The sequence below is a fragment of the Ooceraea biroi genome, chromosome 9 (assembly GCF_003672135.1).
Source record: "Ooceraea biroi isolate clonal line C1 chromosome 9, Obir_v5.4, whole genome shotgun sequence".
Lineage (NCBI taxonomy): Eukaryota > Metazoa > Arthropoda > Insecta > Hymenoptera > Formicidae > Ooceraea > Ooceraea biroi.
This window is the reverse complement of record NC_039514.1, coordinates 7,214,626-7,495,102: the sequence shown is the minus strand read 5'-3', so window position 1 is coordinate 7,495,102 and position 280,477 is coordinate 7,214,626. Positions and strand designations below refer to the sequence as shown.

Sequence of the window (280,477 nt, the reverse complement as noted above, 5' to 3'; positions counted from 1 at the left end):
ATCCTGTTATAGATATTGTTGGCACCTCCAACTCTGGAATCTGGGATACTGATTTTGATGAATCAATAACGATTCCGGAGACCGGTGTCTGCTTCTGCAGCTCGTTGCTGACCGGTAACGAACTGGAATGACTTTTTAAAAATGTTGTTACTGCTTGCAACCCTGCTTCCTCGCGCGATTCCAGATAGCTTATTACGGCGGTCGTTATTGCAAACACTTGATCAACAAGTTTCAACAATCTATTATTATTAACAATTTAAGTTTCTGTTACTTCAACAAATCTCTCGCCTACAAGATTATAACAAAATTTGGCAAAAAAGAGAAATACTTCTGCAGAAGTAAATTGATCGATAAATGTTACACAATAATTTTGTACGATGAAAAACTGTCAATACCAAATTATGTAATATTAATATTAATTAAATTATATAATATGTCTCACCTGCCATTGTCGTACGATGTCGGATCGCAATTTACTCTAAATTCTGGAGGAAAATTCTTTTCCTTACACATTGTCATGGATTCTCCTTTTTCGCACGATAGTTTAAACACGCGAGGTGGTTTTATGGGAACATTTTGCTGAACTTGTTCACTTTTTGCTGATGAATTTGTATTCGCGTTTGTAACGCAATTTTCAGCTAAATAATAAAAAACGTAATTCTTTTATTAAGTATTTGTATTATTATTTTATTATTTTATAATAAAAAATAAATTGTTCCTGAATCGCTGACCAACTATGCGCGTGGTCTATGCAATTGTCTATGCAAATTATCTTTAAACTAGACAATGTAAAACTTGCAAAATAGATATTATAAAACTATATAAAACTTACTATTAATATCATTTTTTAATTTGCTCTTTTCAGATTGCACATTTTCGATCGCTTCACAAAGTTGCCGAATAAATGGACAACATATTAACGTCGTTGCTCCCACAATTATTGCACTCACGATTGCTAAACTCATTGTTAATAATGATGACAGTGATATGTATCAATATAATAAATATTCAATAGATATAAAACCGAATATGCTATTTGTATAACGACAGACAATGCTGGAGATCAGCCAGACATTATTCCACTGAAGGCAAGCGTATGAAAAGTGTCCGCTAACAGATCTGTTTCCAAACAACACTGTTAGAATAAATCTTTTGATGTTCGCGGGAGCGAGCGGGCGAGCAAGAAAGAAAGAGAAAAAAGATTTTCGAAGTATTGTAGCATAATCGTTAAAACTACTACACAAACGGGACGAATATAAGAAATCGAGTTGGTAAGAGTTATGTGAGCCACCCTGTATGTTACAACTATTAATTTACATAATTTACATAATTTTAACCCATATTTAGAACATGTTTACAATGACAAAGCGCCTTCTCAGCCAATCACATGGTTTTTAAGCCACTTTTAGAGGCGCTTTTACCGTCGTAAGTGCGTTCTGAAAATATGACCTTTGTTTCTATTTTATATTTTACACTAATTATTTGCATATAATTAAACTTTTATTTCAAATCTCCGATTTCCACCTATTTATAATGAAATAATAAAATATGAATTAAATGGAAATGTATTCTTGCATATCGGCTATATCGATGATAAGCTACATTGTTAGACACTGTTAATTAATATGAAAATTCTATGCGTATACATTTTTATGAACGGAGGTGTTTCTCTTTCTTGCCTGCTGCCGGGAGCGAAGTGCGCGCCCACGAGACTGCGGAAATGCCGAAGGCAGTATTGAATGTGCATTGAATCGGCATCGTATATTTTATTGGATACATCTTTTACTCTGGGCAAGAAAAATGTATTCTGGGTCAGAAAAAATAAGGATAGAACAGACAGTAAATGAATATTTAACGATGTATAATAGCGATCATTAAAGCGGGCAACAAGTTCCGCAGAAAAAACCGTGATTGCACAATCGCATCGTTATATGCAGACCACTATGTGTAAAAAATAAAGATCTTGATCGAAAATAAAAAACGAAGAGAATGTTTTTTTTTAATCTAAATTAAACTTGAAGTTAAAAAAAGGATTTAAAGTCATACGCGTGAATCTTAATCATTTTCGATGTGACGCTTGTCACAAAACTCGAAGTTTGAGAGTGCTTTTTAAGAGAAATTTCATTTGCAAAATGGGAATAAGAATTCCATTTGCAGTCATCAGCAATCTAGTGCGATAAAAAGCAATGAATTTTAGTATTTTAGTAGATTTTGCGTACATGCATCGTATACATCCGCAAAAGCTGAAATTGCAACGATCAAAATCGTTGTGACGTTCAGGAAAGCTGAGATTTTCTTTTCCTTTCTTTGCGTCTTTAGATTTACGACCAATGAATATCGCGAATGCGATTCTGATGCCTCCATTGTTCCATTGCAAACGAGAGAGAGAGAGAGAGGCAAACGATTCACAACATATCATGTATGATTTACAATAAAATGTTTACTAAACGCACTAACGCGACTCGCTCAGAATTTTGCTCCAAAGTCTACAAAAAAATTGTAGACTTTGGAGCAAAATTGTAGAGAGCACACGTAATGCAACTGCTGGTAAGATTCCGTTAGGATTCAACGTATGCGTAACGTTTTTTCAAAGTGACGTGACGTGTGCGTACGGAGGCTTATCGGACTTGTCATCGATATTGCCAGTGCGATCGATATATTAGCGTTTGAGAACACGCCTATCAAATTATCGTAGGAATTAATAATCGCAATTAAGTGGGGCAATTATACGCCTTTTTTTAAATATTGCGATTGTGGAAAGACCTTGTCAGCGTTTCTTCGAGAGATTAACGATTCTCTTATCGCTCTGCCGTCACGCGACAGATTCGCGTTTCTGATCTTCTAATGCATATCAGATTTATAAATAGGGATGCTCAATGCATTTATTACAAACTAAGCTGACCGTACGTGCGGTTGCATGCGCGCGGAAATATATGAGAACTAAATGTTAATCCATTTAAATTAATTAGCCTTCGTCAGTCAATTGACAAAGAATACTTGGAATTATCTATTAGTCATCGTACTACCGGTCTACCGGGTTCGCAGCTTTCCGAAGAAAAGGATTAAACATGCAGCTCACTTAGTCACGCATGAACAATTGAATCGCCACAATATTGTACCCGTGTACCATGTTACGTTTCCGTTTTTGCTTTGCTTGCTTTCCGGTATCACGGATCTCAGCACCCTAAAAAGCACCAAGGCTGATTGATAAACGCCAACAGAGCGAGCGTGCAATTCGATTTACCTAATTACTTTTTGCACCGATTCTTCCAATCCTGCTCGTATCGCATATTCCGCGTTTTATTTTTTAACGTCAAAAACGTACGATAAAATATTCAGTCGCGCGATATCGCGACTTGGACGCGTGGCGTGCTAAAGTCGCGCGAATCGCGGACACTCGTATTGTTCTGTCCCGCATCGACAGGTTCGTATCGGCGATAATTTCAACATGAAATTGATTGCAACATGAAAACGGTGCGCGTGCGACGTAAACACTATGCTATCGGGGAAAAAATCCCCAGGATAGCGTGCACAATTAAACATGATAATTGCCACCGGATACCCAATGGAACATTCCAAAGTGCTATTCGCGCGTTGTCCGCGATTATATCGCTCTATTAATTTACACGCCTTTCATCGCGTATTTAGAGACGCGACCAGGCCTCCATCATGCAGCGATATACGATAATTTACGGTGTTGCGTAGCAAATCAATTACGTTCTGTTATCAGCGCTTAGTGGAACCTTAATAAACACTGACGACGAAGCACGGTCTCGTGTGAATGACTCATGTGAGACTGCAAATAAGATTTTTCCAATATCTCAATTATTCCAAATGTTTCATCTGTATATAAAAATATAAAAACTATCATATAAAATTATTGCAGCAATACTATAAATAATTGCAGCGCGATTTTCAGAATGATAACGCGCGAATCATCAATGATCAATGTTTTTTAGAATTTATGACTGAAATTGTTGTACCTTGAGGAATGAAATTACAGCAAGATTTCAGATATTTAAATGGAAATCGTGTACTTAATTTTAAATACCGAGCATGCCACATTCCGCAATAGAGTAAACGCAAACGGTCCATCGTATCTCTAGCGCATTCCCCGCATCAAGCGAATCGAACGATTACTCTTACGATTGCATTTAACATAGTCATAAGTGCACTGTATAACGACCTTGTTCCCTGTACACCATAGTCAGCCCCGTAGCTCGTGCGTGTGGGTGAAGATCCATATGCTGAAACTTTTATGACAAACGACCGGTAGCTTGATTAATTATTAATTGCAGGATCAAGGATCGCCGTACATGGAGCGCGTGCATGGGCGTTTAGAAATCTCCGCGCGATCTAGATCGGCATCTCTTGCACCTTGATGCACGCGCACACCTCTTGAACCGTAATCGTCTATTAATAGAGGATGGATGTCCAATGACCATCGCGTTTTGAGAGAGGCTGGAGAACGCATCTCGATGACGATAATCACGCTAATGAAAAGCGCTAATGATACCAAACATGCGTATTTTATATCGCGCATTCCGATTTGCCTAATTATCGAACGAAATTCTCGGTTAGCATCAAGTTGAAGGATCAGTCGAGTCGGGCTTGAAAAATCGATATCATTTTTCATTCGATAATCAGATGCTGTTCAACGACTGTAATGACCAAACTGTAATTATTCTAGATTATTGTAAATATTCATATCACCCTCGCAGAATTAATTTGCACTACTATGCTAATTGGGAACTGGTTTCTTTGTAAAACGCCCTGTACGCTAAACCTGTTCTCCGCTTAATGGCATCGCCGGTGACATTCGCTCGTGTCACCGCGCGAAATGGTTGAAAGAACGGCAGCATGCCGGGCAAGACGCCGCGAAAAATTTGAAACGAGCACCCCGAATATCCCGGGCTCGAGTAACCGTTTTTTTTTTTTCGGATATCGGATATCGGCATGTAGTAACATAAAGACACGATCTGGAACAAGGGCAGGTGCAGTTGCGTCACTAGACTTCCTACTTCGAAAAGCACCGTAAAAGCGGAATTGAGTAACCTTGCGCGGCGGAAAAGCAACAGTCTCCCGACGAGGCTGATCTAAGGTCGATTACTTCACTCTTGCACTTATCTGACTCATAACGGCGAAGTAGAAGTCTATCGACCCGGAAAGTGCGCGCGGTTGTCTTCCTTAAACTTCGAACTTCAGCCGCACCATTTGAGGAAGGTCGCCGAAGACTGCGGACGATTAAAGGCATTCTTCCTGTCTGGCGAGTCGGATACGAAGACATGTCAAACGAGATCTCGGTCTACGAGCGAGTCTAACGACGATTTACACCAACGAATTTCCGATGCTGAAGCAAGCGCGAACCATGCATCTGCTCGTCGCAAGGATTTCCGCTCGTTAATCAATCACTCGTCGTTTCTCGCAAGGATTGCACGAAGAAGTTGGAACAGCGCGCCGGGAGATAATGTATCTTCGAGTCCATTAATTTGCGATATGCAATTTCAGGCTCTGTTTCCATAATGAACGAGAACTGGCCGATAAGTCGTCATTAGACGTATCGCAACACGACGTTAAGCGGCGGCGGAAAAATTATTCTGCACACCAGACCACACCTGCGATGCAAGGCCAGATTTTTATCTGGCCGTTAGTGTGTCAGCTCGTGGGATTTATTTCACCACTCCCACAAGATTACGCGGCTTTTCCCCTTTTTTTTCATGCATTTTTCTCGCGATTTTCCGAAATCGCGGGACTACAGGGACGCGCGTATATTCTGCGCGCCGAAACGGCGCGCATCGAGGATTGCCGATCAGAAATAGAAAGAATTGTTAAAGATGTTTACGTGGAAAATAGAATAATTGCGCGAAAAATAGAATAATGCCGACAAATTATCGGTGGTTGCAGGAAGCAATTACAGGAGTAACCGTTACGCTTTGTTAAAAATATTCACAAAGACGAGGTATTTCATTCTTCGTTCCCATGCACATCATGCGCAGAACAAGGATATGGTTTTAACGACATCCATCATAATGCCGTCGTTATGCCGTGGTGCGCGTGCCGGTAATTTACTGTGACAGCCTCGATCGTATTTTTCCCCCCAGCCAGACTCATGCGGAGTAATTAAATAATAAAAAAGAAAAAGATATAAATATATAATATGCCTATACATTATTATCTAATGCTCATAATCGACGAATCCAAAAAACGCGGATTGCGGCCGCATTCAAATCTGCACAAGGGAACTATAATAAATATATATTCCGAAACCAAGGTTGTCTTCTAAACCGACATGAACCGGTTAAGATAGAAAGTTTTTGTTACAATCCATTCAGAAATGCGCAATAACCGAGTTCGTAGCGAACTATAGTCATCGTCGTCGCGCATGCAGAACGAATTTGCTCGTGAACACTCGCCGGATCTTTTTGCGGCGGATACTTGAATTTTGAATTTATTAACACTTCGGATGTAATGAGAATTTATTTCTATAAATTGACAGAACCGTAACCGATCCCGATTACGATTAATCGCGCTTGAAATTGAACCGAGAGCGAATTATTTGTTACGCACAGATTAAAGAGTCGCGTGACAAAAAGTCTTGCACTTGTATCACGATAATCTCTTCTTTTTCTGTCACCCCGATCCTTCTAGATAGTCAATGTTTCTTGCCCTAAAGTCCGTCTGACTGAGAGCCAGACTGCGAGGGTGGTCTTCGTAGGGACTCGAGATCCCTCTTTATGACATATTTCGTTCGTTCCTTCCAACCCCTTTTCAGGAAAGCCACAGAGCTTTCTGGTCACGCTGGTGATCCATTTCCCGAGCTTTTACGCTGGCCGCGACCTGGTTATTTAAAAGCCCGGGTGTATTTCTAGCACGTTGCCAGTTTTATAAAGAGATATAAGTCATTATCACGATTGTTGCGAATGAAGCCGAGGACAATCGTCTCTATTTTGCAATTAATTCAAAAACTCGCAATAAAAGTTGAATAAAATTGCGGAGAGCTCGGCGATTGGCAGAAACGACTGCGTCTGCTAGTGTGAAAATATTGAAGAAATCACGCCTTTTTATGTATATTATATACATCTAGTTATGTAAAACATATATAATTGGAGAGAAAACATTTTGTAGTAGTTTTGTATAGCCAATGCAAATCCGAAAATGATATCTCAAAACTGGGTTAATAAATTCCGATGTTAATTACTGACAAGAAACCTTGTCAGTGTTGCAAATTATTAGCGAACGTTTCAACTTCCTTCGCGCGTATGTGTGCGACATTAAGCTCACAGAGTCAAAATACTGCTCGTTGGACCGGAAAAGATTAATTTGTTTCTCCGTGTCAGTCGATTCTTTTTTCTTTCAATTCGTATTTGCCGGAGGTTGCTCAAAGTTACAAGATAGAACCGGAAATGGAGCCGATCGTTCTGCATTGCGCGTACCAACTCGTGCCGGCAATGCACCAGCGGCAATGCGCTCCGATCGAACGCAACAGTGACATTCCGAAGTCGGGGGATTTTTTGCTTTTTTTTATTATCACACGGAGAACCACTCAGGGAGTCGCATATCAAGGGCGTACATTTATTATGCGTACAATCTACCTGCCGCGCTTATAACGCTAAGTCGCGATTCGCTCTACGGGCGAGAAAGAGCGCGAGGCGAACAGACGAAAAGATTAGATGCACATTTGCGGATGCAGACGGCAAAAGAAGAGCCCTTCACGTCCTATTTGATGTTCCCACCCTTCCCCTACGGCAACATTGATCAAATAGGGCAAATCGAACATTACAACGTACGATAACGTAGATCGCAAGAGCCATGCATCTCAGCAGTAGAATCACGTTTTTAATTTATGCACTCCACTTTTAATTATTTTATTATATACTCTTATTTTTATATTATATTATTTAAGCTATTTACATGTATCATACATTTTTATATCTTTTTACATTTATATTTTAGTAAAGATGAAATTTTCCATGCACAAGAGCGAAACGGAATTTATATAAAACCAATATTTATTTAAATTTGTATCAAGTCTATAGGCTATTTCATGGATGACGACTACGGTCAGCGTCACGAGCGAAAGGGTTAAATGAGATTCGGAGTGATCCTGAGAACGGCAGGAGAGACGGGGAGGAAGAAACGAGCGAGCGCGTGCGTGCGCCCATTGCCGCTGCACTATTTTTTTCTCTCCGATCGCGATTACATCAACAATTCTAATCAGGTTGCCACACAATATCACGTGCCGGAGGCCTGCCGCGACCGCGGCCAATGGTGGAGTCGTATGTAGGAGGAAAATCGTCGGCGTGGCGATCGGTCGGCCGAATGGAAAAAAGAGATCGCCTCTTACCATGAGGCTCGAGATCGAGAGGGGAAAAAAGGAAAGGGAGAAAAAGGAAAAAGAAACTTATCGATATGCATTAATGCGGAAATAAGTGCCGCTACCAAGAGACTTTCCGTCGTCGTTGTATTCGTCGTCCTCGTGAAATTATATGATTCGCCCGACGAGTGAAATAATCCGCCGGTGCACGTGTGTGCGCGCACCCCTCGGGACCATTGCGAGGGAGGAATCCGCGATGGGGCCGAGGAAGTAATGGAAGTAAGCGGATTTTCTTACCGATTCGCGTTCCCGTTCGCATTCCCATTCAATTAACTTTCCGCCAGCTTTCCCTCCGCGCCATCCCCCAACGCGACCATCGCGATGGCAAAAGAGCAAAAAAGAAAAAATTAATTCTTATAGACGTCGCTTGTGACACGTGTCGATCTTTTTGTTGTTTAATGTGACAGAAATAAAGGAGTAATTTGAGCGATCAGGGTTGTTCCAGTCCGAATATTTCGTCGCGCGGTACAAGATTTAAAATATTTTCGCGGTTTCAAATATAAGAATTGATAGCTGCTTCTGGATTATGCATAAAGATATTTTGTTTAAAAAAGCAACAACTTCGTACTTGACCTAATGAGCGATTTAGAAAATCGTTTGTACGAGTAGAAAATAAATATAAAATGTAATAGGCAGTTGTAATAAAAAATATAATAAAACGATATGAAATTATCACACACGAAAGAGTTGAAAATTATTGCAAAAAGAACGATACTGACACTGATCTGACAGAAATAATTCCAACGTACAAACAGGAATTACATACGCGCAGAATAAGACTATAAAAAGCCTTTTAATACATTATTTATAATATTTACATAATAATATATGTTAAATCAGGAAATTATATATAATTTTATATATTTTTGCTGTTAAAATAAAATTAATAAAATAGGAAAGAAATCTTATAAATGGTTCTAAAATTCTTCAGTGGGTGGCAGCACCTCCTTATTTTGCTATTATTTACCTCCCATTTATTCCAATAAATGGCGCCACGGTTCCAAGTGAAGTGATAAGAAGAAATTAAAGAAAATGACAATTTTATGCAAAGCCAATATTTTCATATTTTAATTAAAATTATATATATGTAATCTAAATTCCATCCTATTACATTTCATACAAAATATTTATTATATACATATAATATATAACATATTTCTTTCATTAGAGTACATTTGCAAAGTGTATCTGCTATAAAATATTTATTACACTTTATTTTATTTATATACTACAATAAATATAATATTCTATAATTTAATACACAAATTTGAAATTAAATAATACAATTAATATATTACAATAATGCAACAAATTGCCTTATCATTTATCGATAAAACAGCGTGTGTGTGTATTATATTGATAGATATTGATATTTTCAATAAAGTTACTTCTCATTACTTATATAGCAATGAAGATTAATAAAAATGAAAATATTAATCCACATAAAATAAATATATTTCTTCAAAAAATGTATGACCATAATAATTATCACTGAAAGAAATTTTTATGAGGCATAACATCATTTTCTTTATGAAATCTATATGTAAAACACATTTAATTTAACTCTTTTACGCGAAAATCAGTGCAAATTTGCAAATGTACTATCGCATGCGTTATTGCTACTCTACAAGCGAAAAATTTTGTTGCTTATCACTCACCGACCAGCCGCGATTCAGGATTCGGCCGCATTCTGCTACTCACTTCTGAAACAAAAATAACGAAAAGCCGATTAAATTTCAGACACGCATTTAATAAATATATTTATATAAATATTTAATCTTTGCGTTGAGATTTGAATTAATTTGACCATTGCATTTTGCATCATAAAATCGCAAAAAAGTATACAAAATACGAAATGAAGTTTACGAATTTACCTTCGAGCCAATTCCGCTCACAATTAGTCTGAACGCAACCGGATCGCAACCACGAAAGCTCCGCCTCGAAAGCTCGAAACTTCCGCCATTACTGGTTGGGAATACGATCGTACATTCGCGAACCGATATCCGCGTAATAGCTAATGCAATCGGCGCGCTAAATGTCACAAAGTGTTCACGGGATTCGTGCGCGTGCAATTTCAGCTCTAATAGTTAAAATACAAACCCCAGCGCGTCATAAAACGTTGTCAAAATTGATCGACGACGAGTGCGTAGCGCGGTACGTAAAGTCGCGCGAAGCGGAGTGAAGTTGCCGCGGATCACGTGATCACGTGGTAACGCTAGAGACTGTCGGAATCATCAGAGATTTTATCCCACATAAAACGAAAACCTCCATTGGACGTCTGTCATGGAGGTTCAGACCATCCAGTGGACGTCCTTTAGACATTCAATGGACAGCCACTAGAAATCCATAGTTCCGCTTTGCGCACGTCCAATGGACCTCCATTAGACATCTTCACAGACGTCCATGGGACGTCGATTGGACGTTTTGTGGATCATTAATAGAGGGTTCACGGAGCCTCAGTGGACGACTAACCGACGTTCCGTGGATCATTAATGGAAGCTTCATGGAGCCTCGAAGGACGACCCAGGCAGCACACATTGGTTTCAAAGCCGTTATAAACGTTTTAACGTAACGTTTCATAACCATTTTATTGAAACGTTTATTTAGGAGAAAAATGTCCAACGAAAAAACGTTAAGAGAAACGTTTCTTTTTCGGGAAAAAACGTTTCAGAAACCATCAGAAAAATATTTATCAATTCTATACATCAGTGCCTCAAAGATAGACAAGTTAAGTCACATTTTTGTAAAAAAACTAGATTTTTATATTTTATGAATTACTCTCTAAATTTCGTGTAGTGAAATCTCACTCTTTTGGAATGAGATATCACTTCAAGCAATAATGATTTCAAAAGAAAAGAAGAAGAAAAGAGTACTGGATCGGTTTTCCGGATGGTTATTTATAAGGTGATAACGCAAATGTTTCTTGCGAGAACGTCACGCCTAGCCTGGCCATCTATCGGTCGCTTGGTGAATCAGAGGCGGGAATCTCACACACACACTTATGTTGATTTTTGTCTCTTGTTCCATAATCGAGTACATTGAAACGTATGATGTAAAAATAATTAATACTCGCAAATTAAGTAGAAATTACTATTTTTTTCTATATTAATTATATAATTTTGAATCAATTTAATAAAACATTTTTCGTTTCTGTGGAAACGTGAAAAATACGTTTTTAAAATTTAGGTCTAAAAACGGTTTCTATTTAAACCGTTTCTTAAATGGTACTTTATGTTTCTTAGACATTAGATACGTCTAAGAAACATATATTAGACTAACATGTGCTGCCTGGGGACTAACCGACGTTCCGTGGATCATTAATGGACGGTTCATGGAGCATCGATGGACGTCTATTAGACGTTCCGTGGATCATTAATGGAAGCTTCATGGAGCCTCGATAGACAACTAACCGACGATCCGTGGATCATTTATGGACGGTTCATGGAGCATCGGTGGACGTCTATTAGACGTTCCGTGGATCATTAATGGAAGCTTCATGGAACCTCGATGTCACGAAACGTCGGTTAGTCGTCCATCGAGGCTCTATGAACCTTCCATTAATGGTCCATGGGACGTACATTAATCGTCCACCGAGGTTCCGTGAATTTTCTATTAATGATCCACGGTACGTCTAATAGACGTCTTTAAAGACGTCTAAAGGCAGGAGCACAGACTTTTGCATAAGCGCATAAAAAGATGCATAAGAAATTTGATTGGTCTATAAGCATGTGCATAAGGAAATGGACCAATCAAATTCCTTATGCATCTGTTTATGCGCTTATGCAAAGGTTTGTGCTCCTGCCTTAATGCAGATCCACTGGACGTGCAAGGCGGAACTATGAATTTCTAGTAGCCGTCTAATGGATGTCTAGTGGATCTCTACTGGATGTTCCGAATCTCCATGACATACGTCTAATGGACGTCCATTACAGATTTTCGGTGGATGTAAATTTATGTAAGAATAACTTCAATTATATAAATATATTATTAATAATTAAAAATAAATTCTATAATATTGTGAATTTCTAAATGTTAAACAAAATTAACTGAAAAATTGTAATTAATAATGAAACATAAATATTAGTTTATTGGAAATACTCTATATGTTTAATAAATCTATTATACATCCATAATGGATGTCTAATGGACATCTGCAATGGATTTGTAGAGAACACCTATTATGGAGATAGGATGGACCTCTAATGGACGTCTATCTGACTTCCACTATGGAGATATGTATCCCATGGAGCTATGGAGGTATCATGGATCTCTAATAGACGTCCATCTGACGTCTATCGTGGAGATAGATGTCCCATGGAGCTATGGAGGTTTCATGGACATCCACTGGATGTTAGTTTCTATGTGGGATAAAAGTTTATTGTTCGTGAGAATTAATTAATCGCATCGAATTTTATTGGGTTGTTCGGAAAGTTATTTCGTTTTTTCAAGGAAAAATGAAAGGCGGTTTTTTCATATTTAGAAAAAATTTTATTCAGTGATGTATTGGCCATTTTGTTCCACTACCTTTCGCCATCTTTCTGGCAACTTTAAGATTCCACGCTCATAGAAGTCCTTCTCCTTATTGACAAAAAATTGAAGCAAGTGATTTTTGACGCCTTCATTTGAATCGAAGTTTACATTGTTCAAAGAATTTTGTAGAGACCGGAACAAATGGTAATCGGATGGTGCCAGATCAGGAGAGTATGGTGGGTGTGGTAGCACATCCCATCCAAGCTGTAAAAGCTTCTGGCGAGTGACCAAACTTGTGTGTGGTCTGGCATTGTCGTGATGGAATACGACACCTTTCCTATTCGTCAATTCCGGTCGCTTCTGCTTCATGGCAGCATCCAATTCATCCAGCTGACGACAATACACTTTCGAATCAATCGTCTGGTTGCTTGGTAGTAGCTCGAAAAATACGATTCCCTTCCAATCCCACCATACAGAAAGCATGATCTTCTTTTGATGAATATCTGCCTTGGATGTCGATTGAGCAGGTTCATCTTGCCTGGACCATGATCGTTTTCGCTTAACATTGTTGTAAACAATCCATTTTTCATCTCCAGTTATGATTCGCTTCAAAAATGGTTCATTTTCTTCACGTTTCAACAATGAATCGCAGATGGTAATGCGTCGAATCAAGTCAATTTCCTTTAAATTGTGTGGAACCCAAATATCGAGCTTTGAAACGAATCCAAGGCGTTTCAAATGATCGTAAACGGTCGAATTCGATAAATTTAACTTTTCAGCAATTTCGCGTGTTGTTATGCGACGGTTTGCATCCACCAGAGCCTTTATTTTCTCGTCATCAGCTTTAATTGGCCGACCTGAACGTGGTGCATCTTTCAAATCGAAATTTCCAGTGCGAAATTTCGAAAACCAATTCTGATACTGACGTTCACTCAATACATCTTCTCCATACACGGTACACAATTTTTTTCTCGCTTGCACTGCATTTTTACCCTTTCAGTAGTAAAAAAGCAAAATATTACGAAAATGCTCACTTTGATTTTCCATGTTTGATGTGATGCCAAAAAACAATTACTTGACAGATCGCAACACAATAAGATACTAAATGACGTCTGAAATGTCAGTTGTCAAAATATAAAACGAATTTGCCGCTTAGAGTAAGGTTAAGTATCGAGGAACGCGACTAACGACATCGCTTTGTGAAAAACGAAATTACTTTCCGAACAACCCAATAAATGCAAAGAATGATAGCATTTAAAAACAAATTATTTTCACTTTATATATTTATTTATTTTTATTTAATATTTTCATTAAAAATAGTAAAAGTGGCGTGGCAAGTTCACGTAGCTGAAAACTAGGCTGCTATATCCCTAATTTCTTATAACTTATTGAAATCGTATGAATATCGAATATCTCAGAATGTAAGACCCCCCTTGCAGGTCTTACACGTCTTTCGAAGTGTGTAACTACTTACTGCGAACTGCGCTTCGAAGTACTGCAAACTGAGAAGCCGATGTCACGCTGCGCAGCATGAATGTAGCAATCAAAAAGTCTTGGCTTTCCTGAAAATAGACACGTACGTACGTCACACATTCTAGACGAGGTTAAATTGTTTGTAGTTACGTGAAAAAGGACACGTGTCTCGCATCCAGGACTGATGATTTGATCCGAATGACTATATCGGTGTCCCGCTTTTTAGACCAGAATAGAACTTCCAGCTTCCTTTTTATTGCCTGTGACGTCACTTAAAAATATCCTGCAGCATAATACTCGAGAAAACAATTGCACAAACAGTTTCATCTCAATTTCTGAATTAAGGCGATCCTGGAGTCGTCTGTATTACCGGCGGAATCGGTGATTTTCCTGCATTTTTCAAGAAATATATCTTTTTATTGAATTCACAGAATGAAAAATCCTTTTCCACGATGAAAGTACACACAATAATGTAGTGTGGAAAATAGGACTTAACTTTCCAAATGGAAAAAAAAGATAAAAATTGTGATTTTTTTTTCATTTGGAAAGTTAAGTCCTATTTTTCACACTACATTATTGTGTGTACTTTCATCGTGGAAAAGGATTTTTCATTCTGTGAATTCAATAAAAAGATATATTTCTTGAAAAATGCAGGAAAATCACCGATTTCGCCGGTAATACAGACGCCGCGACGGAGTGCACAGGCCACTCCAGGATCACCTTAAAATTGGAAAAATATTAGGCAGCACGAAGTTAATTACTCGCGCGGACAAATGGGTAATTGCGTGTGCTCGAAGTGTTAAAATATAAAATAACATTTCAGGAAATTACAATGTAAATCATTATCTTCCTCTTTTATTTAGCGTTTTATTTTTTATTCTTTCAATACGCGGAACTCCTAATATCGCCGGAAGTTTAAACCAGGTCCGTTTGAGAGGTAACGGCAAGCAGGTACCTGGCCCGACCTAAAGAGGACCTCAAGAAGAGTGTCACGGGTGCCACGTAACGGCGAACGGAATTACCGACTGTGCACGTGCGGAGCATGGTTTCTTACGTCTCTTCACGAAAGATGGGGCCCCGTCTTCGATGCGCGTAAAGTCACTAGATAGATAAAGTACCGCAATCGTCCGCCATTTTAATTCCAACTACACGGTGTTTTCATCACAATTATGTTCTCTTCACATCTATCACAATATGTAACCTTCCTCAATGGAGATACAGCGCAACGCTGCTTCGTAGAATTGCACTTAGTGTGTTGATAAGTTGCACGTTTGCACTAAATACACTTCCAACGCCATTTTTATTCCACGTATTTTACCACGGATTGCGGTACTTTATCAATCTAGTGACTTTAGATGCGCGAGTCTGCCCAGTCATTCGGTGCGTGAGATAATGATCAACATGGCAAGTGTTTCAGGAAATATGAAAAATCGATATTTAACGAATATAGAAAATATTTTATTAAGTTTTTCATCGCACGATGTGCTTCTACTGTAACACGTCTTTTGTACTGCAGCATTGCGATTTATATTTCGTAGTAAGCGAGCAATCGATACACGCATACATTAAAGTTTAATAAGATCCGTAGGGTATCGTTAACGTAAAAAGCGCAGCGTTAAGTATATATAACTTTTATTCATAAACGTTAAATATAATACGCATATTTATATCAATTAATCGCGTGCGTCTCGTTAACAGAATTCGAGGGGCGCGCATGCGCGGCCGAGCGCGCCCGAGCGGCGCCGAACGGCTCGCCGCGGCGGAGGCCGTCGTGACAACAGGAAATATGGCGCCGCAGCTTAATCGGGCGCGAGGCTGAGTCGCGCCGCGTAAACAACGTGTACGCTCTACCTCGCTGCGCGCGAGACGCAATAACCTGCGCACGAGAAACGTTGAGCACGCCCGCGAGCATCCGTGAGAGATCCCGGCCGCGACCCGCAGGCCCCGGCAGAGCGGAATCGCGAAGCGGCGACACCGAGCGAGGAGGGCTGGCTCGAGAGCGCGAGACGCGTCTCGCGCTCCGCAACGCGTGACAGCACACGATGTGCAGTGTTTCGTGACGAAGAGAGAATCGCCCGGCCGCCGCGGCCGACCCGGGATCCACCCTCGGTCGGACAGCATCGTCGCACACCACCCCCGCTAATCGCCGGCGCCCCCCGCCGCCTGCCGTGCCGTCGCCGTTCCCGCTGTCACCGCCGCCCCTCTCGGAGGGGCAGACGCAGGTAAGTCTCTGCGGATCGTTCTGTTGCTACTTGCTCGCTAGTCGCGACCCAGCTCGCTCTCCTCTCGACCCCCCCCCCCCGCCGCCGCCGCTCGCCGTGCCATCAATCGCGCGATATCGAGCGCGACTTGCTTCTTGGGTGCTTCGCACCGTTCAATCGACCTGGCAACTGCGTCGCGCCGGCTTCTGGAGCACGTCATCCTCGGGAGTTTCTCGGGCGCACGTCCGAGTCTTTTTTCCCTCTCCCGAGGATGACGGAGTCGGCGTGAGTCTTTCTTGTCGAGGAGCAGCTTTTGGGATCGCGGTCGTCACCTCGTGAAAGCGATGATCGTCATCGTATTCGTTCACCGGAGTAGTCTAGACTCGCTTTGTCGGCCGATTAAATCGGTCATTCTCGCGGAGGCGTCCGGTTACCGCGATGCCGCGACTCGCTCGCTCTCTCTCGGAAGATTTCGATCGGTTTCAGCCGATTCTCTCGCGCAGAGGATGGATCCCCATGAATCTCGTTTCAATCCAGTGAGATATATAGGAGCGAGGGAGTCGGTCTGCGTCGATCGCTGTGAACGCGACCCTCCAGCGGCCAAAGAGGCCGCTCTTTCTGTAAAAGAGAAGGGAAAATCGATGGGTGATCTGCGAGATGGATTTCGGGAACGACCTCGAGAGCGAAACCGAAATCCTCGGAAATCGCCGAAAGAAGGCAGGCAGAAATAATTTAATTTTAATTTATTCAATGAACGGGAAATTACCCTCTAGTGTCAAAAAAGATCATAAGCAGGATAACAATGAACGTAAATAATCAAATAAGCAATACAATAATCCAAATCGCAAACTCCAGAACCGAAAAGTTCAAAATCGAGTGAAAGCAGGATAAAGAAAAAAAGGCATTATGCCAACCACATATTCCGATTAAAGTCGTTAAAAAAGACAAATAAATTCCATTGCACACAAGGAATAAAAATACAGCCTAATAAAATTAATTAAACGCATGTAACTTAAACTTAATAAACGCAATAATAGAGGGGAGGGAGCGTAGTGTGCGTAGAGAAGGAAACAGAGATAGAGAGAAAGGGGGGGGGGGAAGAGAGAACACGTGTGCACACACGTGTGTGCGCGCAGGCTGGATACGGATTCGTCGTCGTGATAAATAGGTCAGACTCTCCCCAACATCAGGGTCATTGGCCCAGGATCCAGGGCCCGTCGATAAAACAGAACGTTAATTGCCTCGAATTCATTATATATACGCGAGCAACAAACGCGCCGACGATAGAGGTCACTACCGCGATACGTCTTTCGATTCTATCTTTCTTTTTTCTCCCCAGGATCCTCTCGATTCCGGCCCCTTGCTATCCGTTTCACCGCTTATCGCCGGCCAGCGTTCGTTATCAGGTCTCCCTCGGTGATGTCTTGGCACGTTGTCGCCTCTTTCGTTTCTCCTTGCTTCTTGTTCACGCTCCGGGCGAAAACAGTATGCATCATGATCTTTTTATAAGACTAGCACACGGGCGCGCGCTACGCGCGCTATAAGTAAAATAAAAAAAAATAAAAATAATATAATAAATAAAATTGTCAATATAACCGCACTGACAGCCACTGTGACATTCTGACATTCGCAACGCGAAGTTCAGGCCACACGAAGTTCGAACCAATCAGCGTCGCGGAAAAGAGGCCTCGATATTCGATAAAAAAGAACTTCACGAAGTTAACACGCCTTTTTTAGAATAGGATCATGCCTGGATTAAGATAACGCCGCAGATATATCGAAAGAAACGGCGCGGCGTTCAGATCGCAGCGTCTGTTTTTTACGCCGGCGAGAGAGCAACGTCTATAATTTATTAATATTTTGCGTTTGTTTATTGCAATGCTATTCTGCGGCAGCAGTTTTATACCGCGAGGAACAATGAATGAAATTATGCATTGATTAGCTCGCATGTTTTATTAATGAGGCAGCTTTGCATAGCTATATCGAAGATCAATATTTGCTAGCGAAATATTGGAGCGAATCTTTCTTTTCCTCTCTCTCTCTCTCTCTCTGCAGAATCTCTGCAGAATATCATAATCTAATTTATAACTATGCGTGCCACGCAATTTTATATCGCCTCGCTGATGTTGTTCATCCACGTTAATCGTCAAAGTCCGCACTTATGTGTAGATGTGTGCGGGCCGTTGAACCGTCCCGTCGGAGCAACGTTGTTAAATTTATCAGAATTAGCTAAGCGCGGTCGTAATACACAAACACGTCGGTGTATATTTAAACGGCGATTCTCGACGGTCGTGAGGAGGCGAAACCAAGGCACCGACCTTGAACCCCAAACTAAATTCGACGTTAGCACACCGATTAACGGGCATCGCGAATTCTCTGCACGGTCTCAAGGTTGGGTCCACTAAACCGGGCGTAAAATCCGAGGAGGCGGTCAAAGTTTCGATTACCGCGAGTCAACGCTCAGCGCAAAAGATGCGCTCGGTCTCGTCAATTTTATTACATCACTTTAAATAATCGATCAACTCGAGAACGATGCAGACTTACGTTCCGCGCGGGCCGAGCTGAGGAAACGCGCATTTCATTGTAGCGTAACATAGTCACGACTACTGGAAGTTAATTGCTATACAATTGAAACGTATTTGCCACGTCGTGCACCTAGATTCCGCGGTACTTCTTTTAACGGAATTGTTTGCCCCCAATAAAGTTCCGCACTGTTATATCCCTTTCTATAAGACAGCCCGCGTAATAATTTAGGAGGCATGACGGGCGTAGGTATTTCCGTTTCAAGAGTGTACGTGTGCGATCGATCACTCTTTCGGTAAAGCGTGCGAGGTGTCACATGGTGTTAACTTCATCGAGTACTCGAGCTGTACGTAGTAAATTCACGCAACTCGGCCGTGCGCGTAAGTGCCTGAACGAGAACTCGAAGTTCGCGAGCTGAAACGGCGTAGTCGCGTATCTTGAAGTGTTCACCAAGGACGACGACGACGATCGTGGCGCGCGCGAAAACTATAGCAAAGTCCGTACACTGGACGAGCAATCGCATACCGTGAGGAAAAACAAGCAATCGTGCGCACAAACCGAGCAATTGACGTTTACCATCGCGGAAAAATCGAGCTGGAGGAAGCTCGGCGTCGCGATTGAGGAGGCGTATAAAATCCAGCCGAAGGAAACCGTTGAAAGAATCGCGCCTGGAACCTCGAAAGGGTTGAACCCGACCCTGTGATTAACGGCCGGATGTATCATTGCGTGCCCCAAATTTCTGTCATGCGATTTCCACTCAGCTCGCAGCAACCGATCGTCGATCCGATAAAACTCCGCGAACGAGCCGAGCCCGAACTCGAAAATCGCGTTTTTTGCTGGTACCTCTGTTACCCCTGGACGATGGGCTCGTTACGATCGCACCCTCGTACCCCGCCGACCAACCGTCGCGTCGTGCCGGGTCGACCAACTGTACCTGCGGAACTCGTTACATGACTGCCTTCCTCTAGGAAGTTAACCGGCAAGATAGACTTGTCATCTCTCTTGAATGCACTCTCCTGAATTCGAACCGGCCGATTAATGGACCTAAGTTACTCGAAACGTTGGAAATGAGGAGAGCTTAATGGAAGCGCGATCTCGATGCCAGACGTGCCCCCATTAAGTCGGATTGAAAGAAAATGAAGTACTCATTTCACTACACTTTTCATATAGTAATTTTGTTTATTTAACGCGGATAATGGAATAAAATAATTATTTTGTAACGTTCGAAACGATTTATTAAAAGTAATAGAGGAGAATCCCCTATTATGAGATATGCTCCTAATATGAGATAATGGGGTTTCTGCTAAACTATTGAGCACCATCTGTTAGTTCCACCATGAACTTATTACTCTTGGTGTAAAATGTATTTAGTGAAAAATTCATTGTTCGTTATTGCGTTTAACTTTTGCAAGAAAAGGTTTGTGAAATTGTGAACATGTCAAAGTAACTTGAGGTAGGTCTTTAAACCTTGTTTATTACATAATAAAGAAATGGTTGGCAATAAATTCAGTATGCAATGATAGAGTAGAATCGTAGTAACAGGAAAATACACGATTTGTTGAATTGCTTAATTGTAGAGGTTAGATTTCATGATCGCGGAACCGCTAGGCGTGTGGCTCGTATAATGAGATATTCAGGGTACTCTTAATATGAGATAATTATTGCTCGAATATGAAGATTATGTAGTGTAATAAAAAGAAAGAAAATACTACTTAAGGTTAAAGAAAAGTTAATACGAATTTATATTACGAAATTTTGTATTTAATTTTTATAGAATCTGACTATAGAGGTTAGAGAAACGAGGAAGCGTCGACAGTGGAATCGTGAAGATTTGGCGAAGGCTGTGGCAGCAGTATTTTTATAAAACTATCTAATAAAGTTTTTTACTTGCAATACTGATGTATTTTGCACTTTTAACACCGATTTCTCAAGGTATCTTATATTAGGAGCACACTTTCTCGATCCTGCGTAAAGCTCTTTTTTCAAATTTTTTTAATTTTCAGAAAAAATAATATTTAAATTAGATTTTTCATTTGACCAACCTAAAGCTTATTAAATTCTCTTCAAGATAACGTATTAAATTTTTAAATTCTGCCTATAGATTTCCTTACATTCGGCAAAATCGATATGGTATCTCATAATCGGGGACTTTCCTCTATAACATAAAATATGTAAAAATATAGGCTGAGGAATGCAATGAATCTTTAGTGAGCATAGTTTCTATTTGGACATCTTATCTCGGATTTTCGGTTGACGTGGATTTTCCTGGGTGCGTGAAGTTAGCTTCGACATCAGAATTCCATAGCTCTGATTAGAGTTCCAGCTTTCTTGTGAAGTATTCGAGAGTTCTCTATCGTTTAAAAATACAATTCCAGCGATTAACATCATCATAGTTGCATTTGAAAAATGGCATGCTAATTTCATACTCGATTTCAAGATCGAATAGCTTTGAATAGCGTATACGCTTCTTTCTAAAGTACTCTAGAGTTCCTGATGAATGAGAAACACTTTCGATAATCGGATAAATAAATAAATAGATAAATAGAAAAAGAGACAAATTACTTTTAAGAGTTCCAGCAGTTCTGAATAGCGTTTCGAGAGTTTTGAATTATTCTTACGAAGCGATACGACCAACAGTTCGAAAGATATTCGACGTTGAAAATGTATTATACATTTGACCTTTTCTTTCTGTTTTTTTATGTCAGGGGCTCAAAAACTATGCACTTTTATAAATGCATTCCGCTCAAGGCTAGCAAGTGTAATCTTCTTTGGAAATCGCGCGGTCTATCGTGTGGTGATAAGCGTTTACATTGTAGTTTAAAATTATTACGGTACGTTCGCGATCTACAAGCGATACGCAAGAAAACGTACGCATATAATCGAGTACTTCGGGCAGGATGCATCAACGATTGCAGGAACGCAGTCGGCAGCTCTTCGCGGAGAACCGATGAAATTGGCAAAGACAGTGCTGACGGCGTCGCATCATCATCATCGATCAGCAGTTGATGACAGCAGCTGTGCGTTATCACACGTAGAGGTGCGATCTAATAATCGTCGCCACGTGATAATAGTATTCTCCGCGGAAACAATGGCTCGCACTTCCGCATCCGAGTCCGCAAACCGCGCGCGATCTCGATTCTCGGACGAGGACCGACATTTGTCGTTCTCGTCGAAGGATCGCTTTAATCCGAATCCGTCCATTTCCGAGTGGCATTTAATCCGTTTGCGGCTACAACGGCGGCCTACGAGCTCACTAATAATCGCGCCGATCGTAAATCATCCGCTAATCGCAGATCATTCCGGAGTCTTCTGCTTCGCGCGAATTCATCGTTGCGTTTCGCCGTGACTATTTGCTCGAATGGTGCGAAGACTGAAACTCTTTCGAGCGTTGTGTCCGCAAGGGAGATTGAATAAAGATCGCCATAATAATAAAGCCGAATCGGACCTAAGCGTGTATCAATTCGACAGATTTGATTACTCCGAAATGTCGCGAAAATTTAATTTGTGACACTACGGTTTTCTTTTGTACAGTGAGTCGTGCAACCTTCTAGACTCACGTCCTATTTGCGCACTGACGTTTCGATTCCGCGAGGTCTTCGGATTCCTTCGGCATGCATAATCGCATCATCGGCGCGCTCGCCGCGCAATCCAAACGGGTTTTCCACGACAGAAATAAAGTACTCGACTTGTCGCAATAACGAGCAGAGTAACGTATTAATAGCAGCAATGTTTTATTCAGCTGTGTGACAAATAGCGCGATTCCCCGTTGTCGATGCAGTACAGTATGCAAAAACATCTGATGACTTCGCGGCGCGGTTTGTCACCTGCACGATTCCGGTAGGATGTACGCGATAAAAAAAAAAACAAGAAAAAAATAGAAGGAATCTACATTGTGCGATATCAAGCGTGTGCAAAGAGGTATTTCGCTTTCGCGTCAACTCCACCATGGCAAACACGGGTTATTATCGAAACAGTAAATTTAGCGATACGACCGTTACGCTGTATATCAGAGCAGAACGCGCCTGTAAACACTATTCTTCCGTTCTGACCCAGATAGTCGGCTCGGTCCGGCCGTATTTATAGGTGGAATCTGGCCCTTTCGATTCGATCAGATCCGAGCGGATAGCGCGGAGGAGACTCGGCTCGGATGACACGTCGCACAGTGGGCTAAACTCGAAAAAAGCTGGCCAAAAGTAATAACTCGAAAACATGACGTTTTAGAAAAAAATGTTCCAAATAAAAGTTATAGGGTTTTAAATCAGGTATTAGATAATAATACTAGTATCACCTTGAATAGCGTTGCCAAGGTCACGCAAAGGTCACCTTGAATTTTTTAAGTGGGAACCTCCAGTTTTCATTAGATATTTTTGTAGCTTACCTCAAGAGCTTTTCAGAACACTATAACAAAGTATTAATCCGTTAAATACTTCGAAGTTATGAAGCTTGAAAGTTACAGTCGCTACCGCGCCGCGTCGTACGTTTCGCGGCATTAAAAAATTTCACGGTGATCTGTACGTGATCTTGACAACACTATCAAGGTCATACTAGTATTGCTATGTAATGCTTCACTTAAACACCTACAACTTTCATTTCAAACATTTTTTACCAAAACGCCAAATTTTCGAGTTATTACAATATGAAAATTAAAATGAAACATCCTGTATATAACGCAAAGGTGTGCGTTGGTGTGCACAATTCAAACGGAAATACTTAGTTTGAATCCTACACAAAATGATAAAACAAGAATCCCAAACAGCCTTTTACAACTATTTAAAAAAAATGATATTGAACTTTACTTCTTTCTTATATTTTAAGAAACCAAAAACTTTGATTAACACAAATTGATGAACAAACATTTTTAATGGTTATAACTGTTTGGGAAAAGAGTTTCAATTCTATTTATAGAGTAAAAAGCAAAATTACTTGCATCCGCATACAAGAATGTAAGCTATAGCTTATACTCATTCATAATTCGTTTTTCGGAACATTAACGCGTTGTTGCCTCCTATTAATTGTTGATTAATGGGAAGGAAATTTTTCCTACGAAACTCCATTCACATTTTTGAAAATACTGATATCCATGAATCAAAAAAGGTCGAAATGCACAGATTTCCAAGAGTTGAAAAAATTCGACTTTTGGCCAGCTTTTTTCGATTCTAGCCCACTGTGCGTCGCTTGGAATTTCAATAACGAGTCTCACGACCGGTTAAGACAACTTTCCTAGCGAGTAATCGCGCAGCGCTCTGGCGATTTCACTCGTAACATACTTCGGCCAATAATCCCTTTCGCGAAATCATTCCATCCGAATTCTTTAAACTGAAAATTACACGATGCTCCGTGAATTATTTGAAAAGACGAAGTCGTGCGCTCCTTTTGAGTATCGTACTGCTCACGTTTGATAATAAGTTTCTGTTTGATTCGCACGAGCGTATAGCCTGAACCCTCGCCTGCATATTTCCCCATTGCACCCTTGCAAACGCGTCGAAAACTATCGTGCTCAACGAAAAAGAGAACAATGGGTTTCTCGAGGCGCCATCAATCGAATGCGAAATTCAGCCCACCGTGATTCCGCGATCGGAAATTTCCGCAAGCAGGCAGAACGCGTTCGATCACAAGTCAGCCAGAAGAAATGGGACGTCGTTCGTCATATGCTCGCGCGGGAAACTATATGCGTGTGTTTTTCCCGCTGGTTAAACGTCGCTCGTCGAACAAAGGAAAGAATCACTTTTGATCCGGCCTGATCGGCACGCTAGATCGACCGTGACATTTTAGATTCGCCGGACGAAAACAGACGGTGGACGAATCATCGCGGAATCATTCCGCGCGATGATTCGTCGTGCCACGCGCTCTGCTCCTTTGGCGTTTATTTAAAACGTCCGCCCGTGCACGTGCGTGCAACAATGTTCGCCGACAGTTAATTACCGTCGTCGGTGGCATCGGATAGTCTTGCATTTCTAATGCAATCTCGATCTGGCTGCGAACGTCGCACATAAATTTCCCTGCACGCGGGCTATCGCCGGCGAGCCTATCTCGGCGACATTGCAATACATCACGTTCTAAACGCAAGCCATTTTTTGTCGAACTGTCCACTCGGCCGTCCACCGCGTGTCCATTTTCACTCGCGCGAGTCCAATTTCCGCGGCTGCGTTTGCGATTTTCGGTTTCCGGCGACTCGGCATTTGTATGTTTGTATTCAACATTGTTGCGAGCGGTGAGGGTTCTTTTTCTGTGGCGCGTTTGTATTATATTTTCTGCGGTATATTATCCTGAGAAGTTGTCGACTTTTCTCTGGTGCAATTCTTAAACGATGTCAGCAAGAAAGTATTAGGGGGTTGCATTAATTCGTGCCGTTTTTTTATTTGAAATATTTAATATTTTCATAATATGTTACATTCGGACATCAATCAAAGTAATTGCCATTGCTTTCGACTACTTTTTGCCATCTTTCTGGTAAAAGCTGGATCCCTCGTCGAAAGAAGGACCTTTCTTTTGAGGCGATCCAATCATCGACCCATTGTCGGAGTTCCTCGAGGTTGGCGAAATGCGTGTCTTCCAAAGCGTGTTGCATGGAGCGGAACAGGTGAAAATCGGAAGGAGCAAGATCAGGGGAATACGCTGGGTGCGGGAGAACTTCCCATTCCAGGTCCATCAGTGTTTCTTTAACCGTTCTTGCCACGTGCGGTCTAGCGTTGTCACGTTGGAGGATCACTTTCCGTCTATTACTGGCTATTGACGGCCTTTTTTGCATCAATTCGTCGTGCAATCGCTCCAGTTGGCGTTGATAAAGTGTGGCGTTAACCGCTTCACTGGGATTCAGAAGCTCATGATACACTACGCCTTCCATATCCCACCAAATGCATAGCATTATCTTCTTTCCGTGAATATTGCGCTTTGGTGTCGATGTTGAAGGGTGACCGGGGTCTACCCATGATTTCCTCCGTTCCGGATTTTCGTAGTAGATCCACTTTTCGTCCCCAGTCACGATACGCCACAAAAAGCTCTTCTTCCTATGTTTAGCAAGCAAGGAAATGCAAATGTTCAAGCAATTCAACTTTGAGCTTTCTGACAATTGATGAGGCACCCATTTTCCTTCCTTGTGGATTTTTCCTAGGGCATGTAGACGCCTCGAAACGGTCGATTTGTCGACTCCGAGGGCTACTGACAATTCTTTGAGCGTCTGTGCCGGATTTTCATCCAATAATTCCTGCAGTTCCTCGTCGTCAAATTTTTTCGGCTGTCCTGAGCGTTTCTTGTCTTGAACTTCAATATCACCTTCTTTGAAACATTGCATCCATTTTCTACACGTTCTTTCCGAAGGAGTAGCTTCGCTATAAGTGTCCAGAAGCAATTGATAAACTGCAACTGCACTTTTCTTCAAGTCAAAATAATGAAGAAGCACATGTCGGAAAAACACTTTATCGCGTTCCATATTCGCTTCACTCTTTATCACCTTTTCCTGTACACAGAAACGACCTTTGTTGACTGGATATTGTTTACAAATGACGATATATATAACCTCTAAAACCTAATGGTTACGGCATGAACTAAAGCAACATCCGCAATTATCTGTTCCCAGCGGCACGAATTAATGCAATCTCCTAATATATTAATTGCACGAAGAAATCTAGCTTGCGACATTCAGCGAGATTCTCTCGCGGATTTGCTGGGATTGACGATTGACGTAGAATACGTTCTCCAACATTTACGCGAATCCATTTCTCGCGCTTTCTCACTAAATGTCCCCTTAATTGAACGGTACGGTAATCTCGTTTGTCGCAGATTTAGGGAGGTGTCCGGCAAAGTTGATTAAACATTAGGAGAGAAATTTCTCCGACGTTCTGCGGAAGGAGAGTAGGAAAGGGTCGAGAACAGAATGTTAGAACGATAGTATTCTATATTCTATTAGGGGTGTGATTTAGTTTTGAGGGTTTTTTTTGCTCAAAAACGCATGTATTTAAATATGATAATGAATGAATACCTTAATCAAAATATTTTCCTTCGTTTTCTATAACTTTTTCCCATCTTTCTGGCAAGAGATGGATTCCACCACGATAAAATCACTCTTCTTTTCAGTTGATCCATTCGTCGACGAATTTTCGCACTTCTTCCAAATTATGAAAGTGTGTATCCTCTAAAGCGTGTTGCAACAAATAATAATCGCACGGAGCAATGTCCGGAGAATACGCGGGGTGCGGTAAGACTTGCCATTCAAGCTCTAACAGTGTTTGTTTCACTGATAACGCAACGTCAGGTCGAGCGTCATCACGAAGAAGAATCACTTTCCGTCGTTTACTCGCAATTGGTGGTCGTTTTTGGTCCAATGCTTGCTTCAACTTGTACGATTGGTGTCGATAACGATCAGCCGTGACAGTCTCGTGCGGATTTAACAGCTCATAGTACACTATCCCACCAAATACAGAGCATTACTTTTGAACCGTCAATATTGCGTCTCGGAGTGGATGTTGATGGTTCGCCTGGATCCACCCATGATTTTCTGCGTTTCGGATTATCAAAATAGATCCACTTTTCATCCCCAGTAACGATCCGAGACAAAAGACTCTTCTTTTTTGCCTGGCGGTCAACGAAATGCAAATGTTCAACCGGTTCGCAATGGCACTTTCCGATAATTCATGTCGAACCCATTTCCCTTCTTTCTGAATTTTTCCCATTTCATGTAAATGTTTCGTAACTGTTGCACGATCAACATTTAATGCTCTGGCAAGTTCTGAAGTGGATTCTGTTGGATTTTCGTGCAATAATGCTTGGAAATCTGCATTTTCAAGCTTTCTTGGTTGTCCCGAGCGTTCTTTGTCCTTCACATCAGTATCACCACTTTTAAAGCGTCTAAACCAGTATTCACACGTCTTAGTTGATGGGGCAGAATCACCATAAGTTTCCACAAGAATTCTCTAACCCTCAGCCGCAGTTTTCTTTTGATTAAAAAACAAAAGCAACGCATGTCGAAAACGCTGTTTCGGAAGTTGCATTTTTACGATGATATAAACAGGACTGTTATTGCATCTATTGCTATAATGCTACTAAATGTGATGGATAATGTCAAGACTGTAAGAAACAACAGTTATCGGAAAGAGCTATTGGAACAAACTGACACTACAGCCATCTGTTGCAAAACCCTCAAAACTAAATCACACTCCTAATACTTTATTCAAGATTTCTCTTTGTTTCACACTAAAAAAACAAACAAGATCGCGTGCTCCGAGCACCCGGTACATCGAATGCATGATTACATATTATTAGATTTGCGCGTTCACGTGCCCGTGACTTTTACAAATGGGCAACTTCGAACACCGAGTAGCAATTCCACATGTCAGGCCAGCGATAATTAACGATCGCAACGAATGTTGAATCACGGGGATGCGCGGGCATTTCGGAATCAGGATTCATGATATCAGGCAGTTTCTTGCGAAGTCTGCGTTGCGAGTCCATCCGGATTGCGCAACGGGAAGGCCATTAGTCTTCATTAAAGAAGCGCGGGATCGCGCGGCGGATCCTCGCCGCGCGTTTACGCGGACCGCGCATAAATCCATCGCTCGCTAGGAATGTCGCAACGGCGAGCGCTGTTTTTCCAACACATTGCATATCCGTTGGTACCATTGTCGCATTATATTTAACATGCGGCGACCACGATAATTTCCTGCATCGTCACGCGATGCTACAGCTCTATTCTATTACAACGTTACGATCGCGCGTTAATCGAACCAATCACGCGCAAGTAATGCGCTGACGTTTCGTCCGTTGAAATTTATCGTCTCGTCGTTCCGATGAGGAAGTTCCGACTCGAAATCCCTGAATGTCTCTCGCGGTAATGCGCCGATTTTAATCACCCATCGATCGTCGCATCTCCTCGTCGTCGTCGTCATTAGCTGCTCGATTATCGTCACTTCCGCTTTAAGATCGCCGGTTAATCTGAAAGTTCCGCGACGAGGACCTTTATTAAACATCGTCCGATAACCGCAGATTCTCTCCTGACTATTTAACGTTTCCCTCGCGAACTTTCCGCGTCGGTCTCCGATAAAGCGCGCGGCGCATCATTCATATATTATGAAGCATCCTGGCGTCATCGGCAACTTCCAAAGTAGCTGGTACATAGTTAATTGGTACAAGAATTAGTAGAAGAATGTTCGTCGCTTAAACTGGGTCACGCGACTGACGTCCGTCTCCACGGCTGACCGGGTGACGACGATTATTCTTAGCACCCTCCGGGTGCGAGGGGTACAACAGAGAGAGAGAGGATCGTTGAAGATCGCAGGGGTGCATTGTTGACATCACCCGGCATTCCCGCATTGTACACGTGAATGAACGTCGTTCGCTCGAGAGAGAAGTTCAAGGCTGCCGATCCGATCCTTCGCGATGTTCGTTGCCGATCGATCAGCCTCTCTTTCTCCGTGCGAGTGACGTTGTTACCCGCTGCTCTTTTCTCTTTGCTGAAATCCGCAAAGTAAATTGCGATGACGCCCTGCGAGACATTTCTGCGAGTCGGACATCGTCGGACGTGCATGTGCGCGTCCGACGTCCCTTCCCTCCGCTTCCTCGACGTGTCAAATCGCATCCCGCGTCTCTCCGCTGAAATCTGCAAAACGACCAACCCGACGATCCTCCCTTGCTGCTGAGGACGCACCTGCCGCAGGTGCGCCTCTCCTGTCGACGAGATGTCGCGGGGCAATGGCCCTTGCCGAATGCCGAGGTGATCCCGGCGACTAGGCGAATCACGATAATCGAGGACTCACGCGCGTTTATAATTGCGCAACAGACGTGGAATATTACATTTATATACAAACGTAGCGGCATTAAATCGCTACACAGTCGGCGTAATTTGCATAAGTAGGTTCGATTATCTAGTACTTTTTCTAGTATCCACTTTTTACGCGCGCGGAGACGGAGACAGCGAGCTTGCTATTTCAAAGACGTAACGTCATCGTGGAATTGCGTATAATTGCGCGATCGAGCAGGAAAGTACCTCGACGATCAATTTTATGATCTTCGCGATGGTATTCCGAAAGAGAAAACGCAAAACCAAGGCGATCTCGCGGTCCAGGTCGCACGTGATGTAACGCACGCTAGAATACGCCTTGCTGCAAATTACATAAACAATATGTATGCTACACGTGCAGCATACATAGTTAGACGTTATCGTAGGCGCTATCGGTAGGTAAATCGTGTTCCGCTCGCGGTTACTCGCGCGAGCGCCGCGTTATGCAGTCGCGTCGCGCGCGTATCTTATCGTGCGAGGCGAAATAAGTGCAGTTTGCAACAGTCGGAGTCGCGTCCTCGACGGAAAAGTCGAGCCCGCGGAAGAAATCGCGCTTATCGCGTAAAAAACGGGTAACGCTAACTGCGCAGCGGTGCTTGCGCCAATGATATTTGCGCGAAAGCGCGCGCGCGAGAGAGAGAAAACGCGCGCGTCATCGTCCGCGTTCCGCTCCGGACCGCTCCCGCCGGGACAGTTCGCGAAGGTCGTGGCTCGCGCGACACGATCGCTTTTTCCAATTTTTTCATGACGACTGTTTACACCGGATATGCTCGATCAGAGATCCGGCTGCGACCGATCGCGCGATTTTGCGCAACCGCTACGACTTCCGTCGTTCGTCAGCCGCTTCGGTATATTATCCGCCGGCGTGCTCGCGCTGCTAATAATAACTCGGTGCTGACCTCACGTAATTTTCCGAGATTACGGAAGTCTGAATTGTACATGTCTCTATTTCGCCTGCCCTCCGGTGTATTCTTCAAAGCGCGAGCGATTATACTCGCCCATCCGGTTTTGGTGCTTCGACCAACAGCGCCGACCGGCCGGCCCTTCCTCCGTTATTTGAAGACTCTCAAAGATCTCCTTCGTTTCCTTCTTTATTTCCTTGTTGCGGCACGTAAAGTATATATTTTTAGACGTCGGAACACAAAAATTGTTTATAACTGTCGCTAAATTAAACGCCGAGCTGCTATCCGCACGAAAAATATCCCCTGCGAAGCGATATCCGTGTGTACCGCCTTACGTCGGACACCTCTATCGGAAGATCAAAGTTGCTAATTTTAAAATTGTTAATTGATACTGGTATTTAAAGGTGTGTTAATATCCCTTTTCCAGGTAAAGCCTCCGACATCCTTCTCTCTTTTTTTTTTACGCCGATAGAACGATGCAAAGCAACGATACTTCTCCCGATATCGTAACCTTAACACGTGAACTTTTGCTTATCTTTTAGCGCTCCGTTTAATTCGCGGGCATGTGCGCAACGGCACGTAGAAAGGATTTGCAAGTATTTAGTGTCGGCGGAATCGGTCGCATGTGAGCAAATGCATGCCCGCATATGTGTATTTTATTAAAACGTTACCCGCTCGCCGACGCGCGCATATCAATGCACATCGTGCGAACAAACACACGGGACTGCAAAGCAAACAGTTCGAAATATTTCGAACCTTTATAAAAACGCCGAAGAAACGTGGGATGCGCCGCGGTTATTACGAAGATTACGATATCGCGGAGAATGATATTCGATCTCTCGTAGCCTCGCATGTGCGGCTGGATATTTTATTTCAAGCAATTATTGCATTTTCTGTCAACTTCTGAACAAATCAAATTCCTTTCCTTTTTTTGTCCCTAAGAAAAGGAATTTATCGAGCACATGGTGAACGTTTTCGTAAGCGTCCGTAAGCGCAAAGAGAAATAAGAGATAATTCAAGTGCATTAATTAAGCGCTATCGCGTTGTTATTCTTTCCTCTCTCTCTCTTGACGAATATTTGTCGCGGAATAATCGCTTGTTTGAAGAAACAGTATCGTGCGCGGTGTAACAAAATGAACTTATTATGCAACGCGTCATCTGCGTTAACAAATCGCTAGTATCATTCACATTACAAGCTCGCGTCCAATAAGCTCGCCTAGTCCGGCGTGATATGAAGATGCACGACACCCGTATCTACCGTGGCCAGCTACATTAGGTCATCGCATGAGCTGGATAACATTACGGATTGTTATTGCAGCGTTAACGTTACACACGACTAGCCGATAAAGTTGCCCCGATTATTCGCGACGTGTCCTGCAAATCCGCGTCCTGTTAATCTCGGCGTAGGAAGACTCTAGTTTCGATCGCGTCGATCTTAGGTAATCATTAAATCAATACGATATAAATATCGATTAAAAATTGAAAACTGCGGCTAATTTATTACCTGACACGGTTGAGTCGATTCTCGTTGCGATTTATTGCGAAAAAATTGCCGTCGCTTTAATACTCGTTGAATAAAAATGATTATTGCATTAAGTATGCGAGGCGGCACGGACGACGCGCGGCAATTTGATCTCAAAATTAATCTCACGCGCCTGGCCACACGTGCCAGGTTTGTTTAATTCACTCGCTTAGACCTTTTATCGACGTGCCATGAGATCGCTCATGTACTTCCCGATAGACCTCTCGTTATTCGTGGGTGGCCGTTGAACCCGATACAGGTTCTACGAACCGACGTTCTATGTCTACGAAGCATTCAAGTGCTTCGGAGCACAGAGGCATATATTAAACGCAAAATGCGTGCGCCGGCCATTCATATGGAAGTGTCCGCACGCTCGTCCGGTAAATAACGTGCAGATGAACGCAATAATATAATGCAAACGTGTCCCGACGTGACGTGGAACGATATTGTTTCACGGTGTACACGTCGTGCCACGTAAAACGACGTTTCCCGTTTCGATATCGAGAGTATCGATGAATCGCGGCGGGCGGTCTTATCGTGTGTGCATAAAAAAGATTGCAACAATACGGATATGCAGCGGGGAGATTATCTTGGAGATTCGCGCATATCGCGGAGTATTGTGTTCTGTGACCAGCCAAGCCACGTGTTCCCTCGTTCCACGGGCAAGGTACTTTGACTCCTATTTTCCCTCGGTCTCCTCCTCGCCATTATACCGCGGCCTGATGCTTGAGCGTGTATCCCGAAGATATCTGCCGAGATCTCTTTGCGAATTCGCGTGATTACGTCTCGAAGGAAAATAATCCGTCCGCTCGCTTGAGCTCGTCTCGAAGAGATTTCGGAGGATTAGGAAGTTCATTATTAAGTTCCGCTGTAAATGTCGATATCGCCGCGAATTGTTTGGTAATTTTGATTATTCGTTTCCACTTTGTTCGAGATGCATCATCACTCATATAGGTATCCGTAGCAGCGAATGTTGGAAATATTCAGCTGACATTTAATTGAAACTGATAGCATGAATTAATTCTCTCGCGAAGGAATTACAAATTTTCTAGTGGCTACATCCTATTCCGGATTTAAATAGCGTGATACCGCCATGTTAAATCTGAAGTACCTACACCGTTAAAAATTGTGCGTCCATATGTTAAAATTTTCTTGTGTTGCCATGTTTTGATTACTACTTCAATGTAAAATTAACATACAACTGATATGTTATTATTTTTATAACAATTTTATATGTTACATTAATGTTAACTTCATAACTTAACATTTTGTGTATGTCTCTTAGAAATGGAATATTATTTGAAATGCTTTTAACACAATAATTTTAAACAATCAACATGTCACAAAGTCAGTTTAACATTCTAAAAGAAGTTAAAGTAAATCTTCAAATAATCATGAACTTTGACATATAAAATAATCAAATTTACTAAAATTAAATGTTTCTATCAAAAATAATTTAAGTTGAAATAATTACTATCATGTGTTAATATAACATAAAAAGTAAATGTTCATATTGTATGAACGAAAATGTTCTATCAACTTTTCTGATGAGTCATTGTAACTTCTCTTCCATGTAGTTTTCAATTACTTTGTATGTTATTTTTACATCACACTTAAAGTTACAATAACAAAAACAAATGTAAAATATTGTGTTAATTACTTAACATTTCTAGTTTGTCAAGAAGTAACATATGACGAATGAGTTACTTTAACTTAAACTTTAGAGTGGACTTTCTGGGACATGCAAAAAATGTTAAAATTAACATTTTATTTTTTACTGTGTACCAGTGCTTCAGATAACGAACGGCATCTGGGTGAAAAACGTAGGTTGAGGGTAATAGACGACGAATACGATGGCGAGGCCAAATTGGTCCGCGCGCGCGAGCATCCTTAAGCGTCATCGAATCGAAGGGAGACAGAAAAATCGAGAAAAAGAGAAGAAAAAGTCGGCGGGTGGTCGCGCGTGTGCAGCGAGACGAACGCGAGTGTCGAACATCCCCCGACCGGAAAAACAACGTCCGGTACCTGAACGCGAGATCATCCCCCGCGTGCACCTGCGTCCTACGCACCCTGCCTCCTCGTGGAGCATTCCGTCTAACATTTAGTCGTTGTCGTCATCGTACGTGGGTTCACGACTCGTCAACCCTCCCCTCCGCGACAACCCCCGAAAATCAGTCGGCCGGGATGAACAAAAGAAGTCTGGCGTCTAGACGGGTGGATATTATTGACGTCGGCCGACGACAAGGGAGAGTTTCGTTATTGTCTACACCCTTTCTCTTCTTCTTTCTCGGCTGGTTGATATTTGCATTTCTGTCGCGAGATTCGACGGCTTTAATTAGCGCTCTTCTGAAACGTTCGTTTCGCTCATTTCTGTCGGTGCGCCGCGACAAGCAATGCGACACAGGAGATGTAAATTCGTATTTGTTTTTTTACATTGCACGAGTGATATGTAGATTTGCATTTTATGGAGTAGCATAAGCGATGCAGCGAGTGCACGACGAGTAGACGAGCGAATAATCACTGATTTTATTGCCTTTGCGATTGCATAAAATATTATAATCGTATTCCAAGAATCACGCGAACGAACATCGTATCGCGAGTTATTGCAACGTTGCAAATTGAAGCAATAGTTATGCGTTCTCTAACAGGAATCATCATTTATTTCGTATTCCTTTCTCTTCGAAATTTTATAAATACGTGAATTTAAAATAAAAAGAAGATAGAGAAACGTACGGATACAAATGCAAAATAGAACAAAACATGCGCAAACAGGCGAAACAACACACGTGATGGAATTGTACAGAAAACCGTAGGTTTGTCGCAAAAGGAACAAATGGATGATTTACGGTATTTGAAATCGATTTAAACGTCACGTTAAACGAACAGGTCAGCCGCATGCCACGCGTAGTTGAGATTTTAAATATTTGGAATTGAAAGTGCATTGTACGTGCTGTATTACCTCTCTGGCCGTCTTATCAGCGTCGTCGCATACTGCGTGTGCAGCGGAACTTACGCGATGATAGTGACGCGATGTCAATGACCTGGCATGTCAACGAGGAGTCTTACCTGATGCTATTTTCCACATGCAGCCGGACTCTTGGCTGTCATTTGACTCGCAAGAAATGCTCGGAAAAACTACTGGAAAAGATAACATCGAGAATCGAATGAACTCGTAAATCTCCGGCTGATTACATTATGCTCGTGAATATAATGTAACGCGACGTCTCGCGCGTAATTGCGTTACGCGAAACGTCGTGAAACCATTCGGTTTTCTTGAGAATCTTTGCTCGAGGAAAAGTAGCAGCTAACGTCCCGCTTCGAATACTGTTTGATTAGAAATGTTTGATTAATCTTCAACTGTCAAGTTGAAGTGAAAAGCTTTTTAAAAAATTAAATGTCAGATATGCGGTGTGACTAATTTTATTTTGAGTTTTTCGTTATTAGAGGAATAATGAAATTATCTTGAGCAGTTTGCTGCATTTTAAAGCTCAGGAAATTATTATTTTTTATTCAAGACATTATTAATTTTCATTATTATTTCTCACTTTGAGACTTTGCACGCGACGATAATGCATGAAATGAAAACTTTCCTGATATTAAAACGCAGTGGCAACAAAGGATGCCCCGGGATAATTTTGTTATCTCGCTTCTTAGTTAATTAACAATACGGCTGTAACGTTTTATGGCGTCCTTATTCTCATGCAAATACAAACACACACACAAATTAAATTTTATTTTACGCAAGAGAAAATGTTTCAGTTGGAAATAATTGTCAACCCTCTCAAGACAACGAAGAAAAATAATGTTAATCCTCTGGCAAATGTTGAAAAACTTTAATCAAGCGGAAAAGTAATCTTGAAACTTGCTGACATCATTTATAAAAGATGGTTACTTTTAATTCTAATTACGAAGGCCACTCTATGCTATCGTGTATTATCCCAAGAGAAATTTTCACGCGCAATTCCAGATATTCTCTCTATCTTTCGAACGTACTTTCCATATACTTGCACATTCCTCAAGTTAACATTTAGATTTCCTTGAGGAATACGGTTTAACATTCACGCAAAGGCTCGCCTTCAAGTCGAAACTTGGAAATCCTTGAGTATCAAAACATTTCAAGGTAGAAGTTACTGAATCTTCGCGGGACGATACGACAAAGTTTCTCCATCCGAATCACCGGAGCATTCACGCAGGGATGCTCGCTGGAATCACGTATGCACTAATCTACGATCGCACGAGAGATGATGTGACGACGAGAGTAGCGTGACTACGTGCGATGACAAACGCCACCCTTAATCCCGGAGAACGCGATGATCGTCCACGAAAAGCGACATTATCCGCAAAACGTGCACGATCGTCCCGCGTTTCGCGACGTGTTTTATCCACAGTCTGAATTCCGTGTTGCGATTCCAGGCTGGTTCGCCATTCGGGCTGGAATCTCGGTCGACCGGGCGGCCGACGCGACGTATTGCCCACCGCAAAATCGCACACTGCGAATCCGCGTACTCTCGGGGCCTTGCACGCGACGAAGCGCGACCAGCCGTGGGTAAATTCCAGCTGTCGCGTAACTTTTAGCGACCACGAATCCATAAAGTTCGCTCCTTGCGAACGAGAGATTGCTCAAGGCGAGAGTCGTAATTCGGATCTGGCGAATTTTCAAGCCCGGACGCTCCTTTGTCCCGATCATTTATTTTGATGGTAAAACAAAACCGGGTTTCTCAATCTGTTAAAATAGACGGCGAATCGAAGAGCAATTCGCGAGCGTGCAGCAATCTGTGTTTCTACATTTACAAGATCTTGCCGGTGCAATGTGTTTGGCATGATGTCTAACGCTTCGTCGCAACCTTCGCGAAGATCTTGCTTCCTGCAAGATGAGAAGGGAGATTGAATTTATACGACTAACAGATTAACTTGTCTTCGATAACTCGATCTCTGCGAAACGTAATTACTCGCCGAGAGAGAGAGGGAGAGATTGAGTTATTACGCTTCGCGCGTACACTTGCACAATCTTATCAATAATCCGTCGGCTTTATTATTAATGAAACGTCCTTTTCATGTGCAGGAAAGCTCCGAAAAATGAATGATGGCATGGACGAAGATGAATCTGGCGCGTCCTCCTCGGGCACCCTCGGACCTGAAATCATTCCATAGTGAGTACAAATTTATAAAATTCTATTGGGTCGACCGGAAAGTCGGTGCGGATATTTTTAGCAAAATTTTAACGCAAAACTTTGTATTAATTCTTAATTCTTTATTCTCCGGCCAACCCAATAAATAAATGTGTAGCAATATCTGCATTACCATTACGTAACGACGTGCGATTGACGAAAATCGCGCGTCCATCGTTAACTTTTTCTTAAATGCATACATAGGAATACATAAATGACTTATCGTATGGCTTACTTTATTTTTATGTGGGACAGATAAGACTTGTTCTCATTATTTTTATTCACCGCTTGCGACCAAAATAACATTTATGCAATATGTAATTTAGACAGATAAGACTTGTTCTCATTATTTTTATTCACCGCTTGCGACCAAAATAACATTTATGCAATATGTAATTTAATTTGCTTGATGCTCTGCTGCACTATGCTTGTTTGTTAAATTCGAAACACGAGAAGAGAAGAGACTCGATAAAATTAACATGATTGATCATGCATTATCCAAAGGGCGGAGGTCAAGTTGTATCTGCGACTATTTAAGTATATTATATAAATTGGAATTCATCAGCATTTTGTCAGACAGAGACGTGCATTAATTGTTTCGATATGGAGCGTTTTCGAATATAAACAACTTTAGTTTAAAAGCACACGAAACGAGCTACTTGCAAGACAAAGTTGCGCTGGTAGTAGCAGTTTGCTATTAATTCAATCATAGTTTCTTACGAATGTAACCCTCGAGCGATCGCTGCTCTTCGTGCTCGGTTAATTAATCAGCCGTAAGTGCGGCGCACTTCCATCTAATCGAAACTAGAAGCTCACTCTTCCTTTCTCCCTCGCATCGAATGTTACGGCACAACTGAGCAAAAGGGTTCCGTTTGCCGAGTTGCAGTACATCGTCGTGTAAAACTTGCATATATTAGCTCCTCGTTCGCTAAGAGCTTCAGGCGAGTTTTCCTCGGCGAAAAATTGCATCTTGTTTCCTCGTTATGTCTCGTTACTCACTTTCTTCTTCCTCCGAATCATTTCTTTGCGAATCCTTTCGGGAACATCGCGAATTACAAAGTCGGATGTTCGAATTATTTTATCATGGATGTGGACACATTTTCTAGAGACGTGAAAAATCATATTTCAACTTTGTTCGTTTATTAACAGTATTTGATATCATTTAATATTGGCAGTTACTATTGCGATTCAGGAAATTAATTCTGATGCGGCCATTTATTTGGCTTTGAAATTCACAGGATATTCATCTCGACATTCATGAAATGACTGAGTACAAAAATTGGATTCATATTGCTTCCACATAACACAATCTGACGATTACATGACGATACGAAAATTTCAATAACGTTTATTTAATATCTGTGTTAATATTCACCGCAGTCGCAACTTCATCAATCCTTCATCAATTCCTCGAAAACGCAAATTCTTTAATTGTCTACCCAAAATGATTATTCATGAGATTTACAATTGAATTAAATAGACAAACAAAGCGCACGATAAATAGTTTTACATAACGTATTATAACGCCGATACCTTTATTTTAACGCGATTTGCGCATATAAAATTGTACGATACATCAGAATCGCAGGCCGTATCTTATTTGCAGACAGACATAAGAGAGTAAGCTCGATACCTCACGAGCGGTCTTCGACAACACCGCGCGACACGACAATCAGAGGGTTAATCGAATATTTGCTTTGGGCGATAAGGAGAGAAGAGCGAAATCGGCCGATGCCATAGGAAGATACAGAATCGTTATAACTGACGGTGACGACGACGACGACAATGAGGCACGGGCACATGAAATATCACGCGGCGCAAAACTCCCGCTGGATGTTACACTCGCAACCTTGCGCTTGTATGGTTTTACCTCGATTATCCGATTATTCGCGTGCACCGCGGCGGGTATTTTTTTGCGCTTCGTTTGAATCGCGGGAAACGGTCGATTAACAAAACGAAAGAGGGAGGAAAAAAATTGCGGATATCGGATTGTCACATTGGCCGGATCGGCTGTCGGGGAAATTCAATGCCTCGCCAGGGCGTGCGTACGACTTTTCGCGGTAAAAATCATTATTATCGGTGTCCTTCGGCCACGGGATATTTAACAAACTGCGCAACCCGTTTTCCATACGGCCGGCCTTCGCATAGTTATCCCGTGATGTAACCGCGTTGATTTACAATGTTGCCCGTAAAGAAAGCCCAGCGTATCTTTTAGTGCTTCGTTCTCGCGATTTAGACATCGCAAGAGTCGTAAGAAAACTCGCAACAGCTCGTTATCCGGAAGGCTTCGCCGTCGAAAACAAATTCTGCCAACAATAAATCAGGCTTCCTCTTTACGATATAGATCGTAAAAGATGAAATCCTATCTGCGCCGTGATGTCGTTAAATGGATTATATATTAATTATTAGACTGCGCAGCTCATGCGATACGAGTCAAGGAGAAAGAAGGATGTAAAATAGCGCATTCGTGTTTTTCTTGCTTACAAAGATTAGATTTAATTAAATTCATTCCATGAATTTAATTAAACGGATAAATATTTATATCTCGAATTTTACAAATATTTCTATGTGATATGAATACAAATTTCTCATATATTTTGAATAACTACTTCCTGCAAATCCATGCGACTCTATAAATAATGGAGAAAACTTTTCTTTACAACTCAACACAATTAATTTCTAATTAAATAATTCAATCACAAAGATGATTGTCGTTACAAGAATATTACTGCAAATTTTTCTCCATTTCAAACACGCGTTCAAGAGAATCTGCTTTTCCATTGCGATCTGAAAATCGCATTGCGCGCATAAAAAACGCGCAACGTGCTCGTACATACGCGCTCCGAAATTTCCACGTTATCACGAACCGGCCGGTGTGAGCGCGGCCTAATAATGGTATCGTTATCACACCAGGCGCTCCCAGTACGGATAGCTGACGCGCCAGGAGCAGTCGCGAGGGGTCGAGAAGCAACGATTGGTCGTCTCTCGGCGAGAGGGTGATCGGTCGTTGGGAGTGGAGGGGTAGTGCTCGTCCAGCAGTTCGCATCCGACTGCCGGTGAGTCGTGTTCCTCCACTGCGTGCTCTTCTCTGTTCCTCGCGCACGCTCACGATCATCTTGGCCCCCCTCGCTTCTCGCTTGATATCCGGCCCCCGGGTTCGCTGCTGACTCCGAGATTCTCGCTTCTGGACCGCGTGATCATTCGCGCCAGTCAGTTGACAGTCTGGAAGCTGCTCTTGTAGGTGGACGCGTGATGGATCTGATCGTGGTCGCGGCCTCGTCCGGTTGTACTCAGTTCCAGGTGTAAAAACGCTGCTCCCATGTTGTGCGTGAGTGCATGCTTGTAGGTGAATCCAACAAGCAGAACGACAACGGTGCTGATAATATCTGTCTGCTCTTAAAAGAGGTTTCTGTGCTGCTCGTCCGCGCTGATCGACGAGCGCGTGCAAAGGCGGTCGCAGCAACGACCGGCTGATGACCTGACCCGGTCGCCTATCGACTGCCGGGTCACCGCATTCGGAATTAAGCCGCTCCGGAGTTACATTCAGTGTACTTACGGGATACTGTGTCAAGGTCTTGGACAGAGACGACGAGCCTCATGACGATCTCTTTCTCCTGCAACAGTCTTGCCAAGAGAAAGAGGGAGAGGGAGAAGTCATCGTGATCAGACTCGTAGCTCCGCAATCGCGCGCCCTCCGAGATCTCTCGCCAATCTGGCACGCAGTGTCAAGGTCCGTGTCAACTTCCGGCGAGGGAACTGCGGCGCGAAACGAGCGCCGGGATCGCAGCGTGCGCCGAACTGTCAGACTCGACGAGCTCGTGGGAGCAGGTGCACGAAGCAGGAAACGCGTTTGATCTTGATTCACTTCCCGAAAGTACTTCATGCAGGAAACAATCTTCGTGAAGTGATACCGTGTTATTGTCAACCACGACGCGATACATCATGATCGTACTACGTGTTCTCGCGGAATGGAAGATTCAACATTGATGTTCTTCATGAACCAGTCGATGCTCCGGAAGCTCGATGACTCTTAATGTACCTTGCGAAGCCCTCATATATATATATATATAGGACCGACTTGATCATCATCGAGAAAGCTATCAACTGCAATTAGTCACTGGCGATCCGGCAGATTTTTAATTAACTCGACCGGTCACAAAGACAAAGAGAGACGAGGGCGGGAGCATTATTGGAGCACTGACGACGCGTCGTCGTTGGCGGTCGCGTCCCCGGACAACGCTGATGCTCCCCGACATGCCGAGTCGACATCAGGACACTCGCCGCAAGCTACCGTCATCGTTATTTATTGAGTGACTGTAAAAGCTAGGAGAGATAAAAGAGACAAATAAAGATACATCGAGCTGTTGATAGTTGTTGGTGGTGCGTGAAAATCGCGAAGCAACGTTGGTGGATTCAAGGATTTCCTGGAGAGGAAACAATCGCGATCCTTGCCAGCGCGATGGCGAACAAAGTCGGGCAGCGAACATATCTGCTGAAGCGTACTCCACGAGTGGACGAATGAGAGAGAGCTCTCCACGAGAGAAACATATGCATCCAAGCGCATCGTCAAGGTACGACATGTGGCAGCAACAGCAGCAGCAGACGTGCTTTTGGGGCCTGTCCTCGCAGTATCCTCAACAACGAATCGTTCATCCGGGGATCATCGGCACGGATAACCGCGTGCATCAGCCGCCGCAGCTTCAGCATCATCAGCAACATCATCGCGCTGCCATAATGAGTCTCCCGCCAAGGTCAGCCTCGTTATCTTGCTTTATCGTAGGATGAGGTCGCGGGGGGGTGCATCAAGGTGAACGGATACGCGATGTGGCGATCGCGGACCTGCAACTCGCGTGAATTAAATCCGAGTTTAATCCCGAATTGACCCTGGATAACCGTGATATCGGTCACGGCAGAGATGTCTCTCCTCATCGTCCGGTAGACCGGTCGGTCAACTGATGACCCTTTATCGTTGCTCCGATAATGCGAATCCGCCCATGCGAGACTCAATCGCGCAATTTAACTATTCCTTAGCGATTCTTTTGACATGCAAATAAGTGCGCGACGAGTCGAGCGATACGGTTTCATTGACGTTGTTTCACCTTCGGTCCCGGTGTGTGCATATAGCAAACGATAATGGGTTGCTTATCGACCCCACGGCGCCGATTATTATACGCTCCGTGAATCGTGAATCCGCCAATCCGGATACAGAATACTTCAGAATCCCACACACAGGATCATTACTTCAATGGCGCGTCTCCCGATCAATTTGGAATTAGTCTGACAATACGGATGATTCAGTCGCGATCGAGAACGATCGCGACTAAATCGTTGATCGATATTTGGAATCGAGAACGAAGTTCATTATATTGTACGTGCGATACTTCTTGGGACAATTTAAAGTCATTGTATTATTAATAGCAACTCCTTTTATGGTTGCAAATATATTGCGATGCGTTATCACGACATGGTCGTCTTTATCAGTGAAAACTTCGTGCAGAAATACGATGAAAAAGTATGAGAACTCACGTGTCACACGTGACGATAATGCCGACTGCTGTAAAATCGGCGGTTATCTATACAAAAGCGAGACTACGTGTTTAATGTGCGAAGCCAAAGATTTTATTGTCGTTGAGCCTATCTGGAACGCTTGCGACTAAATCCTCCTGTTTTGCAATTAACATAAATGCAAGACAAAGTATAGATAATGTCGGAAGCTTGATTTTATTTTCTTCTAGAGAGTATCCACAACGTGCCCGCGATTAAAAGCTTCCATTTCAGCTTTCGAGTGTGACTTCGTTTTACAATGCTATTAAATAGACATTCGAAAATTTATATCGAGAAATGACCATTCTTATCGTATCTCTTAAGGCTTGGAAATATTAAAGAAAACAAGAATATAAAAACTAGACACGTACATAAGGAAATTATAAAATCACTGCTATACATTTTTTTTACTCATTTTTTTATCTTACTAATTGAAGTTACTTCAACGTTTATAAAATTCATATTGCAGCTCGTAGAAGAGTGATTTATACGAATGAGAAAGAAATATTTTAGTAAAAAGATAACGAATAAATAAAATAGCAGTTTTATTATATTTATATACAGATAAGATTATGCAGATACAATCTTTACGCTACTATTTTAATCTACTTAAACATTAAAATTGAATTTATCGACTCATCAAATCGATAAATATTCATTTCACAATCAGATAGCACGATCAGAATCACATTACTAAAAGTAGTCACGTGGCGAACGTACAATACATCAGATTTCTTGACTTCGCCGAGACGAGCGTACAAAAATCGCATGCAACCGTTGCAATTTAATGAGAGACCGAAACAATTACATATTTTGCGAGATCTTTGACGTCACGTCTGCGAAATACGTAAACGCGCTGTTATTATATCTGTATATGTATGAGCGTACTATATTGGCGATACTTGCTCAATAAGTGGTCGTTATATGCGATCTCGGAACGGTTGCAACGGGAATTGATTAGAAAGATTGTGAGGAAGACCGCGAATAATTATGGAATCACGTGAATCCGCGATTAACAGCGCCAGAAATATCTACTATGTAATAGCTGATGTTGTGTTAGTTTGCAACGTTTATCTGATAAACGTCGAAGACGAGGATCTCGCAAAATTCATACATTTTAATTTGGTTACTAATTAATGAATCTGAAGATCAACGTATCAGTCAAATTGATTACAGTTCATAAATGCAAATGGGATTCCTTCCGGTTGTCGAGATTTTAATTATTTCTCTCGCCTTCTGTAATAAATACATTAATTAAAGAGTCGTTCGTTAAAATTGTCATACATTATCTTGTGGTGCGTTACAAATTAAAACGGCCTGTGTGCCAATCACAGCGAGGTGATTAGCTCTTCTAGATCCGTTTTTCATATCAGCGTCCGCCATTCACTTTCTCGCGGATGCTGCAATGTTGCCGAGGCAATTCGCATACTTATCTGTAATTTATGGCACTGATCGCGATGCTTGACACGCATCGCTCGGTGATATTTGCAAACGACTGCTTGTAGCTTTTTTTAGTTTGCAAATTGGAACTTCTCCGCATTCGCGATGCGCGTTCTCGTATGCGTCGACGATAATTTCGATTGTGATGTTCATGTATGATCACCTGCGTCTCATTCGCTCGTTCCGCCTATATCGATCACGTGCATCTTGATCTGGTAAATGTAAAACGTCGCTGCATCCTCGATCGACGTATTAAAATCATTCTTACGATTGTAATTCATCATTACGCAATTTGTCCTCATACTCTCACTAAAAGTATCACGAGTGCTCGTGATTTCGCATTCAAAATTTTCTCGTCGCTTTTCGGACGAGACTTCAATCATCCAGACAATCGTCACAGATTGCCTGAATTAATCAAGCATCGACAGCGTTGGTCACGTGGAGGAATAAAGATCTATCTTACTCCGCGAGGCTTTTCATAGCTGGAGAACCTTTGAGCGATCCCGAGTTATCGAGTGTCCGCACTCGAATCGAGTTCAACGTGATTCAAGCGTGCCAGGCTCAAATGACCGGTACTCAAAAAATAAAAAAAATAGTGTGGAGAGGATTATTAGCACCTGTACGTTACACCTCTATCCCGCGTGCTCTTGGACAGTGGGACGGACGGACGCATAACGTTCTGGTTCTCGGCTAAAGAGAATGAGAAGAGTCTTTGAATATATCTCACTCGGTAGACACACCGGCGGCCCGTTCTCGTTCTGCCCTTGACAACTCGGCCTGACATCGCATATTCATTTCTCGTTACGTAACACTTACACCGGTGCAGCAAGAGCTAAGTACACGCTGCGGCTGTCTTACGTGATGGTCTTGCATTATCTCTGACGGTTTGCAATCTGACCAGGTCAGTAAAGAAGTCCGTTGCATGATGAACGATGCAGGAGCTATCTGACGTTTTTCAGAAAGAGGAAATATAAAAATAGATCGTAAAAATGTTTGAAGATGATAATGATGATGGCAAGAATAACGATATAGGAAATAAAAATTTCTTGACGGAAGGCAGAACGCGTATGCGAGGCAGGATAAATATATCTTTTTCCTTTTACCTCGGGAGTTGCAATTACTTGTACGCATTCATTCAAGGTTTCAGAAAACCTTGATCTAAAAGTATATATTATACAATGAATAATTACGTGAACATCTTTCAATCGTGAAACCTAACATGTATCATAATTGCAAAAGTATCAACGGAATTTTAAATATATGCATGTTTTGAGGTCACAAACAACGTTCAGCAGGTTCATTTCCCATAGCTTCCATAATTTCGGTCGCGAAACGGTCCAACGGCAAAAACAAGAGTCAAATCTTGCCTCAGGGTACATATTTGCATATTACGAATGAAGAAAAAGTGTCCATGATTGGCGAAGGTTGAGAGCGAAAGGGTTAACGTTAAGGGCAAATAAAAGATTGTTCGCGAGCCTTGAACGGCCGTCTTGTTCGCCGATCATCACACACACACACACACACCTTTGCGTTTCATTCATACTCAGTCGGCAGTCATTGTCCAGGTTCGTTTGTATTGCTGGGAACCGCTAGTCAAGCTCGAACTCGTCAAATTTGTTGCTAGAGACCTTCGAACTAGCACGAGGTGAAGGTTGATTGAAGATAACCGCGAGCGTTTTTCGACGTTTCAGAAATCATTTCGTCACAGGTGTCAATAAATTCTTACTTACGACCGAGATAAGATAATCTTTTTAATTTCGAGCGATTTCAGTGTCAATATTTAATATAATAATATAATATATAAATAATCTCTTGAGAAATTTCGATGTGTATAAAGGCAAAGAGAAAACACGAAGACGGAATCAGGCAATCGATTTTCAATTAATTTTAGTTTAGACTCAATTATAACTTAATTCATCATATGTTATAATTGAGAATTTGCATCGCTCAGGTGGATTTAATTCAAAGAGGAATTTTATTTGCATCCGCGAGCTTATGAGTGTAAGAAAATTGTGGCAATGAAGAATACTGCTTTGATTTTATAATTTACTGTTGGAATGCTTCTGCTACAAACACGAAGGTTATTCGAAAAAAATAATTTACGTTAACAAAAATGAGGAGATAAGCGAATGATTCATCTTAATGATACGCATTTAAAATCAAAATTAATTCCCATCTGCTGCTGAAATGGTTACCTTGAAACGGCGGAATAACTTGTGAACACTTTATAGTAAATCACGATTCGTTCTCGGTTTGACGTTGCGCGGAGGCAAACACGTGTCCCTTTTTCCTTCCCGCATCAAGAAGCGCAATTATCGCGAAACTCGGGAAAATATCTCAGAGCAACTTTAATTAATCCTGTCGCATTGACCGCCTTTTACCTTCGCGCTGCGTTAAAGGATTAAAGGAAGTTGCCGGTCTCGAGAAAATTCTTGCCTCGCACAACGGACCGTCAATCATATCCTGCTCCAAGTCTCGTCTTTCTCTCTCCATTTTGAGGGGGAAACGGATATACGAGGTGTCCTTGATTTGCTATTCTCCCTTTCAGGATTTGGAAACGTATGTTCTGGAATCCTATATGGTTCTTCGAATATATTACAGCTGTGTATCGCAATTTATCTGATCTCTCAGCCTTAAGCATCTTCATTTGATAAGCATCAAATTGAGTTTCTGTTACAAGTTTAATTATTAATTTATTCAATTCTTATTTGTATCAAATAAAATCTCGTATTTCTGTGAATTGTTGAGGGTCTGAAAGTTGTTCGATAGTGTCTAAACACATCGAATGAATATTTCCTTGAATTTTGCAAGGCATTTATGTACCGTAATTATGTGAGAAAAATCGTACGATGGACTTGATGATGCGGATGGTAAATTAAAATCGTGGCACATTGGAAAATGGCAAACACACAAAAGTCTAGAAAGGCTACGGCAGGATTTCCCAGATTTTAATTAGCTTAATTAATATAGCGAGCAGTTATGGTTGGATGGTAAACGGAGTCGAAACTTGTTCGTTCGCGAGCTTCATTATGCTTCTCTCCCTCTCTCTTTCTCTCTCCCGTATTTTCGTTACACCGAGTATTTTCCAATACATGTTGATTTATTTAATTAATTACTTACGGAACCACGAGAACGTAAAACTTACAATTCCCGTTCTCTCTCGCTTTGAACAATTGAATATAAATTTCATATCGACGATTTATTATAAACGATTATTGAAAACGGTTTAGTAAACGTAGCATTAGCATTAATTCCTTTTATACAGTTTTTATTGTTATAATAATTATGTGATATCGTCAATTAAGAGATGAAAATTATTAATAAATTATATCGGAATTTAAAAGACTCGCAAAAAAGCTGGATTGTACAGGCAATAATGCATTTTTATATTACATTTATTTATATTATTTATCATGAGATTATTTTAACAATATTCAGTAATTGAATCTCCAAGTTTTCGATTTGAAACTCGCACATTTTCACAAGAATATAAATGTTCCTCGTTTAACTCGACTGAGAAAAATCACGTACGAGATTTCCTTCTCTTTGCTTCTATTGATTCATTCCGGAATCGTTATTTAGTCCGTGTATTACAATCTGTCAATGTACGGGTATCCTTGAACATAATTTCTCGCAGCCCAAGTAAATATTTGCTGAATGCCATCATACACTATTTTCGTCAATTCACAGTGTGCATTCCTGCACGGTCGAGGACAAGCCAGTAGCGAAAAAAATGCTTAATCTTGCAGAAAAGAAAAAACTAAATCGTATATTTTGTAGAGAAACCCGAAGAGATACAGCCGTACATAACACAACGACGGTAAAACATATTTCACTTGGGCACATATATTTTTGAAAATACAAATATCGCAGAGGTGCAGAACATAAAAATCTCGAAATTAAAATCATCGCGGGAGTCATTTCTAGTTACAAAGTACTTTCAGTCTAATGCACTGGAGACTTTTCCGATTTCTCGTAATTGGACTTTTATGTGCCCTCCGATATCTCGAAAAAAATCTCTCAACATTATATTGCATTCTGCTTGAGCGCACCTCGCGCGATCTACTGTCTCCTCTCCGCGCGCGATCGCTGTCATCTCTTTCCTTCTACGCCGCATACGCAGATAATTGACTCGATTTCCGTGGGACAGAAGGAAATTTTTATTTCACTGTTATCTGGATTTCTCTCTTCTTTCCTTTTTTTTTACTTTGATGAAAGCTCGTATTTTCGCGAGTATTGAGGACGGCGAAGTGCAGTGCATTTGCAAGACACCATACGATTTTGATGTGTCGAACGCGACATTAGCGTGGGCGCGTCTCCGTAGCTCGTCGTAGCATCAAATGTCACCGGGGCGAAACAACTCAATCTCGGCTTTATAGTTAGACCTTAGGCAATGTAAACTCATTACTTAACTACTGCTCGCAGTATCATAGTGCATCGTCTCGTAAATACGTAATACTGTTTTGCAGGCACTGCCTCTGCTGATAAGCCTGCATCTTGAGAAACAACTGAGGCATTTTTATTAATTGCCTTTACAGTCGCGAGAGAAAGAGAGATCTCTTGTATGACTACTCTTGTAAATTCTCGCTACTGATTTAGAGACTCAGTCGAGTTAATCACTCTCAGTGCAATTTACGCTGTACTCATTCATGCAAATCTGCTGAAAAAAAAACTTGATGAAGTTTATTATTTATTAAGTTCATTATTATTTTATCATACGCGGAAAACCTGATTGAAAATTAGAATGAGAATCTTAATTTTAACTTTTAAAGCAGTTTAACTGAACTGCACTGTTGCCGCAATACATCGTTTTATATCAATAAAAGTGATGGCAGTTATCGATAAAAGTCATCGTCGCGTTTAGCGGTAAATGTCGTCGTTTGATTCCGCGTTTCAGTTTCGCAGCACGAAACTTGCGAGATGCGAGACTGGACAGCTGCTTCTAGCATTGAATATATAGCCATGACATTATGGGCCAACGTCTTCGATGCTCTCAGCTTCCTGGCAGAGTGGAACGTTTGATAGCGCCTATATCCATCACGCTCGCGGTTATTCCGCGGCAGTGAAGTTGTGCAAGGTCACGATTGAGACCTCGGCAAGGCCGCTGCATTATTTTCAGTCTCGTCGTGTCAGCGTTTCGTATTTTAGTTCGCCAAGTATCTCTCGCGAAAATGCGCCGCGCCGAGTGGCCGTCGTCTTTTCGCTCGCTCGCCCGCTCGCAATCGTCATGGCGTCGTAATATGTAATAGCGCTTACGAGCACGCATGCACAAATCGACGAGAATTTCGTTGTGCGTTTATTATTGCGCGTTTGCGGACACGCATCAGACAGTGACCGCATCGTAGAAATTCAATCAAACTCGCGGATGAAAATCACGTAGTCCCGTCTTCCTCTCTCTTATTTTTCCTCTTTTTTTCTTGCACTCTCGCGTGCATTATTGTGACCTTAATAGTCGTCGTCTGATCGTCGTCGTCAATCGGCAAATTGGCGTTTATCTACCGAGCGCGAACACGCGAGCGTGAACGCGAAACGCAAATGCAGTCGCGATATTTTCAGACGGACGCATCGTCGATGTGCAATTAAAAATTGCTCGCGAGATACCAGAACGATCGGCCGTAATGCATTCTCCTCACGATACAATGGCGTTTAGTACAACATGCATTTTGAATTCCTCAAAATAACGTCGCATTATCGTGCGTTGAACGTGATGCAAGAGCAAAGATGATGGACCAGAATCTCTCAGCTCGTCGGAATTGAAATTGCTCGAGAAATCTCGCGGAGTCAATCGCTCAGCGACTGAAGGATAGATAAAGAAAGAGAGACGGATCTAAAACTGCACGGAGATAAGACGTTCGATATTGATATCTATCCAGATATGATATCGATATCCAGATACCGAATGTAATAATAGATTCTTTTTTTATTGTCAATTTTCTGCAATTTTCTGAAATATACTTTTAATTAAAAGACTCGTTGAGGCGACAGCCATGGTTGGTTGATGCAGTCTTTATCTGCGATTTTCCTTATCAGGAAAAATCAGTGTGAGAATCGAAACTCTCAAGTGGACACGCACACAAGCTCGCGCGGCTCCGAATGACGCATCCGTTTCCCACTACGATCATGATTGCGCTCTACCCTTTACCTAGGACAGTGCAGTCTCGGTTGCGTTCATAGCGGAGTATCGCGATTGCGTCAATCGGCTTTACCGATGATGGAGAAGAGAAGAAAAACAAAAACGCTACGATAAACGCGACCGTATCGCACGTATGGACGTAACGGTGGCGGGAAATTTTATGTGACGCGAAACAGCAGCAGCAACTGCAGGTGTAACTGCAGGAAGTATTATTCGTGCCCTTGCACGCTGGCGCGTGGAGAAATGTTTTCCCGGAAATTAAATAGTTTCAAAATCGTCGAAATTCTTCGTTTTCACGGAAAACATGAGAGGTCCTGTTTAACGTGGCGTTCTGAAAACGCAGCGAGCGAAATTGAGTGTAAAACGGATGATTTGTCGGAGTGGAAACGCGAGACTCGGTACACTGAGAGAACCGTAATTCGTGATTCGTGATTGAGCGCAGAACTGAAATAAAAAAGTATATTTTTATATCATGTGTGCGTGTGTGTATTAATTCGTACCACACACATCCGTTTGGCTATCGTTCCGCCAGCTCTCGGCTTTCCGACGATAAGGCACAATCTTCGCGCCGCAACGGCATCGGCAGTCTGATGGATGATTGCGTGTTGTTTCGCATGCACTTTGATGTACTAGTATGGCGGTTGCTTGTTTGTAATCGCTTGCAATTTGCATCTTGAAATAGTCTCGCAACGGTGTTGCGACTCCTTTTTGCGCGGCACTTGCATTTGCACTTGTATGCGCGTGTGACTTTGTCCCGTCTGCATCGTGATCGAGCGGTTGCGTAAAGTCGATCGCGGAATTTGTACCTGTCAAAGTTGACGCACGGCATACATGTATATAACAAACGCAATTAAAACGTCGAGCCATACATCGACAGCGAGCTCTCGTTCGAGAATGACTGTCGCCGCCGAGAATACTCGAATTTTCGCGCGTTCGATTGTCAATATAAATCGTGAGAGAAATAAGCACGTCGAGTACAGGAAATTTTATAGGCAGTTTTATAGAATCCGTACAGGATTACAAAGAATTTATTAGGGGTGTGATTTAGTTTTGAGGGTTTTTTTGCTCAAAAACGCATGTATTTAAATATGATAATGAATGAATACCTTAATCAAAATATTTTCCTTCGTTTTCTATCACTTTTTCCCATCTTTCTGGCAAGAGATCGATTCCACCGCGATAAAATCACTCTTCTTTTCAGTTGATCCATTCGTCGACGAATTTTCGCACTTCTTCCAAATTATGAAAGTGTGTATCCTCTAAAGCGTGTTGCAACAAATAATAATCGCACGGAGCAATGTCCGGAGAATACGCGGGGTGCGGTAAGACTTGCCATTCAAGCTCTAACAGTCGATAACGATCAGCCGTGACAGTCTCGTGCGGATTTAACAGCTCATAGTACACTATCCCACCAAATACGGAGCATTACTTTTGAACCGTCAATATTGCGTCTCGGAGTGGATGTTGATGGTTCGCCTGGATCCACCCATGATTTTCTGCGTTTCGGATTATCAAAATAGATCCACTTTTCATCCCCAGTAACGATCCGAGACAAAAGACTCTTCTTTTTTTGCCTGGCGATCAACGAAATGCAAATGTTCAACCGGTTCGCAATGGCACTTTCCGATAATTCATGTCGAACCCATTTCCCTTCTTTCTGAATTTTTCCCATTTCATGTAAATGTTTCGTAACTGTTGCACGATCAACATTTAATGCTCTGGCAAGTTCTGAAGTGGATTCTGTTGGATTTTCGTGCAATAATGCTTGGAAATCTGCATTTTCAAGCTTTCTTGGTTGTCCCGAGCGTTCTTTGTCCTTCACATCAGTATCACCACTTTTAAAGCGTCTAAACCAGTATTCACACGTCTTAGTTGATGGGGCAGAATCACCATAAGTTTCCACAAGAATTCTCTAACCCTCAGCTGCAGTTTTCTTTTGATTAAAAAACAAAAGCAACGCATGTCGAAAACGCTGTTTCGGAAGTTGCATTTTTACGATGATATAAACACGACTGTTATTGCATCTATTGCTATAATGCTACTAAATGTGATGGATAATGTCAAGACTGTAAGAAAGAACAGTTATCGGAAACAGCTATTGGAACAAACTGACACTACAGCCATCTGTTGCAAAACCCTCAAAACTAAATCACACTCCTAATATAAAAGACGGAGATGATCGTTACGAGAATATATATAACATTTTAATCATGCACATGCATGCGTGTCGTTTATCTCTCAGTGGTTTGTTCCATCCGCCTTCTATGAGAATGCAAAAATATGGAATTTTTTGTCTGCGTTAAGCAAAGTAAATCTGGTATAATTTCACTCGTTGATTTCCCGACTTTTCCGCTCTTTATGGATTTTCATTAAACTAGATCTGTTGACATTGCGCACGATTGAATTTTTTCTGACACACTTTTATCAAAATTATTCGCCGCAATATCAAGAAGTGGCAGTTTTTCAGTGCACGATTAGCTCTCGGCGTTATGAAACGAGATGTTTCTATCGCGAGATTTCATCGTGATTTACCCAATGCACATCCGCTCCGTGAATAATTTGTCTTCGTGACGATTGAGAATGTTTTCTCTTCTTGTGTGCAACAGGTCGAGGTCCTACCGCAACCTCCTTCTCTCTTTCTTCCTCTTTCTCTCTCTCTCTCGCTTCCACGTCCTACCGCAACGTTGTCCTGACTCTTCCTGTGCTGTGCCATCGCTTCTCTCTCGAGTTCTCCATTTGTACCTGAAATACCTATCGATATCAGAGATGGTACGTGATAAAGTCGAGTCTTCTTCGAATTGACGTTTTATTACAAAGAGAGGATCTATTAATAAGTTTTATTGATGGATTGTAAAATAACGTTTTATGCGAATCTCGCATCTCCACTCAAGCACTTTTGAAAGGAAAACGTAATCAGGAATTTTCGTCCTCGACTTTTCTGACTTTTTTATTTTTTTTATTATTTTCTATTTTGTTAAGGATAAAGCTAAAGCCTTTGATTCGCGTTGATATATAGCTGCATGAATGTTTAATTCTCGATCTCTCAGAAAGAGATCTCGATCTCGGGGATAATGAGCTTCGGCCGCGTGCAAGCCGGATGTCACAAATATCTCTTCTCTCTCTCTTTCTCTCATGAAATCCGTGTCCCGTAATAAATGGAAATTGCTGGATAACACTGCAATGAAACGCACAGGTTAGTAAGACTACCTGAATAACGATTTTTGACAAGGGTTCGCTAAAAAGCAGCGTATTGTGCGAACGCGATGCAATTGATGCTGCAGCATCAGTAGCAACAGCAGTGATGGCGGCAGCGTATGCTTCCTCGCATTCAACAGACGCACGTGCTTTTGTGCACTTCTCATTTTACCCACGGGTGAAATTACCTCCGTGTAATAATCCACCGTGCACACACACTCTCTCTCTCTCTCTCTCTTTGCTATATTATTATTATTATATTATACTTTGTATTCTATTTTCACTTATTTTATTTGCTTCATTATTATTATTTTTTTTTATGTATTGCGTCGTTGATTTGTATTTTCTTTCTTTTTTTTGGCTGTATCACTTTTATAATATTTGTGATCTTGCATGTTTCTCATTATTATGAATGTATTTAAGTTGGTCAAGCGCTTGAGGGGACTTGTCCCAGGGCGCCAATAAACGTCTCTCTCTCTCTCTCTCTCTCTCTCTCTCTCTCTCTGTCTCTGTCTCTATCTCTGTATGTACCGCGAATTCATTTCCATGATGAGCTACGTTTCACAGCGCCGCTTGTCGAAAATGTCGAAATGCACGTCCGTAATACGGACGTGCATTAGCCTCGTTGCCGAGTGGATCGATTTTACCTTGGACATCCACTGAATTATCGGTATCGGAGCGGGTGATATCGAGTGCAGGGTATGTGCTCGAAAGTGAATAACGCGGTCAATACAGGAAATACTGAAAATCGGGGTATCGCGAGTATGTTCTACGTAACATTTATTTTATAGTAGCTTTCTGCGTAGCGATTTTATTTGATTCTATTTTATTCGCGGAAGCTTCTTTCCGCGTTGCACTTGCAACGTTCGATATCTGATATGTTCTGATATCTGAAATACCGGCGAACAAAGGTATTTGGATTCTTCATCGATTCATAGATTCCACGAAATATTTCAATTCTGTCAACTTCTTCGGAAAATCAGCGTGCCTTGCGCAACGCGAGCTGCGCGAAGTGTCAGATACAGGGAGAGAGGATTGAAATCGCACGCGCCGCATTACCGGTGTTGGATGTCGGATTAAGAGAAGCAGGGATTGACGCGTCGACGCCGGAGGTGTCGAAGATTTTTGTGTCGTTAGTCATTAAGAGATTAGGAGGTAGGGGAGAGGGAGGACCGATATCGAATTCCAACGGATCGGAAATCACGGTAACTGCGTTTTTCGCGAATCGCTGATCGCGCTGTCTGGAGCTGTCACACGATACTCGCGTCCGAGAGGAGGCGAGCGATCGTGGAAAATTTCGCGTCCGATAACACTCGAAAAAAGAAGATACGGTTTCTCTATCTCGCGCTTCTGTGTGTTCTGTCTTTTGCGCGCTCCTCTCTCTCTCTCTCTCTCTCTCGCTCTCGCCGAGGACAATTTCGTCGAAGCTCAAACTCCGGGCGCAAGTTTTAATTGCCTGCGAGGATTGAGACTTTCCCCCTAGTCCGATACCGGGCGTGTTATCGGGGTGAACGGGGATGGCAGGAGCCGGAAAGGCGTTATTTGCGAGTGCTTGTTGCCTCGCGTTGCAATTGCGACGCCGGTCGTCGTCGTCGTTGCTCGATCAACACCACCTACTGGTTGGTTCATTATGACGATGACGAGATGCAGAGAGCAGCCTTCCTCGTCTTTCCGCGTCTTTCTCAAACGAGTCGAGAAATTGTAGATCGAAGTAATATCGCGACGGTGATTACTTAAATTGATAAATCTGCGCTTACGTGTGTACACGCGGATACACGAGCTCGTCTTAATCGCAGTATTATTTTCTATTTCATTAGTAAAGCTTCTTCCGGTCGTCTCGATTTATACATTATTCTCGCGTTCAACATCCTATTGAGCGAAGAGATCAGAAATTTTCGAGGCGAGTTAAATGTCAGGGATGAAAACGAAGCGAAACCCTCCGTTTCTCGGTTAATGTCAAGCGGCCTTAACATTAACGAGGTTTTATTGCCAAGCGGAACTAAAGAGCGTATCGCGCGGTATTTTTCTCGCTTTGAGTTTGCTTGCTCGCCCGAAGCGAGTCCGGTATCTCGTTACAGCTCAAACAAGAATTGGCGAAATCTGCGCGATTGTCGCGAGTAGTGTAGATAACGCGGCATTAAATCGTAGCACATATCGTGTAGTAGTCAGTCGCGAGAATACCGCACGCAAACGCACGTTTTCACGTTAAGAGATTCTCGTGCACGGCGCGCATTGTTCGCGATACGCGTGCTCTATCGGATGGAAGCGCTTTTCTCGTCAATACGCGTTATGGGAATCCCTCGGGCTTTATGGTTTCAGCGGTATCGAAACGTTCCGCCGCCGCTGCATCACCGATCCAGCGAATCAAAGTGATACGCGTAATAATCGTTTGATCAGATGCTTAGAACACGCAACGCACATGCGACGGAAAATCCTCCAGCGAATCGACTTTCCGCAGTTTTGCAATAACTTCCTGTATACGAGGGCGTATCTTTTGTATACGCACATTGAATCCACGGTTTCTCTGTCCCTTTGTCTTTCTCCGTTTTTATGTTGCCGTGGCGCGAAGAAGAAATTTATTATGTCGCTCTATGTGTTGTCTATTATTTATAATTTTCACGGTACGCGAAACGTGATTTATCCTGCGACGGGCGTTCTCGTTCTTTCTCCTTCTCCTGGTTCCGAAAATTGATATTAATTAAAAGCAAGCATTGTGCGCTGCATTGAGCAACGCGGACATACATATTATAGTTTGTACGAGATTAAATTGCAATCTCGCCCGGGTACTTTGTACACGCGCATCGTTCGCCCGCTTGCGTTCTCGGCTCGTAATTAACGAATGCAATCGCAGTTACATCGAGCAGCGCGTTCCGATTAATTCGCAGCTGCGTGTGCATTTAATATGCTCACTATCGTGGATAACGCGTTATTACAGGCCGCGTCCTTCGGCATTGCCTCGACTTTTGAGCAGCCGTAATTGCGCGCGAACTCAATTTACATACCACGCTCACATCGGGAGACCGAATTTCAGCAAAACACGGAAATTTATAAGTCCTCATACATGATCTTGTTTACCGCATCTCACTGCACATTTCGATCGCCGTTCTAGATACGCGGCCAATCCAGGATACGGCATCTGTTTACCAGGAAATTGATACATCTTGAAATTTGCGTTACTTGTCCGTGGTCATCCGGTGCAGCCCATACACGCACTTATACTCATATTACTTTATACAAAACACACGACTGTTTTTTTTTTTTCATTTTCGCAACTTCGAGCGTAGCCGCAGCGTTTCAGGTGGGAGTGCACGACGGGCTCTCTCAGTTCAGCGCGCTCGTCGAGAAACATTACGCTCGCTAACGATGAGCAGTGGGCGGCCGGACGCGCATAAAAGCCAAGATACCCGGGGCATCCCCACATGCATGAGGGTAAGAGCCCCGAAAAATCGTCGCACGCGTGGGCGCGTTGCGCGCTCGCCGCATTAGGCGCGCGTTGCGGCTCCGGTCGAGCCCGACGAAAAACAATGAGATGAGAGAGGCCAAAGGGAAGAACGAAGAGAGGAGGCGATTACGTACGTCGTGAACGTTCGGCTGGAAGAGCTTTTAAAGAAGTCTAGACCGACTACTAGGAGAGAGACGTAGGGGAGGTATACTTTTCTTTCTCTCTCTCTCTTTTTCTCTTTCGGTTTAGACAATAATGCGATCGAATTTACTTAATCTCCGCACAGATCGGTGCGGATGGACGAAATTGGATCGACGAGCGATGGGAGAAGGATTAATTTGCGTTCGAGATTATGTTGGTCGGTGAAAGAATGTTGTTAGTATTTTATCAAGTAATAGGAGGAACGATCGTGACATCTTCCAAATCGACGTATCGTTAGCGAGGACTGCATTTCTCACGGTAGTCGAAGATCGCACAATCTTCTCGCTGCTCCTCGAGGCTCCTCAGCTGACGATGGCGCGATTAAAACCGCTGACGGTTTTCACGCTGGTAACATTTCACGCGCGAGGTCGTCACGTACTGCTGCATGATTTCCGGCTTTCAGGCCCTTCGGCGGACCCGTACGTATATTCGTATCTCCGTTCAACGTTACATTTCACCGCCGAATGCATCGCACGTCACGCTTTTATTTGGGAATCCGAGCGGATTATGTTGCGCCGGGTTAAAAACAGCTCTTTAATTTTCACGCACGTTTGAACATTGTCGTACACTCGAGAAAAGCGCGTAACAATGAGCGTTTCACGTGCGCTTTAGAAATGTCGTCTTTTGATCATGTTCGTTCGCGTTGAATCCGCGCAGTTCCATGTTGCTCGTGCAATTATAATAAAGAGTGTTGCATGAAGCAATCTTACAAAAATCATAAAACCGTGAAATTACGACGCGTCTTCACGTCGCGGATTATGTCTCTTCATTTTCTGCAATCTAGCCTGTCGGACGTCGTGGCTTTATACCTACAGCAGCATTTCTCTCGGTAGAACACGCGGATGTTTCCAGTCTGGATCTCTTCCTCTGCGCGAGGACCAACAAAAGCAAAACTTGCTGTCGCGTCCGGAAGCGCGGCTCGCCTGCGGCATAAAAATGCCCACGAATGGAAGAACACGTCGCGAGGCGACTGCGTCCAAAGATCGCTTTCAGCCGTCGAGACGTATCGTTTGTCTCGCAGACGACCGAGTACGGGATCTGGTTTGCAGACGACATCACGTTCGATAAGGATTCGGTAGCGTTCCGTGTCGAGGCCGTATCGCATTATAACAACGTCGTAAAAATTCATTGGAATTGCTGCACGGCCGAGCGACCGGGAATCTCGCTACATCGGAACATTTCAATTTCAAAATTTCTCCATCAATCGGAACAGCATCAGAAAAGTGAAAAACTGAATCTGTAACGTGAATTTATTGCCGCCATTGTGCGGCGCAAAAGGGCGGACCCTATTACGTATTTTATTACGTCGTGAAAGCTCATTCGAAAGTTTTATTCGATTGCGGACGCTTATCTGACACAGAGCGCGCTTAAAAAGCGACCGATTTAAAAACATTTTCGCCGATTTCCGTCATTTTGCACGCGAGCGAGCGATTTTTCAAAATGTCATCCAAATCACAATTCCAATCACGGACCGATCGTCGATGCGAAACAGTGTTTATTATCGAGCTTGTTATATTTTTTTTTAATTTCTGCGGAATTGATTAAATTCGCATTGCAGTTAGCGCAAGGTAGCCTTTGTGCGCTCTCCCCCGCGGTGTAACGTGATATTTATTATCAGGAGAGAACGGGGTTACGTTTTTAATGGAAACCATTCAATATCAAGAGAAATAGAGATAGAAAGTGAGAGAGAGGGAACTGGTAAATGTCGGCGATCCGGCATGTCTAGCAAATGGACTATGTAAAACTGCATTCAATACCGACTCGGACGCGCGAGAGGACGAATCGACATTCTGACGTTTAATTAAGTTTGTCGCGTTAATTGAGAGACAGCGCTCGCCGCCGCACCGAGACTGGACTCGTTTGGCGGCCGGGACGGTCCCGACACGTCGAGCTTTCATATTCCCGCACAATCGTGGGATTCCGCAATCGGAATCCCCTTCTGCGGTGTCCTCCATCAATTGGAAACGTTAAAAAGTGCGCCGGAAGTCTGCTAGAGAGTCCACCGGGTATGGAAATATCGACCGGCGAGAGGACAAAGAGTCGATTATCGCTTAAACGTCAGCAGGAACGACCGTGACCGGTACCGATTCGGCGGATGTTGAGAAGCCTCGTTTGCGCTCGTTAAAGAGCTAGCTTCCCTTCATGAAGAACAGTAGGATTGGTTGAGCATTACAACGGGTCCCGCCGGGTCCAGAAAAATCCATGCTGTCAAACCAAGTTTAATCATGATTCCCCGCGACGCCCCGTGCATCAAGTTGGAGAGCGAGCGAGCATTCCGCGGGAGAAATATTCATTGGTGAACTTCCGACAGCAGCGGTGTAACAAGCACACCAAGTTATAATGACGGATACTTCGGCATCTAATTCCAATTATAGCTGTGGATAAAGCTGCTGCGCATTTGCAGCTTCGGGCTTCATCACTAGGCAATGCTCTCATAAGTTCTCCCGCGTAACAAGGCAATCTCGCGCGATGTTTCTTCTTCTTTTTACGACGCTGGAAAGTCTCTTTACGTCACCGTTTTGACCTGATTTGCATTCGCATACGTACCGCGCGCATGAATATTTCATTTGCAGTGCGCTTTTTGTTTTTAGCTAGATAATCTAGAATCTAGAATGTTGCCACTGTGCGCGCACGCAATGTCGCCACACGAGCGCCTGTTGCAATTTCTTAATGATTAATCCATTCGATGATTCGAACGTGTCGAGTACGCGTATTCGAGTAATTGCTCGGATTAGCCGGCTCGAAACGCCGACTGATTGCGAAACGAACACAGCACGTACATTCATCAACGCCTAATTGATCAGCCTTTCGCGCGCGGTCCCTCCAATTATGCGGCACTTTATTAATCGCGGTTAATAAAGCTCTTCGCGGCGTTTCATCGAGAAATTGGGTTTCGATTCGATCTCGTTCGCAACTCTGCCTGTAATTGTGCCGGCGCATTGTTTGCACCCTTACAAATTCAAATGTAAGCGGAATTCGATGATCCGGATCGTGCGCGTGGAGGCTGAATCACGAAGGTCGGGATCGAGCAGGAGTCTTCGCACTCAAGGGAATCACGGCGTCCTCGAAGAAGAGGATTCCGGGCATCCTCGTAGCATAATGATGTCCGCGACAAGCTTAACGTCGCGGCAATCGGAAGCTGAACTTTACATCGCGGCGCGAATCTCGTACGCGGTCGCATGTCGCTGTGAATCCGCGACATGTAGGTAACGGATTATTAACGGTGATATCGCTATTGTGTGTCTGCATTGTGTATTTTTAAAAAGAGCCTTTCCGAGAAAACGAGACGCGTTACATAAAGCAAGTTACATACTCCGGGGTCTCCCAGGGCAAACGGCTGATATCGGCCGCGAGGAAATTACACCTCGATGCGGGTAAACTCGATAAAAAGTCGCTTCGCGCGCACTCGACGATCGTTGCACGAGGTGGCAGATCGTAATGGGTAGAGCAATAAGCGCGGCGGAATTGTCCGGGCGATAGAAAGCCACGCGATACGCGCTGATTAGATATCAAAAACGCCTTTGCGCAGCTGACGGCAATGCTGCAAGCATCAGCAGGCCAGCCGCTTATCTGAGCTGGACGATCTCGGCGACACTGTCAGCTGATTTACTCTGCAGACCCGCCAACAATCTCGATAGGCTCGCTGCAGCTCGAGCGACGATGATAATAAGCAGGCTTTTATAATACGTTCGTCGTTATTGCCTTCATTATCGCTGCATCGTGAGTGTACCGACCATTATTTCTAGTACAATGGCAGATTTGAAGCGTAAATCGTATTAGCGATGAATAACGAGCGTTACTTTTTAACGTCGAGGCTGGAGGGAGAACGGTTCTGTCAAACTCTTTTGCGTTTCTTTTATTAAAAACATTTTCCTTATCTTTATTATCGATATTGATGAAAGGGAGAGATGTAAAGTGGAATTTCCGTGACCTCCATTTTCACGTGGCGCAGTTTCGCGAGTTGGTGAACTAATTAAGTTGCGTCGATTATTAAAAAGAAATTTTAATCATCAGCGCAGCGAGACGTAGATCGTTTCGAGCGCCAGAAAAGCGTGCGCCTCTGTTAAAATTTCCATTGTACCCAGCGATATACTAACGATGCTTTATCATTGTTAACTGGAGCGTCTTCGTGCTCGCACGAACGATGCACGATACGCGAGGCAGCATACCGAAACTCGCATTGTGCAACGTAACTTGGCGCGTAATTCGATTACAACGATTTTGCCATCCCATGGACGCACTCCTCGCGGTGGCCGCCTCGTATCGTCCGTTTCTCCTGCGACGAAATCACTTCGGGACTTGGGGAAATTGTATTAGAATCGCGCGGAGAATTATAAACCCAAGCGGAGCGCGAGCGAGCGAGCACGCCCGTGAATGAAGAAAATTGCATCCATTAGCAAATTACTCTTACTTTGACCGGCCGTCTCCGGCGAGGTGGTTGGAAGGGCCGTAAAAGGGAGCGTCGTTAGTTATATTGGATGGGACGGAAATAATACTGTGCTCATGTAATATCCGCGCACGGAAATAAACCTGATCTGCGCGCTGACCGACGCAAACAATCCCTTTCTTTTGCTTATTTGCCTTCTCGCGATGTTTGTCACCGGTTAGTCCTTCTGGGCCACGACGAGAACGACGACGACGACGACGACAAGGACAGTGGACTACCCCACGATCGATTAATTGTCGCTTCGCGGTGACCGTAACGATGTTAGTGATACAAACGAGCGATCGCTTCCTAACAATTAACGCGGGTAATTCGTTTTTCGAGCGAGCGAGCGAACGCACCGCGTCCGGAGTAGCAACGATCGCGGCTGCCGAGTAACTTTGTTACTCGAGAAATTGATTAATTACCAAGCCCACGCGCTCGTCCCTAACGAATTTCACCCCGGGGAAAAGGAACCTCTTGGTCCTCTTGGAAAAGCGCGGGCGATTTCACGACGAATCCTACGCAATTCTGTGCAAAAGACGAGGATTCTACGGGCCGAGACACGTGGACGATGTAAAGCAAGAAATGAAGAATGCTGATGATCACCGAGATGACGACGTGCTCGGTCTGCCACGTTAAGAGCAAAGCTCTACGCGCTCGTGGAGGCCTTTGAACGATTTGGACGATCGTTCTCGTCAACACGCGATTCTGAACGAACGAGCGGCTCACTCTGAGGAAATTCTCCGATACCGGGAGATTCGGCAAACGATCGGGTCATGAGGAACGGTGTTCCTCGATCCGTGACGAGGTCACGGTATATTTCTGCAGGTATAATTATACGTTGAGATAACGAAACCAGCTGAGATGTAGATAGAGGTCAGCCCGTCGAATCCGGGATCCGATTCTCGTCGGCATCTCGTAGATGCACACGGTACAATTCTTTTTGTTTGCACGTATTCATCTGCCGTGTAAACCCGCTCGGTCTGGACTCATTACCGATTCGTTGATTCCGCTCGCGATTTAATGATCATTTCGAGCCGATTTAATAGTTATCGGTCGAAATATATAAATAATAATGAGGTGCGATTTGCGTTCTCGTTCCGATCCTGTTCTCGTCTTCTGTGTACGTCCATCGCATCGTGTTTTAACACTCAAATGCGGAAACAGCAACCCGATTTTACTTCTTCAGCGTGGAACGTGTTTGCGATGCGAGAGAACGAGTATCAAGAGTTGTATTTTTTAGAGCCGAATGCGCGGTCGAAAGCGTAAATATGTGGTCGCATTAATAAATTCTTGGTGTGTAGTGTGTAGCACATTACAACGACTATTACAACATTACGATGTGTATCCTTAAATCACAGAAGCGGCCACTGTTAACTCGTCTTTTTTGCCTGCCCAAAAATATCTGCCTCGCGAAACAGCAGGCTCGCCGTCGAGTCATATTTCAGTCCGAATGGCGAAAAATCTGTTTGGATGTATTCACTCGTTTGCCAGGTATATTACACGAGAGAGCGGAGATGAATAAATATTACTTGATATAAATCCCTTAGACGACGGAAATCAAAAGATTTCATATAAATCGTGAAAAGCTAGAAGCGTGGGCGGGGAGACGTTAACGTCGCCTCGACACAGAAGGATTCCAATCGCACGTAGGAAGAATTCCAATATAGAACAGACAGAAGAATTTTATGATGTCGAGCTCGAAGTGAAAGCTCGATCGAAGGGGTTGAAATATGCACGGCGAGCGGAAGCAAAAAGAGCGTACGACGAATTTCTGTATCGGTGCCGAGCACGCCATCCGTCAGGGGTGTTTAATGGCGAGCAAACATTTTCCCCCGGGCTTTCAGCGTATCTGGTGCATGCCGTGATTCGCGCAGGGATCTGCATGACTGGCCGTCTGCCCCGGGAGCAATTAAAATCGGTTTTTCCTGGGGAACGAAGAATAACTGGACGTCAATGGATCCGTCGCGTACGAGTACGACGAGTGCAACTGATTAAATACTGTCCCGATCGGCGGCCTCGTTAATAAGTTCCTGGCCACGACGACAGCTGTCCACACTTCGACGCACTTGTGACCTTCCTGTTGAACCACCACCAGGCGGATTACGATCGCATGTGTGTTGTGCGCGTGTATACGAACAGGATTATCTTGTTCCCTTTTGCAATACTTGGATAAGGACTGACTGACTACGTTGCGAAAACATTGAAATTCGATCTTAATTATTCCGACCGAGTATTCATGATATTCCAGAGGGATTTTTAAAATGCAACTTGCATTTTAAAGATCCCGCTGCAGTCGAGCAAAAACGTCGTCGACGCCGACAAATTACGCTGTCCATGGACGTGTGTGAAGTTAGCCCCGCACTTTTTGAATTTCATCTTTTTCTTGATTGTGCTGAATTGTGCTACGTTTGTGCCATGTTGTGCCGCAAACCGCAGTTCAATATCTCAAACCGTTTTCGAAAAAAAATAAAAAACGAAAAATTTGGTAGCCCCGCACTTTTCGAATTTTGCTGACTTTTTTTTATCAATCTCTTTCCATTTTACCTACTACTTTCGATAGTCGTTCATTTTTCTTGACTAGCATAATTCAGCACAATTTACTAAATTCGATTATGTACCATGGTTTGAACGGTATGGAGTTTTGCATTTTTCTATTCCTAAACCCTAAGTTCCTATCAGCGACTGTTTTGCAAAATCCAGTAATCTGACGAAATTGTGTCATTAGAAAAAGTTGTTGTGCTCGTCGATCGCAATCTGGTACAACCGAAAAAAATTCGAAAATGTCAAATTTTTATTTCGCCCTCACCATTTTTTGGATAACTTTGACTAATCTTCACGATAATCCACGCTTCTTATGCATGTGTTTCGTAGATTTTGAGTAGCACAATCCAGCACAACTCGCAGAATTCGATTATCGTTCGCCGTTCGTAAGTTATAAGAGTTTGAAATTTTCTATTCCTAAAAAACCGTTACACTTCAGTCCTAACTTTCTCTGTACTGTGATATCTAGCGGTCTGAGGAAATTTTGTCACTTGAAAAAGTTGTTGTGCTACTCTAGCACAATCCGGCACAAGTGGAAAAAATTCGAAAATGTCAAATTTTTTATTCACCCCCACCCCTTTTTCATTAATAATTATCGACTCTCAAATTAATTTCCGATTTTAATGCATGTCTCTCGTAGAGAATGAGTAGTACAACTCAGCACAACTCGCAGAAATTATATATTTGCCTTGCAATGTGATTTTATATGTTTTTTTAATCTATCTTTATGAATTTTTTTTATCGAAACGGAATGAAATATTCAAATTTTTTCAACGGCACAACACGGCACAAGTCAACGCCAATTTGGAAAAAAATTTGAGCTTATTCGCGAGAAAGTGCGGGGCTACCAAATTTTTCATTTTATTTTTTTTTTTTTTCGAAAACGGTTTGAGATATTGAACTGCGGTTTGCGGCACAATACAGCACAAACGGAGCACAATGCAGCACAATTAATGAAAATTCAAAATTCGAAAAGTGCGGGGCTACCAAATTTTTCGTTTTTTCTTTTTTTTTCGAAAACGGTTTGAGATATTGAACTGCGGTTTGCGACACAATATGGCACAAACGTAGCACAATTCAGCACAATCAAGAAAAAGATCTGCACAGACCATCAACGCCGCGTTTTACGGCAGTCGGAGTAAAAGCGCGTCGCGCTTTTTAATCACGCGAGCGGAAAAACACGCGACGAGGTAAGAAACCGAAGATGCTTTCGCGACAGCAGCGTCCAAGTTGCATCATCACTGCCTCCCGACCTCGCTAATTAAAAAGTCTCGGCGTCGTAATTCAATTTTTTCTACTCGCTTCGCTTCTCGGACTCTCGCCAGCCAGCGGAACAAGCGAAAGGGAACGGATGGAATCCGCCGATAAAAATTTCGTCGGAAATAAATATCCGCGTGGTCCCTGGAAACGCGTAATCGCCCGGGCGTAATCCAACCTCATCGCGTTTAATTGCTACGCTAAAGGCGAGCGGAGGGTGCGATCGCGAGCACGCGAACGGGGCTTTTCGCGGATTACGACGGTTCCAGGTGTTACACTCGCTCGGTGTGCGCCATCTTGTGCAAAAAGTATCATGCTTATCGTCGCGAAGGGGGAACGAAATTGCAGGCGGAATCTCCGTTTTCTAATCGAGTCAGCAAACGCGATCGCGCCCGCAACGTAATTATTTCGGCTGCTGATTGCTTCCGTCACGAGCAGTTTGCAGCTGCTGCGGACGGAGTGCATCGCGCTTAATGCGCGGCGCTGATAAAACGCGCGTACGTAACTCATGCGTGCACATTGCGGTCTGTCGCAATAAAAAAGCAAGTGCACCGCTTACCTCAACCGCCGATAAAAATTAATTGCTTATACATTGTTTATATAATCATACGCGCGCGTAATACGCACGGCCATGATGTCGACGAGAGTGGAGAGATGAACGTTAGCTTGGAGTCAGTAATGTATTGGCAGGTTGACATTTTTGCGCGAGCAGGTGCTTGTTCTGGCAACGCGATTACGCAACGATTGACGTTCATGTAATACGGCGCGGGTTTTTGCATGCACGCTGTCGGATTTATTAATGACAATGAACATTATAAATCGCGAAGAATGCAGAAGAAGGAAAAGACAAAATTCGCTGCAAAATGTGCTGTCGCTAATTAATAATCGGTGCTTTTTAGAGTTAGATCTTCCCCCCACACTTTCCCGCGTGATTCGAGCGCAATTGTGCACGCGGAAATTCAGCGGTCGGAAAACAGGAAGAAGCGGCTGTCGGAAATCCGTATCCGTTCGCGAGCGGCCGCAGCGGTTGTTTAAGGATTCACATCAGACGCCCTTGGCGTCTCCCTTCGATTTTAACGACATGAACGACGACATTTCCTCGATATTTTCACGCGACCGTCATATAAAGTCTCCACTTCATCGTCATCAGCTGGAAGCTTTCGTCCGCTCAACTCGACAATTGAGATTAATTATTACCGTCTCGATTCTCTCTTCTCTTTTCGGCGTCCCAGTGACATAATCGTCATCAATCTGGTTTGTCCAAAGAATTGTATGTGCAGGCAGATCAATCGAGGCTCGTTAAAATTGAATCGTGAATCGACTCGCGTTCAAGTCGCGCGATTTCAAGTCAACGTGAAATGAGAGAGCGCTAAAATATTTTATATATTTTTTTATTACACTTCTTAAATATACTTGAAGATAAAAACTTGTCATGTTTCCATTTCGAACAATAATTACAATATAAATATCGATAAAAGATTGTCACCTTTTTTCCGTGATAACTTTTCGCTCTGTTTGTACGTGTGGTGATACGTTATCTCAGAAACACATCCGTGTGAACCAGGACTCCCAAAATTTTTCGCAACAATCGCCGCTTCGCGACATTTGAATTATTTCTTGGAGTGCAGCAAAGAGATAACATATGCACTTTAAATTTATCTCTCGAGAGCGTGAATTAATTTAATTGTGCAGACTTATCTTACCGGCGATTTAAATATTCCCGTGTCTGTCGCTCGAAAACAAAACTCGACGGCGCGAATCTCGTCAGTCAAGTTTTGCGAAAAACATTCGACCGTCGCTTTTATGGCGTTCATTTTACATAAATTTTATTACGCTTGCTTTTCCTCGGGGAGACATCGATTCATTCCAAGCGCAAGGCACAACATCGCACTCGAAAAGTCACGTGTTAAAAATAATTTAAGCGCATTGCGAGAAGCAACGTTTCACCAAGACGTTTCTCGTTGATCGGAGATTGTGCACGCTGCTGCAATCACCGATTTTTTAGTATCCGTAATGTCAAACGTCAAATGTCACGACGACCGACCCGGAGCGCGAGCAACCCTCGTTAAAGTAACGATTATTTCGAACAGGGGTTGAATGAGCGAGGTTGCTCCGAACCGCTTCAAGATTCCGCCGGTTTCGTCTCGAGGGGAGTCTTGAAGGGGCTTGAATAGTCAATGTTAAATGACTGTACCGTCGGCTGTCCCGAGCATATATTAAATTACATGAAGTGTAAGATCCTACGGCGGATATATGCGTCCCCCGGGACACCTTGCGCCGCGCGAGAATACGTCATCCTGCGCGCCCTTTTGGGATAAGAGGGATAAGAGGAAGAGGAGAGAGAGAGAGAGAGGGCAACTGCGGGAGCGACCAACAGACGGGGGTGGCATAATAGAGTTGCGGGGTTTTACGACCCCTCTCGCTCCATCTTTCTTTCAACTGTTGCCCTTGTAGACCCTCCGCGACTGCGATGCGAGGGTTACTCTTATCCGACACCCTTACGCGCTTTCCCGAGGAGTGGTCATGGTCGAACTCGGTTCAGACTCGACGAAGGGAGGGATATCGAGTTCGATCGAGGGTTAGCCGGGGACCTGGGGTGTGTCCGACGGAATGCTTTAATGGCACCAGACGAAACGTGAATGTGACGAGCGACATCGTACATATATTGCAATTGGAATAAATTTACGATAATTTACGTGGAATCTGCAAGCTACAATAATTTATGCAGTGGCAATTTGTCGGTAATGCTTTAATGATATTTCTTCTCCAGATTGCAAAAAACTTGCAGATATGTAAAAAATATATGAGAGCCTGAGAAACTTTCCAACTCGAGTTATGCAATATACTTATTATTTTGAAATTGGTTCGAGTTACAAAAAACTTGTAGATGTAAAAACTTGAATCTCTTTAATTCGAATTACATACATATATTATATTATTTAACATTGTCAGGCAATTATCGTTTTTACAACTTTATATGTGTCTAATGCAAGATATTTTATTTTTCCTTACACGACAGATGATTATCGCAATGTAACATGTATGAAAAGAGACATGCGACGTTATCAACCTGGCGTACGATAATTATAGCAGACATATATTTAGAACTTGAACACGGTCATACAACTGTACGTAAAATTACAGTGGAAAATCGATATTTCCTTTGCGCGCACAGGCAAATCGTGTTCTCTTATATCATTCTTGGATGACGGAATTCTGGACGGTTGAAATATATTAAATCTCTGCTACAACGAACCGGTTATGGTCAAATAAGGTTCAAGGAAAACGAAAAAGAAAGAAGGGAAAAATCGCGGGAACACATGACGCAGAAAGCTAGTTGTTGAACCCAGTTTTGCTGAAGTTTCACCGCTGATGGCCGCCGTACGAGGAGGAACGTTGCCAGAAGAAGAATCACGGCGATTGCTTTCGTGCATAAATCGTACTTGCGATGAGTAAAACGAAAAGAAGAGAAGGGCGAATTCGGCGGAGCGGAATGTGAATTGTGGATTGTCGTCTGCCTGATCGCGCGTTCATCTCGTCGCGAATTTGCAGCTCGGAGTTCCGAACTCGCGCGATTCGGCGAAGTTTCACGCGCGCGACTTGACAACCGCTTCCCTCAATATATACCGGCGCAAGGATGGTCATGGTCGATGGTTGGTGGTGGCTCGAGACACAAAGGGCGAGCGAACCCGGTTCGGATCGGAGGATGGAGTCGCGATGGAAGGGAGAAACGACCGGAGAGCGAAGGAGAGAAAGAGAAACACTCTGCGAATAATCTGGCGTCCGAAATATCGAGCGGTTGGAATTCTCCCTCTTTTCCTGCCTCTCTTTTTGCTTCTCGCTCTCGCCTTCTATTTCTGCCGTGGTTCTCGGCGCGGAGATGAAGTGCGGCACGGTTCGCGAATTGCCTTCTCGTTACGATTATTTCTGCCGTTACGAGACGTGCGTCGCGTCGAGATTAATTAATTTCTCTGGAACACGCGAGCTGACGATCGCACGTAGAAACACACGCGGAACGTCAGAGCCGGACGGAAAACGTGATCGCCGGCCAGATGTAAGAGTGCCAAAACGATGACCTTTAAATAGATGGTATCGTTTCGACGGAACTCATGCTAATCCAGAATTCATCATTGCAACGTTCAACGACGATCGATGTGTAACTTAACCCGGCCTGTCCGCGATATTAACGGACAGCCCTCGTCAGTCCGATCTTTGTAGTGGAGTAATACGCGATCATGGGCGTGTGACGATGAACAATATATGTCTGCAGCAAGAATTCATTAACGATAATTTTGCTTGTTATGTAGACATAATGAAAAATGATCAAGAACGGGACTTCACTTTGAACGTTCTCTTTCAACATTCTCATCTGACACAGTGCAGTATCAACCCTCGAACAGAGCAATTTGCAATGATGAGCGTTAGAGAAATTTATGTTAGTTTTTTTACGACAGTCGAGAAACATACTTTGACATTCTCGAGAAGAGAAAAGCACGGAACCACGAAGCGAGACCGATCTTGCGAGCACGATCCAATCCATTTGTCGTCCTTGTCGCCATTTTTATTCCCGTCAATCTACGGGATTTATTCTGATCTACTCACGCAACACGCGGGACGTAGATTGAGATACATCGAGGAAAAAGAGAAAGAGAATTCGAAGGGTCATGGTAAGTCGTGGTAGGATATCTTTCAATCGTCTTTGATGGTACGACTTGGCGGTTCCTCCGGCTAAAAATGGCGATTCTGCCGATGCGGTAGGTTCAGTACGCCCGTCCAAATCCGGGCCTAACGGAACGAACTCGTTCGGCGAAAAGGGAAGGACGACCGGGCGAGAAATAGATCGAAAGCACGAGAGAGGAAAAAAAGAGAGACAGACCGGAGCGAAAAAGCGGAGAGAAAGACGAGAGCGCCACAGCGAAATGAAATGTCATCGCGACGTTGGGAGCTGATGGGCAAGGGGGAAAGATGCGGAGGGAAATCGAAGAGAGACAGACAGACAGAGAGGGAGAGAGATGAGGGACAGAGTTCCGTGACGGATACGGGGAGGCCGGAGCACCGGGATGAAACGCAGGGCACGGAGGGAAGAGGGCATGATTTAGGATGCCCTCGCGTACGAGGGAGAGGAAAGGGACCGCGGAGAGGAGAAGAGAGGGGCAGTCAGGGCAGATATGTGTGGCAAAGGGGATTCGGTTTCACGACGACGTGAGGGCATGGTTCCTGGACGAGGGGAGGCGAGGAACAGCCAGGGGGACGACCGTGTGGCCTCGGGATGAGTGCGGGAGGTGAAGTGAGGAGAGAATTTCGCGGGGCTGTTGACCGGGCTTTCGATTCGAAAGGCTTACGCAGGCTCGCAGTGAGGCAGGACGCGGTATGCGTCGTGACGATACACGCACGAGAGAGCGAGACGCAAAAGCCGCAAATGGACGAAGGGAGGAGAGGAGAGGAGGGCGATCACTACCACACGCAACCGGCGAGATATATCGCCGAAATTTGCAGCAGCGGTGCCCAAACGCGATCGTCGAAGCGAGGTCCTCGGCTCGAGCTCTTCGAGTCGACGAGGAACTCGTTTCTGAAGCGAAAGGTCTCGGAAGATCTATTTGCTCTAGTATTATATTATTTATAGCAAATTTATTTATCAAATAGAACTTATCGAATTCTATTTGTTCACGATAATGCTAATATCTTCTTGAGCTTCACGCTCGTCGTCGGGGTCAATACGTTATCGTCGAGCAAACAAAATGACAGAGAACAATTAAATCATGAATGACTTGTGTTTTAATAAAGGATTTGTGGTTAAATTTAAATTTATTGTTGAATTAATAATTTATGCTTGTTTGCTTGTACGCTAAAGATCAACTATTTATGAAATTTCGTCATTGTAAAAAAATTAATATGTATCTTTTTCGTACACGTGTATTACACGTATGTATGTGATTGCACATCGATACAACAGTCATTCGATACAACAAGAATAACAACGTGTGACGTTACCATTGTGTTTCAATAAAGCGATGCTAATGAGCGTATCATTTTACGAATTGTGTATCAGCAGATTCGCTCCAGAGAAATGTAATATGCGTTACGATAAAGTTCTGAGTGGAGAAGTTATCTCGTTCGTGATAACGTCCTCCACGAGATGGACGACTGACGTAACATCAAGTTTAATAAGCTGAATCACATGTATTAATACATCAATAATACGAAATATATTAATTCCGCATTAACCATGCAAAATAATGCAGTAGTGGACTTCCATTGAATTTAAACGAGATCAGAGTAAATCGGATTTAATTTAAGACTGGCTTTAGCATTTTAAACATCTCCGAGGAACGAAAAGCTTCAAAGAGGTCGGAAAAGCGTACGACACAATAATTTTTCAAGCTTCGGGCTTCTTTCTCTCTGCGTTCTTTTCTTCGCCGCCACGAGGGATAGCAAATCTAGAGAAAACGAAAGGAAAAGGAATAAAAAAAGCAAAATCTCGAAATTGAGCACGCCTGGATTTTGCTCCATCGGGCGACCTTGAATACGTGTATCAGTCGACCCGTCGGGTTGTGGGAGGGTAGCAAAACCCTCGTATTATCGATCCTCGCAGGAGCGCCTCCTCTTCGGTCTCGTTCCGTTCGCAAAGCCGTTTCAGCGAAACTCCCCTTCCCCATGACGGATCGAAAGTTTGGCGTCCTTGACGATGGTGAAGAGGGCGCGGCGTGCCGGGGATCGGTATGGTGGATGGTACCACCCTCACTCGAGCCTGTCTGGACAAGGGAAAAGCGAAGAAGAAGCGAGCCAAAGCACAGGAGCTCGATGCCGCAGAAGTGCCTTTTCGGCAAGAGAGCAATCAACTGCCGGGCGTTTCGTGTGCGAGGAAACGCAAGAGAGAGAGTCTCGTCGTCGACAATCGAGCGGAATACCTTGCTCAAGAGCAAAGATTGCAAGAAAACGTGCCAGGAGTCGCCCGAGCGGGCGAGAATCTCCGCTTACTCGCGGAGACCGAATTCTTCCCGACGTTCCGTCTCGATCTTCATTTTATCTCGGAAGGAAATGGGTCAGACAGAGTGCCACGTTTTCCTGAAAGATTAAAAAGACCGAGAGAACACGCAGGGAGATCACAAAAGCGGCTTTGAAGCGAGCGATGGCTGGCTCGCGCGTGACCGACGCGCGCTTCTCGGAGCGCTGCAGTTTGCGCGCGTCTCCTCCTCGATAATCGATTGAATCATCGTCCGCGATGTGTGACGTGCGTCAGCAAGTCGGCGAGCGGATAACGGATAGAAAAATTGATGGCCGTGAACCCGCGGTCGTTAGACTTGACGCGGCAAGCGAGTGCTTGATGTGTGCGCTTCGTTTCCTGAATCAATAAGGAAACGGTCCACCCACGACGCGAATCGCGCGCGCACTTGAATGCGCGCTTTGTCCTCGCGATCCAAGGATTGCGCGACTTATGGCTGTCGTGGGATGGCGCCGGTCTCCAGCTCGGCTTTGACAGGATTAATGAAGTGCACATGCGTACTAATTATTGTCGTCGTGTCATCTCCGCCGTTACGCGCTTCCGCTTTCCGTTGCGCGCCCGCATCGTTTGCGAGACATCAAAGGGAGAGAAAGCGGCACATTCGCGGCTTGTTCGGTCGACGAAATGCGATTGCTTGGCATAACGTTTCTTCGCTTCCAAGTTTAAACGTTGCCGAGCTCCTCGGCTTCTCATTTGATTATTTATGAAAGTTTTTAAATCATTTAAATTGTGTGCAACACTTGGCGAAATCTTTGCTCATCGATTGGTGTATTGCATCTGTCGTGTTTGTCATGATCTATTCAACTTGTCACAATAAGATACTCTTATTCTTCCTGGGGGTATTCTTACGCGTATATATGAATACGTGCTCGTTTTGGCTTACATGGGGTGTAAAGGAAAAGACGAGATGCATAAGACCACTATTCATGAACGAGGCGCCAAGGGAGGCTTCTCTCGTCCAGCGTTTCATTTTGCAGACGAGTACCGAGATATATATCCGCGACACGTACGGGGTATATATCTCGAGGCGAGATAAAAATTGTGGAGATCGGCAAGAAGCGAGTTGGGAGTTGCAAAACAAGCAGAATCGAATTTGTCCGATCGTTTAGCCGAAATGTACAAATCCCATTTTTTGCTGAATTGTTTATTGTTTCATTACACGGATGGTCCTGCGGTGCAATTCTTGATCAATGTAATCGTTTGATTCTCTCTATCTCTCTCTCAAATCACGAAAAAAAGATTATTTATATTTTAAAAGAAAAATCGCAACTGATTCTTTGGGAACGTAAAATGGATACGTGAAAATTGATTTATTATCGTTTATAGAATTTTTTTGTTAATTAAACGAGCTTTAGATTCGCGAATATAAAGAGTGCTTGCAAATGTCGAATCACACGAGGCTGCAAATATTATAAAATAAAGTCAAAGAAAAAAAATATGGGTCTGTGAAAATATGGAATTTTTACGACAGCATTGAGATTTTCATGCTGACACTCCCTCTCTCTCTCTCTCTCTCTCGATTTTTTAAATAGAATTTTAGTAGCTATCGGACTTTTTTGTGCGTATGTCAATTCGTCGAAAAAGCGCACGACTCGGTGAAGATAGCATCAAAATTCGCTTAATTCGGTGAACAAAAGCAGTGTTTAAAAAATTCGTTATTGTTTCAGAACTCTTTGGCCATCGTACCTAGCGTACATCCTGATGGAAAAACGGAAAATATGTTTTTTCTAAATTCATCTGCATTTTACAGAAAATCGGATAATCACCGGCCACGTACCTACCGTTGTTCATCGACATTTCTCGAGCAGATCAAGTCAAGTCTTGCTACCTAATCCGCCAGAAAACGTCGATACTTTTCTGCTTCTTACATGGAGTTGGCGTTCTGCTTCCTATTTCTTATTTCGAAGACAAGCTATCAATCTTTTCACCGCTTGATATAGACGTAATCCTCTCAGCAGTTTTCTAATGTCAGATCAATGATCGATGCCGACGATTGTTCTTCAATCTCGCATTCCTTCATTTTTATTCCCTCACGCAAATATGTCGGCCTATATTGAGGCCTGCTCGGAGAAAATCTCCAATTACGCCGCTCTCGATATGCAATCTTGAAATAGATGACGAAGGAGATCCAAGTCGCTCATAGAGAGATAATCCACGTTGCGGGACTTCATAAAACGTTACGATCGAGAAGATAAGTCTTCTCTCCGAGCAGCGATCACACTCGTGTACACGAAAACGAGCAAGAATTCATCGCAACGCCTCCCAAGAGCGAACCAGTCCAGTTCGAGGCCGGAAGGCGGCGAGGAGTCCAGATTTCTGTTTCTAATGAGCATTCCCTCGTCTTTACGATCTCTTCCCTCTTCGCTTCTCGACGCTTCTTTGTTCCGCAACGTGTGCACGCCAGATACGACGACGAAAACCCGTCGATGATGTAACTCGGAAAAAGCGAGGCGGGGAGGCTGGGTCTTCCGCGAGAGCTGTCTGGTCGGACTTAACTTACCGTGGGTAGTAATCTCCCAAATTAAGTCCAGCTAAATTAATGATCTCCGTCTTAATTGCCTTGATTGGCGAGCGCGGCGAATAATATTAGTTCGCGCGGTGGCGCTCACATATTTAATAGCGTGTTTAATATGCCGCGCGAAATCATATTCATACGCACGACAATTATCGCATTATTCGTCCGCTAATTGATTAACAATGATGCTGTCATTATCAGTCGCTGTCTCCGTTTTGCGACCCTATTAGCGCGTCAAATAAATAATTACACCGCCGTGGTCGACGTCGCCGGCAATAATTAATGACGATCGTGGACACGGTTTCTCAATCCGACGATTAACATCCTCATCGATCTTTTCAATAGCGCAAGACATTATGACGGTCGTTTATTACTCGGTGGCTTTGTTCAACCGACACGTAATCTCCCACGTAACGATTTTTTCCCCCCGTGGAAATTTGAATAATAATTTCCCCGAATAGAGATTTTTCCAGAAGCGGATCATCGTGATAATTAATCGTTCGCGTTGATCGTGTGCACGGCGAGAGGCGAATCAAACGATCGATTGATCGCCGCTACGAATCATCCGCGGCGCTAGTCGGGAATCGTGACCATGTGAAAAATCTCGTTACGTAAAAGGTAATCTTATCGGTCGCGACCGCGCGTCTGCATTACATTATACGAACGAAAAAGGTTCGCACACGCTAGGCCGGGACCGATCGATCAAGGCGCGAGAAGGGGAGTCTCTAATGAATCGACTGTGCGGAGCGTTGGCAGGTATATGTGGCCGTAGTTATTAATGCAAACGACCCGCCTGCGTTTCCGAGATTCCTCTGGCAGTGGACGTGAGTCTGCCGGACCGAGATACAGGCTTATTTTGATTCGTTTATTGATGAGCATTATCTGGAAGCGGACGCGCGCGACCAGCCGTGTTCCTCGTATGCGAAATGCGAATGAGCGGCCGGCGCGGAAGAGGCGGATGGTCAGTAGACCAGACCAGACCAGACCAGACCAGACCAGCCGAATGTTACGTCACCGTTCGAAAAGGTTCCTGGCAGCCTTGTGTTCGCAATTGTAATTTCAAGCATGGTCTCTCGTCGGGTGACGGAAAAAAAGGGAGCGTGACGCGGCGAACGCGGTGGCGTCGCTTAATTGGACCTTCGGATCGAGGGGGCAGGTTTCGCGACCTCGACCCGCCGGCTTTTCTGACAAGGGCGACCGAACAATCGATCCGTCTTTTGAACATCCTTCGCCCGTCCTCGAGGCCTCGCTTACCGCGAAAAAAAAAACAGAATTATATATCTTCCTGCGCGAAATTGCGTTAACGTCATTGCTGCCTCGTATATCGCGGCGTTTATGCACTGACTGTGGCGTCGTTGAATTTTTACGCTATTGTTTCGCGGCGAGCTTAACTGTTTATTGCCTGTCGTCGTGCAACGTCGACGACGGCAAGATATACGCGCCACCCTCTCCTACCCCGCGGATTACGTTATTGCATTACTACGAAAGCGGGAATACAGGTTCTCGCCATTTCCATCGGTGACGGGAGTCATATCCATCAATCATGATTTTCGCGAGTGATTGAAGTCATCTCGTGATTCTCATGATTCTCTGGATCATCGGTTTCGGCATAATAACAGGCATTTCTGCGTTTGTATCAACTTATTTTCCATTCTATCATAATTGCACGTGATCTCTTATCATGTAATATACAGGGTGTCCCGGGTTTTAACCGACAAACTGCGGGAGCATATTCTACCAGTGGAAATAAGAAAAAATTCTTATATCGAGTTTGCTTAGAAATGCTTTATTACAAAGTTATAAACCAATATTGAAAAGAAATATGAGATAAGTAACAACGGAACATAGTGTAGAATTTGGAAGGTCCAAGATGTTCACATGTATTCATGTTCACTATGTTGAAACGATTCAGTATGATTGTTACTTTCACAACAGTAGCCGTTAGATTTCAATCGTCGTGTCAACTAGCAATTACTATCAGAATGCCAAAAGTGTTTTCAAATGAGGAATACACCGATATTCATTTCGTGTACGGATTCTGTGACGGAAATGCACGAGCTGCCGTACGAGAGTATCAACGTAGATTTCCTAACAGGAGAGTACCAGATAGATTTAAAGCAACGAATTACTAATTCAGTTACTGAGATGCAACAAAATTTTCAGGAATGTCGTACCGTAACAAATTCTGTACTACGTCGATGTCTAGCTTGTATCGATGTGCAAGGACAACATTTTGAAATGCGTCACTAAATCATTGCGTAGATAATTTTTATTTTTGTGAAAAAATCCGTTGTTACTTATCTCATATTTCTTTTCAATATTGGTTTATAACTTTGTAATAAAGCATTTCTAAGCAAACTCGATATAAGAATTTTTTCTTATTTCCACTGGTAGAATATGCTCCCGCAGTTTGTCGGTTAAAACCCGGGACACCCTGTATATGTATCTCTCTTTTTCTGTCTGTATTATCAATGATACTGTCACATAAAACGTCAGTCAAAAGATGGTGGAAAAATAAAAAATTCATGGGAGATGGAGGAAAGAGCTACAATAGAATCATTCATCTAATCAGAGGGAGAGGCGCAGGTGGAATTATTATATTTGCCGACACGATACCGCGACGTACGAAGACTCGGTTCGCCTCGTTTAGGACGAGGCTGGCATTCCGGCGAATTGAATTAATTATCGTCGTCTTTTGTTCTATTTTGTCAGGCCCCTCTCGCTGCTATCCCGTGGCCGCCTCAGCTGCGAGCGACTGGTATCAAGATGTCAAAGCGAAACCATAGCCGGCGTTATCGGCGCGATAACGCCAGCCAAGGCCACCGCGGATATAATTGGACAAAATAATCGCGATACTTTACGAGAAATCCCTCGGATGACCTCCGCGAGCGCTAATTTCGAAAATTGCATTAACGAAAACGCAATGAAAGCGCGAAGCGCGTGTCTCGCCAATTTTTGCTAGAATCAATAAGCCGCCCACTGCTGATCGCGCAAGCTTCTCCTTGCTTGAAATCAATCGCTCCGATCATTTTGTAGTCTCTGGTGATACTTAATCGCTCGGTCCTTTGTCCGACACGCTGGCGAGTTTAATATTCGCACGGTTCAATGAGGATGAGGTGCATTGTGCGCCGAAAGACGTTTCACGTCAGCATCCGTGATCTGCGTCATCGCTATCGCAACGTGTATGCTAATCAACCGTGTGATCAATCGCGCGCTCATCCTGTTTAAAGCGATGACTTTTTTCCGTAACACTTCGAATTTCTAAAACTTATTTAAATCTGCGAAATTAATAATGTTCCACGACGCACACAGAGCGCGGTGTTTCGCGCCGATATAGTCCGCGATTACGATCGCGCCAGACGTAATAAAATTAATTTTATTTTATTACGTGCGAGAAAGAGAGAGAGAGAAATAGGATAGATAGATAGAAACAACTCGTTCGCGCGTGACGATAATCAGCGAGCGTATCTGCAATTCATCCGCCATTTATCTCCGTGGATTAAAGATTTGCGGTAGATCACGGACGTTTTTATCTGTACGGCCGTGAAGCTGCGTGCGATTTTGCGCCACCGTGCTCGCTCGTAATCATCTCGAGTAACGTTTGTCAACGTTTGAAAACGTGCACTCCGCTCCGTGCGAGATGCTCGGCGTCGCCAGATAGGCGAGCGGCCAGATACGCAGCGAATACCAGACACCAAGCCAAAGTGCTGATTGTTTATCGGTACTGATGTGTCTCTCTCTCTCCTTCCGAAAAGAGATGCGCCATGCGAGATGCAATGTTTCGCACGGCGAACCTAATTCGACGCGCGCTCGGCCAATTAATCCCGATTCCCGCGGATGTACGAAATGATTTATCCGAAATCGGCGGCGAGATGAATCGCAGGAAAATCACAATGAGATCACGCCGCCAGCCTTGATCCATAAACGAGAATCGCATCGCGCGGCATCCCGGCGATGCGCCCGATCCTTTTCAGACGACACATTGTCCGATGCGAGATGCACGAGAGTGCCAAGAGAGTCATCGCCGATGCGCGCATCGACACGTGATTTAAAAAATAAATTTTCATTTAAAATGATTTAACGCCAGGAGACATTTAACTCTTTACGCTCGCCGGCTCGCTTGTAACTCATCTCGACGTGCAAGTTGCCACGTAATTCCGCGTCCTTCTGTGCGATATTTATTGCCCTTTTTTATGTGATTTATTCACGGCTTCAAGAGCGTCGAGGGTCGACAGCTCTCTCAGTGCTGCGATCACGTTATATAAGCGATTTGATCGTATAAACAAAAGAATTAGGATCGTAAACGCGTGTCAGGCATCAAGGTATCGCAGGTGAATTCGCATCGGCCGCTTAGACGTTTCCTCACACTCTGATCATGTTTTATAGCGTTTTGCATCGAGCAACAGGTCGTCAAAGTCATTTCCGAACGTGATGCAACGCGTGGATCAGCTGCATCATCCCGAATAAGCGAGAACTCTCGAGCGAGCGTTCTCCCTCCGCTCCACTCTGCTCGAGCATTCCGCTTTGTATTTCTTGTGTTTGCGAAGTGGCGAAAAGTCTGTATATCTGGATCTACGTACACCCACAGAAAAGATTTCTGGACTTAATGCTATTACTCTTTAATCTATCATAAAATAAGATCGCTATAGCGACAATCATATTTATTATTCAAAAGAAGCATATTTTAATCTTCAATAGAAAATTCGAAAATCTAGATTCAAATATTCTTGGTGCTATCTCATTAATTTTCTCAGAAGGATTTAGATACAAATTTGTAGCAAGTTCAAAATATTCTTGATTTCAAAATATTGTGAGATCTAAAAGACATCTTATTCTATTCTTCTAAGAGAATTTGTAGAATCTGCACAAAACGGCCAATATTTATGTGTTGCAATCGAAAATCGGGACAGTGTTTCTGTTATTTACAATGAATAAGTGCAAAAGATATGGAAATGTCTTATCTCGAATCTTATTTCTCAAGTAAGTATATTGTATATACTTACTTACATTGCACTTATTCATTGTAAATAACAGAAACACTTTCCCGATTTTCGATTGCAACACAGAAATATTGGCCGTTTTATCCGAATAAAGGACGGCGCCGAGTCGACGAGCGACTGTGAGAAAATGACGCGTCGACATCGACAAAGCCTACTATAAAGTGGCGGTAATATCAAATTATTCTACATACAAGAATATATAAGGATAAATGTTACTCTTGTCTGAAGACAGTAAGACAATGTTATTTAATTCGAGAGAGAAGAATAGAAATTACTGATTTAAATTAAAAATTGTTTTATTTTCATATTTTTTATACTTGTAATACGATTAAATTAGTCAAGAATATTTTTCGTCTTGTTATCAGAAATCCTTTCTGAGGGTGTATCGTTACAAGAATTCTGGAATTAGTGACTCGATAATGGGCGAAAGGCGTTAGCTGTTTTACATGTATATGTTTTACAGCGGTACACCGGTATACTTAATAGCATGTTAATTAGCGAAGGTAAGAATAAACATCACGTCGTGTTGTTCCTTGAATATTCGATTACGCAAGTCTACGATGGGCCGCGGTTACACGTTACACGATTTGCGAAGTGATATTTAAGTTCAGCGATTCATGAATTTCAGGATTTGTCAATATGCAAAATTAACGGTTCAAGAGAGTCATTGATCTTCTTTCACAATATGTAATCGCAACATGTGTCTGTCAAACATATTAAAAAATATACAATACGTTAGATTATAAGAATCAAAAATACAGCGCGAAATAACGATTACTTTTATTAACAACAAATTTAATTTCTTTGGAAGAATGTAAAGTTGGCGTATTTCTCCTAAAGTTTTGTGAGGCCAAACTTTTTACAGAATTTTTAATGAATTCAGAAAGACAAAAACAGTATCTTATATCATTGAAGATGAACAAACAGATATTCGCAATGAAATTAAATTAAATTTCGGTTTTTAACGGGATTTTAATTCGAGCTGCAATCAATAAAAAACTTGAAAAATGTTGTACGTCCGAGACGTCGGAATCATGTTCGAGGACGCTTCAATTCACGTCTGTTATCTTCGTAATGTTGCATAGCGAGCCAACAATCTACCTCTTAATTGGCGTAATTCGATTCTACCTCACGCTTTACGCTTACGAGTTTAGCGGGAACGAGCCGCCTCGCGATGATTTCCAACGGATTCGAAATTCCCTCGAAATGCTCGAAATGGTGTCGGTTTCGTAATGCCTCGATAAGTGAAATGCAAATACTTTCGACTCCCGGTGCCAAAAGTATATGCCTGATAAAATAACAATATTATGACGAATGTGCAAGGACCCGATTACATATTTTATATATGTTATATTAATATATATGTATATTAATATATACACGTGTGCTTGTAATCGATTACATGAGCATTACAACAAAATGCAATCTCACACGTAAAATCTGTTTGTCCATTAATTCCATCCGCGCAATAATGAACCTGTTGCTCGTGCTTGCCGTCGTAAGCTTTTTATTAAAACCCGATTATGTTACGATTATGTGACGTTATACAAATATCACGTAAATTGCTTTGAAATTTAATTCCACACCGAGAATTTTTAACTCGATTCAATTTAACAGAGATTTAACGGGGAAACGTAGTCTTTATAAAATATACGTAATTGTAATTTGGAATCATTAATACACACACACACAAGCGTTTATATTATAATAAATTAATAACATGCAATGTTCATCAAAATACTTTGAAAAAACAAAATATATCTGATATTTCTTTTACCAAACGTTCAATATTCTTTTTATTTAACGGACGTGTGCAAGATGCATGTGCGACCGTTAAGTACACATCGGCTAGAACTCTAGGGCTAGGAACAGAGCAGTGGATTTATTTTCGTCCATGATTGCGCCAGTCGACTGTGGGAAGTCTTACGATGTAATAAAGAAGACATTATGGTCCTGGCGGGTCATCTGCATGGACACAAAATCGGTGCCCAATTTCGGAGCCCCGACTTTTCATCTCGGCAGATGGATTAATAAGACAAAGATTCACGTGTGAACAATTAGAATTGATTCGTCCTTTTTTCGCAGTAATAAGGAATCATCACGAGCATTTATCGTGATCACCATCAATCGTGCCCCTTTGTATATTAAAACAGACAATTACATGCTGTTATGTTGACTATTAAGAAGAGCAATGCCCTCCCGCGTTATAACGCAATAATTATTATTACAACCACTGTTCGGATGGCTTAATTGTAATAGTCGCAGCGCGGGAAATCATTGTTATAAAATATTGTTGTAAAGTAATACACGCTATTGCAGAAACAGTGCAGAATTTTCACCTCGCCTCTGTAGAAACGGACCGGTTTCAAATGGAAATGCGAACGCTTGACGTAAATGTTGACGTGTGCTCATTAACACACATTTCGCCATGAAAAAGGAGAAGTTCTTCTTTCTCATGACACGCTTTGGGAAAAGCGAAATTCCGGCGAACGTACGTTGTTGGCGTATTTTATTAAAAGAAGAGACATTCTCGCAAAGAAGCTGTCTTACGCTGGAAAAAGAAATTGTTTTATTATCTTAAGCTTCTATTACGTATGATATATTCTTTTATTATCATAATTTACGATTCTCTACGTTAGTAATTGGTGAGCGTCATCACTAAACATCACTGGTCCATTTGTTGCAGCAATCCACGTGCATCGCGGAACCAGGCGGAAAAACAGCGCCGCGATAATCTCAACACGAACATATCGACGATGGCGGCCCTCGTGCCGACCGTCGCCGGAAGTTCAAGAAGAATGGACAAGATATCGGTCCTGAGGCTAGCCGCCGCTTTCCTGAGGACGCAATACAGTAAGTCGACCTCACTGGAACACCTCTCGTGTCGCGAAATCTTTTCTTGCTATGGTGCAGGGTGTCCCATGGGAAGTTGCTGAAACTAATCAGCTGTCATTTTTAAACGTATGCAGTTATTGAAAAAACAAAAATTGCGTTGGAAAGAGGAAAGTCTGCAGTTTTTAATGGGTATAAATAAAATTTAGCAAAATGTTTGTATATCAGTTTATTTTATTAATGAAAAATATGCTAATAATCAAGTAAGCTAATGATAAATATTTTCAAAGTGTGCACCATCTGAATTTGTACAAAAATCAATTCTTTTACGAAAACTTGTGAAAACTTTTTCTAACATGTCGTCTTTAATGTTGCTGACGACCTTTTTAATAGCTACTACTAAATCTGACACTGTTTCTGCATTTCCGGCATAACAATGGTCCTTAATGTATCCCCAAAGAAAGAAGTCACATGGATTTAAATCCGGCGAGTACGGTGGCCATTCTAGCCCCCCCCCCCTGGGCAAATTTGGGGTATCCCAGACCGATGACTCGATTGCCATAAACTTTATCGATTGTTTCGAAGACCTCCTGGGTTCGATGTGGTGTCGCTCCATCCTGCATGAAATGAAATCCTCCTGACCAGGCCTCTTTTTTTTGCATGAGGGAAGAATTGTGTTTCGAGAAGCTGCTTGTAACTTTCACCAGTGACTGTTGGTTCGAAGAATTGCAGATAAATTCCTTTTACCGAGATCGCAGCCCATGCTGTTATTTTTCGTGGATGTAAAGATTTAGCCAGGGAAACGTTGGGATTTTCCGACCCCCAAAATCTATAATTTTGTTTATTAACATAACCATTTAGCCAGAAATGTGCTTCGTCCGTGTAAATTATCAATTTTGCATCAAGTTCTCCATCTTCAAACATTCCATTTATCGTCTTGCAGAATTCCACACGTTTCGTCATAGCGCGTTTGGTTAGCAATTGATGCGATGTTATTTTATAGGGATGCATTTTCAGGAAATGTTTCAAAATCCTGTGTAACGTTGTTTTGGATATTTCAAGAGCTTGGGCAGCTTTCGGAATGGAAGAATTTGGATTCTCTTCAAAATACTTCTTAATATCTTCAATGTTTTCTTCTGCAGCTACAAACACAGAAGGACCTGGCAGATCATGTCTACGGTCTTGGATAGTTCCATACTGCATAAAATTATCGATAATTCTGATAAAAATAACACAAAACATTATTTTAATGCAGATTTATTGCCAAAAAATGGAGTGACGTAACGCATACGTTTAAAGAAATAATAAATTCTAACCTTTTCAGCGTGTTTTCGCTCTTAACTTTATGTGTTCCGTATTTAGTACGAAACCCCCTGTAAGCATTGCTATAAACTTTTCCTGTGGAAAAGAAGCACTCGACAAGATAAATCTTTTCTTCCGTCGTCAGATTACTCATTTTGACGCGCACGGACTTGCAACCAGAATAAAACTGCGGACACTCAAATGAACGACCGTTAACCGTAAGACCCTTTCTGAAGTCATGGAGGGAAGAACCAATCGTTTACTTTCAGCAACTTCCCATGGGACACCCTGTACATTTTCTTTTTCTTGATTTAGTACATTTTCACCCTTGTTGCTATTACTATATTATTATCATAATAGATATACACTCTGCCATATTGCTACATTATTAAAAGTGTTAAATAACAGCGTTACTCTTCCATCACTCTTTATCGCGATTCAGTTCTCAAGCGAGAAAAATAGATTTGTGTCTGGCGCACTGACGTCGCTAAATTCAGAGTTGATGGTTCCATTCGTATCGATCACGATACGCCGATTGCACAGGTGTGTGGGGAAAGTGTTAACTCATGTGTCTACGCGTTGCTTACAGCACTCGGACGTACCAACTACTTCCCTCCGCAGCTCAATGACTTCGACCTGGAGCAATATTTCGTCGACGTGAGTATACAGTATACCTGTTTTCTCACACAGATCGATCTCGAGACGATTCTATTGTACTTGAGACTCGCTTTTTCCAACAGCATCTAGTCGGCAGCGGAGGGTTCTTCCTCGTCGTCACCAGGAAGGGGAAGATCGTCTACGTTAGTCGACAAGTGGAGCAGCACCTCGGTCATGTCCAGGTGGGTGTCTTAATTATGCAGCTATTATAACGATCTCTCTATCAATAGAAGAGTGTTGGGCGATTCTTTCGCCCTCGTAGCTTCCTTTGTCGAGAAGCTTCTTATTTTAAGCGTAATTAATTGCTCGAGAGATGGTACCGATGACGCCTCGTCGTTCTCTCTCGTTGAATAGAGAGAAATTTATCGCTCCAATGCGTGTGCGAAGTGTCGAATCGTCGTTAATTAAAAATATTGCAGTCGCTGTTCTAATTACGTTACATATTTCTGTTGCGCAATTTTATATTGAATTCGCTCGTCACTATATAATCGCATTGCGCCCGAGCTTCTTCTCGGGAATCTCTGTTCTCGATAATTGGCTCCCGCTGAAGATGCGGATCCTATATCGATGAGAAAACTCGCGGAGCAGCCTTTTCACGTCGTTTATTCAATCTTTTCGTCACATCGCTGCATTTTTCTCACGCCACGACGAGCAGAATTCGCGCTTCGCGGTAAAAACGCGCTTGAAACATTTCCGTCGCGGAAATATTCTATTAACGTAAGTCACTCGTCCGGAATTTCCGTCTCTTTCACGCGGCGGTCTTTCTTATATTTTGCATTATTCTTTTTATTTACGTCGCGTTGCGAGACACGCGGCCGCGCGATGCTCTCGCGCCGGCGTCAGAGGGTAAGAAGGGGCAAGAGGTGGTTGGTAGCGATCTCGCATCCCGCGGCTGCAGCTGCAGCTGCACCCCGACCTACCCTGCTCGCGCGGAGTTAGGAATTATCGATCAAATGAACGCGTGCAGGGCAAATACGCTCCTATGGCAACCGCGCACAAGCACCCTCCGCTCCTTTCCGCTCGCAAGGAAACGATGAAACGACCTGCCGATACCCCGCGAATTTCCATTTTCCGTGTTTCCACGCAGGGAATTATTTCGCGAAAGTTCCCCGCAAATTTTCCGCCAGATGGAAAGCCGAATGCCGAGCGAAGTGCCTCGTGACGAACGCGCTTCCGGTATCATCAGAGTTTACCGAGTCCACGTGTCGCTTCTTGCTCAATCCGGCCGCGATCATCTCGGGGGAACATCAAATGTCAAATTATGCAACGCGAAGCTGAGGAGTTTCGACGACGTTGCTGAATTATTCTGAATGGCGAAAAGCGCGTTCTTGCGCTTTAGCTGCACGAGCGCGCGCGAATTGTGAGAATTTTATTTGAAGTTTTATTTGAAGTTTTATTTGAAGAATTAGTCTCTCGTATTTTTAAACGCGCCACGCTCTGGTGGTGGACGTGATCGCTGCGTCATCCTTACTGAGGAACTTAAACGTATCAGCAATTAAAAAATATCATTTGATATTAATATCGACTCTCTTCTGGCAGAATTAGATCGGTCATTAATTGGACCGTGACCACCTAGCGCTCGTGCGCCTCGTGCATTCGTGCTGCTCGCGTTTTGGGGGAGGAAACGAGCGGAAACTCCACGTCGTAAAGTACACCGAGGTCCGGTTTAGCGCGAGGAATGCGAATTTGTCAGACGAAACGAGGTGTATGATTGCGGGGATCGTTACGCAAAACGGAGCGTGTGATTAACGCGGATTCCAGAGAGGATTCGAGCCCGATGAAGTAACGGACGTCGCAGGGGAGCATAGCGCGCAGCCCGCTCATGCATAAGTCTGGCGATAAAATCGAGCCAGCTAACTGTCCGCGTGGATATTAAAGCGCACATTGTTAGCGCGAACAATTAGCTCCGGAAGTACAATGCATAACGAGATACTCGCGCGGCAATATGATCCGACGAGGTCAGCGTGCCGGTTTTTCCGGATGGTCGGGGACCTGCTTGTAATTATGCACGTGACACTTTGACTGCTGCACTAATTTTATCTCTTTAGAATTTTGTATCTGTCGCCGGCGATTTCCAGCGTCTCCTCGAAAAGCAAATTGACGCATAATGTATTTTTTTATTTTATTCGGAGGTACAATTATTAATAACACTTGGAAGAGATGAAATTGGTAAGGAGAAGAATAGAACTTTTTTTTGTCAAAAGGATTCCTTAAATGCCAAGCTTGTCTATGTAAGTCCGTAGAAGGAGACCAACTTCTCGCAATATCTTATTTGAAGTTCGCGTATTCGAATACCATCGCTCTTCCGGTCGCGAAGATTTCCGACTTTGCTTGAAAGAAGCGCGACTGTCGTTCGACTTGCGTTCGCCGTGTATCATCGCTTCCTACCCCTATCCTGCTTTACGAGGGGTAAAGCTCCCCTCATGTTGTTACGAGGAAACAGCGAGCAGAGCGGACTCCGTAACAAGGAGGATAAAGTGTAAAAAAATATATGTGTGTCCATGATATCGATCGCGCCCGTTCTCGCTCGCGCTCCAGATTCAGGCGTAACGATAATTCGCCACTCCACCCTAACGAACCGACTCTTCAGAGCCGACCGAGTCTCCTCTTGCCCTCTTGCTCTTCTCCCTCTTCTGCTCTTCCTCTGGTTCCGTGCGTGTAAGGGTTGCCAGAACGACGAGCAGCGACGAACGCAGGGAGAAGGACGGGAGGACGAGAGGTGGAGGGTCCGAGAAGAAGGTTGACGTGGAGGAGGAGGAGGAGGAGGAAAAGGGTAGACGGGATGGAAGTTGTTTGCGAGCGCGGGTTCGCCTTCGTTTTTTAAGAAGGCACTCACAATCTGGCGGTATTGTTCTCAAGGAGAAACCTCCTGCCGCGAAAACGACTACCGTCGCCGACGTGGTGCACCGTCGTCCTCGTCCTCATCGTCATTGTCGTTGACGTATTGTGACGTGATTCGCTGTGCGGAGGATGCTGTAGGGCCAGGCGAAGTAGTAGACGGCTCTTCAGGAGGAGGCAGTGAGTAGGAACTTCGGCCAACGCAGCACCCAAGTATTCAAGCCTGGAGAACAAAGGTGCATGAACGCGCGGAAAATTGACCGGCACCGCCCGCCGATCGTTTCCTGTCGGTCCTCAGAAATCGACGAGCACTGATTTCCGACCGCTGCAGCCGTGTAATCGAGCTAATCGAGTGCCACGAAGTTTGTTCCACGGAAGTGTTATACAATGCAACGGTGCTGAAAGCGGCTGGGAAGCAGGCAGCGTCGATCATCCCCTCGGGCAAACATCATCATCATTTATTATCTGACTTGAGATTAAATCGAAATTAAATCAAATTACAAGCGGTAGATTAATTGGTGATTAAGATGAAAGCTGAGGAGTTGGGAGTACAATTTTTCACGTCGCTCGTTTCCCCGACTTCTCTCTCACGACTCTCGTTCGGAGAAAACTAACTAATGTCTTCCGCTACACGGTGGAGGCATTATTGCACAACTGCAATAACATTAATGTCCGAATGTGCAAATACACGTAGTCGCCAGCAGTCGTCCAGTCGGCGACGGCAGCTTCGGACTTCGAAATTGCGATCTCGAAACTTGGGAATTTGTTGCAGAGCGAGCTGCTGGGTGAGACGCTGTACAAGTTCGTTCCTAAGCGCGAGCGCAGAAGGCTCGCGAGGAGACTGACGCCCGACGGCATGAAGCCGATTTACCCGTCGTCGGAGACGGTTGGAGACGACGTCCAAGCGGAGTCCGAGCAGATCCACGATAGAACAGGCTCGTCCGAGGAGGAGGACGAGGCGGCCGATTCGAGGACGACCGAGGAGGGGATCAGCGAGATACCCAAGCCGTTCCGCGATCAGCGGCGGTTCTTCCAGATCCGCTTGTCGCAGCGCACCGTCTCGAAGCGTGAGCAGAAGCAGTACGAGCGTTTCGACGTCTCGGGGGTGCTCCGGCTGGCCGACTCCTGCAAGAACGAAGACTCCAAGCATCGGGGTGAGTCCTGCTTTCCATCCTCTGAATCCTCCATCATCATCTCGAAAGTTTAATCGCGCCGTGGGCGTTGCAAATATTTGCGCTTTTGCCCTCCCACATTTAAATTTAGACCCTCGTCGTCCGCGTCGTCTGCGGCGACGTAGATGTGCGCGCAGTCGGGAACATCTGGTGATTTTGTACCTTTCAGCTTCGCCTCTTGGATATAGATTTGATGGAAAACATGCGGGGAAAGCATGCATTGCCGCCTCCGTTTAGAGACGCGAATTCTGATGATTTTCTTCCTTTGGCAGAGAGTACCACCAACGACATCGTCTTCGCCGGCGTGGTGACCGTACCGAAAAAACGATCCATCACCGAGCTGTCGATATTGGACGCCAATAAGAGCGAGTACGTGACGCGGCATCTGCTCGACGGGCATATCATCTACTGTGATCACAGGGTGTCGATGGTCGCCGGGTACATGTCGGAGGAGGTGACGGGTGCGAACGCGTTCAAGTTTATGCACAAGGACGACTACAAGTGGACGATACTCGGCCTACGGCAAAGTGAAGTATTCGTATTTGTGCCTTTAACGCTGAAATCCTTTGCGCGTGAACGGAGATCGGGTGTAATCGATACATCAGTAGGAGTCTAAAATCAGAGTTTGCATAAACGATAATATTGAATCGCTGTTAAAGCAATGTCACGTATTTTTGTCTCATTTTATATTCGATATTTCAGCTGATCGAATTGACTTGCGCGCGTATGTCACGCTTGATATGATTTTAACATTCAAATTAATAAAGTTACGTTACATGTTACCATCGATACATCGCGTCGTTTAGCATTTACGACACCTACGCGCTCCCTCACGCTACAATTTCCGTAATCAATCGTAATTTGAGCTCGATAAAACGTAAAGTTACCGCGCGGCCATTCAGAGACCGACGCGGATGGAATTTTACCTGCAATTACTGACGATTCATTATGCATGTGCAGTGTACGATCATTCCGAACCGTACGGCATGTCGTGCTACAGATTGCTCACGAAGACCGGAACCTACATTTTCCTGCGAACGAACGGCTATTTGGAGTACGATAAGGATACGCAAAAGATGATATCCTTCGTGTGCATCAACACTTTGATATCGTAAGTATGATAAATCGTATGCACACGGAAGGCGGACGATAAAAGAATTTTAACGAAAGTTCGGAGAATTGGAAAATTTTAATAATATATTTAAATTATTTAATTATATTGAAAAGTCACAGAAATCAGTTTACCTTCGTTTTTATATACCTTCATGCTGTTCTGCCCTTTTCTGTTTGTACCGTGTCCATCCAGTCGTAATATATGGACAGCTAAATCTTAGTTGTGACACCTAGTTTAGTTTAGAAATTTATAGCTACGGCAGCAAACACAGATTTAGCAAATCGATTGGCTACGGTAGGAAAATAAAAATATTTTTTCCCGTGATCGAGAAAAGATCATTCTTTCGTTGCTCTCGGAGTCAAGCTTGAACTTCGGACGTGATGTTACACCGCCCCACGGCTTATAACCGTAACGGAATTTTCTGTGCAGGGAGAAGGAGGGCATCAAATTACTGAAAGAAATGAAAGACCGATACTCTAGTATGAGCGAAACTAACAGCCTCTTCCTTCAGGATGTCGAAGAGGTCAGCTCGCCGGACTCCTCACCGGTAAGTCATCCTACACCCCCGCGAAGAAGTCCAAGCAAAAAACAGTCCGTGTCAAAGAAGTTATTCCAATTGCATTCTGAACTTTAGGGCGTCCCGAGCCCGTCATCCTCCAAGTCGGACAGCGAGGATTACTCGAGGATACTGGAACACCGGATCGCCTTCTTGATCAACGGCATATCCTCGCCGGTGATCTCGAAGGAGTGCTACTCGCAAGTGCCGGACGTGCAGTACACGAAGACTGTCCCATTGCCTGGCATCCCGCCGAGCCCCACGCAGCGCAGCAGGACCTGCGACAACGGCAAGGGCAACCACTACAACCGTTACCTCCAAGAGAAGGAGCACCACATGCAGGTGAAGCAAGAGCCCAAGTACATGAGCGAGAAGCTGCTCAGCCCCGACGGCGCGAGCCAGGGCTCGATGTCGGACCCGGAGGACGTGAAGCCGCCGAGCGGGGCCCTGCTGAGGTCCGACGACGTGAACGTCGTCGGCCACAGCGGGCGCAACAACAACATCCAGGGTGCGACCTACGTGCAGTCGACGGTGCTGGTCGCGCGCAAGCCCGGCACGAAGTCGCGCAGATCTCACAGTTACACCGCGTGCCTGGACACCGCTCGGCACGCGAGCAGGATGCCGTCGGGCATCCTGTACGGTGGCGTCGCGGGCGGCATCAAGGTGGAGCCCGACGTCGACAGGTTTAGCTGCAAGCGGTCGTCGATGCTGCAGTACTTCGGCGACGACGACGGCGCCGTTGGGATCGGTGGTATGCGCGAGCAGTGGCCGCTGAAGAGGATATCCAGCGAGGAAGACCTGCAGACGATGCAGACGAAGAAGAGACTCGGCGAGCCGTACGCCTCGACGAGCGCGGCTGACGAGTGCCGGGACTACGCCGGTCCCTTCCCAGTGGCACTCTCGGTCTCGAGCTCGTTCAACGATCTACGCAACGGCACCGACGCGCAGCAATTGCCGACGACGGAATCGGCCGGGGTAGGCCCGTCCGACGCCAGCAGTTATCAGCAGCTGATGGAGACGCCCGCCACGACGTCACCCGCAGTCGCGAATCCGGAGCTCGGCGTGCTGCTGGAACTAAAAGACGACCTGCTGCTGAGCTCAGACCTGGAGGCAAATCCAGGTATCCCAGTGAAAATTGTGCGAACCTTCATCATCAGTTTTATTGTCTAAGTAAAGCTCGATATTGAACGCCGATATCACACGCGCGTGGAATTAATTTGTTAAAAAATTTCATTAAAATTTCTGGCATTTTTTCTCACGCTGTTGCGATTTATCGGTTGCAACAGTGCCCCGCGAATCGCTCGCGCTGCGCGATATCTCTAACAAGCGGTTTTCTTTCCGTCTGCCTGCAGAGCTTATGATGAAGATATTCGACACCTTCAATCATGGATCCACAACGAACTTCGACGGTAGGTTGACGTCTTATCTCTCACCGGGTATCAGCAAAGTGCATTAGTCGTGTTAACACTGTGACTTACGTCATTCCAGATAATCCCGTCAAAGCAAACGTACAGCAACTGGTACCCGACGAAGTAAGTAGCGATGATAAGTGTGCTTTATCGTTTTACGTAAGTAACCGAGAGCGTTTCGAGAAACGCTCGGTGTGTGTGTGTGTGTGTGAGAGAGAGAGAGAGAGAGATATATTTATTGTACTGGGTACATGCCCTTAAGTACAAATAGGAACAAAAAAACAGAGTAAGCCCATACAGAATTTTCAGTTAATACAAATCATCTCGTGATAACAAGTTAATACAAAAATTTACGCTGCCCTTAAGTACAAATAAAAACAAAAATGGATAAACTCATACAGAATTTTCAGTTAGTACAAATCATCTCGTGATAACAAGTTAATACAAAATTTACGTTGCATAATATGCACTAGAAGAACATTAATTATAATTAATGGACGGAGAGCTCCAAGAGATGATTATACAAGGCACGTTTAAAAATCGGCACCGAGGTTGAGCCACGCAGGGACGAGAGAGAGAGAGAGAGAGAGAGAGAGAGAGAGAGAGAGAGAGAGAGAGAGAGAGAGAGAATCTCCAGTCCCGGCGTGAGCTAAATTATGCAATGCGCTTTTACAGCAACAGGTTAATGACGAGATAAGGCGCACGTATCACCAGCTGGCGAACAACATGGCGTTGTGCGAGTCCCAGATCAACGTGCTGGCGCGCGACTTCGAGAATCCGGCCCTCTGCGCCCAGAGGAAGGACTTGTCGCAGATACAAGTACGTAATCTTCAGCCGAAGAAATGACACACACAGACACACGCGAGATTACCACCTATCCATTATCTTTCCAGGCGGAGCACAACATTCAGAAGCAGATGCTCAGGACGTTGCAGCAAGACCACCGCAAGATGCAGGTGAAGAAGCAGAACATCGAAGTGTGAACGCTGTGACGATAGGGTCTCATGGAGCTTCGCAGATCACTTCCGAGAGGTCGAGCGCGGGCTTAGAAATAGAGAATGCTATCGCTGTGCGCGCTATAACGAGTAAGAAACGAAAACTCGAGCTTTAAACATTATTTTATTATTTTCGAGAAAGAAAAAGAGAAGCTAGAAAAGCTGAAGGTATGTATTCGCGGCGTACGTGCAATGTGTGCGTGATATCTCGCGTTTCGTGTCGTGGGACTTTCTTGTTTCCGTGTTAACGATCGATCGGTCGCGCTTCGAGGAAATCTGCGTCCCGAGCGGGACGAAGAACCGTCGTCGTCAGCCCCAGCTGTGCGCAGCGATGGAAACTTGCGATCGACACGGGCGATCTGCGAACGTGCGGAAGCGCCGGACGGCCCGCCTGCGACGTTGACCAGTAATTGAACCGAAGCAGTCTGCTTCGTGCGTTTGCTTTGGCGTCTCCGAGCGCAAGTGGAGGAAACGCGATTGGAGGATCGGAGAAGAGACTCGCGCTGAACCAGCGTTCAGCTGGTTGGTTGGCTCGAATGGTTGGTGACGCGCATAAATATCTTCTTCGGTCCCCTCATTTTTTTTCCTCGACTTCGCGCGACCAAGGCGGATTCTGTTAAAAACGCGCCACGTTTTGTTACCTGAGACTACTACGCAGAGACCGTGTTGGCAAGCGGTCGGAGTTACGAAGTAACGGTTGCTCCTCGGAATTGCAGATTACCTGCGACGACTGAGTGTTACGCAGTTGACAATTTTAAAGGTTTACAATAATGAACTTTTTTGTATCTATAGCATATATACATACATACATACATACATACATATATATATATATATTATATTCGATTTTAACGCGGCACAGAGATTCGGTGCGGCACCTTCCTCGCAACTAATTCACTTGCTCGCCAATTATGTCCGGCCGAGCTTAAACTACCTCTGCGATTAACGCAAGTATCGGATGGACGGACAAGACCAGATTCTCGATTTCTATTCGGTTGTTGCAAGTTGTCTCATCAACCTTTCCCCCTAAGCGGTTCCTGCAACGAGAATTTAAGGCACAAACTTTGAGCTGCAAGAAATCGATCAGTCGATTTCTTATGATTGAAATTTTCTAGCTCTCCAGCTCTCGTTGTGGAACCTCGTCTTACGGCGTCACAGATTAGTAACATAATACTCAGGATGTGCTATTTATCTTTTTTTGTTATTAATCAGGCGAATCAATCGACGACAAGTGCGAAGTCGCGGGGAAACGATTCGGCGATTTTCAGCTCGCACGAGGTTCCAATTCATCCCGATTATGCCGCGTGATTTTTATTGTATTTGTAACGTCCACGTGGACGTGGGATGCGAGATGCTTAGAGAATGTCTATGGGGTTGCCACGCACCTACACATACACACGCACATATACATACGTACTACACATACACGATACGTGTGGGATGGGATTTAATTTTACAACTGCATGTACCTGACCTCCACTTAAATGCTCTGTAACGCTTGTGAGTTAAGAATTCAATTTACGTTGTTAAGAAAATGACAAGAAATATAAATCTTTTCAGTCTCACTAATAATAGATTCTTTTTATTTGGCCACCCGTTTTTTTTCCCCGCCGCATTAATTAATTCTGTACGCGATTCCGCCGTGTGCCTCTCGAAGCGTCGCGGTTTTTTTCTGTGGTAACCCTAAGAGTATCTCTAGATTCTCTAACGTTGGTCTCGCGTTGGAACGCAGCGGAGAGCCGCGAGAATATATTTTTAACGTCGCAAAAAGCGCACAAAAGATGTTAAAAGTGTAACGAGATATAAGATCGAATATTTATGTAAATAGCATATTAAAAACGGAGGCAATTGGGGCGTGTTGCACGATTAGACGTACGACTAACGCGTGGACTCGTCATTTGTATTTATTCATCGGTCTCCTTTTACGCCAAAACGAATTGTGTATTGGCCATTATACTTGTTACTGTTTTTCGCTATGGTTAACTACTTGGCATAATTTTACTGCACGCTTTACACGAAATTTTTCTACACCTTTTTATAACTTCTCTTACATTTTGCTGGCATTGCTGTCCATCCAATATTATGTTATTATAGATATACATATATTTATATAAACGTTATTCTCTTATTCTGTCGGTAGTGGTTGACCCCTACATTGATTAAAAAAATCGAGTGGTGGCCCGGAAGCAGCACGGTTGACTGTTGCAGAACTCTCGCGCGACCAAATCCAACGATACCCTAAGGTCATTGCTTCCGCAACGCACGCTCATTGTCAGTGCGGAAACGAGCGCTTTTAGCTTAACGCGAAATGCAATGCGTCAATTATGATAATTAAAAGAGCAGAACCAACTGTGCTTCTGACGAGCAGTTAGTAGGCGCCGCGGGTCAGCGTGAACATAATAAAGTGTATAATTGTATTGTACTGTGTATATCGGAGGAAAGAAAAATGTTAAGTGTAAAGGATATTAATTCATATACTGTAAGAGATAAGGCAGAATGAGCGAGGACTGTACACTCGTGAGCATATATTCAGCACTTGACAGTCTTGACACCCGACAGACCCGACGACGTGCGGATCTCTAAATCTGACAAGTAACACTACCCAAGTGCCACTCGCCGATTTTCTTGAAACTTTGCACACACGTAGTACATCGAAAAACATTAGACACGTGTCTTTTTATTTGTGCTAACAACGCATTTTAAGGTTAGAATACGCATTCGAAAATTTAACACTATAGCACAATGGTAACTAACGCTACTCCTGAGCGTTATTCTCTTACAGCTTTTACGACATTACTATATTATGATTTTATTGGCTGCGTTCGACAGAAAAAGCTGCTTTGCAACCGTTGTAAAAATCGTGAATCTGATTGGCGTATGCGCTTAATTTTGATTGAATCTAAAAGCATACGCAAATCATATTCACGAATTTTACAACGGTTGCAAAGCAGCTTTTTCTGCCGAACTCAGCCATTGTCTGAATGTTTGGCATTAATTTTACGAGATTCGGAATGGCGGATTCAAAATCGCGGACCGAAATCGCAGAATTTTCAAAACTTTTATTCAAAGTCAGTTTCGAAGAAGTGTTTTAGACCCGTGATTACGATTGTGTTAACAGTTATATCAATCTAGAGGTGGCGGATGAAAAATGGCAAATTCAATATGGTGCATCCAAAATGGCGGACCGAAATTCCAATTGTTTTAAATTAGTTTCAAAGACCATTTTTGTGGTGGTTTTCGAGGTGACTGTTTACAATGTTAATAGTAGTTTGACAAAATTTCAAATTTCATACACCTGTCTTCAGCAGATTAAATTGCTTAAAATTTCGTTAACTTGATTTGTTTGTTTCCGTCATTTGAAATTTTGTCAAACTACTATTAACATTGTAAACAGTGGTCTCGAAAACCACCACAAAAATGGTCTTTGAAACTAATTTAAAACAATTGGAATTTCGGTCCGCCATTTTGGATGCACCATATTGAATTTGCCATTTTTCATCCGCCACCTCTAGATTGATATAACTGTTAACACAATCGTAATCACGGGTCTAAAACACTTCTTCGAAACTGACTTTGAATAAAAGTTTTGAAAATTCTGCGATTTCGGTCCGCGATTTTGAATCCGCCATTCCGAATCTCGTAAAATTAATGCCAAACATTCAGACAATGAAATCATAATTGAGTACTGTCGTAAAAGCTGTAAGAGAATAACGCTCAGGAGTAGCGTTAGTTACCATTGTGCTATAGAGTGTTGAATTTTCGAATGCGTTTTCTAACCTTAAAATGCGTTGTTAGCACAAATAAAAATACACGTGTCTAATGTTTTTCGGTGTACTACGTGTGTGCAAAGTTTCAAAAAAATCGGCGAGTGGCACTTGGGTAGTGTTACTCGTGAGTACTGCGTATGTATAGAGTATATATATACATAGTGCAAGGGCCGACCCCTACGCAGATGTTGAACGTGATGTGTCTCTCGATGTTCCGGTCACTGTTTCTTTTCTTTCTCGTTCTCCAAGTCGATCGAGGGCTCCGTTTCTTCCCTGTTGTACACACAGAGTTTCCTCCGCAAAGTTGAAGCAAAAAAAGAGAAATTAAATTTCAGAGAGACGAGAATGTTTCGGTCGACCCGCCCCCCACGTCGCGTGATCTCTCACGCTCCCCCACGTTCCGTCATCGTGCGCCTGTCTGTCCGACACGAAATTTCATTGTAAAAAGGACGATGTAATATGATATACACATACACATGTATATGTATGTACGCGCGCACGTTGTATACATTGTAAAAATTGTCGATAACTCGTTTTTAACGTCACACTTTGATGTCGAGCGAGAAAGAGAGAGAGAGAGAGAGAGAGAGAGAGTCGATCGAGATCGTCACTGTGCAGGCCTCTGTAATTACAGCCGCGTAGTTACGTAAACGCAACGTTGCGCGACTCAAACGGATATCTATTTTCGTTATCAGTTGTAAATGCTTGACCATCCCCTTACGTGTCAGCGATCACCCCTCGCCGAGATGAGAGTCTACGTGTTTTTTATGCGGAAATCCAACCGCTGTAAAAAAAGAGGAGCATCTAATTAAACGAGAAATTGTGCTCGGTGTGTATTTTTCATCACTCTCATCTCGCTCTTTCGTTCACAGGTCTCTCGACACTTGTCGTCGGTTATATCAGTTAAGGCGCTGGTCAATGATGTACCAACATACGTCAATATGTTTTGTAATATTTCGAACACGGTGGTGTACACATCAATTTGTGACTCTATGTAGTATGCAGAATAAAATGTTTTTTTTTTAACTGTGTATTTGTGTGAATATCGATCGCGCGTACATGGAAACGATAACACTAACGGAAGTAGTTTAGTTAAAAGGGCAGATATATATTACGGCAGAGATTTATAAAAATGTTTACGATCCGGTTGCATGAAACAGATATTTATACAGATATAATTTATTTGAAGAAGATTGGTAATATAAAGTATGATAAAAATCGACAGTGAAGATTTGTAAATAGAAAAGGCAATTATACTTGTGCCTAATCGGAAGAACGATAAGAATTAATGACTTAAAACTAATGACTTTGCGTGAATTCGACTGTTACTAAATTTAATTGCTTAATTAATGAATGAGAAAAATAACACGGACATATATATCAAAAAAACAGAAAAATTTGTAAAAAAATAAATAGAGAGATAAAATGAAAAGGAAATCATGTATATGTATAGTTATTGTGTTAAGACTGAATTATTAAGACTTTGTAGAAGGCAGAACATTTTTGTAAATAATACTGCTTGAAAGAAATATATGTAAAAATTATATGCATATTACGGAATCGTTGGTTGGTTGGTTGATTATTTGAATACCTTTATACATCCTTCATCTTCATTTATGATTTAGTAGTCTTGTCCAAAGGAAAAGAAAGTATATTGTATTTATAAAATATTTATTATAAATATTTATCCATATTTTATTATTATGATTTTACATGTTAGCTTAAATTTTCAATTATTTCAAAAAGATAGAAATATACAAGTCGAAAAAAATATAACAATATACTAAATATTAGAAACAAATCTTTTCTCAAATCTTCGCTCAAGAATTTGTATCATAAATTATGTATTTATGCATGTTTCCTCTTAAATGTTGTAAATTCCAGTTCAAGAATATATATCTCTCAATTTAAGAAATTATAAAGCACGACAAAATATTTTTTAATTAGCATATTGGTAAAATATTAGATTACGACAATCATACTATGTAACGTGCATGTTTAAAGCAATAAAATATATACGTTCCATCAATAAAATATAACAATTTAATAAATTTAACAATTTATGTAATATTAAAGTTAAGGAATCATAAAACAACATAAAAGTGCACAGAATATTCCTAATTACGCTTATATTAATTATTAATACAACTCATAATATTAAATAGAGTGGAAGAGCGTTTGTACATTGTACTAAGCGGATCGTGCGCTGACGAAAATCTCGAAAACTATAGAATCAGTAGCAGGACAGTATGACCAAAGAAGTGACAAATACGTTTCGAGCACTATCGAAAATACCTTTATTACATAATATATGACATTAATTTTGTTAATATTAACAATTAATAAATTAAAATATAAACAAGAAACATTTTGTGCACTTTTATGGCATTTTATAATTCCTTACATTTACTGTTATGTCTTTAAAAACAAAATTATTAAATTTTTATTTAGCTCCTGTGTGATTAGTGTATTAATTATAAATAAGAAAATACAATCATTCTATTTATTTTTATTGCCTTTTATAATGCTTTAAATTTACGTCTTTATTTCTACAACAAAGAATTGTAATATTAATAAAGAAAACATGCATTATTTCATATTTTAAATGTGCAACATACGGCTTGCATGTGTAGATCGCTAGGTTAAAAAGTATGCACAATTTTTCATCAAAATTAAACAATTTTGATTTTAAGAAAACTGTATCAAACCTAAAGAATCATAATATGTTATAAAAGTGCATAGAATATTTCTAATTATTTGTATATTAATAATTAATTTAGCGTACTGAAAAAGGTTACGTTTGTACTGTGAACAGCAACGAAAATCTCGAAAATGAAGTATCAGGAGCAGGCTAACAGAATAGCTGAGGAAGTGACACAATTTGGTACCTTGTCGGTAAGTATACCGACTCTGTGTGTGCTATTACCGACTTAGTGGACTGTCGGTAACTATACCGACAGTGCAGAGAATATTGTGCAACCTCTTCGGCTATCCTGCTGCCCTGCTCCTGTTCCTCTGCTACTTCCATTAGATTTTCGACGATTCACTCGACGATTCGCATAGTACGAACGTAACCTCTTTTCTCTCGTACAATTATACGCTACGTTAATAATTAATATAAGCGTAATTTGAAATATTCTGTGCACTTTTATGTTTTATGATTCTTTTAAGTTAATTCTATATTCTTAAAACGAAAATTGTTGAATTTTGTGTGGAAGACGTGAATATTTTTGTCGTTTTAGATGAGTAAACTGCACAGTACTAGCTTTTCATTTGTCATTCTATCAATGGATTAATAATTAATATAAATGTAATTATAAATATTTCGTGCATTTTTATCGTACGTTATGATTCTTTGTATCCAAAGCTACGCTTCTAAAATAAAAATCATAAAGAAAAACATATTAAACATCTGTTATTTATACTTACCTGTAAAATCTTGAATGAGAGAGGCAAAATTTGTTTCTAGTAATTGTAGCAAAATAATTTTATATCTTAGGCTTTCATGTTTCCAAATTTTGTGAAAAAGTACAAAAATGTAGGATATTATGTAAATATAAAATTAATTATTTTGATTAACATTATTAATCAAATTTTCGGGGAAAATAGTATCTTTATTTTTCAAGAAAATTTCAAAGATCCATGTTAACTGTTTCTTCAGCCACAAGTAGCTTAACAATAAGAGAAAAATATTTTAATGAGTTTCTAACGGCACACAAGGCATCGTAGAGCTAGGATAAACGATAGAAGCAATCTCGATGTTGTCATTTACTCAACGTGAAATTTATAATTGCAAATGTATCTCTAAGAAATACTTTATTTTTTCTTATTTGCTTTTTATCTTAGTACATATCGACATAAAGTTAATATAAATCAAATGTAATCTTACTTACATTGTCTCTCACGGTGTCATTTCGCTGTCCAGTTTGCTCGATTCACTTTTTTTTTTTTTTAATTTTCAATTACCAACCCACCGCTTTCGTTCGAAATTTGGCATGGTTATAGTATCACAAAGACATCAATAAAATATTGCAGTCAGGAAAATCGCCATAGGCTCCCACGTGTAATCCATGAAATGATAAATGACTTCGTAAAAGTCAATCCCCTTTCGTTGGAGGAAAGTGCGTCAGAGAGATACATGTATGTACATATTCAATGTATATAAACTAGTTGTGTTTGATTCGCGTTTATTGTTTTATATCTACAACTAGCGGGTAATATGTACAGGGGTCGGCGGGTGGGGGGTAAGTGAAATTTATTATTTTCTCCGCAGCCACTATACGTCAGGCCGAGAGCTGAGTTTATTCAATGTAGATGTCCTCTATGGGAAAAGCAGTCTCGATGAATTTCGTGTAGAACCGATGAAAAGCGCGTCTGGAAGAAGACAATTTCTAAAGTTACTAAAAATCTCCAAATCTGTAAACGCTTCAAAATATATTTTATGCGAGGCGACTAAAAATTCGCAAATTATTAATTGCCAATTTGCGCAAATAAAATTTCCTCTACAAAAGATTTCATGAAGAGATTACACCACCCGAGCACTCACCCGACAGCTTCGGCGACGGGTCTCGTAGATTCCTGACCGATGAACACGTGGCAAGCGAATCTCTGCAGGGTGGGGTGTTTCGTGATGAAGCCGAGGTAGCGATGATCGCGCGGATGGAACGCGCAGAACGATACATTTTTCAGCGAGTAGAAATAGTCGTGACAGGGGCCCTGACTCTTCTGCAAGGTCACGTGCGTGCGTGTCAGCGATTGTAACTTGGTGTCGCGCACCTTTTTTTTCAACGCTCGCAAATTAAGTTGGCGCTCAAGTTGTTGAAATCAGCAAAGTTGCTTACCCGCGGTTTACTCCTATCGACCATCCGGAGACCCTGATCGGACACTTCGAGGATGCAGCTCTGCGAGGGTGGCGGATCCTGCGTAGAATTGCGAAGGATCCTCCGTACCGCCTGGCAAACCACTCCCGTACCCTTGTGCGCCAGAGTCTCTATCGAGCCCAGATAACCCAGTAGGTATCTCTCCCTCTTGACTTTCGGCGCGGTGGGATCGAAGTCGCTGTACTCCATGTCAACCGCGTAAGCTGACGGGAAGATACCTTGCCGACCGGTCCTCAAATTCACGCCTAAGTAATTAGAGGAGAGTCCCCTATTATGAGATATGCTCCTAATATGAGATACTGGAGTTTCTGCTAAACTAGTGAGTACCATCTGTTAGTTCCACCATGAACTTATTACTCTTGGTGTAAAATGTATTTAGTGAAAAATTCATTGTTCGTTATTGCGTTTAGCTTTTGCAAGAAACGGTTTGTGAAATTGTGAACATGTCAAAGGAACTTGAGGTAAGTCTTTAAACCTTGTTTATTATATAATAAAGAAATGGTTGGCAATAAATTCAGTATGCAATGATAGAGTAGAATCGTAGTAACAGGAAAATACGCGATTTGTTGAATTGCTTAATTGTAGAGGTTAGATTTCATGATCGCGGAACCGCTAGGCGCGTGGCTCGTATAATGAGATATTCAGGATACTCTTAATATGAGATAATTATTGCTCGAATATGAAGATTATGTAGTGTAATAAAAAGAAAGAAAATACTACGTTAAGGTTAAAGAAAAGTTAATACGAATTTATATTACGAATTTTTGTGTATTTAATTTTTATAGAATCTGACTATGGAGGTTAGAGATACGAGGAAGCGTCGACAGTGGAATCGTGAAGATTTGGCGAAGGCTGTGGCAGCAGTATTTTTATAAAACTATCTAATAAAGTTTTTTAATTGCAATACTGATGTATTTTGCACTTTTAACACCGATTTCTCGAGGCATCTTATATTAGGAGCACACTTTCTCGATCCTGCGTAAAGTTCTTTTTTCAAATTTTTTTAATTTTCGGAAAAAATAATATTTAAATTAGATTTTTCATTTGACCAACCTAAAGCTTATTAAATTCTCTTCAAGAGAACGTATTACATTTTTAAATTCTGCCTATAGATTTCCTTACATTCGGCAAAATCGATATGGTATCTCATAATCGGGGACTTTTCTCTATATTATTTAATTGACAATTTAATATATTATTAAATTTATTATCTAATAATTTATAATTTAAATATATTATTTAAGTTATTATATAATAATTTAATTTCGTTGGTATGATTTATATATATATATATATATATATATATATGTATGTATATTATAGAGGAATCCCCTATTATGAGATATGCTCCTAATATGAGATACTGGAGTTTCTGCTAAACTAGTGAGTACCATCTGTTAGTTCCACCATGAACTTATTACTCTTGGTGTAAAATGTATTTAGTGAAAAATTCATTGTTCGTTATTGCGTTTAGCTTTTGCAAGAAACGGTTTGTGAAATTGTGAACATGTCAAAGGAACTTGAGGTAAGTCTTTAAACCTTGTTTATTATATAATAAAGAAATGGTTGGCAATAAATTCAGTATGCAATGATAGAGTAGAATCGTAGTAACAGGAAAATACGCGATTTGTTGAATTGCTTAATTGTAGAGGTTAGATTTCATGATCGCGGAACCGCTAGGCGCGTGGCTCGTATAATGAGATATTCAGGATACTCTTAATATGAGATAATTATTGCTCGAATATGAAGATTATGTAGTGTAATAAAAAGAAAGAAAATACTACGTTAAGGTTAAAGAAAAGTTAATACGAATTTATATTACGAATTTTTGTGTATTTAATTTTTATAGAATCTGACTATGGAGGTTAGAGATACGAGGAAGCGTCGTCAGTGGAATCGTGAAGATTTGGCGAAGGCTGTGGCAGCAGTATTTTTATAAAACTATCTAATAAAGTTTTTTAATTGCAATACTGATGTATTTTGCACTTTTAACACCGATTTCTCGAGGCATCTTATATTAGGAGCACACTTTCTCGATCCTGCGTAAAGTTCTTTTTTCAAATTTTTTTAATTTTCGGAAAAAATAATATTTAAATTCGATTTTCATTTCATCAACCTAAAGCTTATTAAATTCTCTTCAAGAGAACGTATTACATTTTTAAATTCTGCCTATAGATTTCCTTACATTCGGCAAAATCGATATGGTATCTCATAATCGGGGACTTTCCTCTATATTATATAATTTTTATATGAAATTTTAATTAAAAATATATCATAATTTTTCTATAAAGAATTATTTATAGAAAATATTTGTCCCACCTCCTAATCTATTGGAATTAGATTATTAGAGAGGTTGTACTCGGTTACCGTTACGATTCAAGTTTGATATCACCAAGGATATCAGGGAAATTGATATCATCACCACACACCTTCGCACCACAGATCGTCGGCCTCCTTCTGCACGTATATGGGGTCTCCAATTTCCAGATCAATTTCGTCGTGGTGTCGCGGTATGAATTTGTGCAGGCCTCGATGCGTCGCCTCGAGCAGTTCCAGCTGGGTGAACGGTACGCCTCCGCTTCCTTCGAAATGAAAAAGCGAGTTAGTATTGATCCCTCGAGTTGCATCACGGGTCTGTTCGGGAACGAGAAAAATTTATGATACAACTCAACAATCCCCTGGCTTTTAAAACTTTTCGCAAGTGAGGCAATGGAGATCCCAGGCTGTGAGAAAGCTCCTAACAAAACTAATGAAATCACGCGGCATATCGAGAGAAAATTTTACGCGCAATGTTATCTTTTCTCTACAAAATTTTTTGGAGAATTTTTGGCATTGGAAATTATACCAAATAAATTTTATGGAATTTTCTTATATTCCAATTAATTAATATGATAAGAAGCAATTTATTAATATAAAGATTTAATTAATACAATAAATAAAGGACAAAGAGGTAATTTCTAAGGGAATCGCGATTACCTGGAGTGCTGCTAGGCGACCCCGAGTCCGTATTCTGCAGGGTATTGCAAGGTATAGGCGACACGCTCTTGGGCCCGTTTTCCGGGGAATGAGCAGTGGAGTGACCGCTGTCGGTGGCCATCCTCTCGCTGTCGGGCGAGCTGTCCTCGTGACGGAGCCTGGGGTGGCATTTCCTTAGAACAAGATGAGGCCGGGACGAGGTCAAGCCGGTGGCGGCACTTAACTCATCTGCCAGCGACGATGACGTTTGCATGGACGTCTGGCACATGGGCAGAGCTAAAATAATAACAGTCAGAATACATTAACGGCACTTTACTCTTTCGTTAGCAGCTATAAAAAATATCCTTCCTTATTTTTAAGGATAATAATCGAAGTCGAATTATAGAAAAACAATTCTTTAATCATCAGCGAAAGGGAAATCCAAACTTCTGCAATCTAGACTCAATCAACTCGAATAAGCGGCTCACATATATTATTTAACTTTGGAGGGTGTTCTGTGACGAGTGCTTCTTGTAATACTGACATGATGCAAGCGGACATCTGGATTTTCTTTCGCTGTGGTCGACAATGTGATCGGTTTCTTGGTTTCATTGATACACGCGATGCACACAGCTATCGCATGGTAACGGCGAAAATGATACTGATAATGCCTATCGGATACTCTATGCCTAGGTGTTACATACAGTGCTGGCAAAAAGTTCCGGAACGGTTAAAAATCTTGGAAAATAATGATTTAGTGGAAAAATGTTTCAAACAAAAAGTATAGGGCTTAAAAAATCTATTAGATGATGATTTTTTTTTCTCTTACGAGTACGTAAAAGAAAAAGAGGTGTAAATCCGACCGTGCAACCTCCACGCGGTACACCTTGGGGAATTCTAATGGCGGCGGTACTGTGTAACCTTCAAGCCTTATAAGTCAAAAAGTACGTAAGAGAAAAAAAATTTATTATAGCGTTTCGAAAAGCTCTCGAGCTAAGCTACAAGAATATGTAATAAAAAATAGGGGTTTCCATTTAAGATTTTTATGTTGACCATGACCAGGCTTTCCAAGGTCATACTAAGGTCAAATATATATCATCATCTAATAGATTTTTTTAAGCCCTATACTTTTTGTTTGAACCATTTTTCCACTAAATCATTATTTTCCAAGATTTTTAACCGTTCCGGAACTTTTTGCCAGCACTGTATATATAATTTTCATAATTTCTATCATAAAAATCTATAAAATTCTAACTTTTCGGAAAATTCAATGAGCGACAATAATTTGACGATTAAAATTCGAAACTTTTTACAGTAACATATTTTATTCTCTCTCGTTTCATCTTACTTTTTATTCCTCCTCTCCCTTCTTTCGACAATTATAAATTATGATAGCAATTTGATAAGAATAAAAGATTAAAGAGAAATTATCCATTTATGCGGAGGCTCCCTTACATTTCTTGTTTTTCGGAATTTCCGGCAACCTCCGACGTCTACGCTCGGTGCCGCCGCTTCCGGGTCGATTTGCCGGTACGTGCTCCGGTGTAGGCCAGGAGCTCAAACTGGAACACGAATCGCCGACGTCGCTGACGACGCTGTCCCGGCCGCCGTTAACGGATACGGTGGTGCCACCCCCGCCCGGTCCTGGTCCGCCGCCGCCTACCGATCGACCCCTGCTGCTCAGTCCACCGAACAAGCTAATGTCATCCAAGGGTTGTTGTATAGTGAGCTAAACTATCGTTCACCATGCTGCCTACTTAAATTCTTCCAAAGATTCACAAAAGTCTCTGATTCTTCATTGAATTTACAAAGATACCGCGACGTTTCTTAGAACAATTTAGATCATCAGCGCTTGAAACCGCAATTAAAAATTAAGAATCATTGAATCAAAATTAACAAACTTCGAGAAAAATTTATGACTTTTTGTTATTTGAAAAATTTAATGCAGCAAGATAATAAATACGTGGTCCATGTAATTTAAATTTTCTTTCCCACACGTATGATGATGATGATGATGTTTAATTAGCTTAAAGAAAGACAGAACATACACGGAATTCGATATCCGTTTAGAAACTTTGATTCGAATTCGAGCATTTCGCAATGAATGTCGCGTCGGTCTGGTAGCGGCGATTCCGGAAGGCAACGTGGAATGTAGGACACTTAATGGTGCAGAAAAGAGATAACGGACATGAAGGCCCACGCGTACTCGGGACACTCGGAAAGTATTAAACCCCCCTAGTTCGAGGAGGTGGTAGTGTCGCTGGTAGGTAAGTTGGCCGCCGTTCGCGTGCATCTCAGCTTCGAAACAGCAGCAACAGTTAATGAATAATTACCAGCGTTACCGCGCGTCGCTCAGACTCACCCGGAGCGTATTTCTGGATGCCCGAGTTATTTTTAACAAGGTCAGAGTTATGAGATTGCGGTGTTATCGTGGATTACTGTGCCCGTTGATGCAGGCTCTCTGTTGCACGGCGCGGCGATATTGCAGACACGTTGTTAATTAAAACATTAAATTTCGTCAAAAACTGCAACCTAAGAGCGGGGAATAAAAAACTTAACTCCGCTTCCTCGAGGACGTGAGGACATAGCCAGAGTCCAAATTGTTCCCCTCATAATTACCCAGTGTAGAAATTATTCTTTTATCTTCTGCGCTATTTTGTAAATAAATTGATTGCAAATACGAGCGTTGCATTATTCCGCTCTTTTCTCTCTGTCCCGAGTCCTTCTTTGCGTCTTTAAAAGGCGATATTTGAATCCGAATTAGCAGTGATTCAAATAAGATTTATTGAGATTTTTTTTCAGAAAAGTTAAATTTATTATATTTAAATTGAAAAGTTAAATCTGCAATTTGCGATAACGGAAGTGCAAAACACTTACGACGTTACCAACCTAAAGTCGCTGTCAGCTATGATCGAGCAACGGTGATCCAACTCCTCGCTGTCATCGGGGGTGGTATGTCCACTTTGGTTGTCGTGCCGATGTATAACGACGACCTCTTCATCCTCGGAGTCACCGGTGACGGCGTCGCAGGATCTGCCGACTTCCCCGTCGCTCCCTTGCGAGGACGTCGGTGAATCATCGATCATTACATCGTGCACGAGCCTGAAGCATATGAATCATTCAATGAAACATGAGAGAAAATTGTGTTAAATTGTAATTAAAAAATGGAAGAAATTGATCAACGAAAAACTCTCTCTTTAAATACGCGAGAAAAGAATAAGTAGAAAAAATTATAACAACTAACTTGTTATAATTTTTTAAAATCAATGTTTAATTATTAAAATATAAAATAGTCTTTTAGATTTTAATGAATAATGTGGAAAATAATAAAAAGGACTTCATTAAAAAAATATATATAAAATGTAACTACAATTGCAAGATGTATAGAATTATAAACAATATTTATCTGCGATGAAAAAACATTGTAAAAAGATAAAATAAAAGTCGTTCATTTCCAGATATTCAGAAGTTTGAAAAATGTCTGTCACAATTGTATTTCACACGATATGCCTTCGTCGTCTCATTTCATGCACTTTCGTTTCATTGTACACGTGCAGTATTGGCACGTACATTCGCGCATATCGAGAAATTTATCGAGATTTATAAACGTACGAACAAACGTTTGTCCCGATGGAAGACACGCGTGGAAATTAAAAGTGACACCAGTATGCTTTATAGGCGCATTATTCCGGAAAAAGAATCCTTCGAGCACGTACTCGTGTCGAGATAACGATACTTTCGATAGAAGAGCATTCACTCGACTTTCGAATACTCTTCGGGTCGATTCCTCTCTTGATATCGGCACTCCTCATACTTTTTCCGATATCTACAACTACCTACGCATCCTTGCGCGATCGCATATTCCAGGTAAGACAAGAAAATAAAGCGCTGCATCTAATTTTAAGTTTCGTGATATATTTTAATGCTTATCTCTAAATATGGTAATCATTATTTCATTTCTTTTTTTTATATTTTTATCAAGTAATTTACATTTCAATCCCGACATTTGCAAGTTTCTTATTATAACTGCAGTCAATAATTTAAAAGCAGTTGTCTTGTATTGATCTCGAAGTTGATAAAAGATGCATTTAAACAATTTGACGGAAACAAGAACGTTTCCATTAATGCAGGAATTTCCACTGACTCTACGTAGCTTCGCCCGAAATGCAAGCCAGATTGAAAATTAGTTCAGAAATAGTTGCAGCTGAAATAGTTGAACCGTCATATATCGATTTTGCTGTTTTTGCGCGAAATCGTTTTCGGACAACGACACGTCTAATCGCAGTCCAACATGTGGACGTGCAAAAAATATATAAAAAACGAGATAAAATAATGATCACCATATTTAGAGATAAGCATTAAAATATCACGAAACTTAAAATTAGATGCAGCGTTTTAGTTTACTCAGCGATCATATTTCTTGTCATTCGACATACAAATGTTCTGCTTTTATTAAAACGTTTATATTAACATGTCGTAAAATTAAAATTTAGTGAATTGCCCTTACAGTTAATATCATATTATACAATCAGCGATCAAAATGCATGACAGCACAAACGTTACGCTCGCCGCATCACGATTATGAAAGCGATGGCAATGTGCGCGCAGTTATGCGATTATATCGCATTATCTGGCGATATTCACCTCTTTCAAATAGGATCATCGCTTATTTGCGGCAACGGAAGTAACACGCCTGCATGTAAACGAAAGCAGCGAATTATGTTCATCACCGTTATCTATCCGCGCGCGTCGCGTTGCAGTTTCACGTCGTATCCTTGTGTCACTTATGCTCCAAGATCAATAGTTTTAAAGGCATGTCGCGATGCGACTTGGCGATTCCTTCGTGAGTTCTTCATCCGAGACGCGCATCCATGGATTTCACAACAAATATGTCACGAAGAAATATCTCAGAAAATCGGGAGAAAGAGTGAACATATGTATGCGGGAATTCATCGAATTTTCTACACTTCTGGCAACGAAGAAGTATCAGTGAAACATTTTTATTATCGCAACGCAACGCGTTGTTCCCAGGTGACAGTCTGGTAGTCAGTTTTGATCATTAATCTTATTGTTCACTTAGACGCAAGGCGCGGAATAAATTACACATAAATTACAGTTATTAAAAGCAAATTAAAGGATTAAGATTTCTTGTCAAATAAAACAAAAGAGATATTTAATTTTTCAATTCATGAATCAATAACTGTATGTGAAGGTATGCATTTTTTTAGCATGCACCACCATGGCACTTAGATAAACTGTGGCGTTATATCGAATTAAATCGTGCTGAATCATCCACGAGATTCGGTAATCCTGCACAATTATCCGAAGCGACGATTCGCTGCTTTTCATACACCAACCAGACTCATGAATCCTCGATCACCCCATCTGAATAGTCTAGTTACAGCCTGATCACCCTGCTACCTTCCGCCACGTCCACTCGGTGGCGATGTACGACACATTACACCCTTATTTCTAACTCCCGATCTCCCTTTCGCACATTCGACCTTTGAGTTGGCTCGCTACCCTTCGGATTTTCCCCGTTGCCTGCATCTTTCGTCGTGGACCATGTTACGTCCCGGTGATTCCGATCGCACGATCGTGTGTCATCTGTTTGACGAAGAGGCTCGTGTCGCAGGGGGGTAACTCACGTGTAGTTGGAGAGCGGCGCCTTCAGGTGCTGGGGCAACCTCTCGAAGTAGTGCCGGAACTCCTCGAACTCGCTGTCGGCCATCGCCGGCTGCGTACGCGGCACGGGCGAGGTACTGGGCACACAGGGCACAGGGGTCGGTCCCGAGGGCGGCCGTGGCGGCCTGGTGGAGACCTGCTCTCGTCGACGTACCACCAGGAAACGTACGGGGTGAGAAGATGTCGCTAATGTCGTCGTCGACGTCGACGTCGGTTCGACGTCGTCGCGCGAACGCGACGCAAACCCCTATTGATTCCTGCGTGGCGGGCGTCGTGCGCTTGCTCGTCCGCGAGGGTGGACGCGGAGGGGTTGCTTCTCGGCCTAGAGCCGGAGGAAGAAGAAGATAGAATCGGAGAGTGGTAGGGGATGAAACAAGAACCGTGAGTCTAGGGTGAACGTTTGCTGCGTATTCACGGCCCGCATTTAGCGCTAAATGCAACGGGAGAACGCATAATAAAATGATCAGGGTAGAAAAGTCCAGTGACCGCATATGATTCGAAATGAGCGCTATAAATAGCGCGGGAGCGCTATTACCTTCTTTCCGGGCCTTGAACTCTTCTTCAAAGAGATTTATCTCGCGTCTGCTATATTTGAAAATTGAAATGATAAAGCTGCCTGCGATGAAGTAAATTAACAAACAGCGAGCATCGCATTATAAAATATTATAACAAATGATTTCGATCTAAAGAAGAAAAAATTAATATAAATTTCTTTTCATGTTAAACTATGCATTTCATTGCGCGTGCCTTATAGTTCTGGAATCTTTCCTGGAAAACTCTGTAAAAATTGCGGGTGTATGTGCCCCTCGAGAGAATGTAGGCCAGGATCCAGTCGCTGTTTGGATCCAACGCGCTGCTCGATATATGTATACACGGCGCAATGAAACATTCATCAGCAGGCTGCATAAACTCTCGGGAGTTTACAGTCGTATTTTCTGGAGTAGCTTGGAATTCGCGGCGGAGAACGCAATGCCGGAGTCGCGATAAAATTCTGGCGAGATGGTTAAATATTTTACGATCTCTCGGCAATCGATCTTTCGAACTCATATATTCATGCTGCAACAGTGAAGATTCATTTTCTCCGTTCATTCCGATGCTGACTCATCGAAAATTTTGATAATTTATCACGTCGTGAATAATGCCACTGATTGACATAAATTCTCCTTGTTCGAGCAATTCTGGCTCCCTGTCACGTTCCAAAACAAGAATTATAAGATCAATTATTATGACGTGCAAAAGTTCTTGTAGATTGTGCAATTTTTCTTTATTGAAACAATCGATACAGCATAAATTAGTCAAAGTATTTTCTCTTTTCTGCGACTTTTTTCCATCTTTCCAGCAATATACGAATGCTACGTCGAAAGAAGGAATTATCTTTTGAGGCAATCCATTCATCGAGTCATTGGCAAGAACTTATGCACTGATCTAGTAAACTCAAGTAAATAAATAATAAAATAAAATAAAATAAAATATTAAATAGCGAACCAAATCAGGCCAGTTAAATATAAACAAATTTACCAAACTGAGTTTCACGTTATGACTCATGATGCATCCGTTAACTTTGTATATTTATCCCCTTAACGTAATATCGCTTATATTTCTTCTATTCGCGAACATTCTTCAACATGTTAACGCTCCCGTTATCTCAAAAAGCAAACTGCGCAATGTCAGGCAATTATCAAAAATTGTTCAACAACATTTCGACACTCGCCAATTCTTGTTGGCGTTGAGCCAAAATCAAGTTGCACCAGACGCGTGTACGTGAACGTCGATACCGTCAGGTACGTGGAAACATTTTTCAATCCATGTCCCGGCGTAACTCTTCCTCACGTCCACCCCCATCTCTCGAGCCGCCAGTCAGCCCCCTATTCGTGCCGAGAGGAGGCTCAGAAAGGATCCTGCTGTTTGCCGATGAATTGCCATCGTTCCACGAGTACTCTGCGCAGTAAGCGGATGTTTTAATCGATGAAAAAAAAATCTTAGCCGATTTAGCTCAAGATCATTGGAGAGACGCTTTAAAGAAGAACGCATCTCGCGAAGGTGAAGCAACAGGCGGGCCCATTGACGTTAAAAGCGGCAGCGCTACGACATGAGCGTGCTACAAAGCGCGGCTAAACATACGAGGGAGATACTCGTAAAAGGTGCACGATATAAAACATGCACATCTCGTGGCAAAGGAATAAAAGGAATAAAATATAACAATAAAGTAACAATTTATTTTTTAAAATAAATGTCTTCTTAATTAAAAGAGCCTGCAGCGTTCGCGATACAACTCGATCGTGTTCAAGGAAAATAAATATTGAGAGAGAAAGAGAGAGGGATCGTTAGAAAGAGACAAGATCCTCGACACGGCAGCAATTAAACGCGTTTTTATTACTGAAGAGGAGCCTCATTAACATTAACGAAGGCAAAGATTCAGACGACACGAGGCGGAACGATAGCGACGGTATCGACTACGTCTGACCTAGTGGCTTTTGTCGCACAGAAGTGGAGGACAAAAGCTAGATTCGCGTGTTCGCCGACGTGTCCTATCCCACCCCGTTTGATCTCGCGGCGAGACTTCCTTGGACGTGGACACGTCGCTGCGGATATAGCTGCTTCTTCGACTTCGCCGTGCGTTCATCCAGCCGGAAATCCAACGGATGTTCAGCGGATGTCGCCGGCACGCGGAGGGACATCACCGAATCTACCGATGCGAGTGACGCGCGATTAGAGTAGAAAATCGAGACCAACGAAATTAAATTATTATATAATAACTTAAATAATATATTTAAATTATAAATTATTAGATAATAAATTTAATAATATATTAAATTGTCAATTAAATAATATAGAGAAAAGTCCCCGATTATGAGATACCATATCGATTTTGCCGAATGTAAGAAAATCTATAGGCAGAATTTAAAAATGTAATACGTTCTCTTGAAGAGAATTTAATAAGCTTTAGGTTGGTCAAATGAAAAATCTAATTTAAATATTATTTTTTCTGAAAATTAAAAAAATTTGAAAAAAGAGCTTTACGCAAGATCGCGAAAGTGTGCTCCTAATATAAGATACCTTGAGAAATCGGTGTTAAAGTGCAAAATACATCAGTATTGCAAGTAAAAACCTTTATTAGATATTTTTATAAAAATACTGCTGCCACAGCCTTCGCCAAATCTTCACGATTCCCCACTGTCGACGCTTCCTCGTATCTCTAACCTCCATAGTCAGATTCTATAAAAATTAAATACACAAAAATTCGTAATATAAATTCGTATTAACTTTTCTTTAACCTTAACGTAGTATTTTCTTTCTTTTTATTACACTACATAATCTTCATATTCGAGCAATAATTATCTCATATTAAGAGTATCCTGAATATCTCATTATACGAGCCACGCGCCTAGCGGTTCCGCGATCATGAAATCTAACCTCTACAATTAAGCAATTCAACAAATCGCGTATTTTCCTGTTACTACGATTCTACTCTATCATTGCATACTGAATTTATTGCCAACCATTTCTTTATTATATAATAAACAAGGTTTAAAGACTTACCTCAAGTTCCTTTGACATGTTCACAATTTCACAAACCGTTTCTTGCAAAAGCTAAACGCAATAACGAACAATGAATTTTTCACTAAATACATTTTACACCAAGAGTAATAAGTTCATGGTGGAACTAACAGATGGTACTCACTAGTTTAGCAGAAACTCCAGTATCTCATATTAGGAGCATATCTCATAATAGGGGATTTCTCTATAATATACATACATATATATATATATATAAATCATACCAACGAAATTAAATTATTATATAATAACTTAAATAATATATTTAAATTATAAATTATTAGATAATAAATTTACTAATATATTAAATTGTCAATTAAATAATATATAATAAATATATATATATATAAATCATTAAATACGACAATTTGAATTAATGCAAGTTGAATAGCAAATTTGCTACGAATCTCGGAGAAAGCGCGGGAGGCACTTCATGTCTCGAGAATTTACCGTCTCCGAGTGCGTTCCGATGAGATGGAAGAGACGATGCGAGAGTATCGTCGGGGATCGAACGATACTCTCAATCTTGCTTAACGCCGGGAGGAAACACCCGGTATAATTTAGCGAGGGTAGAACCACACGCGCACGCCGGCTGATAGTGGTAGTGATAGTGATAGTGGTAAGTGATGGACACTGGTAATGTGCTGCATCTGCTTTGCCCGTGGGAGCGCGAGGACTCCTCTCGAGGGCGTTCGAGCTTTTATTAAACGGTGTCTTTGTTCCACAGGACGCAACGGAGAACGGAAGATCGGGCACTCTTCTCCCCGAATAGGAAATCACCCCCTCGTGCTGACTCGACATTTGATACTTGCGATCACAACATTGCGTCACAATATAAAGATAATTGGAAAATAAAAAAATTACGTGCAATCGGGTATGCAACAATTTTGCGTATCAGTCTGTAATCTGAGACGTTCATCATGAATGTAGTGATAATTGCGCAACATTTGAAATAGCTTCGCGAACCATTACGATTTTACATAGTAAATCTATCACAACGAAAATTGAATGCACATAAAATATGCAAATAATTTAAATATCGTGATTAGCACAAAATCGATGCACAGAAGATCGTGACGGTCTATTTATTTTTTAATATTCTCTTTTCTTTCTCTTTTCAAACGGAGAGGAAGAAACACCGTTTCATCTCTCAGATAAAAATCGACTCTGAAATAAAGAAGCAACGGACGCTCACGCCTCTCGTTTATCGGAGCCCTCGCGATTTTGCACGCGCTATTCGTTAGTGTTCGGTCCCTCCCTCGCGTTATCCTCCCCCGCGAGGAGCTCCAGTGACGTCACCCGCGAGGAATATATTCCGGGACCGGCAGCGCTTGCACCACCGTTAAACTGGGTGAACCGAACGCTCGTCTTCAACCCCATGAAAAGTTTCACCCGACCAATGGGAATCGCCGGCGGCGTCGTGCGCCGCCCAATCATGGCGAGATCGTCATTGAGGAGAACGAGCGCGGACGGGGGAGACCGAGGTCTTAAGAGAACCCTGTCAAGGATGGTACCGACACACTGTTGCTTGCGCCCTTAAAGACAGTGAGTCGCCAATCGGTTGGCGAACGTCGCGCGACACCCTAAAAAAATTCGTTTCACCGATACGGAAATTATCTGACGAACGAATCTCACCCGGTGTTTTCTTCTTCCCCCGCGTTAGACTGTTCGCCGAAGGTCATCATGAGTGGATCGGGAAAGAGCCTCCTCGGGGTCTGGTTGTACAAGAGAGGCCAGAACTGGGCCGTCAAAGAGGGAAGTCCGCTGCACAAGCCCCACGATGTACGTCATCGCGTACCCGAAGAAAGTTTGGATGATAGAGCGAGAAGAAATTTGGTTTGTTGCCCGTTTCTGACGGCTCGGTGATTCAATTTAAAGCTACATGCGTCTCATATACACGAAACCTTATCGAACTTTAAATGGATGTTTAGCCTTTGAGAGGAGTTAATCTCGATTATTGCACAAACGTTAAATTGGAAAATTTGCTACTTTATAAAGCAAACGAATTAATGAGAAATTCTTAGCGTCAATTTAATATAAATGTCTTTCACTTACTTGCATCATTTACTTTTAATAATTTCCTTAATCGAGCATTTAATCGCAGTTTAATTTCAGTTAGAGTGAAGCTAAAAGCGTTTAAAAAGATCGATTGTATACAGTAATAAACAAGACTTGCGGTAGCAAAAGAAGAAATCCCGGATAAGTGTTTTAATAAACGAACGCGCTCTCTCGTTCATTCAGATCCCCATGGAAGAGAATAATAAAGGCAATGATAACAAGAATTCTGTGATATTCTCCCTGAAGAATCAAGTCGGTGGATTGGCTCGAGCGCTTCAAGTATTTCAGGTATGCCTTCTTAAGTTCCTCAATAAATTAGTTAACGTATTTAAAAGACCAACTATTTAAAAAAAAACCGCCAACGAATACCGGGTGACGTCGTGAGCATGTTTGCAAAAAGATGCTGAAGAGAAACATATTTTTCCCGTCACGCGAAGGACTTGGGTATAAACGTGGTGCACATCGAGTCGCGGAAATCTCTGCGCCGCGGGTCCGAGTACGACATCCTCGTGGACGTCGAATGCGACTCAAAGCGGATGGAACAACTGATGAAGATGCTGAGCCGTGAGGTAGCGGCTATCAATCTCGCTCATTACGAGCAAATCGGAACTATACCGCACGCGCCTTCCCTCTCTGCCGCGGCCAGCTTCGGTGAGTTCCCAAACATCCAACGAATGTCGGTAGAATAAATTTTTTATTACGATGAAACACGGTTAATCCGGTATTAGTGCCCGTGCACGATATAACTATACGTTTGATAAAACTTTGGCGCGATGAACAGCTTCAGGCAGAAACACGCTTTAATCCTGACAGAATTGCTCGCTGCAATAATAAATAAACTAAAAACCACGCCAATTTGTTCGATACTTATTAAATAATTGAGTGATTCGCGTTGAATATTTAGAGTTTAGACTGTCCATTTGTAAAATTGAATACCTAATCATTTAATATAATCATTTGATAATTTGTTAACGTCACGTTTACGTTTCCGTATTCACATCTTTGACAGACTCTGAATCAACTTTATAAATTGATTGATAGTCGAATTTAATTCACGGATATACCGAAGACATTGATCAAGCTGGCTTACCGCAATGCGCGCCGCTCTCCCGCCGGGAAAGAGTAGAATTTGTAAGTCCGATGTGAAATTTGTAGCGAGTTTCCACGCGTCGTTGCTATTTCGATCTTCCCGAGACTCTCGTTAATGGAATACCTTATCGCGCGCGATAATCGGGACACGGTAGAATCTCGATTTTATAGATTTCAGCGAGGTGGACATGCCCTGGTTCCCGCGGAAGATATCGGATCTCGATAGGGCGCAGAAGGTTCTCATGTACGGGTCGGAATTGGACGCGGATCATCCCGTATGTTTCCATGATTAAATCATGATGCATGCGATATGTACTACTATTATTGCAGCCGCCTCCCCTCGCGCTCATTTATAACATCGTCGCGATTGTTGATTCATTGTAGGGCTTCAAAGATCCCGTGTACCGCAAACGTCGTGAGAAATTCGCCGAGATCGCCAACAGTTACAGATAGTAAGTAAGATAATAATTTAGTGAATGAGATAATGAGTTAAAGAATATTTTTTCTCACTACAAACAACGCGGCATTTTAGTGGACAACCGATACCGAGGGTGCAGTACACGCCGGAGGAGATCAGTACCTGGTACGTTTCCTTGCACCAGATTGCATCGTAGGATCATTTACTATGATCATTTAATAACTTGTTAAATACTGGCAAAATTAAAATTCGCAACATTCCAATAAAAAAATGTATTCTGCGCAATAATCGTTTTACACGGCTGAGAGACGACACTGGTATTACCGTGAATTAATTGTCATCGTTCTGTTCGTGCCGCGACTTTTATTCTCGTTAAATTACGAAGAAAACTACGAACGTGCTTTCGCGCACACGAAGGCAATCGATGGGAGAGATCGTTTCTGATACTTAAGTTATATATACAGGAAGGTATGCTTCCTGGCCTATCCGAAGCGGATTCTCACCTCTCACCAATCCGAAACTGGAAAATATATATATACATATATGTACACACACATCTCTCTCTCTCTCTCTCTATCTTCCTCGCCCCGAGCAGCTCTTTGTAGCGCACAAATCGAAGTAAGATTGGCACACGCTGAATGCACCCTTAATTGCGTCAATTTGATTTATCTTCGACGCGAGAAGAGATCCCAGAGCGACTCTTGGCTAATACAATCTCTCCAACTCGAATGCAACGACGCAGCTTCAACGGGCTTAATCAGGACGAGAGCTTTTTGGCAAGAGCTAAATATTTGTATGGCTCGACAACGGTTTGTCGTTTAACGACACTTAACGAGTATTCAAGAGAGATCGCAAATAGAAACGTGACATATATAAAAATAATTTAAAATATTATTAAAGTGAACATTTAAATTATATGTATTCTCTTGCAATTTTCGATTTAGGGGAACCGTTTTTCGCGAGCTTCACCAACTTTATCAAAAATTCGCGTGTAAGGAGTACTTGGAGAACTGGCCGAGATTGGTCAAGTATTGCGGATACAGGTATCGTGTAAAAATTAATTTTCATCAAACTTTATTTTATTAAATTTATTATTAATTTTATTATTAATAAAATTAATTTTGATGAAAATTTATTTCAGAGAAGACAATATACCGCAATTGCAGGACATAAACGTTTTCCTAAAGCGTGAGTAGCAAACTATAATGATCATTTAAATAATATAATCTATATTTTTTGATACAAGACACATGTAATTATCTTGTATAATTACCCTGTTCTCTCACGTGAGCGACGTGTGTTAAGCGAGATCCTCAATATCCGCAGGAACAACGGGATTTCAACTGCGTCCGGTCGCGGGTTACCTCACGCCGCGAGATTTTCTCTCCGGGCTCGCCTTTCGAGTGTTCCACTGCACCCAATACATCCGACACTCGTCCGATCCATTTTACACGCCAGAACCGTGAGTTTTGACGCAGCATCCTTTTTAAAAGCGCTAAAAAATAACGTTAAAATTACGGAACGTGTACTAGTAATAAAACAAAAAGTTTCTTTGTTGATAACAAGTTGTTATTTTATTTTAGGGATTGCTGTCACGAGCTGCTGGGCCATATGCCGCTGCTTGCCAACCCGAGTTTCGCGCAATTCTCCCAAGAACTTGGTCTGGCTTCCCTCGGCGCGTCGGACGAGGACATTGACAAACTGGCCACCGTAAATTTATATCAAATTAATTTTATTTATTTATAACTTTATTGCAGCGTTATTCAAAACATCAAATTATTGTAAAAATTAGATAGCGAAAGTTATCTCTCGTATTATATTATTCGTAAGTTAATAGTGCTGCCATTCTGTTAATTTAATATTTCGTCATTTTATTACAACGTAAAATGATAAGAAAAACGGATAAAAATGGAAAAGTTATATCTTTGCGATTTCTCCTTTTCACTTCCAGCTGTACTTTTTTACGGTGGAATTCGGATTGTGCAAGCAGGACGGTATGTTTCGCGTTTACGGGGCCGGCTTGCTGTCGTCGGTGGCGGAGTTGAAACACGCGGTGTCCGCGCCCGAGAAAACCATGCGATTCGAACCGGACGTCACTTGCAAGCAGGAGTGCATCATCACCGCGTTCCAAAACGCGTACTACTACACTGACAGTATAGATGAAGCGAAGGAGAAGATGAGGTAATTATCGTCAATTCCAATTAATTCATTAAAAGCCAATTACATCACAAAAATCGTTGTAAAATTGGTCTTATTTTAAAAATCTCTCTCTCATATAATATTATATACAGGGTGGCCCATTTTAATTTATACAATCGATTTTTTTTAAAACTAAAAGAGATACGAAAAAATGTTTCAGACAGACATGTCACGATTTCGAGGGGGACATAAGATGATACCATTGGTTTGACCTTGAATAGTCGTTTGAAGGTCACGCGAAGATCACCTTCAATTTCTTAAATTGAAACCCCAACTTTTTATTGCAGATTCTTATTCTCCATCGAAAAGTAAGTAACTTTTGTCTGAAACATTTTTCCGAAAAATGTCATTTTATGTCCTTAAAATGTCCTCAAAACTCATCTTGAAGATCATTTTAAGGACATAAGATGACATTTTTCGGAAAAATGTTTCAGACAAAAGTTACTTACTTTTCGATGGAGAATAAGAATCTGCAATAAAAAGTTGGGGTTTCAGTTTAAGAAATTGAAGGTGATCTTCGCGTGACCTTCAAATGACTATTCAAGGTCAAACCAATGGTATCATCTTATGTCCCCCTCGAAATCGTGACATGTCTGTCTGAAACATTTTTTCGTATCTCTTTTAGTTTTTTAAAAAATCGACTGTATAAATTAAAATGGGCCACCCTGTATATATATATCTATATATATATAGATATATATTTTTATTCTTATATCATTTAATAATTTTATATCATAGAAGATGTGTATCTCTCAAAAATGTAACATTGCCTGTTAACAAATTAAATTTATATCTTCCTCTTTCTTACTTTCGTTGTTATAATATTTTACTTATTATTCCATTATATTATTTACTCCATTACTATTATTATCTTATTATCCTCATTTTTCCCAGAGCATTCGCTAATCAGATTCAACGTCCGTTCGGAATACGTTACAATCCGTATACCCAGTCGGTGGAGGTGCTGACAGACGCTCAGAAAATTACCGCCGTAGTGAGCGAGCTGCGAGGCGATCTCTGCATAGTATCAAACGCTCTCCGGAAGATCCACGAGCAGGATGATACCGTCGACGTTGAGAGGATAACGAGCCTGCTGACGCAGGGCATCGAGATGCCGCAGGACAGCTCGTCCTCAGACAGCGACCAGCAGGACGACAGTCCCAATGCCGAAGAGGTGCATCCTCAAGAGGATCAGCAATCGCTCAATGACGATAAAGACGCAGTCGTTATGGGAGATTAAGCATGGTTCATTGCGGAACCTCCAAAATCGACATGAGGCGGATCAGAAGCGGATTCCACCCCGCCCCGTTTGACGAAAGATTGTCTTTTTAACCCGGAAACGCTCACCCGGGGTGATTCTCTCACCCCAGTGTCGAAAAGGTGAAGTTACAGTAATCTTCTTTATCGATCGAGATTTTTTGGTTTCTCCTTATTAAAAAAGAAAAATACATTTTTGGGAAAACCAATAAATTATAAAATAATAAAATATAAATTATAAAATAAATTATATAAATTCTAAAATAAATTATGAAACAATCAAGAATATGCAATACGTAATTAATAGCAATGACTTTTAATTGAGGTGTAAAAATCACCCCATATAAAAAAATGGGGTAAGCGTTTCCGGGTTAATTGAACGTGTCTCCTGTGCAAAGGTAGCGCGTCGTCTCTCAATGTCGAGTAGACGATGTAGATCGATTTATCATTTTTCCTTCATTCCTTTCACTGTTAATACATGTAAAAATATCGATAATAATTATTAGCTGACACAGGCGTGTGAGAGATATTGAATTGATTTAAAACATCAAGCGTTGAAAGAAAATATACGCAACGATATCGAGTATCGTAAACATCGTTCTATCTTTCTCTCTCTCTCGACGAGCAAAAAATGATTTGATTCGATCTGGATAATTATGTTAGATAATGTTTAGCGTGCTACTTCGGCTTTCGCTCTATCGTATGTACAAGCAGAATGTTAACTAGAATGCTACTCGATGTATCGTTATTGAATCAAGAATAAATGTAGCTGTAACAAGAATCCGATCTCGTTGCCCATACAGCACCGATTAATACAGAAAGCTTTCAGGAAGGTTTTAAAATCATTTCAAGATTTCACATTTCATATGCAACATTTCTGAAAATATTCCGCAATATGTCATATGAAATGTTGCAACAGAAATGTTTCTAAAACTTACCACATGCAATAAATTTGAAAAAATGTGAATATTGTAAAAAGTAAAATTATATATATATATATACCTAGACCAAGTATTCGATTTTTAGTGAAGCTAACCAATGGACAAAAAAATGCATTATCTTCATGTATCCTTTTTTTCTTTCAAATATAAGTGTTGGTTGAACAGAGAATTATATATCTATATAATTCTTTCCTTTTAATCAACTATTTGGAGGAAGAAAAAGGAAAATATATAATATAAGAATGGCTCTTTGTCAATGTGCCAACAATTCACGCTTTTTAAAGGGAAACTTGGTGAATACTTGGTTTAGCTATGTATGTGTATATCTATCCCAGACAGCACAAAATGTCCTCAGGATCATCCTGAATATGTCCAGGACGATTCAGGATATTTCGAGGATGTTTTAAGATATGATTCTAAATTTGTTTTATGAAAATTTAGTATGCATTTATAATTATTTTCAATTATGTAGAATATTTAACATAATTAGAAATTTTGAATATTGTAATAAAATATAAATATCCCATAAATATACACTGGATAACCACAGGATGTTTGTAAAATATATGGCCTGTCTATATTATATCAGATAGGCCATATATTTTACAAACATCCTGTGGTTATCCAGTGGATATTTATGGGATATTTATATTTTAATAAAGAAGAAAAAAAGAGTACTGGATCGGTTTTCCGGATGGTTATTTATAAGGTGATAACGCAAATGTTTCTTGCGAGAACGTCACGCCTGGCCTGGCCATCTATCGGTCGCTTGGTGAATTAGAGGCGGGAATCTCAGGATATCCTGGATGTGTTTAGGATAATTTTAGGACGTTATAAGCTGTCTATATTATATCAGATAGCTTATAACGTCCTAAAATTATCCTAAACACATCCAGGATATCCTGAGATTCCCGCCTCTAATTCACCAAGCGACCGATAGATGGCCAGGCCAGGCGTGACGTTCTCGCAAGAAACATTTGCGTTATCACCTTATAAATAACCATCCGGAAAACCGATCCAGTACTCTTTTCTTCTTCTTTTCTTTCGAAATCATTATTGCTTGAAGTGATATCTCATTCCAAAAGAGTGAGATTCCACTACACGAAATTTAGAGAGTAATTCATAAAATATAAAAATCTATTTTTTACAAAAATGTGACTTAACTCTGTCTATCTTTGAGGCACTGATAATAGAATTGATAAATACCCATACAGCACAGAAATCAATTAGGACATATATCCTGTGGACGTCCCTGCGACGTCCCCTGGAGCTTTTGTGCTGTATGGGTTTCGTTTTTGAAACGTATGAATAATATCCCAAACATATCCTATAGAAATCCTTAGGATATTTCATAGGATTTCCCTCGATATTCCAGAGGATCATATACGGCTATCATTTCCTCTTCCTCGGGACATCCAGAGAAGATCCGAGAATTAAAATGGGATATCCTCAGGATATCACACATGTACGTCCTGGATGTTCTTCGGATGTCCTTAGGACATCCTTGTGCTGTCTGGGATATATCTGATATATATAGATATATATGCATATCTATATACATCTTATATATATTATGTATTTTTTTCATTAAGCATATTTCAGAAATCATATTTATTATATTAATTAGATTGCAAATATTAAATAAAAACGTACAATAAAAATAATAAATACATTTTACATATAATTTTTATTATAACTTTTTAGTATTTGCAATCTTCTGAATACTCGTATAATAAATTTAAATATAATTTCTGAAGTATTTTCAATTTATTTTAATAAGAGCTTTGTAATTTGTGTGCAACATCATAGGAAAGTTTCAAAATTATTTCAATTAACCTTTAGTAATATATCAAAAAGATTTCAGCTATTTTAATAATCTTTCGGCAATACTTCAGAAAGGTTGCAGATTGATCTATACCTTTCAGCAACCTTTCTACAAGGTTTTGAATGCAAGTGTCGCGGACATTTTGCTATTCCGGAGTTGTCTCATAACTGTTGCAGAAACATTTTGCAATGTTTACGAGATGCTTTCATCTGTCAGATAAAATACTTCTGAAATATTTCTGAAATGTTTTCGTGCTGTATGGGTGGTCACTCGAATTTACTGTATGCTTCATATAAATTGTTTTCCCCCGACATTCATAAAATTTCTGCTATAAGAATAACTCTGATTAAATCTTCTTAAATTCTACGAAACAAATAAATCGTATAACTTCCAACAAACCTTTTTGATCCGTTTCTTTCATCATTCCTACCGTCCATTCACTTCCCGGAATTCAATTTCATTCGAGAATCTCGATCAGATGCTCCTTAGGTCAAGCGCTCCGACATAGAGGAGCGTGGAGAGTAACCAGTAAAAAAGCGCTTTTAAAAACTCACCAGATTGTCCCTAGACTCGGAGCAATCCGCCCGCTCAGCGTCCAGACTATTCGCGTGCGTTTCATGGCGGCGTATGACCGCGCGAGAGGTTAATTCGTGGCTTGTTGTGACAAAGTGATACGGGACGACGAACCCGGAGGAAAATCATGCTCCTGTTGGATGATTCGAGCGTTCGCGAGAGTCAGTGACGGTTTATCGGTGCTGAAGATACGCGAACAGTATAAATAGCGAGGGAGAAAACGCTGGGAGATGAACGGTCAGCCGAGTGTCAGCGAAACCTTCGAACGCCAACGATGCGCCTGCCGTCAGCCGAGACGTAGGGCGTAACTCCGCGCTCGAGAGCCTTTCGGGTTAGCTGACCTTTCGGGTGGAGCTCGGAGTGGCGGACATGGCGCAGATGCAGGCACCGACGACGGACGGGTTGCCGAAGTACTTCGTCACCGCGATGCGCACGCTGTTCGACATAATGGACGACCAGAACAGTGGCTTCATCAAGTACACGGACATCGAGTGCCGCTGGCAGGCCGAGGGGAACGCGTGCCTGCCGAAGGGCGTGCTCGACAACCTGAAGAAGGTCACCCCGCCGAACGGCCTGCTGTCGTTCGACAGGTTCTGCTCGGGGCTGAAGCTGTGCCTGCTGCAGATACACACGCACGCCGAGCCGAGGAAGCACGACGGCGGGAGCGGCCAGCCGAGCCGGCCGCCGTCCGCGCCGATCCTCATCCCTGACGGGCAGAGCAAGGCGCTCGCCTGGAGCTCGCCGAACACCGCTGCGATCAGACCGAACAACGCCATGTCCCAGCAGCGCACGCTCAGCATGCCGCAGCTGCTGGCGAATACCGCTGGCCGGAAGGACGTGGCGGCGCAGCTGGAGCTGATGGATGCCAGGAACGTAGCCGAGCCGAAGATCAACAAGGTGTACGGTCCGCCCAAGCCACCGAGGACCGGCGCCGCCCTGGTCGAGGGCAGGACGATGGGCGGGGAGCGTAACTTTGACAAGTCCGAGATCAGAACGGCGCTGCAGAACTGGCAGATGGGCCTGATGATGAGCGACGAGAAGGAGAAGCGTCAGCTGCAGCCGGTGAATTACAGGCCGGACGCCAGAATGCTGCTGAGGCCGGCCAGGGTGCTCGGCGACGGCAAGGCAGTTGATATGCAGAGCAATCAGCTCGGCCTGCAGGCCAAGAAGCCGTCGAGCCGACGCAGAGAGCCCAGGCGACACACGTTGCAGAATGGTATTGATTACAATATGGTAAAGACGTTCTCCTCTAGGACTCCCAACTAATACTTGGTGATTGGTTCTGGGTATGCACGAGTATCGTTGATTAACACACCTATGTATCTATAAAAAAAATAATAGAAGCCTTGATAACTTCTGTTATCTCGTCGGCTGATGTGTAAGTGATAGTTGGGAAGCCTGTGCCTCCGAGACTCCCGAGGGAAACCTTTCCCTGCCGTTTTCAGATGAAGAGAATGAAGCAGATCGAGCAGGAGAAGGACGTGCTGCTCCAAGGTCTGGCCGCAGTCGATAAGGCTAGGGAGTGGTACATGAAGCAGGTCTCCGCCACGCAGGAGAAGATCAAGCACCTTGGACGAATGGGTTCTCACGTGGTAGGAAACGATTCTCTCACCTTACAAAGGATCCATCGGTGCAGCGTGCGCATTCCTGGCTTTACCTTTCGTAGGAGCAATGGACGGAGGCGCAGCAGGAACGCTTGGAGCTGCAGCGCGCGCGAGTCCTCGAGGTGAATCGGCATCTGGCCGCCCTGATAAGCAGCTGGGAACGCGGGGGGCTGCCCCTGCACATGAATCTCGCTTTCCTGAGCGCGCCGACGTCGGTTCAGCTGCAGCAGGACACGCTGTCGAGGCTCAGACAGCAGAATCACAGATTGACCGAGGTAAAGAGTGTAAAAACGATGATGTTTTATTCGAGCAATTACCTTAATGGTAATTATGTACTTTAACGGACCCAGCCGCGATGACCTTGACCTTGACATATGTTGTCAAGGTCACCCCTCCTGAGTGACCTTGAAGAAGTTTTAGCCGTCGCTCGTTGTTTGTTAAAAAGTTATAAACAAAGAAAGTTTAATGATTTCGCACGAATTTTTAGCTGTCCACGTGAAGCAAGAACATGATACTGACATATATTACAAAGGTTACCTTCCCGAATAACCCGCACTAGGTTTTAGTCGTCGATCGTTGTTTATGAAAAAGTTATTAACAAAAGAAATTTCGAAAATATAGTAGTTATTTTGAAGAAATATTGAATATTGAAAGATATAAACGACGAATATGTATATGAACGAAGAAAGGAAAGTCATTTAAAGCAGTGAATTGTTAATATATAGAATAGTTTCTTTTAATATAAGTACAAAGTATTCTTCGCTTTAACCAAAAGCACAAACAGTTAAATACAAAGTATTCTCTGCTTTAACTTAACCTAACCTAACCTAACCTAACCTAACCTAACCTGGTTAGGTTATATTTTCCGAAACTGGAGCCCCGGACCAACGCTCGTTTTCAGCCCGCTTCGCGGGAGGGCGGAGGGGAGGGGCTTTGCCCCTCCCCCCCGCCGGGACCAGTGTAACAGATTTCACCGTGCAGATTTTGATCACCTGGTACACGCCACGGATTCCGGTGGGGGGAGGGGCAAAGCCTCTTCCCCCCGCCCTCCCACGAAGCGGGCTGAAAACGAGCGTATGTATGTGTCCGGGGTTCCAGTTTCGGAAAATATAACCTAACCCAAACCTATTTCTGATTTAAAGCTAAAATTCCATGAAATATACTCTTTCGTAAACGTATATGGTATCGTAAAATTATGCTTTATTCATTAAACATTTTTGTTAATAACTTTTTAACAAACAACGAGCGAAGGGTGAAACCTAGTGCGGGTTATTCAGGAAGGTGACCTTTGTAATATGTGTCAAACTCAAGTCCTTGCTTCGCGTGGACAGCTGAAAATTCGTGCAAAATTATTAAACTTCTTTTGTTAATAACTTTTTAAGAAACAACGAGCGACGGCTAAACCTCTTCAAGGTCACTCAGGAGGGTGACCTTGACAACATATGTCAAGGTCAAGGTCATCGGAGGTTGGTCCGTTTAAGTACATAATTACCTACCTTAATTCTGAATTACAGGAAGTTAGCAAGAAGAATCAACGGATAGCCCTGCTCGAGCAGGAGAAGGACAGCCTGGTCAGAGAATTGTACAGTAGGCAGCCCGGGCTGGTCCAGTCCCGACGAGCAACGATGATTCACGAACAGCACGATCAGACATTCATGTAAGGTACTAACAGTACGTAGATTCGTCGTTGCCGACGGTGGACGGAGCCTAGAATCTCCATGGTAACTCTCTTTTCAGAATATAAGTATTCCAGACTTTGGGAAACGCGTTGCGAGAGTGGTAGGGATTAACGTTAAACGAATAAAGTAGAGAGAAGTGTAAAAGTAGCGAGATTAAAGTACCGAGGGCACTCATTGGTGAAAGAGATGGATGGGAAGAATTGTGGGAAACCCGGTGCGGAGTCTTACTTGGTGCTCCTGGGTGCTCTACGATGCTCTCGTCCTCTGAGCTTTCACGAAGCGGTCCGCTAGCACTGCCAACATTGCCGAATCGTCTTAGAATGTAACGTTAGAGCTTGCAGCTATGTAGTACACGGGGAAAATAAATTAGCGAGCCGATATATCGATATATCGTACGATAACGCCATGTCATTCGTCAAATAAAATATTATTTGATTAATTTGTTGATTTAAAGGAGGCCAACGCGCGCTCCCTTATCAGTTCGATATCTCGCGTTAGTTAAGGTTGTAAAGTATACACTACTAATGTGCAATTACTTATATAGATGTGTAATTTTTTTCAAGGGCAAATAAGATGCCTTAAACATTTCTGTAATCCATAAAAAACAACAAGATTTCTTAATAAATTATTATATAATTATTCTACTTAACAGGCGTGGATTTACTTTTTTGTACCTAATATTTCGAGTCGCATATTTCCGTCTTGCAACAGCGCATCCTTGACTCGTGGTTCTTGAACTCGCGAGGATTTTATTGCATTTATTATTCCGTCGAGAAGAGCGATTTTATGGATCCCGTCTCCATGACACACATTTCATCAATTTCCGGATTTAGAGCCGCCAGTGTCAAATGTTATCGAATTGTGGAACGCGATAGCACGTTACGAAGATATGCCCGTCAAATCCGTTAGTTTAAATCTCGCACGATACATGCACCACCATCCGCTTAATTAGTAGTAGAAAAAAGTGCTTATCATTAGCATTTCTTAACGTAAAACGGGCTAATTTAAGACTCGGAGTGAGTAATGCGCTATTTTTCATATTGCACGAAAGGAAAAAAAAAACACAAAATCTATTTTGTGTTTCACAAATAAAAGTATAAATTTCTCGATAAGAAAATCCCCGAGCTCAATTTGGTGGACCCGTCTATTGTTTGGTCTACGTGCAACACTCCGAAATAAATCCACGTGTGTGTCCGCGCGTTCGAAAGATCGGGATCCAAAAAGATCCCACCGAGACGCGGGCTTTTTTCGCGGCGAAAATAGAAGTGCCGCGTCGGAACGGCGATTCTGTAACAGTTGCACAAAATTGAGCGAATTGAAGTACATCTTAAATTGCTACTTGGTAAAATTAGAAAAAAAAGATCGCAAATACTGGCAATATTTTTAGCTTAAGGGGGGAGCCTGCTTTAGAACGTTGAAAATAAGGTATAATTTTACGAATTTTTTTGGAGAAACTATACAGCGGATCATTATAAAACTTTGATGCATTTATTAGTGCATGTTTAAAGATAAAAAAAATTATTTTTTGATTTGAATATATCGCCTGTAAAGGTCGTCCTGGAGGCATCTTAGTGCAGCTGGCATTGTAAATTGGTGAGCATTCTCCTGCCTCCAAATTTCATCCAAACTGAAAAATTGAAATATTTTCTCGTTATTTATGAATTCCCATCGTCGATGAACCTTTAATATTCATAAAAACATTAAGTTAAACAATTATTTTTGCATGAAAAAGTTCAAAAACTTTGCCTAAAAATCGTACTTTTGTGTTCTAAGCTCCACCATTTTGGCACTTTTCAACTTTTTTCTTCTCTCTTTGGTTCATCGACGATGGGAATTCATAAATAACGAGAACATATTTCAATTTTTCAGTTTAGACGAAATTTGGAGGCAGGAGAATGCTCACCAATTTGCAATGCCGGCGACGCGGCTGCACTAAGATTTCTCCAGGACGACCTCTACAAGCGATATATTCAAATCAAAAAATATTTTTTTTATCTTTAAACATGTACTAATAAATGCATAAAAGTTTTATAATGATCCGCTGTATAGTTTCTCCAAAAACAATTCGTAAAATATACCTTATTTTCAGCGTTCTAAAGCAGGCTCCCCCCTTAAAGCTTTGCCAGACGCGGCGAATAATTTTTCACCTGCACGTGATTTTCTTCAGGCAGAGAGTTAACGTTAATCTAAAGTTACGCAAATTTATTTAAATATTAAACTGTCTAATAAGAAATATTGCACGGTTTCGAATTCTTCTAACCCGTGCAAGCCCGTGAATAAGCAATCTCCCGCTCTATCGAAGCTTTACAGAGTAGCAGAGAAAAATTGCACGATTTCGTGTTCCGTAAGATCGTCTCGGGGCATCGCTACGAGTCGGCGACCATCCAGCTGCACCCCACGCATGGTTTCCCGGCCGCGATGAACCGGAGCCGGGATTCGCCTCCAGCTAGCAGCCGACGACAGTTTGTTGCCACGAGTCGGCGAGTTCGGTCGGCTCGGCCGCTGCATCCTCGTTGCAGCGCGGTCTCCAGTTACTCCCTCGCAGAGCACGCGTGCGAAGAGAGGACCGCCCTGACCCCGCGTGTCCCCCTCGACCTTTGACACCCAGCCCGCGAGACGGACGAGAGCCTACCTCGGCGGGCGCCGAGCGGTCGACGATCTCTCCTCCGAGAGCTCTCCTCTTGCGGATTATCGCCGTCGACGATATCCCGCGCGGGATTCTTCAGCGTCCCTCGTGTCCCGCCTCCCCCGGAAGATCATCATGCTACCGAGATTGACGCTGTCGGCTGCGCTGCTGCTTTTAACAATAGGTACGATGTGTCAGAATATTGAGAATCTCAAACGGCTAATTATGTAGATTAGAGAATTGAATATACACATTAATTAGATATTTACAATATTTAAAATAGACTTTTTTTTCAAAGTAAATAAATAAATTTACATATACTTTTAAATTCGCGTCACGGAACTCGAGAGTTTTAATTCCGCACTTTGAAAATAACTTGAAATAAAGAAATTCGATTACAATCGATAAAATAATCGACTGGTTCGACATATTTCTCGAATCGTTCAGGAAACATTTTATGGAACGGAAATCTCGGGCTCTCGCGAGACGAGAAGGGCGGTATTGTCTGCGAGTGACCTGTCAACGTCTAACGCATAATAAACACTTTAACGTTTTGTTAGTTGTTGTCGAAGACTAAATTTAGCTCTTCTGAGAATCCGTGTGTCGAAAACATATAAAATACAATTTAGAATTCCCGAAAAAAAGCTGCAGTAATTTTATAAATTTAATAAATATATTTAATAAATATTCTAATTATAATGTTAATTACATGTATAATCACCGAAGAGAGAAGATAATTATTTGCTTGAGGAGCTATTAATATTAATCACATTAATAATTTATAATATTGTACACATAGAAACTCAAGGATGAAAGAACTCGTGTAGAATGCAACCGTTACATTATACAAGAATTATATTATCGAATTCAACGTGCTGGTAACTGCTTTTACCGCTGACTCGGGAGAAACACCGAAGCCATTCTGAGACGCTCTGTAGTCTTATCAGCTCGGAGATATTAGGGACAACGTTTCTCCTAGCTGAAAACTTGAGCTTACTTTTATCTAATCAAATTACATGCAAGTTAGAACTCCGCGGTGTTTCTTTTTCTATCATTATTTTTTGTCCGCAATATCATCACGTCCACAGTCTCCATATCTTTTTCCTCTGTTTGCATAGGAACGTGTCTCCCAAGTTCCATTAATATTTTTACATAAGCCACGTCAAAAAATAAGTAAGATTTTAACGCGCGCGTATAATAATACTTCTCAATATTCCTTAAAATTCATCTCCCGCGCAATAAGAAGCAACGAGACACGCATGAAGCCCTCACTCTCGGTGCTTTCTGAGTAATCAAACGATAAACCCGCCGCGGTACCGATAGCGAATGGTCGCTGTCAATGATGAAAACGTCCCACACACGCCACCCTTTCCGATGATTGTCCGTCACGACGAACCGTCGTATCGTATTCGTAATTAACGATTACCCTCCTTGAATGAATCGAAACGGAGAAACGCGCACGCACACGCCCGCGCACGCTCGAGGAAATAAAAGCAAAAACTTTCGAGCGCGCAAGTGCATCGCCGCAAGTGCGGGGATCGCGAGGCCGAGGGTCTAAACGAATCTAAAAATCGATCGGCCCACGCGCACGCGGTATCGTCTATCTCGTGAAACACTTATCAATTTGGACAAGTGGGAAGTGCAGCCGACCGCATCCGGCACAAACATTAGCCTCCGTGCGTGCTATCTTCCCCGGGGTAAATAAACCGTAGATATGTTCACTCCGCGCTACCGTAGTACGTTCACCTAAAAATAATGCAAACGATTAGTTTATATAGAGCAAATATATAGACTGCAGCCCCGCGTATAGACCAGCGCCTATTAGCGCCCCCGATAGCGCGCACGTAGGCGATTAATAATAGAAACTGAAGCGCAACGGGGTGCATCGGGGGGCTTCGGTATTTTCAAACCGGAGCACGAGTGTCCTCTTCATCCAAAAAAAGAAAAAATAAAGAAATGAAAATATTGGGTTGGCCAAAAAGTAATTGCGTTTTTTTCCAATAGATGGACATACATGTCTTGAAATGTAACTAACTTCATTCTAAACCGCAAATTCATTATGTAGGTTAACAACTCACGGTTCAAGTTTGTTTTACAAAAAGAAAGTACACGATTTCGTTAACAATTGTTTCTTTGCCGTCCATTTCAAAATGGAAAATCAAAAAGAACATTTTCCTCATATTTTGTTTTATTACTTCCGAAAAGGGAAAAACGCTGTGCGAGCTCATAAAAAGTTATCTGATGTATATGGCGAAGATGCTTAAAACTGCGGCAGTGTCAAAATTGGTTTACTAAATTTCGATCTGCAGATTTTAATGTGAAAGATGCACCACGCTCAGGAAGACCAATCGAAATTGATGATGACAAAATAAAGACACTGATCGATTCCAATCGGCGTTTAACGACACGAGAGATTGCTGAGAATCTTAACATATCGAAATCGAGTGTTGAAAACCATTCAAAACGACTTGGATACATTAGTAAGCTCGATATTTGGGTAGCACATGAGCTCAAAGAAATTCATCTCACTAAGCGTATTGACGTCTGCGATTCTCTTTTGAAACGTGAGGAAAATGATCGATTTTTGAAACGTATGATAACAGGCGACGAAAAATCGATCGTCTACAACAACGTCAAACGAAAAAGATGGTGGAGCAAGCGCGATGAACCTGCTCAAAGCACTTGAAAAGCAGATATTCACCAAAGAAAGATTATGCTGTCAGTCTGGTGGGACTTTAAAGGTATTGTGTATTTTGAGCTGCTTGCAAGGAATCGAACCATTAATTCAGACGTATACTGTCGTCAACTGGATAAATTAAATGATGCCATCAAACAGAAACGTTGAGAATTGGTGAATCGCAAAGGTGTTGTGTTTCACCATGATAACGCTAGACCACGTACAAGTTTGGTCACTCGTGAAAAATTGTTGCAGCTTGGATGGGACGTGTTACCACATCCACCATATTCGCCAGACCTGGCACCATCAGATTACCATTTGTTTCGTTCTTTGCAAAACGCCTTGAATGGTAAAACCTTGACTGCTGATGAGGATATCAAATCGTTCTTGTAATTGTTTTTTGCTGAAAAAGATAAGAACTGTTTTGAGCGCGGAATCATGAAGTTGCCTGAAAAATGGCAAAAGATAATCAAACAAAATGGACAATATATTGTTTAATAAAGTTTTTGCTTCCCATGAAAAATTCGTCTTTTATTTATATAAAAAAACGCAATTACTTTTTGGCCAACCCAATATATGGCGAAGATGTTTTAAAACTGCGGCAGTGTCAAAATTGGGTTACTAAATTTCGATCTGGAGATTTTAATGTGAAAGATGCACCACGCTCAGGAAGACCAATCGAAATTGATGATGACAAAATAAAGACACTGATCGATTCCAATCGGCGTTTAACGACACGAGAGATTGCTGAGAATCTTAACATATCGAAATCGAGTGTTGAAAACCATTCAAAACGACTTGGATACATTAGTAAGCTCGATATTTGGGTAGCACATGAGCTCAAAGAAATTCATCTCACTAAGCGTATTGACGTCTGCGATTCTCTTTTGAAACGTGAGGAAAATGATCGATTTTTGAAACGTATGATAACAGGCGACGAAAAATCGATCGTCTACAACAACGTCAAACGAAAAAGATGGTGGAGCAAGCGCGATGAACCTGCTCAAAGCACTTGAAAAGCAAAGCAGATATTCACCAAAGAAAGATTATGCTGTCAGTCTGGTGGACTTTAAAGGTATTGTGTATTTTGAGCTGCTTGCAAGGAATCGAACCATTAATTCAGACGTATACTGTCGTCAACTGGATAAATTAAATGATGCCATCAAACAGAAACGTTGAGAATTGGTGAATCGCAAAGGTGTTGTGTTTCACCATGATAACGCTAGACCACGTACAAGTTTGGTCACTCGTGAAAAATTGTTGCAGCTTGGATGGGACGTGTTACCACATCCACCATATTCGCCAGACCTGGCACCATCAGATTACCATTTGTTTCGTTCTTTGCAAAACGCCTTGAATGGTAAAACCTTGACTGCTGATGAGGATATCAAATCGTTCTTGTAATTGTTTTTTGCTGAAAAAGATAAGAACTGTTTTGAGCGCGGAATCATGAAGTTGCCTGAAAAATGGCAAAAGATAATCAAACAAAATGGACAATATATTGTTTAATAAAGTTTTTGTTTCCCATGAAAAATTCGCCTTTTATTTATATAAAAAAACGCAATTACTTTTTGGCCAACCCAATATATGGCGAAGATGTTTTAAAACTGCGGCAGTGTCAAAATTGGTTTACTAAATTTCGATCTGCAGATTTTAATGTGAAAGATGCACCACGCTCAGGAAGACCAATCGAAATTGATGATGACAAAATAAAGACACTGATCGATTCCAATCGGCGTTTAACGACACGAGAGATTGCTGAGAATCTTAACATATCGAAATCGAGTGTTGAAAACCATTCAAAACGACTTGGATACATTAGTAAGCTCGATATTTGGGTAGCACATGAGCTCAAAGAAATTCATCTCACTAAGCGTATTGACATCTGCGATTCTCTTTTGAAACGTGAGGAAAATGATCGATTTTTGAAACGTATGATAACAGGCGACGAAAAATCGATCGTCTACAACAACGTCAAACGAAAAAGATGGTGGAGCAAGCGCGATGAACCTGCTCAAAGCACTTGAAAAGCAGATATTCACCAAAGAAAGATTATGCTGTCAGTCTGGTGGGACTTTAAAGGTATTGTGTATTTTGAGCTGCTTGCAAGGAATCGAACCATTAATTCAGACGTATACTGTCGTCAACTGGATAAATTAAATGATGCCATCAAACAGAAACGTTGAGAATTGGTGAATCGCAAAGGTGTTGTGTTTCACCATGATAACGCTAGACCACGTACAAGTTTGGTCACTCGTGAAAAATTGTTGCAGCTTGGATGGGACGTGTTACCACATCCACCATATTCGCCAGACCTGGCACCATCAGATTACCATTTGTTTCGTTCTTTGCAAAACGCCTTGAATGGTAAAACCTTGACTGCTGATGAGGATATCAAATCGTTCTTGTAATTGTTTTTTGCTGAAAAAGATAAGAACTGTTTTGAGCGCGGAATCATGAAGTTGCCTGAAAAATGGCAAAAGATAATCAAACAAAATGGACAATATATTGTTTAATAAAGTTTTTGCTTCCCATGAAAAATTCGTCTTTTATTTATATAAAAAAAACGCAATTACTTTTTGGCCAACCCAATATATATTAGTGGAATATATATTTATTTTGCGACTTACCGAAAGCTCTTTCTTAGTCGAAAATCGTATCTTCATTGAGCAGAAATCGATTCCAATCAATCGAAGACTGTAGTAAGAAGATATACCTGTTCGCTGAGATTTTAGGGTATTCTATGTGAGCTTCATTTAATTCCTCGTTCAAGTAATTTAAGCGTCGCAGCCTGCGATTAACGGGAAGCCTCTTCTGCCAGCAGTTGCACTCTCCGAAGGATGCGAACTGGACCAGATGCGATACGGATGCCGCATCTACAACGCGCAGTGCAGCTGCGGCTACGGCTGCAAGTCGGAATACAGATACGACGACAGTGATGATTGCAAGCTGGCGCTCAGAGGTAAACGTATGACGAATGATTCTTCTATCTGTGCAATAATAAATGGACAATGTGTGTTTTTTACAGGCTTCTTTTTTTCTCAAGAATCGAGAGTCAGGCTCGATATAAAATGTCCGCTAGTTCATTTAATTATTCTCGAATAATTATAATTAATTAATAATTATAATTCTCCGGTTGCAGGAAGACGTAGCGACATATGCTATCGCTCGAAGCCTTGCCGGAACAGAGGTTCCTGCTCCCAAATATCGACGGAGCCCGGATTCAAGTGTCGCTGCGAGGGCACCGGATTCTACGGCACTTACTGCGAGACACGTTAGTATATATCTCGAAAAGAATTTCGGTTTATCTCGCGCAACGTGGGTATTATTCGATGAAGAAATGAACGATGCTTGATTAATCGATATGTTACAGCCTGTCCACGACCGGACGATTTACTCCTGCAAGGACAATTCCCTTACGAATGCGTCGTAATCTAAACTGGAATCTGCCTGCTTACTCCCTGATCTGAAATTCCAATTTCAAGGCTCATTTTAAAATATGTTACACACGAAAGGGGGACACGCGTTTCACGCAACAGTATATTTACACATCTTTGTACATACATAATAAAAACTGACGAGGTATATGCGCCGCCAGATCATTTCCCGCCTTCTGCATATTGTTCAGAATCAGTTTAGGGCGATGTCTTCGTCCCTAGCGTTTGCGAAGGTATCTCGTATTAATTAATTGATAAAAGTCGCTACACTGTTATATATCGCGGAGGGAATACAACTTATACTGTGCAATTGTCGATCGTCGAACCAGCTGCGCTGATCGATCGAACGAAAACCTCTGGTACTCTAAGGCCAGACAAAGCCCCAATATTCTGTTGTGCAATTCTTGAATATATCTTTATTTTATTTCCCATCATTTTCAACGTGATCTCGCGAAAGAGACGAAAGCGACTACGAACGGTGACTCGGCAGTTTTAATAGTGTAATCCCTGTGATCTTACAAAAGGCAGATGTACTTCGATGCTTTCACTGTTTATTCATCAATAATTTTACAATATGTATGCACATGATGTGTTGGATCCATGAGTTTCGAAACAAGCGCTTAGTTTGTATCGTGCTTGTGTTGTTTTTTTTTACGTACTTTACTCTTACTTCTTACGTTATTTTTTTCCTCTCACAATATTCTCTACAATAATGCCACATTTATCTTCGCTTACCTCGAATGGCAAAACTTACAAAACGTGACCTCTTACTCTTTACATAGGTATTGTTTTTTTTGTTTTTTTTTGTTTGTAACTTCCATTGCTGCATGTCCACAGAATCCGTAATACTAATTTGATTTTACAACACGAGACTGCATCAGAGGAACTTAACGACATGTATATTTATATATATATATATAATATATATTTATATATATATTATCTAAGACAAACATTGTTGGCCAGGTCGTAACTTCCTTTCCTTTACAAATTCATAGACACTATGTTCAACAGAGAATCGACTCGGTTACCATAATTTAATTTATTTTATGACAAAAAACGTATCTTGCTTCCTTAATAACACGATAAAAACCATACAGACAATTTCGAGAAGGAAACTGTAACATGTAAGGTTGCTCTTCAATTTAACGATTTAACCAATAAATCTCCACGTTGCCTGTAAATTCTGCGTTCTCTCCCTTTACCTATTGTACATTTTACATTACGACATTACGCAATAGATAAAAAAAAAAACGAGCGATTCAAAGAAAAAAATCGTATAAAAAAAAACGTGTAAGTATATATATATATATATTTCCTTTCGTTCTCATAATTCAGGACAGATATCGTCTTAAAGCATACAAATAGGCAGATTAGCCGACAGTTGCCACCCCCTAAATTCCGGGATACCTATTTTCGTACGTACGTCGTTATCGATCGATCGATCAATCAATCAATCAATCAACAGAACGATCTCTCGATCAAGTTTCTACGAAAATAGGAATTGAAAAATTCCGACGGATCCTACAGGCTATCGACTACGCTCGAGAAAGTAACATCGAATGGGTAGCCTAGCGATTAATTCATCAAGATACGAGACTCGAACTGAAGAAAGAAACCGATCGCGCGCGTGAGGTAAATCTCGAACGTTTTTTTTTTTAAATCCGAGATAATAACAAGACAGATTGATCTCCCCGTTTCCTCTTACCCCTCGTGAGGTGATGAAATGAGTCGTTGTTCTTTTTTTCCTTTTTTTTGTTTTTTACTTTTATATTCTTTCTCGGCCCACGATCACCACCATCCAATTCGAGATTAATATCATTATAATTATTATTGTTGTCACATTAGTCTGAATTTGGCAAATGTTTTTACGATCATGCTTACAATAGTAACTTCGATACCGAAGTGTATGGACTAAAAGAAAAGAGAAACAAATAAATTGTAGATTATAATTTTGGATAATCAATAAACCCCCGTGTCTCATGGCGAGTTACTCTTCTATGGCACCGGGAATATGCCGGCATCTTTCCTGACTGAACCCGCGCGTGCCGTCGGGCCCCTTCGGTTGCCTGACCACGGTCAACTTCGGCCCCGTGTCCTCCATCGATATCGTGCGCAATCGGCTGATCAACCGCTCCGGTCGCTGCTGCACCGCGTCGCTGTTAACGACAAACAAGTTCGCAGAGTACAGTTAGAGAGAGAGAGAGGGAGGACTGACGTCTTGCAAAAGTGAGACTCACCTTAGCCGAGTCACGTTGCACGCCGACGACTTGCCGGTGCGCTGATTGGTGACCAGGACGAACTCCACCTGATCGCCCGGCTGCAACGTCGCGTGGTCTCGCACCTCGCTTATGTGAAAGAACAGCTTCTTACCCTCGTCGACCTCGTAAGCGAGGAAGCCGAAGGGCCCCTTCACCGCGTCGACCGTCGCCCTCCGCTTCTTCCTCACGGCCACGATGTTGCAGGCGTGACCGGCCGAGTCGACCTGCAGCTGCACCGGGTCGCCGGCCTGCAGTAGCTCCCGCTTGTTCGAGAGGCCCATGATCCCGAACTCGTACTCCGGCGTCTCCTCGTCCTCGTTGCTCGCGTTGATCCTGATCAGGCCGGCGTACTCGGCCTGCTCGGGATTCGCGCTGCGCAGCGGCCGCATCACCGTGCCGTCGAGCGCCTCGCTGACCGGTGTCGGCCTGGGGATGCTCCCGCGCGGCACCAGCTTCACGTGATCGGCAGCCACGCAGCCGCCGGAGCCCCTGCCGTTGTTCGAGCTGCTGATCGTGCACTCGATGTCGGCACCTAGCTCCAACGTGCTGGCGTCTCCCTCAAAGTTACTGCAAGAGCGAGAGGTGGGTTTCACCGTGTGCACGGTACTGAAAGGTACGAGAAGGTGCAGGAGGTACGACTCTCACCTGTAGTGAAAAAATATCTCTCTGTCGTGATTCACCGTCTCGATAAAGCCGAATCCGTCCTTCAGCGCGGCGATAAAACCTTGGCAAACCTGTCCGTTGTTGTTTGATTTTTTGTTAACACTTTGGATCTTCTCACCGGCAGCGTTCACTAAACATATGTCCACGGCGACGAGCTCCTTATTTCGCTTCACTTGACAAATATTGAACATCACCTGCAACGAATCGGGGAATCGAAGTTTCTTGTCGAACGAGACATTAATCGGGCTTTATTTATTCGAGCCGCGCGCGCGAATTTACCTTGTCGCCCAATTTTGGAATATGTTTCGGGTCGCAATCTTTCGGGAAGAAAATAATGCTCTTCTGCTGGCCGTAGCTGATCAGGCCGGGCTCGATTAGACTCGTGTCCTGTATTACAGCGCCCGGTATATCCTTCTCTGTAATGGTCTCGAATTTCACCGTACCGGTTGGCAGATGTTTCAGTCTAATGGCATTTTGTCGAGAATTCGAAAACGATGACGAAGGATCCTGCCAGAGAGAAAGAGAAATCACGAATAAAGGGACAGCCTGTTGCTGTTATCGCAGTAAATAAATAAATCGCGTGCGCTTACCTGTACAACGGTAAATTCGACCTCATCGTTCACGCTGATCTCCCTGTCGACGTCGAGAACCTCGTTGAAGTGAAAGAACAGTCGGGGCTCCCGGTCGACGCAACGGATAAAGCCGAACCCGTCCTTGAGAGTCTGTATGGTACCTTGCTCCCGTCTCTCTCCGGAAACGGTGAACGATTCCGGCAGCAACATGATCTCCGTAGCTCTCTTCAGCTGATCCCTCGTGTCCGTTGCGATGCGAAACTGAACCCAGTCTCCGTGCCTGTTGGAAGGGGCGAATTGCAGTATACAAAATTATATTAAAATATATCTCCTGCATAAATCACGTTCGAGTGGCTGAATATTATTCTTCAGCGGCGAGGGGAGGATTCCCACCTGAGAGTAAAGTCTCCCTTTTGATCTTTATCGCCGAACGGTACTTCAACTTCAGAGTGATTGCTGTCCCTGTACTTGATACGTCCGGGTAAGGGATCGTTTTGATGACGAGCGGCGGTGCCCCTCTCCAGGGGCTTCAGCACCTGGCCCTTCACCACCTCGTTGCTGACCTCCTCGAAGACGATCGAGCCGGGCGGCAGCTTCGTAATGTTGCAAGCCACCTCCTTTGCCTGCAACGCGTCGCAGACATCAAAGTTTTTTTTTCTGTTCAGTTAGACTACTCGAGCGGATTTTACTTTCTTCTCGCTTACGTTGCGCGTCTGTATTATAAACTCGACGTCGTCCCCTAGCCTGAGTTCCTCCTTCATGGACTTGGCCTCGCTAAAGTGGAAGAATATCTCCTTGACGACGTCGGCGCGCTCGATGAAGCCGAAGTTCTCCTTCATCGAGCACACCACTCCGCGATAGCGAACCGGATGCGCCGGGTTCTCCAGCCTCACGTTACACGCGCCCAGGTTCCCTCTGGAATTCGCGCGTACGTGCGTGAGAACGTCGCTCGACTTGTTATTACAGCTAGCTAAGCAATTAATCTCCACTTGATTCACGCACCGTTGATTCGTAGCGATCTGAAATGACACTTTATCACCAGCGCGCAAAGTGACGTTGCCCTCGACGTCGTCTTTGGTATACGGCAGGAAGAAGCACTCCCCTCGGTTCTCGTAGCTGATACGCCCCTGCGAATCGCCACTCGCTTGCAATTCCGTCGTCACGTTACCGATGCATCGTTGATCGCCCAACGCCTGCGAGAAGCAAGAAGGCATTACCATACCACATATTCACCTCGAGACTTCTTGCCGCTAGATTTCTTGCCGCCGCATTATTAATATAATAATTATTCCACCAACCACTGGAGCTATTTTGCTGACGGTGCTGGCAATGGGCTTGCCCGTTCGCCGGTCGTAGGTCATCTCGAACTCTACCGGGTCTCCAATTTTCAAATGCTCAATGTTACCACTAAATTGGCTAAAATGAAAAAACAGTCTTGCCTGTCTTTCGCAGCACTGTATGAATCCGTAAGAGTGCTGTTGGAAACAAAAAGGTTCAGATCATGTGCACGTTTCAGTCAGTTTTATATAATTCCCTCGACCTCCGCGTTCCTCCGGAGGATACTCACCAGCAGTTTCTCGATTATGCCGGTCTCCCGCGTCCCCTGATTCGCGGACTGATCCTGGTAGCTGGAATTGTTGGTGGCGGGCTCGCCGGTGTAACCGGCGCTCGCGTCCATGCTGGTGAAGTCGAACGGGAATCTCGTGGCGCCGTTCCTCGGCGAGGACTGCGCCCCGGGATAACTGCCGTAGTTGGTGGTCGAATTCTTGCCGCACCCGGGCGGTGAGCCCATATAGTGATCACCGCTGTAGTTGGTGCCATTCCGATAATTGTTGCTCATCGACTGGTGAGATCCCGTTATGGCTTTCGGGGTTGATATAGCCATCGACTTGTAGTCAAGTATTGCTGGGTCAGAGTTCATGATTGGCGGCTGGAACGTTTTCCACTGAGGATTGGACATTGTCTTCTCGATTCGCGCAGTGTGTACTTATGTGTGTGTGTATAATATTTATGTATAATTTAATTTCTCCCTTTTTTTTGCCTCTTCCTCTTCCAAAAAACGATTACTTAATTCCCCTCTCTCTCTTTGTCTGTTTCTGTTTCTCTTTCTCTCTCGCTCTCGTGTTCGCACTTCTGCGTTTCACCGCAATATATATACTTATATTTAGAAATTTTTAGTCTTTCTCAATTATTTAAGTGTTAACATAGATATCACAGAACGGTTCTTGGTACCTTATATCTTTGTTCACTATTATAATGTTACAAGAACTTAATGAAGAGAGGGAAGAGTGGTTCCTTGAAATGCCGCAGAGATGCAGGCTGCTTCGTGACCAGGAAGTGGAAGTAAAGGGGGTCTCTTCAAAGTATATATCCTAACGCACGTATTTATCGTGAATTATTTATCGAGAGAGTAGCCACGAGTAGCTCGACACAAACTTGGCACTCGTTTAAACGCAGATAAGGGGGTGTTCTCTATCAACCAAGCAGCAGCGGCGGCAACAACAGCGGCAGAATCTCAGCCGCGATCACAATCACGATCACTGTACTTTAGCTCACCTATCTCTTGCTCACAAGGCTTGTTGTTGTTGTTGTACACGATATACAAATGAACGGTGTAGTTAATGCTGATTTCTGACTTAATGCAAGTACAAAACCTTAGCACACCATACACTGTCAATACTTTCCATAGGTATATGCTTGAATATTATAATAACAACCGTTTGATAGATACTCAAATTTTTAGCGTACGTTCGAACAACTGTGCTTCCTTTTAAACACATCAGTCGTCCCTTTTACAAAAGGAGATAAATCAAAAACATAGGAGATTTAAAGGATTGAAATGTTGACGTTAAAATCCTCAGATGTCTTCAATGCGTGCTGAGCCTGATTGTGTTCTTCCGATATTTCTATATAGTGGCGTTTCCTTCTTCAGCTTTTAAATGTGAAATTTACAATGAGCCTTGGTTTCAGAAGTGTCCTAAACTAACAATGACACAAGCTGCAAAAAAAAAGAGAGAGAGTAGTTACAACGAGGTGCCATTTCGCACACTGAAATATGGTCAAAGTGCAATTGCTCGAGGATTGCAAAATATATAACGTTAAACTGACGTTGATTCGCATTTTTTAACGAACTCTGAAATGCTCATTAAATTTATTTTTCACATACAAGGAAAAGAATTGTACGGAAATCATTCATGAAATGGGACAAAGAGTACAGCAACAGATGGCCAAGTCACTGTACATTGCGCAACGCGTGCCAGAGAGCGTTAATAAAAGAAAACAATGCTCGCGAACACCTTTCATCTCGATATTGTTATTAATCGCGACAATTGCATTGACAAAAATAAAAAAATACGCACACAGGTTGAGCAAACTTTACGAATCAATTAACTGAGTGTACCGTATATAGGTTATTTATCCTCGCGGCAAGATAAAGGATAGATTAACGCGAGATTTCCGAAGCCGTTCGGCGAACAGCGAGCGGCAAAATAATTACGCGCTTATTTATAGCGCGGTACGCGCGAGCGAGCGGCGAGGAACGCGCTCGTCCCGATAATCTGACAGTTTGACATTGACTCGGTGCGCTGCCAAACACGCGGTTTTGTCGTTACGCGTGTCCGCCACATGATTCACCGAAGAGTTGCATCGAACGCGCACGTACTCGTCATCACCCACCACGTACCCGCGACACGTTTCGCCGTGTCGACCAATACATCGAAAGACGGTCACGACCCTCGGACTGGCCGCGCGTTGCCGCGACCTTACCGATCCTCGTTATCATCGGCGAAGATCGGCGGAAAAGATGCGCGAATCGCGCGAAATGTCCGCGAAACTCGCGAGCGCACGGCCGAGCGCGATATCGAGTGCGACGTGCGCGACGATCGCACGCGCGCGGCGATCCCGTCCATCTCTTTATCGGAGTGCGGCTCTCCGCGGCGGCGGGGCGGCCGCGATCGAGCATTCATCACGCGCGCGTGCTCGCCGCGAGTTTTTACGCGAGGTTCTGATTTTTTTATGAGGTCGCGGACCGCCTTATCTCGCCGCGGCGCCGCGGGCCACGACGCGCTCCGGTTCGCGATCCCGCTCGCGCCGCCGAGCCCGCGGACGATCGCGGTGGGTCGCGGATACGCGCCGATTCCGGCCGCACGTGCTCCTACGCAAAGCTCGCGGGCGTACGACGTCGAGAAGTTTTGCGAGACTCACCACGACACAGCACAGCACTGACGACATGCCGCCATGTTGAATGTCAACACTCGGCCACGGTGTACACAGCGGCATCGTAATCTTTCGACACCTCGCACGGCGAAACGCGCATGCGTCGAATAGAGAGGCTGCCTAGTAACGTCATCTCGATTCCTCGCTCAATTTCTCGTTCGATCCCTCGCCTCTTCATCCCCTTTCGCGGCATTTAGAACTCGGTTATCGAACGGTAAACGCTCAAAATTTTAATTGTGAAATTCGCTCGATCGTTTGACGGCATAGACGTATAATATATAGACCGCGCATTCGGCTTGGAAAGGCGTCACAGATTGAAAAGAGTCAGCATGCTTTGGATCACCATTCTGTCTTTGTCTAACAATGCAGAGTGGGGATCCCTTCTCGACAGTTCTCTATGCTGTTTCCCCACTCGAAGGGAGGGCGTCTCTCCCACTACGCGTCATTAGAAGAAGACAGAATGGTGATCGTACAGAGGCTTTCTCTTTCTATTCCGTGACGCGCTCTAACTGTGGGAGACATAGGACCGCGCGGTCTATATATTATACGTCTATGTTTGACGGTGAAAAATTTACCCGCCACGTTTCTGCGGTCACGAGAAACAACGGAGGCGGGACTAGAATTACTAGGAATTGTCACTAACCCTAGTAAATTGCATTTCCAAGGAACTCCGCTGCGAGTCCTCGCCATTTTTCACCGACGAGGAGAGAAGAACGGAAGTTCACGAATAATTCCTCATTTCCTGCTAGTCTAGCTGAATATTTCTGTGAATAAAAAAAACCATTCCACTCGCGGACGATGTTACTGTCGCACAAGTCACGCGTAATTACGCTCTTCGGATCGGAAATTAATTAATAGATCAACATCCGAGTTCGCTGCTCAATCCTGTTTTCCTTTTTTTATTCCGAGAACGATTAGTATAACAAAATTGTGTGTGTGAGGGGGGGATAGGAGGCGTTCCGATAACTTTGGCTCCTCGGCGACACACCTTTAGTCAATTTTTCACGAATAGAAACGAGACACTTCTATTATCGTTACAACATTAGTATACAAAGTGACGTGCCTTCCCGAGCTCAACTATTCGATCATATATAATTTACAACGTAGCGGTCAGTTTAGTAGAAGAAGTAGACAATTTGTGCAGAAAGAGAGAGAGAGAGAGAGAGAGAGATAGATAGAATTTGCGCTTATTGTTAAGTGTTCAGTTTCGCGGGGGCCTCGCCACTGGGCGTCCTCGCGTACATGCTGAAGTGGTTCAACCGACGCCAGCGTAGATCCTCGGGGTCGGGGGTGGGTGGGGCAGTCACGCACTCGAGGCTCAGCTGCAGCGCCCGTCTCAGCTCGTCGTCCTCGTCGTCCGCGTTGTCGACCGGGGACGACGCGAGGTGCGAGGCCTTCTCGTCGGTGTGTAGGTCCAGTCGCAGCTGCAAATTCTTGTCTACGTCCTCCTCGCTGTTCTGCAGGCTCATCTGCAGGGCCTTGGCCAATTGCACGTTCTCGTCCTCCTCCTCCTCCTCGTCGCTCTCCTCCTCCAGCCGGATCGGTATTATCCTCTCGCGCGGCCTGGTGGGCGCGGTGGGCAGCTCGAGCTCCGACGAGGCGCAGCCGCTGCCGCTCGCGCAGGACGACTGCGGCACCTTCACCTCGCCCATCGCGAGCGCGGCCTTGAGGACATCGTCCTCCGCCTTGGTGCCCAGGCGGTAACCCGCGGACGACGTGTCCTTCGGCGCTGAACTCGCGCTGCTTTTCGCGACTATTGGATTTTTCAGGAGAACATCTTCTGCAGGGCATTGTGGAAATGTACCGATAACAATAAAGATAGAATAACCTATAACAAAACGAGCGTTGAGTATCACGTTGATCGCTACTGCACCGTTAGCTTTGTCGTTACCTGGCGGTTCTTACCTTCTTGCAACAATTGAGCTAAAAACATTGCGAGATAAGTGTCCGATATAAGCTGCGGTCCGCTCAGCATCGAGTTTAGATTGAACCACTGGTTTCCGAGCTTCCTTATCGTGAACCAATGTCCCTTGTAATTACAAATGTACGCCCTCATCCGTCTGAAAGTTACAGCATTATTTACGATTCATTTCTACGAGAGTGTCGTGAGCGAAGCTACAATACAAATACAAGTGAGCCTGAACGAATTAACAATAACCTACGAAGGATCATTCTGTGCCATTAGAGCTGTCGGTTCCGTGCTGTTGTACGGGACCAGTTCTAAGCCCCAGACTTTCAACGCGCTGCTGATAACTTGGACTGAAAAGTATCCACTGTCGTCCATGTTTCCAGACGGTTGCTAAAGACACAAGAAGCAGTTTTTCTTGAAACGCATCACTTGATATTCTCTCTCTCTCTCTCTCTCTGGGCAGACATTAAATAGGAAGGCCAAACTTGTGCGTCAACACTAAGGACGCATTGCTCTCGACGATAGTCGAGCTACGTCGCGGCGGCGAGCGACGTTCTCGTTAACAAGTATCGCGAGTATACGTGCGGCCCGAGCAATGCCCGAGACGTCGCGTTTACCTCGAGGAACAGCTTGTAATCCTCGCTGTCGACGCCCGACTCGGCCATCCGGATCCTCTCCTCCTCGTCCATCTGGTGGCCGAAGTTCGCCAGGTCTACGGCATTAAAGTACGGTCCCTGCAGGAGCGCGTTCAGGCAATGCTGGGCGCACAGGTATCCCTCTTGCTGCGAAACATCGCCAGAGCGTGAGCGACATCCCGTCGTCTCCGCGGGGAGGGGACACCCGTCAGGCTTTAATTAGCGGCGTCGCAGCGCGACATTTTACCTTCTCGTGGAATATACTCTCCATCTCGCACGGCCTGCTCGTCGTGTCCCGCAGCGTATGCACACACAGGCAGATCCGCGCGCGTCAGCCGCGCAACAATCACCGCAACGTCGTCGTAACGCTCCTCCGCCGATTTCGCCGCGCGAACGTCATCCGCGAAAATATTTTTTTCCGCCGCGACCATAGACGCGCGACGTAGCTGAGATGACGGCCGTGCCGCGACGAGTCACCGCGATCTTAGTCACTAGTCCCTAGTCACCAGGAGATCTCACTAATCGCGCGGACCAATGAGGGTGCCGTTACATGGAGCGTAACTTGCGTAAGCGTAACCTGCGTAACCTAGTAATTTTATAGAAGTTACTATACCTCTTACGCCTAGTTAGTTTACGCTTTCTACGCCAGTTGTCAATTACGCCGATCCAATTTCTGGTGGAAAATACGCTAAATGCATGTGTGTGACAGTGTGTGTGTGTATCCTTTTTTGACTCGCGATCGCCGTGCCAAAATTTCTGAAAAAATGGATCAAATTCGGGTAATTTAAGAAATGCATCTAAATTCTATAAAGGACTATATTCGCAGCTCACTTTTATCAATAAATGCGCGTATTTATTTATGATATTCTATAATATATGTAACGTGAACTATATACTAAATGCATGCATTTATCATAAAAGTGAGCTGAGAATATGGACCAAAATTTAAATAATGCATTTAATTACTTGGATATAAATCAGTACATCGGTTGCATAGTATGACAAAAGAATTTCAATTTATGTCCGATAACTATGGTATATTCATTTGCATGTCTGGACTATTTTCAACAGCTTACTGCAGCTTATACATTTTCACTTATGTATTTCCTTTTTAAAATACAGCATAAATGTGGATATTGTGGGTGGCTCTTTAGCTTCACCACAAATTTTATTGATCATTAGTGCTTCAAGCAGTACGTTGAAGGAGAAGACCACATCAGCATCGATGAAAACCATATCGTAACAATAAGTATAATTTGTTGGCAAGAACCGCTAATACAAGATTAGAATCCATGTTTAAGAGATTCCAGGTTTTTTGTACTAGACACGCGTCGTCAACCAGTCAACCACTCCGTATATTTTATTTAGGTTATTTCACGCATACCCGTACATACATTACACACATATATTACGCTTCAACACATTCTTACATCAAAGTATCTATTTCACATGACGCGTATTTAGCAATACGCTTAAATAATAACAACCAATCGATTTATTTCTGTTGTATTGTACAACAGAAGTCCTGATCCGTTATTGGTCAGGCTTGTTACGCTTTATGCGCATTTAAGGGGAAGCTGGAGTTGCTAGTGAACTATTTTTTCACTATAGTGATGGTAATTGCAGTTTCGAAAATTCTCTTTATTGCTTGTGCAGAATAAAAAATCCTTTTCCACAAATAAAGTATAGATAGAAAGAAAGTCCGCTCTACAGGACTTTATACTCAAAATGGAAAAAAGTTAAAAACTTGCATTTGTCTTTTCTAACTTTTTTTCATTTTGAATATAAAATCCTGTAGAGCGGACTTTCTTTCTATCTATACTTCATTTGTGGAAAAGGATTTTTTATTCTGCACAAGCAATAAAGAGAATTTTCGAAACTGCAATTACCATCGCTATAGTGAAAAAATAGTTCACTAGCAACTTCAGCTTCCCCTTAACGCAAAGTACGCGCCATGTAAAATGGAATTTTCAGAATAGCGTACATTCTAGTAATTTACTAGAATACGCAGTGTGCCTATTCTAGCTACTCACTAGGTTACTGGGGTTACGCTTACGCAAGTTACGCGTAAGCGTAACGGCACCCTGAGGTACGCGGGCTTGTCTAGTGAATTCACGCACGCTGGTGATTTTCATCGCGATCGATCCCTAGACTCTTCGGATTACCCAATTCAAAACTATAAAACGCGGATACGATTCTCGCACGCGTTTTCGCACTTGATATTTCCGATTCGAACGTATTTTTTGTACTTGAAAATTGAAAGTTGAAGTACATTATTTACGACACGCTTGCGGAATTAAAATTATCGAAGTTCAGTTCGTGAAACGCGAATAAAACTATCTCGCTTCTATTTTGCTGCGGCACGCCGCAAATCCGCATCTTGAGATCTGCATCTAACGTAAAGCATTCTTTTTATTCCCGGATATTACAATTATATTCGCGCGTCAAGATCGATCATCGCGATAATCGTTTATCTCATTACAGTAAATTCCATTGTCGTCGAGTACCGTTGTACATACTACCGTGCACGCGTGTGTATTGTATATGTGGCTACGTGTGCGTGTGCGCGCGATACGTGCATGACGATCGTGCGCTTTACACCTCGCGACTGCTCGCTACCGCTGCAGCTGTCAACGCTGTCACAGTCGGGTTCCGAGAGCTCCGCGCGATCGTGAGACCGCCGTCCTGCTTCCTCGCCTCCTCCAGAAGCGCCTCCTCCTCCGGTGCGATTAAAGACGGATCCGTGCGGAAAAAATGCGAGCCGCTGGCCCGAGGCGGACGCACCTCTCCTGAACGCGCTGGCACGCGAGTAACCACCGCCGCGATAAGCTGCGGTTATGTTTTTCGATGGAGAACGGTCTGACGACAATGGCGGCGACGTCCCCGTCGAAGGTAACGTTCGCTTCCACGTTTCCGCGCTCTCTCTTCGCGCGCGTGCCGCACAAGTGCGGGCGCGGAACGGCGATCCGTGAACGCGCTCGCACTTGCTCGGTAAAAACACCGAAAAGTCGTTCTCGTTTTCCGCGCCTGCGGCACGATCGAGTGTGCCTCTAATGGACGTGCACGCTCGCGAGACACAAAATGTATGATCGCGCTTGAAACGTCCGCGGGCGTTTTTCTCGGGCGACGTGATCGTCACTCGACGTGGTCGTTCACGGCGAGTGCCTCGAATTGCCGGTCGCAACGGCCGCGGACCGTCGAGTCTCGCGTCGTGTCACGATTATTTGTATCCCGCGATATTTACGGAAACGCACACGATCAGTGCTCGACCTTTTCTCCCGTCATTTATTGAATCATCATTGCCCCGTGGATAAATTGATCTCATTATTCCGTTCCTCCGAGTTAATTACTTCCGCGGATTATTTATTTAAAAATAGAAACGACTGTAAGAGTTCTTGAACTGGGACGTAATGTCCATAAGTCGTCTATAGGCTCGCCTATAGGCAACGTATAAAAGATTCTTGACGAGGATATATCACACGTACGTGTGTGTGTGTGTGTGTGTGTGTGTTATAACGTACTTCTTCAAGCCGATACTTCCTACGCGAAAGCGTTCAAAGTTCACGATAAACGATTACCGTGTTTGGTATTCCACAGCGGAGACTTCAGAAAGAGTTGATGTCGCTGATACGTGAACCTCCACCAGGCGTGCACGTGGACGGGGAACTAGCCGGGCAGAACCTGACGCAATGGATCGTCCACATGGAGGGTGCGAAAGGCACGCTGTACGAGGGCGAGCAGTTCCAGCTGCAATTTAAATTCAGCTCCAAGTACCCGTTCGACTCGCCGGAGGTGACCTTCATCGGTGGCAATATTCCCGTGCACCCGCACGTTTACAGCAACGGGCACATCTGCCTGTCCATACTGACGGAGGATTGGTCGCCCGCCCTCAGCGTGCAGAGCATCTGCCTGAGCATCGTCTCGATGCTGAGCAGCTGTAAGGAGAAGGTAAAGCGGCTGGTCGCCTTTAATATCGAGTCTTGGAAAATTAAACTAAATGTTATAACACGTTATAAAATATAAATTATATTTTATAATGCAGAAGAGGCCACCCGACAATACATTCTACGTGAAAACCTGCAATAAGAATCCAAAAAAAACCAAATGGTGGTATCACGGTAAGAGCAACTGTTTTACACAATACCCTCAATATCTCTGATTAAGATTGAAATTAAAACAATTTTAAAATTCGACACGTCTTTCCACTCGCCAGATGACAGCGTTTAACGTTCGAGGTTGCGCGGAGGAGGGGATCTTACCGACCCGTCGCGTGAGACTGCGTTGGACCAAGTAGGATAACATCCGAACGGGAATCATCCTCGTTGCGTTAAATAAATTAATCGGAGTTCGACTGTTACGACAATTACGCAGCATGACTTTGTGACGTAGCGGGGCGAATTAGACGCGTCAGTTTAAGAAGGGAGGAAAAAAAACAAGGCTACAACCTACTTACTACTACAGATAGAGTTAATAATGTGAACTGTGCAAGTTGTTTAATCATAAATTATTATGCAATGTTATCGAACGAGAAAGTGGTGCGTATTATATATTATATAGTTAAAAATAGGATCGTCCGTCACCGAATCGTCGGATCGATCGATCGATCGCACCACGGGAGGGCGGGCGGAATATATTAATTATTTATTAAGATATTAATATATAAAACGCGCGAGGTTTCCCTCTCTTTCTATATACATATATATTTCTCTCTCCCTCTTGTTACGTAAAAATCGTACGCGAAAATACATTTAGGAGCCGTGAAAAAAATAAAATAAAACCTGCTGCATATCGTTGTGTGCGTAATAACACTCGCCGCGTTATTTTTGATGATGAAAACTTCCCCCGACAGTTGTATCGTTCATCCTTATCAAATAGATCATGACGCCATCACGAGGGCGGAGCGTGTCTCATTGAAGATACCTGGTGATAAGTGTTACTCGAATGAATTAGCCGCGTGCAATATATCCCTTTATCGTTTAAGGATTTTCGGAGGAGCGCGAGAGAACGCTCCTTCGGCGCTGCTACTTTGAATGTTTCTTGCATATTGCGCTCCTATCGCTGTATCCTCCTTTGAAATAATTTCATTTACTCGTTTCTCTTGTTAGATCGCTTGAGGCTATCTCTTAGGTATTGTTGGTTGATAAGATGTATCTAAAACAATTGTGTCGGGGGAGAGAGGCCCTCTTTCAAGTACTCTCTCTCTCTCTCTCTGCCTGTGTGTATCGATTTCGATGACGCTAGCATTTGTTAAGCACAGCACGACGGTAATCTTGAGTTTTAGGTACGTGCAATGTATTGTTGCCGTCTTCAACTTACTCTATGCCTCTCACTCTTAATAAACTTGCATTCGAAAGTAAAGGTTTAACAAGTTCGTCAAGTGTTATTTCATCAAAACGAAAGTAGAATGGACGGTAATCGAGACAATACGTGTATACACGTACACGTGTGCGTATCCGAGATTAATTATTAATTAATACCGCCGCGCATTATCACGTGTATCAATAAATAGAGTGTGTCAACGATTGGCGTAGGATCTATACCGATGTTCATCATATATTTTTATGTCACATGAGATTATACTGTTTTATGCTAGCAAGGTTTTTTTTATACATTTATTGAAAATGTGAGTTGTATAATGCTGACGTGATATTAAATATCTTAATAATTTTTAATCCTTTCCCAGTCACTGATTTATTCCCCCCTGGACACTGCTACTTTACAATGACAATCATTACTTTAGCCTCAGTAATTCGAGCTTGATAAAAAAAATAATTACAATAATCAGATCAAATTATCGCGGCGACTTGTCGATCAATGGAATTGAGCGATTTAATTCGCGCAGAGGCGACTGATATTAATATTCCGATTAAATTAATTATCGAGCTCTCATCGAACTCGTTCGCTATGAAACCTTTGGTCACGCACGCTCTCGCATTTTCCGTGCTTTGTCTCTCTTCCGCGTCTCGCGTTTTTTCTAAGAGAATTCTCTTTTGTCGAATGCCAAAAACACCTCGACGCCTCGACATTCTGAGAAAAGATTTTAGCTGCTCGTTCCAGGTAGCTTCGCGATTAGGCGTTCCCGGAAAATCATCGCCGGGGAGTAATTCAACGCGGCCGCGTTTGTTGTTTGGGTGTGATGCATGTAGCGTATATAATGGTATATACAGGGTGTCCTAGAATTGTGTATGAATCGCTCGTGAGCGGTTAGAACGCATCGAACTGAGAAGAAAAGTCCTTTACCGTTTTGAAAGTTTCGCAATAGTTAACGACTTATTAATTATTAAAAATCGCTATATTAGTCCGGCCTACCGCCGAATGCAAGCGCGCGGCGAGATGCGACCGCCTAGAGATCGAGGTTGCTAGGCGAGCGGAGAATTGTTTATTACAAGTCGCTCTTGCTTAGCCATTGCCACTTGTAATAAACAATTCTCCGCTCGCCTAGCAACCTCGATCTCTAGGCGGTCGCATCTCGCCGCGCGCTTGCATTCGGCGGTAGGCCGGACTAACATAGCGATTTTTAATAATTAATAACTCGTTAACTATTGCGAAAATTTCAAAACGGTAAAGGACTTTTCTTCTCAGTTCGATGCGTTCTAACCGCTCACGAGCGCTTCATACACAATTCTGGGACACCCTGTATATGCCATAGACGGGATCGTTTTTTTTTATCATCGTTCAGCGATATCGCCGCAGCAGCTACGATATGAAAACTTGTATCTTTAACGAGCACAGTGGCACGGCGGTAGAGGAAGATACTGATTGAGCCTGAAAAAATTATCATGCGTAGCCTGTGTGTGTTTCTATGTTTATGTATTTGTTTCTTTATCATGTGCACGTATATTTTTCACAGAGTTGCGAAATTGGCGTTCGCGTTCGCTCTCGCAGCTTATGGCTGCGAATATCGAATATGCGTGTAAAATCAATTTACGTTACTTAATTAAATAATAATAATTAATTAAATATTAATAATAAGTTCAGATTAAATATAAAGATTCTGTCTCCGGGTTGCAAGTGGATCGGAGGACTCCGATTAATATTCCTGCACCTTCGCCTTGAAAATATATTAATTATTAGCCTTGAAACTCGATTAATAATTACGCGCGGCGCGTACGTGCCTCGAAACTTTGCTCCAACGTGTCCTTAGACCTTCGGCGCCAATCGGCCCGACGGACAATTCGACGGAAACCGCGCGGATGAAAGAAGCTATAGAGATCGTTGCACAGGCAAATGAGCGCGGGGACAAGAGAGAGAAGAAAAGGCCCGAAGCAGAGTGGGGCCGACGATTCTTTCCGTGCGATTATTCCGTTCATCAGCGGCGCGACGTCACTCGTCAGTCGGTGGTACGCGGCCCGGGTCGTGCGGGAGATAATGTCGCCATCGCGCGCACTTTGATTCCATCGATCGCAGTCGATCGCTCGTTGTCAGCGAGTCTCTCTCTCAGTCGCGGCGCGAGCTCAACTTGAACGAAGAATCAAGCGCGAAACGTGCTTTATTTTTTTTATTTGCATTTCTTCGTTTTTCCCCAGCGATTACACAGTGCTGGTAAATGTGTTAACGTCCGGCGCGGTAATAATAATGTGTCCAGGTCCGCTGGCAGCTGTTGTGACGTCGATATTGATCGTGATACCGGCCGCGTATCGGCGCGAGGATCTGCGACGGTCCCGCGACTGAGAAGTGCGGCAGGCTGTGCCATCCTGCGGATCATCCGGATCATCCTCTGCTTTTCTGGTTCCCCCTCGTTCCCGGGAATTCTCATCTCCGTCTCGCTTTATCTGCCTGCCTGTGACAGAGCTAGAGCGCGAGAACGTCGAATCTCGGCAGGACGAGCGACAGGCGCTTCCACGATTCCACCTCCAGCAGCGCGTCCTTCAGCAGTCGCGTGGCGTCATCGCTGACGACGCCAGCAGTATCTGCCTGGCAGTGTCGTAGGATCGACACTGACGATAAAGCGCGATTCACGAGAGGGTGGGGAGGGGCCCAAGTTCCGAGTCGGATTTTGTTCCCGCTGGACGCGCCTTCGTCCCGACGACGACGACGACGCACGTGACCGCAGGGGTTTCCGGCTCGAATGAAGCTTCCCTCCCCGCCGCGGGTCATCGGTTCGACGACGACGACGAGATCGGGCACGACGACGGCGCAATGGCGTCGTAGCTCGACGGTGCACAAAGTGTTGGCAAAGTGACCGCCGCCAGCACGAGCGAGGATGATCTGCACGAGGTAATCTCGACTGTGCGTCAGCCGGCGGTTTTCGCCTTCGATTTCGCGGATTTAGCGCCGCCGACCAGTTATTCCGCTTCGGACGAACGCGAGGTCTTCTCCGCGGCTTCCTTTCCGCGCGAACTTGCATTTTGCGCTACGAGCTGGACGAACATTTCGAGAACGGTTCAAGTCAATTCGATAATCAACAGTCACGTGACGATCGATTAGAAATTTACCATTGTATGCGGATACGGATAAGCCGCATCATCGGCTAGATTAACGCACTTGTTGCGCGCCGTTGACGCATTTCGAAACTACGCACGAACGCGGGAGGTTGCGATATTCCGCGTGCACGCTCGCTCGCTCGTTCAGAGAATAATTCATTTACGGAGAAGCGAGTCGGTCGCGGGCGTTCCGCGTGCTCGCAGTTTTCCTTGTGCCGCGTAGCTTCGTTATGCAGTAACTCCGAAACGCCCCATCGCGCCGTCGTCGTCGAGGCTTCGAAGCTTCCAATTTCAAATTCAAGCCCAACTTCCCACGCTTTCGAGCTTTCACGGGCTTCCCACGTCGAACATTTAGTTAAAAATATTTTTACAAAATCAGCTGACTTTAAGTGACTCTTTTTCCATCGCGATCATTGTCCGGTTGAATTTTACCTTATCGTTAATTCCCGTCGTGGAGTCATCCTTATTGATGTGCCGTATCTAGCCACACTGAGTCGTGAATTGTACGCGGATTTTGGGAAAACCCGCAGAATTGCGCTTGCAGGGTAGCCGGAACGCGAAACGACCCCGGAAAACGCAGAAAGAATGCGAACAAAAATTTCCACAATTTTCGAGCTTCTGCGTTTCCGATCAGTTTGCTCTCGATCGCGGAAAACCCGCGATAAGGTGACGCGATTGTCCGAGACGACCGCACGGCCGTTTCCCGACGGGCACCCCCCCCGTCCCCCGCGCTGCGTGTCGCATCCGCTCCGAGCAGTCACGTCCGGCAGCGTGAAAGAAAGTGCGTTCTCTGCGCGCAGTGCATGGGCATGGTGACATTGGTACAACAGCAGCAACAGCAGCAGCAGCAGGAGGCGTCCGATAACAGCCAGTTCCACCAGAGGAAGGAGCAGGAGGCCCGCGTGAACGCTGTCGCGTCCGTGGAAGCCCACGTGGTCGAGCACCGGCTTCGCGACGAGGTCGCGCTCGAGGCGGTGACCGTCCCCGGGGCACGCGCGCCCGTCGTTCCGGGCAATGGTAGCGTTGGAAGTTCTTCTACGCAGTGCAGTGACGTAGACGACAACGACGATGACGACGAGGAGGAGGAGGAGGAAGAGACGGACACCGAGGAGGCCGGCAACGGCCGCTGGGTCGCCAACCTGCAGCCGGGACCGTCGACAGCCGTTGTCCAGCAGGCGGTCGAGACCGCGAACGGCGACCTGGTCCTGCCGAGTGCCGACCCGTCCAGCTTCGGCGACGTCTGCGTAAAGAACTCGACGAACGTGCATCTGGGTAACAAGACCTTCTACAAGGGTCCGGTCACCATACAGCAGTTCGTTTACACGAATCCCGCTTTGGTGCAGGACCCGCAGGCCAAGCTCGAGTCAGGCCGAGGCGCCGTCCCCAACACCTCGGACCTCTCGTCGACGAGCAAGAGCGGGGAAACCGCGAACGTGCCCATTATCCCACAGAGCACGGAGTTAAATAAAGGTAACGATAATTATCTATAAAAGTAAAGAAATTTTAATTAAAAGGGAAATGTAATAAAAATAATTTAATAAAATTATTAATAAAAATTGAGCTAATTGGATTGCGAGCGTTAAAATGCGGATTTATCTGCGGACGCGCCTGGATCGGTTAACTTTATCCTATCCTTTCCGAGAAGAGCCTCGCGATTGTTGTATCGCGCGTACAAGTGTAAATATTGCTCGATAATGTTTACAACAAAAGGGAAGTGTAAGTCTGATAAGATAAGATATTAATATGTATTATGCTTATTCTATGCCTGGATCGTATCGTATTATCAGACTGTAAATGTCAACGGGTGGCCGGAGTTTAATCTCCACAATATGTTTTTGCGAATTGTTCTTTCCGAATTTTCCGCCTTTGAAGATCAGTAATTTTTCAGCTGCTTCCCCTCCCCCCGGCCCCCCCCCCCCGCGAAATGATACATATCTTAAAACTATTACAGACAATAGAACGAGTATTTCGAATACTTTGAAATCACGCTTAATTAACAGTCATTTTTTCTCCGTTAACGTTACGTGTATTTAATGGTAGAACTTGAGGCTTGATTAGTCGCGGACGCTTTTTTTCGTGCGATAATGATATCGATAAACACGTCATCGATATAGAGTTTCGTCAGCTGCTCCCGGGCTCAAGGACGAGTAGTGGAATCACGAATGCCTCCTCGTTTCAATTGCAAATGTTTTAATGCTGTACTTCTAACGTCACTCGTAATGCTCCTAAAGCTTCTCTAATTCGTTCGAAAACTTGCAAGTAGCTATAGGAATAAAAAAAGTATTGTGTAACTGCTGCGTTTAATTATGTGGCGATTATATGGCCACATACGTCATCGCCTAGACGGTCGGCAGTATCGCGCGGCTAGACTCAGGCGAGACAAATAGACCGAAAAACACGTCGTCAAAATAAACAGATTAGCGGATAATAGACTAGACCGTTAGATAGGGAATCCCCAATGAGCCGTTGCAGATTTGCAAGTGTTCCGCGAAATGTCGGGGGATTCCGTACCGACGACCGTGACGAGGCATACGCGCGGCGGCTGAAAGTGTGGTGATCGCGTCATGGAGGCGCGGGTCACCGAAAGAAGCAGGGCGCGATAAATAGGCGGAACGATTCCTCCCGTAGGAAATTCAAAAGGACCTTCGAGAGGTCCTACGAAACAAACAGGCTCGTGAGAGTAGGCTTTCGACGACCAAGAGGTCGACAAATAAGGGATTCGACTGGTAATCTTCTACGCGAGCGGACGTGTCTTTGTATATTCGGACTCAGAATAAAATTTGGGCTGTGCTCATCATACACCGAGCGAATATCCCATTCTTTTAATTACACCCGATCCGCTCCTTTTTTTTACTCGGCACACGAAGAGCCAAAATTATATGATCAAACGAACTCCTGAGTGAAGTTCGATCATAATTATGCGTATGCTTCGTCCGAGTAGATAATGTAGTTATTCAAAGCTGACGATTTGTGATCAGTTGAGTTTATTCCTGCGAGACAGCCGGGAATAGTTATACACGTATGTAACCCTGAGTATAGGGTTTAAAGAAGGGTACAAAGTATACATACATAATAATAACGCAAAACAGAACAGTAAACTCCGGAAAACAACAATGTTAACTTAAACATATGGAGAATACGAAAAGTAAACAGGTCAAACTAAATATAGCACGAAATGTAATCGTAAATAAAAGTTTAAGATAATCGTGCGTGCCACATCTGTCGATGGCATAACAGGCCTGTTATAAAAATTTGCGAAAGTGGAGGAATTCGGAGACCATCCTGCCGTTTTACGAATATCCTCAATGCTAATACCTCGTCGAGCCGCCGCTGAAAAACTAGCACGGCGAGTGGTATGCGTAGAAAATATGGAGGTATCAATTCCTCAGAGAGAGTCAATCGAATCCACCGACTAATTGTCTGAGAGGATGCTCTCCATACGGGCTTCTTGAAGGTAACAAATAAGGCCGAAGGAGGCTCTGCCAAAGAGCTTCCGAATTTTTCGATGTATAAGCGTAGGAGTGGAACGATCGATAGGGCAGGCTGGTCTTCAAAATGATGAAATATCATGACCGGTTGACATCGGTTTATCCCCGAAGTCTTAACCCGGTCCGGCATCTTAATAATAACGGAATTCTCTAGGAACTGTATATTAGGTTGTTCATTAAGTTCTGCGGTTTTCTCGATAGATAGCATTTGTCCATTGAAAAAGATAGCATGCATCGCCTGAACCGCGGATTGCCGCATACTCCGTGACAGGTTAGACAACGCTTGACATTTCGCCAGAGTCTTTGTTGTGTTTTGACGTATTGTATGTACGCGCTATTCATTGCAATTGGAAGATCAAAAGGTGCATTTTCGGCACATTTTGCTATTTTTCTTCCGCAAAGGAGTAAAAGCGACGAACGCACAACGTGAGATATGTGGCGTGTACGAGGACTCGGCCATAAGCGCTGACACTTGTCAGCGTTGGTTTGCGCGCTTTCGTTCCGGAGATGTGAACGTCTCCGATGCTGCTCGCTCCGGTCGTCCATCCACCACTGACGACGACCAAATCGTGGCCGCAATCAAAGCAGACCGACACCTGACGACGCGGGAGATCGCGGAGCGCTTCGACATCGCCCATAAAACGGTTGCGCAGCGATTAAAACGGCTTGGGATGTCGAAAAAAGCAGATGTTTGGGTCCCTCACGAGCTCACCGAAAAGGACATTTTGGACCGCGTCATGATCTGTGAATCCCTGCTGAAATGGAACTCGCTGGAGGCCTTTCTCAAACGGGTGGTCACGGGAGATGAAAAATGGGTGGTATATAACAACATTCGACGCAAGCGGTCATGGTGCGGTCCAGGTGAGTCGTCACAATCGGTTGCCAAAGCGGATTTGCATCCGAAGAAAGTGATGCTGAGTGTGTGGTGGGATTGGCGAGGCGTCCTGTACTTCGAGCTGCTTCCGCGCGGTCGGACCATCGACGCCGAGAAGCATTGCGCTCAGTTAGAAAAATTGAAGCAGGCAGTGGCGGAGAAGCGGCCGGAATTGGCGAACAGGAAGGGCGTTGTCTTCCACCACGACAACGCCAAACCACACACTGCTTTGGTGACCAAGAAGAAGTTGAAGTGCTTTGGCTGGGAAGTCATGCAGCACCCACCGTACTCCCCAGACCTTGCGCCGTCGGATTACCATCTGTTCCGGTCACTCCAAAACAATCTCGACGGGCAGCGCTTTAATTCAGTGGACGATATTCAAACGTACTTGGAGGACTTTTTCGCGCAGAAGTCGCGCGATTTCTACAAACGCGGCATTATGTCCCTTCCAGAACGTTGGCAGAAGGTGGTCGATCAAGATGGACAATACATTCTAGATTGAATAAATATGTAAGTACAATAGATTTATGTTTTAATTTAGGGCAAAAAAACCGCAGAACTTAATGAACAACCTAATATTATCGCGTTGTATGAGAGATAACGTCTGTACCCTCTGAACCGAGGCGAGAATTAATAGTGTGGCTAATTTACGAGTGAGCAGTTCTAAGCTCACGGTTTCATGGGGCCATAGCGAGGCCAAGTACGTAATAACAGGCGTTGGATCCCATGTTAAGGCGTACTTCGGTTTAGAGGGCTTTAAGACGGATACTCCCTTGAAGAAGCGTCTAATTCTTTCGTCAGAGCCAATACTACTATTCGTTATCAGTGATATTGCTGATCGATATGAATTGAGGGTCCCGTAAGACGTAATATTATGAAATTGTGCGGCTAAAAAACTGAGAACTAGCGTTGTATTAGGCTGAAACCAGTCAATGTCGCGTTCGGCGCAGAAGGACCACCAGAGCCTGATAGGCTTATTATATTGGGCCAGAGTCGAATTAGCAAGAGACGCCAGGGCTACCTCTATCGACTCCTCCGGAAATCCTTTTCGGCGAAAAGCTTGCCGGACAATCTCCCTGCAATCAGGGGAATGTTGTGCCACGTTGGGTGTTGACTCCTGAAGGGAGAAATTAAAAGGTTAGGATCTGGTTCAAATGCAATTATGTCGGAAATACATAATTTATGAAAAACTGGGAACCACGGTTGAGCTGGCCATCTGGGAACCACTAAAACACCTAGGTACTGCTCCATCATTGACTATTTTCCGTAAAACTTTAGTAATTAATACGAAAGGTGGAAAGGTATAAAAATAAAATTCACTCCAATCTAGCGTAAAAGCATCAATGGCGGTCGCGAACGGATCCGGAAACCAAGAAACGAAGGTCTGGCATTTTGCGTTGATATAGGACGCAAAGAGGTCGATGTCGAAAGGATCGAAATGCTCTAAACCCCTGTCGAAAGAGCGGGAAGTGATCTCCCACTCGGTTTCAACCGAAACGATTCGAGATTCTCTTTCGGCTACGACATTATCGGCAGATCGAATGTAAGATGCAAAAAGATATAAATCGCGGGACTCACACCATTGCCAAATCGACTTTGCAAGAGCTGAAAGTTTCGGAAATCGCAAAGAACCGCCCCTGTTGATGTAAGCAATCGCTGTCGTATTATCGACCCGGAGTAATATGTCTCGGGAGTGGAGATTGTCCACGAAAGAACGGAGGGCGTATTCCACAGCCTTCAATTCGAGAAAATTGATATGCTCATCTCTATCCTGGTCGGACCACCAGCCGTGCGTTTGCTTCCTACCCATAGAGGCACCCCAACCGGAAGGTGAAGCATCTGAAAAGATTACGTGAGAAAACTTTCGTCTTAGTAACGGTCGTTCAATCGGTGGGGAGCGCAACCTGTGCAGCCACCACCTGAAATCAGGCTGGAGTGATGTGGGTAGCATCATACGAACGTCGTAATCATTATTAGAGTCTATGCAAGCGAGGAACTTTTTTCTCTCAAAGTCTCGAATGTATACAAAACCATAAGCAACTGTTCGGCAAATGGAATTTAGCGTTCCTATGAGCCTTGCAAAATCTCGAATCTTGCAAGATTGTTTATTGAAGAATTTGCGCAGATGTTCAAGTATAACTATTCGCTTGTCCTTTGGTAAGGATATAGTCATCTTGGAGGAGTCCAATATAAAACCTAAATACTTCCTCCGGCGGCTTGGGACGAGCTCGCACTTTTGCGGATTAATGAGAAAACCCAAATGAGCAAGCAACTGGAGAGTTGCGTTGACGTTCGCGGCGCAGTCCTGAAAGGTGTCACCGAACAGTAAAAAATCATCTAGATAAACGATAGACAAATAAATAACCCCTCTCGCGTAAAGTTGCGATCACTGGTTTCATTATTTTTGTAAATATATACGGGGCTGAAGAAAGACCAAATGGTAAGGCAGAAAATTCAAAGATTTCCTCCTGGAACGAGAACCGTAGGTACTTCCGGGTGGTGACGTGAACTGGAACCAAAAAATAGGAATCTTCCAAATCGATCGAAGCCATAAAAGAACCCGGAGATAGCAATCGGGTGGCCGTCGTTAGGTTCTTTAGCTTAAAATGAGGTGCAAAAATATATTCGTTAAGAGGTTTGAGATTCAAGATAAACTGTTTGCCGCCGGAGGCCTTGTCGATCAAAAAATAGGAAGACAGATATTGGTCTGGTACAAAGTCAACGCGTTGAATAGCACCCTTCGTAAGAAGACGGTCGATCTCTGCTGCACAAAGAGAGCGTTCGGACGTGCTCAACTGTGGTTCCCGTAAATATGGCCGAGAAGGAGGGATTTGAGAAAAGGGAAGTTTGTATCCCAATATTGCAGTCAAGATCCTCTTATCATTAGTAATTCGGGACCAGGCGTCTACGAATCTAGCCAGACGACCAGCAGTGCCCACCTCTAACGGTGGTATCGAGAGCTCCTCGTGCGAGACCTCGATCGGTGTCTCGTCGGTCGCGGCGCAGCCTTTGCCTCTCGATGAGACTTCGATTTGTAAGCAAAGGCTTTCGCATTTCCCTGCGAAGAAGACCTTGGTTGAAATTGAGGTTTCGCCGCACTCGAAGTACCCGGTTTTGAAGCTGGTGGGGGTAGAGTAGTCAGGCCCTTCATTAATTTATTTGCCGCTGTAGCTTCCTTCATCTTGTTTAAATATTGCTCGCCGAAAAGCTGAGTATCAATAGGAGAAGTCTCTAACGCGTTTCTGGCCGATGGAGTCAGCATCGGAGTAATCAAAGCACGTCTATTCCTCGAAACGTGATGTTGTATATGCGAGAGCAAACGACCTGTATCGCTCGCCCACTCAAAAATGCGCTTGCCATCCCATTGCTCTTCCGGCTTCAAAAGTTCGGACACCAAATGTGCCTGAGCCGTTATAGCTGCTGCGACCATACCTTGCGTGATGACCTGGTAGTCGTCTCTCTTAACGGAAGTCGATGGCATAACCTGCTTCACTTCCGTGTTGAGTGTAGGAGCCTTAGCAAATGACAAGTTCTGCGGAACGGGGTACTTCTTGCACAGCGCAAGAGTCGTCTCTTTGGGCAAGCCGCTGATAATAATGGCCGACCAAGTTTTCGTAATAAGATCATGGACGGATGGACCCGTAGCGGCACTATCGAGATTGGTGCCCATTAAATCCATTTTGAATGCGTCAACATCGTGCGCTGGATCTACCGGCACCGGAGCGGTGGAGGAATTCTCTGGAATATGTGGCAACTCTGGTTCGCCCCCCTGGAGAATCGTGGTACTGGTTCGTAGTCCGAGCCTGAAGGGCATCAAACAGTCTCACAATCATTGAATGATCGACGGACAGGACCATACTCGTGGTAGTGGTTCATAGTCCGAGACTGAAGTATGTCATGCATGCCGGGCGTGTCTCTTGGACAGCCGCGTGATCATTAAATGATCGTTGGACAAGACCAAACTCGAGGTAATGGTTCGTAGTCCTGACATACAATGTGTAATTACCCTGTGTGGTGCCGGAAGTCTCCACAACCTCAGTCGGCGAATCGCTGATCGCCTCGATGTCCGGTCTCTCCGGAGAAAAAGACTGTGGGATGACGTCCGGGGAGAGGTTAGAATGATGATCATGGATCTCTCGCCGCCTCTCCTGAAGCGGGCTGGACTGAGTGAGCACCTCTAACAACTTGTCCAATTTACCTTCCAAATCAGAAGCTCTCGGACGGTCCAAAGGACGCGAGGATGCCACGGGAGGGTCACGAAAACGCACGCGGGGGATTCCCCGTGCACGGTCTGACCGCGGAGATCCATATTGGCGATTTTCCTTGTAAGACTCGCACTCACTCTCGTAAGGGTGATCGCGTCTACGCGATTTGGAACGAGAATGTTTCCCCATTTTACGAAAATACGGGGAGCACACGCGGAAACGATGCGCGTTGTTCGGGAGAACACATTGAACTATATCCTAACTGGAATGAGCACTGCTATTGTTCTCGGGTCACGTGACCCGTTTAGAAAGAGAGGGTGAAAGCAAGGTATAGCTGTCCTTTCCCAACCTGTAGCCGCCATTGCCGTTTAGACAAAGACGACACGGAATGGGTATTACTGTCCTTCTTTCTCACTAAACGGCAATGGCGGCTTGGCGCTCATTCCAGTTAGGTTATAGTTCAATGGGAGAACAAGAAACACAATGAAGACGCACTGCGCACGCGCGGCGAGGTGGCGCTAATGCGACGGCAATCGCGAGCGCGAATCCTTGTTTTTTGGCGCGAAACTTTAAAGATGCTTGTTGGACGGGAGTAGCATGGAACATGACTACATCATCTACTCGGACGAATGCAGAGCGTAATTGCTGATTGTTAAGTAATCTTTCAAATTTAGCATTACCATACTGCTATTGTTGCAAGAAATAATTTATTAATTTAACTGCTAATCCTGCCGGAAATATATGCACATAACGAATATTAATGCACTTAATATTACACACTGGAGAAATATCAGAATGCCTGGAATTTGAATCCGTTCTTTCTTGCCACGTGTTTACGTAAATGCGTAATAGTGTCTACGTCAATGATCGTGGATGAATTTCATCGCGCACAAATAGTCGGTTTGTTTTTTAATGACTCTCATAATCATCATTCCAGTGACGCAATGGCTGTGCACATGGAGATGCGCGGCTTTGTTGGGCGCTCTAGTCCTACTCCTGATCGTCGTGATGATCAGCAGCGTATACCTCTCTCGCGACGCACGGCAGGCGCCGATTTTCCCGGAAATCCCGAATTCGTCGATCAATGGTAATTATCCCGCTCGGAAAATTCTCCTCGCTATTAATAAATATCGCATATTATGTTCGTGTCAACAAAGTCGCTCTCGCCCGCGATTTTGCATTTGCATTCGTCGCGTTTCCGATTGTGAGAAGTCCGCCCGTGGAAAACACCCGCAAATAAAGAGCAAAGTCGCGAGACTTCCTCACGTAATTTCTCGGTGACGTAATTTCCAGGTGTAACGGTGGGCTCGGTGCGGTTCGTCGAGAGGAACCAGTGGGGCGCGCAACCGCCCTCGGAACCCCTGAAGAAGATGCGGCTTCCTGTGCCGTACGTGATCATCAGCCACACGGTCACGGACAACTGCTACACGCAGTCGCAGTGCACGCTCCACGTGCGGAACGCGCAGACCCACCATATGGGGTCGTACAACAACTGGTCGGACATCGGCTACAACTTCCTCGTCGGCGGCGACGGCCTCGCGTACGTCGGTCGGAGCTGGGACTACGTCGGGTCCCACGCGTTGGGCTTCAACAGCAGGAGCATCGGCATCTCGTTCATCGGCACGTTCAACTCGGTCATACCGCCGACCATGCAGCTGCACGCCGCGCAGAAGATCATCGAGATCGGCGTGAAGGGCGGCAAGATCGCGAAGGACTACAAGCTGCTGGGTCACCGGCAGGTCTCGAATACCGAGAGTCCCGGAAACGCCCTGTATAGCATAATTCAAAAGTGGCCACACTGGTCGCCCACCCCCTGACACCGTACTTCTTCAAGCCGATACTTCCTACGCGAAAGCGTTCAAACTTCACGATAAACGATTACCGTGTTTGGTATTCCACAGCGGAGACTTCTGAAAGAGTTGATGTCACTGAACCTCCACCAGGCGTGCACGTGGACAGAGAACTAGCCGGGCAGAACCTGACGCAATGTGGATCGTCCACATGGAGGGTGCGAAAGGCACGCTGTACGAGGGCGAGCAGTTCCAGCTGCAATTTAAATTCAGCTCCAAGTACCCGTTCGACTCGCCGGAGGTGACCTTCATCGGTGGCAATATTCCCGTGCACCCGCACGTTTACAGCAACGGGCACATCTGCCTGTCCATACTGACGGAGGATTGGTCGCCCGCCCTCAGCGTGCAGAGCATCTGCCTGAGCATCGTCTCGATGCTGAGCAGCTGTAAGGAGAAGGTAAAGCGGCTGGTCGCCTTTAATATCGAGTCTTGGAAAATTAAACTAAATGTTATAACACGTTATAAAATATAAATTATATTTTATAATGCAGAAGAGGCCACCCGACAATACATTCTACGTGAAAACCTGCAATAAGAATCCAAAAAGAACCAAATGGTGGTATCGCGGTAAGAGCAACTGTTTTACACAATACCCTCAATATCTCTGATTAAGATTGAAATTAAAACAATTTTAAAATTCGACACGTTTTTCCACTCGCCAGATGACAGCGTTTAACGTTCGAGATTGCGCGGAGGAGGGGATCTTACCGACCCGTCGCGTGAGACTGCGTTGGACCAAGTAGGATAACATCCGAACGGGAATCATCCTCGTTGCGTTAAATAAATTAATCGGAGTTCGACTGTTACGACAATTACGCAGCATGACTTTGTGACGTAGCGGGGCGAATTAGACGCGTCAGTTTAAGAAGGGAGGAAAAAAAACAAGGCTACAACCTACTTACTACTACAGATAGAGTTAATAATGTGAACTGTGCAAGTTGTTTAATCATAAATTATTATGCAATGTTATCGAACGAGAAAGTGGTGCGTATTATATATTATATAGTTAAAAATAGGATCGTCCGTCACCGAATCGTCGGATCGATCGATCGATCGCACCACGGGAGAGCGGGCGGAATATATTAATTATTTATTAAGATATTAATATATAAAACGCGCGAGGTTTCCCTCTCTTTCTATATACATATATATTTCTCTCTCCCTCTTGTTACGTAAAAATCGTACGCGAAAATACATTTAGGAGCCGTGAAAAAAATAAAATAAAACCTGCTGCATATCGTTGTGTGCGTAATAACACTCGCCGCGTTATTTTTGATGATGAAAACTTCCCCCGACAGTTGTATCGTTCATCCTTATCAAATAGATCATGACGCCATCACGAGGGCGGAGCGTGTCTCATTGAAGATACCTGGTGATAAGTGTTACTCGAATGAATTAGCCGCGTGCAATATATCCCTTTATCGTTTAAGGATTTTCGGAGGAGCGCGAGAGAACGCTCCTTCGGCGCTGCTACTTTGAATGTTTCTTGCATATTGCGCTCCTATCGCTGTATCCTCCTTTGAAATAATTTCATTTACTCGTTTCTCTTGTTAGATCGCTTGAGGCTATCTCTTAGGTATTGTTGGTTGATAAGATGTATCTAAAAAAATTGTGTCGGGGGAGAGAGGCCCTCTTTCAAGTACTCTCTCTCTCTCTGAGTCGGTAAGTGTGAATGGACGTGCTTTGTTTGCTCCGTATTTGGAAGAAAGATTCTGCTGTTTGCTGCCCCTAGGGGCTTTCTGTTGCAGTGCTTGTTGGTCGGGGCGCCTAACTTGACATTTTGGACATTCTTGGTGGTCAGCAGGAGTGGTCAGTGCTGTGATATCGGCTCTATTTTCCAAGTCGTGGATTCTTCTTGAGGAGGCTCGACTGTTGGAGCATAGCAGGGCTGTTGACTGGATTGGAGTGCGCTTGCGCAGAGACTCGCGTGCTGGGCTGCTTTTGTTGTCATGTTTGGTGTCTGGAGCACTGAGGATGACTAAAGCGGCTGTAAGGGATTCTTCGTTACCGACTACTGATGACTTGACTGATGATTGTGCGGCGAGTCGGCATGGTATAGGTAGTCAGGTCCTGTCGTCTAGTTTGTTGGAGGAGGGCGACAGGATTTCGGTCTCGAGGATTAATGCGCTTAAGCGGTCTATCGGTAGACATAATGACGATGTCGCGAAAATACTGCTAGGGAGTAGGGACACCCTTGATAAGAGAAAGTCGGTTGAGTCTGCGCGTCGAGCATGTAAGGAAGCCTTTTTTGAAATATCTTCTGCATACATTAATCTCTTGGATGAGAGGCAGGTCTGTCAAAATTCTCTTAAGCTTGATGATATAAAAAGAGTTGTGGAGGATGCTCTTGGTGGGCTTGGTGCGGGCTGTTCGCTCGACATGCAAAATGATAAGGATAGAATCAAGTCTGGGGCCAGAAGCTTTGCTTCTGTTGTTAAGTCGTCTGCAGCTAAGGTTCAGCTCTCGAGGGGGCCTTCTATCAGCATTCCTAAAACCACTAGTTTCTTGATCGTGCCGGACGGTGAGAATAGTAAATGTGAAACCTCAAAGGATACATTGCTGGAGGTTCAGAAAGTTATCAAGCCGTCTCTGGTTTCGTTGAGGGTGAATAGAATTACCACTGCAAGGAACAACGGAGTGCGCATAGAGGCTCTTGATCCTGATATCGACAGAATAAGGAACGCTCCTGAATTGAACAAGGCCGGTTTCAGGGTGCAGATGGTGGATAGACTGAATCCAAGGATCATCGTACATGGGATTCCTACAAATTTGTCCGACGAAGAAGTCTGCGAGGAGGTCAGGGAGTTGAATCTTCGGAACCTGCAGAATCCAGAGGGATTTAGAGAGTCTAAAGGTGGTGTACACACTTCCTAGCAAGAACCGACGGCACACCAGTCGTGTGATTGAGGTTTCCCCTGAGGTGAGGAATGAGTTGAAGAAGGAATCACGGATCTTTATCTGCTACTCTGCGTGTAGATTCTCTGATTATGTTAGAACATTGCAGTGCTTCCGATGTCTTGAGTTTGGGCACATTTCAACTAACTGTAAGGAGAGAGCTACTTGTGGACACTGCTCTGGGAGTCATGACACTAGAGAGTGTACGTGTAAGGATTCTGAGCCAACATGTGTAAACTGCATGAAGTGGAACCCTCGGGGAGACTTAAAGCATACTGCAGTCGATAGTCTTAGATGTTCTATCCTGAAGAAACGTATTTTGCAGAAAATTCAAATGATCAACTATGGCTAACTTGGATTATGCTCTTGAGGATCTGAAAATATGTCATGTGAATTGCCAGTTGCTGGTTGCTCACCTCGATGAATTCAGATTGTTTTTTGTTGGAGCTCAGTATCACATCATTTGTATCTCTGAGTCGTGGCTGCGCCCTGAGATCTGTGACGACATTGTGGCACTACCTGGATATCGGCTTTTCAGGGGTGATCGTGTCGGTAGAAGAGGTGGTGGTGTTGCCTTCTACCTAAGGTCGTCTTTGACTGCGAGGGTGCTGGGAAGCTCGGATCCGCTCTACTGTGGCAAACCTGAGTTCTTGATAGCGGAGATCACTGCGGAGAGTGGGACTAGGCTGCTGCTTGCGGTGGTTTATAGGCCGCCTCATTGTGGATATCTAGCGGAGTTCTTCGACGTGTTCGCAGATATGAGTGCTCTTTACAAGCATGCTATCATATTTGGTGACTTTAATGCGGACCTTGGTACTCTTACTTATGACTCCAGACAGATTTTCGACTATGTTGAGAGATACAACCTTCATCTCGTACCTTTTGAAGCAACTCACCATACCAGAGACTCGGCAACTTGGCTGGATATTTGTCTTGCGGATGATTGCGACGGGGTTGTGGCCTGTGGACAACATGATGTGAACTTCCTGTCAACTCATGATCTCATTTACATTACTTATAAGATCGGTGTAATGCGTGAAAAGCGAAGAACTATTCTTGCTAGAGATTTCAGAGGCTTCGAAACTGCGGACTTCTTGAGGGACTTGGAGGCTCTGAACTGGGGGGAGGTTTTTGAGAATGACAACATCGACTCTAAAGTGGAGATTTTCAACAGGCTACTGCTGTCCACCTTCGATAAACATGCGCCTGAACGAACTATTGAGCTGAAGAATCTGCCTGCACCGTGGATCAATGCTGACATCAAGAGGAATATGCGTAGTAGAGATCTAGCCAGAAGAAGGTGGAAGAAGTGCAGATGCACTTCCTGTTATGATGGCTTTAGAAAGCTGAGAAATGAGGTTCAAGTTCAGGTCAGGAATGCGAAAAAGAACTTCTACTCGGATTGCTTTGGCAAGAGTATGGATCAAAAGGAAACTTGGAACAAATTAAGATCTCTCGGTTTGATCAAGCCACGAGGAGATGGTCGCCCTCTAATGTTCACTGCTGATGAGTTCAATAACTAGTGGGTCGTCCGGAAAGTTCGTGCCGATTTTTAATAGATGGCGTTGAAACATGTCTGAATATATCAATGTTATTGAAAACATACGATTTATATACATATGCTTAAAGGTGACATTTCAACGCATCTTTAGGAAAAAAGTTGTTTCAGATAAATTGATTCGTGTCAGTTTTGTACTCTTTTGAAGATGGAAGAAAACAAAGAACATTTTAGACACTTGATGCTTTTCTATTACCGGAAAGGCAAAAATGCCTCACAAGCAACAAATTCGATATGTTCTGTTTACGGAGAAGGCGCTTTAGCTGAAAGAACCGTACGTAAGTGGTTCGCTAAGTTTAGAGCTGGTGATTTTAACCTTAAAGACCAAGAATGCTCGGGCAGACCCTCTACTACTGATGATGACCAAATGAAGACACTGATCGAGAATACCCCGCGCTACACGACACGTGAATTAGCAGAGATACTGAAAATATCGTAAACCACTGTCCACGATCATGTAGTGAAGCTTGGTTACGTAAGTCGCTATGATGTATGGGTTCCGCATAATTTGGCCGAAAAAAATTTAATGGATCGCATTTCCATCTGCGACTCGCTGTACAAGCGCAACGAAAACGTACCATTTTTGAAGCAATTAGTGACGGGTGACGAAAATTGGATCATTTACAACAATGTAGAACGAAAAAGATCCTGGGATAAGCGAAATGAACCAGCATTAACCACTCCGAAAGCCGGTCTTCATCCAAAAAAAGTTATGCTCTGTGTCTGGTGGGATTGGAAAGGAATCCTATATTATGAGCTCCTACCACACAACCAAACGATAAATGCAGATAAGTACTGCTCGCAACTGGACGAATTAAAGACAGCGATTCAGGAAAAACGTCTAGAATTAGCTAATAGAAAGGGCGTCGTGTTCCATCAGGACAATGCCAGACCTCATGTTTCTTTGACTACCCGACAAAAATTGTTGGAGTTTGGCTGGGATGTGCTACCTCACCCACCCTATTCACCAGACATTGCACCTTCAGACTTTCACTTATTTAGGTCTGTGCAAAATTCTCTTAGCGGCAAGAACTTCAACTCTTTGATCGACATAAAAAACCACCTTGAGGAGTTTTTCGCCGAGAAACCTAAGAAGTTCTGGGAGAATGGAATCTTCCAGTTGCGTGAAAGATGGACAAAAGTTGTGAAACAAAACGGTGCATATATAAGTCAATACATATTTATCGACATAAAAAAATGTTGCCTTTGAATTTTCCTTCAAAATCGGCACGAACTTTCCGGACGACCCAATACTTTGTGACTGCCTCTGGATCTAGCAGAGTTGGACATGAGAGGATATATTTGGATGAGTTGGAGTACGGTGACGAGAAACTGTACTTGCGAGACGTGACTCCAAGGGAGGTATCTGTGGTACTGAAGAGGAATAATTCTCTATCTACTGGTGTGGACGGACTCTCTAGCAAGCTGATTAATCTTGCACTACCTTGCATCCTGCCTGTGCTAACACATATTTTTAATCATTCCTTGCTATATGGTACCTTTCCTGACATCTGGAAGGCCGCTCTTGTTGTACCGTTACCTAAAATTAAGTCTCCGACCTCTGTGCAGCATTTTAGGCCAATTTCCATTTTGTGTTTCGTTTCTAAGGCGTTGGAACGTCTTGTAGCCAAGCAGATTACTGATTTTCTTGAGCTCAACAATTTATTTGATCCTTTCCAGTCGGCATATCGGAAGAGGCACTCTACTCAGACTGCGCTCGTTAGAGTTCTGGATGATATAAGATGGGCTGTGGATAAGAGGATGGTCACTGTTTCGGTCTTTTTTGATTTTTCTAAGGCCTTTGATTGCGTCTCGCATAGGTTGTTAATTGAAAAGTTAAGGAAGCTGAATTTCTCTTGCTCAGCGTTGCGTTGGTTGTGCTCCTATCTAGATAATAGATGCCAGACTGTGAGAGATCCGTCTGGCCGAAGATCTTCATCCTTCATCAATGTTGATATAGGCGTACCGCAGGGCTCTGTTCTTGGACCTTTGCTCTTTCTTTTGTTTGTATCTGACCTTGGACCAGTACTTCGACATGTCAAGTTTAATTTCTATGCGGATGATTTGATGATCTATATACACTGTGATCCCTCTCATCTAGCTAAGGCGATACGTGATTTAAATGAGGACATTGATAACATCTGGAGATGGGCTGTAGCTAATGGTCTGCGTCTTAATCCCAGCAAGACCAAAGCAATTATACTGGGTACGTCAAGATTTATTAATGCCATCCATGGAGGAAATGTGCCGCAGATTGTGGTTGGTGGAGAGGTGATTCCCTACTCGGACTCGGTGGTGTACCTTGGACTGACGATCACTAACAACCTGTCTTGGGAGAAGCATGTCAATGTGATGGTTGGACGGATTCATGCTACCTTATACCGGCTTAAGCTTTTCAAGGAGGTACTTCCACAATGTGCGAGGAAATCTTTGGTTGCTGCTTTGATCCTACCCCTCTTCGACTACTGCTGTTCTGCTATCTGTGATGTGACTGGGGAGCAGAATGTTAGATTGCAGAGGGCCATGAATGCGAGTGTGCGCTTCATTTTTCAATGCAGACTGGATGCACATATTACTCCTCTCATACGAAGTCTTAAGTGGCTGAAAGTGGATGAGCGAAGGAAATATTTTATGGGAAGTCTTTTGCATTCAGTAATTCTGACTGGCAAATCGTGTACTTTGTCCAAAGAGTTTGCTATGAGGGAGGAGGTATGCTTGCGATCCACACGGACTTCTGGTGGGAATCTAGTGGTTCCTATCTGTAGAACAGAGACGTTTAAGAAATCATTCAGATGCCTTGCTGCGGAGTTTTGGAAGGCCCTGCCTCTCGAGATTAGAACGATCAAAACGGTTCAAGGTTTTAAAAATGGCTTGTATGAGTATCTCTTAGCTACAGTATCGGCATGATTTCTTACCTTTCGTTGCGACTTTCTTTTTATTTTTTTTGTGTATTCATTTTATATTTGATTTTTAATTGTACCTGCTCATTTTTCTTTTTCTTTTTCTTCTTTTCATTTATATGTTTCCTTTATATACTTTGTATCTACATATATGTTTAATGCTTGCTAAACTTATTTTATTTGCTATATTATTATTATTATATTATACTTTGTATTCTATTTTCACTTATTTTATTTGCTTCATTATTATTATTATTTTATTTTTTTTATGTATTGCGTTGTTGATTTGTATTTTCTTTCATTTTTTTTGGCTGTATTACTTTTATAATATTTGTGATCGTACATGTTTCTCATTATTATGGATGTATTTAAGTTGGTTAAGCGCTTGAGAGGACTTGTCCCAGGGCGCCAATAAACGTCTCTCTCTCTCTCTGCCTGTGTGTATCGATTTCGATGACGCTAGCATTTGTTAAGCACAGCACGACGGTAATCTTGAGTTTTAGGTACGTGCAATGTATTGTTGCCGTCTTCAACTTACTCTATGCCTCTCACTCTTAATAAACTTGCATTCGAAAGTAAAGGTTTAACAAGTTCGTCAAGTGTTATTTCATCAAAACGAAAGTAGAATGGACGGTAATCGAGACAGTACGTATATATACATGTACACGTGTGCGTATCCGAGATTAATTATTCATTAATGCCGTCGCGTATTATCACGTGTATCAATAGAGTGTGTCAACGATTGGCGTAGGATCTATACCGATGTTCATCATGTATTTTTATGTCACATGAGATTATACTGTTTTATGCTAGCAAGGTTTTTTTTTATACATTTATTGAAAATGTGAGTTGTATAATGCTGACGTGATATTAAATATCTTAATACTTTTTAATCCTTTCCCAGTCACTGATTTATTCCCCCCTGGACACTGCTACTTTACAATGACAATCATTACTTTAGCCTCAGTAATTCGAGCTTGATAAAAAAAATAATTACAATAATCAGATCAAATTATCGCGGCGACTTGTCGATCAATGGAATTGAGCGATTTAATTCGCGCAGAGGCGACTGATATCAATATTCCGATTAAATTAATCATCGAGCTCTCATCGAACTCGTTCGCTATGAAACCTTTGGTCACGCACGCTCTCGCATTTTCCGTGCTTTGTCTCCCTTCCGCGTCTCGCGCTTTTTCCAAGAGAATTCTCTTTTGTCGAATGCCAAAAACACCTCGACGCCTCGACATTCTGAGAAAAGATTTTAGCTGCTCGTTCCAGGTAGCTTCGCGATTAGGCGTTCCCGGAAAATCATCGCCGGGGAGTAATTCAACGCGGCCGCGGATCCTGTTTTTTTTATCATCGTTCAGCGATATCGTCGCAGCAGCTACGATATGAAAACTTGTATCTTTAACGAGCACAGTGGCACGGCGGTAGAGGAAGATACTGATTGAGCCTGAAAAAATTATCATGCGTAGCCTGTGTGTGTTTCTATGTTTATGTATTTGTTTCTTTATCATGTGCACGTATATTTTTCACAGAGTTGCGAAATTGGCGTTCGCGTTCGCTCTCGCAGCTTATGGCTGCGAATATCGAATATGCGTGTAAAATCAATTTACGTTACTTAATTAAATAATAATAATTAATTAAATATTAATAATAAGTTCAGATTAAATATAAAGATTCTGTCTCCGGGTTGCAAGTGGATCGGAGGACTCCGATTAATATTCCTGCACCTTCGCCTTGAAAATATATTAATTATTAGCCTTGAAACTCGATTAATAATTACGCGCGGCGCGTACGTGCCTCGAAACTTTGCTCCAACGTGTCCTTAGACCTTCGGCGCCAATCGGCCCGACGGACAATTCGACGGAAACCGCGCGGATGAAAGAAGCTATAGAGATCGTTGCACAGGCAAATGAGCGCGGGGACAAGAGAGAGAAGAAAAGGCCCGAAGCAGAGTGGGGCCGACGATTATTTCCGTGCGATTATTCCGTTCATCAGCGGCGCGACGTCACTCGTCAGTCGGTGGTACGCGGCCCGGGTCGTGCGGGAGATAATGTCGCCATCGCGCGCACTTTGATTCCATCGATCGCAGTCGATCGCTCGTTGTCAGCGAGTCTCTCTCTCAGTCGCGGCGCGAGCTCAACTTGAACGAAGAATCAAGCGCGAAACGTGCTTTATTTTTTTTATTTGCATTTCTTCGTTTTTCCCCAGCGATTACACAGTGCTGGTAAATGTGTTAACGTCCGGCGCGGTAATAATAATGTGTCCAGGTCCGCTGACAGCTGTTGTGACGTCGATATTGATCGTGATACCGGCCGCGTATCGGCGCGAGGATCTGCGACGGTCCCGCGACTGAGAAGTGCGGCAGGCTGTGCCATCCTGCGGATCATCCGGATCATCCTCTGCTTTTCTGGTTCCCCCTCGTTCCCGGGAATTCTCATCTCCGTCTCGCTTTATCTGCCTGCCTGTGACAGAGCTAGAGCGCGAGAACGTCGAATCTCGGCAGGACGAGCGACAGGCGCTTCCACGATTCCACCTCCAGCAGCGCGTCCTTCAGCAGTCGCGTGGCGTCATCGCTGACGACGCCAGCAGTATCTGCCTGGCAGTGTCGTAGGATCGACACTGACGATAAAGCGCGATTCACGAGAGGGTGGGGAGGGGCCCAAGTTCCGAGTCGGATTTTGTTCCCGCTGGACGCGCCTTCGTCCCGACGACGACGACGACGCACGTGACCGCAGGGGTTTCCGGCTCGAATGAAGCTTCCCTCCCCGCCGCGGGTCATCGGTTCGACGACGACGACGAGATCGGGCACGACGACGGCGCAATGGCGTCGTAGCTCGACGGTGCACAAAGTGTTGGCAAAGTGACCGCCGCCAGCACGAGCGAGGATGATCTGCACGAGGTAATCTCGACTGTGCGTCAGCCGGCGGTTTTCGCCTTCGATTTCGCGGATTTAGCGCCGCCGACCAGTTATTCCGCTTCGGACGAACGCGAGGTCTTCTCCGCGGCTTCCTTTCCGCGCGAACTTGCATTTTGCGCTACGAGCTGGACGAACATTTCGAGAACGGTTCAAGTCAATTCGATAATCAACAGTCACGTGACGATCGATTAGAAATTTACCATTGTATGCGGATACGGATAAGCCGCATCATCGGCTAGATTAACGCACTTGTTGCGCGCCGTTGACGCATTTCGAAACTACGCACGAACGCGGGAGGTTGCGATATTCCGCGTGCACGCTCGCTCGCTCGTTCAGAGAATAATTCATTTACGGAGAAGCGAGTCGGTCGCGGGCGTTCCGCGTGCTCGCAGTTTTCCTTGTGCCGCGTAGCTTCGTTATGCAGTAACTCCGAAACGCCCCATCGCGCCGTCGTCGTCGAGGCTTCGAAGCTTCCAATTTCGAATTCAAGCCCAACTTCCCCCCACCCTTTCGAGCTTTCACGGGCTTCCCACGTCGAACATTTAGTTAAAAATATTTTTACAAAATCAGCTGACTTTAAATGACTCTTTTTCCATCGCGATCATTGTCCGGTTGAATTTTACCTTATCGTTAATTCCCGTCGTGGAGTCATCCTTATCGATGTGCCGTATCTAGCCACACTGAGTCGTGAATTGTACGCGGATTTTGGGAAAACCCGCAGAATTGCGCTTGCAGGGTAGCCGGAACGCGAAACGACCCCGGAAAACGCAGAAAGAATGCGAACAAAAATTTCCACAATTTTCGAGCTTCTGCGTTTCCGATCAGTTTGCTCTCGATCGCGGAAAACCCGCGATAAGGTGACGCGATTGTCCGAGACGACCGCACGGCCGTTTCCCGACGGGCACCCCCCCGTCCCCCGCGCTGCGTGTCGCATCCGCTCCGAGCAGTCACGTCCGGCAGCGTGAAAGAAAGTGCGTTCTCTGCGCGCAGTGCATGGGCATGGTGACATTGGTACAACAGCAGCAACAGCAGCAGCAGCAGGAGGCGTCCGATAACAGCCAGTTCCACCAGAGGAAGGAGCAGGAGGCCCGCGTGAACGCTGTCGCGTCCGTGGAAGCCCACGTGGTCGAGCACCGGCTTCGCGACGAGGTCGCGCTCGAGGCGGTGACCGTCCCCGGGGCACGCGCGCCCGTCGTTCCGGGCAATGGTAGCGTTGGAAGTTCCTCTACGCAGTGCAGTGACGTAGACGACAACGACGATGACGACGAGGAGGAGGAGGAGGAAGAGACGGACACCGAGGAGGCCGGCAACGGCCGCTGGGTCGCCAACCTGCAGCCGGGACCGTCGACAGCCGTTGTCCAGCAGGCGGTCGAGACCGCGAACGGCGACCTGGTCCTGCCGAGCGCCGACCCGTCCAGCTTCGGCGACGTCTGCGTAAAGAACTCGACGAACGTGCATCTGGGTAACAAGACCTTCTACAAGGGTCCGGTCACCATAAAGCAGTTCGTTTACACGAATCCCGCTTTGGTGCAGGACCCGCAGGCCAAGCTCGAGTCAGGCCGAGGCGCCGTCCCCAACACCTCGGACCTCTCGTCGACGAGCAAGAGCGGGGAAACCGCGAACGTGCCCATTATCCCACAGAGCACGGAGTTAAATAAAGGTAACGATAATTATCTATAAAAGTAAAGAAATTTTAATTAAAAGGGAAATGTAATAAAAATAATTTAATAAAATTATTAATAAAAATTGAGCTAATTGGATTGCGAGCGTTAAAATGCGGATTTATCTGCGGAGACGCGTGCTAGATCGGTTAACAAATTTATCCGATCCTTTCCGAGAAGAGCCTCGCAATTGTTGTGTCGCGCGTACAAGTGTAAATATTGCTCGATAATGTTTACAACAAAAGGGAAGTGTAAGTCTGATAAGATAAGATATTAATGTATTATACTTATTCTATGCCTGGATCGTATCGTATTATCAGACTATAAATGTCAGCGGGTGGCCGGATTTTAATCTTCACAATATGTTTTGACGAATTATTCTTCCCGAATTTTCCGCCTTTGAAGATCAGTAATTTTTCAGCTGTTTCCCCTCCCCCCGCCCCCCCGCGAAACGATGCATAGCTTCAAACTATTACAGACAATAGAACGAGTATTTCGAATACTTTAAAATCACGCTTAATTACCGGTCAGTCATTTTTTCTCCGTTAACGTTACGTGTATTTAATGGTAGAACTTGAGGCGCGATTAGTCGCGGACGCTTATTTTCGTGCGATAATGATATCGATAAACACGTGATCGATGTAGAGTTTCGTCAGCTGCTCCCGGGCTCAAGGACGAGTAGTAGAATCATGAATGCTCCTCGTTTCAACTGCACATGTTTTAATGTTATATACTTCTAACGTCACTCGTAATGCTCCTAAAGTTTCTCTGATTCGTTCGAAAACTTGCAAGTAGCTATAGGAATAAAAAAAGTATTGTGTAACTGCTGCGTTTAATTGCCGATTGTTAAGTAATTTTTCAAATTTAGCATTACCATACTGCTATTGTTGCAAGAAATAATTTATTAATTTAACTGCTAATCCTGCCAGAAATATATGCACATAACGAATATTAATGCAATTAATATTACACACTGGAGAAATATCAGAATGCCTGGAATTTGAATCCGTTCTTTCTTGCCACGTGTTTACGTAAATGCGTAATAGTGTCTACGTCAATGATCGTGGATGAATTTCATCGCGCACAAATAGTCGATTTGTTTTTTAATGACTCTCATAATCATCATTCCAGTGACGCAATGGCTGTGCACATGGAGATGCGCGGCTTTGTTGGGCGCTCTAGTCCTACTCCTGATCGTCGTGATGATCAGCAGCGTATACCTCTCTCGCGACGCACGGCAGGCGCCGATTTTCCCGGAAATCCCGGATTCGTCGATCAGTGGTAATTATCCCGCTCGGAAAATTCTCCTCGCTATTAATAAATATCGCACATTATGTTTTGTGTCAACAAAGTCGCTCTCGCCCGCGATTTTGCATTTGCATACACGTCACGTTTCCGCTTGTGAGAAGTCCGCCCGTGGAAAACACCCGCAAATAAAGAGCAAAGTCGCGAGACGTCCTCACGTAATTTCTCGGTGACGTAATTTCCAGGTGTAACGGTGGGCTCGGTGCGGTTCGTCGAGAGGAACCAGTGGGGCGCGCAACCGCCCTCGGAACCCCTGACGAAGATGCGGCTGCCCGTGCCGTACGTGATCATCAGCCACACGGTCACGGACTTCTGCAACACGCAGTCGCAGTGCACGCTCCACGTGCGGGTCGCGCAGACCTACCACATGGAGTCGTACAACTGGTCGGACATCGGCTACAACTTCCTCGTCGGCGGCGACGGCCTCGCGTACGTCGGTCGGAGCTGGGACTACGTCGGGGCCCACTCGTTCGGCTTCAACAACAGGAGCATCGGCATCTCGTTCATCGGCACGTTCAACTCGGTCATACCGCCGAACATACAGCTGCACGCCGCGCAGAAGATCATCGAGATCGGCGTGAAGGGCGGCAAGATCGCGAAGGACTACAAGCTGCTGGGCCACCGGCAGGTCTCGAAAACCCTGAGTCCCGGAGACGCCCTGTATAGCGTAATTCAAAAGTGGCCGCACTGGTCGCCCACCCCCTGACACATGACAATGTGGAATTTATTTTTTTCTGGGGAGGAAATATGATTCCCCCCCCCACAAAAAAATGACCGTACTCTTTTTCTACGCGCGTTCTCTCGTGCAGTTCGTCTACCGTTTGTCTACCTCAAGCGACTCCGGCAGAGTGCACCTGGCGAGTTTGTTATTATACGTAACGCGTAGTGGAAAGGTGTCGTTTCGCCCTTGAGTAAATCTGAGACGCAGTCTAGAAAAAAGGATATATTTTCCTTTCTCTTCGTGTAATTAAATCGAGTCGGAACACGAGATATATCGGTAAAGAATTAAAAGGAAAATGTTAAATGTTGGAATATTAATTGTTAAAAATATTGCATTCAGCAAACATTAAATTTAGATCATGATAAATTTGATAAATTGATGAATCGAATTTAAGTAAATCTGTTAAAGTAGAAACATCAAGAAATGATAAATATGTAGAGAGAGGAAGTACAGAAAATTTAGCTAGAAAATACAAGAAAAAGTGTAGTAAAATTAGGGACAATACTATTACGAATCATTAACAATTTACATTGGAACGATCGAAGCAGGACGTAATAACCTGCTGGTCCAGCTGACTGCGCAGGGAAATAGAAAAGTGCCAATATGACAATTACTATATCTTATAGTATGCGCACAAATTAACACAGTCTCATCAAGGAACAATATAAATGTCGAAATACTTTGTATATATTAATATAAAAACATGTTGGAATACCTGTTGTGCATTTTTGTGCATTTAATGAGTACACAATTTTTTAGTGAGGAAACGTGCACGTGTCATACTTTTTAAGCCTTGGTCCATATTTTTTTAACATTATCAAGCGCAACGCTCGAGCACAGTATAATGATATACAGTAGGGACAAAGAGCGTCGGCACCTTTGATCTTTTTCAGCCGATCCGCCATGTCTTCGGGCGGCAAGTAGCATATCAATAATACTAGAAACCACCGCTATCAGCAAATATTTTTAATGTTTTCTTAAAAAAATTACATATTTTATAAATACATAAGTAATGCATACCTTTCTTTCTCTTTTGGAAAGCGAAAAAATGATATATCATCATTAATCATTGTGAAAACAATTTTGCACCGCACACACTCGATGTATTCTCTTAGACATTGTTTTTAACAAAAGCACAAAACAAACAATACAATATACGAATTTTTATGTTTGGTTATGTTTCTCTATCTATATGTGATCACGGTTACGGAGATAATGCGCGTTCTTTACTTTGAACGGGATTGGAAGCCGCCCAAGAACATGGCCGCTTGGGGTGCGCAAGCAAATCTGCGCGGCTGACTCGAAAACGGGTGCTTGCCCCTACTGTATATCCTTATACCGTGGCTGGAGCATCCACGTTAACCACTCTCGAGTCTCTCGACCTTAAAATGTGTTTCACCTCGCTCGATATATCCGGAGCCATATTTCTAGCGTTCAACACCGCATTTATTATTTGTTTGTTATAAAAATCATGTTTAATTAATTTTCAAACACACTCTCGCTGAACGTTGGAAGACGATCAATTTGTTGTTGTTGATTATCTCATAATCATTTTCGCTCATCTCGAGTCACGAATGTCGAAATGCAAGATGAGCGACCAGAGCGACCTCGTAGAATGCCTACGCCATCTTTAACGGCTCCGCCACAGAGAACGCGGCGATCCTAGGGAATAGTTCCAACTGGTCGCGCGACTTGCACGGCGACCAATCAGCTGCTTCTCCGGAAACGACTAGATATACGTTGCCCGAGGAACGAAAAGGCACAGACGGACGCAAAGCGTCGCTGAGCGTCGCGCGGTAGCGAGGCAGAGCGGGGCGGAGTGACGCGGTGCTCGCTCAGTGGAGCAGTAAGGTTAAGTAGAGGAGGAACCGTAAATCGCGCGTTGGTTTCGCTTCGCAGCCCAAGTACGCGCGAGTGTTTACACGCTCCCGCGTCTAACGAGTGAGCAGCGCGTTGAAATAGCTGGATTGGAAAATGCGTAGCCTCGCGGAAGGTTAGGTTCTCTCGTTTCTCACTTGAACAGGTGTAACCTACTGGTTTTTCCGCGGATGGAATATTCGTTCTACGCGTATGCAGACGTACATCCCATACGCAGGAATAACGTAAACGCGAGAAGACGTCTCGAAATTTCGAGGGAAAACTTTCTTCAGGAATAAAAACGATCGAGCGCGTGAGAAAACGCGCCTTCGTGTGCACGTGCGATAATTGTTTCCGCAAAAAGATCGTATCCCGCGGCTGACAGTGATTACCTCGCGGCTCGTCTACTGTGTATACGTATGTGTGTACGTGTGTAAATGTGTTATAACCGAGCGAGCGGCGCGTCGCGATTTCGTGTTTTGGAAGATGGCCATTTTGGCGGGTGACGTGTTGCGTGCGTGCTTTCAGGCGTAGCGCGTGCATACGGCGTGCCCGTGTGCCGTGATCGCGCGACTGACGCACGATCGCAAATAACCGTAAACTGGAGACCGCGCGGACGCGCCGCGAGGCGAATTCAGCGAGCAACGTCGGGGAACGAGGAGAAGAACATCGGAGGGGAGAAGAGTCGCGCCGCTGTTTTACCGGCGGACGGTAAATAGAAGACTCGGCGCGCACGGTCCTCTCGTCATCGTGCTAGGGGGGGCAATGCACTATGGGAATAATTTGCGACAGGCGCATGCGCAGATCAGTTTACAGTTGGAGCTTGGAAGAAAATGGCGTCAGCTAAGTTTCTGGAGGAAGCTCTGAGCACGGATGTCGACGAATCCGCAGTGAACGCGATAGTGGGCTCCCTCGAGACGCAGCTAGTAACGTCAACACCGGCGGCGGCGGGCCAGCACCAGGCAAGCACCGCGTCGGTCAGCCAGCAGAATCATCAGGTGAACAGCGCTATTTCCAACGGGGGCACCATCACAGCGGTACAGCCGCAGAAACATGGGGTTTCGAACGGCGGCGGCGGCGCGACTACCGTGAACAGTCTGATGACCCAGGAAGTCACCAAGTCGATCACCACCAGCACCCTGCTGCCGGTGAACGTGGTTACCTCGAACACAGTGGCGCCGCAGGTCATCACGACACAGCAGCAACAGCAACAGCACGCACAACCGCCGGGGATACCCGCCGCTGCCTACATCAACCAAGTCGCCACCAACCAGGTGTCCGGCAACCAGACCACGCACATACCAAGCCTCACCAAGACGCACGAGCCGGTCAAGATCATCTACCCCAGTGTTAGCCAGGTGATAGCCACTACGGGGGTGGCGAATGCAAACAACAAGATTTCCTTCCCCACACAGACTGTCGGCCAACTGGCGAACGGCACGTTGGGCATAACGTCGCAATCGGTGCTGCAGACCACGTCGAACGTCGTTGTTACCAATGTTGGCTCCGTCACTCAGACGGGTAGCCAAACGGTGACGGCAGTGAACAAACCGACCGGCGCAGCATTAGTGATCAAGACTACCGTTGCACCTGGGGGTATGGTTTCTGTACCAATGTCGGTGCCAGTCTCAGTGACTGGCAACGCGGTCAGCACGGCGTTGCAAGCCAAGGCTGGTGTTACGTCGACGATAGTACCCAGCAATGTCCAGATTCTCAATGTAAATACCATGCGTCCCGCCACGCCGGTAGCGGGACAGCAAGCGAACAAGCAAGTCACACCGAGGGTGGTGATTGGCCAGCAACTGGTTGCAGGAACGAGACCAGGAACTCAGGGGGTAAGATGATACATGATATACGAATCAATTTTCCTCTATTTTGTCTTTTAAATGAAATTAAGTAAAATTAAGTGAAATTTTATAATGTAATCCCTTATTTGTTTATAATGAAAAATATAAATATTATTCTGAATGGATTCTAATGTGACAACATGTGATAACGTGACGTAACATTGCCTCCTCGATTTTTCAGATAACGTTGCAGGCACTGCATGGCCTTCAGCCTGGTACTCAGGGTCATCTGTTATTGAAAACAGAGAATGGACAGTATCAGTTACTGAGGGTGGGTCCAGCGCCAACTGCGAGTACTCCCGCTGGTACTACGGTTACGCCGAATAACATAGCTGGAAACGCAGTGGTCGCTGCACCTTCTCCGGGCACTACGTACCGCCTAACTTCAGTGCCGGCTGTAAGTAGGCTGAACACTCAGTTCACTGGCCCACCACTCGCCACCCTAAGAAAATCTGTTCAGGTGACGCACTTTTATACCTTTATACAAGACTCGATGTAGTGCTACTGTAGAGATTTATTGGTTTGTGATTTTTATTTTTTTCTGTGGAATGGTGTTATCGGTATGGCAATGTATTTTTTTATGTTCACACACACAATTTGTATATCTAGATTTTTATATAAATGTGCCATTCATATACCTTAAATACGTGACACGAAAGTTTTCTGTTATCTCTTCAATAATTGAGAATATTTTATTTTTGCACATTTTCTATCTGTAGAAGAACTACATTTCTACGTAGCTTCTATGAATATGGACTCATATATATTTCTGAATGCGAGAACTTTATTATGAACTACCTTGGTAATCGATATCACTTCCGACTCACATTTTACAAATTTGAATAGCATAATTTATCTCATTAGCTCTCTCTCTTAGAATGCATCACTCTGGTAGTACAATCTGAGTTTTACGAGTGCAGTAAGTGCAGTGAAATTTAATATCAATATACTTGCATGAACTACTGGTTAAAGGTGTTGCGTAGGAGATTTGTTACACGAGTAAAAAGATAAATTGTTTGAAAAAGGTATTTTTATATTTTATATTCTTCTACATATATGCATTTGTCGATTCTTTTATATCTTTACTGCTAATGTATCGTTTTTACGTAAGCATGTGTGATCACATTTATACAAACTTTTGTTATCTGCTATCTAATTGGTAAATAGTGACGAGAAAGAATTAAGAGATCATATTTACTTTACTATTATTATTATAAACAATAATAGTAATATAAAGAATAGTAATTTAATTAAAAGATATTCGGATGATTTTAAAAAGCATTAATATATTTAAATATTTAATAATATATTTTTAACTGTTAAATATTATAAAAGAGTACATTGTACTCGTCTTGTTGACTGAAATAATTAATACTTGTTAGTCATTAACATATTTCAAAGCAATATTTTATACTAATGTCTATTAAAACAATAAGATTGAGTCTGTACAAGGTACAAGTGCGTCTATAGAATATTTTATGGATCATCAACTGTCATCTACTATCATAATTTCTTGGATTTAAGAGAAAAAAACCGATAGAAATATCAGTAAAAAGAATTAATTTTTTAACACGTAACAATTGTGATCATGTGTATAAGTATCATTTCTGTACATCTTCAAAAGTGACTTCAGCTAACACAATTTAATCATTTACATGATTACGAAACGCAAAGTTATACGATACGCGGTTACCTGCAGTAGCCGAGGAAATGAAATCTTTTTGCAAAATTATTTATTTCTAAACTTTAGCATGCATGTAAGAAAAATAGATATAGTTTTATCAGGAATGTAGTAATATAAGAACATTTTCAGAAATGTTCTGGTTGCATGCAATCAGTGATAATAAAAACTTCTTAGAAGATGATTTCGGACTATATTTCTCGGAAATATTTCAACATTTCTAAAGTAACGTTTTCTTCTTCTTTTATTCTTAAATAAATTTAAATAAATTTTAAATTAATTATTTTGCTGTGAAGAACAGAAGGAAATATTGTATCATGTAATCGTACTGCAAATATTCTCAACTTTTATGTAATGCAAAATTTCATGTTTAATTTATAATTATTTATTAGAACGTATTTTTTTTCTCCATTTTATTACCTGCATGTAAATCTTTTTTGTCGATTACTCATTCAAATATTAAGTTTAACTTGGATATAAAGATTCTAAATTATAAAATTCATACTCCATATTAATTGCAAGAACCGACATATTTTTTTCCTCGATTAATTTCACATGATTGAAGTTAAGATTAATTATTACGTATGCTTTATTGCTACAGACTGTGGCTCCCACCATCACTACATCGACTACTACCCCGGGAACAGTGACCACAGCACCCACAACCACTTCTGCACCGACGGCCACTACTGTTCAGACTGTTCAAACGGTCCAAACATCTGCTGCACCAGTACGTCTCCCATACGAAACATTAAATTTCTCAGTAAAAATAATTAATACACACCTGTTATTAATAATCGTCCTGTTTTTCTTCCTTTTTAGCGTCAAACTATTGATAATACCAAAGAAAAGTGCCGTAAATTCTTAGCGAACTTGTTAGAGTTATCTAGTCGAGAGCCTAAATCAGTGGAACGCAGTGTGCGAACTTTGATACAGGAACTGATCGATACGAAGGTTGAGCCGGAGGAATTCTGCGACAGACTCGAAAAATTGCTGAACGCCTCGCCGCAACCTTGTCTCATCGGATTTCTCAAGAAGAGCCTGCCGTTGCTGCGACAGTCGCTCGTTACGAAGGAGTTGGTCATAGAGGGCATAAAGCCTCCTCCGGCCAATGTCGTCTTCTCTATAGCGTCGGCTGTTGTTCCTACCATCACCCAGGTAAGAGAAAGCGTCCAGCTTGTACAAATTCTGCTCTAATAAAATCAAGATTAATTTAATAATAAAAAATTAAATTAAATTTAAAAATAAAATTTAATTTAATTATGTCATTTCGAGGTTTTCGACTCATTCGATATATAATTTGCGATTACGTCGCACCGAATATTGCAGCAAACTCAGTACAGACCTGCGGTGGCAATAGCGGCAACAGTTCCGGTCACGGCGACCGTCGCGACGGCGGCAACGGCTACGACGCAAGTGAGGGTCATGACGCCGCTACCGACAGCGGTAACGGCAACGGCAGTGGTCACTACGGTTCCACGACCCGCGCAACCTGTTCAACAGAGGCTGGTAAGATCCTCCTCGTGTTACATCAATGATACCGTTACGCCACGAGGTGTTGGAAAAGCTTCTTTCGGTTTTTATGGTTGCGCGATAAAATCCCGTGTTGCTCCAGGTTCGACCAGTAACAACGACGGTGGTTCGCACTCCTACCACGGCGTACACCGTGAAATCGACAGCAGCGATAACCGGGATTCGCCCGGCTGCTCCTGTCGTGCAGAAGCCACCGTTAGTCGCGACGACGGTGATGAAAACGGTGACGACTACCGCGCAGAGCAAAACAGTCAATACAACTACTACTGTTAATAAAGCCGTAGTGCCTTCCCTCGTTCAGAAACCGGCTCCGAAAGAGAAAGAAAAGAAGACCTTCTCATCGGCAGGATACACGTGAGTGTGTCGTCTTCTTAAGGACGTCTCGGACAGTTCGAATTGCTACGAATTAATCGATGAAACGGAATTGATCTAAGGATCACGTATTGTTGTATCATTTTTTAATATAAAATAACTTGTCAATTTTAAATATTTTAAATATTTTAAATTTAAATTTTAAATATTTTAAATATTAAAAAATTTTTAATTTAATTTTAAATATTTTAAAATTCAATTTTAAATATAAAATAATTTATTAATCGTAATCTTTTACCTCGTTAGGGCGGACGACGACATAAACGATGTGGCAGCGATGGGTGGCGTTAATCTTGCGGAGGAATCTCAAAGAATACTCGGCTCTACAGAGTTCGTCGGTACCCAGATACGATCCTGTAAAGATGAAGTATTTTTGCACGTAGCGCCGTTACAACAGAGAATTAAACAAATCGGTAATTTTATTGTTCTCTTTACTGTTGAATTAGTACAATACCGAGGTAATTTTCGGTTGTCACGTGCGTGTCATTCATCGTTTCCAGTATCCAGCTACGGATTGGAGGAACCCAACCAAGAGGTAGCGGCGTTAATTTCGCACGCTGTTCAGGAAAGGTTAAGAAATTTAGTAGAAAAATTAGCGGTCATCGCGGAGCACAGAATAGATCTCTTAAAGGTACGGTATGAGTAATTTATCAATAATTAATAATAAAAAAATTAACGTTTCATTTTTTACATGCCTTATCTTGTTGATAAGAATAAATCCGACTTTTATTTAAATTAAATTTTTCACAAGCTGTGTCGGACATTAAAACTGTTTTAGCATTAATCGCTCTTCGATTACTTGCAGGTCGATCCTAGATACGAAGTGACACAGGACGTAAGGGCGCAATTGAAGTTTTTAGAAGATTTAGACAAGGTGGAGCGCAGAAGGCACGAGGAGCAGGAACGGGAGCTGCTCTTGCGCGCCGCGAAGAGCCGCGCGAAAACGGAGGATCCCGAGCAGGCCAAATTGAAGGCCAAGGCCAAAGAGGTAAAATATTCGTCATTTTATATTCTTATTCGCGATCTCTTCAACTGGCTGGCTGGCACGCGCTCAACGCGAATGAAACGCGTTTTCAGATGCAACGCGTGGAAATGGAGGAGCTGCGGAAGAGGGAGGCGAACCTGACGGCCCTACAGGCGATCGGGCCTCGTAAGAAGCCCAGGCTCGACGTAGCGGGATCTACGAGCAGCCCGGGTAACGCGCCCGGCGCGAACGCCTCGGCGAGCGGGCTGAACAGGCAGATGCCGATGAGACCGCGCCTGAAGAGGGTGAACTTCCGGGACCTGTTGTTCCTCCTCGAGCAGGAGAAGGAAACGTGTAGGAGCAAGATGCTGTACAAGTCGTATCTGAAGTGATGCCCTGCACGGGGCAGGAACTCGAGTGATCGCCCGCCCGGGATCTGGCGCCTCGCCGGCACGGGGATGATGTGCATGATCTTGCATAGGCCGAGTGGCGCGACCGATCGCGATGCGCGACGTTGTTCCACGTTGCTGCGGTGCACGGTGTACGTTTTCGTTTCACGAGACCCCCGGGGGGGGGAGGAACTCTGCTGCGAAAATAGTCCGGGAATATTCAAAAGTATATATATATATAAACAAGTCGTTTCCATCGTGTCGATACGATTTAAGCTTCCCCACCCCCCCACTGTAAATGACTGAACATTTTTTAAATGTAATATAATAGATCATTCTTTATTTTTTAACACGAAATCGCGCGTGAGTGAAGAAGGGAGCGCGCCGCTCCCCCATGATTAGTCGCTCCTATATATATTATATATAGCAAGAGAGGTGCATGTGAGCCATACGGGCACCTGTTACGTGACGTAATATGGCACGTGTATGCGTCTGGTGAATGAATGTATAAAATGTCACTATGTATATGCTCGCGACATACACAGAAACACACACACACACACACACAGCTATACAAGCACACACACATTGTAATACTTGACCTATACTTTTGGACACTGTAGCGCTAATGTAATATAAGCAGGTTTTGTTATAATAGTAGATGATATTTTTGCAAACTGTAATATGTAATACGATAAAACGGTACCGTAAGCACACTGTCCAAAAAGTATGGAATAATTTGTACAATATCCCACACACGCCCCCCTAAACTACTAAAAAGAATAGTGATAATTTCAATGTTGGTACAACAGAATATAAGCTACTCTCCATCGGAAGTTGGAATTGTTATCAGTATATTATGTTGTAATCTACATTTTCAGTGTTTATAAAAAAACTAATTAGCTGTTACGTTTTTTATTAAAGAAATATTTACAAAAGTAAGAGTAACCGATATTTTTTTGTGTGATTGATGTTAATTTAATTATTTATATATAAAACACAAAAAATATATATATATGTATATATTTCCTTCTTGCGGGATTGGCGCTGATATTTTTGCCGTCATCACGAATCGGTCTGCGAGAGCCCTCGCGGCGGAAGTCATGTTCTTTTGCATAATCAATTGAGAGAAATTTAAAGCGAGTACCTGAGTTAATGTAAAAACAAAAAAAATAACAGAAAGAAGTAGTAGCCACGTGTGTATTTGGGTGCCTGATCGCGCGGAACAATGCTTGGAGTCATCAATTCATGTGTAATCATTAATTCTCTCATTGCAGTATTTTACGTTGCACGTGCGCATCTGCGTGCCCAAAATTCTTTTCTTACCCGGTACCCAGAGAAAGCGTACAATTTGTATGTAAAAATATGTATATATGTATATGTACGAAGCATTATCAATTAATCCTCTCGTAGCTCTCGCGTTATTTACAACGTAAAATTATTTGTGCAATATAAATTAGCGCTCTTCTAGTGGATCTGTTCCCTCAAGCCAGTTTCGTTCTTTTCTTTTGCACGATACGAATGCTCGTTAATTCAGCTACTCTCGTGCTTCCAACTCGCTTAGAGAGAAGCGCGATAAAAAAAAAGACTTCCCTCGACATATTCCGACGTATATAATGGCACCTCTCATCATCAATCGGAACGAGAAATTATCAGCCGCGATCGTCGATTATTCCGCTACGTTAACACGTAATTTTGCTTCAATTGGACTTTACGAAAGGAATTCGCGTAAAAAGACTGAGGCCAGATACGCGCGTAGGACGTGGAGAATCGAATTATCGTTGCTTCAACGTATATCGTAGCGGGAGAATTTTCTGCAGAGGAATTTATGTAACTGGAAGAGCGACGCTGTTGTTACAATTTTTACCAATCCTCGGCGCTTCTGAGGCGGTAACACGGACGGGAAAACGTGTTAGCACGATCGGAGGCGATGTAATTTCCACAAAGATCTCCTTCCCTCCAAGTCTCACATCTCTCCTTTTATTTCTTCCGCATCCATCCTTGCGATTGTGATTGAATGATTCCCGAGACAATTATTGTGATCGATATAATCGAATTTAATTTTCCGATGCTTATGCGTGCTGAAATTTTCCAGTTTCAGAGCCGAAGTTCGAATCAAAGTTCAAGTTCAATTTCTGCGCCTGGAATGGCAGGAATAAAGTAACGTGCGTATGTCTCTTGTGTAAATAGGTCGTTTGCAATGAACGATTGCATCAACAGAATTGCATCGGTGATAATCAATGATTGCAGTCGATGATTATCAATGCTTGCGTACTCTTTATTCTTTGAAGAGCGTTCGCTCGAGCCGCCACTGTACCAATTACGAGCACAACGCGTAGGGATCGATCCTCACTTAGTTGTACGTTCTTCTTTGCAATTATTATATTGTTCTTTATGCGACCTCGAAGCAAAATGCAAAAGCTCATGCATAAATCATAACGTTCTCTTTAACTGCCAGTAGGTGGAATATTAATATGTCTATAAATAGAAAGATATAAAAAAATAACGCGGTACATAGTTACAATTTTGGTACGTTATGATATTTTTATAAATTGTATTGAATAAGGAATAAGCGTGAGATAATAAAATACAGAAACAAATCTTGTCCAAGTACGAACCACATTTCTTCATTTTTCTAATTAGATTTTATTTTTTATTTCGTTATTTTATTTTTGTTATTTTCTTATAAATGTCTGGATGATATTTCCGAGAAGATTGCAACACCTGGTTTGGACACCTGCAGCTGAAATGGAAGCGGCATTTTTAGGATAATTTGCTGAAAGAAACATTTATAACACATTTATCTTATTAACTGGATATTTTAATTTTGTAACAATGGTAATCAAAATCGTATAAACATAAAAAGTAACATTAAATAAACATTAAACGTATTACCAAGAATCAAATTAAATTATTAAATTATTACCAAGAATCTATATTAAATTTCTACCTCTTATTACTCAAGATTTTGCACGTAAGTATCAATTATATATATTTTTTACGCATGTTCTTCTCACAAGATATGCCAATTTTTATTTTAGGAATAAAGTATTAAACCTTAAAAACTATAAAACATTGCAAAAACGCATAAAAAAATTTTAATTACATTTGTATTAATTATTAATCTATTCGTAGAACAACAAATGTAGCAGTCGTACTATGCTCATATAGACTGGAAGAAATATACATGTTTTTCGTATAAAATGTTTTAATTTCGATTTGAGAAACATAATATTAAATCTAAAGAGGCATAAAATGTTATAAAAGATGATAAAATATTTATATTTATATTTGTATTAATTATTAATCTATTGGTAAAATGCGATGCGCAACCGCTCTCTGTTTAAATTAACAGAAATATGCGTTTTTTAAACAAATTTCAACAATTTTCGTTTTAAGAATATAGAATTAACTCTTAAGAATCGTAAAACATCATAAAAGTACACAAAATATCTTTCATTTCGTTTATATTAATTAATGTAGCCTGCAATTAGGTGTTACGAGAGAAGGTTACGTTTGTACTATGCGAATCATGCAGTTTGAGCTGTCGAAAATCTCGAAGATGGAAGTATCAGGAGCAGGCTAACAGAATAGCCGAGGAGGTGACACAAAGCTCCTCGACCTGTCGGTAACGTTACCGACTGCATGATTAGTCGGTAATAGACACTGTCGGTATTATTACCGACAGTGAACGTAGTCTTGCGTACACTTCCTCGCTCATCATGCTGCCCTGCTCCTGATCCTTTAATTTTCGAGATTTTCGCGACGGTTCAACTGCACGATTCTCATAGCACAAACGTAACCTCTCTCATACCGCTTACTTGTACTACTTTTAATAGTAAAAATAAATGTAATAATGAATTGTTTACGCAAACGTATAGTGTTTTATGATTAATTCGATTAAATATTGTAATTCTAAATTGAAAATTTTAGAATTGTGCGTATTTAGGGATTAAAAATTTTGGGAGCAGCGAGGATGGATTTTATTTTTGTAACAAGATATGAGGAAATTGTTGTCGGCAATATTTTTATTCGCAAAGTTTTTGATACAAAGTTTGATTTTAATTGTAGCAATATCTGTTATAAATAATACATAATTAATAAAATTCATAATAATATTTCTTCAGCTTAGTGATCCAAAGCTAATCATTTATTGTCATCATTAATCATTAATTATTGAATAAAACGTCACTTATTAAATTATTCCTTATGCATATACGTTATCGCACGTTGACTGCGAGATCAGAAATGGAATTGCAGTGCTAACTACGCTTTCAGGAGTAACGTGGTCAGGCCAGACAGTGCTGGACGGTGCTTCCAACGTTTTCGTCAGCTCCTTGTGTTCCACCCTTCAAGTGTGACAACAGAAAATATGCAAGGTTTTAACAGACTGAGCAATGCACTGCACCACTTTAGATGCGACAAATTTGTGCCACCTTCGCTGGTCGCAAGAAACTTGGGTAATCATCATTTTATCATGTGCTTTATTTAACATATTTATTATTGAGGTTAGAGTCTTGTCCAGTGTCTTCTTATTTCTATCATTAAACGGATTACAATAAATCTGACGAATTTTATTGAACATCAAACGCTACTGGTGTGTACAATGATCTGACACTTGTAGCTACCGTGAAACGATTTTATAAAAGGACGAATATACTTTCAAGTGGCGACAAGTACGAAGTCACCCTGGATCAGAGGAAGCTGAAGACGCCGCAGGGCCGGGTGTTCGAAGTGAACAGCAAACCCCTGGCCCTAGCGGTGGCAGCTGAGTGGGACGCGCAGAAGGAAACGATCGACAGAGGCAGTATGCACTTAGTACGATCAGTACAAGAGTATCCAAGTACTCGGGCACCTAGTGCCATCATTCTGAGTCAGCGTAGAGCTTTCGAAGTACAAATATGCGTTTGCCTGCCTGTTGCAGACGGCTCTGTGCAACACCGTGCTGGACAACCCACAGAGTCGCAGTAAGATCGACCTGGTGAACCACGTAGTGAACTGCTTGCAGATGGATACGATTTTATTTTATTCAAGTGTAAGAAAGCGCTCGAAATCTCAACAGCGATATGACATTTCTGTTACAATGAGTCTCGTGATTGCAGGAGGTGGACGAACTGTACTCGCTGCAAATCGAGAAGTGGGAGCCCGTAGTACGCTGGTTCTGCGAGCACTACGAGGTGGACATCGCGCGGACTCGGAGCATAGAGGCGCCCGCGGTGTCCGTGGAAACCAAGGCTGCGTTGACGAGACACTTATTGTCACGTAACTTCAACAGTATTTATGGTAACTTTTCATAGAAAAATGATGAAGACGTACTCTACGTACAATAATACACACGTACATGGATATAAATAATGAATAATTAATATTGTCTAGGTCTCGTGTACGCGGTGGACGGACTGAAATCTGTCATCCTGACTCTTGCCACTGCCGCGAGAGTAATCGACATCCCCGAGGCAGTGAGCCTCTCGCGACTAGAGGAAGAGTATCAGGTATCAGACGCGCTCTCTCACAATCAGTTCGATTCATGATAAAATTACTGAAAAAATGAGAAGCAGCCATGGGCGTCCGAAGGAGTTTTAAAAAATTTTTTTAAATTACTTCCAAATTACTTTAAAATTACTTCAAAAGGAATTAAAATAATTATAATTAAAAATTTGAAAGTGCATAAATTAATTTAATTAATTTAATTTTAATTGTTTGCTGATTCCAGGGGGGGAGGGGGCAAATGCCCATGGCTGCACCCTCCGTTCTCTCACTATTTCCCGCTATTACATATTACAATTCTACTAACTGCACGTTATTCCTCTACAGATCTCTCATTGGGGCAATGTGGAGTGGCATCACGAGTACAGCAAGCACGATCTGCAGGCGCGCCTGTCGGCGGCGATGCTGTTCGTCTACCTGAACTCCCACTCCGCTAGCTCGCGACCGAAAAATGACGCCCCCGACGTAAGCTAATCTTGCTCGGGCCGAGAGAGAGATCACTACGAGTCGATAGACATAAAATTTGCAAGTACAACGTGTCCGGCGAGTTAATAATTAATGTAACATTGTTATTATTATCCGTAACAGCGATCGATTATTATTCCGTGCTACGTCCACTAATTACTTAAAATTGGCAGAAGATCCTTCGTGTGCGTCGAGGAGGTTGTCCCCACTGGCGAGTTAGACCGGAATCGAGCAGTCGGGGCCGATCCATTCCTTTGTACACATACAGCTGAAAATGCAGCAATCGACTATGGGTCTACGTGTAGCATATGTTGTATGATAATATATATCGTGACTTTTACGAGCATAAATTCCATTCCGCATTTTTCCTCTCGCATATAAGCTCCGTATATTTTATTATATTTATTTTTATTTATTTATAAGCGCCGTGAATTTTCTCGTTAATTAATTTGATGGAGGTGTCACCTGTACGATGCTCCGCGGTGCAGGCACACCGCGCCGTTCTTGCACGAGTGGCGAAGGCACTCGTTCCGGTTACACTCGCCCACGCCGCGACCGGTAGCAGGACTGGAGCCGATCAGCGGGAAGCTCGAGGTGTCCGTGCGTAGCTCGACGTCGAATATGCAGCCGGAGAAGCCGGTGTGGAGGGGCAGGTCGTGCGGCAGCGTCTCGAAGCTCTTCGACCTGTGTCCGCCTGCGAGAGAATAATAAACGTTTGTCCAGCTCGGCGAACAATGAACATTTGTCTAACATTTGTCTAGCTCAGTCTTCCGTTCGTCTGATGCCAAGCTGATTTCGACGTACCGATGTAGAGGATGGGCGACACGTCGAGTTGAGTCATCGATCCCACCGCATGACCGGTGACATTGCTGAGACCCTCTACCGCGAGCCACGCTTCCTTGCCTCTTCGTCCGATACGGAGCGTGTACGTTTTGCTCTTGCCGAGCGAGCCCGCCACATTCAGGGAGCTCAGCGAGTGACTCGTGAAGATCCTTCGCACTCCTGTTGGAAAATTGCAGTGGCAAAAACAATGCAGCAATATATTGCATTCGTCGAAAATATAAAATAGCTCCAATTATAATAATATAAATTATTAATTAAATTAATTAGTTAATATAAATTATTCTAATTAATTTAATTAATTAATATAAATTATTCTCTAATTTGCACGAGGAGTTGCACATCGCACTTACCGGAGCCTAGGTCCCACGTGAGCATGATGTAGCCACGCACGAACGTTAACGACAAGTGGTCGGAGATGTCGCGGCGCAAGCCCCTCTGTCCGAGATACGCTATGAGGGAGATCTGATCGAGCGTGCGGGGGATGATTCGCAGCTTCAGCTCCATCGCGTCCTTTATCGACGTCGACAGACCGTAAGCGATGTACGACGCGAATCCGGGAACGAGTACGGAGAACGCCGGTCGCATCAAGATGATTTCTGCAAAGACAAATTGCTTCGTAGCTTCGTGTCTGTTCCTTACCCGCCGTGACTTACCCTCATCGCAGAGGAGCCCGTGACTGCCAAGCGGACAAACGCAGATGAAACCGGTCCCCGGCGAGCTCACGCACGTCGCACCCATCGAGCAAGGGTTGTCGTTGCACGCCGAGTGCTCGCACAAAGCGCCGGTGTAACTGCAAACGGTCAGTTGTTTGTTAATTATTAATTAATTTTATTAATTATCTCTGATAAAATCAGGATCGATCGACGTTAATTTTCATCGATTGACATTTTCTGGTCGAAATTAAAATTAAGAAGTTAAAAATTAATATTTAATAAAAATGGTTTGTCTATTTTGCTCCGTAATTCTGCTCTCTTTTCCTTCTCGTTATTTCTGTTTCTGGGGATACAAATAAATAAATAAATTAGAGAAACATTTTGGATAACACTGTAATTGCCAGGCGACGGTTACCCTGCTATGCACTTGCAGCGAATTCTCCCCTCGTTTTCCTCACACGCGCCGAAATTTTGGCACGGATTTGACAAGCACAGGAACGACGTGCACTCTTCGATCTGGAACGTTTCTATGGAATCGTGGATGAAGTGTCGCGAGATACCGTTCACCTGCAGTGCGACATTCTCATTAAAATTATTATACGATAATAGATGCCGGCGGAGTTTTCGTAATGAACGAATAGAGGAGGAATGTCCAGTTCAACTCTAAATAATATTTTACCTTCAAGGAATCCATGCATCCGATAAAACCCATAGCCACGTGAGGGAAATAGTGCGAGAACGAGAATGGAATACCCCCTACGTAGAGATTGGCGTATTTTGGGACCATCCCACGTTGTGGCAGTGTCTGTTCGCCGGTCACGGCCATCGTGCCGTTGACCAGCAATTTGGCGAAGCACTTCTCATTTTCAGCGTTAGCAACGTAGTGGAAACTAAACGAAGAGAGGAGAGTTATTATTGAGACAGAAATTATTAAATATAATATAAATTAAAATAAAATAAAATATAAATTACACGTTTTTACGTGTAATTTATATTTTATTTTATTTTAATTTATATTATATTTAATAATTTCTGTCTCAATAATAACTCTCAAAAATGTCGCTTTGCATGCATCTTCCTCCAATTTTAATATCAAACTTGTTTGATATTAAAATTGGAGGAAGATGCATGCAAAGCGACATTTTTGCTTCAACTAATTCATTTTTAATAAAAATCTATAGATTAAATATAAATTAATGTTAAAAGAGAGAGAGAATGATTTCACACCTCATGTCAATGTCGACCTCGTATCCGTTGTCGATGGTGGCATCGATCTCGCCGAGCAACATGGTCTCCAGGCCGCAGGAAAACTGGAACTTGAGCGAGCCGAGTTCCAAGTAGACCAAAGAATATCTCTCATTGTCGAAGTAAACGTGCAGGATTATCCCGTTCTTAAATGCCGTCTTGAGTTTCACGTAGATTCGCAGCGTCGCGTCGCTCCTGTTGTCGGTGATTATCACATCGACGTGCTGCCTGACGAAAGACTTTCCGTTGAAAGCCGCTTGCGTGATGGACGAATCTGTCTTGCAGCCGTCGGCGTACTGCAAACGATTGCAACAGAATTTTAATTATCATCGATGGTGTCATTTCTTCACGTTATTGCTCTATTTTTTTAATTATTTATTATTTATTTTATAATTTTTTTATTATATTTTATTATAGAATGCTTGAAAGCAATGGTTACAAATATAACACATTGCAGAGAAATGAAAAAAAATTAGTTTGAGTCTTTTTGAATTGTTGCTCTATTTTCCTTTCTTCTTTCTGCCATCATCAAAATTACTGACCTCGGTAACGTTGCGCGGAGCTAATGTGCTGGTACTGCTACCGTTAACTTCGATGCCAGTGCTTGGACTGAAGGACACGGTGGACGTTAACAACGAAGGCACCGTAGCAGAAGTGGTAGAATGGAACTTCACGGTAGACGATAATACCGATAGCAGCGTCGAGGTAGTCGACGGTAGAACCGTCCTGGAATCCGTGGCTGTGGTTCCGAGATCGAGAGTGCCGTTCTGTATCGCTTCCGTGGTGTATCGAAGCGTCGCATTTGCGGGGAATGTTACATCAGTTTCCACAATAGTGCTTGTTGCAACAGTGGTTTTCTCGGCCCTCTCACCCTCAGCAGTAGCTACCACGGTTGGCCGATGACTAAATGAAAAGATTGAAGCACACAGTTAATTTTCTTATTTTTATAATAATATAATTACAGTTATTTAATTTACTTATTTATTTAATTATTTAATTTTATTATTATTAGGAGTGTGATTTAGTTTTGAGGGTTTTGCAACAGATGGCTGTAGTGTCAGTTTATTCCAATAGCTGTTTCCGATAACTGTTGTTTCTTACAGTCTTGACATTATCCATCACATTTAGTAGCATTATAGCAATAACAGTCGTGTTTATATCATCGTAAAAATGCAACTTCCGAAAGCTCTTTAGCATTTTCGACATGCGTTGCTTTTGTTTTTTAATCAAAAGAAAACTGCGGCTGACGGTTATAGAATTCTTGTGGAAACTTATGGTGATTCTGCCCCATCAATTAATACGTGTGAATACTGGGTTTAGACGCTTTAAAAGTGGTGATACTGATGTGAAGGACAAAGAACGCTCGGGACAACCAAGAAAGCTTGAAAATGCAGATTTGCAAGCATTATTGGACGAAACTCCAACAGAATCCACTTCAGAACTTGCCAGAGCATTAAATGTTGATCGTACAACAGTTACCAAACATTTACATGAAATGGGAAAAATTCAGAAAGAAGGGAAATGGGTTCGACATGAATTATCGGAAAGTGCCATTGCGAACCGGTTGAACATTTGCATTTCGTTGATCGCCAGGCAAAAAAAGAAGAGTCTTTTGTCTCGGATTGTTACTGGGGATGAAAAGTGGATCTATTTTGATAATCCGAAACGCAGAAAATCATGGGTGGATCCAGGCGAACCATCAACATCCACTCCGAGACGCAATATTGACGGTTCAAAAGTAATGCTCTGTATATTTGGTGGGATAGTGTACTATGAGCTGTTAAATCCGCATGAGACTGTCACGGCTGATCGTTATCGACACCAATCGTACAAGTTGAAGCAAGCATTGGACCAAAAACGACCAGCAATTGCGAGTAAACGACGGAAAGTGATTCTTCTTCGTGACAACGCTCGACCTCACGTTGCGTTATCAGTGAAACAAACACTTTTAAAGCTTAAATGGGAAGTCTTACCGCACCCCGCGTATTCTCCGGACATTGCTCCATGCGATTATTATTTGTTCCGGTCGATGCAACACGCTTTAGAGGATACACACTTTCATAATTTGGAAGAAGTGCGAAAATTCGTCGACGAATGGATCAACTCAAAAGAAGAGTCATTTTATCGCGGTGGAATCGATCTCTTGCCAGAAAGATGGGAAAAAGTGATAGAAAACGAAGGAAAATATTTTGATTAAGGTATTCATTCATTATCATATTTAAATACATGCGTTTTTGAGCAAAAAAACCCTCAAAACTAAATCACACCCCTAATATTTATAATAAAAATCCTTTTACATACCTGGAGATTGTTGTATACTCCGTTACGCGCGTTGCGTTTTCCTCCGACGGCGAATAGGTCTTCGTCGTCTGATCAGGCCTACCGGTACCTTCACCGTCGTGAATCGACCTCCCGGTCGGCAGGTAAACCTCGGTGCCCTCCGCCTCACTTACACGAGAGCGGCTTTCGGTAGGAGCGAACGAAATCGTCACGGACTCCGACGTGAGGAGACTGCTTTGAGTCGAAGCTTCCTCTCTACCAGTCGTCAAGCTTGTCGACGGAATCTCGGTGAGAAAAACCTCACCATTGCTGCTAGCGCCGACTTCTTGGTACCCTGACGTCGTCTTCTCCGCGATCGGAGACGTCTTCGTGGAAGGCGAGCCGCTCGTTCTCGGGACCGTCGAGTACGTAACGAAGCTGCTCGAGGTTGATGATGAAAACACGGAGGTGTCCACTGCGAAAGTCGATGTTCTGGGCGAAGCGACGCTGACTGTAGCTCTAATCGAGCTGGTTTCCTCAAACGTATCTACTTCTGCAGCAGCGGTAGTCGTAGGCAAACTGTGCTCGCACATGGGACCACCGTAACCCGATGGACAGGAACAAGTGAAGCTGTTGATGCCGTCGATGCAGGTACCGCCGTTGTCGCAGTGCGCGAACTTCGACTCGCAGTCGTCGTATCTTAGTTCGCACAGGCCGCCGTGATAATCCGGCACGCAGTAGCAGACTGGATGATCGTCCTCCAGCAGGCACACGGCTCCGTTCTGGCAAGGATTCTCGTCGCAAGGCACGATTGCCTTGTCGCAGTCCTTGCCAGTAAAACCTTTGCGATTAAAACGAAGAAGCGGGATAATAATCGGTGTTATTAATAATGCAGTAATGTAAGAGATAAAATTATAGAACAAATGTCAGTCTTTGATTTTATACCTTGAAAATAATTATTTTATTTACCGAACAAACAAGCGCAAGTATAGGAAGCTGGGACGTTGATACAGAGACCACCGTTCTTGCAGGGCAACTCCAAGCACTCGTCGATGTCCACGTCGCAGACGGTGCCGGTCCAGCCTTTTAGAGATTAATAGAGAAAACATCAAGAGTCGAAAGAAGAAATACCATGAAGAGATTAAAAAATAGCAGGTGCCATATCTTACCTTCGCGACAGCGACAGAAGAAGGAGAACCCAGGTCCCTCGACGCACTCGCCGGAATTCTTGCACATCGTCTCGTTGCAAACCGAAATGTCGATTTCGCAGTACTCTCCTGAAGAGATAAAAAAAGATAAAGCATAAGAATTTATAACAAAGTTATAAATTTACAAAAAAAATAAAAATCTATATATATAAAGTTTATATCGTACCCGAGTATCCATCCGGACATTGGCAAACGAAGCCATCATAGTCGACGCAGGTGCCGTTGTTGAGGCACGGGTGGCTTGAACATTCGCTGTATTTTTGCTCGCAATTCACACCTGATTTAGAATAATAATTACTATTAAATAACACGTCTCTCTTATCTTCGTTAATTTCATATATAATTTTAAATCCTGAATATTAGAAGCTCTTCTTCTTCTTGTTTTTACGTATGAAATCCTAATTCAATTGATCGCTAAGAATAAAAATATAAAAACGAATAAATTACCTACGAAACCGTCGACACAGGTGCAATTGTACGCAGCAACACCGTCGTTGCACGTGCCACCGTTGAGACAGGGATTCGACCAGCACTCGTCCCAATTAATCTCGCAATTGATCCCCGTGTAACCGTCGATGCAATAACAAGAGTACGTGCTATATAAAAATATATCAAAAAACAGAAATGTAAGCAAAATTTTTTCTCATTACAAATTCAATGATTTCTAATATCACTCTATGCTTCAATTAATTTAAATTAATTCAGACGGCAATTCTCGCGCGTGCTTCGTGAGGGTAAACGTCGTGCACGTACCTGTTCTCCAAATTGTCCAAACAGATCCCGTACATGCAAGGATCACCGCTACAGTCTGATCCTAGCGCGCACACCGTTATCGTGATCGACAGTACTGTCAGAATAAAAATACTTTCGCACACGGTCCCGGCGAACGGCGGGCTGTAACTCCACTTATAAGCCAGTCTAAGTAGCCCTACATACCTTCGTAGCATGATTACAGCATGATACGTACACGTGTCAATTTATTGTGCACGTGCGAGCGTGTGTACGACGTGCGACGTGCATGGACGCACGTGTCACGCGTGTACACACGCTGGCGCGCATCGCGTTCACTGCACGGCGTGTTACACGAATGTCCAGGATACCCGCTACGTCTGGTCTGGCGGTAAACTAACAAGGCGAACTGTTGGCCTCGTGCACGAGCAATAACGTAATCTTGCATACGTATCGAATCCGGAAGCTTTACACTTTGCAGGTATTGATCGCGCTTAATAAAAACATTTACAGCTCTCTTTGCAACACATTAAATAAGTAATATACTTTTTGCTGAAGGGAGAAAGAGACAACACATCAAATAGCGACTGTTAACAATTTTAAAGAGCTGAGGAATCATAACTTGAGGTGCAGGGATAAGGGAACTCTGAAGAAAAATGTATAAGATACATATGCAAGCTCGAGGAGCTCAACCGAGGGCATCCGGTCTTGAAGGGATGATTAGCGTAACGTCGAAAGATCGCGACAACGCATAAATAAAATCGGAGACGTAATTAGACTAGAGAGTATTAATACGATTTTACGTCACTGTGCTAACGCTCGCTCGTGACCCCTTCGTGGAGCTCGCAGAGGAACGTTACATCGGTTAAAACCGAGCCGAGTCGATCGCGCTTCGTACGAGACGAGACGAGGCGAGATCGCCGTCCGGGAATCCTGAAAGGACTAGAAAAGCGGAGACGGATTCCCTTCTGCCGCAGGCAGGAGCCGGACGGGTCGCCTCCCTTTACCATTACCTTCCCATACTTGTGCGTCGGTGGACAATGAAAAAAAGGGGGTGAACGCGGGTCGCCAGGGAGGCACGGCACTTTCGATGATCTGTACACACGGTACGGCGTGCCGTATATATCGCTAGCGCGGCATTGGCCGTGTATATACGTATGCACGTTCTTGACGACGTCGTTCACGATATTCTGTCGTCGACGACGATGATCGTGACGACTCGGCCGTAGTCTTAGCAACGCTCGACCATACAAATAGCTATTACGCGACGGATACGCTTGCGTGAAGCAATTACATCGATATTGTTCCTTTCCGAATTTTTGCACAATTCGGTATTGGGTAACGTACCCTCCGGACGGCTTGATTTACGGGGTAGAATGCGTCTGTGACTCGTAAATCCCAAGTTTCATACGTAAAAAATAATTTAATAATTTGTTATTATCGTTTTTGAAACGGGCGATTTATAATATTATTGTTTTTATGTCGTAGAAAATAATTTTCCGTTATAATGTGTGAGACGCAAAGCATGTTTGCTTTCGTCAGATAAAGGAAACCGATCAATACGAAGCATTTCTCGCGCAAATCGATACGTGAAGCGATGGAAACATATGTTACCCTCTCAATTTATTAACATTTACTAGAGTTTACCTTTTAATCAAAATAATTACACAATTAAAAATTAATTATGTAAATGGCCTGGTCTCTCCGTCGTTTGTACAAATTATTCATTCGAGTATTTGCGTGCTTTATTTATAATCTGCCAGCATCTCGTAAAATGCGTAAATTGTAAACAGGTTGGCTACTTTTTGACGTGGACACGCTGCCAAATTATAATTCTATTTTAAACCAACATTTGTAAAACGGGGTGAGCAAGAGAGAGAGGAAGAGGAGGCGCGAACTCGTGCAGAACAGTGTCTCTCGCGTGTCTTTAATCCTGAATGCATTCGACTAATTTCACGTTTTCTGATTGATCAAAACGATCAGCAGCCGTTACGATACAGCCGAAATAATTTTATTCTCCCCGCGACATGCCGGCCAGCAGCGTAACGCGACTGCGAAAGGACACATGTATAAATACCCGTGTGTGCCACGACTTGCGCGTGTAGTTGTCGCAGGTCTTGGTCCCCGCGGAGTTCGTTCAACCGGCAAAAATCCGTTCATTTGGGAAGCATTCGCAAAAGCATCCACGAACAACAATTTACAAGAATTAATTACTTAAATTAAATTAATTAAAAATTAAAATTAAAAATCCCATGAAAACTCACGCGCGTCTCAGGAGGAGCACCTCTGCCTCAAACAATGTAAGATTCGCTAAAATTAATTCGCTGCTGTTTGTGCGTGGAGGAGGATCCCGCGCCTAGAGTCAACGCAACAAGAATTTCCGGGCTGGCTCGGCTGCTCGAAGGTGCGTTTCGCAGCACGGTATAAAAGGAGGCAGCGATTGACGGCGCCTCGTTAGAGGAGGCACTCGTACGAGCGATCCGCGATCCGGATGGAGCCGCGTGAGACGGAAGAGCTGCTCGGGGCTCATCTGTGGAGGAACGATCTCCCGCAGGATGAGCCCCGCTCTTGGACGATCGGCCGCTCTCCCCTGGGCGGTCGCGGCATGTTCGCCACGCGGGACATCCCGGCCGGCGAGCTGATCTTCACGGATGCCCCGCTGCTGATTGGACCGAGATGCTGCAGCAAGCGTCCGCCGATGTGCGTCGTCTGCTACAGGAACGAGTGTCCTCTCTTCCCGTGTGATCACGGCTGCGGTCTGCCGATCTGCTCCACGGAATGCGAGAACTCCGCGGCGCACGCCGGTGCGGAGTGCCGGTTCCTCAGGGAGTGGTCGCCGACCTGCGGTTCCACCTGGTCCAGGGACCTGCTCCTCGCGGTGGTGGCGATACGCGGCCTCGCGTTGTCGCAAGAGCAGCGGAAGCTCCTGTATGCCTTGGAGTGCCACTCGGATCTGATCCGGAACTATGAGGTAGAAATTCAACATTAGAAAATTAATAAAATAAGTGTTAATAAGGTGATAAAAGAATATCAGCTAATTAAAATTGTAATTCTCTTGCATTACATGAGCAAACTAAGTTTTCCGTGCAACTGAAATTGTTTTAATTAATTTTAATAAATAATTTTAATGTAATAAATTTAATGTAAAAATAAATCATACAGGGTGGTCCCATGGGAAGTTGCTGAAAGTAAACGATTGGTTCTCCCCTCCATGACTTCAGAAAGGGTCTTACGGTTAACGGTCGTTCATCTGAGTGTCCGCAGTTTTATTCTGGTTGTGGTAGATGCAAGTCCGTGCGCGTCAAAATGAGTAATCTGACGACGAAAGAAAAGATTTATCTTGTCGAGTGCTTCTTTTCCACAGGAAAAATTTATAGCAATGCTTACAGGGAGTTTTGTATAAATACGGAACACATAAAGTTAAGAGCGAAAACACGCTGAAAAGGTTAGAATTTATTATTTCTTTAAACGTATGCGTTACGTCACTCCATTTTTTGGCAATAAATCTGCATTAAAATAATGTTTTGTGTTATTTTAATCAGAATTATAATTTTATGCAGTATGGAACTATCCAAGACCGTAGACATGATCTGCCAGGTCCTTCTGTGTCTGTAGCTGCAGAAGAAAACATTGAAGATATTAAGAAGTATTTTGAAGAGAATCCAAATTCTTCCATTCGGAAAGCTGCCCAAGCTCTTGAAATATCCAAAACAACGTTACACAGGATTTTAAAACATTTCCTGAAAATGCATCCCTATAAAATAACATCGCATCAATTGCTAACCAAACGCGCTATGACGAAACGTGTGGAATTCTGCAAGACGATAAATGGAATGTTTGAAGATGGAGAACTTGATGCGAAATTGATAATTTACACGGACGAAGCACATTTCTGGCTAAATGGTTATGTTAATAAACAAAATTATAGATTTTAGGGGTCGGAAAATCCCAACGTTTCCCTGGCTAAACCTTTACATCGACAAAAAATAACAGCATGGGCTGCGATCTCGGTAAAAGGAATTTATCTGCAATTCTTCGAATCAACAGTCACTGGTGAAAGTTACAAGCAGCTTCTCGAAACACAATTCTTCCCTCATGCAAAAAAAGAGGCCTTGTCAGAGGATTTCATTTCATGCAGGATGGAGCGACACCACATCGAACCCAGGAGGTCTTCGAAACAATCGATAAAGTTTATGGCAATCGAGCCATCGGTCTGGGATACCCCAAATTTGCCCAGGGGGGGCTAGAATGGCCACCGTACTCGCCGGATTTAAATCCATGTGACTTCTTTCTTTGGGGATACATTAAGGACCATTGTTATGCCGGAAATGCAGAAACAGTGTCAGATTTAGTAGTAGCTATTAAAAAGGTCGTCAGCAACATTAAAGACGACATGTTAGAAAAAGTTTTCACACGTTTTCGTAAAAGAATTGATTTTTGTACAAATTCAGATGGTGCACACTTTGAAAATATTTATCATTAGCTTACTTGATTATTAGCATATTTTTCATTAATAAAATAAACTGATATACAAACATTTTGCTAAATTTTATTTATACCCATTAAAAGCTGCAGACTTTCCTCTTTCCAACGCAATTTTTGTTTTTTCAATAACTGCATACGTTTAAAAATGACAGCTGATTAGTTTCAGCAACTTCCCATGGACACCCCGTACGTTCCCTTGACAGCACTTTTTCCAATTTATAATAACGTAATAATTTCTAATTTAAAATAACTGATCAACAATTTCATATTCTGACATTCTAATATTTTTCTAATCGTTGGTATTCTAATGGGCAGAACATCTTATAAGATGCACCCACCTATTTCTGCCGAAGATCGACCTGCTCGAGCGGAACGTGGGGAATCCTCCGAGCGAGGAGCAGGTGGAGCTGATGAAGCGCATCTGCGGTGTCTTCAACACGAATTCGTTTGAAGTTGTGGTCGCCCGGGACCAGAGGAGCTCCGTGAGCCTGCGGGGTCTTTATCCGATGGGCGCGTTGCAGAATCATTGCTGCGTTCCGAACACCAGGCACCACTTCGACGACCGGCAACGACTGCACGTGTCCGCTGCGATGCCCATCGCCGCCGGTGACGAGCTCACCATGTCCTACACCGATCTGCTCTGGGATACGTCGCGTAGAAGGCAGTTCCTCAGAGTCACCAAACTCTTCGCTTGCGATTGCAGAAGATGCGTCGATCCGCTGGTAAGTGGCGATTCTGTATGAGAAATCGTGAGAGATATACACGTTCCCTTTCTTCCACTATAGGAATTCGGATCCCGACTTGGGGCACTCCTCTGCGCCAGGGATGACTGTTCGGGACATTTGTTTGCCCGCAGTCCGCTCAGCCGTGAGTCGCCCTGGATCTGCGACAAGTGTCAGACCAGCGTGAGCCATAGACAGGTGGTGTCCGAGAGCTGAGGACTGTAACACGTTGTTTTCAAAAATAAAAAAATAGTAATCGCGAAATAAAAATGATCGCCATAATTTTTCACAGATTTTTCACAAATTTTGTAACAATCGCGTCCTTTTTGCGATTACTGTTTGATTCCGAGAAGTTATGTCTTCTGTATTTCAAGTCTCGCGTTAAAATTTATATGATTAATTAAATTCAGATTAATTTTAGGTTGCGCGAAATAAAATTGTGTGATCTATATTTTCATTTTTGCTAATTTCTCAGCGCTATTTTACAAGCGAGATCGATCGTCTTGCAGATTGAATGCATTCGTTCAGGACTGAAGGCATTTGTATTGGACGCTATGCGCAAGAGTCCGCGAGAAATACTAAAATTTATAGAAACGACATTGTCGATATTGGTACCCGCCAGTAATTACATTATGATGGATATGAAGTATTGTATAATTTCCTATTTCGGCAGAGCCGCCGATCTTAAATGGGAAGGTAGGATATTATTTCCTATCTTGCATCGATAAATATTGTGCGAGCTTATTATTGCCTTTGTATTGCACAGCAAAATATTATTTAAAATAAATAATAAAGAGCACGTTAAAATCGAATTTCTGTTTCAGATCTCACCGATGCGGAACTTAAGATCAAGGGAGCGTATTGTCACGATATACTTTCTGTTTTAGAGGCTTTAGGCTTCGGAGATTCCATTAAGAAAGGTGACACAACGATCTCAGTCGCGCAGAAAGCTCTTTTACAGACCTACCTAAAATCTGTAAAAGAGAACAATTCAAATAGAAAATTATACGTTTTGCTATATAAGCCTTTAATGTTTTCAACAATTTAAATTAATTCAAGTGGCAAAGGAAAAGTGCAGACTCCACTCTTCTAGAATATTTTAACGTAGTTTCTTAAAGTCCGAAGTTATGATACAATTTTACAGTTCTTTCATAATTATTAGATTAATTTTTAACACCTTCGCGATTCCAGGCCTCGTCTTGTACGAGCTGTATCGCACGAACGTCGAGTCGTGCAAACGCCACGTCTCCGAGGACAGACGGACACATTCACGTGTGAGAGTAAGACGCAACTCGTACATACGCATCTGCACTGTATTATCGTCGTCATTGTTATAAATACCTTGATCCTCTTTTAATTACGTTTTATTTTCAGGATAACGATAACGAACACCTGTTGCGCAAGGCAATGAGTATATTACAGAACGACGTCGGCGCAGCCTGCGTTCGCGGAAGCGACTGAACGCAAACCGACGTCGCGCTCGGGACAGGATCACTCGTATTTATTGCGTTACATTTGACACTCGTCCGGGTGGACGACGTTACATCGACACTTCGGTGCGCAAAAATTAATTCGTGCACACGTATATAATTACAATCGTTCAAATGTACATGAGCGAGTTACTCCATTTACGTATGCGGCGATTACTCGTCAAATCTTATCGTTATTATCAATAATTATCAAAGTGATACTCGGACAAAAAAGTACGATCGATCAACGACTGGCTCGTACGCGGCTCGTTCGATTAAATATATTTGCGATATATTTGCCTATCGATAGACCAACGAAGAGACACGGGACACGGTACACATATACACATATGTACATATATATACTCGGTGCGGTCGGTGTAAAAATCGAATTGTCGATTGCCGTTCACAATTTTCGACACACAGATCTCGTCCTTCTCCTCATACCGCTTGCAATAAACACTTGGCTTCCTCGTATAGGGCCGCGCTCGGCTTCAGCGTCTCCCAGTCGTGCTCCACATCCTCGTCGTAGCTTGCATTGTTAATTCTGCAACGGGAATTTCGTTACAGAATATTGTAAAAGTAACGAATATATTTAGCAAATATCTCGTAGCTCGCGCTCGAGGTGTGACTTGACGCGCCTCACCTGTACAAGGAGTCATCCACGGCGTGCATCGCGCCGTTATCCTGCAGCAGTCGGTTGCGTGCGAGCGCCGTGTGCATCAGCGCGACATCGTGAAGCAGGAAGTCGCTGTGATCTGTAAAGCGGAAGTTAGGAAATAATTTTTCTATGTATTTGTGCAAATGTATGAGAGAGAGAATTATTAAAAATGATTATTGTCAAGATTCTCACGCACCATTCTTCTCATATTTTTTCAGCAGCTTCTTAACAAAGTCCTCGCCCGCGTATTTCTTGGATATGCCGATCCTGTAGAAGATGGCCTTACACTGCCATCGGTTCTCCGCGGAGTCCTGGTCGGACGGCATGCTCCGCCGCGCCTGCGTCTCCTTCACGAGGGACTCCCAGTCGACGCCTAGGGCGTCGCCCAGTCCTTTGCCGCTGGTCTTGATGTCCTCTTCCAGCTCGCCGTCAGAGATCTCCTCGAAGTCCATAGTCTCCATGTTGTCATCTTCCATATTCCTATTAACGATAACGACGCATTCGTAGATAAGAAACCTTTTAACTAGGCTCTAACTTAAATATTTCAAAATAATAAAATAATATTTTATTATTTAAATAATTTAAATAATTTTATTATAAAAATATTTTTTCTCTCAAATTAATGATATTACTTCAGGGACATGGTATCAGCGTTGTCCTTGGACTTGGTGTTGAAGATAGCTTCTTCCACCGGCTCCTTCGGCGACAGAGAACTCTGGGCTGGCTCCTGCGCCGTCGACTGCACATCGCGGACCTCCGGTGCCTTCTTACTCGTCCGCGTTTTACTAGCTTCCACATCCTGTCAATAAAATTCATAATAAAATGTTTACAAATATTTTCCGTCGTAAAAGAAGCTTATCGCGGGATACGCACCGTGGTATCTTCTTCCATATTTAATATGTCGTCCGGATCGTCGCTGATGTCACTCAGGTCGCTCTCAGTATGAAGAGTCTGCAAGGACTCGTCGGCGATGGGACGTTTCGGCTCCACCGCCACGGGCTCCTTGATCTCGGGCTTCTCCTTCTGCGAGCCCTTCTTCTGGAAACTGTCCGTAGACTTCTCCCTGGCGGTGGTCGTGGTGCACAGTCTGCCCTCGGCGAGCTCCATGAGCTTCTTGTTGATCGGCTCCTCCTTCATGCTGCCGTAAATCGCGGCCTGCTTAGCGGACGGGTGACTCGTCGGCTCCTCCCGCGCTTCCGGGGCATTGTAGGATCGCCTCTTGCTAAGAAAAAATTCATTCCAGTATCGACAAAATTTAACCCATCGATTTGCATTTTTATCTTAATCGCTACTGAAGAGACTAGGCTAGGCTTACCCGTGCTGCGCGGACTCCGCGAGCTCCAAGTCCTTCGAGCGCTCGTTCCTGTAATGCGATCGAACGTGCACGTTCTGATTGTCCCATTTCCGCGCATCGCTGGATTTCCAGTCGGCCATCGAGCCGTCGTATCGCGCGTTCCACTCGTCATCGTGTATCTCCGAGCGGGGCAGGCTGTCTCTGCCTTCCCACAGCGTTCGCGTACGCCACTCCCGCTCGTCCCACTCCACCGGCGGGTAAGCTCGGTCACGGCTGTGCTCCACGTCACGATGGTGCCCCTCCCAGTCGTCAGTTGGTACGTTTTCCTCCCTGGAAAAAGAAAATATTAAGAACGATCTCGATTTCCACATTAAAATATTTATTTTTAATTAAAATTATTAACAGAAATTAATAATCTGATAAAATAATTATGCGTTTTACCTAATGCCGGTGCCGCCGCCGCCGCCTCGCAGTTTCTCGCCAGCGTAGAGAGGAGGATGCCGATGATGGTGATGGTGATGGCGGTGCTCGTCGAAGGAGGCCCGCTCCGCCGTTTGGATCACGTATCGCGACTCCCTGGACCTTTCCTCGCGCGCAACGCGCCTCTCCTCGAACGGGCTGTCGTACCTTCTGCCGTCGACCGCCTTTCTCCGGTCGTCCTCGTGAATGTGACCGTGGTCCCGATAGTCCACGTGGGCAGACGACTCCTCCTGCTCGTCCCAGTGCTCCGGCAGCCTGCCGTAGTTCCTGCCGAAGTTCCGGTCCACCTCCATCGCGCGCCGCGGACTGCTCGCGTCCCGACGATCCACTATCCGGTCGATCTTGCTCGGCACGCGACTCGATTCGATTCGTGCCTGATCCTTCCTGCTGGCGTGCTCCGATCCGTGCCCCCGCTCGTACCTCACGCTGAACCTCCTGTGCCTGTCCCTGTCGTAGTGGCCGTCCACCATGTCGAGCAGATGGTCGCGAGACGATGGTAGAGCGGCCGTCGCGGCCACGGCCGACGACGAGGACGAGGTCGCGGGAGCCGATGGTAACGGCGCCGTCGACGGGATGCCCGACGCCGAGGCGTGCCCGCTCTTATCGTGCAACGGCGCGCGATCCAGCGACGTCTCCCGGAAACGGTCCATGCGGTCTCGCGGCGAGTTCATGCTCGGCTTCCCGCGGCTCGACGACGCCGCTTCCTTCTCGACGATGCCACCGCGCTCGTAGCGCCCGTCTAGTCGCGACTGCGCCGAACTCCTCTCCCGGTCGACCAGAGCCTTCGCCTCGGAGCGCTCCCGCTCGCGCTCGCTCCTGTTCCGGTCGCGAGGGCCGCTGCTCTTGTCGAAGGACACATCCTTGCTCAACGGGCGTTCCTTCAGTCTGCCGCCGCCGCCGCCGCCGCTGTAGCGCGAACTCTTGTCCGCTGGCAGGCTCAATGCCGCGGAGGGGACTACCGTGGGTACGTCTCGCTCCCGAGACTTCATGGATTTCTCTCTGTCCCTGTCACGATCACGATCCCGCTGTTCGCGCACCTCCCGATCCCTCTCCCGCTCGCGATCACGCTCCCGTTCCCTCTCGCGGTCCCGCTCCCGGTCCCGGTCGCGCTCGCGTTCCCTCTCGCGGTCGCGGTCCCGCTCGCGGTCCCGCTCGCGCTGCCGCTCGTTGCGGCAGCGTTCCTGAGACCCGTCCTTGTCCTTGTCGCGCAGCGGCTCCTGCCGTTGGTCGCGCACCAGCCTCGAGTGCCGCTCGTCCCTTAGCTCCTTCTCGCGCTGACGCTCGCGGCTCCTCTGCCGCGCCTTCTCACCGCCGTAAGCCTTCTCGTCGAAGCTGTCCTTGCTCGCGTTGCTCCTCCGATAACTGTCGTCCTGGCTGCTCGCGGTCAGCGTCTGCTTCGCTTTACCGCCCACCGGCTGCTCGCCCTTCCTCGTATCCTCCCGCTCCTTGCTCTTGTCTCTCTTGTGCGAGTCGCGTTCCTTCTTGTCGGTGTCCCTCGCGCGGCTCGACGAGCCGCTCGGCTTCTCCGGGTTCTTCGCCGGAGTGAGGTCGCGCCTCACCCTCGACGACGGCTTATCCGGCGTCCGGCTGCGTCGCGTCTTCGACACGGACACGCTCTCCTTGATTCCGCCGTGCTGATGCTTGGACGACCGCTCGGACGAGGACGGAGGCGGTGGAGGCGTCCGCGAGCGCAAGCTATCCTTGTCCTTGTTACACTTGGACCTCAGCCGGTCGTCCGACTTGATCTTCTCGTCGATCGCGCGGCTCTTCTCCTTCTCCTGCTGCTCCTTCAGCTTGTCGAACGACTTGCAGGACTTGGGGTCCTTCGACAAACACTCCTCCATGTCGCGTACCTTCTTGTAATGCCTGCCGTCGTCCTTGTCCGCCTCCCGGCTGGCTTTCAACGCCTTCGGCGATTCGCTTCTGTTTCTCTCGCGGATCTTGCTGGAGGAGGAGGACGCGTGATGCGCCACGGAGACCGACGAGCCCAGTACCACCGCCGACGTGGATGCAACTCCGCCGCTCGTGGAGCCTTGCTGCATCGCGGGCGATTTCGCCCGCAGTGAGCCGGAATGCTTCCTGGACCCGGAGGACGCGCCATGTTTTTTCACCGCTCTCGCGGCGAGGTCCTTCTTCACGGAATTGCTCTCGATCTTGCGCTTCTTCTTACCAACGGCCTTGTCGTTCTTCATTCCCAGTCTCTTCAGCTTCAACCTGCAAGATTCGTAGGATAATAAAATAATAGATAACAATAAATAAAATAATAATAAATGAAGTAACAAAAAGGTGCATACTTTCTCTTCCTCTCCTTCTCTTCATCGTAATCGGTGGTGACGCTGTGGTGTCTCTTGGTCTTGAGCTTCTTCACCTTCTTCCGGGAGTCCGAGGTCGACGTGGAGGAGGAGTCTTCGCTGCTGGAGCTGCTGCTGCTGCTGGACGTGCTGGAGGTGCGCGAACTGGAAGACGAGCTCATCGCTTTCTTCTTCTGCCTCACTTTCTCCTTGCCATGTACCTCCTTGTCCTTCTTCATTTGTAGCTCCAGCTCCCGTTGCAACAGTTGCCGCCGTCTCTCCAATACCTTCTCGTCCACGTACTCGAGGTCCGTCTGGTTCCACTCTTCGATATTTAAGTCCGGGCTGTGCGATGCCTTCTTCACGATTTTTGACGTGAGCCGTTTGAAAGGATCCTCAATGGGCTGCGAGTTGAGCAAGTCAAAAGAAAACTTTTCATTGCATAATCAGTGAATTTTTTTGACTTTTTGCTAAATATGTTAATTGAAAATTGTTGATTGCTGAGATTCAGGTGTGATTATTATTCTAAGCTTACCCCAGGCGTAGTTGCGATTGCATTATCCTTCTTAGCGCGCTTGGATGGACTTATCAGTGTGTGTGTACTTGCGTATCTAAGCAACAAGGAAATTTAAAAATTAAAAACAAATTGCAACCAACAACTGTGCATCATAAGGAATTTTTTTATTCTTGTTTTTCTCCCTCGTTGAGCTGGATTTTATTAAACTTTGGAAAAGTCGAGAGAAAAAGGGGAAATTTCGCAATCAGTGAATAGGCACAGATTCTCAACGCGAACGTGCATTTTCCCTTGAAAAGTTCCTTTTCAAGGGAGCATCCGCAAAATAAGGGAGCATCCCTCACTTGCAACTCTTTCCGTAGGAGCAGCTGCCGTTGAGGGCCCAATTCCTGCAGTAGTCCGATGTATTCTGAGCGGCGGCGACGGCGGTGGCGGTGGCGGTGGCGGTGGCGGTGGCGGCGGCGGCGGCGATCGCGGGTTTGGTGCCCAACCTGTCGAACACACTCGGCCGTCGTGATGAGTCTGTATTACATTTCGTAGGGTCAGCCGTTATCTTCCTTATGTTTGATTTTGACATATTATCACCATAAAGCACTTGTATTCTCACAATGGAAGCACATAACTGCGAGAATGCAGGCGTTCACGTGCCGGGGCGGAACCGTCATGCGTCGCGGCGCGGACCGCACACAGAAATCACCATCTCGCTCCGTCCCGTTACGAGAATAAATAATCGCACTCTCGTCAATCTCGTTCTCGCGTTTACTCGTCGACAGTCGACACCGCTCTCAGATGACGAGACTGCACCCCGAGTCGCTCCGAAACCGCCCGACCGAGACACTGGTGAGTATCGAGAATCGAGACGCGCGTGCGCGTGCTTTCCTGCCTCGCGCGAAATACGAACGCGGTCTTAACCTCCAAACCTGCGTCGCGTTCTTGGGTTATCGCGCGTCGATAAGTGCCAGATGGTAAAACAGGGCGCTGCATTTATCCTCCTCGCTTATATTAAATTAATTTTCATGATTATTCCGCCGTAATGCGCGCATTCTTTTTAGCAGTGCTATTTAATTTACGTACGTGTGACTTTTCATAGGAATGAAAGATCGTTTCTTGATATCGATACTTCGATGTTATATTAATATAGCTACATTTAATGTAATTCTAGAATATACACTACATTACATTCAAGCTGCGTGCTTACGTTTCGCATTGATCTGCATTAATTTGCCATTAATTTAATCGCTGAGATCTTCGCAGATTGCCGTGAATACGCTCGGAAAGTGATTGTGTAACGTATCGAGATACCACGTTAAATGGGTAAACAGAATATCCTCCGGATATTCGCGCGCGATTACGCACGGTGGGAAAAACACGCGTGACGTATATATACACATATACAGGGTGTTTCCTCTAACTGTAGCACTTAGAATATCTCTGCTTCCTTTGATGATATGAAAAAAGTCAAAGGACGAAAATTGTTCGATTCAAAGAGACTAGTACTCTGGTAAGAAAATTATTTTTTTAATGTGACCTTTCACAAGATATCAAGGTCATGAACATCTTTTTAAATGAGATGGTATATTTTCCTTACCGAAATGATGTAGCTTGTAAAAAAACAAATTCAACCATACAGAATATGTTGACCTTCAAATGACTTTGAACCACAAAAATCACGTTTAGGAAAAGAAACTCTATTTATTGTACGTATAACTTTCTCGGAATATCGCGATAAACTTCATTTGCACGGAACATACTCAACGAATTATTTCCTGATCGCTGGATTGGACGTGGTGGAAGAATTTCTTGGCCGGCTCGATCACCAGATCTTACGCCTCTTGATTTGTTTCTTTGGGGACACCTAAAAAATGAAGTTTATCGCGATATTCCGACAACACCTGAAGATATGCGAGAAAGAATTCAGCGTGCGTGCACCGCAATTACTCCGGAATCTCTCAAAAACGTAAAACAATCGTTTATTCATCGAATTCGAAAGTGTATCGAAGTAAACGGTGATCATTTCGAACATCTGTAAAAAAGGTATATCTTTGTAGTTATACGTACAATAAATAGAGTTTCTTTTCCTAAACGTGATTTTTGTGGTTCAAAGTCATTTGAAGGTCAACATATTCTGTATGGTTGAATTTGTTTTTTTACAAGCTTACATCATTTCGTTAAGGAAAATATACCATCTCATTTAAAAAAATGTTCATGACCTTGATATCTTGTGAAAGGTCACATTAAAAAAATAATTTTCTTATCAGAGTACTAGTCTCTTTGAATCGAACAATTTTCGTCCTTTGACTTTTTTCATATCATCAAAGCAGAGATATTCTAAGTGCTACAGTTAGAGGAAACACCCTGTATATCGCGCGAGGCATTCCATTGAAAAATATGCGGAAGTCGGATGACTTAACATAAAAGTCGCGCGTTGAGTCATGCCGAGTGACCGAGTAATAAACTCCAGATACGGGCAACGCCGTATCGCTCCGCCGTGAGGCCTCGCGACAGAAATCGCGGAGGAATTTTTTTTAGGATCGATTCGAGAAGCGGAAACTTTTACTCCAAGGACGTGAACCTCTAAAAGCAAAACGTCGTCACATCGACTCTAAAATGATCGATTATTCGTCGAAAAATCCGCATGCCGCTCTTCGCTTCCTTTTTTCTATTTAATTAGAATAAAAACTCAATTCTCTTTTTCCCTCAAAGAAGAAAAATGTCTCGAGGTACTTGGAGCATCAGCTGGACTGCGCAGCGACCGTAAACACCAACGTAAAAGGTGCGCGACATCATCGCTGATGATGATGACGATGATGCCAAGCGTCAAACGTATTGCACATTCTACACGAGAACGGAAGGGAAGAAGTTCTATATTACACGCACATATGTCTTGCACACTTCCGTGACTATATACGATGTACATATGTATATATGTGTGTGTGTGTGTGTGTGTATCTGTGTATACATGTACATATATACGCGAGAATGACGTCTCGTGCTACACAATTTGGTGTCACGTCGACTCTTGCTCCTTAGCACACACAGCAGAAAAAGAGAGAGAGAGAGAGAGAGAGAGAGAGAGAGAGAGAGAGAAAGAGAGAGAGAGAGAAAGAGAGAGAGAGAGAAAGATAGAGAGAGAAATGAAAGAACTCCGCAAGAATAATAACAATAAATTAAGACTCGCATAACGATTATCGAGGATTTACAACGTCTGTATTCACAATGGTGCAATTGTACGGCTAATTATATATATATATATGTATCCACGCTGTACTCGACGAAGGCGACTGCCGCAATTTTTGCGCTTTACTGCTTTACATACAAAAATCGATTAAAAAAATATTAGTACGAATACGAGACGAGAGTAACGTCTCGTGTATTTAAAAAAAAAATATATATGTATATATATATATTTAGTAATTAGCAAAATATAATTGTAACTCTAACCGCGGCGTACAGTTTTTTTTTTCTTTCCTTCTTCCTAAAACACTGAACGGAGGGTGGGATTTCTCCCTTGACCCCTCTAATCCCCCCCCCCCGTCTAAACACTCATAAAACGACTATAACGACTATCTCCGCGCGGCACGATTACAAATTTGTTTTTATTTCCGTTACTCCATGTTTTTAATCCAAATACATTTTTTTTCATACACGTGTAGGTATAGGTATAGCGTTTCATTCTGAGGTAGATTGAGTCAGCAAACAGCAAACAACTACATAATTCAAAGCTCGTTCCTAAGCGCGAGATATATATGTACACACACATACACACGTGTGTATATATATATATACACACCACACATATATATATATATACACACACATGTATATGTGCACATTCTAGATTTTTTTCACTACTAAGACTTAAAACTACATCGCCGCGTCGTAAACATTAAAACGTGTCATCAATGTCGATTAACGTTTGTTGCATCATCGCGTGCAATAGTTCCGAAACCTTGATTTTTCCATTAGTTTTATTAATTAATCATCGATCGCGGGAAGGAGCACCAGTCCCGTCGGTGCAAAAAATAGTTGCCTATGCGTACACTCCCGTAAACTCAACAAGTCGAAATAAAATTTCACGCAACAACAAAAAGCGATATTAACAAAACACTACCGTATCGTATTTAACATTTATCTTTTCCAAATGTTTTTCCTCGAGCGAGGAGCCTTTCGGTGTGTGTGTGTGTGCTTCTCTAGCTATTGCAATACTGATAATGGACATTGATGATATGGTCTGTAACGGTGTCGGGTGACATTCTCTCTTCCAGCACTTTCGTCATAAATAATAATCGTATCTCGTTATTAAAAAAAGATAGAAGATTTCTCGAGCTAATTGGTAAAACAAAATATACTCTCTGTACTCCTACGAAGAGACACGTCACTGAGAAGCTATTATACGTGATGCGTGAGAAATGTTATGTACACAGGACAGACAGATAGATATATATATACACACACACAATAGAACTCAGAGGCTTCCAGCAGAAATGCAAAAACTTTCGTAGAAAAAGAAATTAAAAATTATCATCAAAATTAAATTCTCTTTTCAACCGATAACCACGATGCCAAGGTTTCGTTTCTCACGCCGCATCACGATAAATATATATATATATTTTCCGCAGCGGTTTTACCTGTAGCAATTATCATGTATTAATTAACCAATAAGTTAACTATAGGTGTCTGCCTTCAGAAGCAATTTTTTTTTAAGAGCGATTACCTTTAGAGAAGAAGAAGAAGCATAATACCCTATTACATGTATAACATATACACACATATATATATATATGTATATATATATGTAGCATATTTTTCTAAAGTTATATACACGCGTGAACGTAAGATTTGTATAGGAAAAACGAGGTCGCTTGCGATATTAAAAAGTGTCGATGCCGCCGTCAGGAATCCCAGCTCTGACGTTGTCCAGCACCTTGTTCACGAAGTCCGTCGAGTAGCTCGCTATTCGCATTTCTGTCAACAAAAAAAGAATCGCGTACACCCGCATTAGCGCACAATGATCGACAATGTGTATATATATAGGAGATCCAATTTAAAAAATTGGAGTCACTCACTGGTAGCCAGCTTGCAGCACTTCTCCATCTGCCGCGTGAGCTCCTCCTGACTCTCCGGATTGTGCTCGGCCAGCTTGGCGGCGAGCATGTGCTTGGCCTGCGATATACCCTGGATCAGCCGCCCTGAAAATATCATTTCTGGTTTTTTTCATCCGGATTTCTGGAATGGCAGTTGTTGACAACGGAAGCTATATACAGCTATATATATATATATATATATATATAGTATAGCAGAAATATTCTTTTGAGGAAACGATTAACGCTATTAAATATTCCGATCGAAATCACGAGGAAAATAGCAACGCTCGAGCTGGCATTTAATTTTTTGCGACGCTCTACTACCGCCGCGCATCGTCGCACCGTCGATAGATCGACGCTGGTACTCAACTGTGCTCGACTTCGAGTCCGTGCAGTTTGATCTTGTTGGCCTCGTGCTGCGCCTTCTTTTTCAAGCGGCACGCCCGCGAGGCCAGCTTGTTCTTCTCCTTTCGTGTTTTCGGTCGTGCTGTGAAGGGTAATTCTGAAACAGGCGTCATGTCGTTTATGATACGGTTGAGCTTGTCCAGCTCCCGGCCGATGCTATGAAGCTTGCGAGGATTCGGCGTAAGATCGTTCCCGTCGCCTTTCCGTGCTTTTCCGCTATGCTTAATTCCTCGGAGGGCACAATGTGGACTAAATACCGGATCAGTCGCCTCGTTCAGGACATGCGGGTCCTCCAGGCGCGCCCGGGCGATCAACCGTTGGCCCTTTGGTCCCTTAGCCTGCACGTTGTACTGCCAGAAGAATCGTTCCTTCTTGTTGTGCCGGTCCTTTCCCAGTTCCGTTGTGCCCGCGCCCACTCTGTTGCCGCCCTGATCCTCGCCGTCGCTCCCACCTGTATCTAAATAATCATTTGCATTCCGATTGATCTCAATCTAAGATATCCATTCCAGTGATAAAAATTAAATAAATTTTTTAATTAAATAAATTGAAATAAATTTTTCTCGCTCACGAAAGAATCAGAAAATAATGATGAATTAATGAATTGCATCGAGCTCTCGCAAAGGTGAAAAACAAACACCGCGTATGTAATATGAGTACCGTTATCGCTGCTGTCATCGTCGTAATGATCGCTGTCATCGTCGCTGTCCTCGTAGCCCTCGTCGTGGCTGAGAGGATCGACACACAGAGGATCGGGGCTCAGCGCGCCTCCGGTGCTCAAACTGCTCGTCGAGCCCGCCTCCACCAGGCTGCTGGTGCTCAACAGGTGCTGCCGCGGTTCCCTGTGCGCCCAGATCTGATCCAGTCCCATCGTCTGCGTCGGCGCGGACATGGAGAGCCTCGAAGCTTTCGGTTTGCCGCCCATCGTCGAGATACTGTCCATCTGGCTGGACGCTGGGTTGCTGAACGGATTGTCGGACCGTCTCATAAGCAGCTCGTGCAAGGTGGACGATACGATAGGCCGGCCCACGGGATGCGGCGAGGTCGAGGAGCTCGCTGTTGAACTGCCTGCAAGAACCGACAGTAGCGTTACTGTCATCTCGGCTTCTCGAAAAAACAATAATTAGCAGATTTTAACTCGCAAGTTGATATTTATTTGTGCAAACAATATTGCAACGACATAAATAAATTGCCATTATAATTAAATGCTCAATGTACCTGCAATGTTGCTGGTTCCCGGGCTAGGAAACGCAGTGGGACTGACAGCCTCCGCGTTGTTGTCCGCAACGTTCGAACCCTTGTTCAAGTTGAACCCATACGTGTTGGTGTACGTGGGGCAGCTACGATAAGTCAATCCGGTCTGGGGGAAACTGCTGGGTGCGAAGCCTGCGGCGCCGCTAGCGCTGAACAGAGAGCTGCTCGACTGTGGCGCGTTCTCAGCCTTCATCGGCTGCACCCTCTCCTCGGGTAGCAGTAGATCGTCAAAGTTCAGGTCTTCCAGGAGGGTGTCATCGTTGGCGTTGAGCTCGGCCAGGGTTGGTCCCTGGATCAGCTCGGCCTTGTCAATCTGGAATATGTCGTCCTCGTCCATCTTGAACGAGATGTCCAGCTGATCCGGGTCCATCTTGAAGGGATACTCCATGTGGTCGGTCCTCATGCCCCAGCCGGAGGAGACTGCAAGGGGTGACGGTGAGAACTGATCGTAGGCTCCCCGCGTGGTGCCCCTGTGGCCTCCAGGGATCGGCACTGACGCTGACGCAGTGCCGATCTCCTGGACGGGCTCCTGCTTCACCATGTCCATCGGGCTGGCCAGCGAGAAGTCCCCGTACTTAGAGTCATCCATTAGCGATTCGCGGGGGGTTTCGACGAAAACGGCAATCGACAATCCACTCGATCGTCACGCGAAGAGGCTACCAGAAGTGTGCACGAGAGCTCGCTAGATAAGGGAAAACATCGGATCGCAAGCTGGATCCGTCCGTCAAGCGTGTTCAGCGCGCTGACGCGTGCGGATGTAAATAAATGTGCACGCGGGAACGTCACGTTGCGTCGCGCGTGCTAATGACGCGCGGAATTCGCGCGACGACCGTCGATGTCGATGTCGACGGGAATGGCAAGCAAACGGGGAAACGCGTGCTCGCAGAATTATGAAAAGAAAAAAAAGGGAAAAATGCACGCGGTACTGTCCGTACTGTCCGCACCTGGAAACTCGATTTTGACTCGTCCGACGTCCGATCGATTCGGCAGGCAGAGCCTCGCGCGTCCGCACGAGCCACGAGGAACGCTCGAAGAAAAGCTCTCTATTATCCGATCTTATCGCACCTTTTCTCTCCCCGTCGCCGTCTCGCTCGTTCGCGTGCGCCTCGTTTTCACTATCTCCCTCGTGAGAACAACGGCGAGCACGCCGAAATCACATATTGGTCCACGCGCGTCCACACACGCACGTACCACGTCCGTGCTGGCTCTCGTCAGCGGGCATTTTCCGCGGCTGACAACATCGCGGCGTGACCAGATTGGGTCTCACTTTTTCCCGTCAGATCGATCCTTCCCCGACGAATTCCGCGACAATCCCGTGATCGAGAGAGCGCGATCGATCGCAAGCGAGGGCCTGTCCCGCGGGCGGGCGCGCGCGCAACGAATAATCCCGTGAATCCGCGAGGCAGAGAAATCGTTAAACGCGAAACGACGACGTGTGTTATTTGTTATTGTTTTGCCACGAGACCGTGGAGCCAAGTGATCGGTGATGTTTGCATAAATAGGGAAGGGGTCACATGACACATCTCGCGAAATAACATCGGTCGACGCGAGCCAATCGCGCGCCGCCGTCGTCCGTCGCCTGCGCCGAGCGCACACTTTTCCGCACTCGCGCGATACAACGCTTGGCGAGAATTCTCGTTCTAATATTATTATCGACGTACGTACGTGCTTCCACGCGAGAAAGGCGTGAGATTAAAAAATTGTCAAGGCCCCGAGTATCGCCGAGTATATATATCTGCGACTGTCACCCGCACATTCCATGACGAAACGTTTTCTCTCCTTACTGCCTAGTGATTTGTCTAGTGATTACGTCTTCGCTGCTCCCGTATAGCTGATTATTTCATTCTAAAACGCGGCGCACCAATGAGGACAGCGAAAGGATGAGGTCTCGTTAGATAATTAGTCGAGGGAATTGATAGCGCGATGTGACTCTAGTTACTAGTGTTTCTCTCCATATTCGGAAAACTGTCATTGGATGCGGCGATTGTCTTCCTAGTCACTTCTCATCTCTGACGAAATACTCGCTAAATTGGATCCCGCGTGCGTGATAAACGTAAATATCGTCGTTGTTTCCTCGAATTATGTAACGAGTCACGCACAAAGCGTATGTGGAGTGTGTAATTATAATGTTATCCGACATATCTGCCGCGCAATTAGTTCTGTACTCTGCGGCGTTTTCCACTATCGCCAGTTTGGTTATATCGTTCGCGCGCAATTTGAAAGTTCGGACAGCGAATATATGTTCTACTACGCTCGTTAAGGAAGCATCTTTTGTTCTTTTTTTTACTGGCGCCTTCCGCTCGAGAACAAGCTCGGACAACTCTTGTCGCGCAATTAATTTAAAATAATTAATTCATTTTTCTCGGAATTAGCGAGGATAACTGTCTCTCATCGTTCTGTTTAAAATTCGTAGCGCTTGAAGTACAGAACGAGGAAGGTGGAGAAGGAAAAGGATAGAGTCAACCCCCCCGGTTTTTTTTAAAATAAGGAACTAATGTACACGAGAAGGATGAGGAAGGAGGAGGTGCAAGAAGTGCGATAACCATTCCGAGTAACCGCTAGTGTTATCACCGTTCTTTCGAGCGATCGTGAGTACTTCTCCTGTGTCGTTACTTCAAAGTGCTTAATCGAGAAGGATCGAAAGTTTATCATTTAGCACGTGAGTTTTCCACGAATTAATATAGTTTTGCGAGTTTATAAATTCGATATTCGATTCGATGTTTGTCGTAGTACCAGCGGAAAATTCTGTTTGCTCATTGAACTTTCTTGAGCCGGTTTTACTCAACTTTACCCCCTTGTGATCTCTTTCTTTTCAATCAGATCCTCGAGATACGGTCATATCGTCTCGAGTGCAGAGAGGTTGCAGTTTATCCTGCACTAATTCGACTTTTTCGATTTTTTGTTCACAGCAGCAATTTTTTTTCCTCTCTTTCTCTTTTGCCTACAGAAATAAATTTATGTTACTCGAACGAATCGACTTTGGGTTATTCTGCAGCCCTCACGTGTGTGTATATTTCTAACTTTACATAATCAGGGGAAGACCGAAGCTCCTATCATGTTTAGCAATGTGCCTACGATTCAATTCAACAAGTGTCCTTCGATGTTGTGTCTCCAGGCGTGCTGATACATTGCATGTTTCCTGGCCTTATTCAGCCTTTGTGAGCATTCGAAGGCAGTGCAGTGTGAGATTGATGCGAGATCTTGATCCGTTAACGTGGAGCAGACATTGTACATGAGCAATATGTATGAAACGGCAAGTGTGGATATGGACATGGCAAATGATACAGATGCGGTAAACATGCCGGTTGTTGATAGGTAAGCACGAAGAGTGTGTCTAGGTAAATTCTGTAGATATCTGATTAAATTAGAAATTATGTAGATATCTGATTAGATTAGAAATTCTGTAGATATCTGATTAAATTAGAAATTATGTAGATATCTGATTAAATTAGAGATTTTTGTCCACAGAGTTTGCCATTTGTGTGATTAGAGAATTTTGTAGATTTTCTGTTGAGTTGTATATTTTACTATAATTTTTCTGATATCTTATTTTATATGATCTCTGAGATACTTTTGTAACGCATTAAGGTGCCGTTACATGTGAATGTCGAGTGTTGAATTTTGCAATTTCTAAAATATGTATAATAGAATTAAATACAACTAGCTGACTGACTCGGTGTTTCAGTGTCACCTTGCTAAATATCGTTAGGCACAATTACGTCTTCTGATATTTGATTCTCGACTCCCTCGATGCTCGCATGTAAAGACATTTGTATTCCATATGAATTGTTTTTCACCTGTTTTGCTTTAATTATTTTCTTTTATATGATTTGCACACAGAATGGATGTGGAATATAAGATATATGTGAATAACTTGCCACCTGAGTTGAATGAGGTACAGTAAGATAGATATCACATTAACATGTATCTCCAAATTAAGTGTTTTAATCAAATGTAATTCCATACTCCGAGAGAAGTGTCTTGTTTATAATTAATTTAACCCTTAGAGGGCCGGGGTGGCTCATATAAGAGCAAGGTACGAACTTGGGAACTTTATGGAACCTATAGGTTGCATATATGCATAAATTTTACGTTAAAAAATTTCAAATTTTAATGGAAAAATCCTGGCCCTCTAAGGGTTAACGAGAGATATTTGTTGCTATGTATATATTTTTCATTGAATGTCTTATGACGTTATCCAATGTCCCCATTATTTGTTTGCACTTTTGACATATTTTCTTAGACAATAATATCGATTGTAAATTCATTCAAGAATGCTATTGGAGAGGTTTTTGGTCAGTACGGTAGAGTCACCGGACTGTTTCATCCCCCCAACGCTACGTGGGCCTACATCACGTACGGCTCGTTTCGTGAGGCTGAATGCTCTATACGAGAGCTTAATAATAAGAAACCATTATACCTGAGAGTTACACTTGCGAAGGAGAGGTCTTCCAGCAGGGAACAACCGTGCAAAAGTCAACCTCTGCCTCAACCTCGTGCACAAAAGTCCGTAACTTTGGAAGATATAATGAGTGCGATGCAAGATGTTGCTGAGGCAGCGAATGTCAATATAAAACCGTAAGTTTGAGTACCAGTAATTATTGTTAAATCACATTAAGGCGTAATTACACGTATGTTTTTTTTATTTTGTATCATTCACGTGTAACGAGGCCAAAGTATTCGAAAAGTTCTTCAATAATTAAATTAATGAGAAAAATTAATTATGTGTGTGTGTATGTGTTTAATAGCAATCCTATGTTGAAATTAAATCACACATTGAGTGCAATACAGAAGGATCGTGCATCTAAACTCGAAGATGCAAGAGCTCCTCACCTAGAAGGATACAATATATCTGAAAATGAGGAACCTTTCGTGAATACAAGTAGATTGTGGTCAAGGTTAGATAATATCGCAATATGTTCACAGGTATTTAGTGTACACTTATCGTTATGCGATAATTGACACGATAATTTTTTCTATTTCAGAGGTCTGATGACCAACGTGTTGGATAAAAAGAGACGCGTGTCGTTCGGACGCGGTTACACGGGATACGAAGTTCCGGAGAACGATCCGCGGATCGAGGAGTACATAAAAAAAGTACATGATCAACGATATGCTGTATGTGCTGTGGTAACACCGCGTGTGCATTGCCGCGCCGCGATATTGTCGAGTTAAATTGCAAAAAATTATCGTTAGAAATATAAAGTTACCGCAATTAATTCTCCGGTTGATTAGAAGCTGTTTTCTTGCTGCAGTTGATAGTTGACTAATTCTGCATTAACACGAGATATTAATTATTCCACTGGTGATATTTTATTTTTTCCAGGGACTGTACGAGCATCTGGATGACAAGCTTGGTAGCAAAATAAAGAGGTGTCTCGTCTGCTCGGTTAAGACGATGAAACACTGCGAGAAGTGTGACACGCATTACTGCAGCAGAGCGTGCCAAGTGAAGGACTGGCCGCGACATCAGCTCGAGTGCGAGCGCGTACCGTGAGTATATTTTATTATTATTATTATTATTAAAATTCGTCGGTGAAGCTTGCGAATAAAAATTCGCCTAATCGAGCTCCGCGTCAGAAATAATTATCAAACTTTGTTTTATCGATAGAAAATATTTTTTTACAGAGCGTTAGTGGAAGAAGCGGTCGATTTGTCGTCGCTGGCGATCAAAGACGAGGGGAAGAAACGTGAGGATCAAACGAAAGAGCCGTCGGCCAACAGCGCCCAGTTACGGCGGCCCCGTACGGCGCCGATGCACACGGAGAGCAGTACGAACAGCACGAACGTGAGCGCGAGCAAGAATAGCGCGAGTGTGAACGATTACACCGATAACGCCGCCAATCAACGTGGACTTCCGTCCGCTCGATACGAGAGTGACGCTAAGGACGCTCAAGTTAAAAGAGCGACGGACCAGCCAGCGATGAATACCAAAGACATTTCCCCAAATCCAAATCGGTCACAGGCGTTCGATCAGATCAATACCAATACCGATCAGTCGAGAAGAAACGCTAAGTCTTGGACACCCACTAGCGCCAATAGCGCCTACCAAGCTAACCGTAATCACGTGGGCGATGTAAATAAAAGTAGCAGTCCTAACGAGAGATTCAACAGCGGCAGCAACATGAAGGACAGACAGACCTACGCCGACAAGAGACCGCCTTACGAGAGGCACGAGCCCCAGAACGCCAGGAAACCCGCGGCGCACAGTGACAGGGACAGCAACAGGCGAAGCAACAATGTTTGCAGCAACGGTGAGGTTCCGAGCGACGACCTGGCCTTCCAGAAGGACACGTACCTGTCGAAAGCGAAGTTCGCGGAGGTGGAGATCGTGGTGCCGTTGGGCAACGGCGAGTACTGGGTCTGCAGGACCGAGGACACGGACGCGCGCATAACTCTCATGACGACGCTGCAGGACGTCGCGGAGCAGTCGCGCAACGTGCAGCCGATCGTCGGCAACATCTACGGCGTGCTGTACGAGACGATCTGGCACCGGGCGATGGTGACGGCGCTGAACCCCGTGCGCATCCACTTCATCGACTTCGGCAACGAGGAGCCGCTGGAGAAGGGCGCGGCGATCAGGGACATCCAGGAGCTGTCGAAACCCGCGAGGTTCGCCAGGAAGATCCGCCTGACGCAGTCGGCAAGCGACAGATGCAGGAAGTTGGAGTACGGCGATAAGATCTCCGTGAGGATGATGTCCATGAACCCCGACAAGACTATCACGGTGGAGGTGCAGGGAGAGTCGCAGGCGGAGTGCGCGACGAAGAGCGCTCCGTCGTTGAGCACCAACGTGCAGCAAAAGGAAGGCGGCCCGGGTGCCGCTGGGCAAGACTCGGCGGCTCAACCCGTCAACGTTTTGAGGGTTCTCGATAACCTGCTGAGCGAGAGGGTGCTTCCCGAGCTGGAATTCGTCGGCCTGCTGCAGATTTGCGGACCCGTGCAGAGCAACGTCTACTGCGCCACTCTGTGCCCATACATGTTCACGGACAAGCTCGAGATGATCTTGCAAGACCTGCAGGTGGAGTGCGTGGCGATGGAGAGCGAGTTCGCGGACTACAAGTAAGCACAAACTCGTTAATTAATAAATTAATATATAAATTTAAGTAAATAAATTTGAGTGCAAGTGCAAGTGCAAGTGGCTGGAACGAGTACGAATTTTTCAGACCGCAACTAGACGATTGCGTTTGCGGCAAGACGAAGGAGGGCTGGTACAGAGGATACGTTCCGGCAGGTTCTATGACGCCAACCGACTTGCGCATCATATCGATAGACGAGGCGAGAGTTGTGCCAGTGGAGAAGATTATGCCGTGTCCCGCCAAGTTCCTGGATATCTGCTCCTTCGGCGTAACGTGCGAAGTGACCCAATCTACCAGACAATTAGAAGTGGGTTTTTTAATCTTTAAATATTTTTTTTAGACACAAAATATTTATTCGCATACTGAAATGTTGAAACAATTATCTTTTTTTTTTAAATGAGAGATTGATAGAATCCTATTTTTTCCAGGTGGGAAAGACATATCAGTTCACGACGATCATAAAAGAACACAATCGGGCGGAAGAGAGTCTCAAAATAGATATAACGGAGGTAAAGGAGGATTCCAAGGATTCGAAAGGTGACGAGCTAGTAACAGCCGTGGTAAAGCCCTGGAAACCCACGGAGGCGAAAGCCCAGGCGAAGTCGCAAATTCCCGCGTTGTCCGAATTGAAGAATGGATCCAAGGTTTGTTTTTTATATTTACAAGAGCGGATCTTTAATTAATGAAATACTTAATTCTTAACTTTAATTAATTTAATTAATTTTTTTCCAAGTGTAACTGAAATTAGACTGTCCATTCACAGATTGGAATGTATCGCGTTGCGATTTAATCGCGAAATTTCAAGCGATGTTCACATATCGATGATCTTGATATTGATACTGTTACTAGCAAAGCAGTAAAATTAAATTTCTCGTTTGGATACAATTGTTTCAGATATGCCTCACGAATTATCGGAACCACTACTTCATGTTCGGCCGCTCGCTGGACAAGGAGGACAACGAGTACTTCCACAGAATTATGCAACGCGTCGCGCAAGCCGCGCGTACAGGTAGCGTAATCTCGATCACGAAATCGATACGAAGTAACGTAAGATAAATAATATAATACTAGTTGCAAATTGCTTTTTCCACTCGCAGCGCCGTACCTGTCGGACTCGCAGAATATCGAGAAGTCGCAGATGGTGATCGCGCCGTTCGACGACGGGAATTGTTACCGCGCGATGGTGACGGCCGTGCAGGACGACAAGGCGAAAATAATATACGTCGACTTTGGAAACATAAGCGAGATCGGCGTGAAGGAACTCCAGGTCCTGCCGGACAATTTGAGGATGGTCAGTTTTCCGTTTCTCCGCGCGATCAATCTCCTTCCTGGCGATCTCTATTTGTTTTTTTTTGTTTTTTTTTCAACAGGAGCGAAGTTGCGCAGCGAAGATTTATTTGAAGAACGTTCCCCGTGACGTGCCGATAACGAAAGACGTGGACGCCTACCTTCGCCACTTGCTGGCCGAGGAGGTATCGTTGACGTGTACGCACGACGGTGCACCGCTGAAGGACGGAATCAATTTAACGATGCCTTCCGGGGAAAGCGTCAATGATAAGATCAATCAGTTACTGCAGCCGAATTGGAAACAAGAAGATTATGATGGTAACTGATTCTCGATAATGAGAAGTGCATGCAGAGAAAAAAATGAGACAATACTTTGTTATCAGTAATTTATTGATAACAATTTTTGATAGTGTGATGGAAGTTTTAGCCTCGCTTCATTATTTAAATCTAGCTTTTACGTTAACTTTGGGACTTTAAGGACTTTGATAATAATAATTTAATATTTAATTTAATACTTAATAATAATTTTTCTTCTTTTTCACACAGACAAGACATGTTACATGCTGGGCGACATGCAAATCGCGAATTTAGGGAACGTAGGCGACACGGTGGACGCGCTGGTGCTGCTCATACAGGAGGACGAGAGGAAATACTTGATGCTAGCGCCGATCGACATCGATCTGGTGACCCACATCACCGAGGTGATGCCTCCGCAGGTAAATGTCGCGCCGACGAGCATTCAAGTTTGCACTTGGGGATTTAAATAACCGCGTTACTTTCTTGCAGATGAAAGAGTTTTGCGAGAGCACCGAGTACTACATCCCCCGAGCGTGCGAATTGTGCCTGGCTCTGTACGAGGGGGCGTGGTACCGCGCGGCCTGCCTCGTTCCGGAGGTAAAGAAAGGCCTGGCGCAGATCTTCTTCATTGATTACGGAAACACGGACCCGGTGGAGCATAAGAACATCAGAATGATGCCCAAGGACTTCGTCGAGCCCGCGGCGATGGCGAACATGTGCACCATCGTCAGTGAGTATCGGGTAAAATTATCGATTTATCAATCAAAATATTAATTTATTATCATTAAACTCGTCTCCGTGTTGCTCCGTCGCAGATCTAGCGCCCACGAACCCCGACGGGAACTATTCGCCCGCGGTGCAGCAGGCGTTGGCGGAACTCACGCCGATGGAGTCAACGGTGAGGATCAAGATCGTCGACTTCCCGGAGAGCGGTGACTATAAAGTCGAGCTGCCCGACATTCGCGCCGCGCTGATTAAGCAGGGCCTCGTGTCGTCATAATTCAAGCGCGTGATTTCCTTTTGGTTTTTGTTTTTATATAATATATGCATAATCGTAACGAAACTCTCTTCCGAGACTCGAGACTTTTGTAATCTTTTTATTTTGAAAATTTCGTTTTAAACTTGCATCGTCGTACAAGGCGCAAGCGATTTCTTTTCTAGCAGTTTTATATTTCTGACCGTCTTTTTATTCTCCAACAAGTAAGTCAACAATATATATATATATATATATATATATACACACACATTATATATATATATATATATATATATATATATATATATATATATATAATGTGTGTGTGTGGTGTGTGTATGGATGTATGTATATACATATATACGTGCAACCGAACTACCTCGTATTTATTTTCACGGTGACACCGCGAGGGAGATTAAGAATGTGTTACTCCGTTTTGCAGCAGGACATTTTAAGATAATTAAAAAAAAGAATCAAATTTTTAAAATCTCTCTCTTGTCAACGCGGGGAAAACCGATTATCCATATGTGTATGCATGTATGTATGTATGTATGTATGTATGTATGTATGTATGTATGTATGTATGTATGTTGTACTTACAGGCAGAGATTTTTATTTCGACACCGGCGTCCACCATCGTGTACTTTAAATAGCGATATTACGCACAATTGATACGATTATGACAATGCAATTTCGTTTCGTTCTTGGCAAAATGTACTGTGTCTTACTTTAATGTTTCTCCGAGTACCTTTCAGTCTTTAAACAATTAAGTTTTCGTTAGTAGTTTTTCTAGGACCGCGATGCAGTTGATGCTTCAAAATCCTTCAGAATAAATTTTCTATCTTTTTTCTTCTTTCAAATAAAAAGGAAGGAGGAAAGCGTCTTTTTTTCTCCAGTCGTGAAGCATCGACCGAGCCGCGGCTTATACATAAGTATTTTTTTATTACGTGTGCTACGATTTATTTAAAATCACTTGCGATTCGCGCCCAAGGGAAACGCGATATATCTCGTCTTTAATTCCATGTGAATCTCATAGCTTTTTAAATAGAGAACTGGAAATTATAAATTTTGAACAAATCTTTCCCTTTCCCACATCACATTCTCTAGGTATCCAAAATTAGGTAATTGTGAAGGAGAGCTCCTTCCTCTCCGATTTCCTTCAAACTTGGTAGAAATGTATATTTTGGTCCTAAAACACGATTGCGAGAAGGAAAATCGTCGCTCTCAAGTAGAACCAAAGTTACAGTTTACTCAAATGACGGTTTCGGGGTTAGGAAATCTGTCATACCGGCAGTCTACGGGCGTAGCGCACACTGACCAAGCATGCGCGGTGTTTTTTCACACGCTTTTTATGCTTATTTTGTTCATAGTATACTTTATAGCAGCGAAATGTAAGATTACTTGTGTTAAGGGGATGCTGGAGTTGCTAGTGAACTATTTTTTCACTATAGCGATGGTAATTGCAGTTTCGAAAATTCTCTTTATTGCTTGTGCAGAATAAAAAATCCTTTTCCACAAATGAAGTATAGATAGAAAGTCCGCTCTACAGGACTTTATATTCAAAATGGAAAAAAGTTAGAAAAGACAAATGCAAGTTTTTAACTTTTTTCCATTTTGAATATAAAGTCCTGTAGAGCGGACTTTCTATCTATACTTCATTTGTGGAAAAGGATTTTTTATTCTGCACAAGCAATAAAGAGAATTTTCGAAACTGCAATTACCATCGCTATAGTGAAAAAATAGTTCACTAGCAACTCCAGCTTCCCCTTAAGGCGATCCTGGAGTCGTCTGTATTACCGGCGGAATCGGTGATTTTCCTGCATTAATTTCCAAATTGCTATTACACTTTGGACACTGTATTTCTTTGTTTATTAAATGATGCTCATTGGCAAACAAAAAGATAATTTGGTAATTATAGTTAAATACGCGGTATTCTCTGCTTTAACCAAAATCAAACAGTTAAATAGAAATTATTCTCTACTTTAATCGAAAGTAAAAACTGCGAAAGAACTAACCCAACCCAACCGCGTTTTTTATTTAAAATCGGGAAGGTCGTCTGTAGTATACTTAATTACCAAATTATCTTTTTATTTGCCAATGAGCATCATTTAATAAACAAAGAAATACGGTGTCCGAGAAGTGTAATAGCAATTTGGAAATTAACACAAGTAATCTTACATTTCTGCTATAAAGTATACTATGAACAAAATAAGCATAAAAAGCGTGTGAAAAAACACCGCGCATGCTTGGTCAGTGTGCGCTACGCCCGTAGATTGCCGGTGTGACAGATTTCCTAACCTCGAAACTGTCACTTTTCAGCACGTAATAACTTTTTTTCTACTTGAGAACGACGATTTTCCTTCTCGCAATCGTGTTTTAGGACCAAAATATACATTTCTACCAAGTTTGAAGGAAATCGGAGAGGAAGGAGCTTTCCTTCACAATTACCCAAAATTATATTGCGTATGTATTCTACATACGTGACAGGCACATGCCTATCCGCAGCTGATGCGAAGCCGTTAACCTCCACGCGAGAAGTTTGTACGGGACAATCGAGTGAACGTTTGATACAGCGAGAGTGACACACGGCCTACATTATTTTTAAACACTTGTTCGCACACGCGGATATGCGGATATTCGTTTGAACAAGTGTCGGTCGCGTGCGGACTGCGGCCTCGTATAACCTAACCTGCTCCGCCTCTCGTGTAACCTAACCTTCCTTCAGACTTGTCAGTTGTGCACGATCGCGTCAGATGCAGATGACACACCACCCGGGATCGCATTCGCGTCGTCCGCAGAGTGAGAGGCTTCCAGGGGAACACGAGAGCTCCGAGCGATGAACGTGCAGGCGAGGCATCCCTATGAGGGCCTGCTGCACAAGTACACGAACGCCATGAAGGGCTGGCAGTACCGCTGGTTCATCCTGAGCCCCGAGACCGGCGAGCTGCACTACTTCCTCAGCGAGTCCGAGAAGAATCAGAGGCCGCGGTGCTCGATATACCTGGCGGGCGCGGTGATAGCGCCCAGCGACGAGGATTCCAACACGTTCACCGTCAACTCCGCCACGGGTGAGCGTCGGCTCCACCCAGACGTCAGATTCGGCTTGCTTGACCTGTCGGTGTCGTTTTCAGGTGACATGATCAAGCTGCGAGCGACGGACGCGCGAGCCCGCCAGGAGTGGGTGGACAAGCTGCGGGCGGTCACGGAAATGTACACCAGGGCGATAGCGAGCAGCCATCCCCCGTTGCCGCCCCGCGAACACTCCGGCAACACCGGCAGGAATCCCGTGGTGAAGCTCGAGGTGCTGGACGCTTTCGCCAACTGCCAGGAGCAGCTGAGGAAGGTCGAGAAGCAGAATCTCGCCCTGGCGCAGTCGATCGAGAACTCGGAGCTGCACCTCGATCAGGACCTGCTCGTTCTCAAAGCCATGGCGCACACCACGCTGCACACACTGAGCCAGTGTCTTAACATATTATATCAGTAGCGCGAGCCAGCCGCGCATATTATGCTTACCTCGATTGATATTAAAGTTTTTTATACCTGCCTACATATATACAGGGTGTTTCCTCTAACTGTAGCACTTAGAATATCTCTGCTTTGATGATATGAAAAAAGTCAAAGGACGAAAATTGTTCGATTCAAAGAGACTAGTACTCTGATAAGAAAATTATTTTTTTAATGTGACCTTTCACAAGATATCAAGGTCATGAACATCTTTTTAAATGAGATGGTATATTTTCCTTAACGAAATGATGTAAGCTTGTAAAAAAACAAATTCAACCATACAGAATATGTTGACCTTCAAATGACTTTGAACCACAAAAATCACGTTTAGGAAAAGAAACTCTATTGTATGTATAACTACAAAGATATACCTTTTTTACAGATGTTCGAAATGATCACCGTTTACTTCGATACACTTTCGAATTCGATGAATAAACGATTGTTTTACGTGTTTGAGAGATTCCGGAGTAATTGCGGTGCACGCACGCTGAATTCTTTCTCGCATATCTTCAGGTGTTGTCGGAATATCGCGATAAACTTCATTTTTTAGGTGTCCCCAAAGAAACAAATCAAGAGGCGTAAGATCTGGTGATCGAGCCGGCCAAGAAATTCTTCCACCACGTCCAATCCAGCGATCAGGAAATGATTCGTTGAGTATGTTCCGTGCAAATGAAGTTTATCGCGATATTCCGAGAAAGATATGCGAGAAAGAATTCAGCGTGCGTGCACCGCAATTACTCCGGAATCTCTCAAACACGTAAAACAATCGTTTATTCATCGAATTCGAAAGTGTATCGAAGTAAACGGTGATCATTTCGAACATCTGTAAAAAAGGTATATCTTTGTAGTTATACGTACAATAAATAGAGTTTCTTTTCCTAAACGTGATTTTTGTGGTTCAAAGTCATTTGAAGGTCAACATATTCTGTATGGTTGAATTTTTTTTTACAAGCTTACATCATTTCGTTAAGGAAAATATACCATCTCATTTAAAAAAATGTTCATGACCTTGACATCTTGTGAAAGGTCACATTAAAAAAAATAATTTTCTTACCAGAGTACTAGTCTCTTTGAATCGAACAATTTTTGTCCTTCGACTTTTTTCATATCATCAAAGGAAGCAGAGATATTCTAAGCGCTACAGTTAGAGAAAACACCCTGTGTATATATATATATATATGTATAAGAATTGCCTCCCCGGTGCACAATGTTCGTACATGTTCGTTTTACTCGAGGTGATAAGCCTTCGTTTATCTGTAATTATGTCCATAATTGAAGCTGGTCCTCTTTCAGACGTCAGTACATACTCGATTTCATGAAGATGTGAACTCGCGTCCGTGTATGTATGCGTGTGATACCTCTCGCTATTTTATTATAAATAATTTTGATTAATTAGTAAAGATTTAATTTATATAAATGTTCTGCATCTTTTTTTACGTGTTACTGGTTCAATATTGATTCAATTTATTGAATTTCTTATTCTGTTTAGCCACGAGGGCAGTGAAAGTATGAATGTTGTTCAAAAATTTTAATGAAAAACGTTTGAAAAATTGTATCAAGGCCCTAAGCTCTCTCTAAGCTGCCATCCTTTGCTTTTATATATATATATATAAGTCGGAAACGAGGAGTGACACGATGCAAAATTCTTGCGTCCGACAGCTTTATCTTGCAATTTTTCCGCATAAAAATAATATTTTTGTAATCTTGAAACCTGTAAAATGTGCCAGAAACTCTCTGATAAGTGTCCGATATATTCCGTCATGAAAAAAGTTTTCCGCACATTTCGCACTTCTGAAGATAAAAAAAATTTGAATTTCCAATGGGACGATTGAAAAGTAACGCGAGAAGACGCAAGAAACTTTTCGGGATTCGAGTCTGACACCGCAGGCGAGGAAAGTCGAGAGTTCTAGACCTCAAGTTTCTGTGCATCGAAAATTTTCTTACATGAATGCGTGATTAATATAATATTAATGCGTATAAGAGTATTCCTACATTTAAAAGTATTCCTTAGTGTAACATTTGCTCACTTTATTTCGGCTATTTTGTTATATGATTTTGTACCGCAGTGAATATGGATAAATTCTCAGCGCGTTCAGAAACGATTGTCCTTGCCGCCTAAACTTGCCAGTGACAATCTCGGTATATCTTCTTCCATATGAGAAAGTGTTGCATAAAAATAAAAAAATAAAAATGAGCATGTATTATATACAGTTAGATTACACAAGATATATATAATAACTTCGTTAAGGCCTAAGATGTATATATCTCATTTTTATTATGCGAAATAATTATAACATTCCTATTTTAGTCCTATTTTAGTCCTATTTTAGTCCTATTTTAGTCCAGACAGAAAATATCGAGCTTGTTTAGAATAATGATAGTTGATAATACTTGAACGTACCGGCACATATCTTTTTGTATCATACATGTAGTACACGTATGCCAATACAATTGCTCTCATAAATTAATATACGATCATACATCATTTTTGCATTACTGCGAATCAGTAGGAAATCTGTTTAATTAACTCGCTTCTCGATTTTTGTGTAAAAAATTATTGCAAAGAGATTATCTGAAGTAATATCGGTGGATTGAGGTAAAAGTGAGACACGCTCGTCATCCCAGCGTGACGTAAGAGCGTCAATGTCAAGAGCGCGTAAATGGGTGAAGGTAAACGGGCGAGTGGCTTTCCTCTCTCGCCGAGAGATCTGACACGCAATTACTTCCGAAGCAAGCAGTACCGATCTCGCTCAGGAAGGCTGAATCGAAGATCGAACTCTGGCTCTCGAGCGGAGTCGAATGCCTTTTCGTCCGTGCAAATAGCAATCTTGCGAGGCGGTATGCCGCATTCCCTGCATCCTCGAGTCCTCGCGGAAGTGGCGGGTGTGAAGATCGTAACGTCCCTGCCCGAGGAAGATGCGAATTCGCTGGCGCCGGGAAAGATGATACTCCAAATGCAGAAGACGAGCGCGTCGCCGGAGGTGCACGGTAAATCCTGCGGGTTTCACCTCACCAAGTCCAAGTGGGATCCGTATCCGTGGATCGGCTACGTGGAGGATAACAGTCCGGCCGATTTAGCCGGATTGAAGTGAGTTTCGTTGGACTTTTTTATCAAAAATCTGCCGCCCTTACGATCTTAATGTGAATATCACTGATATAAATATTTAATTATATAAGCAGCTAAATTTGAATTAAATATTTATATCGGTGATATAAACATCGTTTTCTGTGCTTCATCCAGAGCTGGCGACTGCCTGTTGGCCGTCGACGATAACGATCTGCTGGGACTGAAGATCAGAGACATCGCCGCTCTGATTCGCGCTCAGGAAGGCGCGCGCAACGTAAATCTCTCCGTCTGGCGGTACACGCACGAGAACGAGGAGCAAAATTCTACCGGATTAGCTCTGAAGGGTCCGCTTCCGGATGTAGCTAGGAATCTAGCAAGTGCAGTGTCAGGAACGGTACGTACTCCGGTATCTGCTAATGTGACATGGATATTATAATTTTAATTGTGCAATTGGAAAAAAAAATTATTATAAATGTTTCTCCAGGTCCGCGCTTTGGAGTGTCCAATCTGCCTGGAGAGCGCCGCGCCCCCGGTCTCGCAATGCGTTCACGGTCACATCTTGTGCGTCGTCTGCAGGCCGAAGACGACGCGCTGTCCAGTTTGCCGAGTCCGACTTGGTCAAGGCCGGTGTCTCCTCGCGGACAAGTTGCACAGGGTGCTCCGCGACACGTTCAACGTGAACGGGATGACCGACGAGGCACAAGGCGCTGGCGCGCCCGATCGCTCCAACTTGCGCGATCAGTTGTTCGGCAGAAATAAATGCAAGAAGCAGGAAGCAGCACCGACTGCGAGCCGGGCGAGGGGTAACTGCACGCTGAAGCCGAGGCAGTTCCTCCTGACGAGGCTGCTCGGAGGCAGGGAAAAGGCCGCTTCCGCGGACAATCTGACGAGGGTATCCGAGATATCGGAGGAAGCGGTTGCCAACGGAGGAGCCAACAATTTGCGCGTGCAGTTATCGCCGAACGACCGCGCCAAGTCCGCCAGCACCGGCGAGTTGTCGAAGGACAACAAGGCCCGCATCGACGACGACGACTCGTCCTCGCGGATGGCCGAGTTGTCCACGAGGAATACCAGCCAGCAGTCGCTGAGCTTGCCGCGGACGCCGGTCTGGGGTGGCTCGACGGATTCCGTGTCCTCCGCGCAGCTGGCGTGTCCCCTCCTGCAATCCTGCAGGGAATCGGTGACGTCCGACTCGCTGCTGGAGCACATCAGGACCCACGCGGTGCCGCAGGTGCACTTCTACTCCGGGGGCGCGAGGATCCCGCTGCCGGTCCCCTTTGGATGCGAAGCGCTTTACATATTTCATCATGGCAGCGATATATTCTTCTTCCAGGTACGGCATTAATCTTCTACTTCAATCGCGAATTCCCGATTGGAGAGGTCGACGGGAGACGGTGGATTCAAAGTCCATGTCCCATTGTGGAATCATAAAAAAAAGATAAACACTTGGAATATGTAAGATAAGAAATTTGATAATTTAAAACAGAGATTTGATATTTTGTTATCTAATTTTATCAGATTCGCTTCACGTAGATTTGCTATCGCGAAAGGCATCTGATAAAATGCGGAATATCTCACTAAAGTTTTACGAAAAATTAAAATAACGCGTTCGAAGGCATTGCCATCGAGTGAGAACAAAAATGTAGAACGTTTTTTCTGCTTGAATTTGCACACCAATTTTTGGCACTTAATTACTTGCGACTGCAAAATAACAAAAATCATGTTATTTCACATATGATCATCGTAGTGCGGAGAGGAAACGGCTTGGATGATGTATCCCGCTAGGAACACGTGCACGAGTAACACGTGGGAGTGGACGATGCACGCTTGGGGCGACAACGGCACGGAGGTGCAATTGCGCAGGCAGGTGGCGAGCCTCGAAGATCCTGTAACGTTGTCCTCGCATCACATCGCACCACTGCCGAGCGCATTGTTATTGAAGGCCGTTAACGTGCAGATATCGGAGCATCGGGCCCACGACAGACTGTACATGTAAATGGAGCAATGAAGTTTACGTATTATCTCTGTAATATTTCTGATTAAGTAAAATCTAATTAGCTAAGGAGGTGAATAATCATATCCTCTTCTTGCAAAAGTAATAAAATTTATTTGCGAACGATATAATGGGTTAACGACTAATCGATAAGATATACCGCGAGATGTTATCCGTGTTATATGAGCGAAAAAAAATAAAATTGCGCTTGCATAAAAACATGCACTGAAAAATAAAACGTCGCAGTCGTAATGAGAAAAACGTGCGCTAAAAATGAGCATGCAAGGTTTCAATGTAAAATTATAAAATCTCTGAAATACTCGATTCAGAGCTTCGAACTTTTAGTTCGCGTAACACTAAAGAACGAACATATCCTTATCTATAACATGCTAACTTAATAATACATCGTGAACGGAGATCGTAAATACGTGATATCACGCAAATATGCATAAAACGTTTAACTTTAAACTTTAATAAAACTTAAAACTTATATCGGAATTAAAATTGAGTCGGCCGAGAAGCCCATGCTGATTTTTCTCTTTGCGGCTAAATGGTACTGCAAAACTCAACTTGTTTTTTTTATATATAACATTTATTTTCAACATGGAAGGTCCACATACATTTCTCATGATCTATGTAGACCTTCCATTTTTAACAAAATTAAGAACGTTTTTGATTTTTATTTTTAAAAAACAATCAGCATAGATCCTCCGGTCAACAGAACAGAACGGCTACGAAAAAAGTCTTAAAATAAAATTTCATAAAACGTAAAATGTTGTTAAGCTAAAATATTATTAGGCCGTTTTGTGCAATATGTCCTCCATATACGGTTTAAAGAAATCGTGTTGGCCCGTCTTGAAGGCTTGGCCTGCCATAACGTCGTACGCGTACTTCAGTACGGACAAGTAATTCTCCTTGCCAGGAATACTCAGCTGAACGTTGTAAATATGTTCAGACGGCATCTTAGCTAACGGCATAGCATTATCCCCGTTGGACGGCCCATCCTCCATGGGCAGTCCCTTCTCATCCCTCCGCTTGTCCCTCTTGGGACAACAGCACACCCTAATGGACAATTTTGCACAATCCAACACCTTACCGCGAGCGTTTTCCAAGGTGAATATCAATTCCGTGTGCCGTCTGTTCATGCCGCCCGTGCAACTGTTCGTGCACGTGAACTTGAAGCACATTTTCTCGTATTGTAACCCTTGGCGGGTGAGCTTGGGCGCACCGAGCTTCGTTATGGTCGAGAGGAACCCATTTGTCTCGTCGTAGCGAGTGCAATGATCGTGAGTGACGCAGTGCACCACGTGCTTGATCTTTTCCGGATCCATGTTCTGATTAACGGGATTGCTCGCAGCCATGTGATTGAGGCATCTCATTACCGGATCGTTCTTATATTGCTCCGGCTTAAACGCCATCATCGCGCGCAAATATACCCCCGGGAGGGGTTGGTTCCACGTGAATTGCAACGGCAGCGACTTGTCCATTTTCATGTATAGTTTTCGCACCACTGGAGAATACTGTATAAAGGCAAGAAAAGAAAGAGAAAAAAATATCTATAGCGAGGTAAATAAATTTTGAGCTATCGTTTTGCGATACACAAAGGAAAAACAAAAATATTAATTTCTGAGTACTATTCCAGATCGTTATTACGTGTGATGCTTGCAAAAGTTCCTCGAAAGGGGTCAGAAAAATCGACTTTTTTAATAAATCGATACCAATGCACCCATAAAATTATAAAAAATATTTTGGATCATTATTAATAAATAAAAAAGCTTTAATATATCGTGTGACCTTTCGCAAGCACCTGATGAAATGATAATGTCATGCATGTTTGTAGTAGTTTTAATCAAGCTGTCTACTGTACAGGGAAAGCTTCCACTTATACATACAAAACCTGCTTAAACATTTAAACAAGATTAAAATAATTTTACTAAGAAATTTAATATATTTCTACCAAGAAATATGTATCAATATATATTGCACTCGTGCAGGAGTTTAAGCAGATTTCTATACTTTTGGGACAAATAGTTAATACTGAACGATTAAACCTGAGAACACAAATTTCCAAGCAAGACATCTTAGTACCTTGTCACACTACATCACCGTTTGCACTTGGCTACGGAATATTTTCCACATGAAAATCTAATCGGTATTAGAAATTAATCAGTTACCGTTCAACAGGCAGAATTAAATCTGTATTAGGTCTGTAACGATCACGTTGCTTGGCAATGTTCACACTAATTCAAAAAGTAAATCTCGCTGTAGTTTCATTCATCATCTATTATTTTATTCATTACAATACATGTGCGGTATATGTACGCAATATACCGGATAATTAAATTTCTTGCACATAATTCATTATTGCATGTACTTACCACCCAGTCCTGACTAGTCTCAATGATCTCATACTGGAAGTTCAACATTCCCGACTCTGCGTCGTCAAAATATTGCGGCAGCGTGTTCATCGGAGGATAATAATCATCCTCCTCCTCTTTCTCCTCCTTGAATCTTTTAGCAACCGGTTCATCGCTCTCGAATGATGGCAAATTGGCGATGTTAAAGCTCGACAGGTCGTCCTCCTTCAGCGTTTGAGAGGATGCAGCGAGGATATCGTCGTTCATGGTTACCGGAAGCTGGCCGCCACTGGAAAATGACAGGAAAAACATTTAACGTGGCATTACTGGTATTTAATTTTCGTGAAGGCGCGAAGCGGAATGACGCAACAAAACGGCGCCGGCCCATCATCGCGCGCGCGGACAGACCCTTATTACTACTTACAAGTCTTTCTCTATCGCGTTGTACGTTTCCTCGTCTATGATCGCGGACTCCTGGGAGTCCGAGAAGGTATTCGTGTTTGTCATTTGGAATTCTCGCGGACTAATTTTACCCCCAACCTGAACTCGAGAGGTGTCGACTCGAAACGTGCGCCTCCATTCGAATCGGATCCGGCAGTGTTGGCCTCCGAGATGTTCCTTTGTTCTCGCGGCGCGAGTTCTCCACTTCGGTGTAACCAGAATCGTGATTGGCGGCAGGACCTTTCGCCGTCGTCAACGCGTCGATTTTTAATTGGAGCACCCCAAATTTATTTCATCGGAACCACCGACGATTTGAGAAAATCCCTTTCGGATCGGTTAAATTTCGTCGATTGGCTGAGAATTATCTCGAGTCGAGAATTATCTAAACTATCTTGACGCGGGAACGAGTCGTAACGTTGCGAGCGCCAAGTGGAACGCACCCATTCCGTACATGCAGAGGGAAACCTGAGAGCGGCCACCGGCCTCCTGACGTTTGGCGCCGCCTGACAAAGTGGACGTGAACTAGTTCGTTACGCTCGGTAATGATACAAGGGAGCATTTTCCAGCGGCACGGAAAGTACATACCATGAATAGCTACAACTCGGCGTGAAGCGCGGTAGTCCAGTGGCTAAGCGCGAGACTCATATTTTGCCATCCGCGCAAGTTGGGTTCGAGACCGAGTTGCGATAATTGTTTTTTCGGATTTTTGTTTCTTTGTGTTTGCATTATATTTTTTTATTATGTACATAATATTTTGGAGGTATACGTATATATAATGAGACATAAACATATACATTTAACATTTGTAAACTTTTTATTTATTTATGTAGTTTGTATACCGTCGAGTGTTTATTTATTATAAAATTCTGACATAACTGTACAGTGTTGCGGATGGAAAATTTATATAAAAGCATAAAAAATATAAATGCTTTTATATAAATTTTCATCCGCAACACTGTACAGTCATAGGCACAGAGGTTGTGACACTTTTTTTAATGAGTCAGAATCTTATAATAAATAAACACTCGACAGTATACAAACTATATAAATAAATAAAAAGTTTACAAATGTTAAATGTATATGTTTATGTCTCATTATACATATACGTATACCTCCAAAATATAATAAAACATAATAAATCATTATTTACATAATAAAAAAGTATAATGCAAACAAAGAAACAAAAATCCGAAGAAAAAAAATTATCACAACTCGGTCTCGAACCCAACTTGCGCGGATGGCAAAATACGAGTCTCGCGCTTAGCCACTAGACCACCGCCCTTCACGCCGAATTGTAGCTATTCATGGTACTTTCCATACCGCTGGAAAATGCTCACTTTTAGATGTAAATTTCTCCGAAACCAAGGCTCATACACCCAAACCCTCGAACACGACATTAATATTTTTACCTTCCCTTTCGAACGCACTATGACTCGTTCGAAAGTAGAGTTTACATGGGAAAGCTTCCTTATGAATAGTTTGGACACGAATCATGTATCATCACCGAGAGTAACGAACTAGTTCACGTCCACTTTGTCAGGCGGCGCGTCAAACGTCAGGAAACGTGCCCGTGGAGGCTGGTGGCCGCTCTCAGGTTTCTCTCTGGTACATGTGACGCACGCGTGACCCGCGCGACCGCACGCACGCATCGTGTGTGGCGGGAATCGCATGTGGCGCGCTACCGCGACGATCGGCGATACTTTCTACAAACGACTCCAATATGGCGAATGTGAGGGACAGTGATACGTCGTTGTGGCTGCATAACAAGCTCGGTACGTCAAACGATAGCTGGACCGGCAGTTCCATCTGCTCGCAGCTCAACGCCGAGGTACTCCGGAACATCAAGGATTGTTTTCCCGACCTGCAGACGCAGGTTAAGCTGAAATTGCTCCTGTCGTTCTTCCACATACCTAGGCGCAATGTCGAGGAGGTGAGCACGTATTTCCCTCTATTTTTCTTTCCCTCGCCCACGAGTATCGTCGCGTCCGCGTGCGAATACGCGATCGCTGCTGGCACGTGGGCGCAAAATGATGCGGGTACAAGCAGGTCAACACTGGCGACGACACTTGCTCCTGTTACGCCTGTTATCTGTTTGATTTTTCAATTATGCAATGTTTTTGAGACGCTTAGTATAAAGGCTGCTGCATGCGTGCGACCAATATTTACAATAAATTGTGAGAATCCGGCCGTTGAAAGGATTGCAGCTGCTGTCTGAAATTTGTTGCGTGATTTTTGGAACACTGCCACCTGCGAGGACAGTGTTTCCCTTATGTAGCTTATTTTAATATTCCTATTTTATGGAACTTCAATGCTCGTATGTTGGTAAAAACGACAGTGGCGCGTGGAGCTGGAGGAGATCATCGAAGTCGCATCGTTGGACAGCGAACTGTGGGTATCGATGCTATCCGAAGCGATGAAGACCTTCCCGTCGACTGGCTCCCTGAACACGGACATCACCGATCTGGACGAGCACAGGCCAATTTTTGGCGAGCTGGTCAACGACCTGCGGAAACTTTTGAAGAAACAGAACGATCCCGCTATGCTTCCCTTAGAGTGTCACTATCTCAACAAGACTGCACTGACGTCGGTGGTGGGTCAGCAGCCTACGCCGGTCAAGCATTTCACTCTGAAGCGAAAGCCGAAGAGTGCAGCCTTGAGGATAGAGTTGGTTCAAAAGAGCACCGACGCTGCCAATAATCTCAAGAAGAGCACCACCCCTACCGTACCTGTAAGGAGCAGAGGGATGCCAAGAAAAATGACTGACACAAGTGAGCATTAATTAATTAAATAATATAAATACTCAAATTTAATTAAGTAGAAAAAAGATAAAAAATTATAAATAATAAAACAATAATACAAAATCGCATGCAAATCATTTCAGCGCCCCTCAAAGGGATTCCGAGCAGGGTTCCGCTGAGCGGTTTCAGGTCGCCTTCGCTCACGAGCACTTCCATGTCGAACCGGACGTCGATCAACAGTAGAATACGAAAGGACGGCGGTATCAAGCTGCTGGACATTAACGAGCAGCCCCTCGGGTACGCACAGGCGAAGAAGCGGAAACGGATGCTCGAGCTGGAGGAGCAGCAGAAGAAGGTCGCGGAGGCGCAGGCGGCCGCCGCCGCGGCGGCGGCCTCCGCGGCCTCGCCCGTCGCCGAGACTCCGGCGACGCCGGAATACGCGCAGGGACTCACCTCGATAAATCCGCCCGCGACGCCGATCGCACCGGCAGTGGCTACGCCGCAGTCGTACACCGCGCCTAGCACACCGAGCAGCGTCGCGACCACGACTGCCGCGCAGACAAGTAAGACGAAAGATCCGTTCAGCGCAATTTCAGAGACTTCATTTGAGCTTCATCAAGGCTTCGCAAAGAAGTCTCGGGATTTAATTTATTGAATATTTTAGTTTAATTTTTAATTTTTGATTTTTTAATTTTAATTTTTCTTAGGCGAGTGATTATGGAATAATTATGTTTTTTTGTTTGATTATTTTTTACAAATTTATTCATATTATAAAGGTGAAGTTTATTGTTAGATTTTAATAATTTGTTGTGACTTTAATAAATATAATTATTTATATGCGTCGCGATCTCCGCAAGGCAGAGCCTCGCGTGGAATTCTGATTAATCTCGCGCTGTTTCACCCCGCGCAGCTACTCCTACGTTGACCACCACCACGACGAACACCACTGTGCCACCAGCGGCTACGCCGACGGTGATTACGCCGGTGGAGACCACTCCCGTCGCCGTGCAGACGGTCAGACCGGCTCAGACGATCACGCAGATCCGTATACAGACCACCGCGCAGCCCAACGCCGCAGCTAACACGAGAAAGGGTTTATCCCTCACTGTAAGTCGCAGAATCTTCGTTTAATACACGTATTGTCGCGAATGCACGAATTTTATCATCGATCATTGTTGCGTTTCAGCGAGAACAAATGTTAGAGGCGCAGGAAATGTTTAGGACCGCGAACAAGGTGACGCGTCCGGAGAAGGCCCTGATCCTCGGCTTCATGGCTGGCTCTAGAGGTATGAGGATAAATAATAATAATTATTTAACATTAAATAATTATTTAAATAAATAATAATAATTATTTAACATTATTAAAAATTAAATAATAATTATTTAACATTAATATTACTTCTTTTTGTAAGTAATAATATCGACTGTTTCGCTCGTAGATAATCCCTGTCCGAAGTTGGGTAACATAGTCACGGTGATGCTGTCGGAGAACATAGAGGAGGTGACGCAACCGGACGGCACGACGGTGCCGATGCTGGTGGAGACGCACTTCCAGATGAATTACACGAACGGCGAATGGAAGAAGATCAAGAAGAACCGACGTATCGTGACGGAGGAGTCGACGTCGACGTCCACGTCGACGTCCACGTCCACGTCGACGTCCACTCCCGCGCCAAGTGCCACCGCCACGGCTTCCAACTGAAGAAAACTTGTTCCAAGCGACGCGAGGATAGGACACAAGATATTTTTGTCTAGTTGTTAAATAATTTTATAGTTATTTAATAACGCACATTGTGATCATTCGTCTTCTTAGTGTATCGATAAAGAGACTCCTGCGGGGATTTATTGAGGGGTGATCGATCGATCGATCAATCGAACGATCGACGTTTCGTCGGGTCTGAGAAAGCTGTTTCAGAGAGGATGCTATAATTTGTTACAATCTATACTGCGAACGATTCTACGGTGTCGACTATGGCATACTTGTGGACTTTGATATCGAAGTTGTATAAAAAACCGTTGCAATTATATGTTTTTCGAGTATCTTTGATTAATAGCATTTTTTTTGTAAGTTATTTAGAGGTAGATCGATAATGCATATTAACGTTAAATTCGAGATAATTTACAAACACGCGAATGCGAGCAGTCGAGTATTTTTTGCAGTTCTGTTTTTCTTTTTTTTTATATATTATTATTATATCTTATCATTAATAGCATTTTTAAAATTTACGTGGCATAGGCTGATGTATGTATATGTATATATATATATGTGTGTAAAAGTTGTATGTGTATATATATACACTTACGTAATAAGAATGAAATTCTAAGAATTATTTGAATAAAGATATGATTATATTGTCCGTCTTGTGCATTTGCTTGTGCATTTTTTTATAATTTATCATTTAATAAATGTTACTGGTTGCACTCCTCCAATTAATATAACAGCTTTCAACTATTTGCATAATTTGTCGAAGAGTACATCTCTAAATTATTTAAATGCCAATGTTTTAATTTAAACTTTAACTCAAATTTAAATTAAAAATTAAACTCAAATTTAATTAAAATTTAAATTTGACAAATCGAATTTAATTGGTCTAAAATTCAAAAGTTTGAAATTTCGAGATTTAAGTAGCCAATTAGCTTTCCCTTTTTCTCGGACAAGTGCTACCAATTTATCTTTCTTTAATCTCACAATTATTTAATTTTTTTATAAACATTTAGCGCGTGCAATAATGTAACAAAATATATATATACAGTTTCATCACATGTATCTTCACCGCTCTTATCTCTCTCGTGGTTCATAACCTCTACGGGACCGCCAATTTCGCTCGCGCGCCAGCGAAGAGTTGGCGAAACTGACGGTTAGGTTCGTCGGGAAGACGGGAAACGACTCGACAACGAGTTCACGCGTTCCGCGAACAATTGCACGGCGAATTTAGTGTCCCTCGGCCTCACGATGTTGCGATTATTCGCCTCGCAAGGTGGAAAACTGGTGAGTATCGAGCCTGTCAAAAATGAGTTGTTCCGTCACATGTTTCGACTCCGGTCGACTATTTTTGCCGCTCCATTGCACGCGATTACAGCGATTAGTTGCTTCTAGCTGGTCGCTGCGACTGGCTCGTTGGCGAGAGCGGGCAACGCGTCGCTGAATGCGGAATGCGTCCGCGGCTTCACAGTGAGCTCGAAGCTGCTGGGCGGCTGGCCGGAGATCCAGAAACCGGCGCCGGACTTCTGCGGCACCGCGGTGGTCAAGGGTGACTTCAAGGAGATCAAGCTGAGCGACTACAAGGGCAAATACGTCGTCCTGTTCTTCTACCCGCTGGATTTGTACGCAGATCCCTCGCGATCCTTCAGATAAGTCCCCGCAGCCGCGGCAGCGTGTCTCACTTTTATATTCTTGCTTGCAGCACGTTCGTCTGCCCAACGGAGATCATAGCGTTCAGCGAGAAGGTCCCCGAGTTCGAGGCCCTGAACGCCCAGGTGATCGGAGTGTCGACGGACTCGCACTTCAGCCACCTGGCGTGGATCAACACGCCGAGGAAGCAGGGCGGCCTCGGCGGGGACCTGGGCTACCCCCTTCTCAGCGACTTCAACAAGGAGATATCGAGCAGGTACAACGTCCTGCTGCAAGACTCGGGAGTCGCGCTCAGGGGCCTCTTCATCATAGACAGGGAGGGAGTCCTGCGGCAGCTCAGCGTCAACGACCTGCCGGTCGGCAGAAGCGTCGACGAGACCCTCAGGCTGATCAGGGCCTTCCAGTTCGTCGAGAAGCACGGCGAGGTGTGCCCCGCCAACTGGCAGCCCGACTCCAAGACCATCAAGCCCAACCCGAAGGACAGCAAACAGTACTTCGAGTCAGTGAATTGAGGCGTTCATCGGTAGAGGTTTGTGTACAATACAATTGTAACGTAATACAGTTACATAATGTAACAAAATATTCCAGTTAATTATACGAAATAGGGTTGCATACAAAATAAAATTGCATTATGCCACTCGCAACAACTTGTAACACAATGAGCAGATCTGAAAATGTAATATATCTTGTAATATATCTTGTACTGAATTGTTTATATGTTTTGTATCTGATACTGCGTGGAGCTGGTCGGTGGAGCAGCTCGATTCGGATCGCCCAGCGCTGAGCACGAGAGTCGGGCACTCTAGATTCTGGAAATCTCGAGCGGGAGTGGGCAGGAGAAAGTATACACAAGTTATCGCTCGATTTCGTCGATAGAACAGCTGACTTTATTTTGATCGCGAAATTAGGTCACGGCCGAGAGCTGACGCGTGGTCAATATTCACTTCGTGTGGTCGGAAGCGTGGACTGATCGTTGAGGAGCCTCTGACAGTGGTCAGGCGGAAATCTTGGCGCGAAGACGGCGTAACTTGCTCTCGGACCGTTCGTTAGATTAACAATAATAAAATAACAAAATTATAAAGCACAGTTTGAGAACCCGCCGGAAACGGGCGACGAAGCTGATAGTTCAATCGCGGAAACGGCTCAACGGCACTGGACGCGGCTGACCGGACGCGAGAACGAGCGACTGATATGTACGGTGTACTCCGAAGCGAATCGGTATAACGATTGATCGAGATTCGGAGCTGCTGGTCGCAAATAGGCTAGCAAATATCGGCTGTTTGTCTCCGGGAGAGTCCGAACAAAGACATTTAACGCCTTCCGAACGGTGAAACTTCCATATATGGTATCACCGTTTCGAGCTATTCCGGCTGAAAAAGCGATGAAAATATTTGTCCGCCTCCCGGACTAACGTATTATCTCGATCCGCCCGAACACGACCGTCGCGGCAAGTAAACTCGTAATCCCGAAAATTCAATCCAAGTGATCCTTAAACATGTTTCCTTTGTATATCACGCTATATATATATATATATATATAGCGTGATATATATATATATATATATACATATATATATACAGGGTGTCCCGGGTTTTAACCGACAAACTGCGGGAGCATATTCTACTAGTGGAAATAAGAAAAAATTCTTATATCGAGTTTGCTTAGAAATGCTTTATTACAAAGTTATAAACCAATATTGAAAAGAAATATGAGATAAGTAACAACGGATTTTTTCACAAAAATAAAAATTATCTACGCAATGATTTAGTGACGCATTTCAAAATGTTGTCCTTGCACATCGATACAAGCTAGACATCGACGTAGTACAGAATTTGTTACGGTACGACATTCCTGAAAATTTTGTTGCATCTCAGTAACTGAATTAGTAATTCGTTGCTTTAAATCTATCTGGTACTCTCCTGTTAGGAAATCTACGTTGATACTCTCGTACGGCAGCTTGTGCATTTCCGTCACAGAATCCGTACACGAAATGAATATCAGTGTATTCCTCATTTGAAAACACTTTTGGCATTCTGATAGTAATTGCTAGTTGACACGACGATTGAAATCTAACGGCTACTGTTGTGAAAGTAACAATCATACTGACTCGTTTCAACATAGTGAACATGAATACACGTGAATACACGTAACATAAACATCTTCGACCTTCCAAATTCTACACTATGTTCCGTTGTTACTTATCTCATATTTCTTTTCAATATTGGTTTATAACTTTGTAATAAAGCATTTCTAAGCAAACTCGATATAAGAATTTTTTCTTATTTCCACTAGTAGAATATGCTCCCGCAGTTTGTCGGTTAAAACCCGGGACACCCTGTATATATATATATATATATATAGAATATAAATAGCGTATACGTTTTACGCTACTCCGTATGTATAATGTACAATACCACGCTCGTGCTTCCATGGATGACGAGCTTGAGGGGGAAGAAAAAAAATGCGGGGGCACAGGTTTGTATGTATGCGTGCGTTCCAAGTTGGCGGCAGATATAGCTCAAGGAGCGGATAGCTTTGAGTGAATAGCAGAAGGGAAAGAGCAATCGCAGTGTTGGTTAATTTGATTTTTTTTTGTCGAGAGGAGAACGTTCCTCTCGCTGCGGATTTATCTCATCGCGGTTGATAAACGCGTTCGCGTTTTTGAAATAAACATGTTAATAATCCAGTTCACTCTCCAGTGCGTAACATTACGCTATTCGTTTCTGGATAATTTTATTTTGCATCATTAAAATTATTAGCAATTTTTTTGCTTGATTTCCTTGCTTAATTTAATTTTGAGATTAGTTAAATATTGAGAACGCTTGACGCGGAAGACGCGTCCAGCAATCGCTGTTCGATGCGCGCGGTGGAAGTGCGGTGGCGCAGGCTGCGAGCAATTAGCGTGGCTGCGCTAAAATTAAATGTGAGAGCGAGGGGTGCATGCGCGTGGGACGCCATAAGATAATTAGAACGCAGCGTGAGGTGAGGTGGGTGACGGAATTAAAAGCTGTTAGCGGTGTCAGCAGGCAGGTAAGCTGGCGCGCGTTCCTGGCGAAGGTTGCTTCCAAAGGCTCATGATAAATTTAGTCGAGCGAGCTTATTATTTCGCGAGCAGGGAAGATATACTCTCTCGCGCGTCTCGGGACACCCGCAGGCCCGGGGAACGCCCCGCAGGAAGGGATAAAGTAACCAGAGATGTGAGAAGGCCGTAGTCTTGGGAAGAGATAGGTAGATAAGGGGGGGGGGAGAGAGAGAGAGAGAGAGCTTGGGATGGGCCGTGCACCGGGAGATCGCGAGGGGGTGGAAAACTGAAAAGCGACGCCCGAGATAAACGGCTCATCCACCATCCCGCACCCGCGCCAAATCCAATCCCGGTTCGCCATCCCCCGTGCCCTCGCACGAAAATCACGAGACTAATCACATTCGCGTCACCGTACAGCGTGTTCACGTCTCGCGGTACTGCCGTGTGTCAACGAGTCGTATGTTGCAGCGTTGCGGGTTTCATTATTGTCGCGCAGTGTAAAATAGAAGAAAGAGCATGTGTGCCGCTGGAAAATGGAAAATGGTTCTTCTTTTTGGTCTCATCTTGTTTCGGTGTTATTTTCGGAGAATATTTTGACGTAAAAGCGATCAGACTTTTGGGGGATTGTAATAGTCGGGGACTAACGTAAATTTGTTATCTTCTTATTTCGTCTCTCTTTATCTTTATTTTATTGAATTTTATAGAATTGAGAAATCTCTTGATTTTTGCTTGATATGTTGTATTAATATATTTGTGCGCAAGAACCAGAGTTGAAATTGCGGACAGTATTATCCTGAACTAACGCGCCTTGTACTCTGCAGTCACGTGACAGAATTGCAATTGTAATCGTCCAGTTCACTATTGTATTTTGCCGATTAAGTGGTCAGATCATATCAGCATTATATTGCCGAGTCTAATCGAGGGATTTCTTGTCCATCACCCTCGGTTTATGGTCCTTCTATTGTGAGACAGTCGAGCGTGTAACGAGTAAGGTTTCGGGTCCTAATTGTGCCAACGCCGGATCCTAAACGATTTCAACAATATCAGACTAGTTTTACTTTGTCGGATATTTTGCTATTCTTGTACTCGTAGCAATGAAGTATTCGTTGCAGTCAATAATTTGTAAAGAAGTCGTTCTCTCAAATTAGAGATTGGCAAATTAATACTTTTAACAATAGAATAGACAGTAAGAAGTAAGACTTGTGCGCATCATTCCTGATTTCAACATGTATTTATGCTCGAAATTCTTATCATGATAGATCATTGAGGTGCATTGACGTGCATAAGCACTGCTCCTTTCCTCTATAAAGAATCTGCACTACCAAAATATTGGACACATCTCTTCAGCACTTTAAGCAGGATTGAGAACTCGCGTCGTTTGAATATAACTCATCACCCTCGGCATCCCCCTGTACTCTCTCAGCCGCCTCTTCAAGACGCCTAATAACCTTCCTACGCGACTGCTCGCGAAAGGAACATTTTCTTAAAGGAGCATTCAGGGCGCGCCTTGATGACGGCTATAGGTGGATATTATACTAGCAAGGCTTACCCTTGGTGGTTTGCTCTTCCAGAAGGGAGTAAGATGAGTAAAGGAGGAGCAACGATGGGGCACGGGGGTTCGAAGCGAGGAGAGACACGACACGAACGAGGGAGGGAGAACGCGAAGGGGGCCGGAGGGGAGTGCGCACGGGTGACAGTAGGAACGGAGGGATTGGGGGATGGAAGGGGACGGGGGTAGGAGGGGTGGAGGCGTGCATCCATCCATATCCATCCCGGGGTGGCTACCGGGACTTTGATTACTTGTTTTAATCTTCCGACTGCCGACTGGGCGAGCATCTGTCACTCAAAATCCGTAATTGCGCGCGGAGCCACCCCTTCGGCCCGGTACCGCCGGCACCGCCGGGGCACTGCCTCCTCTGTGTATTGCCATTGCTTCCTTATTGGTCGTTTAGCACTTTCGTTCAACCGCGAACCGCGCCGATCGCACAGAACCCCTGCGTTTCGATAATCACGACGCTGCCCGCCGGCCCGCAATCAACCCCCGGATTTCAAGTCGGGCCTACCGCTTTTGTAAGGCGTCTCGTGGCCGAGCAACCCCGTCAGAGCGAAAAAAAGCTCGTTATTACCTCTTTCCAGGTTCAGATCATCCCGCGTTTGATTCATTCAAGTTCTATAATGCATCGTATAATATATTGCCTGGAACGTTCAAGTTATTTATCTCATCTGTAATACATTCTGGTAATTTTGTTTATTGTGCCTGTATTTTTTTGCGTCTGGTCCATTTAAGAGGAGGGTGGACTTATGTCGATGCGATTCGAAAAGATAACGGGACGGAAACATTTGCCGGGCCTTAATTTGAATATAAGCAAGCAGTCACTCCCGTGACGTGCTTGTGCTGAATAGCTGGGGCACGTGTATTAAACGAACAAACCCCTCTAGCGTGTCTGTTGCCGACAATCTATCACCTTGCGTATACATATAATACGCAGCACGCCGCTGGTTGCTCATCAGTTTGATGAAAAGATACTCCTCGACACGCCATCGCGTTATGCAAATGCTTTAATTGTAGGAAATTCTATGAGCAAAGGCCAATTATATCCGACTGTACGCTAATGTCAACCCTCAACCACCATAATGGCTGAGAGGGGGATTAAATACGATCTCAGCTGCGAGCCTGCGACATTACAAAATATCGCGTAATGTTTCTCGCTAATCGTATAACTGTTATTAACTATTATGAAGAAGTATAACGAGTACTAGGCTTTACCACGATTTCCAATTTCTAAAGATTAATTTTTATGAATTGTTAAATTGCGCAAAATTTAATCCTTTTGATAAAATGTTCTTTAAAGAATCGGCTTGAATTGTTTCAAAATGTTTCGCACAGTAGTTTATAGCTCTTTCTTCCCTCATTTAGTTTTTCTTTTCTTAAAATCACTTGTGCTTCTCAGGGTTAACCGAGAGGGGGGATACGGTCTCTCTATTACGTCTTCAGATAATATCCCCGCAGATGTACGATCGCGTAATCTCTCAGCGATCATTGTAAGCGAGAAATAAGACGCAGCTCGTGCAGGCGAGTCTTCCGATAGGATTTTTGCCGCTGCTGCTCCTCTAATTGTCGGAGTCATTCGTCCTCTTCAAAAGGGACAGATGCACCAGGCTGTATTGAAGAACGAGTCTATCAGGGACCCAGGGGGGTCCTGGGACTCTCTTGGGGTTATTTTCAGTCGATTATCCCCAGAATGCCGGGGTTAACGTTGTGCTTTAGAAAGCGAAAGCGCAAGAGAGCAGGCGAGTCTATTAGCGCGGAGAAAGGCCGCGCATTTGCGTGCGTCATTCCTTTCGAGGATTCATTCGGAGGAAAAAAAAGAAATGAAGAAATATTATATGGGGAAAGGCCGATCTGTTTCGCACTCTTCTCTCTATATCCGTATGGGACATTCAAAGGGTTTCGACTTATAGATTTTTCGACGCGCTGCATACGTTTACGCGTGTCTGTGCGCGCGCGCGTATGATATCAATTAAATTAGCATTTAAATTAAATTATAAACGTTATGACACGATAATACTCACTCTTTATGGAAACGACGTTGATACGTGAATTGATAATCGCAGTATTGAACATTAAATATCGCGTATCAGGAATCTCGATGCGTGTCCGGGGATCGTCGTTGACCGCGCATTATGCCGTTTCGTGTGATGCGTCGTCAAAGATATTCAGAAAAGGTTGCTACTCCAATTAAGGGACTCGGTTTAGGGCACGAGAGAAACAACCGCGTCCGTCCGTGTCGCATGTGGAGCGCGTTGGAGGTGGAGGTGGTTGTATGTATCTTATCTCACGTTTAATCACCATTGCTGTCCTCAACCCCCAACGGCGCTCCTAAGCTTCAGTAATTACTTAGATGGACGCTTTTCGAGATCTTCGACAGATCTGTACGTAAACGCGGGACAAACGGTCGAGCGATCTTGATGCAATTACGCCTTTAAGCCTTGCCTCAACGCGACCGAAGTTCGTTGGATCCCACGAGATCTTTGAGCAAAACAAATTTATCGATACATGAATAAATAAATAAATAAATAATAATGAGTACATAAATAATAGTAAAATAATAATTATTATCCACTCGTAACAAGCATATATGTAAAATCTTCATCCCCTTATACTCCCTTCATTTTTCCCTTTATTTAATTTTATAATAACAAATTTAACGGAGATACGGTATCTTTAAGATTCGTGTTTTATTTTCATGTTTTATGTTATTTTGTATTAGAGAAATGAATTTCTCCACTTGAATGTTCCAAATGCAGCATGAGAGAATTAAGTATGCTAGATGTAGAAAAGCGTCGATCAAAATCGATACTGTCTGATGATCGTCGTAGCACGAGCGATTAGTTAACGATTACATGGAATGGAAGCCGGCGTTCGCCGTTCGACAGGAAGGCAGTTGATCGAAAGGCGGACTGATAGATAAGTAGGCAGGAGTATCTGTCTATTAGCTCTCCACCCTGATAACGGAGTTGCTGCTGATCCTCCTCCAGCCCCGGGCGAGTGCTTCGTTAATTAATCTGGCAGCAACGGACTCGGCAGCTCAAAGGCACCCTTTTTCGCTCAGATTCATCCATCCATTTACCGATGGACCTGTACCCGCGCGTCTACAATCGTTTCCTCTCTCTCTCTCTCTTGCTCTGCCGAGAAAAAGCGACGACCAAGAAGCGAGAATCGAACGCTCATGATTCGCGCGACTCGAATGAGTCTGACAAAGTTCAAGGATGCAAATTTCAAGTAGATTTAATTCGGAGGTACTTGAACACAGATAATTCTTGCATCTTGAGCCGTTCACAAATCCGTTTTCCGCGGAACGAAATCGCGGCGGAGTATTTCGCGCGCGAGTACATAAATGTAGTTTATTGGTGAATAATTAATGATCACTGTTAAATGCGGGGGAATATATCTAGATCGAGGATGAGTATTCCAACCGTTTGATACGATTTAATTAAGTCGCGTTCCCGGATACGGTGTACGCAAACCGGCACAAACATACCGCACCGCTCACCGCAATTTGCATTTCCGATAAACGCGAGCGCGCGAGTGGGCACCTATACCTCGCCAAGTCGAATTCAGCATCAGGAAATCCGACGCTTGAGCAGGTCTAGAGAGATAAAAAGGGGCGAAACGGGGCTGGAGGAGCAGGAGGTGGAGGAGGGTGGGCCGCCGTACTCGCGCTCTGCCAGATCGAATTGCTTTTCCAGCGGACGGACGGACGGTCGCGAGATATCGAATGTGCGTGAATGTGCGAGTGTGCACACGTATGCGTGAGGGGGGTACGTACCCTGTAAGCCGTAACGTTAACGTTACGGGCGAAGAGGAGGCGAGCGAGCGAGCGAGCGGGCGCGATGCGTGTGGGGCGCGGCGCGCACCGGCATAAAAGAGCAAGCGAAAAAGGGAGGCCTCTTTTTAATCTAGCGACGATTCGCAACCCCCGGCTCCTTTTATAGTTACGTGCTTAGTGCTTATACCCATTGACTCTCTCTCCGCGCGCGTTCTCTCTTTTGCGCCCTCTCTTTTTCTCCTTCCTGTCCTTCTCCCTTCATTCTCTTTTTTTCCGTTTTCTTTGTCGTCGTGTCAGGCCCCGTATTCTCTGCTCGAGACGAGTTCTATCGTCGGCTTTCGTACTACCGAAAGCTGAAAACCGCGCACGCTTAATGCCAAGTCTAATGCCAGAAATTGGAGCACCGCGAAGGTATCGATTCGCATCAGCGATTCGGATAATCGAGTTGTTTCTTCCTCTCTCTTTTTAGGGTATTCTGACTTTTTCAGGTGGTTTTCCGAGGGTGGCGTGTGTTGCATATTTGGGGCGCGATCGGACGCTGCGCGAGGAATGGAGGATCTTTCCTGACGTTTCCGAAGAGATATCGGTCTCCGAGGGGTATAACGCGATCTCCAAACATTACATTCGACGCAAAGAACGTCGGGATAAAGTAAAACACAAGATCGCGCGGGACGATTAGGGATACACGGGGCAAAAGTTTCCTTTCCCAGCGTACATTTTACGGGGCGTCATAAATATTAATCTAACCCTCGGCTTCTCCCAGCGGAGTATAAAATGTATTCTGACATTGGTTCGCTCCTGTTACTGTATGTATATCAAAATGTTACGTCGCCGTCCTAAAATGTGTTACGCCAAGTTTCCAAGATCCCTGAAAATAAAACCAGTAGTCTTTTTTCCCAAATTACTCGTCAAATCTTCTATCAAAATTAATCTTCCCTTACATAAAGATACAATCGAGTTCAAGAATTCAAGAAATACAATTGAGAATAATTTTATTATTTATTAAAAAATGTGCAGATACCAACGTGTCGGTTGCAATTTTAAATAAATTCCTCTTCACGTTTCCTCTCGCGAGATTAACGTGCGACGTAGAAGCCAAAGATCGTTAAGTTAAGGGTTCATCGGGGGGTGCGCGCGACATGTCGCAGTGAGATTACGAGGTCGCAATTTCGCTGTGCTTTTCGAGAATTAATAACTCGACGGTAGTAGTTGCGTTTGCTCGTTTGTCCGTAGTGCGTTTATCGTTTCCCTTTATGGGGGATCGCGCGTGCAAGCGTGTGCGGTTAACGAGCCGCGGATCGCGGCTTCTTCGGGGTGTGGCCGCGTGTTGCCGTGTCCGGTGAGTGCCGTGCACACCCCCGTGACGGCAACGATAGATTTTCCAAAAAATTATTCCATTAGAGTAATTATCCTCGGGTCCTCTTTTACGGGCGGGTAATAACGGTCACGGCACGATCGCGGCGGCGATAATGGGCCGCGATAAATCGACCACCATGAACGCACCCTCTCTATCTCTCTCTCGCTCTCTCGCTTTGAGAGACCATCGCCGTCATCTGCGCTATTTTCGTGTCGCTATACAGCTGCCGCGAAGTCATCGTCGTGCGTTATCTAGCGCACGGTAATTAACTCGATTAGCCGATCGACGAAGTTGCGAGCAAATTAAACGACCTTCTGCGGTGGGCGCGACAATTAATCCCTTATCAATCCGCATCTCGCGTCAGGGTAATTCGGGTCACGCACGAAAGCGGACATCTCGAGGACCCGCGCGCGGATGACGTATCGCGCTGCAGGATTGTCTCGGTGATTTGCACAAAAGGCGACGTGGTTTTGCAACCGCTTTTTCTCGACTTCTCTGACTCTTAGATCGGCTACGAAATAAATAGGTGAAATGAAACATAATATTTTTCAATTTTGTATGGCAGTTGCAACATTCGGGGTTGGCTTTCGCAATGGATCTCCCTGAGATGCATATATTTATGTGCGACTGATGAATTTGTGCTTTATCTTATTTTTCTGATCTTTCACCTAACACAGTCAAGTGTCTGCTTGTATAATGAAAATTATTTAAATTAAAACTCGAGATAGAAAAAGTTTTATTTAATTGTATTAATTTAGGTTGTGCATTATTCTGTTGTTATTTTCGAGTAGAGACACGTGAGCCTCTGCCAGCGCTATTAACTGGGGAGACGATCGATGTAAGAATACAAGAAAAGAACTCGTCGGCGCTGGTGCGCAAATTTTATGAATTCGGTGCCGTAACATGATCGTCACTTACGAGCCCTTAAAGGACGCGGATTTCGAGTCCGTTGTCATCCCCTTACGTGTTAAATTACTTCGGGACACGATACGGTGCGAGAGGGACGAAGCGAAGGGGCGTGGTGGCGCGAGAGGACTGCAACTCGACTCCGGGATTGTCGGTGACAATGAGCCGGTGAACTTTCGATCCTCGGCAAACACGATTTCGATATGCTTTTAAAAACCGGAAAATCCCTCCTCGAATGGGACGTAACACGACGCGGGTCAAGCTAATCGGCGCACACACGACGCGTCGAAAGTGCAGCTTTAGATAATAAGCTTTGGACAAATTAGGAAACCGGAGCAGCCTTCAATTTTAAATCGTCGATTTAATCTGCAAGCGCATCGTTGATGCAATCGATAATCGATTTAAGATTTTAATGTCTTGCGCTTTTTAATTTGTATGCCTTGTGCGTCCCGCCTGTTTAATTAATATCTTTTGATGTTAATGTATCACGGGGGGATTACTATTAAGTATTAAAAATGTTTTATTATGGCTACACGCGCGCGTAAAGCGCCGATTCGATGTAACTTTTTTGGGAAAATTGGCCGCGCCGTAATATGTCGATATTAATGAATAACATGTCGAATGTGGCGAAAGCTTCTTATTAATCTCATAATTGATGCTGAGCGGTTTGCTGCACTAGATAATGATCAATCTATTGGAATTTTATACACGCCTTCTCCTCTCTCGTGCTCTCTCCTTCTGTCTGTCTGTCTCTCTCTCTCTCTCTCTCTCTCTCTCTTTGCATGCAGCTTCCATTATTTTTCCGTAACGAGACGTTCGCCTCCTTTTTTTGTATTACAGCATGACGCGCGATACTCGCGTATAGTTTTTCGCTATCGGCTTTCCGTTTGCGAGCAACAAAAGTCTTGCGAAAATGTTTTGCGCGAACGGCCTCCCCGTCGAAATATATTTTTCTCTGTTACATATCGCCTTCGCGCGCGCCCATTAGATTTGACAATCTTGGACCGCGCGTGTGTACGGCATCGCAAACTTTGAGAATTCCACTACCTCGTGGTCGCTTTCTGAATTATCTTGATACCATTTCTTCATCTTGAAAAATCCTTTTATTCGCGTAAAAATGATTCGCATCGCATCGGAACAAGTTCTTGCAAAACGAAACGTTCGCGAAGAGGAAAGATTGCAATGGAGTTTTGAGCGATCTAGCGTTGCTAGAATTTGCGAAACGTTTTTCGTAGTCTTTGTTCGTAATTTCGTTCATAAATCCATCTCGAACGCAATGCAGACATCCGATTCTGTCACTCCGGCACATTCATTGGATAGCCGAATGTCCCGACGATATTCAGCCGTTCAATATTCAGGAGATACTCGTAGATGCTTTCCCCGAATATTCATTCCGCGCGGGGTGTGCGCATTGTTCACCGCAAACACGATCATACCGAGGCCCCGACGTGTAAAACCACCGCGCGCGCGGAAACGGATAGACAATATCCTCTCGATACTAGCAATTCCCTCTGGTCTACGAAAGCGTTTGCGAGTATCGCGAGCGGGACATCCAGAATCGCAAAGAGGCGAGGGAAAAGCGTGGAGGCCGCGCGAAAAATAAAAAAAACAAAAAGAGAAAGAGAGAGAGGGTGGGCGAGGGAGGCAGACGAAGTTCGCGAATGAAAGGTGAGTGCAGAGATCAGAGGCCGGAAAAGAGGGATGAAGGCGCGATGGCGCGCGAGCGTTGATTAAAGTGCACGTACTTACTCGGATGCGTCCTGTCGTTGCATGTGCAGCGGATGCGGCACACCGGTGGTGCAGGTGCATTGTCGTCGATCCTCCCTCGTGGTCGCGCTGCCAGCGTCTTCGATGCGAGAGGATACGAGAGCGACACGTCAGGCGGACAAGCTGATGAGCGTACAAGCGGATGACGCGCGCAGAATCGCGAAAGATCGTGCGTTCGCTTTTGATCGCGTAACGACCACCTGATAATCGATATTTCTTGAATATTCTATTATAAGTTTTGGCGATCAGCTTCGGGGTATTCCTTGATGTCTATTAAGGGAATCTTGCAAATGCAAAACTTGTTATTCTTTCTCTCTCGAAGCGTGACTAATTGAACTCGTGGAGAATGATTTATGACTTGACTTTGTTTTAAATATTGGTTTTTTCGTGATGTTATGAATAATTTACTGGTTTACTGGTTAGAGGACCTTCTCGATTTTTGTAGATCGAATGATCTTTGAATTAATTATTTAACAGAGGGTTTTAGGCTTCCGTTTTACGAATTCTGATTTGATGGTCGATCGATGTCCAGTTCCGAGAGAATTTATCTCGTCGTACGTCGTCCCTCTCTGTCTCTACGCTCGCGAATTTAGGAAGCCCTGAAATGTAATGAAACGAACGCGTAATCTAGATTCTTTTTCCATTATTAATATCTCCCGTTTCACCGGGAACCGCGGATCTGGCGATCCACATTCGCGATCCTGCGGACACGGTAATAGACGGCAACGTAAACGCGAATCAATGGGTTTTTATTAACTGACGCACTTCGATTCTTTCGGATCGCGATTCCATCAAAGAGTCGCCCGTCGATTTTATTTTTGAAAGCGGGAACGTTGCATTTGATCCCCGCGTCAATTTGTTTAGTTACGTCGGGAAGGGAGGAGACGGGCCACCCCTCTCTGTGAAGCCGCACAACAATTAATTTTAATCCCGAGCTCCGGATTTTTATGTGAACGCTGCCGGCGCACTCCATTGTTCCACCGTTATCTTTTTACGGGCGCCACGGTAAAACGCGCCGGTTTAAACGACATTCGCATTTTCTGTTCAATCATCCTGGTCGATCCTGAATCCGCGAGGGAATGCCATCTCGCCGAGATGATCTCGGCGATCGGGGATCGCGGCGCAGCTCATCGACCTGCGACTGATCTTGAGTTGAGGAAATCTGAACGACGTGTGCATCGTATATATGGTTCAACGATCATTATTTAGCGATTACGAAACGATCGGCTGTACAATAATCTTGAGGTCTCGGATCACAAATGTCCGTATAAAACACGATACGGCGAACCTTCTCCTTAATTGACGTCTACAGATAAGGTTGATATACAATGCGAGAGAGGCGGTACTTCGTAGCTCTACCGTTCTGTTTAATAAAATTATTCGTTTAGATACTTATCACAACAGGTGGAATATATCGTAGGAACCCTGCCGGTGTCTTTAACGTGTATGCGTGTCCGTGTGTTCTGTATATGTGTGTACGTGTCTCTCTCTCTCTCTCTCTCTGTCCAATCTTACAACCACAGCGAATCCCGATTACATTCAGGTATTGAAACCAGCGTAATTTCAGCGAGCTCGAATTTCGGTAGACACGCGAAAACGATCTCCGTGCTTATACGCGACATCGGAAACGCGACGGTCGGTCGCGTAAGGCCCCGCTCGCTTTTCCATATCCGCCGTACCTAGCTGAAAATCGAGCCCGCCGAAATTCTACCGACATTTTAATCCCTGGATTATATTAACGGCGCTCCCGGTCACGGGGGTAGGTTTTTCAGCGCGCGCGCGTCTCCCTCGGCGCAGCACGCGGATTGCAGTTTTGCGCGAGAAAACTCTATTTACACGGAAACGAAACGGAAACGATCGGAAACGAATACCGTTTCGACGACGATCGGAGATATCGGGCGTCGCGTAATCGCACGCGGGACGGCACGAAATTTCCACTTTTGCATTCCGCGCGGATTGTTCGTTTCGTGTGTGTGCGTGTATATGCGCGAGCGCACACACCGGATGTAATCGTTACTGTTATACCTACCTACGGAGACTCGAGGTATCGAAAATCGAACGCAAACGAAGGTCTAATTCCTGTCCGTCGAAACCGTGAAAATTCGCGTCCCGTTGCGCACAACACACAAGCAAACTGGAAGCGACAACGTTGCACGCTGGCGCGCGCTATTGTTACATCGATAAACCGGAAGAGAAACCGTACAAGATCGCGGCGAACTTCCGTCACCCGTCAAGGCTCAAGGAAGGGACACGAAATCATTAATAATCGCAATTCCCCGCACGCTTACGCAAGTGCAAATAAGTATTTTTGGCGCTTGGTACGAAAGGTACAAGTCGGAGCGTCCTGCCAGCTTCCGGAAGGGCAGTAAAATATATTAGAATTTCACATATCTACCGTGAGGCAACAAATAAAATTCGGTACTAATCAAACGAAGATAATATATTACTTTAATAAAAAATATTACTTTGATAAAAACGATTATTGACTTATATACCGTACGGCAACTTGGTACGGCTCTTGACGTTTTTATCTGAAATTAAACAAAGTTTCATCGAGAATCTCTGCTCTTGTCAAGCACCAAAAATAATTTTATCCAATAACTCACGAAGGATTTATTCTCTTTCTACATAACAATGGACACTACACCGAATAGATGTGAGTATAAGCTTATGCTCGCTAAACGTAGAGTTTTAATTCATAGAGTTTACGCTCGGACAGAACGTACTTCATATTATGAGCTTCGTATTATGTGTCCAATCGTAGTAGCCAGAATTTACTCGAATATTCTTTCATTTGTAGACGTATACTCAAAGGTCCGTCGTTCTCTATACACATAATTATTTATACAATATATTAATTTTATAATACAGAGCATTTCGAATACGAGAAAGGAATATCCAGCTGGACTGACACCAATTTCATAAAGACCAAAGTAAACGGTCCTTGCGAAAGGACATCGACATTATTCACCCTAGATTCGATCCGTTTTCAACCCTTCCGGCCATTAAATTAAACCAAAAAACGCAATCTTGCGCGAAACTGAATTAAAACTCCACGCGTCTCGCCTGTACTCACATTTATTCAAAGAATCGGCCTGGATCGCGCGTCCGCACATCGGGAATGAAACCATTCGAAATTCCAACGCGCTCGATTACCGCCGAGGGGGACATTCGTGGCGGGGGTTCGTCTCATCGCGGGATCGGCGATGAGGGTGACGGTGCCACGCTGACGATCGTTCTCACTCATCGATGCCGATCGATGGTCGTGCCAAGTGCGTCGTCGTCGCCGCGTCGTTCACGCTGATCACCAGCGGAGCCCTGACGATCGGGGTCGCATCCCTTAGCAGCCGCACGCTGCCCTCGTAGGTCGTCGGACGGTGTTATTGCGAGGACGTCCGCGGTGGTTGGCCGTTAGGCGGCGGCGGTGGCGGGGGTGGCGGTTGCGGGTGTACCTGGTGGGACAGGAGGGTGTGTGCCTGTACGTGGGCCGCCACCGGGTGGTGATGGTGGTGCTGATGGTGATGGGAATAGAAGATGGGCTGCGCTGTGGTGGGCGCGCACGAGGTGCCTACGCCGACGCCGACGCCCACGCCGACGGAGTGCGCGGACAGGCCGGAAGTCACACCGACCGAGGACGGGGGACCTGGTGGACCCGGTGGCCCTGGTGCTGTCACCGACACGGACACTCCGGGCGCGCCTGTACCAGCTGAAGCCTCGTGGTAAAGAATCGGCACGCGAACCAGCCTCTGCGTGGCGTGCGCCATGTTCGCCGCCTCCAATTCGGCGGCCAGCTGGCGCTTCCATTTGTTCCGTCGGTTCTGGAACCAGATCTTCACCTGGGTCTCCGTGAGCCTGAGCGAGGCGGCCAGCCCGGCGCGTTCGGACGACGATAGGTAGCGCTTCATGTCGAACGTCGACTCCAGCTGGAACACCTGCGACCTGGAGAACACCGTCCGGGTCTTCTTCTTGCGCTTCATGTTGTTCGACTCGCGGCCGTCCACGCCGACCTGCACATTGCCCTGGCCGCCGTGCGCGTTACCGCTGCCGCCTCCTCCACCACCGCCACCTCCGCCGCCACCTCCACCGCCACCGCTCACCGAGGTGCCGCCGTGGAGACTCGTCGATGTGGATTCGCCCTCGCCGTCGGCATCCGCGCAGTCATCCGCGTCGCCGAGGTCGTCGTGCGCCTCGTCGCCGCTCGATGGACTCCTCGCGCGATGCAGACGATCGTCGCCGTTATCATCGTCGAGCTCGTCTGCGGAAAGAAGGCACTCGCGTTAATCTCGATCGCTTTTTTTTTAATTTCTTTACGTGTTACATTAATAAACTCGTGTTTAGCATAAATCACTTTTGCAATATTGCTGCTCTTTCTTCTCCCGCATTTTCTGAATATTTTAAAATTGTTCTCGCGCTTATCCGTCAGTGTTCTATTAAAGACGGCTCACAGTGTTCTGTTAAAGAATTTACAACAAGGATTTTCTTTCTGAAACGCGAAGTCTTTCACTTATCTTAGTTTTCCCACTGATTTTGGAAATGATAATTACCTCTCTTTTGTACAGTACGCTTATTTATTGCCGCAACTAAAATTCCCGTCGTGATTGAGAAAAATGCCGATTTCGATGGAGAAGAAATTTTCGACAGAATTGGTTTTTCTGTTTCACAAGTTGCCGAGGCAAACGTTCACCCGGATTTTTACCCTCCCCCCCTTTTCCAACCGCGATTGTTCTTAATGAGAATAGCGGGATGAGCCTGATTAATGACATAAAGACCGCGGAGATGACAATTGCGATATCACGTAACGAATAGGTAATGATATTTGTAGTGTGCGCGGAGTATATACAGTACCTTGTGCATATTTATCGATATAATCAAACCGAGTTAACGAGAGAGAAAGGCAAGCGCGTTAATCGCCCTTCTTTTTAAACGTGATCCGCATATGTCAATCAATCTCGCGGCAGCGCTTTGGATTTACAAATTCTCTCGCGCGCGTCCCGATAAATCGCCATTATATATTTCTCTATCCGTATTGAATACTTAATCAATTAATAGAATGCTAATTAATATTCTATTAATCCATTTTGACATAATTGCTGCGGATTGAATTCTCTATGCGAATGCAGATGCATCACCCGGCATGACGTTATTTGCGACGTGCGCGTATGTATTTGTGTGAAAATTTCACAGTGAAATGCCGGCGCACACGCCCGTCGCTCGTCTCTTTCTAAAGAGTATGACAATGCGGATACAATAAAACGTATAACAATTCATCTCCTGACAAATAATTTTTTTCTCACACGCGCGCGCGCACGCACACACACACACACACGTTCTTTAATTGCGGTATTCACACATGTATAAATTGAACGCCACATTCATCAATTTCCTTTATAGAATATATTTGCCATAGAAATTAGATCTTTCCAAAAATTTCACCGGTGGTTATTCCATATTTGCAATAACAATCACAAGCACGGTACTTGAAAATAGAATCCTGACTGGCGATAAACGATCGTTTTGTGCCTCGAACGGCGAAATGTCATTAACGTGTTTCAGAACGTTCGATCCTTTCTCTCCACAAATAATCGGTTGTAGCACGGACAAAAAGTTGCCTGGAACGAAACCAGATACAATTCTTTTTTATAATTAATAATTCGATATTTGTTATCGAAAATATAATCGAACGGAATAGAATATATTTTTTTCCCGATGCGCGCGCGTTTCTCGATTTGTTCCATCTGCTGTGAGTGAGGATCATTATCGCAAGAACCATTAAAACCGGATTTATTAAAATCTCGTGATTTGTTACATGCGTAAACACTCGGGCGTTCCTCCTGCCTCAATTTTCCTTACTCACGTTATTACTTAATTGCACCCTTTTTTTCTTATTGGACAAACTGCTGCGTCAAGAACTCGAGAACTAACGTCGCAACGAACGAGACCGTCGAGCCATATAAACGATCATGGACCGTAAGTGCGAATAGTAACTACCTAAGTGCTTGGACAAGGTGGCAGAAGCAAAACGATCGGTGGGTAAGGCGATCGACGTTGGTTGCGTGGTGGAAGCCATGGAAGCCTTACTCGTAGTTGTGTATACGCGGATATACAGGGTGTCCCGGGTTTTAACCGACAAACTGCGGAAGCATATTCTACTAGTGGCAATAAGAAAAAATTCTTATATCGAGTTTGCTTAGAAATGCTTTATTACAAAGTTATAAACCAATATTGAAAAGAAATATGAGATAAGTAACAACGGATTTTTTCACAAAAATAAAAATTATCTACGCAATGATTTAGTGACGCATTTCAAAATGTTGTCCTTGCACATCGATACAAGCTAGACATCGACGTAGTACAGAATTTGTTACGGTACGACATTCCTGAAAATTTTGTTGCATCTCAGTAACTGAATTAGTAATTCGTTGCTTTAAATCTATCTGGTACTCTCCTGTTAGGAAATCTACGTTGATACTCTCGTACGGCAGCTCGTGCATTTCCGTCACAGAATCCGTACACGAAATGAATATCAGTGTATTCCTCATTTGAAAACACTTTTGGCATTCTGATAGTAATTGCTAGTTCACACGACGATTGAAATCTAACGGCTACTGTTGTGAAAATAACAATCATACTGAATCGTTTCAACATAGTGAACATGAATACATGTGAACATCTTCGACCTTCCAAATTCTACACTATGTTCCGTTGTTACTTATCTCATATTTCTTTTCAATATTGGTTTATAACTTTGTAATAAAGCATTTCTAAGCAAACTCGATATAAGAATTTTTTCTTATTTCCACTAGTAGAATATGCTCTCGCAGTTTGTCGGTTAAAACCCGGGACACCCTGTATACGCATGGAGATACACGCGCGCTTCTATAGCGCACTGTCTATATATTTATTTGATTAATAGCCGTTAGAATGCGGTAGAACTTTTGGTTCAGGCAACATCGGACTTGACTCGATTCCAAGGAATGTTTTAGGAACGGTTTAGAGATGACTGTTTTCGTCACATGTACAGAGAGTACTTAAAAATACGCGGTAATTGAACCCTGAGCAGTGACACATGATAATTGATGCGCTTAAGTAAAGGCTGTGTGAACGGACGCGTGTACGTGTGCGACTTCAGCGTAAAGAAGCAGAAAAATTAGCGCGAATCGTTTTTGACAGCCGATTTGAAGCACGATGATAGAGACTCAGGTACAATTATGATATAGGGACATTAAGATGGCAATTAAGTCACTCTGAAAATTATACATTAAATGAAAACTAATAATTTTGAACAAAAATTCGGAATTTGTCCAAACACGTACGATATATCGATATATCTAGGGTGATCTCGTCTCGTTCCTTTCGTTATTGTCTCATCGCGCGATCTGTAACAGTTCTCTCAATCGTCTGGAATCATCTCCCGGATTCCAGTCTAGCGCGCTGAACTTTCTTGTGACTTTGTCGTATTTCTTTCGTATTAATTAAATATGAAGAATCAAATACAGTTAACTGTATTTGATGTAATAAAAATTCTGTGAAAATAAGAAGAAAAATAAAAAAAAGTAAAATACCTGGCGTTATGGTCACGATGGCACCATAACGAGGTAATATTATTCTCATATAATGACAACGTGATTGCAAGTGTACTTAAAAAATTAATACGCCGGTCTACAGCGCTGTTGCGCTGCAGGCGGAATAAGCGCTCGCTTTTATAGTGAAAATTATATAATGAGTTATACAGAAATGCATTTATTCATACGAGAATGTATTCTTGCATCTGCTCTCGCTCGTTATCTCGCGTATCTTAATCTTTTATATGAGATAATTAAATCATTTAATTGCGCGCCATTATTCAAGAAATACGTCGTTACGTATACAAGCAAAATATAAAATTCAAATAATACTCCTTCTTATCACCAGTGAATCAATATATATAAAAATTTATTTATTCGACCACAAACTGGTTATACAGTGATGACAAATCACGCAACGTTTCGACCCAACTATTTCGGTCCTTCTCAAGCGTGAAAAAACCCCAAACTTTAGTTTTACATAAAAGTTGCTTTCTAAAAGGAAAATAAAAAATAAAAATAAAAAATCAATATTAAACTTATAAATGATACAATTAAATAGTGTCCAAGTGTAATAAACTTACTGGCAGAAAACAACTTTAAAAAACACTCAGATTAACAAGAGAACGTGTCACACACCACAGCAGATGAAACACAAATGAGAGAGAGAAGCCAGTCAACAAGCAAAACAAAGTCAAATCTCGAAAACAGTCATCAAACACATTTAAAAATAGAGTCATGTATACAAGGAAGATTATCCGTGTCTTTTTGAACATTAATAGAATTGTCATTACATTTGATAAAACACATTTCCGCGATTACTTTAGTATTCAAAATTATGGTTATGACACAGTCTATGATTGCTAATCACCGACTGGCAGCTAACATCCTTCTTGATATCACAAATATGTTCATTAACACGTGTCTTTAAGTGGCGCTTAGTTTGCCCTACATAACAACAACTGCATTCCTTACAATCTATTCTGTACACTACATTTGTTTTTTGCAAATTAGTTAAGACGTCTTTACCTCTTTTAATAATACAATCAAGTTTTTTCGGTATTTTAAAAACAACATTAATGTCGAAGCGTTTCAAACCACGTTTAATATTGTCACTGAAACGGGAAACAAAAGGTATACAAATGTTATTTTTTCTATTGTTAACACCTAAGTCACCATCCACATTCATGCCATATTTGATCTTTTTTAAAATATAAAATGCCTCTCTCTCTCTCTCTCTTTTCACTCTCTTAATCAGAATTTCAAAACGTTGCTCCAAAACGAGAGCCGGTCAACGAGACATTGCGAAACAACGCCAGCGTTTCCTTCGGAACGGCGTGCGCGTTTTCCCTCCGGATTATCCCAAATAAGCCGTCTCGATCTGCTCGGGCACGCGGCGCCGGGAGGGTAAGGAGGAATCGAACTCACCTCGCTGCGGGAAAGTTGCGGACGCGGGGCTGACGCGACTGAGGGTACCGACCACGTCGCCCGGTGAGGGATGCTCGAGGGTTTGCAGGCTGTGCGTCGGCCTCCATGGAAACGGCCATCCGGCACCGCCGAGGAGGACGCCGCGGATGCCGTCGGCGTCGACGATATCTGGCGATTGGCCGGCAACGTTGCTGAGGGCGGACGACGCCGCGGCAGCTAGTCGCGAGTGGTGCTGATGCTGCTGCTGTTGCTGGTGTAGATGCTGCAGCGTCGACGGGTAGAACAGGCCGCCGATGCTGACCGGATATCGGCTCGCTATCAGTCTGCAATTCAGTAATGGGAGCGTTAATGACACATGCGGATGATAAAACAATTAATTGAATTGAAGGGTTGAAAGATGATTCAAGCGGTCCGAAGGTACAGAGATTCTGAGTAATTGGCGATCAATTTGAAGCTGATTTTTTCGTAATCGAGATGTCGGGATCTTTGATGGCTTCGGAATTACGAGCGATTAAAAGTAAGAGACTCTTCCGGGGCGGCAGGATTCATGGTTGTGTAATTAAATGTAAAGCACTCGCATCCGTTTAAGTAACGAGAGGACTTTACCTCTCGCATTTTGATTTTGAGAAGTCCTTCGTTGTTGGATGTCGAGATTGGTATATTAAGCGTTGAGTATCAGAACTCTAATTTCTGGACGAATTTATAATTAACGTGAAGCTCAGGATTTCGGAGAGCGCGCTTCGCAGGCAGCTTCTGATCGTCATGGTTGTAGCGTGACCATTATCGAGTCTTAAAACGTCACGTTCAATTTGGCCCAATAGCGTTCACGTTAACATATTAGATTATTTTACCATGACACGCGAGCGTTAAACGTCAGGAGCACTGGCAAGTAATTAAATGTCAAGAGTTGATTGGTATTAAGTAGATTGCGAAGTCCGCGAAGCTTCGAGCTTCATCATCGTCCGACACGCGATCGCACGAGGGACTAACCAAATGCCACGAGTACCGGATACAATCTCCGGCTTGCGGAAACTTGCGAACAGCCAGCGCTGTAAACGTCGACCGGGTGTAGCCTGTCGATGATGCGAGTAACTCGACCGTGCGATCGTTACGTGTTGGGATAAGTGACGACGCGGCTACGAAGCCGGCGGCCATTCACCGCACGGATTTGTCCGGCGGACACTCGAGGAGAATGCGGAGTACCCTGACGCTGAAATATTTGGATTTGCGGCGCTTGTGCCACAACAATGGCCGGACGCGCCACGAATAAACGCTCGGCTGCTTATTAAGAGCAAAAATCCGCTTAGAGCGAGAGCCTCTCGAGAAAATCGTCGCGTTGACCGAAGGGTACCTGCACTGAGTGGGCCCTTCCGATCGTTTATCGGAGGAAAAATCCGTCGTTGCTCGTCGGTTTTCTCGGTCGGTTGTTCCTCGGCTGGGCCGCTTAACGCGAGTGCCCCCTCTTTCGCAATCGTTGCTTCCGATCGGGGGCAAGCGCCGTTGTTGGTTGCAGCTGTGCTCGACGCGCCGTAGAAATTTAACGCGAGAGTGGCGGATTTGCGGCGCCGAGCCGAAATACAAGCGGCACGGGAAAGCGGAACCGTCGCCGGTTGACCGGCCGATATCGGCAGGCAGGACATGTTGCTTGGCTTGGCCGGACGATTCGTTGGACATGTGGGCCGTGGAGGCTTCGGAAGCCCTAGCACTTCCCCGTGTTCCTTCGTCGCTTCCCCGGCAGTCCGTCTGCGACGAGCGATCTGATCTCGTTTCGATGTGCTGCGCTTGCTCGCGAAAGCGTGTTTCACTTTGCCGTCGTGACCAATTTTGCGTCCATCGTCGGGTTGGCATACCATCCTCTCTTTCTCTTTTTCTCTCCTGCTTGCGGTAGTAGGTAGTAGGGCCAAATAGCTGTTTGCTTTAATACTCTGTTGAACAGCTTGATACTAGGCTGATTTTTTCTTGATTGTTTCCCGGGAAAAATTTATTTTAAGATGCTCTTGATGATCGAGATCTTCTCTTGAGAATCTCCTTAGTTTTCGTCGATTGCCTTGAATCCCGACGTAGAATGGTGTTGACGCTGTCAACCGATATTTTTACAATCTTGCAATTCGACGTCGAGGAACGTTCATATCAAATCGCGTCTGTTTAAAGCGCGCATCTCGGTCTCCCATTTACTCGAACATCGTGGGGCACGTTGATTATCGTCTCGAGAGCCATTTGAATCCGATTAAGTGCACAGCGTGGACGCGTTTGCGGGCGCTCTTCCTTCCGTTGACAGAGAGATTGCCTCGGCGAGACAATTCATTCTTCTTCACATTCGACAAATCGATCGGGTGGGTTATCGATCTCCTTTTCAAGGGCGCTGCCTCTTTGTGAGTCGACGAACGAGCGAAAACGCTCGTTGTTCACGGTCACACGGATTCCTCGATGCCGCAAGACTCGAGCGTCACACGCTCACGTTGATCGTTTATCACCCGGAATGATGGTGTCGCGCCAAGCGATAGACACGATACAACGACGTAACAACGACGATGCTAAGGAGGAATTAAGGGAGAGAGACCCTCTCCGGGAGAATTCCTCGGCGCGCGATCTTCGGTGTGCGTCTCCGCTCTTTCTTAAAGATCCCCGATCCTCTCTCGGCGAGATATCGAGGTTCTCGGGTGGGCTTCGCACGGTGAACGAGAAACGAGAGAGAGAGAGAGGGAGGAGAGACGACGGCCCCGGGCACACAAATGCCCCGGAAAAGATAAAGGAAATCTGACAACCGCCTGTTTGTAAGCATTCAGCGGACCCTTCTCTTTCGGCGCAGCAGCAGGTATAAACACCAAACACTCGGGATCTCTCGGAGAGACGGAGGAGAGATCCTTTCCACCTTTTACTGCCTAATTCCGCGGGGCTTACGTCTTAGCCGGCCATCGAGAGCACTCGTCGGTCGCTTTACGAGTTGCTTCTCTCGTCTTGCACCTCGTGGCTGCTCGAGGGCTCCTCGGTCCTTGATACCTCGTCTCTAATGGGCTCTTGATCTAGGTCATCGAGCATGCACTTGACTCCGCGCATCCGCTGTCGCTGATGATCCCTCATCTGAGTGCGGCGATTGTGCTCGCGCGTTCACGTTTAATTCCCATCTGATAGTGCTCATGCGGGTTCTCCATTACTTTGTGAGTTTAATGGTGACATCGTTTTACACCGCGTAACTCGGAAGATTGATTTCGTTAGCTAGAAATGAGAGAGAAATTTTAAGAATGATGGCACTTTTTGTGTACGTGATGATACATTGTTTGATCTCTTAGACGTTAAAGAAAGCCATATAAATTTCTATCGAAGTAGGAATCCAGTTTTGGCAATTAAAATATCTTCTTCGTGTGCTCATACTTTGTAGATTAAAAAAAACTGCTGATTTTATTCACTAAAGTTTAATATTAAATCTCACCAGCCGAAATATGTATCTCGAATTTATCAACAAATTATCACTTTTTACAGTTTTTATTTTATTGAACGATGCGCGTGTTTAATACGAGACGCATGCCCGAGTTAGCCCTCTCATTGGGCATTTCCGTTAAACTTTTCCCTCCGTGTCTTCAATGACGTGTTATACCGCTTGCTTGTATTGATTATTATTCTACCTCTGCTTGCGCTCAGTGAGTAAGTGCCATTCTCAAATATAAACTCTTTATACCGTTAACGATCGCCCGTAACACGATACGTTTCATCGTGTATCGTTACACCGAGGGTAGTTAGGAGCGCAGCCAAGAAAGAGAAGTCGATCGAGCTCGCTAGCGAAAGTGCGCCCAGAGCGATTTGCAATCTGCATGCATGACGGGGCGATCACCATGATATGCACTAAAAAAATAAAAAATAAATAAAAAAGTATGAATAAAGAAAGAGCGAAGAATAAATTACGGAATATTAGCGGGAGATGGCAAACGAGAAAACGTAATAAAATGGCCCGATAAGAAATATTCGAATAATATTACTTGTACCAATTTGCTGAAAATGTTAAAATAATTCATTTCTGCGCATTATTTAATTTTAATCTGAATAATCTCACCTAACACACACGTGTCTGTTCGATTAAAATTTGTCAATAGATGTTACAAGTGAAACACGGGGAAATTATCGCACTCACGCGGTGTCTTATAAAACGTCATCGGACTGACCAAACAGCGATTTATTGGCTTTCAAAGCGTTCGGCTAAATCCGACTAGTCGGCTTCGCTGCATTAGCTTGAAGAAAATTCCTTCGTCATAAAATTGTCCTTGCCAGCGTCGGACTCTCGTCACGCTTCGCGCAATTATTTCGCAAAGGATTAACAGCAAAACTGACGTCAGATCGTCAGAGACAAATCCTCACGAGGGAGAACGAGTCGTATTACACATTTCTGGATTTGTTACGTCGGTCGCGTTTTCTCGTATCTTTTTTTTACGCTTTCAATCGCCTCGTAGACGAAACTTGCGTCGAATGGAACGGAGGAATTGTATCTCGTGGCCGCAAATTACGTTCCGCGGTCCATGGACGGCCGCCGCAGCAGCCGCCGTCGCTCATCCCGCATTTGTTCCCAACGTCGAAACATCCATATCGCCCGGCCGCGAATAGGCGATCATACACAATAGGCTTTATCGTATCTTCCTTTGAAACTTGTAGCGCGATCCCACCCTAATTAACGAATCATTCATCAGCGCTGTAATTAACGAGGCAGTCTCTGTCGCGGATTATCAGATGGATCCTTTCGCTCGTACCCCCCGCGGTAACATTCCTGAATATCAGCCCCCGCGAAATCGCAAGCAGACGAGCAAAAAATATTTTCGCAGTGTGCTCCGTGTCTCCTCGCCTCCTTCCCTCCTGCCCCGGCCTCCTCGGACGACCCTATATCCCATGCTTGTAGATCTTCTGAATCTCTTAATTTCAATTATTTTTTTATTTCTTAATTCCAATTATTTTTTTATCTCTTAATTCCAATTATTATTTTTAACTCTGTTTCGGATGAAGAAAGTTTCCACGTTGTATTGGGAGACGCGCGATTTTCGGTGCACGACACGGATATACGTGTCGAATTTTTCATACTCGGGGGTGAGATGGGGGAGTGCATTTCTCCGGCTCGTGGAGTCGCACCTCTCGAGGAATCGCGGGTGCGGCCGTTACGATTTCATGAGGCGCGCTCGCGTATCCTGCCGGGCGTATCCCGTGCGTAAATCCCCGCGCGCGCCTACTTATTCCTGCGGAGAGATATTATTATTTGATCAGTTTAAGTAGATAGATAGATAGATATAGATAGATAGATAGATAGAGAGAGAGAGAGAGAGAGCAGAGAGGAGTAGACGGGGTGTACCGAGATCGCATGGCGCCGAGCTCCACCCCCCGCCTCGACCTTGGCGAGCGAGAATCTCCAGGCTGGCGTGGAGCGGCGATTTAATAATAAATCGGGCCTAGAACTTGCGCGCTTCCTCCCGGAAGAGACGTAAGGGCTGCTCGGCTCGGATCCGCTAAATGGGCCGCGAGGAAGGTGCCCCGTTTCTCGTGGGAATCTTAGGCTCCTTAACCTTGGACGTTATACGCGCACGGCGCACCCCATCCATTATGTACTCCGTTGCCTAATTGATTTTTTACCCCCTTCTCTCCCTCTCGCCGCTCTTCCACCTCTCAACCCCCCGATCGGTGGGGTCCTATCGGTATCTGACGCGCGTGTTTCGGCCGCGTGACGGGAATTACAGCAAATTTCCGTTGCCAGTCGCTCGTAACGTTAATTAGCGTGCTTGTGGAATTACGGTCGGGACACCAGTCTGCGTGTACGTGCGCGCGTATGCGTGCGTGTATGCGCGAGCGCGCGATCATCGCGTAATTCTACGCTGCCGCTGCGTATATTTTTGTGCGAATTGCATTTAAGCGCGCAAATGAATACGCGTGCAAATAGAATGTATATAATTTGTAATTTTACGTATCGCCGGGGCGGCCGGTTGTTACAAACGAGACGCGACCACCGTGCGAACGCGAATCGCGCGGTGAATTACGCGAGAAGCTGTATCATCCTATTGAATTGCTCTCGCGTGCGATTTGTTCCCGCGAGTTGTTGTCCGAAGCAGAAGACGCGGCTCGCATTGTTTCTCCGGTTATGCGTTACAATCGCGTACACAAACTTTCCAAGCTTAATCCATTCAGTCTTTAACAAATTAACGCTTACTGAAAGCAAGATAAATAAATAAACTTTTATGGCGACGGCCAAGGTACTTACGCATTCGTGAACATTCCGCGAATGGTCCCTGGAATTATTTCCACAGATTTTCTAAGGACGATGTTTACAATTTGCGCGATGCACCGTCGAAATCTCATTTCCTAGCAAAAGCGAAATTTACATCTTCGACGCGCGCGCGAATCCGTTTACTAAAGTTTACCATTTATCAGCCGTGCGGTAAGCTCGTTTGCGTGACGGGCCCTATTCGAGGGCTTTCCAGGTCGAGTGAGGTGTGTGCCCCAACGGTGCATACGAGTGGAACTTAATCAAATGGTAAACGGGTGGAAAACAAGCAATCGTGGTCGTTGCGCCAGCCAAGCATGGCGGGAGAACGTGAAGGAAGACGAGCGTTGCGAGTGAGAGGGCGGGGGAACCGAGGGACGGATCCCCGAGTCGATCGGGTAGGGGGTGTAAATCTGATAAAATCATCTCGAACCCTCGGAGTCTCCCCTGGCGCGCGGTGCCCCGCGCTCGTTCAGGTTCCTCGTAGATATATCCGATAGCGCGGGGGTCCCTCCTAAGTAACGTAAGTAATGTAAGAGGGTGGTTGTTGCTACGGTTGTTATTAAATGAGACAGCCTAATAGGCCCATTACGGACCCCTCGCCGGTCCATTCCCACATAATATAATCCTCACCGCACGCGCTCGCTTGTTGCCGCCCCGTCGGTGCCCCTTCGTCGTTTCGCCACCCCCTCAATACGTATCTTGATCCGAGCGCGCTCACGCCTCACGAATATCTTCGGCCCACGGAAACTGCCCCCCCGGACAACATCCCTTTCCCGCTGGTAATCCAGGCTGACGTGCGCGGATATCGAAACGGGCTGTCCCCCGTCAAGCGAAAAATATCTTGGGTCTCCTCGAGAAGCCTGGAGTCCATTTGTTATTTAATGAAATAAAACATCGAGAGGAAGGAGAGGGAAAGCTACGTTAGTCGCTGTCTAATAATTTTCAATCTTTTGAGCTTCCAAGAGTTCCCATGAAATTCTCGTTGCAGCGAACTCGATGGCAAATAAACGCTGAATAAAATCGTGTTAGCATTTTCAGAATGCAGACTCGTTGTTAAGAGGAAATAACGTTACATGTTTTATAAACATCTTTTTAATATAATTTTTATTAAAAAGAGAGAGAGAGAAAGACTCTTGCGCAGCGTTTAATTGGCCGGAGCTGAAAGACAAAGCCGTGATCTTGTTCAGTTGATACTCGGGAGCATGATAGTGTATCGCATCGAAGTTCTCTAGACTTTCATTAAACGGTTGTTTAACGAATATTATGTGCACGCCCGCGCATGATTCAGTTCGCGCGATTTGCATCGCTAATGCGAGAGCGCACGTTGCGCGCCGCGTGCGTGCGTGAAATTTGTGCAAACAACGATGCTAAATATTAATCCGCCGCAATGTTGCGCCGTGTCGAATCTCTCGGGTGTCAAAGTTTCGCGAATGCGAAGTGTTTTTATCGCGAAAACGTCAGCGTGCCGGAGTTTCTAATTGCCCGGCGAGGGCGCGGTCTTAATTTATTCAACAATTCCGCCAATTAGGTACGCGCGAGACCGGCGAATATGAATAACGACGATATTACGAATTAATTAATCATTAGTAAGTATTAGCAACTCCATTTACCAACACTTTTACATCAATATTAAATGCCGACGGCGCTGAATTAGTCGTTAAGCGATGGCGATTAATCCGCTCAATTATGCAAGGATGCTCTTTCCTTCTTTGCCATTTTTTCTTCGTTTGTAGGAAATTCTATGCCATCTGCACGAGAATCGCCGTAGGTGCGACTTATATATTTATCAATTTTCATATTTTATCGCTCTCCCTTATTTTTTCTGATTTGAGAGATTACAAAATTTCGAGGATAAGAATATTATATATTTTGCAGCGAGAAGACGAGCTCGAAATTTCCAGTATATTACCAGGATTTTACATATTTCACCCCTCAAAAGCGCTCCCCGCGGCGCGTGAGTCGCATTATAAAAATAAAAACTAATACCGACGCGTCTCTCTCGGCGCTCTCGGTGCATTTTGCCGGGCTGACTGACGTATCGCAGTGCGAAATGAATGGCGATCACCGATCAGCACGAAGGTTCGAATTTCGGCCAGTTATTTCGACGCCATCAACCAATAAAATCGAAGGTCACATTGCCGCATCAACCGAGTTTAATATAACGATATTGTGCAACGTACGTAACGCACGAATAAACAATACATGCGATACACGTGTTCGTGGCGCAAAGTGCCTCCGTAATTCCAGTAAAAAAAAAGAAAAAAATATGATATCATTATGAAATTTCGTGCGCCGTTTCATTTTTCGCGTGCACGTGTGCGGGATACGCCGCTTGTTTTCCGGGCAGTATGAAGCGTCGTTTTGCGGGGGATGATGCCTCATTATCGCTAATTCATCCCCAAGACTGAATTAAGCAATGCGTCGTCACTTTCACGGTTTTCCTCGCGAGATGCAAGAGATCGTCTCGCGCGAAAGTGTGTCGCCGAAAATGTCACAGAAGCCCGCGGATTCGACTTTAATGGCGGACGTTTCAGAAAATTAATCGAAACGAGGGAAAACTCCCGATTACTTCCGTAGTTTTTGAGAGGCATCGGTGACTCCTCTCGTTTTGCGGTAATTTAAATTAAGGAGAATTAAGCTGAGTAATGTAAATGCACGAGAAAAGCTGGATTATCAGGAATTTTAGCCAAGTTTCAAGTACATTTCGGTTTAGCAGGATCTAAACTGGGAGCTCAAGTAACTGTTAGTAATACTGGAAATTCCGGAAGCGAAAGGTGGTACCGTACAATTTTCTTTTGTTATGAAAAGCAGAGAGGCTGAAATTTAAAGGAAGTTGCATTCGAGTGAAAGTGCGTGATATGCGAGTGTCACGTATCGACTGTGTCTCTCGCTGTTTAAAGCGAAACATTAAAATTCATTGTTATATGATCTAACCCCGGTTTATTCAGCTGAAAAATACTTTTCTGTCATACATAAATAATAACGTGGGGCCACTCGAGACCAGTCGTCGGGTTGCGTCGGTTGCTTTGTACTTTCAATGCATGTGAACGTACATAACAGTTGCACCATGACGAAATCATAGATTTCCAGATGATAACTGTCGGCGAGCAAGATGTGACGGTCATCCCACGTCTGTATCTCTCAAAAATTGCAGCAATTTCGGGGAACATGGTCGTTATCGTGTAGCTTACATATCTCAAATGCTGATAGCCAAGTCACACTTGCATGTTTGGTCTCTCTTTACTTCTTCACTTGACTATCGCGGAATTGAAAGAGAATTACTGCCGCGAGAATTGACTCGGACAGCGCGATAGGGTTGATTCGTGGTGATTATCATCTACACGCTCGGGGAATTCGCGAAAATCGCTCGGCAAGCTGGTTCAAGGCCAGGTCACGTACCTTGATAGCATCGCGAGGTCCGCCGACGCCTGGTGTCCCAGCAGCGGATTGGTGGAAGCGTCGCCGGGTGGCGAGAAGGTCGCGGCCGGACTGGTAGCACTGGTAGCACATCCGATACCGATACTCGCGGAATTTGTTCTCGGCTCCAACCCGGCGTGGCCGCCGCTCGTGCCGATGCCGCGCTGGCCGCCGGACAACCTCAGCGACGTGGGCGAGGACGTGACTCTGCCGGGGCTGCCGCAGGACGGCGGGATCCTCTGCGAGTTGTGCGAGTTCGCCGGCGGCAGCGGCGACGTCCGGTCTACGTCCGACGACTGCCTCTCGCCCGATCCCGTGGAGGTGGTCGAGTCTACCGGCGGCGATTCCGGCCGGCCGAGTATGCTGGAGATGCTGAAGGACGTGTACTGCGGGTTGCAGGCCGGCCTCAGCGCCGGTTTGCTCACCGAGTCGAAGCTGAACGAGTGATGGTGATTGTTGAGACCGCAGCCGGACTTGCCGTTCTTCTCCTGCAGCAGCAGCTCCGCCGGCGTCGAGCTGCTACGCGAACCCTCCAGCTCCAAGTCCTCCTCCGATACGACCGACACCTCGATCTCCGTCTCGCCGGACATTCTTCGTGCCTGCCCACCCGGCACCAGGGTGACCTCCCTCTGCGGTGGTTCTTCGGCTAGCCCCGCTAGCCCGGTCCGACTCCTCGAACGAGGCCGGAGCTCCCGCTCCTGTTCCTCCTCGTAGCCGCGCGTCGTTCTCGTCGTCGACGCTTACTCGGTGCTCGTCCGCTTCCCGGATACCGTATCCGGATACCGTCGACCGGCCGACGGTTAGGCGAGATCCCTCGTGATCTCGCGCGGCGCGTCCGTTCGCCGGTTGTCCCTCGCGGATGATCGCATATCAGAGAACCCGGCACACGTAGGGGTACGTGATCGTCGCTCAGACGTGGTGACTGCCGCTCGTCGGGAGTCGCAGTCGATGCGCGACCGTCGCCGGGACGTCCTCGCCGGACGTCGTCGTGGATCGCAGACGGATCGCTCGATCGCGCGACATTCGTAAGCGATACCCTGGACGACAGGATGATAGGAGACAAGACACTTGGAAGGTCCACTCCCTTCGCGGAGTCGCCCTCTCCCCCTATCGTCCTTCCGCCACCTACCCCCTCTCTTTATCTTCACCTCCTCCGCCCCCCTCTCTCACTCTCTCTCTCTCTCTCTTTCACCCTATCTTCCTCTCTTTCTCTCTCTCTCTCTCGTTCTCTTTCTGGCTCTCTCTTCTTCGTCACCACTACAGCCTAACACGTAACTTTTCCTCTCCCTTCACGCTTTCCACTCTCTTTGCTGTCCGTCCGCGACGCGCAAAGCGTTCTCGCGCGTGTAACGACGAGGCGAGATGGTGCGCCGTGCACTTTCCTCGAGCCACTTCCACTGATCGTCCGGCACACTCGTCACAGATCGTCGACGACGAAGGCGATGTCGTATCGGGTCGGATTGTATCGCGGCAGAGTCGTCGTTCTGCGACCGTACCGTTCTCCAATCCGTCGGAAGTCGCCGAAAGTCGCGACGTCGAGGTGGCCCCGACGCCGGAGGTAGCTCAAGCGCACGTTCCGGGACCTCTCGTTCCTCGTCGGAGCGAAAGGGTGCAAGTCCGCATGTAAGGTAGGCCGCGGGTGGCCGCGAGCGATTGGCGCGCTTGTTCGCGTCGCGTCGCGTCGGAATTTCGACTCGCGCGCGTGTCGCCGGAGCGTCGGCGTGCGCTCTCGCGCTAGAAGGAGAGGGGCGCAAAGCACCCTCGTGCTGTCGGCGATTCGTTTCGTGGCGAGTGACGAGCCGCGGGCGGCGGTTGGGCACACTGTACTCGCACTACTAAGGGTAGGAAAACGTCGGAGAAACCGCAGGTCACACGGACATGGAGAGAGTGAGGGAGAGAGGGAGAGACCGAGAGCTAAAGAAGAGAGAAGGCTCGCTCGCGTACGCGTGCACGCACACTCACTCGTTCATTCGTTCGCGCGCGCGCACGCCAAGAGGGTAGGAACGTAGGAGGGGGTGCCGACGAGATGAGAGGAATGGAGAACGGCAGCCACGGTGGCGGGAAGTAAGACAGAGAAAGAGCGTTTCGAAGTCACGCTTCAAGAGTCACGGGGTAGTTATTGCACGCCGCGCGATAGCTAGACTGCGGGGTGCGAGCGAGGGGGGCGGGGCACAGTGGGGAAGGCCGCGCCGCTCGCTAGAACGGGACGAGCGGATAAATTAGGGATTGTCAGAGGGAGACGGAAGATGGGGATCGCGCTGGCGCAGGGGGATGAAGGTGAGCGCGGAGGGGCGCGAGAGGGAGGCGAATACACAAGCGAGCGAGTGAGCGAGCGAGCGCGAAGGACGGCTAAGCTGCAAGTTGCCAGAAGGGGTGCTGATGCGGTTGTGTCGGGGTAGGTGGCGGCGGGGCGGAGCTTACGGCTTGCCAGGGGTTGGCTCTCGGGACTCCTCATAGGACGGAGGCGCGATCGATGACTCGCGCCGCACACGACTACCAGCCGGGGTAACCCTCGCCGCGGACCAATCGCGTCGGTCGCGCCGTCCTTAACTCGGAAGATACTCGCCCTCGACATTCCGCGCTCGGAACATCGCGCTCCGCGGCGGCGGCGGGTGGACGGGGTGGTTTATACGGCGGCGAGGTGGACGAGCGTGCGGCGCGGGGACGGCGAGGAGCGCGACGGCGGCGGCAGGGTGAAGAAAGAGGTGGAGGAGGAAAGGCTCGGTACGGAAAGGGGAACGGCGGGGCACGACGCAGCGCGGTGTGGGGGTAACACAACCCGGTGGCGGTGGCCGTGCCACGCCGTGTTACTTATCCATTATAACACTCCAAGATCTTGATTTAAGCCTGCAGCCAGTGGTGAGCTTTTAACCAATTAGCCTTTATAGCCTACCCCGTCCGCCCTCCGCTGC

The 280,477-nt window shown here is 44.0% G+C and overlaps 25 protein-coding genes and 4 long non-coding RNA genes across 53 annotated transcripts in view; 16 read left to right on the top strand and 13 right to left on the bottom strand.

The window, feature by feature from the left end:
- LOC105279024 overlaps positions 1-1,932 on the bottom strand; it is a 2,691-nt gene extending 759 nt beyond the window's left edge. Inside the window, exons 1-3 of one of the 3 annotated variants that reach the window (XM_026972225.1) lie at positions 833-1,932; positions 443-638; positions 1-239 (exon numbers count right to left, since the gene is read on the bottom strand). The exon at positions 1-239 is cut by the window's left edge and continues 37 nt beyond it. In XM_026972225.1, the coding sequence (XP_026828026.1) occupies positions 1-239; positions 443-638; positions 833-965 (568 nt within the window). In that variant the 5' untranslated portion in view covers positions 966-1,932. The remainder of the gene's footprint in view (positions 240-442; positions 639-832) is intronic. The other 2 variants (XM_026972226.1, XM_026972227.1) reach the window with 2 other exon arrangements.
- Positions 1,933-16,100: 14,168 nt separating this feature from the next.
- Positions 16,101-94,551, top strand: LOC105279025. Of its 2 annotated transcripts, XM_011338552.3 has the most exons (14): positions 16,101-16,539; positions 37,299-37,386; positions 82,791-82,957; positions 84,828-84,895; positions 84,979-85,077; positions 88,506-88,887; positions 89,178-89,432; positions 89,866-90,016; positions 90,449-90,566; positions 90,654-91,695; positions 91,928-91,984; positions 92,064-92,107; positions 92,660-92,803; positions 92,878-94,551. In XM_011338552.3, the coding sequence occupies exons 2-14, from the start codon at positions 37,313-37,315 to the stop codon at positions 92,965-92,967; spliced, it is 2,691 nt and encodes an 896-aa protein (XP_011336854.1). In that variant the 5' UTR covers positions 16,101-16,539; positions 37,299-37,312; the 3' UTR covers positions 92,968-94,551. The 2 variants fall into 2 exon arrangements, with proteins under 2 accessions (XP_011336854.1, XP_011336853.1); XM_011338551.3 differs by lacking the exons at positions 16,101-16,539; positions 37,299-37,386 and adding an exon at positions 37,489-42,155.
- A 6,134-nt stretch (positions 94,552-100,685) lies between these two features.
- Positions 100,686-110,462, bottom strand: LOC105279026 (JNK-interacting protein 1). Of its 4 annotated transcripts, none has more exons than XM_011338553.3 (8): positions 110,230-110,462; positions 107,459-107,683; positions 106,037-106,278; positions 104,603-104,878; positions 104,056-104,208; positions 101,588-101,871; positions 101,293-101,471; positions 100,686-101,120 (listed from the first exon to the last, which is right to left on the bottom strand). In XM_011338553.3, the coding sequence occupies exons 1-8, from the start codon at positions 110,310-110,312 to the stop codon at positions 101,048-101,050; spliced, it is 1,515 nt and encodes a 504-aa protein (XP_011336855.1). In that variant the 5' UTR covers positions 110,313-110,462; the 3' UTR covers positions 100,686-101,047. The 4 variants fall into 4 exon arrangements, with proteins under 4 accessions (XP_011336855.1, XP_026828335.1, XP_026828334.1 ...); XM_026972534.1 differs by having other exon boundaries at positions 106,037-106,257; positions 110,230-110,461; XM_026972533.1 differs by having other exon boundaries at positions 107,471-107,683; positions 110,230-110,461.
- A 4,610-nt stretch (positions 110,463-115,072) lies between these two features.
- On the top strand, positions 115,073-121,626 carry LOC105279028 (tryptophan 5-hydroxylase 1). Of its 3 annotated transcripts, XM_026972532.1 has the most exons (13): positions 115,287-115,369; positions 115,488-115,606; positions 116,066-116,170; positions 116,320-116,533; positions 117,143-117,246; positions 117,356-117,423; positions 117,504-117,554; positions 118,334-118,432; positions 118,531-118,577; positions 118,716-118,851; positions 118,973-119,099; positions 119,341-119,570; positions 120,483-121,626. In XM_026972532.1, exons 2-13 carry the CDS (start codon positions 115,508-115,510, stop codon positions 120,826-120,828), a joined length of 1,626 nt encoding a protein of 541 aa, XP_026828333.1. In that variant the 5' UTR covers positions 115,287-115,369; positions 115,488-115,507; the 3' UTR covers positions 120,829-121,626. The 3 variants fall into 3 exon arrangements, with proteins under 3 accessions (XP_026828331.1, XP_026828332.1, XP_026828333.1); XM_026972530.1 differs by having other exon boundaries at positions 115,073-115,660; XM_026972531.1 differs by having other exon boundaries at positions 115,075-115,606.
- A 2,593-nt stretch (positions 121,627-124,219) lies between these two features.
- LOC105279027 (suppressor APC domain-containing protein 2) lies at positions 124,220-128,116 on the top strand. 3 transcript variants are annotated; one of them, XM_011338559.3, is made up of 5 exons: positions 124,220-125,417; positions 125,630-125,776; positions 125,851-126,063; positions 127,303-127,459; positions 127,526-128,116. In XM_011338559.3, exons 1-4 carry the CDS (start codon positions 124,554-124,556, stop codon positions 127,447-127,449), a joined length of 1,371 nt encoding a protein of 456 aa, XP_011336861.1. In that variant the 5' UTR covers positions 124,220-124,553; the 3' UTR covers positions 127,450-127,459; positions 127,526-128,116. The 3 variants fall into 3 exon arrangements, with proteins under 3 accessions (XP_011336861.1, XP_011336860.1, XP_011336859.1); XM_011338558.3 differs by having other exon boundaries at positions 124,221-125,417; positions 127,303-127,450; XM_011338557.3 differs by having other exon boundaries at positions 124,223-125,417; positions 127,303-127,445.
- A 1,409-nt stretch (positions 128,117-129,525) lies between these two features.
- On the top strand, positions 129,526-137,097 carry LOC105279029 (multiple epidermal growth factor-like domains protein 6). Of its 2 annotated transcripts, none has more exons than XM_011338562.2 (4): positions 129,526-130,277; positions 135,595-135,732; positions 135,913-136,044; positions 136,144-137,097. In XM_011338562.2, exons 1-4 carry the CDS (start codon positions 130,229-130,231, stop codon positions 136,206-136,208), a joined length of 384 nt encoding a protein of 127 aa, XP_011336864.1. In that variant the 5' UTR covers positions 129,526-130,228; the 3' UTR covers positions 136,209-137,097. The 2 variants fall into 2 exon arrangements, with proteins under 2 accessions (XP_011336864.1, XP_011336863.1); XM_011338561.2 differs by having other exon boundaries at positions 135,592-135,732.
- On the bottom strand, positions 136,747-144,001 carry LOC105279037 (cold shock domain-containing protein E1). The gene is made up of 11 exons (XM_011338570.3): positions 143,907-144,001; positions 141,271-142,701; positions 141,002-141,178; positions 140,706-140,896; positions 140,408-140,618; positions 140,097-140,326; positions 139,722-139,983; positions 139,411-139,638; positions 139,114-139,325; positions 138,448-139,035; positions 136,747-138,366 (listed from the first exon to the last, which is right to left on the bottom strand). The coding sequence occupies exons 2-11, from the start codon at positions 141,661-141,663 to the stop codon at positions 138,198-138,200; spliced, it is 2,661 nt and encodes an 886-aa protein (XP_011336872.1). The 5' UTR covers positions 141,664-142,701; positions 143,907-144,001; the 3' UTR covers positions 136,747-138,197.
- A 788-nt stretch (positions 144,002-144,789) lies between these two features.
- On the bottom strand, positions 144,790-146,897 carry LOC105279035 (ataxin-3). Of its 2 annotated transcripts, none has more exons than XM_011338568.3 (5): positions 146,710-146,897; positions 146,445-146,609; positions 146,081-146,217; positions 145,824-145,978; positions 144,790-145,698 (listed from the first exon to the last, which is right to left on the bottom strand). In XM_011338568.3, the coding sequence occupies exons 1-5, from the start codon at positions 146,731-146,733 to the stop codon at positions 145,112-145,114; spliced, it is 1,068 nt and encodes a 355-aa protein (XP_011336870.1). In that variant the 5' UTR covers positions 146,734-146,897; the 3' UTR covers positions 144,790-145,111. The 2 variants fall into 2 exon arrangements, with proteins under 2 accessions (XP_011336870.1, XP_011336869.1); XM_011338567.2 differs by having other exon boundaries at positions 144,790-145,746; positions 146,710-146,895.
- Positions 146,898-147,166: 269 nt separating this feature from the next.
- Positions 147,167-147,764, top strand: LOC109610949. Its single transcript, XR_003407030.1, has 2 exons — positions 147,167-147,241; positions 147,585-147,764. It is a non-coding gene; the product is annotated as an uncharacterized LOC109610949 (long non-coding RNA).
- A 1,287-nt stretch (positions 147,765-149,051) lies between these two features.
- Positions 149,052-152,134, top strand: LOC105279036 (ubiquitin-conjugating enzyme E2 W). Its single transcript, XM_020031530.2, has 4 exons — positions 149,052-149,354; positions 150,060-150,410; positions 150,505-150,580; positions 150,676-152,134. The coding sequence occupies exons 1-4, from the start codon at positions 149,310-149,312 to the stop codon at positions 150,687-150,689; spliced, it is 486 nt and encodes a 161-aa protein (XP_019887089.2). The 5' UTR covers positions 149,052-149,309; the 3' UTR covers positions 150,690-152,134.
- A 1,635-nt stretch (positions 152,135-153,769) lies between these two features.
- Positions 153,770-165,290, top strand: LOC105279033 (peptidoglycan-recognition protein LC). 2 transcript variants are annotated; one of them, XM_020031529.2, is made up of 4 exons: positions 153,770-154,679; positions 155,668-156,355; positions 164,390-164,539; positions 164,746-165,290. In XM_020031529.2, exons 2-4 carry the CDS (start codon positions 155,689-155,691, stop codon positions 165,267-165,269), a joined length of 1,341 nt encoding a protein of 446 aa, XP_019887088.2. In that variant the 5' UTR covers positions 153,770-154,679; positions 155,668-155,688; the 3' UTR covers positions 165,270-165,290. The 2 variants fall into 2 exon arrangements, with proteins under 2 accessions (XP_019887088.2, XP_011336868.2); XM_011338566.3 differs by having other exon boundaries at positions 153,772-154,679; positions 155,686-156,355.
- LOC113562666 lies at positions 160,406-161,444 on the bottom strand. Its single transcript, XM_026972674.1, has one exon. The coding sequence runs from the start codon at positions 161,418-161,420 to the stop codon at positions 160,428-160,430; it is 993 nt and encodes a 330-aa protein (XP_026828475.1). The 5' UTR covers positions 161,421-161,444; the 3' UTR covers positions 160,406-160,427.
- Positions 165,291-165,388: 98 nt separating the features above from the next.
- Positions 165,389-179,979, top strand: LOC105279031 (peptidoglycan-recognition protein LE). Of its 3 annotated transcripts, none has more exons than XM_026972673.1 (4): positions 165,389-165,699; positions 176,569-177,238; positions 178,371-178,520; positions 178,730-179,979. In XM_026972673.1, exons 1-4 carry the CDS (start codon positions 165,439-165,441, stop codon positions 179,248-179,250), a joined length of 1,602 nt encoding a protein of 533 aa, XP_026828474.1. In that variant the 5' UTR covers positions 165,389-165,438; the 3' UTR covers positions 179,251-179,979. The 3 variants fall into 3 exon arrangements, with proteins under 3 accessions (XP_026828474.1, XP_026828473.1, XP_026828472.1); XM_026972672.1 differs by lacking the exon at positions 165,389-165,699 and adding an exon at positions 174,038-175,560 and having other exon boundaries at positions 176,551-177,238; XM_026972671.1 differs by lacking the exon at positions 165,389-165,699 and adding an exon at positions 174,044-175,560.
- LOC113562668 lies at positions 166,153-173,541 on the bottom strand. 2 transcript variants are annotated; one of them, XR_003407029.1, is made up of 2 exons: positions 173,073-173,541; positions 166,153-166,948 (listed from the first exon to the last, which is right to left on the bottom strand). It is a non-coding gene; the product is annotated as an uncharacterized LOC113562668 (long non-coding RNA). The 2 variants fall into 2 exon arrangements; XR_003407028.1 differs by having other exon boundaries at positions 166,153-166,944; positions 173,073-173,540.
- On the bottom strand, positions 179,748-180,814 carry LOC105279030. Its single transcript, XR_893859.3, has 2 exons — positions 180,286-180,814; positions 179,748-180,202 (listed from the first exon to the last, which is right to left on the bottom strand). It is a non-coding gene; the product is annotated as an uncharacterized LOC105279030 (long non-coding RNA).
- A 241-nt stretch (positions 180,815-181,055) lies between these two features.
- Positions 181,056-190,508, top strand: LOC105279038 (transcription initiation factor TFIID subunit 4). 2 transcript variants are annotated; one of them, XM_020031544.2, is made up of 10 exons: positions 181,056-182,957; positions 183,151-183,366; positions 185,252-185,380; positions 185,473-185,808; positions 185,980-186,159; positions 186,266-186,537; positions 186,802-186,968; positions 187,056-187,186; positions 187,361-187,543; positions 187,633-190,508. In XM_020031544.2, the coding sequence occupies exons 1-10, from the start codon at positions 181,956-181,958 to the stop codon at positions 187,909-187,911; spliced, it is 2,895 nt and encodes a 964-aa protein (XP_019887103.1). In that variant the 5' UTR covers positions 181,056-181,955; the 3' UTR covers positions 187,912-190,508. The 2 variants fall into 2 exon arrangements, with proteins under 2 accessions (XP_019887103.1, XP_011336873.1); XM_011338571.3 differs by having other exon boundaries at positions 183,151-183,429.
- A 1,167-nt stretch (positions 190,509-191,675) lies between these two features.
- Positions 191,676-194,210, top strand: LOC105279042 (ATP synthase mitochondrial F1 complex assembly factor 2). Of its 2 annotated transcripts, XM_026972127.1 has the most exons (7): positions 191,676-191,758; positions 192,187-192,368; positions 192,533-192,726; positions 192,833-192,943; positions 193,011-193,191; positions 193,285-193,400; positions 193,723-194,210. In XM_026972127.1, coding segments are annotated over exons 1-7 (933 nt in total). In that variant the 5' UTR covers positions 191,676-191,756; the 3' UTR covers positions 193,870-194,210. The 2 variants fall into 2 exon arrangements, with proteins under 2 accessions (XP_026827928.1, XP_011336881.1); XM_011338579.2 differs by lacking the exon at positions 191,676-191,758 and having other exon boundaries at positions 191,765-192,368; positions 192,576-192,726.
- Positions 193,972-201,798, bottom strand: LOC105279041 (protein eyes shut). The gene is made up of 15 exons (XM_011338575.3): positions 200,822-201,798; positions 200,516-200,664; positions 200,235-200,345; positions 200,030-200,137; positions 199,830-199,943; positions 198,903-199,701; positions 197,144-197,504; positions 196,584-196,897; positions 196,036-196,246; positions 195,772-195,923; positions 195,357-195,493; positions 195,054-195,299; positions 194,665-194,862; positions 194,326-194,554; positions 193,972-194,128 (listed from the first exon to the last, which is right to left on the bottom strand). The coding sequence occupies exons 1-15, from the start codon at positions 201,013-201,015 to the stop codon at positions 194,077-194,079; spliced, it is 3,375 nt and encodes a 1,124-aa protein (XP_011336877.1). The 5' UTR covers positions 201,016-201,798; the 3' UTR covers positions 193,972-194,076.
- Positions 201,799-202,105: 307 nt separating this feature from the next.
- Positions 202,106-207,748, top strand: LOC105279040 (SET domain-containing protein SmydA-8). Its single transcript, XM_011338574.3, has 7 exons — positions 202,106-203,768; positions 205,636-206,004; positions 206,068-206,202; positions 206,514-206,700; positions 206,829-206,924; positions 207,196-207,284; positions 207,379-207,748. The coding sequence occupies exons 1-7, from the start codon at positions 203,289-203,291 to the stop codon at positions 207,463-207,465; spliced, it is 1,443 nt and encodes a 480-aa protein (XP_011336876.1). The 5' UTR covers positions 202,106-203,288; the 3' UTR covers positions 207,466-207,748.
- Positions 207,351-213,566, bottom strand: LOC105279039 (zinc finger CCCH domain-containing protein 13). The gene is made up of 10 exons (XM_011338572.3): positions 213,058-213,566; positions 212,735-212,810; positions 212,203-212,603; positions 209,870-212,122; positions 209,450-209,758; positions 209,008-209,356; positions 208,767-208,933; positions 208,331-208,614; positions 208,120-208,231; positions 207,351-208,020 (listed from the first exon to the last, which is right to left on the bottom strand). The coding sequence occupies exons 1-10, from the start codon at positions 213,288-213,290 to the stop codon at positions 207,915-207,917; spliced, it is 4,290 nt and encodes a 1,429-aa protein (XP_011336874.2). The 5' UTR covers positions 213,291-213,566; the 3' UTR covers positions 207,351-207,914.
- A 1,997-nt stretch (positions 213,567-215,563) lies between these two features.
- On the bottom strand, positions 215,564-220,911 carry LOC105279044 (protein CREBRF homolog). Of its 2 annotated transcripts, none has more exons than XM_011338581.3 (5): positions 219,418-220,911; positions 218,860-219,303; positions 218,168-218,659; positions 217,780-217,902; positions 215,564-217,678 (listed from the first exon to the last, which is right to left on the bottom strand). In XM_011338581.3, the coding sequence occupies exons 1-5, from the start codon at positions 220,040-220,042 to the stop codon at positions 217,584-217,586; spliced, it is 1,779 nt and encodes a 592-aa protein (XP_011336883.1). In that variant the 5' UTR covers positions 220,043-220,911; the 3' UTR covers positions 215,564-217,583. The 2 variants fall into 2 exon arrangements, with proteins under 2 accessions (XP_011336883.1, XP_011336884.1); XM_011338582.3 differs by having other exon boundaries at positions 218,860-219,267.
- A 388-nt stretch (positions 220,912-221,299) lies between these two features.
- Positions 221,300-229,356, top strand: LOC105279043. 6 transcript variants are annotated; one of them, XM_026972121.1, is made up of 17 exons: positions 221,300-221,506; positions 221,867-222,112; positions 222,569-222,768; positions 223,294-223,348; positions 223,727-224,031; positions 224,202-224,351; positions 224,439-224,571; positions 224,780-224,946; positions 225,082-226,515; positions 226,620-226,839; positions 226,961-227,176; positions 227,427-227,541; positions 227,630-227,823; positions 227,903-228,137; positions 228,366-228,535; positions 228,606-228,846; positions 228,932-229,356. In XM_026972121.1, the coding sequence occupies exons 3-17, from the start codon at positions 222,686-222,688 to the stop codon at positions 229,114-229,116; spliced, it is 3,903 nt and encodes a 1,300-aa protein (XP_026827922.1). In that variant the 5' UTR covers positions 221,300-221,506; positions 221,867-222,112; positions 222,569-222,685; the 3' UTR covers positions 229,117-229,356. The 6 variants fall into 6 exon arrangements, with proteins under 6 accessions (XP_026827922.1, XP_026827926.1, XP_026827925.1 ...); XM_020031517.2 differs by lacking the exon at positions 221,300-221,506 and having other exon boundaries at positions 221,528-222,041; XM_026972122.1 differs by lacking the exon at positions 221,300-221,506 and having other exon boundaries at positions 221,528-222,112; positions 224,439-224,550.
- Positions 224,079-224,830, bottom strand: LOC113562506. Its single transcript, XR_003406939.1, has 2 exons — positions 224,664-224,830; positions 224,079-224,305 (listed from the first exon to the last, which is right to left on the bottom strand). It is a non-coding gene; the product is annotated as an uncharacterized LOC113562506 (long non-coding RNA).
- Positions 229,357-231,461: 2,105 nt separating the features above from the next.
- On the top strand, positions 231,462-232,645 carry LOC105279047 (oxysterol-binding protein-related protein 11). Its single transcript, XM_011338585.2, has 2 exons — positions 231,462-232,160; positions 232,224-232,645. The coding sequence occupies exons 1-2, from the start codon at positions 231,929-231,931 to the stop codon at positions 232,574-232,576; spliced, it is 585 nt and encodes a 194-aa protein (XP_011336887.1). The 5' UTR covers positions 231,462-231,928; the 3' UTR covers positions 232,577-232,645.
- Positions 232,646-233,702: 1,057 nt separating this feature from the next.
- Positions 233,703-237,776, top strand: LOC105279046. The gene is made up of 4 exons (XM_011338584.3): positions 233,703-235,684; positions 235,838-236,057; positions 236,148-236,996; positions 237,411-237,776. Exons 1-4 carry the CDS (start codon positions 235,257-235,259, stop codon positions 237,657-237,659), a joined length of 1,746 nt encoding a protein of 581 aa, XP_011336886.1. The 5' UTR covers positions 233,703-235,256; the 3' UTR covers positions 237,660-237,776.
- LOC105279045 (cellular tumor antigen p53) lies at positions 237,753-240,648 on the bottom strand. Its single transcript, XM_011338583.3, has 3 exons — positions 240,438-240,648; positions 240,035-240,302; positions 237,753-239,176 (listed from the first exon to the last, which is right to left on the bottom strand). Exons 1-3 carry the CDS (start codon positions 240,518-240,520, stop codon positions 238,451-238,453), a joined length of 1,077 nt encoding a protein of 358 aa, XP_011336885.1. The 5' UTR covers positions 240,521-240,648; the 3' UTR covers positions 237,753-238,450.
- Positions 240,649-242,087: 1,439 nt separating this feature from the next.
- Positions 242,088-245,454, top strand: LOC105279048 (negative elongation factor A). Its single transcript, XM_026972145.1, has 6 exons — positions 242,088-242,384; positions 242,790-243,222; positions 243,336-243,755; positions 244,103-244,299; positions 244,379-244,478; positions 244,632-245,454. Exons 1-6 carry the CDS (start codon positions 242,175-242,177, stop codon positions 244,892-244,894), a joined length of 1,623 nt encoding a protein of 540 aa, XP_026827946.1. The 5' UTR covers positions 242,088-242,174; the 3' UTR covers positions 244,895-245,454.
- Positions 245,455-245,972: 518 nt separating this feature from the next.
- Positions 245,973-247,257, top strand: LOC105279049 (peroxiredoxin). The gene is made up of 3 exons (XM_011338587.2): positions 245,973-246,181; positions 246,290-246,516; positions 246,597-247,257. The coding sequence occupies exons 1-3, from the start codon at positions 246,146-246,148 to the stop codon at positions 247,054-247,056; spliced, it is 723 nt and encodes a 240-aa protein (XP_011336889.1). The 5' UTR covers positions 245,973-246,145; the 3' UTR covers positions 247,057-247,257.
- Positions 247,258-259,313: 12,056 nt separating this feature from the next.
- On the bottom strand, positions 259,314-278,619 carry LOC105279076 (homeobox protein Hmx). Its single transcript, XM_020031549.2, has 3 exons — positions 277,548-278,619; positions 267,917-268,239; positions 259,314-263,181 (listed from the first exon to the last, which is right to left on the bottom strand). The coding sequence occupies exons 1-3, from the start codon at positions 278,153-278,155 to the stop codon at positions 262,307-262,309; spliced, it is 1,806 nt and encodes a 601-aa protein (XP_019887108.2). The 5' UTR covers positions 278,156-278,619; the 3' UTR covers positions 259,314-262,306.
- Between the last annotated feature and the right edge of the window lie 1,858 nt (positions 278,620-280,477).

Excerpts from the sequence above, each read along its gene's own strand:
- LOC105279025 (XM_011338551.3), top strand. The coding sequence starts at position 41,923 with ATGAGAGAGAGCTCTCCACGAGAGAAACATATGCATCCAAGCGCATCG. Across the intron at positions 82,958-84,827 it reads TTTCCTGAGGACGCAATACA|CACTCGGACGTACCAACTAC; the intron begins GTAAGTCGACCT and ends CGTTGCTTACAG. Across the intron at positions 88,888-89,177 it reads CGAAGACTCCAAGCATCGGG|AGAGTACCACCAACGACATC; the intron begins GTGAGTCCTGCT and ends TTCCTTTGGCAG.
- LOC105279026 (XM_011338553.3), bottom strand. The coding sequence starts at position 110,312 with ATGGCCGACAGCGAGTTCGAGGAGTTCCGGCACTACTTCGAGAGGTTG. Across the intron at positions 104,879-106,036 it reads AATTCCGAAAAACAAGAAAT|CTCTGCCCATGTGCCAGACG; the intron begins GTAAGGGAGCCT and ends TTATTATTTTAG. Across the intron at positions 101,872-104,055 it reads CGACGATCTGTGGTGCGAAG|GCGTGAATTTGAGGACCGGT; the intron begins GTGTGTGGTGAT and ends CTAATTACTTAG.
- LOC105279028 (XM_026972530.1), top strand. The coding sequence starts at position 115,508 with ATGAGTGGATCGGGAAAGAGCCTCCTCGGGGTCTGGTTGTACAAGAGA. Across the intron at positions 118,578-118,715 it reads CATAAACGTTTTCCTAAAGC|GAACAACGGGATTTCAACTG; the intron begins GTGAGTAGCAAA and ends CAATATCCGCAG. Across the intron at positions 118,852-118,972 it reads CCATTTTACACGCCAGAACC|GGATTGCTGTCACGAGCTGC; the intron begins GTGAGTTTTGAC and ends ATTTTATTTTAG.
- LOC105279027 (XM_011338557.3), top strand. The coding sequence starts at position 124,554 with ATGGCGCAGATGCAGGCACCGACGACGGACGGGTTGCCGAAGTACTTC. Across the intron at positions 125,418-125,629 it reads ATGGTATTGATTACAATATG|ATGAAGAGAATGAAGCAGAT; the intron begins GTAAAGACGTTC and ends TGCCGTTTTCAG. Across the intron at positions 126,064-127,302 it reads AGAATCACAGATTGACCGAG|GAAGTTAGCAAGAAGAATCA; the intron begins GTAAAGAGTGTA and ends TCTGAATTACAG.
- LOC105279029 (XM_011338561.2), top strand. The coding sequence starts at position 130,229 with ATGCTACCGAGATTGACGCTGTCGGCTGCGCTGCTGCTTTTAACAATA. Across the intron at positions 130,278-135,591 it reads GCTGCTGCTTTTAACAATAG|CAGTTGCACTCTCCGAAGGA; the intron begins GTACGATGTGTC and ends CTCTTCTGCCAG. Across the intron at positions 136,045-136,143 it reads CGGCACTTACTGCGAGACAC|CCTGTCCACGACCGGACGAT; the intron begins GTTAGTATATAT and ends GATATGTTACAG.
- LOC105279037 (XM_011338570.3), bottom strand. The coding sequence starts at position 141,663 with ATGTCCAATCCTCAGTGGAAAACGTTCCAGCCGCCAATCATGAACTCT. Across the intron at positions 140,897-141,001 it reads TCAGCAAAATAGCTCCAGTG|GCGTTGGGCGATCAACGATG; the intron begins GTTGGTGGAATA and ends TGCTTCTCGCAG. Across the intron at positions 139,036-139,113 it reads GAGATATTTTTTCACTACAG|TAACTTTGAGGGAGACGCCA; the intron begins GTGAGAGTCGTA and ends TCGCTCTTGCAG.
- LOC105279035 (XM_011338567.2), bottom strand. The coding sequence starts at position 146,733 with ATGGAGAGTATATTCCACGAGAAG. Across the intron at positions 146,610-146,709 it reads AGAGTATATTCCACGAGAAG|CAAGAGGGATACCTGTGCGC; the intron begins GTAAAATGTCGC and ends GATGTTTCGCAG. Across the intron at positions 145,747-145,823 it reads AGCTCAATTGTTGCAAGAAG|GTTATTCTATCTTTATTGTT; the intron begins GTAAGAACCGCC and ends GTTTTGTTATAG.
- LOC105279036 (XM_020031530.2), top strand. The coding sequence starts at position 149,310 with ATGGAGAACGGTCTGACGACAATGGCGGCGACGTCCCCGTCGAAG. Across the intron at positions 149,355-150,059 it reads CGGCGACGTCCCCGTCGAAG|CGGAGACTTCAGAAAGAGTT; the intron begins GTAACGTTCGCT and ends GGTATTCCACAG. Across the intron at positions 150,411-150,504 it reads TGAGCAGCTGTAAGGAGAAG|AAGAGGCCACCCGACAATAC; the intron begins GTAAAGCGGCTG and ends TTTATAATGCAG.
- LOC105279033 (XM_020031529.2), top strand. The coding sequence starts at position 155,689 with ATGGGCATGGTGACATTGGTACAACAGCAGCAACAGCAGCAGCAGCAG. Across the intron at positions 156,356-164,389 it reads GAGCACGGAGTTAAATAAAG|TGACGCAATGGCTGTGCACA; the intron begins GTAACGATAATT and ends TCATCATTCCAG. Across the intron at positions 164,540-164,745 it reads CCCGAATTCGTCGATCAATG|GTGTAACGGTGGGCTCGGTG; the intron begins GTAATTATCCCG and ends CGTAATTTCCAG.
- LOC113562666 (XM_026972674.1), bottom strand. The coding sequence starts at position 161,420 with ATGACTATATCCTTACCAAAGGACAAGCGAATAGTTATACTTGAACAT.
- LOC105279031 (XM_026972673.1), top strand. The coding sequence starts at position 165,439 with ATGTGGATCGTCCACATGGAGGGTGCGAAAGGCACGCTGTACGAGGGC. Across the intron at positions 165,700-176,568 it reads TGAGCAGCTGTAAGGAGAAG|TGCATGGGCATGGTGACATT; the intron begins GTAAAGCGGCTG and ends CTCTGCGCGCAG. Across the intron at positions 177,239-178,370 it reads GAGCACGGAGTTAAATAAAG|TGACGCAATGGCTGTGCACA; the intron begins GTAACGATAATT and ends TCATCATTCCAG.
- LOC105279038 (XM_011338571.3), top strand. The coding sequence starts at position 181,956 with ATGGCGTCAGCTAAGTTTCTGGAGGAAGCTCTGAGCACGGATGTCGAC. Across the intron at positions 182,958-183,150 it reads CGAGACCAGGAACTCAGGGG|ATAACGTTGCAGGCACTGCA; the intron begins GTAAGATGATAC and ends TCGATTTTTCAG. Across the intron at positions 185,809-185,979 it reads TTGTTCCTACCATCACCCAG|CAAACTCAGTACAGACCTGC; the intron begins GTAAGAGAAAGC and ends CGAATATTGCAG.
- LOC105279042 (XM_026972127.1), top strand. Across the intron at positions 192,727-192,832 it reads ACAGAGGCAGTATGCACTTA|ACGGCTCTGTGCAACACCGT; the intron begins GTACGATCAGTA and ends TGCCTGTTGCAG. Across the intron at positions 193,401-193,722 it reads GACTAGAGGAAGAGTATCAG|ATCTCTCATTGGGGCAATGT; the intron begins GTATCAGACGCG and ends ATTCCTCTACAG.
- LOC105279041 (XM_011338575.3), bottom strand. The coding sequence starts at position 201,015 with ATGCTACGAAGGTATGTAGGGCTACTTAGACTGGCTTATAAGTGGAGT. Across the intron at positions 199,702-199,829 it reads TACTTGCGCTTGTTTGTTCG|GTTTTACTGGCAAGGACTGC; the intron begins GTAAATAAAATA and ends TTAATCGCAAAG. Across the intron at positions 197,505-198,902 it reads GAGTATACAACAATCTCCAG|TCATCGGCCAACCGTGGTAG; the intron begins GTATGTAAAAGG and ends CTTTTCATTTAG.
- LOC105279040 (XM_011338574.3), top strand. The coding sequence starts at position 203,289 with ATGGAGCCGCGTGAGACGGAAGAGCTGCTCGGGGCTCATCTGTGGAGG. Across the intron at positions 206,005-206,067 it reads GAAGATGCGTCGATCCGCTG|GAATTCGGATCCCGACTTGG; the intron begins GTAAGTGGCGAT and ends CTTCCACTATAG. Across the intron at positions 207,285-207,378 it reads GGACACATTCACGTGTGAGA|GATAACGATAACGAACACCT; the intron begins GTAAGACGCAAC and ends TTTTATTTTCAG.
- LOC105279039 (XM_011338572.3), bottom strand. The coding sequence starts at position 213,290 with ATGTCAAAATCAAACATAAGGAAGATAACGGCTGACCCTACGAAATGT. Across the intron at positions 212,811-213,057 it reads TCCTACGGAAAGAGTTGCAA|ATACGCAAGTACACACACAC; the intron begins GTGAGGGATGCT and ends CTTGTTGCTTAG. Across the intron at positions 209,759-209,869 it reads GGCGGCGGCACCGGCATTAG|GGAGGAAAACGTACCAACTG; the intron begins GTAAAACGCATA and ends TTCTTTTTCCAG.
- LOC105279044 (XM_011338581.3), bottom strand. The coding sequence starts at position 220,042 with ATGGATGACTCTAAGTACGGGGACTTCTCGCTGGCCAGCCCGATGGAC. Across the intron at positions 219,304-219,417 it reads GGGAACCAGCAACATTGCAG|CCGAGATGACAGTAACGCTA; the intron begins GTACATTGAGCA and ends TTTTTCGAGAAG. Across the intron at positions 217,679-217,779 it reads GTGCTGCAAGCTGGCTACCA|AAATGCGAATAGCGAGCTAC; the intron begins GTGAGTGACTCC and ends TTTTGTTGACAG.
- LOC105279043 (XM_026972121.1), top strand. The coding sequence starts at position 222,686 with ATGAGCAATATGTATGAAACGGCAAGTGTGGATATGGACATGGCAAAT. Across the intron at positions 228,536-228,605 it reads CCGAGGTGATGCCTCCGCAG|ATGAAAGAGTTTTGCGAGAG; the intron begins GTAAATGTCGCG and ends ACTTTCTTGCAG. Across the intron at positions 228,847-228,931 it reads GAACATGTGCACCATCGTCA|ATCTAGCGCCCACGAACCCC; the intron begins GTGAGTATCGGG and ends GCTCCGTCGCAG.
- LOC105279047 (XM_011338585.2), top strand. The coding sequence starts at position 231,929 with ATGAACGTGCAGGCGAGGCATCCCTATGAGGGCCTGCTGCACAAGTAC. Across the intron at positions 232,161-232,223 it reads CACCGTCAACTCCGCCACGG|GTGACATGATCAAGCTGCGA; the intron begins GTGAGCGTCGGC and ends TGTCGTTTTCAG.
- LOC105279046 (XM_011338584.3), top strand. The coding sequence starts at position 235,257 with ATGGGTGAAGGTAAACGGGCGAGTGGCTTTCCTCTCTCGCCGAGAGAT. Across the intron at positions 236,058-236,147 it reads CAAGTGCAGTGTCAGGAACG|GTCCGCGCTTTGGAGTGTCC; the intron begins GTACGTACTCCG and ends ATGTTTCTCCAG. Across the intron at positions 236,997-237,410 it reads GCGATATATTCTTCTTCCAG|TGCGGAGAGGAAACGGCTTG; the intron begins GTACGGCATTAA and ends TGATCATCGTAG.
- LOC105279045 (XM_011338583.3), bottom strand. The coding sequence starts at position 240,520 with ATGACAAACACGAATACCTTCTCGGACTCCCAGGAGTCCGCGATCATA. Across the intron at positions 240,303-240,437 it reads AACGCGATAGAGAAAGACTT|TGGCGGCCAGCTTCCGGTAA; the intron begins GTAAGTAGTAAT and ends GTCATTTTCCAG. Across the intron at positions 239,177-240,034 it reads AGACTAGTCAGGACTGGGTG|TATTCTCCAGTGGTGCGAAA; the intron begins GTAAGTACATGC and ends GCCTTTATACAG.
- LOC105279048 (XM_026972145.1), top strand. The coding sequence starts at position 242,175 with ATGGCGAATGTGAGGGACAGTGATACGTCGTTGTGGCTGCATAACAAG. Across the intron at positions 242,385-242,789 it reads CTAGGCGCAATGTCGAGGAG|TGGCGCGTGGAGCTGGAGGA; the intron begins GTGAGCACGTAT and ends TAAAAACGACAG. Across the intron at positions 243,756-244,102 it reads CACGACTGCCGCGCAGACAA|CTACTCCTACGTTGACCACC; the intron begins GTAAGACGAAAG and ends CACCCCGCGCAG.
- LOC105279049 (XM_011338587.2), top strand. The coding sequence starts at position 246,146 with ATGTTGCGATTATTCGCCTCGCAAGGTGGAAAACTG. Across the intron at positions 246,182-246,289 it reads CCTCGCAAGGTGGAAAACTG|CTGGTCGCTGCGACTGGCTC; the intron begins GTGAGTATCGAG and ends AGTTGCTTCTAG. Across the intron at positions 246,517-246,596 it reads TTCTTCTACCCGCTGGATTT|CACGTTCGTCTGCCCAACGG; the intron begins GTACGCAGATCC and ends TCTTGCTTGCAG.
- LOC105279076 (XM_020031549.2), bottom strand. The coding sequence starts at position 278,155 with ATGTCCGGCGAGACGGAGATCGAGGTGTCGGTCGTATCGGAGGAGGAC. Across the intron at positions 268,240-277,547 it reads GACCTCGCGATGCTATCAAG|ACTGATAGCGAGCCGATATC; the intron begins GTACGTGACCTG and ends ACTGAATTGCAG. Across the intron at positions 263,182-267,916 it reads CGCAACTTTCCCGCAGCGAG|ACGAGCTCGACGATGATAAC; the intron begins GTGAGTTCGATT and ends TTCTTTCCGCAG.